Below are 288358 nucleotides of genomic sequence, written 5' to 3'. Positions count from 1 at the left end.
GACAGTGATCTTCCATGCACAAGCCTGTCCAGCTAAAGGTAGAGGGAAAAAGGTCACTATTCCTAGGTTTACAGCTCAGTCACCAGTAAGGCCAAAAATGGTACACCAACCTAATAGGCTAGTTGGTTATTATTGAGCTCAAAAGGGTAAAGGTAAGGGAAAGAGGAAAATGAATTCTCCTCAATAAGCCAAACCTAAAGAGTTAGAAATTCTTGCACCTCCACAGCAAGGAGAGGAAAACATATAGGGGCCAGAGAATGTAAAACTTGCATAAGCTCAAGCTGATCCCCAAGTGCCCCCAGTTGCACAAGGCCAAGGAGAAGTAGAAAGTAAAGAAAAAGAGGTTTCCTTACCTCAACAAATAGATCAAGCCTCACCCTCCACACCTAAAAGAAGGAAGATTAAGACTCCAATAAAGAGGAGGCAAATGGTAATCAAGAAAGTGATTCCTTTCCCCTCAGTTCTCGAACCAATTCCAAAAGAAGAAGAAGAAGAGAGTGATGAGGAGGAAGAGGAAAATCTACCTTTGAATAGGAGAACTTGGTTGGATAGAGCCATAGAGGAGGAATGGAGGAGAAGTTCCATGATCACACCGCCATCTATCCCTGATGAACCCATGCAAACCACTGCATTAGAGGATGAAATGCAATAATGGATAGATGATTAGGATGTGATGAGAATTGATGTATTTCAGATGTTAGATTTGACTTTATACCCATGGGTGCCAAGTTGGCCAAGGATAAGATTAGAGACACACCAACCAATCAATCTCAATGAGAGGATTGGAGTCAGATGGCCCCTGAATCACAAGGACCCAAGGTAGTTTTGGTATCTTAGGTACAAGTCACATTCTGTATATAGAAGGGATCAGCTACCCCTCTTCCTCCAGGAATAGAAGCCAAATAGATTCAAATACAACATGAAGAAGAGCCACAAAAAGTATCCACTGACAAAGTGTTAGAAGAAAGATGGGCAGGTGAACAACCAGAACAAACTTCCCAAGACACTAAGGTGAGGACTATTGGCTCCACAAATACAGAGACTCCAGGTGTTGATATCTCACAAAGGGAGAAGACTCCACAAAGGAGGGATAAGGGGAAGAGTATAGCTAAGAAAAATACTTTATCCTCTAAAGGTAAGTCCCCAGTGTCACATATTCCAAGGTGGCTCAAAAAAGAAGTGATAAGAAATAAGAAACAACAATTCACTACTGAGGAGGATAGAATGGAATTGATAGAAGTTCTAAGGAAACCTAATTCACCTCCAAAGGATGTGTGAGCACTAGCCTTTGTCATGAGTGATTAGAATCAAGACCTTTTTGAAGAATTGACTCCAAGGGATTATTAGATCTAGGAAGTTATGCTTGGGAAGCCAACCTTGGAGACAGCAAAGATGATGGTTACTCTAGGGATGAAGGAGGTGTTTAGGAGCTTAGAGCAAGATGGGGCAAAATTGATAACACTTCAGTGGTAGAATGAAATCCTTAAGGGATATTTGAGTGAAGTTTTTGGCCCCTTGGATCCCACTAACCTCAAAGAAACTCTTAATGTGGTAATTCAGAGAAGAGATAGGGGAGTAGTACAATTGGACCCAATCTTGAATGCTTGTCAGCAATGGCGAGAAGGTTTTGAGGAAAAGGGCATATTGATTATTCAAGGGAATCTTAAATTATTGTATTTTATGTAGGATAATTTACATAAGTTGGTAGTAATTTTTAATCAAGATTTTGGCTTAATGGATGAAGTACATACCTGGGGAAACAACTTGTAGGAATTACAAGCGATAAAAGACCAAAGGTACCGAATGTTGATGGATGTATATATAGCTAAGGAATTAGATAAAATAGATTATTGGATAAAGAAGATTACAGATAGTAATAAAGTAATGGAAACATTACATGCAGAGATTCACAGGCTCAAGGACCAAGCCCAAGAGCGAATTTTGGAAGCTAAGAGACATTATAGTGATGCATGTTTGGACATTTTTTAGGATGATGCATGTGAAAAGCTAATACCAGTAGAGGTAGTAGTTTAGAGATTTTAGAAAACTTTTGATGAAGTTTCTAATGATGAGGATATCTGGCAAGGAAGAATCTTTGTTAGAGCTTGATACTAAACTTGAGGATTTTGCAAAAACCCATATGGAAGTGGATAATTATAGGCAAAAAGTAAAGGATAAATATAATGCCTTAGATTTACCAGATGTAGCTCAAATCACTAAGATAATAAATAAATTCAAGGGAAAATACCCAGACATAGCTTTGGTATAAAGGGGAAAAAAACCCAAATGCCAGAATTTCAATTTTGACACTTAGTGAAATTTTGCATTTTCGAGCCTGAGTGAAATTTCGCATTTTTCGAGCTTGCTTTCTGAGGTGCATTACTGCGCTAGGTGTACCAAGTGTGCTAGTGCACTGGTGTGCTTTTTACAATAGTATTTTGGAATATTTTGAAGAAGTCAGAGGTGTGCCGATAGTTAACCACCAGTTGCAAAATTAAAGCTTTCCATGCATAGAAAATGCACTCTAACAGCATTTTAACTCCTACGGATGCCTAGTGAAGATAAAGCTTCTATTTTTACCACTTCCAGACACTCCTACATCAACCGAATGCTCTTTTCTTCTTATTTTCTCATTTTTTATTTTTTTTTAAGACATGTAAAGGCTCATGCATCCAATTAATGATATAAAAATGGATGGAGCCCTACTTAGCACCAGTTAGATAGATTATTTGTACATAATTAGATTTTTTTTATTAGTTTAGAAGCATATTATTGTATAAAGATATCTCTCACTCTAAGCACAAATTGAGGAGAAGATTTCTTATAGATATAGGATTGTGATATGTAATCAGGGTTGTCCTTATTTTGCAATAATATATGCTTTTGGTGCTCGCATTTGGAGTGTAGTGATTCTTGCCTAAGTGTGTTATATTTATGGATGTATGTTCATGAAATGTAATTGAGCCAAAGGTTTATTGTGTTATTTCTAGTTGTGCAATCTTTTAATTCAAGTGTTTGCTATGGCTCTACAAATTAGAGATCACCCATTTTATTCCTTCATAGCTTTTTGTCTCGCATGAGTGCACTTTTGTGGCCTTTCAATTTAATGAAACTGAAACATCATGCGGTTACTAAATTCCCCATCAATGATTGCATTAGTGGAATTAAGGAAGTGCTACTCCTACTTTCATTGGTTACCCACCAATCTTTTCAAAAGCTTAACTCATAGATGTGTTGTTTCCATAGTTTATGTCCGTTAGGATTTACTTTTCATGTTACTTGCTTAAACTTATTCTCACCCTATCTTTGTTATTTTCTTTACTAACCCCTTTGTTAAATTAGGAACTCATATTATTTGCATTGTTAGATTGCATTCATCATAAAATAGAAAAATACAAAAATATAGTTCTTTTGTGTGTTTACTATCTTGAAGTAGCAAATAGATTCTTAATCTTATCCAAAGTTATCAAAACCAGCAAAGGCCTCCTCGTGAACATTCACATTAATCTTCAACTAAGCAGATTCCAGTAGTTCACAAGATTGCCCAGAACCTTGGAATTGATCCTCATATTAGCTTTTCAAGAGAGTAGTTCAAAAGGATTCTTGTCATTAAGCATCATGCAAAATAATAGCTCAACAATAACCAATTATATGCCCATATATCTCTCAGGTGCACTCACCTTGGTTTTGCAGAACCTAAAGAGTAGAGAATCCCTATGATTCTATTTAAGTTAAATCCAGATCTGAAGTTTTCTTAGTTGAATATAGGAGGTTGCTAACCCTTAGACCAAGTTTTATCTTCAAAATCCTAGTATCGAGTATTTTTTTTCTTGGTAGTTTTGAAACTCCAACAATATGCATAAAAACATAAATCATTATCGAAACACATGTGCATCATATACAAATAAATTATCAATAAAGTCATGTCACATCACATAGATTTGCATAAACACATAACACACAACTGCATAAATCACATAGGTCATCACTACGTATCATCTTGAAGGAACACATCAGTAACATCATATATCTCATAAAATTATATAGAACAAACATCACATCCTACAATCACACACATCACTAACATCATATGGGTATCATATTGACATTGTATAAAGCATCATATGCATCTCATAAAAATAAAGTGGCACATATCCATAAATACACATGCATCCCAACCCATCAATGCTCATCATATATATAATCCATCCCATTAATAATAAAGAATAAATCCCTCTCATGAAAGAATATATATTCCATCAAATGTCCATAAATGTCCATTATAAAGTACATCAAGGTCCGTGCCCTCAAAAATATAAGCTAAATCATGTCAAGTACATGATAAATATATATTGTACATACACCCCAAAATGTAGTATATCATTGCCCATTTGTAGGTGGTGCTCCCTCTAGGGTTAGATCTATCCCTGGAGTAACCTATATGGGACTCAACAGTGGTGGTGGCATAACTTGTATTCTTATGACTCTCTCATGTGTTTTCTCCAATAATTCCTAATCGCCTAGCCTTGTGCATACTGTAGACTCCCTAATTTGAATCCTTATCCCTTGCTTGTCATCTCCCCCTGCACTCCCCTTGATGCCAAAAATTCTTTGTAGACCCCCTTTCTAACCCATTCACCCATAATTTTTTTGCAGGACCACAGTCATGTTATCCCTACACATCATCTCATCAGACCTTAGCCTACGGGAACACAAAGTTGATAATGTAATAATTATAAATAGTACAAAAAGATAAAATAGAAAATTAGCATTTAGGACCTATCACTCTATCTATTGTCCCCTGCACCCGCATGTATCATACAAAATCATCCTGCTACTCTAGACCTCCCCATGCAACCATCTCAATAGTAAAATCTAGAGTAATAAAAAACAATGTCTCTATAATAAAAATGAAAGAAAGTAACCCATGTCATCCCTTCTAGGCCCTTACACAGAACCCCCTTATGAGCCCCTTTTCTCTGTTTCTCCTCCTTGATGCCAATTTTTCACCCTTTCCTAGTTATTTTGCATTCTACTCACAAAAGTAACCCTTTAACAACTTTTTTGTAACCTCATTCTCACTAAGGTTTTTGAGATTTATCAAGATGTCATCAGATCTCATTTTCTCTCCCCACCGCCTTCTAAAGGGGATATCACATAGATCAATCTCTCTCTCCTTCTTGTCCAAGATTGGGATAACAATGTTACTTTAAAAAAATTCTTCATGTTATCTATCTTCAAAAACTTCTTTGAAATAGTATTGTCCCAACACTATGTCAAAGAGGGGCAAAAATGTAGACACCTAAGTTAGAGCACACAAATATGTAATCATATTTAGATATTTTCTAAGGTATTTTCAATTAAATATCTAATATTCTATAAATTTATGTTAGCCCCTTGTTAATTAATTTAATTTATTGACTAAAGTCCAACTAATAAAAAAAACAACCAATACTCTCACTTATTAATTAAATCCATATTCCTCTAAATTAATTTTTTTAAATTGCACAAACTATTGAATTTAATTCCAAAATCTCCTCATGTATTTAATTAACTAAATTAATTAAATCCATCAAAACATGAATTAATCCTCAACTCAACAGTTAGCCTAACCCAACTTGTGCACCAATAAGTTACCTATTTAATTAGTTGATGGGCTATTATACTGCAAATCTTTGACTGCAAAGTAAGATGTCTTTCCTAAAAAAATCATATGCATTATGAGAAAAAATAAAAGTGAATTATTGTCAAATATTTTTCGTTAAGCACATAGGTTCTTATGATACCAATGTGCCACAAATAATTCTACATGGATAAAAGAATATGACTAGAAAATAAAATGGATGGAACCAGAGGCAAATTTTGGCCTGGTTGAGGCTTGTGGATGACAAGGAGCTCTTTGCACTAAAGAGAGTTGATGCTTGTTAGAGGAATTTAGGTACAATGTTTTATCCTTGTACAAAAGCCCTTTGTATAATTCATATGAACTCCTCTTGATCTTTCATTAGTTGGATCAAGAATTACCAATATTTCTCAATCCATCTTCCACACCACCTCCACATCACCACACTTCCTAGATTTCCTCTCATACTCAAAATGAAGAGGATTTCATGCAAATTTATTTCTCATTTTTTCATTTCTTCATCATAAAATGACAGTGAACCAAGGGAAGGGTTAAATGAAAATAATCCAGTTAGTTGGTTGTCAGTTGCAATAGATTGTTACACAAGTTAAAATGAATTGTAGGTATTTTAGAATTCCCTAGTCAAGAGGAGATACAAAATATGCTTTTAATGGAGGCCATTGATTGTATAGGGAGAAATAAAGGACTCTACCAAAGTGCCTGAAATTTAGTTTTACTTTTCGTCTATCATGTGGTTTCATCTTTTGTTCATTTGCATGAGTTCAAATAGGCAGCTACCATTAAAGTGGTTTGTGCATTAATATTATTTTTTAAATATTTTAACAAATAATAATTTGGATGTATTTTTGAATTCATAACCATGGTCTTGCAATAATTCAATTACATTGAAAAGTTATCTTATATACAAGACTGGGAGGTACTCAACCTAGTATCAACAATAGTTATAGTTAGACACAACTCGACCTCCTTTAAAACAAATAAATAAAATAAATAGAAGACAGTATTTTCAATAAATTTAAGGGAGATTATTATTGTTTTGAGTTGTAGAAGTAATGAGTGTAAAACTATTGATGTCTTCTTATTCTTGTAAATGTGTTAAATATTTATGTTTAGCCTATAATTTTAGATTGATTGTAGAAAGATTGATGATAGAGAATGGGGAAATAAGTTTTAGGATGTCAATTGTGGGAAGTGTAAAGAGGGAACAAAATTGTAAATGTCTACTAAATTGTTGAAACACAAAAGCATTTTCTACTATCAATAGTTCAAATAGCATTGTGGCCCTCTTTTAATTTTCTTTCTCCTTAAGCATGTCTAGTTCTAACAGTTGATAAAATGGTTAAATCCTTTTGTGAATTATAGCTGGTCAAATTTTGACAAAATTCTGAGACTTCTTTTTTGAATAGTATGTCTCTTAATATTCATAAGATTTGTCCATAATTTTCATGTTTCTTTATGGGTACACCATGACTTTTATGATATCTGATACATGTAGAATTTATAGAATCTTTTCCTTGATTTTTATTAAATTGATACAATTACAGTAAAGGGACAACAAAATACAGCACTAGAACTGCAAATGTAGATTAGATTGTTCAATAATGCACAATTTCTAATCTACAACCATTTTGGCATTTATTGAATACAATATATTAAGAACAAAAGCTTTAGTGGAAACTCCATTTTGGCATGTTGTTGTCATTAATGTTTGATAAGATTCCAAATCCAAGAAATAAAGAAAAAGAGATGATAGACAAGAAAGAAATAATGGACCCTCCTAAATTCCACAAGGTGAGAAAAAATGATCTTTTTTTTTTGCTTTAAAACAAAAGATTTGAAAGCTATGGATGTGGATTAGCCTTGAATTTGACACTTGTCTTTATTAGTTATATGAATTTATCTCAATCTCTATTATTTTTAACTTTAAGAAAATAAGAATATTAAATTTGGAAATAATTATAAATTAATATTATATGATAAGATTAAATTTACTAAAGAATGCTTATAATTTATTTTTATTTTTTTGATCAATAAGAGGTCAAAGCTAAGATTCATTGTTATTATTATGTGTTGTGATTAATTATTATTATTATGTATTAATCTTGAGTAGATTTGAACCCAAGACCTCCCACATACGAGAGTCATAATTTACCGTTGTGTTGTAGGCTCTTGCCTAAAGAATGCTAATAATTATAATTAATTTACTAAAAACTTAAATTTAGAAAGTTTATAAATTCATATAAGAAAACATATACCATTCTAAAAATGTATAGTAAAATATTTTCAATTTAAGAAATACTCATATGTTTATTATCTTACAGTGTTGTAAATAAATTTGTATTTTATCATAAAAAGTTTTAAAAATACATATTTATATGATGATATTGATATCATATTTTAAATTCAAGAAATATTCATATGTTTTATTATTTTAAAATATTGTAATTAAATTTGTATTTTATCATTAATTTTTTTCAAAAAATATACTATGATATTGATATCTACTTACTATGGTGGAATGAATGAAGCATTTAAAAAACATAACATTTTAGTGATCCCCACAAAGATGAAGCACTAGGAAGACACTCATTTGATTTAAGTGATGCTCACACCACCATCACCTAGATACAATGACTGTTAAGTTTTCTATTTATTTTTAAGAGAGATGAGCTCCTATGAATCATTATGATATTATTGAAAAATGAAAATAATTGAATCCTACTAAATATTGGAAAGCTAAAATTTGTACTATTTTGTTAAGGACCAACTATTTTAAGCTTTGGTATAAATGGATATTGAAAAAGACTTAAAAAATATGCTCAAATATCCAAGAGGATACATTTAATCTTGAATATATTAAACATTTCTTATCACATCCTAAATAAATTTCATCTAATTAGAAGCTATGATCATTTATTTTTTTGGAATCCAAAGCAAACAAAGAAAAAAATCTTTTTTTTATTTGAAGCAAGACAGATTTTATTTTATTTACAAGAGAAATCAAACTTAATGGTGACATTGATTCATGTGATATCCTGTTTATGAGGAGGAAGAGGAGAGGATGAATTAGAAGGAGGGGAAGAATAAGAAAAAAAAACAAAAAGGAGTAAAATAATACATTTTATTTTTCCTTTTTTTCATGTTCTAGTATATTAAATAAGATATATATTACCATCAGCATTAACATTACACCTCTCTAGTTAAATAATTCAATTTATATAATTAATTTCTTCAACTTCTATTTTTCTAACAAATCCATTCACCAACCACATCGCCCACTTATCTAAGCCATGTCACCCTCCTATCTAAGCCACATCACCCCCTTATCTCAATCTAATTACCTCACCCAGATTACTTGCACAAATCAAGGCACAATTTAAGCCTTCCTGACTCAAGCACAAGTCCACTCTCTTGTCACATATCCCTTTCCCACCTAAGAATACTAAAGTCCATCTCACACTTCCTTCACTTAACTATCCCTCCAAAAATTATATCTTGTCACACTCATTTTCCTTGTGGTACTTGTCACAAGGATATGGAATTGAGAAAGCACAACCCATGTGCTCATATTCCTTGCACCCCAGCTTTCCCTACAATATTTTTGTTTTACATCTTGGTCATCCATTTCCTTCATCCTTGACCAATAAATTGTGTTATAAATAGAAATAACTTTTTTTGGGGGGTGGGGGGGCGAGGGTGGCGGTGAATCAATATTCTACAAATTAAAAAATTTAGCCCAAAACTGGATATTATTAATTGCCTTATAACTTGTACATGAAAGTAAACTAACAATGTTGACCTATAAACATAACCATGCAATAAGAGAACTCATAACACCATATTTTGTTAAATAGGGAAACCCTAGCCAATTGAAAATCCCAATATGGATGGTACCCACAAAATAATCCACTAATCAAAAGTATTTAGTTAAGGATATTGATCGTATTAGGAGTCTATTACATGCATATAGTGCTTGGTCCTTGTTAGAGGACTAGGCCCTGTTAAAATCCTCAATCTTATAAGGAGTTGTTATGTACAATTAAAATATATATGCAAGATGAGCCCACTTCCTAAAAATGCAATATACAAGATAGTTCCTTGATACAAAGAGATTCATGCAAAAACCTCTTGCTTATTGTCGATATCTTCAATATCTGATATAACACTTTCTTCTCTTCACATACCTTTGATCCTACATCAGAATTCATACCACATATAGCTCACATATTATATATACAACTTTCACATAATCTCTCATATCAAGGTTCAAAGAGTTTTATGAGTCCATATAACACTCGAATAAACCAATTTATTATTTTAACTTTCATACTTGTATTCTTGCATTTATGGCAACCTTATTTGCAAAATTTCCTCTACTAAGGGTGTTTACATTATGGAATCTAAATTTTGCTTCTCAACATTCAATTTTGATTTAGATTTGTACATATCCCACACCATCTAGGAGCTATGGAAATGCAAAAGAGAGTTGCCCTGACAAGTGATCTAGTTTTGAATTAGTTTGTTCCTATATGCTACTTTACTAGCAGGAGTCCACCTGACTCTTTCCTTCTTCATTCATTGCAAGGCCTAGTTCAGGGTTTCATTATCTTGGGGCAAGGAGCAGCAAGTGTAGTCAAATTTTGGCATGTTTTTAATTAAGTACAAGAAAATGGGATGTCAAGCCTTCTTGTGGGGTGTTTTACGTACTTGCATCTTGTACATTTATTCTAAGAACTTTTAGGTTTACTAGTAAATAGTGTGTCCTAGGTTTAGTTTCGAACACAACGCTCTGATACCATATGCAAAAAATGGTTTTTCATAACAAAAACAAAGACAGTTTACAAAGAGATTTTCCCAACATTCATTGAATAGATAACGGAATTCCTTTTCATATGACGTTAACTGTTTTAACTATCAATGATAACTAAAATGACCATGTTCATCTTTGATATCTATATCAATGATCAACTAAAATAAAATAACTGTATAAATAGATTAACGATCAACTAAAAAATAAATGTATCAATAATTAACTGAAATAACTTGATTATAACGATTAACTAAAATTAATTGTATTTAACAATAACTATAATAACGATTAACCATCTTTTTCTACGTACAAGTAAAGTAAATGCTTATTATGGAAAGATGATAAAAGAAAACATACAAGTATCATCCAGTGAGTCTTTAACTAGTTGTACAAGCCTTGGCTTTCAGTAAGAGGAGAAGCATTGACTTAGGCTTAACCTCCCAACCTTAGACCATACTTATCCCCACACAATATATTGAATTAGAATGGCCCTCCCTACCCCAGGATTGGGCTTGGGATACTCTTAGTCTAACCACCTAAGCATAATGGTGTTTAGAATGTCTACACAATTATGGATGGACATGTCTACATAACTGGCACCACTAACATCAAGTGGTCAATAGATAGCAAACATGTCTTTAAACTACCTTGGCCAAAGTTTTTTGATGGGTTCAATGACCTGATCAACACCGCTTAACTTGAAAATAGGAAACATTAATAAGGACGAGCATGAGATATTAAGTAAGATTATTTAATTTATTTAATCATTTCTAATTCCACTTCCATGTTCTTGCAGATTTCATCTCACCTCTTCAACTTTCCATGGTTGTACAGCCAATGAGTCCTACCTATTCAAATTCTCAGAGAAATTGACTCTATTCTATTAATTCATGACAATTAGTTGCTTCCATCATTTCACATTCTATGATTTGAGAGATTATACTCTTTAAGACTTATAGAAATAAAATCATTGGATTCTAATTTCCAATGGCAAAAATAATGTATAATTCCATGTCTTGGATACTTTGCCATGATTTATAGTAAAAAATTCCTAAGGTCATTCAAGTATGAATGAGTATAAACTGTAGTTTACTACTATGGAAATTGAAATGCATTAATAGTTGTTAAAGGAATTATAGCAAAATTTGGAGAATGATCAACCACATGACCTAGCATAAATTCTGGAAATGCCTAAGTCTTGCTAGATTCTTGTGTATCAACTCTTCTTCAAATTGATTACTTGGTGTAACCGCAGTATGTAAATGCAACCTCAACTTTAGTAAGGAAGAACAATAATCAATAGCCTATAACAAGAATGGCAATGCTATAATGTGTAGAGATTTTGATTCGAGTTTACAGTAGAGATTCGAATGGTAAGTGGAAGCCAAAAATATGAGCAAAGGATAATGAAGAAGTTGAACAATCTTGAGAAAGGTAGTTGGGTGTTTGAATAGATATCTACCTCTCACTCTTGACTTCTATTAAAAAGGAAAAATGTGACTCCTTGGCTTCCGTAACATAAAGAATATCTTGGCTCATTGAATGTCAATTAAAAATGCCAAGCATTAAATCAATTTTTAAAAGAAAAAGAAACAATAAAGGTTGGAAGCAGATTTGAAGATTATAATTCAAAGAAAAATATTATGGTATTAATACCAATTGTTATCTATGGTGTTTATTCATTCATCATAGTGTCATTTGTTGTCTCTACCACTAGTGTATCTATTGGTACTATCTCTATAGCCTTTTCTTCTACTATCATGGAATCTTTTAGTACATTTTTTCCCCTAAAATATGGATTACTCCCCCTAAATATTTTCTCATCTTAGCAACAATAGGTTTAGGTGTCATAAATTTTACAATATCCAATTTAGTCTCTTTATTTACCTCTTCATAGTTGTCACCCATCAGGAAAAAATTCTCTTCTTTTCTTTCTAAGCAAGGATTCAATACCCTTCATTGTCATTTCCATATCATCATCAATATTAATCTCATAAGATTTTTTGATTTGATTCTCTCTAATTTGTCTATCCTTGTATACCACTCTTATTTTTCTATTTATCAGTCTATTATATAGATCTTTTAGTATATCCTTTTTAATATCTTCAAATTTCTTATTTATCAAAATCATGTGTCTAACTACAACATTTTCTAAATATAGTCTATCTATTCTGGTACACAAATGATAATATTTATTTATTTGAACAATTTTACCTTCATCATTAATTGCATCATTTAGCCTTTCAATCTTAGGCTTCCATGTCTTCCTACCTAAGCTCGCAACTTCATGTTTCTTTTCTATTCCTCAAACTCAATCTTTCCTCTCATCATCTTTTTCAGTACTTGCATTATCTCCTTGTACCTTTTGTCAAGCTTGGCTTCCATAGCCTTCATCATTTTTTCTTAGGAGAATCTAGCATTGCTAATTGGTTACATCAGTTCTTCATAGGTTCCAATTTTGTCAAATTCATCATCCTTGTTTGACTCAAGTATAGCCTTGACATATCCTTCTACTTCTTTTCCTATGATCTCATAACCCAAATGTTCAACATATATCATTCTTGACTCTACTCGTTCAATGTAAGTGTAGTTTGTATCTACCATGAAGCATATGTCATTTTTATACTTTTCTATCATAGAAGGTGGAATTTTGACTCTTGTTCTCAATTCATTCTGAATTATTTTCACAATAAGGTCTACACTACTAGTGATATTTTCAATAAAGTGTTTATTAAGTATTTACAATATATTTTCCATGATGCATCTATCACTGCTAATCAATTTAGAAACTGATGTGAATGGAAGTATTTTAATCAAGTGAAAAAATGTGTGTGCAATGAGTGACCAAAATCTAAATTGGCCATTCTTTGCTTTCTTTATCCTCTCCAAGTTTTCTATTAATTGTGCTCTGAGGATCTCACTTAGATTCACTTTCTCTCTCTCTACACAAATCTTGTAGGCTACCTAAATGAAACCAACTAGCATATCATCTTCTAGAGCTAGAACATATCTTGGTTGCTATTATTCTACTCAAGAACTATTGGAAAATTGGCTAACGTGGTAATCTGATGTTGTCATTTATGCCAACATGATGTTAGTATGAATAGAGTAGATTGTGAAAAAGAAGTCAAGGTAGTTACACTTAAGAAATTATCTAAGTGGCACTTAATAAATTATCTAAGTGGCAAATAACAGTAGAGTAAGAATATTTATTTTATGCATGGATGACAGATTCATATTTAGTACATCTGCATTTCGTGATAGATAAAACAAAGTGTTATGATGATGTGGGCAAGAACACAGTACAGTATGGATAGTCTGACATCATATTTAATAGTTTCACGAGTAAAGGCAATGAACAGAGCACATGAGTAAACTAGTAATTAAGGGTTAAGGAATTATTTTGTCACTTAAATAATTAGGGATAAAATCCTACATGAAAACCCTAAGTTAGAAAGAGTAAATTTTTTATTATGTCAAGTGTGTGAATGCTTGAAGGTCAATTAGGCAAGTTTTGTATAATGTAATAGTATAAAGGTAAGATCATGTGATACAAAGATAGTGTGGAAGTGATATATGATATGTGATATGATGCAAAATCTTATATATGATCAAAAGATTGTGAAATACAACAGATAGCGGTAAGAGGTTTTTGTATCTATCCCTTTTTGTATAAAGGAACTATATTGTATAATTACATGTTTGCACAGTGGGATCATCTTGCATACATTATGTAATTGTAATACCAACTCCTAATAGGGTTGAGGCTTTTAATAGGGCATAGTCCTCTAACAAGGACCGAGACACTATATGTACTTCATAGACTACTAATAGGGTCAACATCCTTAACATGATACTTTTTTTAGTGGATTATTTTATGGGTACCATCCTTGCCAAGGTTTTCCCTTGGCCAGGGATTCCCTAGTTAATAAAATATGGTGTTATGAGTTCTCTTTGTGTATGGTTTACTTTCATATGCATGTTATAAAGTAATTAACAATATTTAGTTGTGAGAAAAAAATTTTAGAATACTTATTCACCCCATCCCCCCCCTCTCAAAATTGCCTATTTCTAATAATTAGTATCAGAGCACAATTACTCTAAAGAGGTTCAATAGCTTGAGTAAGATCCCTATGAATATGGAATAGTTAAAGAGGAATCTTTAAGAAGCCCTTGAGAAAATTGATCTTCTTACTGAAGAAAGAGACAACCTGAAAGAAAGGTATGAAGATGCAAATGACTACACTGGAAAATTGAAAGATAAGATTGAACATCTCAAATCTAGAAAAGAACCTAGAAAAAAAACAAAAGATAGTGATGAGGTAGCAAACTTTAAGAAATAAAATAAGATTTTGAAAGATGAATTGAAGATTTTTGAACTTAAGCTACCTCCAAAGAAAAATAATAGCAAGATTGAATAAGATCTAAAACCTAAGAATGTAGATCTTGTTAGAAACAATAGTCCACCAAGATAATTGATAAATGAGAGGGGGGGGGGGGGGGGGGGGGGGGTCTAATAATTAAAAACATTTATCAACCTTAAACAATGTTATCCATTAAACCAAAGTAAATAGCAACCATGCAAAGATGCACATACACAATTACACCATATATGTTAACTAGGGAAACCCTTGATCAAAGGGAAAACCCCAGTGAGGATGATGCCCACAAAATGATGTACTAATATAAATATTCCTTGGTAGAGGATGGACCCTATTAGGATTCTATTACAACATTTAGTACATGAGTCCCAATTAGGAGACTTTGAATCCTTGTTAGAAGATTCGAACCCTGTTAGGAATTGTGCTAACCCTGTTAGGAGTTGTAGAAGATAGAAGAACCCACTATGCAAATAGCTTTTGGGGCAAGATCATTGAATTCACTATCCAACTAATCTCTCAACTATTCCTTGCAGAATAATTGTATGTACTATACTTTAAATTCTTTCCTTTATCCTGTCAACTAGACCAACCATGTCACGAACCTTGAATCCAAGTATCCAACTTTGGATCACACAATAAATACTTGGCAACAAAGTTTCCTTCACCTTCACTCTACTCTACTTAACTTTGCATTATTCTCTTCATGTTTCTTACAATCATTCATACATCTACATACATCCATCATACATGATGAAGGAAAATGTCCTTCCTTTATATCAAATCCATAAAACAATTCTGTGAGTCAGTTGTTACACCTTCTCAATTAATTATTATAGGACCACATTAAGAACACATTACACTTTGCATTAACATTAATCTTTTGCCTTGTAACTTGAATATCTTTTCGTACACATATCATAATGACAAGCGAGCTTAGCCATGTCATCACCAACATGTCTTCTTCACATCTTTAACTTTGGCTTCTTAAAATAATAAATCTACTAAGAGATATAACAATTTTACCAGAACATACCTCTGTAAGCTCTATCTTAGAACAATCTTCACTGAAACTTGGATAACTTCTTCCAGACTTAATATCTTATGCTTCTTAGATTAGCTACATATACTAGACACTTATTAGTATCTCCCTTTAACCTTGCTACTAAAAATACTCAACGATTTGTTCGTACCAACTTGATATTTTTGTTGTTCTTTTGTCAAATACCACAGACAACTACTATGTTGACATCAATGACAAACAAAGTCATGAATGTAACATATTATCATGATAATGAACTATTCATGTTTATAGAATACTCGCCCATAGAAATATCATCAAGATTCATGCTTCCAACAATCTCCCCCTTTGGCATTGGTGGCAACATAGATTAAAAACATCTAGTTCCAAGAATACCAATTGAAAAAAAGACTATTAACCTTTCTTTTCAAATCCTCTTCATTCAATTATTTTCAAATCCTCTTCATAAATCATTCTCCCCATTGATATATCTCAATGTCCTTTACATCAAACCATTTTTCCATGCTATACATATTTTTCATGTTGTACTTCTCCCACATTGACATCAATGTCAAAGGTATCAACAACCATCAAACTCTACAACAACTATTTCTAACTAGCTCAAGTGTTTAAAGACACTATTCAAAAACAACATCCAACAAGAATCCTAGATGACTCTGTCAATCACAGATACTCCCCCATGTAGGAAGCATTAGCATTCAATCTAGACAAATAATAGAGCTCTGTTACACTAGACTGATGCACTCTTGCATCATCTACTCTTATGTAGGAAGGGGCATAACCCCTAACATACCTCACAAATACTCAAAAGTCTCTTTAGGAAGAGGTTTATTGAAAATATTTGCAATTTGCTCTTTAGTGCTTACATACTCCAATCTAATCCCCTTTTTTACAACTTTTTTCTCTCAACATGTGATACTTGATAGAAATGTTCTTAGTCTTAGAATGTAACACTAGATTCTTAGACATATTTATTATGCTTGTGTTGTCACAATGTATGACAATAGGTTCACTAAATTCTATCCTTATATCCTTCAGCATATGTTTCATCCAAATAACTTGATTATAATTATTTGTTGTTGCAACATATTATGTTTTTGTTGTACTTTGTGAGGTATGTTCCTTCTTCTTTCTTAGCCAAGAAACTAATCTTCCTCCAAGAAAAAAGGCTCCACCACTGGTGCTCTTTCTATCATCCATATTTCCTGCTTAATCAGCATCAGTATAAGCATATAAAGTGAAATCATTAGATCTATCATACCATAATCCAAACTCTGGTGTTCCTTTTAGATATCTAAATATCCTTTTGATTGTTGCATAATGTGTTTCTCTGGGGTTAGCTTGAAATCTTACAATAATTCCAACTGCATTTTCTATATCTGGCCTTGTGTGAGTCAGATATTGCAATCCTTCAATCATAGATCTATACTTCTTCTACTTAATAGTAGGTGTCTCATCCTTTGTAGATAACTTGTGTCTAGTTACCATAGGTGTTCCAATGGGTTTACATGTTTCCAAACCAAAGCCTTTTTAGTAAATATTTCAAATACTTAGTCTAAGAAATAAATATTCCTTCTTTGTCATGTATGATCTATAATCCTAGAAAATATGTCATTTCTCCTATCATGCTCATTTCAAATTCCTTCTTCATTTCTTTTGCAAACTTGTCACTTTCATTAGCATTTCCTTCAAATATGATATCGTCAACAAATGTTACCAAAATCATTAATCCATCATCAATTTCTCTCCAATAAAGATTATTATCTGTCATACCTTTGCTATATCCAAGCTTTGTCAAATGCTTGTCCAACCTTGCATACCAAGTTCTGGGTGCTTGCTTCAAGCCATACAATACTTTCCTCAATCTAGATACTATGTCCTTGTCGTCTATCAAAGGACAACCTTCAGGTTGTTCACTATATACCTCTTCTACAAGTTCTCCATTCATAAATGATGACTTGACATCCATCTGATATACTTTGAATTTCTTGTATGATGCATATGCTAAGAATAACCTTACTACTTCCATTCTTGCCACATGAGCATAGGTTTCATCATAGTCTATCCCTTCTTGTTGTGAGTAACCTTTACATACTAGTCTTGGTTTGTTCCTTACAACTTCACCTTGTTCATTCATCTTGTTCCTAAATACCCATTTTGTTCCTATCACATTCTTGTCTACTAGTCTAGGAACTAATTCCCATGTCTCATTATTTACTATCTGACCCAATTCCTCTTTCATAGCTTGTTTCCAATAGTCATCTTTACATGCTTCATTTGCATTATTTGGTTCAACTTGAGATATAAAACATGGTTCTTCATTGATTCTACTTCTTGTCATCACACCTTTATCTCTACTTTCGTGATATACTTAGGTAGATGATTCTTTGTCATACTCTTACTTGAAGTAGGAGTTGTTATCTGAACTCTTAGCTTTGTTAAAGGTTCTAAGCTTTGTTCTAGCCTTAGCTCTCCTTCATTCTGCAAATCATTGTTAGTCTCAAAGAATACTTCATCATTCCTTGGTTTAGTAACAACATCATCATCTAAATTATAATCCACTACTCTTTATTGTATCATGAATTTCTCATCAACTCCTACATTTTCACTTTCCATAATAGTCTTAGTTCTCAAATTATAACATCTATAAGCCTTTCTTTTCAATGAATAACCAAGAAATGTACCTTCATCACTTCTCACATCAAATTCACCAATATCATCATCTCTTTTGATATTACTACCAAAAATTCTAAAATACTTGATTGTAGGTGAATGACCAAACCATAGTTCATAAGGGGTATTGTTTGTGTCTTTCCTAACTTGCACTCTGTTCATAGTGTAGATTGTTGTATTCACAACTTCTCTCCAAAATATCTTGGATACATAATTCTCAACTAACATAGCTCCTATTGATTTTGTTACTACCTTGTTTCTTCTCTTTGTTGTGTCATTCCGTTCAGGGGTTCTCGGAGCTGATAACTATCTTTTGATTCCATTAGCTTCATAAAAGATGTTAAACTCATTTGAAGTAAACTCTCCTCCTCTATTTGATCTTAAAAATTTAATCTTCATGTCTGATTCATTCTCAACTTTTTTCTTGAACATCTTGAACTTATCAAATGCCTTAGATTTCTCTTTAAAAAATGTAATCTACATCATTCTAGAAAATTCCTCAACTAAAGTCATGAAATACCTTTCACCATTAGTCTTGGTCGAACTTCTAAGATCTATATGTACAATCTCCAATTTTGGTATAGTAGTAAAATTCTTGCTGGGAAAAGAAGTTATGTTATGTTTTGCCAAAACACACTCCTTGCACATTGTGTTAGTAGGCTTTATTATCTTAGGTGAATCTCTAACTGCAGACATACTACTAGTCTTCACAATGCTATCAAAGTTTATATGACAAAATCTCTTATGTCATAACCAACTATCATCTACCTTTGTAACCAAAAATTTCATTTTAGTAGGATTCAACTAAAATACATTACCTCTAGATCTAGTTCCTGTTCCAATTACCTTTCCATCTTTGTCTTTGATCATGCATGTCTTCTCTGTGAATTACAATTGATAACCTTTATCCACTAGTTGTCCAACACTAAAAATATTGTGCTTCAAACCATCAAAAAATTATACATCCTCAATGCAAATCTTACCATCAAGAGTTATAAATCAAATACCTTTAACTTGGCATGTTGCATTGTTTCCAACTTTGACAATGCCTCCATCATGACTTTTGAAGTTAACCATTTTTTTCATATTACCAGTCATGTGATGTGAACTACCACTATCAACTATCCAATTAGTTTTACTTTCAACTTGTGATACCAAAGCCATTTTCTGTGGACTTTCTTCTTTAATTGCTACAAATCCTATTTCATCATCACTAGCACTTACTGCTTGTTCATCAGAATCATTTTCTTCATTTTCATATAGACACTCACTATCTTTTCTAAGTTTGAAATTTCCTCTATACTTTTTGTCTCTTTCAAGACACTTAGATGCATAATGACCAAATTCATTGCAAGTCCAACATTTAAAGATTTTCTTACCATCCCTTTCTCTTCTTACCAAAAGGGCTACTCCTTCAATCTTTCTGTCCTCATGAGATCTGCTACTGCTAGCAAAGTCTCCTCTAGCACTTCTTCTTCTTGATAAACTAGGTCAAATATTCAAGGCACTAAAAGTTGTTTCTATTCTAGTCAATTCTCCAGACTGTCTAAGCTCATTCTCAACTACTTCAAGTCTTCCAAGTAATGTTTCCTTTGTGAAATCTTTGGTACAAGAGAACAACAATTGTATCATTTTAACTATTGGCTTAAATGGTAGTGTTAAGCTCTTCAATATCTTCCATATCACCTCATCATCTTCTTTGGTTCATCCTTGAGATCTAATACCTACAGTAATTTTTGATATCCTACCTACATATGTCCTTACATATTCATCTTAGCATCTTGAAATGCATAAATCCAACTTTGTAACCTCAATTTCTTAGAATGTTCATCACCTTGAAAACTATTTCCCAAAGCTTTCCAAATCATATAAGAAGTAACAAGTGACTTTACCTAATTGTATTCAATTTTAGGAAGTGCAGACAATAGTGCTTCTCTAGCTCTCATGTCGCACATGAAGAGTTCCCTTTCTTCCTTGGTACAAGTTTCCAAATCTTTTTCAGCAATGACTATCTTTTCTGATTTTATCAAAATCCAATATTGTATATTGATTTTTGGGAAAGATTGTGTAAGAATTTTTTCCATCAACATTTCGGATCATACTACATGACCCATCATCAGGATGCCAAAGAGTCAAAGAGAGCAAAAAATATGGAATGCAGATCCATGAGTGGGGATAAAAAGAGGTAGGAGAGATGGAATGGGCACGGAGAGTAAGGAGACACGGATGACAAAGAGAAAGAGAATAGAAAGAGTGGCCATGGGCTCGCCCCTCTCTCCACTTGTAGCCAACCTTTATATGGAACATTTCAAAGACATTGCTCTGCGTTCTTTCCCTCTTAAACCTATATGGTGGAAACGTTATGTTGATGACACCAACGTCTATTGGTCCCATGGCCTAGATAAGCTTGAAGAGTTTCATTCATATCTCAATAATGTGGCTTCCTACATTTCATTCACCAAAGAGGTTGAATCTATTAAGTGCTTACCTTTTCTTGACATCTTGATTATCAGGAAACCTGATGGTACCTTAGGTCGCAAGGTTTTTCACAAAGCCACTCATACCGATCGCTATCTTCATGTTGCTTCGCACCACCACCCTAGCCAAAAAGTGGGCATTATCAAAACCCTAGCCTTGAGAGCCTTTCGTATTTACGATGAAGACAACTTAGACCATGAGCTCTCCCACCTTCGCAAAGTCTTCAAATGGAATGGCTACTCACATAAACAAAACTCTCGGGCTTTCAACCTTGTTAGGGCTTTCTCTCGCTCCCCCTGCTCCCTTCCTCTTCTCCCCCTGACACCTCTTCATTTGTCTCTCTTCCTTTCATGGCTAGCATCTCTCACAAGATCGCCAAGATTCTTACCAAGTATGGTGTGTGAGTGGCTTTTAGACCCTTGACCACCTTGAAGAATTGCATCCCCTCGCTCAAAGACACCAAGGATGTCTTCTTGGAATCTGGTGTCTATAAGATTCAATTCTCCTATGGCACTCCTTATATAGGTGAAACAGGTCGTTCATTCCACACCAGGATCAAAGAACATACTATGGATAGTAGGCATGAACGGGTGGTCAAATCTGCCTTGGCAGAGCACTTTGCCACCACTAAGCATCATATTTTCTTAGAGAACACTCAAATTGTGTTAAGGGAAGACAATTTCTTCAAGAGGAAACTCAAGGAGGCTATTGAAATCCTTAACAACCCTTCTAACCTCAATCACGATGACAGTTGGAACTTGAGCACCTCTTGGCATCCTCTGTTATCTTCCCTCCCTCCTCCTTCGCGTCGTGGTCTTTCCTCCTAGCTCGGGTTTCTTTCCTCCCTTTCTCTTCTTTTTTCTCTCTTGGCTCCCCTTTGTCCTTTGTCCGTGTAGTGCCCCCCCCTTTTTTGTCTTGGTTTCCCCTCCTCAACCTCCCCCCCCCGCTTCCTCGCTCTCCCCTTACCCCTCGCTCTTCCAACTCCTGGTGTGGGCTTGTCCCTGACTCCTCCCCCCCTCTCTCTCTTTCTCCTTCTCCCTCTCCCTTTGTTAACCTTGTTTAAGATTTTTTCTTTTTTGTTCCATTTTTTCTTCTCCCTCCTTTGCCTCTTCGCCTTTTCGCCTTCTTTTTTTGGTCTTCTTTTCTCCGTTTGCTTTTTTTCTTTTTTGGTGTTCCACCCATTTTTCCCCCTTTTCATTTTTATTGCCTTATTTCTCTTTTTGTATATATTTATTTATTTATTTATTTTTAATTTTTTAATTTTTTCCTTGTAGATTTATTAGGTATTTTTGTTTATTTATTTTTACATTTTAATATTTTCTTATTGGTTTTTGATTTATCATTGCTCCCTTTATTTATATGCCTTTATTCTTTTATTCTTATACTATTTATTTACCACTTTATTTTTATTTTTTTTGGTATTTTCTTCCTCCCCTTTATTTATTTTATAGTTAATTTTTTATATTTTGTTTTTCTTTGTGGCTCTTTTATTTATTTTCTTTCTCTTTGCTCCCCTGTTTCCTTTTGTTTTCATTTTTTGTTTCCCGTCCTTTTCTCTTATCTCAAGCTTCTTTATTTAGGCTTTTATTTTATTTATATATTTGAATACTTTTCAATTTTTTTTTCTCTTATTAGTTTTATATTTCCTTTTTTCTTTTCATTTATATTCTTTTTCTTATTTATATGTATATAATCTAGTAGGTTATTATACATTTATTCATATTCGCTCGCTTTTTTACATTTGGTATTATTTTTCTTTCTCTTTATATATATATAATTTTATTTTTTGTTAAATTTATTTATTTATTTATGTCTTTTATTTATTTTTATTATTATTCTTGCTCCCTTTATTTTTATTTATTTTTATTTTTTCTTCCTATTTTTAACTTTATTCTTTTTATTCTTGCATATTTATTTATTTTTTGGTTTCTTTTTTCCCCCATTTTTATTATCCTATTCAATTTTTGTTTATTTAGTTCTTTGTCTTTCTAGTTCCTTTTTATTTTCTTTCTCTTTGCTTTTCTTTTTTCTTTTGTTTTTGTTTTCTTCCCCCCCCCCTCCCCCCCCTTGCTCTCGTCCTTTTTCTAGTTTTTAACCTTTTTATTCATGCTTTTATTTATTTATATTTATACATTTCTTTTTTATATTTTCCTTCCTTTTATTTTTATATTCTTTTGCTTATATATATTTATATATGTGTATGTATGTATGTATGTATGTATGTATTCCTCTCATTATTTTTATAATTCTTTTTATCTTTCTATTTTCTTTCTCTTCTTCATCCGTGTCTCCTTACTCTTCGTGCCCATTCCATCTCCCCTACCTCTTTTTATCCCCACTCATGGATCTGCATTCCATATTTTTTGCTCTCTTTGGCATCCTGATGATGGATCATGTAGTATGATCCGAAACATTGATGGAAAAAATTCTTACACAATCTTTCCCAGAAATCAATATACAATATTCATGGATTGTGGAAATCTGATAGCGTTGAAAATCCAATATCCTAGACCTATACACAACAAATGTGCCTTCATCTTTTCCTTCCAACTGTCATAATTTGTTCCATAGAACTTCGGACTATCCTCTCTGAATATGTTCACCATGGATCTGCTAAACTTGTTAAACTTTATCTTCAAGGACCTAATGCTTCGATACTAATTGTTAAAAACAATAGTCTACCAAGATAACTGAGAGGGGAGGGGGTGAATCAGTTATCCAATAATTAAAACATTTATCAACCTTAAACAATCTTATCCATTCAACCAAAGTAAACAACAACCATACAAAGATGCACATAGACAATTACACTAGATATGTTAACTAGGGAAACCCTTGATCAGAGGGAAAACCCTAGTGGGAATGATGCCCACAAGATGATGTACTAATATAAATATTCCTTGTTAGAGGATGAACCCTGTTAGGAGTCTATTACAACATTTAGTACATATGACTCCCTATTAGGAGACTTTGAATCCTTGTTAGAAGATTCCAACCCTGTTAGGAGTTATAGAAGACAAAAGGACCCATTGTCCAAATAGTTTCTAGGGCAAGATCACTGAACTCATTGTCCAACTAATCTCTCAACTATTCCTTATAGAATAATTGTATGTATTGTACTTTAACTTCTTTCTTTTGTCTTGTAAACCGGACCAATCACTGCCTAACCTTGTAGACCAGGTCACGAACATCAAATCCAAGTATCCAACTTTGAATCACACAATAAAACCTTGGAAATGAAGTTTCTTTCACCTTCACTATGCTTTTCTTAACTTTTCATTCCACTCTTTGTGCTTCTTACAATCATTCGTACATCTCCATGCATCCATCATACATGATAAAGGAAAATGTCCTTCCTTTATACTAAATCCATAAAATAATTCCCTGAGTTGGCTATTACACCTTCTCAATTAATTACTATAGAACCACATTAAGAACACATTACACTTAGCGATAACATTAATCTTTTACCTTGTAATTTGAATATATTTCTGTACACATATCATTATGACAAGCAATCTTAGCCATGTCATCACCAACATGTCTTCTTCACATCTTTAACTTCAGCTTCTCAGAATAATAAGTTTGCTAAGAGATATAACAAGTTTACTAGAACATGCCTTTGTAAACTCTATCTCATAATAGTCTTCACCGAGATTTGCATAACTTCTTCCAAACTTAATATCTTATGCTTCTAAGGTTAGCTGCATATACTAAACACTTAGTACTATCTCCCTTTAACCTCGCTACTAAAAGTACTTAGCAATTTGTCTGTACCAACTTGATCTTCCTATTGTTCTTTTGTTAGATACCACAAACATCTGCTATGTTGACATCAATGATAAATACAGTCATGAATGTAACATATCATCATGATAATGAACTAATCATGTTTCTACAATACTCCCCCATAGGAATATCATCAGCATTCATGCTTCCAACATATCTAAGATCTCATCTTACAAAAGTGACATCTAAACTTGATTCTATCAAAATAGAGCATGCAAAATCTGAGATGTAAAATACTATTATGAAGGGAGAATTAACCCAATCTAAGAAATAATTAGAGGAAGTTATATTCTCATGATGAGAAAATTGATGAGAAACTATATTATCAGAGACCTTCCTATGATAAGACTAGTCTTAGATATTTCATTAGAGAGAGATCGGCAAAGAAATTTGAAGCTAGAAAGGAACCAAATCCAATTATTGAAACCCTTGAACCTGAGAAAAATAATTAGAATGAGATTGAGCCAAGTCAATATAAAGAAGCACCCAAATAAGTTGAGAGAGTAAGTCAACCTAAGAAATGTGATGAACCTTAGCAAATAGAGCAAGTTGAATCACCTAAAGAGGTAAGGTATGAATTCAAAGGTAGATTTTTTATATGTAATGAAGTTGTTCATATGAATAGAGATTATATAGGTAAGTCTTTAAACCTATTACTAATTTATATTGTTATAATTTTCATGGTTTTGGTCATAAAGCAGTTGATTGTAGGAAACCTAAGTTTGATAGTAATAATAGCAATAGTGGAATGTTTAGGGATACTGACTTTGCAAGAAATGAAAGAAAGAGGTCCACAATAGATCTAATAAAGGAGAAAGAGCTAATGGAAAAAGGAGTAACATTGTGTGTTACAAGTGCAACAACTTTGGACATATTGGTAGGAATTGCAGGGCACAAGTTAATTAGAGTGGACCTAATCAAAGTACATATCTATGGAAGTTATGCAACAATTTTGGTCACATTGCAAGATTGTGCATAGTGGATATAAGGAACATCAACAAGAATCCTAATTTTAGAAGGAACAATAACAAAAATATCAAGAGGAATGATAGAAGAAACAACAGTCAGAAAGATGAACTCAGAGAACATGTTGAAGAATTTAAAGAGGTAATTGTCAAAGAAAAAGATCCATCAAGTTCACATGTGGAAGAATATTATTTTGATGTACTTGATGAAAGATTGAAGTCACCAATTATATGCGATTCATCCTACTTGAATTTATCTATTGAAAATAGAGTACCAAATAGATGAAACAAGAGTTACAGATTGAATTAGAAGCTGCAAAGTTGGCTGAAGCAAGAGAAGATTATAAGGAATCTCTGGTTAAGACTGCATGTCATTTGAAGATTGCATGAAGGTATACGAATGAAAATAAATTTTTTGGTTAATAGAGAACATTTTTTATGGATTGAGTACTTGTGCAATCAATGTAGAGTTTGATTTGAAAGGATTTAAGGCATGCAAAAAAGATTGCATGTACCATTCTATTGTGAGAAGAGTTAAGGAGTGTTTGAGAGGTAATTAACAGTAAATTAAAGGCCAATTAAAGTGTTTTCAAGTGTGAATTAATATAAGCCCTACTTATGCAAAATCTAGGTATTTTACAAAGTTTCAGTCATACTTTCGAAGTCTTTGAATTAGTTACAATGGAAAACCCTACTATTTGTGATGTTAATGAGAGGCCATGATACAAATTCAAGAAACACCCATTTTTATACTTAGAAGATGATCCTTTGGGATCATTTTTGCAAGTTCCTTCAAAAGTGTTGCATGCAAAATGTGTAAGGGCATATATTCACTATAAATTTGAGAGTAATGGTGATAGTGATATCCATAATGAACTGAATATAGTATGCAATAATGAATTATCTTTGAAACAAGGGGATGAACACCTTAAGGACATGAACATTATCAATTAGGTGTTTTACATTGATTTTGACAACCATGAGTGGACAAGGATAATACTAAGTAGAATCCATGAAAACATGTTCTAGATAAGAGACATTCTAGTTATGATTGATAATAATTTGATACATAAACTCACTGGCCTTATAAATTAAGGATACAATCTAGTAAATGAGAAAAATGTGAAGAAACAAGTTTAGGTAAACCTTGGAACTAAATCAAATGGAAGGAACATGAGAACATATTTGACTAAGCAATTTGATATCATATTAATTAGCAAGATAATTGGCTACAAATTTAACTACAGTTCAAGAGTGAACTATGTACCTTCTTGATTCATCCATGAAGCCTATCTTTTGGTGGAAAAGGAGAAGATAAATCTATGTGAGATTATGAAGCAACAATTGTTAGATAACATTGACATATTGAAGAAAACAAATAGTGTAGTGTTTAGATTTGAATCACTACTAACACACTTGATTTTCTTAGTGGTTAGACAATTCCCTAGGATATCTAACCAGGAATGGGATAGAGAACCTTTCACTATTAGGTTAATAAATTAGCACTTTAGAAGTCAGTTAGAGGAAAGAATTATTGAGGACATAACAAGGATGATGAAAAGCTTCCAGTCTATGATGAAACAAAGATTTAAAACTCTGCCTAAACTAGTTGAGAAGTATAAGAATGACATATGTTTCATGATTCAAAAAGATGTCACATGCATGGAGGTAGTGGAACCAATAGTAAAGTTCATAGACCCCATGGGCTATGAAATGAGTGAAGAAATTATTGAAGGGTATGTGGAGATCATACTTGAATTTGACAAGGACACAAATTGTCATATATTTGGGGCATATGATGAGAAGGTCAAAGAAGTGCACAGTGTATTATACAACAAAGACATTAAGAAGAATGTAGAGAAAAAATTTGAAGAAATATTAAAAGGAACTAGTATGACCAAAAAGGAATTCGAGGAAGCAAAGGGAATTACCTTGGAGATGAAGACAAGTGGAAAAACTAAATTATTGGTAGATATAATCCTTATAGTAGCAGGACCTACAAAAATTATTACAGTAGTAGGGCCATCAAGATAGATGCCAAGTTCTCCCTATGCCACAGTTTGACAAGTCCAAACCACTATTGTACAACCCCTCTAGAAAAAGAAAGATGAAGATGAGGTAACCATAATTGAAGAGAAGTTTGTTACAAGAAAGTCTAAAAGAATTTCTAAAGTCAAGACAAAACCTACTATGTCCCCATCCAAGAAAAGAGTGAAACAGTAGTCTAGTGGACTGGGAAAGAGGAGAAATATACTAAGCATAATTGATTCAGATGAGTCATAAGAAGTAGAAGAGACAGAGGAAAAATCCTTGTAGAAAATTGGTATAGAGGCAAGAACAATGTCTAGAAAGAAGCCATGGAAACCCAAGGTAGATAATCTCAATGTTCAAATAATTGATAATGATAAATTTTCTTAATTGAATAAGTATTATATCTTGTACAGTAACATGGATAGATTACAAATAGAAAATGTAGAAGTTAGAAACGTGATTTAAATAAAATATTTGAAGACATTTAGAAAAGCATCCCACAAGACCTATTCAATAGGTTAGTTAATAGAAGAAGAAGAGAATTTTTAGCTACTTCCTAAGTTTATCCTAAGGGGGGGGGGGGGGGGGGGGGGTGTTAGAGTAATATAGTTTTTTCCTAATAATTAAAACATGTTGATTTAATTATTAAGTCACTTATAATCTCTAGTTTAATTAAGCTAAACTTTGGGCATATAATAATTAATTCTTTTTGTAAGAATTTTCCTTAGGGAAAAAGGATGCCAAGATCAAGAAGCTTAAGAACAAGCACAATATTGACCAATAAAGTATGATCAAAATAACAATATGAAATTGAATTAATGTACAAGTACACTAGGAATGCCTATATATAAAGGCTTCTAGAATGCTTCTAGAATGACTAGGAGTTAGCAATATGATAACCCTCACAACTAAGCACATGTCCACCAAGAGTGGATTATCCTCCATTGAGCACAGAAGTTAGTGCGATGATGAGAGGATAAGCCTACATAGGTGTGTCACATAAAATTATGTTGTAGAAACCATGTGCTTAATTAAGAGTGCGAACAACTATGTTGTCTACATGACAACTTAGTTGATAAAGCAAACTCCAGTGTTGTAGACACCATGTGCTAAATTAGAGTTGCTAACTCATGTGTTGTCAACAAGACAAATCATATGAGTATGTGTTCCCCTAGGTGTCTAACCTAATAAATAATAAAATAATGCATTTATCCTAAGTAAACTTAAGTAAAGTGTAAATAATTATTATTTACACTAACACACCCCCTTAAGTGCAACTTAGGAAGGAATTCACTTAAGCTCATAAAAGCTATGATGAAATTTATAATAGATCCTGGCTACTAGGCCATGTTAGGTACCCAATTACAAATGCAATGTTGCATACACAATTCAATGCAATGAAATCTCTCTAAAAATAGAGAAAGAGGGAAAGCCTCATGGGAAAAACCCTCCACCAAAAAGAGAGATATGCCCATATGGAAAAACCCTCCCCTAATGAAAAATCCCTCACCCCCAAGAAATCTCACAAATGAAGATACTTGACCTCCGTGAAGGGCTTGGTGAAGACATCAGCTATCTGTTGTTGTGTAGGACAATACTGCAATGCAATGACCTACTCATGAATCAACTCTCTAATGTAGTGTAAATGAACCTCAATGTGTTTGGTGTGTTGATGTTGCACTAGATGTTTTGAGATTTCAATAACAGTCTGATTATCACAATGTATGACTGTGGGTCTAGGTAGATCAAAACCAAACTCCTTCAGAATCTACTGCAACCAAATAGCTTCTGTTGCTGCAGTCATAGATCCTCAATACTTAGCCTCAATCAATGAAAGAGCAATGGTGTTCTATTTTTTACTTTGCCAAAACAAGGGGCCAAAACCAAGATGAAACATGTATCCTAAAGTAGACTTTTAAGAATCAAGATCCCCTATATAGTTTGAGTCTGTATATCCCACTAACTGTATTCTAGTACTAGCTACATAGCATATCCCATATGTATCCATACCTTGGATATAGTGCAAGATGCATTTGGTTGCCTTCCAGGAAGCGAGAAACCATGCCTATGGCAAATGAGATGTCAGGCCATGTATGTGTTAAGTAGATGAGGTTTCCAACCAATTGTTTACACAAAGTAGCATCAACAAGTGAAGTGGAACACTTTGTTTCCAACTTAACACCCGAAAGAAAGGGAGTAGGTGCAGCCTTGCAGTCACTCATGCAAAACCAAGCAAGTAGATCAACAACATACTTGGTTTGTGATAATGTGATCCCTAATGAAGATTGATGTATCTCGATACCAAGGAAATAATGAAGTAGACCCAAGTCTATCATCGAAAACCTGTCCTGCAAAGTAGCCTTGAGACTATCAATAATGGATGTGGTGCTCCTTGTAATGATCAAGTCATCAACATAAAGCACAAGTAGCAAATTAGAATCATCCCTCTAAAGAATGTAGACATTTGAATTAGAATGACATCTATTATGAACCCTTTGGAGAGAATGAAAGAATCCATCTTGGCATACCAAGCTTTTGGAGCTTGTTTAAGTCCATGGATAGATTTCTTCAACTTGCAAACCAAGGTAGAATCCTATGTGAACCCCTATGGCTGCTCCATATAAATCTCGTCATGAAGATCACCATTCAAGAATGTGCTTTTCACATCCATCTGATGAACAACACATCTCTGAGCTGCTATTATAGCTAGTGTCAAATGAATGGAATTCATTTTTGCAACTAGTGCAAAGGTCTCAATGTAGTAAATGCTAGGTATCTAAGAGAAACCTTTTGCAACAAGTCTAGCCTTATGTTTATCAACACTTCCATTCGCTGCAAACTTGGTCTGATAGATCCACTTACACTAAATCAATTTTCTTCCCTTAGGAAGAGAGAATAAGTCCCATGTATTATTTCTCATAAAAGAATTATATTCTTCCTCTATTGCTCTATCCCATTCTGGCATACCTAGAACTTCTTTGAATGATTATGGATTAGAAGCAATTGCAATATAAGCATGTGGGAGTGAGTTGTGTTGTAATCTTGTCCTCCTAGTATCTAAAGGATTCCCTGTCAATGGTCCTACCAAATCCAATGTCAGCTGAGCCCATTTAGGTCTAGTGGAAGAAGATGTAGTAGGTATATCCTCAACCTCTACTGGTTGATGCCTCTTTTGGGTCGGGGACGAACATCTTCCAATCCACTATCATCACATTCACTCTCTTCAATGAAGAAGGAGGATTTGAAGAAGTGAAGGTTGGAAAAATTTCTTCAAAGTGTATACTCCTCTCATAATGTCATGTGTCTCTAGATCCATCAACTTGTAGGCTTTATGAGAGTTCACATATCCAAAAAAGATGCAAGGTTTTCTTTGAGCTTCCAATGTCTTGCATTTTTGTCGAGGTATTTGCACCCATGCTGGACAACCAAAGACTCTGAAGTGCTTAACAAAAGGTTTCCTACGAGTCCAAGCTTCAAAAGGAGTTATACCATCCAAAGCTTTATGAGAACTCCTATTCTAGATATAGTTAGCACAATTCATTGCTTCAACCTAAAAGACTTGATCAAGAGACTTGTTTAGTAACATGCAAGTGGTCATCTCCTTGAGGGTTCAGTTTTTCCTTTTAGCAACACCATTCTATTGTGGCATGTGATGAGGCTAATTATTGCCTCTATTTTATGATAATTTTAAATAGTTTGTTTTACTTCCACCAAGACATTTGTGAACTTATGTTTACTTGAATTGATGGTTAACCTATGGGTAGATAGTATGTCATATTTTGCCAATATTATATATATAATGCAGTATTTCATATAACCATCAGAATGTGTGTTCTAATATTTTAATTTAATTTGATAATGCTTATTTACAAATATCTCTACATAATAACTAACCTATTAGCAAAGGAAGCTAAAGATGGTCAGAAGTATTCAAAGGGAAATGCTGAAGATAGCCAACAACATTCAAGAAGAAAAGACGTTAAGGTTTAGCCACAATGGAAAGAGTCGTAACGATACCAAGGGACATGGCTACTAATATGGAGGGGCTATGAAGAACTGTTATATTTTCTTTGCATTCATTATTGTGTCAAAGCAATTGTCCAGACTTTATTATTTGTTTTGTGAGTTGTTATCTTTCCTTCTCTTTCTCTGGCAAATTTGTAGTTAGTTAGTTTTGCTTTTTTGTTTCAGAATAAGTGTCAATCTTCTATTTATAGGGATTAGACCAATAGTGTTGGAGGTTAGAAGAAAGTTTATGACAAGAAACTATTGACTCTTGCAGTGAGTTCTTTTTACAGTTTTATTTATCATTCTCATGTAAGGAATGTTTGGAACGTAATGAAATAGCTCTTGGTTTATATTATGTGTTAGTAGATTAGTAGAAGCCAACCAAGGGGGCCCACTTGGGAAGTGGATTATATTAGAATAGTGTAGATTTGTTTTCAAGCATCTTTAATATTGTAGGTAGAAGTTGTAAGTTCCTTCTTGTAGCATCATACTTTGTGAGTGTTCCTGTAGCATTTGTAAGAACAGTTATAGTAGATGAACTAAGTTGAAATACATAGTATTATTTAATTACATTTCCAGTATTTGTTTTAGTAAAGAGTTAAGTGTGTTAGTTTCCTATAGCACTAGTGCAGGTTATTTCCTTGCATTTTACTTTCCTGTAGTGTAAGCATGATGACTCATTAAGAAACCTAGTGCACATACTGTGACGACCATTTCAACTATACATCCTTGGGTTGAAAAAATTAAATGCACCTCATGGTGGTGAAAAATAGTCCTTAGATTGAATACACTATTCCTAAGTATGTCCTTTGGCATGATTATTATACACCTATTGTGAGGTAGACCATTTTTGGCATTGTTGCTGGGGATGGTGTCAAGCTAGGAGCATTCTTGAGTCATAGTTCTTAGTTAAGTTTTTTTTTATAAATTTGCAGTCTTAAAGCTTTCTTCACCAGTGTGAAGAATTAAATTGCATATATCAAAGAGGAAGACGAAAAGATGAATATGGTAGATTTCTTCCACGGGAGTTTTTTAATTTGAATGAAGAAATTAAAGAAGAAGAAGTTGAGTTGCCTTTTGAAGATGCAAGCCCTGTTTTTCCTACAGAATCATCCTTACGAGTAGAACCTATAGATATAAGTGGTCTTCAACCTTTTGCTGAAATTTTGGCTAGTTTCCTTGATAATACTGATCCAAATCCACTAGTTGTTAGCAATCTAGTACCCAATGTTCCTTTTCAGTAGCAACCTCATAATCTAATACCTCCAGTAATGGCACAACCTACTTTTCCATTTCCTCTTCCAAGCCTCATAAATACTGATAATCTCAAGAATATACCCACAGCTGCTCTTCCAAAGTTCTATGGCCTCGCAACTGAAGACCCTAATACTTTCTTGTTTGAATTTGACATACTCTATTGTAGTTTTGACTACAACATTGATGCCCATAAGCTCAAATTATTTCCAGCAACATTAAAAGAGTCCGCTTTACGATGGTTCATGGGCTTAGGGGCCAATGCAGTAGGAACTTGGGATGATGCAAACTTTGTTTCTAGATAAATATAAAGAGTATTGCAAAGCATCTAGTTCAAGAGAAGAAGATATCTTCAGGATATCACAAAAGGAGGAAGAAACATTGGAAGACTATGTTTCACGTTTCTTATATACCCTGTAGAAGAAACCTTAGCATGTGTTGTCTGAGGATTCACAAAAGCTAATCTTTTTGAGAGGTGTGAATGATAATTGTCTAGAACCACTAGACCTGATGGCTAGTGGTGATGTATATCAATCTTACTGGGATGACCTCAAAAAAATTTGTGAAAACCATTCAAGATCAACTATGAAGAGAGGTTGGGGACCTTGTTCCACAGTTAGTAAAGGAATCAGTCAGGGTATTTCAAAGCTTGAGATATCTAACCTACTGTCATATTTCAAGTAGGACATCATAAATGATGTCGCTACACATCTCAACACAATGACTACAAAGAAGAAGCATGTAGAAGCTGAATTACCACTAGCTGAATACTGGCCCCACTACCAGAAGCAAAAGAAGGATTGCCAATGCAAACTGGTTTCCAACACGGAGAACCAGCATCTTCCAACTGAGTACATCAAGATAGATAGAGATGATGAACAAGTATTCTTTGTTGCTCAATGCTAGCCATGGGCCCAACGTCAAGGTATGCCTTAGGACCATTTGCAATATTCAAATTTATATGGTAATCAATGGCAAAACCATAATCCCCAAGGTCCTCCACAATATAATCAACCTAATTGGAATAATGCTTGGCAAAATAATCCACAATAGCCCCAATGGGCTCAAAACTCCCAACCATCCTAGCCCAACCAACAGAATAACCAATGGCAACCATCCTAGGGGAATTGGCAGTCTACAAACAAATGGAGAGGACCTCAACAGTGGCCTAACCAAAATACAAGTACTCCACAATTACCACCCCCAGCCCAACAACCTATACTAATGCCACCACCTGTGAATCCTAGACCTCAAAAATAGACATAGTTACTTGTACAACCTTAGCCAAATCCAAATAACTAGCAGTTGCAACAACCCATGTATATTGTTGATGCTCAACAATATCTTGCTTACACTTCAAATGTTGCAAATATACATCTGAGATCTAGTACAACTTTACCAGTGCCTAAACTGCCTCTTATAACTAAAATACCAGATACTCCTATATCATCAGAACCCCCGATCTCTAAAGAGGTTGACCCAACCAATGTCACTATCTTAGCCCAAGCTTAGCCAATGGTGGAACTTCCTTTTCCAGAGAAGCTTGTACAAAGTAAACCTATACAAATAGAGGAACAATATTTTGATATTTTTGATTAGTTGAAGAACATGCATGTCCAAATACCCTTATTTCAAGCTATTAAAGATATTCCTATCTATGGAAAAGCCATTAGAGAAACCTGTCCAAAGAAACCTAGGAGGAAGAAAAAGGACCCAACTATAGTCCATGTTGTGGGAAAATTGGCTGACATTCTATTAGGAAACTTGGTCACTCCAAAATATTTTGATCCAGGTAGTCCAGCTGTGAATGTGAGTATAAATGGTCAGTCTATTAAAAATGCTTTAATAGATCTTGGTTTTGCTATGAATGTCATGACCAAGGATACAATGAAGAAGTTGAAAATAGAAGCATTAAGGGCTACTCCAACAATTATGCAACTTGCAGATAGTTCTACTATCACTCCTAATGGGATGATATAAAACATAATTGTAACCTTAGACTCTCTAAAGTATCCTACAGATTTCATAATTCCATCTCCCAAAGTTAATTTATCTTATTACCCTGTCATCCTAGGATGACCATGGTTAGCTACAGTTGATGCAAATATAAGTTGTAGATCAGGGAATAGGACCATATCAAATGGCCAAGCAACAAAGAAATTTGATTTGTATCCTCCAACACAACCATTACTAGATTTAAGCACATCTGTCTAGCCAAATTTAGGAGATGGAGAAGAAGAGTTAAACTCTATACCAAAACTTATGATGTTACATAGAAAATCCTTTCTAAAGCTATAGGAAGAGGATTCAGTACTTCAGAATATTCTTACTAACAATTGTGTGGTAGAAAAAGATGTATCTGAAAGTTTCGTGTGAGAATTAACCACATATGAGCAATATGATGAGAATTGTACTTGCTCAAAGAACCAGACATTCTTCATAAACTCTTATCGTGTGAATTAGATACAAGTCTAATTTCTAAAGCTACTATGATAGAATCTACTACTACTGTTGAGCTATCCAAAGGTTGCAATCTTCATCTTAACCACAAATTATCATCCACATAAATGGAACAGTTAACAAAGCTACTTCAAAAGCATGAAAAGGCTTTTGCATGGGACTATAGTGATATGAAAGGGTTGAGTCCTACATTATGCACTCATAGAATATACATCAATGAAGGGTGCCTACCACTCCATCAACCCCAGAGAAGGATAAATCTAAGCCATAGAGAAATAGTTAAACTGAATTGGAAAAATTGCTTGATGTTGGTTTTATTTATCCCATATCTAATAGTAGATGGGTGTCACCCCCGGTCATAGTGCCCAAAAAGGGAGGGAAATGATTGATTTTTGTAGATTATAGAGAATTGAACAAGGCCATCAAAAAGGATCACTTTCCTTTACCATTCATAGATCAAGTTCTAGACACTCTAGCTGGAAAGAAGTATTTCTCTTTTCTAGATGGGTATAGTGGTTATAATCAAATTAGTATTGCTCCTGAAGACCAAGATAAAATCACATTCACATGCCCATGGGGTACTTTTGCATACTCTATTTTTTCATTTGGTCTATATAATGCTCCTACAACATTTCAACGAGTTGTTATTAGCATCTTTGCTGATATATCACATGATTGTATGGAAATACATATGGATGACTTCACAACATTTGGAGTCACCTTTAAGGAAGCCATGATGAATCTTGAAAAAGTTCTAATAAGGTGTCAATAACATAATCTGGCACTTAATAGTGAAAAATGTTTCATGCTCATGCAGGAAGGTGCGGCACTTGGTCATTTCATATCAACTATAGGAATACAAGTGGATCTAGCTAAGATAGAGGTAATTCAAACATTGCCTATATCCACAAAATTGAAAGACGTAAGATCTATTCTAGGTCATGCTGGATATTATAGATATTTCATAAAAAGACTTCAGTAAAATAGCTAGCCCCTTGTATAGACTACTGACTAAGGAAGTTGAATTCATTTGGACACCCGAATGCAATGAAGCCTTCTTGTAGCTTAAGAAACTTCTCACTACAGCCCCAATTTTACAAGGCCCTGAATGGACTTTTCCTTTTCACATAAATAAAAATGCTTCTGACTATGCCATAGGTGCAGTTCTAGGACAACAATCTCAATATCTTGAAAATGCAATATATTATATTAGCAAGAGCCTTCATGGACCAGAATTAAACTACACAGTGACTAAAAAAAGAACTGTTAGTAGTTGTCTATGCTCTAAACAAATTTTTGCATTACATAACTGGCTATCCCATATTTGTTCATACTGATCTTGCAACAATTAAATATCTCATGAACAAACCTGCTATAATAGGCAAGTTAGCAAGATGGTTACTATTGTTGCAAGAATTTGATATCACCATCGTTGATAAGCCTGGAAGAGCCAATGTGGTAGTTGATTATTTATCAAGAATCCACCATGATGAGAATAACACTACTCTGGTAGATGATGCATTTCCAAATGAGCATTTATTTCATATTGATGTTCAAACTCCATGGTATGCAGACATTGCTAACTACATTGCAACTAATAAAATGCTATAACATTTCAAAAGAAGCTACTTGTAGAGAAAAGTTTCCATTTCTCTTGGATTGATAATATCTTATTTTACACTGGACCTTATCAAGTTATGAGAAGATGTGTGAGAGAGGATGAGATATATGACATTCTACATGCATGTCATAATGAACCATGTGGAGGGAACTTTGCAGCAAAAAGAACAACCCTGAAAATTTTAACAATAGGTTACTATTGGCCTATGCTTCACAAAGATGCAGCCAACTATACATGGAAGTTTGATAAGTGTCAAAGGATGGGCCGACCAACAAGAATAGATGAAATGCCTCTCAATCCACAATTGGTATTAACACCATTTGACAAATGGGGTATGGACTTCATTGGTCCAATTCATCCTCTATCCAATGGGAAATCATATATCCTTGTGTGCACTGACCACCTCACAAAATGGATTGAAGTCAAAGCCATGAAGCATGCTCATGATCAAAAAGTTGCAGAATTTATGTATGTAGAAATCTTTACTTGCTATGGTGTACCCAAAGAACTAGTCACTGACCAAGGTGCTCAATTTACTTCTAATCTGATCATAGAACTTATGAAACAATATAATATTAGGCACTAGAAATCAAGCCCCTATCACCCTCAAACTAATGGACAAGCAGAAGTCACAAATCAAGAGATAGAGACCATCTTAACAAAAATAGTTCATTTGCACTGTAGGGATTGGAATAGCAGATTACCAAAAGTCGTTTGGGCCTACAGAACAACATGGAAGACTACTACAGGGTTCACACCATTTGAGCTCCTATATGGGAAATTAGCGATGCTCCCCATTGAATTTGAACATAAAACTTTAAGAACCACACTAGAGTTAAACATTGAACTTCCTACAACACAAAGAGAACATCTTCTACATCTTAATTCTTTGGATGAAATGCACAAGGCTACTTTAGAATGCACTAAAATCATACAAAAGTAGAGGAAACAATGGCATGACTCCCACATTAGCAAAAAATAACTTCAAGTTGGTGACTGGGCATTGCTATATGATTCCAAATTTAAAGATATGTCAGGCAAGCTACAGACATGATGGCTGGGTCCATATGAAATTAACCATGTCTTTGCAAATGGAGCCATCCAATTCACTACCATTAGTCCAGTGCCTTTTAAGTTATTAGTCAATGGCCATAGACTCAAGTTATATAAATAGCCCCAAACAAAAGAGGACTTCCTGCAGCAGTTTCAATGGCCAAATTCAAATGCACACTAGGTAACTCTTCCTGTAGTAGAAGGTGTTGACCTCCTGCCTGCAACTCTTCAATATTAATTTCTTTGTGCATGCCCATAATAAAAAAATTTCTCCACATAAAGTACCAAATTTCTCCATTCATCTTCTAATTTCTTCTTTTCCAACTCATCTCACTTCTTTACCTACCACCTACCTACCTTCCACATCATCATTTTACAATGCTTTCAATAAACACCACAAGTTTACTGATGTATGTTGTCACTACTGATGTACTTTCCATCACTTTTTGGTACATGCAACAATCAATTAATAGATATAAGCTTTTCAAATACTTATTCATTTATAGTACATAGATTCCATTGCCTATATCTAATACTACATTATTTATATTATGGCGATGTTATGTCAATTCCATACCCCGTACTAAGTCTAACAAGTGTGGACACTTGTCCATATTTCGTAGGGGGCAGGAGAGGTTACTAAAACCCAATGACATTCTTATTTATTCATATAAAGATTATTTTTTCCAAATCTTTATACTTCTTTTAGTGATGAAACTCAATTGCTATAAGTATGCAAGTGTCTAGGTGTTGTACCCCTTATTCTTGAATTATTCCTTATTATCAAGCAATGATGTGACCCATATTTAATTTTCAAGTGATTTGAATTCCATTTTTGGACAATTTTCACATATCCATAATAAACCACATTATTACTGCTTATAACGAATTGTTATGACATTAATTAGCTTTAAAAAAAAAATGAAATGTGAAAATGGGTCTGTAAAACAACAACAAAAGAAAGCTTGAATTCATAGGAGGGAAATAGTGCAAGCAGAGTAGAGAGTGAAATTGTCAAGTAGAATGGGTGGACAATTGCAGTGACAAGAAATTGTGGAGCATACTATTTTACTCTCAGATATAGAGGTAGTGAGGAGGTTTAATGTGTGTGGTTGGTTAGGGTATTTCTTAAGTTTAACTGTGTTTGATGAAGAAGAAGCCATTGAATTTACAAGCACATTTAATGAGGGAGAAGCTATTGTATGGGGTTTAACATTTGTTGTTACAGAAGAGCGAATAGTAGAAGTAATTGTTTTACCAGCAATGGGAGAACATTATCCTACTATGCATGATGCAAGATTAGCCAGGGCTCAATTTTTCATACCAACTGATCCTCAGTTGGATATCACCAAGCAAGGTTGCAAAAGGACATCTCTTCTATCGCCATACAATGAGCTGGTTATGCACATTATTAGGTACCTCACCTATGAAGGAAGATTTTCATATTTATATGCACATCATTTTAAATTGCTCAACTATATAAGGCATAATTATCTAATACAATTTCTTATATAACATGTTATGCATTACTGCTAAAGAAACCTAGAAGAGAAAGGACAATTCTATCACCCATCATGCCCTAATTAAATTACTCATAGAGAGATCACTTAGGGATGCCTCTCCTATGTCATGGGTAGAATTTGTCCAAGCTAAAATCCTACAACCCTAGCTGTCCTTAATGAACAGCCTAGTGAAGAGAATGTAGTTCCCACTGATGAACCTACTGAGAAAAGCAGTCAAGATGCTGAAGCTAGAAATGTGCAAGAGAATGTGCAAGAAAATGTGTCCTTACCTATTTAAGAGACTCAAAAAACCTACCTCTTCCTGAGCAAAGAGAAAATAGAAATTACAAGAAGAGATTTCAACTCCGGTAGTAGAAAAGCCAAACCCTATAGTTGCAAAGCAAAAGAAAACTAAGGTGGCTCCTGCAGTAGAGACACCAAAAGGAGGAAGTAGGAAGAAGGTTGTGATACTAGAGGAGACCCCTATGAGAAGAAATCTTAGAATGAGGAGACAAATTGCTAAAGTGATAGTAGAAGCTCAATCTACTTCATCCAAACCATCCACTAAAGAATCCCCACTACAAATTTTTCCTGATAACTCTCCTTCTCACCCTGAAACTGCAAACATTCCTGAAAATCCTAATGAGGAATGTAGGGTTCAAGTAAATAAAAATCAAAATGATCCCCCAACAGGCCAAGAAATAGCTGCCATAACGAATGAGATAGTTTATTCAAACACTGGACTAGTTCCCTATAAGCTAACATAGCTTACAGATTTTGTAAAGTAGTTATGGAGGGGACAGCAGAAGAGGAAAAATAACTATGAAGAGGAAAGTGGTTCCATTACCCTACAAAAAATTCTTTTCTAGTTGTTTGGACAACATATGCTTGTTGTAGCCCTATGGGAAGAGGTGAGGAAGAAAATAAGGAAAGTCATAGTGTCCCTAGGTGAGGAAATTAAAAATTTGAAAGAGTAATTGGCAAACCAAAAATAAAGGATGGAACATGCCCTCAAATTGGTTGACCAAGCACTTGCTTGCAGACTACCACCTCAAATTTATGCTTTGTGTTTAAAGGAACAATTCCTTTTATTCCAACTTATGCTAACCCTCAAGAACATAAATGCGGAATTCAAATTAGCTCAAGAATTCTATGGTTTATACCAAACTCTACCATCCTAGTAGTAGAACTTGCTCTGTGAGTTATATGTGCACAATTTTATCATTCCAACAAAAACTCAATGGAATCATTTACACTATATGGGGGATATACATCTGAGGGCTTTGATGTCCTAGATGTATAATGAAGCTAATTATGATAGACAATTGAATAATTATAGAGATGAGGAAAGAACAAAGCCCCTTTCATTAAGAGCTGAGAGCAATAAACCAAAAGAAATTCTTAGGGACTGGTTTAGATTGACTTATGGTGATAAGAACAAGGGAGTAAGGGATATAATCTTCACTGCTAGAACCAAGGTCTATGCAGAATATGAGAACCTACCTTACTTTGCCTTTGAGAGAGCCATGGTTGGTGCTAAAAGTAGGTGGGTTAGATTACCTAAGACACTTAAAAGATCAGAGTCACACAGTCCTATCAATTTAGAGGCTTCCCTTCACTGAGTTCTAAAGTATGCAGAGTTGGGGAAATAGGCTAAGCTAGAACTATGGTGCCCACTCACTATGTAACCTCCAATGCTCATGTGGCCCCTATATGATATTAATGTTGACAGACTTGACAAGCTACAGGAGGACAATAGAAGGGAAGTTTGGGAGAGAACACAAGGATTCTACTACACCTTCAAAAGTAGCAGGAAAGGAAGGACTGAAGTTGGAGAATTCAAATCACTGACTAGAAAATGCAATGCTTGAGGACAAGCATCAGTTTACCAGGGGGTAGATGATGAGGCTAACTATTGTCTCTATTTTATGATAATTTTAAACACTTTTTTTTTACTTCCACCAAGACATTTGTGAACTTATGTTTACTTGAACTTATGGTTAACCTATGGGTAGATAGTATGTCATATTTTGGCAATATTATATATATAATTGAATATTTCATATAACCATCAGAATGTTTGTTCTAATATTTGAATTTTATTTGATAATGCTTATTTGTAAATATCTCTGCATAATAACTAACCTGTTAGCAAAGGAAGTTAAAGATGGTTGGAAGTATTCAAAGGGAAACATTGAAGATAGCCAATAACATTCAAGGAGAAAAGATGTTAAGATTTAATTGTGATGTAAAGAGTCGTAACGGTACCAAGGGACATGGTTGCTAATATGGAGGAGCTATGAAGAATTGTTATATTTTCTTTACATTCATTATTATGTCCAAAAAGTTGTCCAGACTTTATTATTTGTTCTGTGAGCTATTATCTTTCCTTCTCTTTCTTTGCCGGATTTGTAGTTAGTTTTTTTTGCTTTTTTGTTTCAAAATAAGTGTTGATCTTCTATTTATAGGGATCAGACCAATAGTGTTGGAGGTTAGAAGAAAGTTTATGACAAGAAATTGTTGACTCTTGCAGTGAGTTTTTTTATAGTTTTATGTATCGTTTTCATGTAAGGAATGTTTGGAACATAATAAAGTAGCTCTTGGTTTACATTCTATGTTAGTAGATTAGCAGAAGCCAACCAAGGGGGCCCACTTGGGAGGTGGATTAGATTAGAATAGTGTAGATTTGTTTTCAAGCATCTTTAGTAGTGCAGGTAGAAGTTGTAAGTTCCTTCCTATAACATCATACTTTGTGAGTGTTCCTACAGCATCTATAAGAATAGCTATAGTAGATGAATTGAGTTGGAATATATATTAGTGTTTAATTGCATTTTCAATATTTGTTTTAGTAATGAGTTAAGTGTGTTAGTTTCATGCACCACTAGTGTAGGTTCTTTCCTTGCATTTTACTTTCTTGCAATGTAAGCATAATGACTCATTAAGAAACCTAGTGCACATATTGTGCCGACCATTTCAAGTATACATCCTTGGGTTAACAAAATTAAATGGACCTCATGGTGGGGAAAAATAGTATTTAGATTGAATACACTATTCCTAAGTATGTCCTTTGGCATGATTATTATACACCTATTGTGAGGCAAACCAACATGTATGGTACTGAATGTTGAGGGTCAATTCCCTCTTGAGTACAAAATTCTATTAGTCTTGAGTTCACATACTCCCCCCATTATCTGTTCAAAGAAATTTGATGACTTTTTTTGACTGCTTTTCTAGTTGAGCCTTGAAGCTGAGAAATTTTCCAAACACTTCACTCTTATAAGCCATGAAGAAGACCCAAGTAAAGTGAGAGTAGTCATCTATGAAGGTGATTGCATAGCAACACTTGCCAAATGATGGCACTGGAAATGGGTCCACCACATCACTATGAACCAATTCAAGAACACATTGTGCTCTCCAAGACTTCCCCTTGTCATACATTTTTTCAAGATGTTTCCCAAGTGAGAAACCTGAAGAAACACCTTTTGAAAACTAGACTTGAGGTAGACCTTAAAACATTTTCTTGTTGATAAGCTACTAAAGATACCTATTGTTAAGATGTGCAAATCTCTCATACCACAATTTTATTTCTGTATTTGAATGTGTTAGTTATATATAGAGTCGCCAATTTCCAAAGGTTTCTCCTACAAAATTTTTCCCATTCCGATTATCGAAGTCCTTTACTTGTTGCCCATGTATTCACCTTCTCCTGAAGTGAATGATTGATGTAACTAGTACCCACAATCACGGTCTCTTCCCTTGAACCACTTCAAACCTCGATTTGAAGTAATTCAAAGTGGTTCAATCAAAGGTTTATACTAACAATTTTTTTGGCAAGCAATGTACATCTTCCCGATGGATCTTTCTTTTGAATCACTTTCAACCACTTCGAACCTCAATTTGAAATAGTTCAAAGTGGTTCAATAGCAAAGGTATTTGGCCATTTCAAATCCTGAAGTATGGCGTTGTCATCTCGCGAGACAATTAATGATATTGCTAGAAGATAATAATAAAAAGGAAACTTCTATTTCCAAGAAGGGAAGTCATCATTATTGAGAAAGTGGGAAATCTTCAGTCGGTAAAGTGATTGGATGTCGCATTAAGTTAATCATTATATATACATCTGGAAAAGAAACCATTAAATAGAAATATATGCAACAAGGCTTTTGAACGTGAGAAGGTTAACAAGAGGTGAAATGTCATAAATGCCTAATAATCATCCTATACTTTTGCACGCAAGCACTTACTTTTAAGAAAAACTCGTTCAGTTTCCTCTTTAATTATCATGCAAAATAATTGAAGGTGTGGAGAAGGAGCTATTGAGGGAGATAGAGAAAATTGTTGATTTCTCAGCGGAATATAGGTGAGAATTTAGCAATCCTTGTTTTGTCCTACAAGTCTCTGTATTTTCCAAAGCGTTATCTATTCGAAGCTTTGTTGTTTGGTTGAGAATGAGGTCAGTTTTGCATTTCTTCGGTAATGTTTCAAGCCTAGAATGTAGAAAACCAATCATTTGTGATACCAATTTGCATGGGGTGAAGTTGGAAGATTTACAGGAAAATTTTCTTGAATATGCTAAGGAAGTGAATGGATGTGTGGAAGTCTTGACTAGTGGGTTGATTGAGGCTATCACTTTCCCCTTGGCTTTTGTGAGTCCTGAACTCCTACAAATCTGTATTGATCACTATGATGTTAAAAGGAAGGGTATTATAAGTAAAAATGGTAAGGTGATACTCACAATCTCAAGAGATACAATCGCCTTTGTGTTGCATTTGTTGGAGAATGCCTTTGCTACATTCTCCCCTGTTCAAGCTTAGGCCGAATACCAAGAGACCCCATACCAATTTTGCAATACCATGGCCAGGAAATGGACCGAAACCATGTACAGTGGAGGTTCTAGGCTACCTAAGTTCATCACCAAAGATCATCTAAAACCCCATATCCATGACCTAGTAGTGTTATTGAATAAGGTAAAGGGTTCATCTGATGTACTTCTTTTTGAAGAATGGATGTATAGGTATGTAGAAATCATTTTAAAAGGTGAATAATGGATGGATTGGGTAGAGATAATTGCCAGTTCAATGAAGTCTCAACTCAGACGTGCTAAGGAATTCCATGAGGATTTTTATATGGCCTCTTATCTAACTTACTATATTGCCTATACCTGTGATCTTACCCCTCTTCCGCATGGAGTATGGAGTGCGAAAATGACAGTTTTTTAGTATTGTCCCCTACTACAAAAGGATAAGGTCTTAGAGGATTTCAGAAAGGTTCATGACTTGCTAATGGAAAAGGTTTATATGTCTCTAAAGGAACTATCCATGCCTAGACTATCCCTCTAAGCTCAAAGGTTGATTCAGTAATTTGGAAGCTACTTTATCCAATTCTCTAGGTTCACGTATTTGAGAATTGGCAGGTTTGAAGATGAACTTACAAAGTTGCCTTGTTATGCCTTAGATTGTTTTGTTTTGGCCAAAATATGCAGACAACTCCTCTGTTGTAAAGGATAATCCACCACAAGAAGATTGGGAAACAAAATTCCCTATTAAGTTGGGTTCATTGATTAGCAATAACATGGATAGCACTTCCATTATTGGAAGTAATTTACTTGGGTTCAACCTTGGCTTCTATCATGGTAGGAGGAACTTTGACAGTAAAGGGTATGCAACCCAAATCCTTGGCCTTGAAGTCAACCCATCGGCCACTCCATGCTTGGAAGACCTTTGGCTAGATTGTAGGGATGAAGGGAAAGTTTTGAGAAGGGATCATTCAAGACTAACCTTGCAAAAAATCCACTCTTTCAAATTGAATTTCAAAACAGAGGGAGTAATTGATGATGGCTCCGATATAGTTGAACCTAGTTAGGAGGAATCTAATGAACTGAGGTCCCTAGCAGTTGACTGGAGTAAAAATGAAGAGGATGATATCAATTTAAGGGTTAGGCTCTTACTAACACTCACAGATGACTGGTTACAAAGAAAGAACACAAAAACCACCAATGAACCTTCTGCAGAGGTGATTTCCTTCCTTGAATCACTTCCATCTAACATCCCACTTTCTCCTGTTGCAGGTAATATATTGGGTCAAGATAAGCAGAAGAAGTCATCCCCTCACTTGCAAAGTATGGCTACAAAAACAAGGTCTCAATCCAAGTTAGAAGCCTTAAAGCAGCATAAAGTTCAGAAAGAGAGAATGTCTACTCAGGGGCAAGATTCGGGTGATGGCCTCAATTTCTCTGACAATGCAGATGGTAATATTCAATACATTGAAGTTTCCAAGGTAGATCAACCTAGGTTTCATACTCCTACCAAGGATTCCCAGGCTATGTCCGTGAGCCCTGTTGTTCCTTCTTGGCTAGCAAACACAATTAGCAAGAAGAGAAATTTACAAGCGGTGTCTACACCAGTGAAGGACATAGTCACCAAATATGCAGCTAGAGGTTTGAACACAAAGAAGCTGAAAATAGATGCCCACCTCACTAAGGATCCATCAACTAGAAAAATCACTACTAAGATAGCTACCTACAAGTAGAAGAAGGAGTCTGAGGATATTGACGATGAAGGGTTTAAGGTAACCTTGGTTGAACTGGGAACTATCAATAGAAACAACGACACCCATTTCTTCAAATTCTCTGCTGATCATATGCTTATGCAATCTGAAAAAGATAGTAAAGAGAAGAAGTAATTGAAAGGCATGGTAACAACAATGGCAGCATACATTGATTTCTTAATGAATCTTGGAGCTTTATCAATTGTTTAGGTTCCATAGCCATTTGATCCCAATTCAGTAGGTAGTCAGCAATTGATGAAGCAAATGCAGAAGGGAAAGTTGTTAGCCGATGCCATTAGGAACTGGGTAGACATCATAATAAAGGAAGGTAGTAAGTTCATCCTTGAGTTTACCAGTGTTTACACCGAGGGAGAGACATTGCTGGGAGAAATTCAGACCTTGATCCTAGTTTGGGAAATAGAACTAAGTCATTGTCAAGCAATCATTTTTTAGGTGATGGAGGTTGAACGGTTTGGGGTCCTCAAGTTCTTAAATGAGAATTTGATGAAAAATGTGGATCCTTGTATGTTGTTTATTCTGAAGAACAATATGGGCTAGAAAGAAGCAATCTACAAGGAGACCATCAAAGAAGTGCAAGGTATTGAAAGTAAGATCGCAGAGATGCACAAGGAGCTCTTAAAGGATATGAAGATTGTGAACCCTATAGGGATCCTACTGTTTGATGAAGGGAACATGGATACCAAGATGCTAATCAAAAGCTTCAATGAAGCCATGGAATGAATCAAGGATAGTGAATCACCAAGTGCCAACGACTTCTCTACGTTGGCAAGTGTTGAATCAATGTTGCGTCTCAATAAGAATTTAATGCCACATCAAAGTTTGAAAGTAAAGGAATATAGGTGGCAAAAGGATGCATGTAGGACCTGATTGCTAAGTCTAAAGAACCCTCACTCCCAGGTGATGGAATAATTTATGAGCATGTTCTGAAGCTAGAAACTAGCACGTCAGACTATTGGTGAGGAGGAGAAAACTGGTGAAGATGCTTGAAACTAAACCGTACTTAGTTACTTTTGGCGCTTCTTTTGGATAACTTCTTTTTCATTTTGTAACTCTTTCTTGTATCACCTGAAATGGTTGGGTTTTGATGGAGGCCTTTCGGATTGAAAAAACTATAAATGCTGGGGCATTGAACTGGTTTAAGGTTAGCATAGATAGCTAGAAGATAGAGAGTAGTACAAAATCTCTGTTTAAATAAATAGTTTTAAAATAGTAATCAAGGATGATATATGGATTTTTGGCTTTCAAATGACTGTGTGCATGGAAAGGTTTAATTTACATATATAAATTACCTCAAATTTTACTTTCGAACTTGGCGTTGAGAGTGTTCAATCATCATTACTTTGTGAATGCTAATTTGATAATTTGAGATCTTGGTTGTTGTTCACTTTGTAAGTTTATTTCAATTCTGATGTTTAAATGATTTATATCAGTTTGTGGTATAATTCATCCTTTGAAGTAGGTTTTCTATGTGAGTAAGTTTGAATGGATGTTTATTTGAGAAAGTTGTATTGATATTAACCCCACTACCTAAGAGTAGTTGAAAGATCCTTATGTACTTTCAGGTAAAAGTGTAAAGATAACCTTTAATTCATTGCAAATCTAATAAGGGAGTTGTAACTTTAGAAATTCAGAGAGAAAGTTTAATAACATGAGACTTTCTCAACTGTTGTGAGCATTTCTAGTACTTTCATAAGTTTTGGCATAGAGGAAACTTGGTAAATTAATTAAAAGGACAATCTATTCACCAACAGATTTTTGGCAACTCTATTGGGGAGAGTCCCTTTGAAAAAGAACCTTGGTTTTGGAAAAGCAATGTATAAAAATGGTTCTTCCACATAATGAGGTCTTCACTATACTACAACCTAACCTTCGATTTGAAGATACTCAAGAAGACATAATCTCAGACCTGGTATCAACTGCTTGGGTGTTGCGTAGAAGTAATCAGCAATATCAGCAAGTGTTAATTGTTTTAGAAAGAGAAGAAGAAAAGGTGGAATTGTTGAGAGGGGTACCAAAAGTTCAAGAAGAAGCAGTTATAAATAAACTTGCTCAAGCTCCCGCAAGACCTTGAACTTGTAATCAAGATTAGAACTGGCTACCCGTAGATACATAAGAGGGGAAAGAGAAAAGGGTATTCTTGATGAAAACTTTGAACCATGGAAAAATTTAAAGTTCTTGCCAGATTTTACCAATCCTAAGAAGAAGAGTATTAAATCCCAAAGTAGACCCAGTTCACCACCTAAACAATCTCCTTTTTCACCTTTAGTGCAATCTCTGCTCCCTTTGAATACTCTTATCCATGCTACTATAAACATCCAACCTCTGCAAGTTATACCACCAAACATGGCTATAAACCAACCATGGGGACAAAACATAGGGCCATTGAACTTAAGTGTAAACCCTGCACCATTACCCAAAGGAGCTACTGAAATCTTACCCAAATTTAGCGAGGATGGAAAAGTTTCAACAAAGGAACACTTAAATACCTTTCATTCAGCCTGTGTTGTAATAAGTGTTCCCACACAGGAATTTGTTGTAAGATTGTTTGTGCAAACATTAACTGATGTTGCTGCAGATTGGTTTAATCATCTGCCACATCATTCTATCACCAGTTGGAATGATATGAAAAATGCTTTTGAAGATAGATTCAAGACTCCTGAAAATGAAAGCTCTCTATTTTTCCAGCTTAGTTAGATGAAGAAAGAGATGCATGAACCTATGAGGGAATTTGTAGCTAAATTCAATAGGCTTATTCAAAGAATCCCTACTACATCCAGGCCTAATGTAGAGAACTAGAAATCATTCTTCATTAATGTCATTCACCCAGACATAAGTTTTAATCTCATAAAAGATGCATGCGCTAATTTGGCTGCTGCCTAGAGACTGGCTATTCAGCTAGAGGGTGCATTTATTAATGCAGGAAAATCGAAGCGAGAGGTTCAAACTCTAGGAACACCTTCTTCTTCAAACTCCATTGATCCTATTTTTAAAAAATTAATGAATGATGTAGCAATGATGAAGAGACAACAAAAAAAAACCATGGCTTTTACCAAACTCCTTACCAAGATATCCATAGGCGACAACAATCCCAAAACTTTGGTAAGAACCCCACATTGACTCCTCCTCCAACGAGATTGCCAATTGAAGAAGCTCCCAAGGAGGCCATGTTTTCATTCCACATGATTTCTGATCATGACAAACGGGATTTTCCTGAATGGCTAAATTGTATTCAATTAGTAAAGAATGCCCTTATAGTAGAGCAAACACCTAAAATTCAAAATGTGGAAAACAAAAATTTGGGTGCTTATTTTCTTGAACATGAATCTGATTCAGAAAGAGGAGGTACTGTGTTCACAACTCTCCAAGATCCTGCTCGTACGGTGATGACTAGAGGACAGAGAAATCAAAAACCTTATCCGATAACAAGTTCAAATGTGCCCACTTCCAAAGGTAAAGAACATATGTGTACTGATTCAACAAAAACCAATGAACCAAGGATTTTGTGCAAAACATAAACAATGGCCAATACATCAGCTTTTGATATTGTTGAATTTTGCAAATCTTCTTCTATATCTATTTCCCCAGCTAAGTACCTAAGGCTTAATCCTAAAGAATTGGATAAACTGGTTCAATATGTAAAAGGAAGTTCTACTAATAATGCGCAATTTATGAGTGACACATCTAAAAGTTCTAAAGCTTGGGATGAACCTATTTTTGTTTTTGAAAGAAGCAGAGTAGATGTTCCTTATGGTGAAGTAGTTGCTAATTTTGTTGAAAAGGAGGTAGAAGAGAAGAAGCCTAATCCATTCTATATTTCACTATTGCTAAATGGTCAAAAGCTTAGTAATTGCATTATTGATTCTGGGGCATTAGACAACATCATGCCTTGGGTCGTTGCACAAGCCCTTGGCCTAGAGCTTACCAAAACTTTTGAGTGTTGCTATTCTATGGATGGAAAACAAGTACCTTAAGTTAGTCAAGTAAAGGATGTATAGGTTGTCCTCTATGCTTGCCCTGAGAAGAGAGTGAAGCTCATAATTCTTGTGGTTGATATACTAGCCATTTACGGAATGTTACTCAATAGGACCTTTTGTAAAGATATGGGTGGAGAGATCAAATTGGACTGGTCTGAAGCATACATCTTGGTGGGAAAGGAGCAGGTAAAGTTGGAACCTGAACCAAAGAACAAGTATACAGTGGTGCCCTTAGACAATCCCAAAGCACAAATATTGTTTGAAGAATGTTAATTTGGGAATTATGTAATATTACCTAAAGAGCAATGTAAAAAGGATGAAGTAATAAGCTATGAAGAAGCTCTCTAGAATCTTGAATTTGATGGAAGTTGTTTGAATTCAAGTTCAGGTGCTAGTGTTGTTCTTATTTCACCCTCAGGAGAAGTTTTCCCTTTCTCCTTCAAATTGGATTTCCATAATACAAATAATACTACTGAGTACAAAGCATTGCTTCTGGGACTGCAAGAAGTTAAGGCAAAGGAAGTAAAATAGTTGTGAGTAAGAGGTGATGCTGAGCTTATCGTAAAATAGGTAAGAAAATAATTTTTAGTTAAAAATGATAGATTGAAGCATTACAAAAATTTAGTTTGGGATGAAATTGAGTCATTTGAAGCATTTTCTTTTGGATTAATTCCTCGCTCTCAAAATACCGAGGCTAATTCTTTAGCTATTTCAACATCATTATTATTGCCTCATCTAGAATTCAAAAATGATGCTTATAGGATTGAGATGATCTACAAACCTAGGGTTCTAGAAAATGTTAATCATTGGTGGGTCTTTAATGATGATGCACAATTGAAAGAATTCATAGAATGTGCTGGAAAATGTGTTGAAACCTTCTTTGAAGGGTCTAGACATGATGGTAAATCGATTGGAGAGGATTCAACTAAATCTGGAGAGATTATCCAACTCAAATGAAATCAGATTCCTAAAGGGTTGGTTTCTTTGGAGCATTTGTTTGGTAGAAAAGATGATAGTGCCATGAAGAGAGATATTGATTCTAAAGAAAAGATAGAAGAACATGACAAAATCAATATTGGAATTGAGGAAAATCCTAAATTGATTTATATAGGAAATACCTATTCTGCAAGAGAAAAGGAAAAGTTGTCTAAAATTTTCATTCAATATCAAGACATCTTTGCCTGGGTTTATGAGGATTTGAAAAATTTTAGGAATGGAAAATTTGTACATCACATACCATTAAAACCAGAGGCAACTCCTTTCAAACAAAAACTCAGGAATTACAATCCTAAGGTTTCTAAGGCCATTTTTAGAGAGGTGGAGAAGATGTTGAAAGCTCGTATAATATATCCCATACACCATTCAACGTGGGTGGCCAACATTGTTCCTGTGAGGAAGAAGAACGAGGAAATAAGGATTTGCATTGATTTTAGGAACTTGAACCAGGCAAATCTTAAAGATAACTATGCACTCCCCACTATGGATCACATCTTACAGTCAGTAGTTGGATCTGAAGTAATGTCTATGCTCGATGGTTACTTAAGGTACAATCAAATCAGTTTCGCGCCTAAAGATCAGCACAAAACTACTTTTATCACTCCTTGGGGCACCTTTACTTATAGCCAAATGCCATTTGGGTTGATTAATGTTGGAGCGACCTTTCAGCGGGCTATAAACTCATCTTTCAAGGATCTGTGAGATAGGATAATTGTGATATACCTTGATGATTTGACCATCTATTCTAGAAGAAGAAAACATCACTTGAGGGACTTGGAAAGGGTGCTTAGTAGATGCACACAACATGAAATATCCTTGAACCCTAAAAAGTTTGTATTCTTTATGGAAAAGGGGAGATTGCTTGGGCACATTGTCTCTAAAGATGGTATAAAAATTGATCCAGAGAGGGTGAAGGCGATACAAAAGCTAACTCTACCTACCAATAGAAGTGATTTGAAGTCCTTTGGTCAAATCAATTTTCTAAGGAGCTTGTCCCTAAATTCTCTGAAAAGGTGAGATACATGATGGATATGATGAGCGAAAAATATCCTTTTAGGTGGCAAGAGGAAGGAAAAAAGGCTTTCGAAGACATTAAAATAGCCATTACAAATGCCCCAATGCTGGTAAGCCCAAATTTTGAAAAGGATTTCATTATCTATTGCTATGCTTCTGAACATTCTCTATCTGGTATTTTAACTCAGCAAGATGATGAAGATAATGAAGCTCTAATTGCCTTTATGGGTGTTCCATTAAAGAAACATGAGTTAAATTATACTCCAACAGAAAAGCATGCATTTGTTGTAGTAAAAGCATTGAAACAATTCAGATATTATATATTGCATTCCCATTTTGTTGTGTATGTGCCTGAAACAACAGTCAAAAGCATTTTAACTCAACAGGAAGTTGGAATGAATAAAAGAGCAGTGTGGGTGGCTAAAGTTCAAGAATATGACTTGACTATCAAACCTACTTCTTTGGTGAGAGGATGTGGTTTGTGCAAGATAATGGCTAAGAACAAAGATGCATCCCTAGATGAATCTAATGAAACCCTTGTTGTCTTATTAGTCAGCCTTACAAATCGTTGGTTCTTAGATATTGCATATTTTATGAAATATGGTGAGTGCCCACCAAACATGAGCCATAAGGAAAGGTGTAACCTCAGATTAAAAGCTATGAAGTATGTAATTTCAAATGGTGTTCTATATACAAGAGGAATTGATGGAACCTTTTTAAAGATGTGTAGACACAGAACAACAAGAAAATTTGTTAAAAGCATATCATTCAGAGGCTTGTGGAGGGCATTTCTCATCCACTATTACTACCTTTAAAATTCTTAGGAATTTCTTCTATTGGCCAAGCATGTTTAAAGATGCTTATAAATATGTAAAGAATTGTGAGAAATGCCAGCTTTTTACTAGACGTCCTCAATTAGTAGCGCTACCTCTTAGGCTTGTTGTTATTGATTAACCATTTCAACAATGGGGTATTGATTTTATTGGACCCTTAAGTCCACCATCTAGCGTTGGACATACATACATATTAATAGCAACAAATTATTTTACTAAATGGGTTGAGGCAGTTCCAACCAAAAAGGCCAACTCTTGGGTGGTATGTGATTTCCTAATGGAGCATATTTTTGTCAGATTTGGGGTGCCTCAAAAGATAGTTTCACACAATGCCACTTACTTTTCATCTGAGGAAATTTCTCTGCTCCGTTATGAGCATGGCAGATTGCTGGCGCATTCATCAAATTATTTTCCACAAGGGAATGGGCAGGCAGAGTCTAGCAATAAAAACTTGGTGGTCATACTTAAGAAGCTGGTATCTGATAATTCTTGGGACTGGCATAAAAGACTTTATGAAGCATTGTGGGCAGATTAAGTTACACCTAAAAGAGCTATTGGTATGGCTTCGTTTAAACTGGTATATGGAATAGGAGCTCAAGTATCATTGCCTTTGGAGTTATTTGCTGCAAAGCTGCAATTAGTTATTGAGGATCAATTTTTTAAGGTTTCATTGGAGAAGAGAATAATGTACCTTCATAAGCTAAATGATGAAAGGAACAAGCTGGTTGATCATATTATCTAGCATCAAATAAGGGTGAAACAATTTTTTGATAAGAGAGCCAGGCCACATAGTTTCCTCAAAAATGATGAAGTACTTCTCTGGGATAAGAGGTGGGAATTGAGGGGTGCACACAAAAAAATTGAGTCTCTCTAGAAAGGCCCATTCATTATTTTAGAAATTTTTGGTCCAAACGCCTTTTGTTTGAAGTACCCAGATGGAACGGTTCTGCCCTTTACTTATAATGGGCAGGACTTGAAATTGATCAAGTTTTGAGTTTAGAAGTCCCTTGTTTGTACATAGCCTTTTTGTTGTGTTGTGTTTGCTTTTCCTATCATTTCCTTTGTGTTAGTTTAGGTCTTTTGTGTTTCTTGTTTTCTGAGTTCTCTGTGTACTCCACATACACAGTCTCTAGTCAGAGCCCCCGTTAGTTATATATAAAGTAGCCATTTTCCAAAGGTTTCTCCTCCAAATTTTTGCCCATTCTGGTTATCAAAGTCCTTTACTTGTTGCCCATGTATTCACCTTCTCCCGTAGTGAATGGTTGAAGTAACTAGTGCCCGGAGTCATGATCCCTTCCCTTGAACCACTTTGAACCTCGGTTCGAAGTAGTTCAAAGCAGTTCAATCAAAGGTTTATACTAACGATTTTTTTGGTAGGTAATGTACATCTTCCCGATGGAGCTTTCTTTTGAATCACTTTGAACCACTTTGAACCTCGGTTTGAAGTAGTTCAAAGTGGTTCAATAGTAGAGGTATTCGGCCATTTCAAATCCTAAAGTATCACGTGTTGTCATCTCGCTAGACAATTAATGATCTTGTCAAAAGATAATGATAAAAAGGACATTTCTATTTCCAAGAAGGGAAGTCATCATTATTGAGAAAGTGGGAAATCTTCAGCCGATAAAGTGATTGGATGTCACATTAAGTTAATCATTATCAATACATCTAGGAAAGAAATCATTAAATAGAAATCCATGCAACAAGGCTTTCGAACATGAGAAGGTTAACAAGAGGTGACGTGTCATAAATGCCTAATAATTATCCTGTACTTCTGCACATAAGCACTTTCTTTTAAGAAAAACTTGTTCAATTTCCTTTTTAATTATCACGCAAAAGAATTGAAGGTGTGGAGAAGGAACTGTTAAGGGAGATAGAGAAAATTGTTGATTTCTCAGCGCAATATAGGTGAGAATTTAGCAATCCTTGCTTTGTCCTGCAAGTCTCTAAATTTTCCAAAGCTTTATCTATTCGTTGAGAATGAGGTCAATTTTGCATTTCTTCGATAATGTTTCAAGCCTAGAATGTAGAAAACCAATCATTTGTGATACCAATTTGCATGGGGTGAAGTTGGAAGATTTACAGGAAAATTTTCTTGAATATGCTAATGAAGTGAATCAATGTATGGAAGTCTTAACTAGTGGGTTGATTGAGGCTGCTACTTTCCCCTCAGCTTTTGTGAGTCCTGAACTCCTACAAATCTATATTGATCACTATGATGTTAAAAGGAAGGGTATTATAAGTAAAAATGGTAATGTGATACTCACAATCTCAAGAGACACAATCACCTATGTGTTGCGTTTGCCAGAGAATGCCTTTTCTGTATTCTCCCCTATTCAAGCTCAAGCCGAATACCAAGAGATCCCAAATCAATTTCACAATACCATGGACAGGAAATGGACTGAAACCATGTACGTTAAAGGTTCCAAGCTACCTAAGGTCATCACCAAAGATCATCTAAAACCCCATATCCATGACCTAGTGGTGTTATTGCATAGGGTAAAGGATTCATCTGATGTACTTATTTTTGAAGAATGGATGTATAGGTATGTAGAAATCATTTTAAAAGGTGAAAAATGGATGGATTGGGCAGAGATAATTGCCAGTTCAATGAGGTCTCAACTCATACGTGCTAAGGAATTCTGCGAGGATTTTTATATGGCCTCTTATCTAACTTATTGTATTGCATGTACCTTTGATCTTACCCCTCTTCCCCATGGAGTATGGAGTGTGGAAATGACAATTTTTTAGTATTGTCCCCTACTACAAAAGGATAAGGTCCTAGAGGATTTCAGAAAGGTTCATGACTTGCTAATGGAAAAGGTTTATATGTCTCTGAAGGAAGTGCCCATGCCTAGACTATCCCTTGAAGCTCAAAGTTTGATTCAACAATTTGGAAGCTACTTTATTCGGTTCTCTAGGTTCACATATTTAAGAATTGGTGGGTTTGAAGATGAACCTATGAAGTTGCCTCATTATGCCTTAGATTGTTTTGTTTTGGCTAAAATATGCAAACAACTCTTCTTTGTTGTAAAGGATAATCTACCACAAGAAGATTGGGAAACAACCTTCCCTATTAAGTTGGGTTCATTGATTTGCAATAACATGGATAGCACTTCCATTATTAGAAGTAATTTACTTGGGTTCAACCTTGGCTTCTATCATAGCAGGAGGAACTTTGACAGTAAAGGGTATGCAGCCCAAATCCTTGGCCTTGAAGTAAACCCATCAGCTACTCCACACTTGGAAGACCTTTGGTTGGATTGCAGGGATGAAGGAGAAGTTCTAAGAAGGGATCATTCAAGACTAACCTTGCAACAAATCGACTCTTTCAAATTGAAGTTCAAAATAGAGGGAGTAGTTGATGATGGTTCGGATATAGTTGAATTGGTTGGGAGGAATCTAGTGAACTAAGGTCCCTAGCAATCGATTGGAGTAAAGATGAAGAGGATGATATCAATTTAAGGGCTAGGCTCATACTGACACTCACAGATGACTGGTTACAAAGAAAGAACACAAAAACCACCAATGAACCTTCTGCAGAGGTGATTTCTTTCCCTGAATCACTTCCATCTGATCTCTCACTTTCTCTTGTTGCAGGTAATATATTGGGTCAAGATAAATAGAAGAATTCATCCCCTCACTTGCAAACTACAGCTCCAAAAATAAGGTCTCAATCCAAGTTAGAAGCCTTGAAGCAACATAAAGGTCAAAAAGAGAGAATGTCTACTCAAGGGCAAGATTCGGGTGATGGTCTCAATTTCTCTGACAGTGTAGATGGTAATATTCAATTCATTAAAGTTCCCAAGGTAGATCAACCTAGGTTTCTTACTCCTACAAGGGATGCCTAGGTGATTTTTGTGAGCCCTGTTGTTCCTTCTTGGCTAACAAATACAATTAGCAAGAAGAGAAATTTACAACCAGTGTCTACAGTAGTGAAGAACATAGTCACCAAATATGCAGCTAGAGGTTCAAAGGCGAAGAAGCTGAAAGCAGATGCCCACCTCACTAAGGATTTGGCAACTAGAAAAATCACTGCTGAAATAGCTACCTACAAGTAGAAGAAGGAGTCTGAGGATATTGATGATGAAGGGTTTAAGGTAACCTCGATTGAATTGGGAACTATCAATAGAAACACCAGCAACCATTTCTTCAAATTCTCTGCTGACCATATGCTTACGCAACAGTAAATAGAAGAAGGAATTGAAAAGCATGGTAACAAAAATGGCTACATACATTGATTCCTTAATAAATTTGTGAGCTTTACCAATTGTTCAGGTTCCACAACCATTTGATCCCAATTCGGTAGGTAGTCAACAATTGATGAAACAAATGCAGAAGGGAAAGTTGTTAGCCGATGCCGTGAGGAACTGGGTAGACATCATAATAAAGGAAGCTAGTAAGTTCATCTCTGAGTTTACTAGTGTTTACACTGAGGGAGAGACATTGCTGGGAGAAATTCAAACCTTGATCCTAGTTTGGAAAATTGAAATAAGTCGTTGTCAAGCAATCATTTTTTAGGTGACAGAGGTTGAACAGTTCGGGGTCCTCAAGTTTGTAAATGAGAATCCGATGAAAAATGTGGATCCTTGTATGTTGTTTATTCTGAAGAATAATATGGGTTGGAAAGAAGCAGTCTATAAGGAGACCATCAAAGAAGTGCAAGGTATTGAAAGTAAGATCACAAAGATGCACGAGGAGCTCTTAAAGGATATGAAGATTGTGAACCTCACAGGGATCCTATTGTTTGATGAAGGGAACATGGATGTCAAGATGCTAATCAAAAGCTTCAACGAAGCCATGGAATGAATTAGGGACAGTGAATCGCCAAGTATCGATGACTTCTTTGCATTGGTAAGTGTTGAATCAATGTTGCATCTCAATAAGAAATTAATGCCACACCAAATTTTGAAAGTAAAGGAATACATGTGGCAAAAGGATGCATGTAGGGCTTGGTTGCTAAGCCTAAAGAACCCTCAGTCCCAGGTGATGCAAGAATTTATGAGCGCGTTCTGGAGCTGGAAGCTGGTATGCCAAATTGTTGGTGAGGAGGAGAAAACTGGCAAAGATGCTTGAAACTAAATCGTTACTTAGTTACTTTTGGCACTTCTTTTAGATAATTGCTTTTTCATTTTGTAACTATTTCTTGTATCACCTGAAACGACTGGGTTCTGATGGAGGCCTTTTGGATTTGGAAAAACTATAAATGCTGGGGCATTGAACTGGTTTAAGGTTAGCATAGATAGCTAGAAGATAGAGAGTAGTACAAAATCTCTGTTTAAATAGATAGTTTTAAAACAGTAATCAAGGATGATATATGGATTTTTGGCTTTCAAATGACTATGTGCATGGAAAGGTTTTATTTACATATATAAATCACCTCAGATTTTACTTTGGAACTTGGTGTTCAGAGTGTTCAATCACCATTACTTTGTGAATGTTGATTTGATAATTCAAGATCTTGGTTGCTGTTCAGTTTGTAAGTTTATTTCAGTTTTGATATTTAAATGATTTATATCAGTTTGTGGTATAATTCATCCTTTGAAGTAGGTTTTCTATGTGAGTAAGTTTGAACGGATGTTTATTTGAGAAAGTTGTATTAATATTAACCTCACTACCTAAGAGTAGTCGAGAGATCCTTATACACTTTCAGGTAAAAGTGTAAAGATAACCTTTAATTTATTGCAAATCTAATAAGCGAGCTATACCTTTAGAAATTCAGAGAGAAAGTTAAATAACATGAGAATTTCTCAATTGTTGTGAGCATTTCTTGTACTTTCATAATTTTGGGCATAGAGGAAACTTGGTAAACTAATTGAAAGGACAATTTGTTCACCAACAGAATGTAATAAGAAGGCTTGTGCATTTGATTTAGGCACAAAGGAAGAGAAAGTGTAAAGCCTTGAATCATTTTTGGCTTCTCCTATTGCAATCATAGAGTCATCCTTGATGCTTTTCACTACCACTAAATCTGGAAGAAATTCAACCTTATTTCCACCTCCATAGTGAGTCATTTGGTAGACTAAAAGAAGGTTGGAGGTAAGATTAGCAACATATAAAACATCCTTGAGCACTCTATTGTCCATCTCAACTTAACCTTTACCTTCAACTTCCACTTTAGTATCATCTCCTACAAAGATGTGTGGCACCTCTGAATGTGTCATGGAAGAAAAATCTCTCTTTGATGTAGCCATATGATGTGTGGCACCTGAGTCAATAATCCATTCTCCCTGACTAACAATGTTTGTGAGTAAAGCATGCCCTTTTCCCTTAGAATATGAAGATGAAGATACTTTCTCTTTATAAGCATTAAGCAATGGAATATTGTGTTTCTTCATAATGTGCTTTAATTCATCAATTTGTTTGTGATAACACTGATATTCATCATGACCCATCTTTTTACAATAGGCTCACTTCTTCTTTTCTTGATTATTGTCCCCCTTTTTGTTGGTATTAGTAGAAGAGTTGCCTTGTTGTTGATTTGAATTAGGTGTTGATTTTTTTGTATCTCCTTGTTTGTTGTCTTTCCATTTCTTCTTTTTTCCATTTCCTCTATTTGAACTTTCACTAGCTAAATTTTTAGAACCCTCATTATTAGCCACCAATTCCTTAGACTTTGAAGACTTGAGAATCCCCATTGTTATTAACTTAGCTTGTCAACTTAGCTTGTTCATCCTCTAACAGCTAAGCATAATCATCAAAAGTGATTTTCTTATAGGAAGCTCCTAAGGTAGTCTTTGTGGTGTTGAAAGAAGAGACAAATGTGGAGTACTCAGATGGCAACTTATTATGAATGAGATAAATCAACTTGTCATCTTTAATGGGACTACCACAATCATCAAATTTTATTCTCAACTCATTCACCTTAATTATAAAATCCTGAACAGAATGAAAGTTTTTAGGATCTAGGGAGATAAGCTCATCTTCATTTTGTAAACATCCTCCTCAGTCACTTTACCATATAGGTTTTTGAGACCATCCCAAGTTTCCTTCGATGTATTATACTTCATGATCTGATAAAGGATTTTGTCTTCAACCCCTAACCTAAGAGTACTTAGGGCTTTCCTATCTACCTAATTCCAAGCATCAAGCATCAATATCACTTTTAGATACTTGATTGCCTATTGGTTTAAGAAAGGAACCATCTACATCTTGAGAAACTTCTTCATGCATCAATTCACACCATTTTTTAATAGACCATGTGGCATAGTTATGTGGTGTTAATTTTGGAATCTTAAGATTTCCTATGATACATTAAAATGAAAGATAATAGTAGGAAAAGAGGAACACAACACCAAGAGACACCCCCCCCCTATTCACTCAATCAAGAACCCCCCTAAATGAAAGATTTTGGCACTTTATACTTAGTGTGATTACAATAGCCACTTGCCAATTTCGGCCTTAGTGGTCTTCTAATTTTCTATTTACAACCTCCTTTTGGAGTTCAAATCTGGTACTAAGCACTATAGCTTAGATGTACAACAATTCTGAAGGTTGATCAAAGCATTACAATCTGAAAAAGGACCTATTTCTGAAAGTGGTATTTTTTTTCACACAAGCTTATAATCTGATTATAGATCTAGAAAGTAGATGAAAATTATTCACTCTAAAAAAAATTAAACCTGATTTGGAGTCCAGATGAGCCCGTACGGAGAGTTTGAAGTAGCAAAATGTAGGATTAGACAGATACAATCACCAAAAATTGAAATTTTTAACAAATCCATGCACCAAAACTACAAAATAATAGCACCAGTAAAATATTCAAGAAATTCTAGCCTAAATAAAAAACAATCGCACCTAATTTGGAGTCTGAATGACTAAGATATGGTTGCTCAAAGTCAGACTCTCAAATCAAAACTTAATATGGTGAGGGGTCTGATTAGCAAACTGTGAGATTAAATTTGACGTCCAAATAGGCGATGCATCAATGCAATTTGGCCTATTAGTGACGGTCAAATGGTCATCAAATTTAAGATAGTAACAAGTTGACATCAGCGAAAAATGGGGTTCACTTGATGATGTGGCAGATGATGTCATTGGTGACATTAGTAGCATACCGAATTGTACAAGCTGTCATTTATGGCAGACATGTGTAAAGTGACTAAGATAGTTGATGTGGCATGTGGAGTATTGACTATGCGCGCTAACTAGGCATCTGCGTTGGCTTGCTGATGATGTGTCTTTGTGCAATTGACATGGCACTATGGGAAGACATGGCTTGTTTGGAGGATGTCATGTGGAGGCATCTTAGTTCATTGGAGGTTCTTGTTCGACGGTGAACCCAAAGCTGAATGTCAGTGGCCGAGATAGGTTTAACGGTGCCGGAGGAGGGAACCTAGTGGGTGGAGTTCATCGACAGCTAGAATTCTCCAGTGGGACTTTAGTCCTACATTGCCAATGCCAAAGGGAATCAGGTTCAGTAAAACAAAGGACCCGCAGAGGTTCACTTGGCTGTGAGGCTACCAAATTGTTGAGCCATGTATTGGGTGATGTGTAAAGCTAAAATATTTATTGAGTTTGAAAATGCTAGAATTTGTGTGGTCGTCGGTCGACTGGGAAATGTAAATGTCATTGGTGATGTAGTTAAGACTGCAAATTAAGAATGGAATATACTAAATCTGTGATGGAATATTCCATGTAGGGGTTGGGATTTGACCACCCGGTTCTTACAAAAAAAATTCTCTACAAGCCTGATGGCCTAAAAAAAATTTGAACAAAATAGGAAAATTGTAGATTCAAAAATGCAAATCCAGAAATTCAAAAATATTGCAGAGAAAATAGAGAGAAAAATAAATTATATAGATCTAAAAATTATCATACCAAATTTCCAAATCGAACCTTCAAGTTCTAGTTTGCAAAAAAAAAATTGCCTCAAATTTGACTATTGCTCAATTTAGGCAAATTATAGTCAAAATTTATCGAATCGATGCTTCAGATGCAATGGTGAGGTCCGCTTTGGCTCTGGACACTCCCAATGACTACAGATTCACTGGAGCTGAATCGGTGTCCCTCCAAGAGGTGAAGCAAGAATGGTCTCCAATGGCTATGAAATGATGCTCCTATGACTCTGATACTATGTAATAATTTGCCTTAGGGAAAAATGATGCCAAGATCAAGAAGCTCAAGAACAAGCACAATATTGACCAATAGAGTATGATCAGAATAACAATATGAAATTGAATTAATGTACAAGTAAAATAGGAGTGCCTATATATAAAGGCCTCTAGAATGCTTCTAGAATGACTAAGAGTTAGCAATATGATAAGCCTCACAACTAAGCACATGTCCACCAAGAGTGGATTATCCTCCATTAAGCATAGAAGTTAGTGTGATGATGAAAGGATAAGCCTACATAGGTGTGTCACGTAAAATTATATTGTAAACACCATGTGCTTAATTAAGAGTACAAACAATTGTGTTGTCTACATGACAACTCAGTTGATTATGTAAGCTCCAGTGTTGTAGACACCATGTGCTAAATTAGAGTTGCTAACTCATGTGTTGTCAACAAGACAACTCATATTAGTATGCATTCTCCTAGGTGCCTAACCTAATAAATATTAAAATAATGCATTTATCCTAAGTAAACTTAAGTAAAGTGTAAATAATAATAATTTACACTAACACTTTTATTAATTATTATCGTGCAACCTAGGTTAGTTACATGTTAGGGTTTTGATCTCCTTTTATAAGGATTGATCTATTTGTAATTCAATTCATTCACTTTCAGTTATAACAATTTATCTTTTCTCTCATCAAGAATGTCTCATCAATGGGTTTGGGAGTTCCAACCTCGATAGCTTTTGCTTCTCTCTTTCTGTGATAGGTGTTTGCATGCAAGTGATTCTTGGGAATTGTGGGATTGATCTTTCATCAACTTCAACAATAACTTATCAAAAAATAAAATATCCAGTGTATGTTTTATCCTTGTGTTCCAAGGATCTTCAGGCAGGGCATTACAAACTTCCTAAGCCATAGACATTCTCTAGCTCCCATAGCATCTACAATATATTCTTCTTATGTAGATATTTTTGCTATAGAGGATTATTTTTTGCTTGTCCGATAGATCATAGCAGATTTTAGGCTGAAACAATACTTGGATGTGCTCTTTTGATTTGTCACACTACCAACCCAATTTAAATCTGTGAATCCATGTAGATCAAGATCAATATTCTTGTATTTTAGGCCATATCCAATAGTACCCTGTAGGTATCTCAAAATATGTTTAGCAGCTACAAGATGAATTTCACAAGGCTCACACATGAATTGACTTAAAGCATTCACTACATAGCATATGTTAGGTCTACTGTTAACCAAATACATAAGTGACCCAATAATCTATATATAAAGTGTAGGATCTACAAATTTGGATTTTGTTGTAACTTCTTTTATCTTGTGCAAGTTTGTCTCCATGGGAGTGGATATTGGTCTATAGTTTAACATTCCAAATCTCGTAAGTATATCAATAGTGTATTTTCCCTAGTTTAAAAAGATACCATCATGTTTTTTCCATTCTTTCAATCCTAGCAAATAGTGTAGAATACCCAAATATTTCATTTCAAATTCTAAAGTCAAATCTCTTTTGCACTCGACAATAAGATGATCTTCTCCAATGAGTAATAAATCACCAACATAAAGAATTAGAATTAGCATATCACCATTAATCATTTTAAAATAGAGATTTGGATCAGCAACATTCTTTGATAATTTTAATCTCATGAGGTATCTTTCAATTCTTTCATACTAGGCTTAGGGAGCTTGTTTTAGTCCATATTTAATTTTCATATAAGATTTTGCATTATGAACTATAAATCCTTTAGGTTGTTCCAAATAGACTTCTTCTTCTATAGTTCCATTTAGGAATGTAGGCTTACCATCCATTTGGTTAACCTTCCAATATTTGGTTACTGCAATGACTAACACAACTTGAATAGAGGTATATTGAGCTACAAGTATAAAGGTTTCCTTGTAGTCAATGCCTTCCTTCTAAGAGAGTTTGTTGGCAACAAAACATATTTTTTATTTTTCTATGCTACTATAATGTTCCTGACTATGCTAAGGAGATGTTAGGTAAGCCTGGAGGGTTTTCTTATGTTTGAACAAGCTGCTATAGGGTCTCTTGTTAGTTGTACAGTGGACTGAGAGGTGGGTGTATGGTTTGCAAGAATATGTGTTTGGGAGCTCACTAAAGTGGAGTGGAGAATCTAGTTAGTATAGCCTAAAGTGAATGACCATATGGTAAAAATAGTACAATGAACCTAGTAGTCTTTGGATGTTAGTAAGATGAACCTAGTAGTCTTTGGATGTTAGTACAATGAACCTAGTAGTCTTTGGATGACTTGGCTGTATGGTGGAGCAATAGTCATACCGTGTGTGGAGTGGCAACTACGAGATAGGGAAGATGACTTGGTTGTACAATGGAGCAAAAGTTGTATGGTAGAGGAAGTGGAATAGGCCATAAGGTATATCCATATGGTGGGTGTTACTAAGACAACCGAATGGTAGTGGGTCATACTATATGTGCAAATTGAGTTATAGATAGATGCCAAAGCAATACATTCACCGATTACACTAATTAATGCCCAAAAAAATGTTCCAATCCAATTCCAAATATTTATATATGAATATGCAACAAGATGGTGCATGGATTTTCTAGACCCAAGCAAGAAATATATTGATGGAATAGGGTGAGGGTTGAATCCCACTGAAATTGGAAAAGCCAAATAGGGAAGATCTTTCACTTCCAAAACGATGAGCAATACAGAACTCCAATAGGAATTCATAGTACAAAGAAATAATCCAAATCACATAACAACTACTACCTACATGTCATGCTTAAATACCCTTTAGAGGAACTCCCAAGGTTTTACAAAGATAGCCGACGAAAACACCTACAAAAATAATTAAAATAAAAATGGGTCCAAGATATACTAAAATAATTGGAACCACAAATACAAGTACAAATATTATCAACTTGGGCCCCATTTAATTAATTGAAGTAACTAATTAAAGGTTATTTTTTAATATTATTTAAATTCTGGGACCAATTAATTAATTAATTAAATTAAATTATTACATTAAAATTTGGGGACATGATAACTATCATCTACACCATATTTAAGTTTGAACAACCACTTGGAGGAAACAATTCATTTTCCATTTGGTCTAGGAATTTTAGCCCAAACATCATTCTTTAAAATGGAGTGATATTCTTCTATTATAGCATCTTTCCAAGCTTGTTGTTTGAGGGTTTCATTAACATTGGCTAGTTCATAGTCAATAATTTCACTTATCAATGCATTATATGTTAGTTTGTGAGGCCTTTTGCTTTCTCTAAATGTACCATTAGGTGCTACAAAGTTTTCAACTTCATTCATAATTTTCCTAGCCCCAATCAATTGTTTTCTTTTATCGATATTTTGATTTTCATCATGATACTCCCTCTGAGTCTCAAGTTCAAGTGGATTTTCATATGAGGACTCTTCAAGATGTTCTGAGCGAATCTCATGAGTAGAACATATATCCTTGTTTAAGGTTGGATTTTGATTTTCTAACTCATCACAATTCTTTGCCCTTTTGAAGGCAATATCTTCCTCAAATATTACATCTCGACTAATTTCTATTTTCTTTTATCTAGGAATGAATATTACATATGCCTTTGAAGTTTCACTATATCTCATGAAGATTCATTTTCTTCTAAGGGTTCTAGTTTTGTTCTATTTTTTATGGGTACATGATTGTACACTAGGTAGTCATAGATCCTTAAATGACTTATATCAATTTTCTTCTCAAAAAATGTTTCCTCAGGTGTTTTGATATCAAGATGCAGAGAATGTGGACATCTATTTTGAATATAAATAACTTATCTAGATGCCTCTACCCAGAAAGAGGAATCTAAATTTTGATCAAACATCATGGATTTTTCTGCCTCCACTATATTTCTATTTTTTCTTTCAGCTACCCCATTTTGTTGAGATTGTAAGGTACAATGAACTCCCTCTTAATCCCTGAACTAAAACAACATTCTTTGAACAATTTTGAAGTGTACTTTTTTCCCATTGTCAGTTCTCAAGGTCTTAATTTTCTTCCTAGAGATTTTTTTAGTTAGAGCTTTGAACTCTTTGAATCTATTTAGGATTTCCTTAGATTCTTTACATTTTAGGAAATATATCCATGTTTTCCTTGAGAAATCATTTATGGAGATTACATAGTATACGACTCCTCCCTTGGAGGTGTTAGTTTTTGGTGACTAATTAGGAGAGTACTGTACATACTTCTGACATGTAATTATAAATTATAACCCTAAAGCACTTTAATACTTGTATAAAAGGGCTTAAGGTTAGGGATTGTTTTAATAAGGTGAAGTAAAAATTGGTTCTTGTGGCGGTATTGAGCTGTAAGGGATTACAGATTGTAATCAGGTTGTAATTACTGGATTGTAATAATATTGGACTTGTTGTTTGGTGGATGTAGCCCAGGGATTGGGTGAACCACATTAAAACTTGGTGCCTTGTGTTCTTTTCTGTGTGATCTATTATTTTATGTTATTGGTTATATTTGCATGTAATTGTTATTTTTTGTCCATGGTTTAATCCTAACAAGTGGTATCAAAGCGAGGTTATTTTTCAATTATCCTCTACAGGAAAGTCTTACGGTTGAGTGGGAGCGATGGCAGGTGAGGGTAAGCTGAGGATTGATAGGTTTAATGGGCAGAACTTCTAGTTATGGAAGATGCAAATGGAAGACTATCTTTATCAGAAGGATTTATGGAAGTTGTTAGAAGGCAAAGCCAAGAATTAGGGATCTATGTCAAATGATGAATGGGATCTTTTGGACAAAAAGGCACTTGAAAGCATTCAATTATGCTTGGCACCATTGGTGGCATTTAATATTACAAAAGTGAAGACAATAGAAGAGTTGACGAAAACCCTAGTGACACTGTATGAAAAGCCCTCCGCTTCAAACAAGGTATTTCTCATGAAGCATTTATTTAATATGAAAATGGCAGAAGGTGGATCTGTTGCAAATCATTTAAGTGAGGTTAATACTATTACTAGTCAGTTATCTTTTCTGGGTATCAATTTTGATGAAGAAATTAGGGCTCTCTTGGTTTTGTGTTCTTTGCCTGAAAGCTGGAACGGCTGTGAGTAATTCTATTCCTGGATCTAGTACCCTAAAATATGATGATGTGATCAATGTTATTTTGAGTGAGGAAGCTCATACGAAATCCTTAGGTGGATCTACTTCAGGAAGTTCTTTGAATGCACAAAGTCGAGGCAAAATGACTGAGAGAGGAATTCATTCCAAAAATCTTGGGAAATCAAGAGGAAAGTCAAAGGGGAGGAGGTCTCAATTGAGAGGATTAAGTGACTGTTGGTACTATGGGAAACCAAGGCATAAAAATAAAGATTGTTGGAATCGAAAGAAAAATGAAGGAGATAAACCAAATGGAGACAAGGAGGCAAATGTGGTAAGTAACAAATCCGAAGAGGATACTTTGATTTTATCTTTAGAAAGTGTTGATAATTCATGGGTTTTAGATTCTGGTGCTTCACTTCATGCTACACCTCATAGAGGTTATTTCATTGATTATGTTCAAGGGGATTTTGGACTTGTTTATTTGGGGGATAATGAACCCTATCAAATTGTTGAAAAGGGAACAGTTAAGATTAAGTTGCAGAATGGGAATCATTGGCTATTACATGAGGTAAGACATGTTCTAAGGTCGAGTAGGAATTTAATTTCGACAGGGCAACTTGGTGATGAGGGTTTTGTAGTTACTTTTAATGATAAAAATTGGAAAGTTACAAAAGGTTCCCTTGTACTAGCAAAAAGTGTGAAAGTAGGCACCTTATATCTTTGTACAGGTCATATTGTTAGATAAAAATGAATGTTCAGGAACAGTTGCTGCCATTGAGCAGGGAGAACAAATAGTTGTTGTAAATTTTGATACAACATTGTGGCACAACAGACTTGGGCACATGAGTGAGAAAGGTATGAAAATACTTCATTCAAAGAAAGTTTTACTAGGTCTAAAATGTGCCAATATGGATTTCTGTGAAAGTTGTGTGTATTGAAAACAAAAGAGAGTGAGTTTTGTGAAGATTGGGAAGGAAAACAAAAAGGATAAATTAGAGCTTGTGCATACAGATGTATGGGGACCGGCTCAGGTATCTTCCCTTGGTGGTTCTCATTATTATGTTACATTTATTAATGACACAACTAGAAAAGTATGAGTTTATTTCCTTAGACATAAATATGATGTATTTCAAAATTTTAAGAAATGGAAATGCTTGGTTGAAAATGAGACTGGTAAGAAATTAAAATGTCTTAGATCTGATAATGGTGGTGAGTATTGCAGTCATGAATTTGAAGATTATTGCTCCACTAATGGTATTCATAGACAGAAAACTATTCCAAGGACTCCACAGGAAAATAGAGTGGTTGAACACATGAACATGACTATAATGGAGCGTACAAGAAGCATGAGATTGCATGTTGGGTTGCTCTTACACATGGGTGGAGGCTATTAATACTATTGTATATTTGATTAATAGAGGCCCCTCTACTTCTTTGGGTTGTGGTTTTCTAGATGAAGCATGGACTGGTAAGAAGGTGAGTTATTATTTTCTCAAAACCTTCAGTTGTGAAACTTTTGCTTACATAGATTCTAAAAATAAAACCAAGCTAGAAACTAAGTTAAAGAAATGTGTATTTTTTGGATATGGCATTAATGAATTTGATTATAGGCTTTGGGATTTTGAAAATCAGAAAATTGTAAGAAGCAGGGATGTCATATTCAATGAGAAAGTGTTGTACAAAGATTTGTTGCAACAACATGAGAAGAAGGAAGATGATTATGTAGTGTTAGATGATAATCCAAAAGCTAATGTTCTAGTCATTCCTCATGATTTCCAACAATTGCAATAACAAGTACCACACACACTGGTGAATGTTAGACGATCAACAAGGCAAAATAAACCTCCAAAAAGATTATCTCCCTCTTTGTATTCAATTTTACTTATCGATGTTGGTGAACCTGAATATTATGATGAAGTTGTGTAGGTGGATACTTAGATTCAATGGGAGTCTACAATGGAAGAAGAAATGGCCTCTTTGCTTAAAAATAAGACCTAGGATTTATGCAAATTGCCTGCAGGTAAAAAGACTTTACAGAATAAGTGGGTTTACAAGTTGAAAGAAGAGGAAGGAGGTAAGAAAAGATTTAAAGCTAGGTTAGTTGTGAAAGGATTTTCACAGAAAAAAGGAATCAATTTTGATGAGATATTTTCTCTTCTTGTTAAAATGACTTCTATCAGTATTGTTTTAAGTATTGTAGCTACTAAAGATTTGCATTTAGAGAAAATTGATGTTAAAATAACCTTTCTTCATGGAGATTTGGATGAAGAGATATATATGGCTTAGCCATAGGGATTTGTGGTCAAAGGTAAGGAGAACTTAGTGTGCAAATTGAAGAAAAGTTTATATGGCTTGAAGCAAGCACCTCGGCAATGGTATCTAAAATTTGACAGTTTTATGCACGAGCATGGATACAATATGTGTCATTCAGATCATTGTATTTATTTTAAGAGGTTGGATGATGATAGATACATTATTTTATGTTTATATGTTGATGATATGCTTGTAGTTTGGTCTAACATGGATCATATTAAAGGGCTAAAATGCTAGTTAGCACATGCATTTGCTATGAAGGATTTGGGGGCAGCAAAACAAATCCTTGTTATGAAGATTTATAGAGATAGGAAGAATAGAAAATTAACACTATCTCAAGCTGATTATGTTGAGAAGGTGTTGCAATGTTTCTCTATGGAGAATGCTACAGCTGTCAACACACCTTTACTTGGTCATTTGAAGTTGACTAAGGAGATGTGTCTCGAGACATAAGAAGAGGAGGATAAGATGTCCAAGGTACCCTATGCTTCAGCTGTAAGAAGCTTGATGTATGCCATGATATATACTAGGCCAGATATTGCACATGCAGTGGGAGTCATTAGCAAGTATATGAGTCATCCATGAATTAAGCATTGGAATGCAGTCAAATGGATTCTCAAATATCTGAGAGGAACATCTAATAAGTGTTTACACTTTAGGGGCTCTACTACTGAATTACAGGGCTATGTTGACTTAGATTAGGCAGGGGATATTGATACCAGTCGAAGTACTATAGGTTATGTCTTTACTATTGGTGGGGTAGCCGTGAGCTGGGTTTCTAGGTTATAGAAGGTTAATGCTTTATCCACTAAAAAGGCAAAGTATGAAGCTGTTATAGAGGTAGCCAAGGAGATGATATGGCTTCAGTTCTTCTTGAAAGAATTGGAACACCCTCAAAGGGATAATTATTTGTTTACAGATAGTCAGAGTGCCATTCATCTTGCAAACAATTTAGCTCTGCATTCAAAGACCAAACACATACAGTTGTGGTACCATTTCATTCGGTTAGTTTTGGAGGATGGACAATTAAAGCTGGACAAGATACATAAAGATGACAATCCAACAGATATGTTTACAAAGGTAGTAACAAGGGAGAAGTTGAACTCCTCTTCAGCTTCGGTTGGTCTTCTAGACTCAAAATGAATAAAAGAACAGTAGAGTCTAGGGTGGTTTGATCTAATGGGAGCCTCATGGTGTAGCGACATAGCTACAGGATCAGTCTCCAAGTGGGAGATTGTTGTTTAGTGTGGAGCTTGATCAGTCCCCAAGTGGGAGATTGTTAGTTTGTGGTGATTGATTAGGAGAGTACTGTACATACTTCATAAATTCTTTGGGGCTCGAGGCATCGACCCAAAAAATATTTTGGGGCCCTATTTTATTGGGATTTTGGGCTGACATGTAATTATAAATTATAACCCTAAAGCGGTTTAATACTTGTATAAAAGGGCTTAGAGTTAGGGATTGTTTTCATAAGGTGATGTAAAAATTGGTTCTTGCAGCGGTATTGAGCTGTAAGGGATTATAGATTGTAATCAAGTTGTAATTACTGGATCATAATAATATCGAACTTGCTGTTTGGTGGACGTAGCCCAGGGATTGGGTGAACCACATTAAATCTTGGTGCCTTGTGTTTTTATTCTTCTTTGTGATCTATTATTTTCTGTTATTGGTTATATTTGCATGTAATTGTTATTTTTAGTTCATGGTTTAATCCTAACAAGGGGGTGTTGACATTGGTCCGCATAGGTCAAAAGTGGACTAGTTACAATATGTCTTTGGTTTTGCTTGAATTGTTTTGGAATGATCTTGTGGTGTTTTTCCCTAAAGCACATCCTTTGTATGTTTTACAATGTGAGGAGTTTAGTTTGGGTAGTCCGGTCACCAATTTATCCATTAAATTTAAGGCTTGAAAGTGTATGTGCCCTAATCTTTTGTGCTAGATTTCATTTATATTAGGAGATTCATGAATGAGAGCTTGTTTAGATTTGATATACAATTTATATAGATAAACTTGCCTTATACCTATAGGTTTGGCTTTGTTAAATGTGGTGGATTTCTGCCATGCCAAGACTTTCCCATCAATGAATGTGATCTTGTATCCATTATCTTCAATAGTTGATATGGATATTAAGTTTCTTTGGATTTTAGTTTGATGTTACAAGTCCCTACACATTTTACTGGATATGCACAATCATCTCCGATGGCCACTTTTTCATCAATTTCTTCTACCATAGTTTTCATATTTTCTCAAAATCTAATAATATGTCTGGATGATCCATTATCAATTACCCAAGTGCTTGATTTTTTTGATACTTGATTTGATAGTGTTAAATAAAATACAAACTTTCCATATTCTTCTGGTGAGTTTACTTTTCCAATGTGGGCATAAGATGCTTGTTTCTTTGTTCTGTCAGGACAGTTTACAATATAGTGCCCATATTGGTCACACCTAAAGCATTGGACTTGTAAAGAATCTTTTCTCTATTTTCCTTTCCCATGAAATTTTTCTTTCTTTTGAAGTTCTTCTTCTTTCCTTTCTTCTTAGTATTTGTATTAAGAACTTGTATGTCTTCATCTAACGATTTTTGTTTGATTCCTTTTGGTAACAACCTAGTTTCTTCTTGTAGACAGTCAAATCTTAGTTAGTCTAACTTTGGGAGTTTTGATCTTGAACTAATGCCTTGTTTGAATGGTTCCCATGAACTTGCGAGGCCACTTAAGGCCGTTAGGGATAATTCCTTGATGTCTATTTCATACCCAATGTTAGACAATCGATCCCTTAATTATATAATCCTCATAAAGTAGGCATTTACAAATTGCCCTTTGTTATGCTCATGTAGTTCACTTCTGTTTTTAGTGCAAGAGTTCTTTTAATATTATATTACCTCAAACGTATTTTCTAAGGACTTGAGGATGATGTATGCATTTTTTTATTTTTCTAGAATAGACACAATGTGATTCCTTACAAAATCCACTATTAATTTCATAGCTTTCTTATTGTTTTCAATTCATTGTGATTTTTTTGGCTCATTTTTAGGCTATGTACTTTTATCTTTAACAAGTGAATCTACTTTGATATCATCTAATACCATAATGATTCGTAGTTTCCATGTTGTGAAGTTATTGGCTCCCTCAAGACAATCCTCAAGTCTCATTGCACTTGTCATTTTGAAAGATAATTTTTGATAAGTTAAAGGCATGCAATCTGAATTCTCAAGTTTAACTTTAGGTCTCTTATAAATGTGGCTCTGATACCATGTAGATGATTATACTTATATTAGACTATAGGTTCTTTAATTTTACCACAAGTTATTGATGACAATTTTACTCTTATATGTGTAGATTCACCCTTATTAATATTGTACAATATTCTTTATTTTGCAATATATGAATCACATTGTATTGGTAAATACAATATGCAAGTAATATCAATCTCCAAGTACGAGTGTCGGTCTACTAGAGTACATAGGTACGTTGATATGCAAGTGCATTACAAATTAAAATGTAAGAATGAAATATAGATCAATATGGAAGGGTATCAATCTGCTGTAAGTACTAATCATTTATTGATTTCGATATCAATGCTACAATCATTGATGCACATATATATTTTATTCAATAGATGCCTCTCAATATAGGTTGTGATCTTTCAATACCAAGTGTCACAATTTGCTTATGTGTTTAATTAGTATTAACTAACAAATATGATCTCCTACAAGACCTGATTAGTTAGTTGATACTAGCTAATTGTAACTATTATATATTAGGAGGCATATTTGATCAATTTACAAGACCACCAGGTTTAATAAATTGAATATATGTGTGTGTGTGTGTGTGTGTGTGTGTGCGTGCGTGCATGCATAGTATTTCATCTCAGTTTGTTATGAATGTGCTTGGTCAGTATTAAGAAATTATCAATTTTTATAATATGTATATGTATGTGAGTGTATGTTTTACATACACTCACATACATATACAATTTACAGTTTCAGGAGATTTGACTAACACTATTTAGTAACAAGTCTACTACCAATTTCATCCACAATTATAATCATTAGACCTCCTATAAAGAGATGTGTAATCACTTTGAATACAAGCATCATATAAGCCACACAAATAACTGCAATCATTGCTAAATACTACTTGGTGCCATCCCTATGTTGGCTAGATGAGATTTGAAATAAGTTAAAACGAAAATATTCCCATGATGCTAAGGAACGAAACGAGGATTACCTCGATCAATATAACACACCTCACACACACTAACATGAAACACTATCTTTGAAGCCTGCACTACTGGTAGATTTGATGAACACATTACATGGTAAATGTTGGGACCAAAACCCAGATGAGCAAACTCCAAATAGGATTGAACCCAAACTATCAATCCACCATAAGTTACATGCTAAAATGTACCACCACCAAAAAGAATAAGGATAAATATTAAAGGCATGTCCTTTAGTGAACACCTCTATCGATACTCTAAGGTTATCAATACACATCAACTGATATAACCAAAACATGCAAATACAAAGGACATGTTGACACTATTGATAACCATTAATGACAACAACATGAATAACATCAACTTCGCGTTCTAACATCTTCTTAGGAAACAACTACCATCCCAGTTAAGAATGCCTTAGGAGTTTGTAAAAACCATGTCATGAATCTCGAGGGGATTTATTGGACACTTACCAACAATCTTTGCCTCAGCATTGGCCAAGGGAATTCACAACCCCACTCTAATGTCAGCTATATGGAGTTGAGCTGGCCTTTTCTCAAGCAAGATGGACCTTTTTTGGAAACTGTTAGGAACCTACTTAAGACTTCCATAGGAGGTTATTAAACCACATCATAAATGTTGAGGGGATATGCTAGGCACTTACCAACATGTTGGACATGATAGCAATGTTTCTATCAATTTCTTCTTCATTTCGGTGAGCTTCTGCACTAATAATGAAATGTAAGTGCGAGCCATTCTTGTGACACTTTAAAAAGCCTATAAATAGGTTGGAAGAAGCTTCTTCGTCAAATAGATTTTGTGACCCTTGTTTCTATTTAAAAAATATATATATATTTTTATGAGTCCTAATGTTTACATATATTGTTGAATAGATTCTATAACTCACCCCAACTTTTTTTTTCTCCATTTTTGTGTGCATTTTCTTGAAGAATATAATAAAGTTGTTGATTACTTAGATAAATATGCCTTTAATGTGGATTACAACTGGAATACCATTGATTGGGGCTCTTGGCCTATGAATACAGCTAGACAATTCTTTAGCTTCCTCATAATAATCAAGCACAACTCTTTGTTGTTACACTTCTTAGGGGATACAAGTTTTGTTTGGATTATAGTTTCTTTTAATTCCTGGGGATGATAGAATACTAAAAAAAACCCTTGAATTTTTCACATTCCAACTTTATTTATAACTATTGTTGTCTACAAATTTTACTATTATAATATACTTCAAACTTTTGAAATATATCTTTCCTCATATTTCCCACCAAGCTCTAAATAAAGGTGGACAAGTGAAACATTTTACTTTGAGTTGGAAAGAATTAGGTCAATCCTAAATTTGAAATTCAAATTAATACTATGGGGCTCATCTCTATAAAACTAGACAACCAAATGAAGTCACTTGTTCAAATCAAATATTTAAACTTAACAAGAAAAATGAAAAAATGAAGATCAAGTGAATTAGATTATAGCTTAATCTTTGATTGATATGATATGAATTATACACTTATCAACCTAATGAAAAAATACAAAATACACAATTTTCATTCTTACACTCCTCATATCGACTTTAAAAACAATTCTCTCTGAGAGATAATAATCTAAAAAAAATTCACCAACCACCCTTAGATTTCTCTTATAAGCTTTAATAAAGAAATAAAATACAAGACTAAAAATAGTTCATGTGAGAGACATCCTTACAAATTAAATTTTAAATTTTAAATCTTTTCTTACACAACTTTTTAACTTAATGATGAATACTCCCAATTATTCTATTATTCTATTGTCTCCTTATTCAATTAATCAATATAATCTTTTTTTTTTTTGATGGAGGTCATCCACAAACAAGTTTTAGGTACTCGATACGGGCCCACGTGAAACCTCTTCGACTAAGAACCAAAGATTAAGAAGCATCCACGCTGCCAAATTCGTCCGAGGCATGATCCCGACCTCATCCCTTGATCCTTAGTGGGCTCTTTGCGAACCATTCAACTTCACCAATAGACCAAGGGCCCATTGAATGGATCTAAAAATTAGATATCAAGATATTTAAATTATTATTAGACCACTTATCCTCGTGTTCAAAAGTATTAAAAATACACTCCTCTTTTTCCCTAACTTTTAAGTTTTTCCAAAATTCAGTTTCAGCACCGACGTAATTTCAATACTGAATACTCCACAATCAGGCCCTAATTTTCCCTTACAAGCTTCATCAAATGCTTAGCTTAATCCATAGCTTACTCGAGCATCTTTACATTTTTCTCTTCCTTGTGAGGCGACGAAGAATGATGGCCATGTATTTCCTAACTTATTAAATACTATTATCTCCTATTTTTATGCATCACACGCGCAAAAGACGAGCAATATTTCCCCTCTGCATAAACTATTTTATTTGGCAAATCCACTGTTTCTGTAGTTTCGACGATTCAAATTTTGAACGGACTGTTTCAAAGGGATGCAGCAAAACCAGCTTAAGGTAGCATTGATAACACCCATTTGCAAGTCTCTTTCTTATTCAAATTCAAATTTGTAATGAGATTTCTAATTTATGAAGGCACAAGTTTCTACTAACTAGAGCGTAGGAGTCGAAGTGACAATTAAATTTGTGTTCTACGAGAGGTTGTACGAAGTAAGCTGTATTTTAATATTGAAACGTATACTGAATGAGTCAGTTGTGATAAGTTGCGACTGATATTAGTCCCGTCTCTTATCGGAAGTTGCTAGTAATGTTGAAATGCTTCTTGCAGCAAGACAAGGAGTGACTTCACGGGGGATGATCTATCTGAGATAATTTGACTGTAATGTTTTTGAGGAGTGAAACAAATAAAATGCAAAACTTAGTATTTCTGTGGATGCCATCATGTAAAGGTGATTGCAGTGAATTTTACTTTTTATCGTGTATCAAGCAAGTACATAAAAATAAGACCCTGTCATGGCCGCAATTTTTCAGTTCAATTGTTCATGGGTAAATTGGTTTCAACTCCTACTGGGAAGCCCTCTAGACTATTAGTAATTAGATTTCCGTGCACACCGAGGCTAATCAATCTCTTTACATAGCTCATACACCGTATTTGAGCTTATGCGTAACTGGTTAGGGCAAATAGACTTTCCAAATACACAGTGTCGAGACTATGGGCTTTCACTGTGTGCGCGTTTGGGGTTATTATTGTTGGAATTGAATATAATTTTCCCTCCATCCTTGTTGCCCACTTACTGCAGCTGATCGTCTGCTGAAGAAACATCCAAACTTTTACCCAAGATTTCTATTTAGCATGTGTCAGCAACTGAGATTCGACCTTTACCAGCTCAAATCAGATCATTCACGAGACTCACGCCCATATAAATGTCATCACAACATTTCACTATTAAACTTGAATTAGTTTAAAGAAGTTAGCAGCAATTTGTCGGATGGTCCAAGGTCCCCTTGTACTTATCATTTCTCCATTTGCCCACATGTTCTCCATATCAAACTGTGCGTCAATTCATTTTAAACGATAAACGATTTGACCAGAAATATGGTGTCTGTTCTATATATAATAGCAGCTGGAATTACTGAATCAGTTGGATATAGCTAGTATGCATTTATGCCGTAATGATGAAGTACCAGCTTATTTTTGAATTGATTGCTTCATAAGTTTTGTTAATAATTGCAATTTGCCATTTTTCTAGCTAAGCAGAGGATTGATACTGATCAATTTTGCTCATAAGTCAACTGTTTAGTGCCAATCACATCATGACATGGGCAAATGCTCAATTAGAATGTTTTGAGTATGCCTTTGCCCCACAAAATTTATATTTTTGCTACTGAATGGTCATCTGTCTCTCATTGCCAAAAGGGATGGATGTTCCCTTATGATTTTTCAAGAATTAGGATTTTCATAAACTATGTAGTATGTACTATTCAGATGAAAGCTATAACAATTGAGTCACTCTTTCTCGTGTAATTGTTAACTAGCTCACTTAGACAAGGGCTGTTGAGATCACTTTTGCTTATCAGTTGGCTCCGAAGTTCAGAATCATCATTTGTGCTTTTGGCTGCTGCTATTTTTTCTAGGCTTCTGTTTCCTAAACTATTGGCCCAATTTTTCTTTTCAAAGGATTGTTCATTCTAAATGTAATATGTTGTATCCAGACAATTCCGAAAATACTTAGACATTTTCGATTCCATACCCTTAAGCATAGTTAGTCAATCAATTTTCATGAACCTTTTTCTTTTTTGTCCCAGACTTCATTATTTCTTCTAATTGGATATATTAAGTTGCTTCCCTTTATGCTAGTTTGTTTATGTAAGAATTTGACTAATGCAAGAATGAAATGCCAAGATCTAGAAGCTCAAGGGATAGCACAAGAGAGATAAATGATGATCAATTGATCAAGTCAATAATCATCAACTTACAATGTAGAATGCCCATTCAGATGCAATGCATGTAGAAGTGTCTGAATATATAGGCAATGCAAGATAACTAGGAGTCATGCAAGTGATAAGCGTAACAAGTAAGCACATATCCGCCAAAGGTGGATTATCCTCCATTGTGCATGAAAGTATGTGCAACAATGAGAGGATAAGAACACAAAGGTGTATCACACAAAGAGATGTGTGAGACAACACGTGCTTATATAAAATGCAAACTCCTATGTGTCTACATGACAACTAATATAAAAATGCATTGTCCTAACTAAAGTAAATTTTAAATACTAATATTTAATTCCACTAGCACCCTCCCTAAAGTGCAACTTAAGGGAATGCACTTAAGCTTATAAAAGCTAGATGACAATACATGATGGGTCCTGACTACTAGGCCATGTTAGGTACCCATGTACATAATGCAAGTGTAAAAGATATGCAATGCAATCTCTCATAAAGCGGAGAAAGAGGGAAAACCTCGTGGGAAAAACCCTCCCCCAAAAAGAGAGATGAAAAAATAAAGCAAGATGCATGTATGGATGGAGTAATCAAGACCCCCCCTATTATGACATACATCATGCATATAAAATATAGAAGCCCTCCATAAGAAAGTAATGAGGAGACTTGATATCCCCCCCCATAGTGAAGAAGCTCCTGCAAGTATGGCGATTGCTTGAAGACAAAATATAACCCAATGCCTACAAACAACATTTCTCCCCTTACGAAGAAGATGCACCAAGTACAAGTGCAAGAATGCTTCTCATTGTGGATAGGAAGAAGGAAGGGGAATCTATATGAAGTTTCTGAAGTTTGTTGATGTGTTGCCATGTGCTTGGTTGAGGAAGATGTCACAAACCAATCAATGTCAAGCCCAATAGAAGGTGAAAAACAAGGAACCAATGGTAATTGATCCATATAAGAATATGGTTCAAATTGCAAAGACAAAGTTGTCTCTTCAAAAGAAGAGGCGAGAAGAGAAGCAAAGAAGCCCCCCTTCAATGTAGAATCTACACCCATGATAAATGCTTCTGGATCAGTGTAGAAGCTGCACCAAGAAAATTGAATGACATTCCTCCCTTTAGGAAGAAGTGTTACTATAGGTGTATCAAAGAATCCTACCCAATCAGCGGGAAGAACCCTCAAAAGGTATGATGTCTTAGGAAACTGAATAGGAATCTCAACACGAGTATGATCAACCATGCAATGTGACATCTCAAGTGAAGTTTGAGACTCATGAATGTCAATCTCCAAAGATTAAAATGTCTCCTCTAAAGTAAAAGAGACCTCCTGCAATTGTTGTATCAAAGGATCCACAATCATGTCAAACTCAAAAGAAGGTTCAAGTGGAGAATCATGAGGGTTATAGTGTTCCCTCGCAACAATTGAAGAAGAATCATCCTCAATAAAGAGAAGATGAATGTCATTAATGATATCTCCCATATCTTAAATGAAGGACTCCACAAACAAACCTACAAGTTTTTGTCAAGAATTCATCCAAAGGAGTTGTAACTGGAAGACAAGGAATATCCTGTTGCACTGAATCACCTGAATCCATGGCTGTGTGAATGCAAGGATCATCATGGACAACAATAGATGTGATCTCAACTGGAGAAGTAGCAGATGTAGCTTGAGGCTTTCAATCAACAAGACTCTCTTTGTCTACAAGATTTGTATGAACTCTAATGTATCATCATCATAGGGAATATTATTTGCATCATCAAGTCGAATGAGACAAAATGCAACCGGATCAGCTGGTACTGGAGAAATATTTGGATCTCAAAAATGTTCCCAAATAAGATTCCACTCTTGGAGAGGGGAATTATTATTCAGGGTCATATGGTAGGCTATATGATATCTCCAAGAAGTGAGTCTCCTACAAATTGTACCTCTAATATGTTGATTTTTAGCATGTCATGCTTCTCTCTTCCAATATGCCCTTGGCTCAAGATGAGTCCATAAAGGCAAGATATTGAGCCATCTACAATGTGTGATGATGCCTTTTTCCCATGATGCATAATTATCCCTAGTTATGAGTATGATAGAAGGATGCGGTGTTGCCATGATTACATCAATAATTCACCTCCAAAATGCAATGAATTAAAGACTCCCCCTAAAGAGATGATTTTGGCACTTTATATGTAGTGCGAGTACAATTGCCACTTGCTCAGTTTGGCCAAAGTTTACTTTTGATTCTGATAATTACAACAACAAATATGAGACAATAATAGACTCAATATAATCAGGATACAAGATCACTAAAGGAACTTCAAAGTACAAGTACCCAAATAGGCCAAAATAGACCAAATGCTGAAAGTGAATCTTTCATCCAAATAAGCTTATTCTATGATAGCAAATATGGATTGCTCTCTAAAATTACACACTTAAACAAAAAAAAATGGCACTTGAAAATGTGTCTGTATGAGCCTGAATGTAGCCTATAAAGTTGCAAAATCAAGGATTGCACAATTTCAGTCACCAAAATCTGCAAATTCTGAAAAATCTGTCCACCAAAATCAGAAAAAAACTGTACCACTGGAAACTTCAAGAAATGTAGGCAAAAAAAAAAATTGCATCGAAATTGGAGTCCATATGACCAAGTTATGGCTCCGCAAAGTTGGACTACCAAATCGAAAATGCAAACCGTGAGTGCTTTGGTTTTGCAAGCCTTGACAACGTCAATAGATCCCAAGGTTTAACTTTGATGATCAATAGGCCATCATAGCAAGACAGTAACACCAGATTGTACCACTGTTATAGAGGGTTGACTGGGCGTATTGTGGGAGATTTGACTAGTCTCAGCAATGAATGGGTGAACAATGTTGCTTGAACAATATGATGAAGGGATCACTGAGAATGTCTGCACAATGGATCAGCAAAGGGCAGATCCAACTTGGGTCGAATGTTGTTGAGAGATCTCCATGGCTGGTTCGTCTCTGATCTGCTATGGCTATCGACAGTCTCTATGGCTCAATTTGGTTGTCTAAATGTTCCAAGCTCAGATGTGGGCTGCAAATAATAACCAATGTCTTCACAATGCATATGCTCAGGCTTGAACTTGATTGTGTCGATAGATCTCGGCTTGGGCTGGAATTTGATGATCATGGAGCAAGCATCCAATTCATCCCATGTGGATGTTTGCGTGATGAGCAATGCTTGATGCGTGACCTTAATGGGACTAGCTTGATGACTGTTAGTATTGATCAGAGGGCAATGTCGAGCAATGCAATGATGGGACGAGATCCCTATTGTTTGTCACAATACTAGATGTGTCTATGGCTCTCCCAATGTCTAAGATATCTCAATGCCCAATTAGAGAAGATGGCGGCTTAGTGCAGAGAAGATCACCAAGTCGGGGGTGGATATCAGTTGCTCGGTTGTATAAAGGAGTAGCCAATGTCAACACATTGTGGGGGTTGCTTCCACAAGGGCTTATGTGTCCCTTGACTGTGCGGACAGGGCACTTTTAGAGACTACAAAACATGCCTAGTACAAAACATGCCTCAAAGTCAGAAGAATTTGTCTCTACAAGTGTGGGGCTCATCCAAATGCATTGCTTGAAGAAAGTTAGAATTGCAGTGCGCATAGATCAAGGGTGGTAGTTGAAAGGATGATCGGATAAGGTGTTACATCCCAAATTTTGACCTAATTTTAAATTTTTTTTATAGCCATTAGATTGAACGGATTTTTCTTTCATAATCATGTGAAGAAGGTAGTTATTTATATCCGTTGTATTCATTATGTTAACTGTTTAGTGAAGATTGTCATTATCCATTATTTGTCATGTGATGTTTAGCAGTTGCTTGATTTTGGAATTGTGGTTAATAATTAAATTCTTTATCTATATTAAATGTTATTATGAAATTATTATGGAACTTGTTATTGTCATGGAAATATTGCACGGGCGATTGCAGGGGAAGATGAAGGGGGGAAGCATTGCTAAACGGGATCAACGGAATGGGATACTAGCTTAGTCCAATTATCAGTTTGATAGGTATGACCTTTAATTGCCTTGGTAAGGACCTAGCGACTTGAACATCAGGATACAATCGATGGACCTGTTGGAGTTTATAAAAACTACCAAGCAACAAAATGCTCAATACCAAAATGATATCACTCACACAATCTAAGGATCAGCCAATTCCTATTAACAATTATGTGTGCAAACCATTTGGACCCAACTTCAACAAAACCAAAGGTGATTTTCTACTCTTAAGGCTCTGCAAAACTAGGGTGGGTATACCCAGGGATGATTCAAGATTGGGAAACACTGTATGAGAATTATTTTAGTTTCATTCTGATTCTCATCTCAAATCCTCAAATACATGCATAATTATTGACAATTTGATAAACACATCCCATATAACAGATCTAGCCAAAATTCTTCTATAGATCTGCACGTGTTCTCAGCAATACTGGCTAACTGAAGCTAAAACATTCCATGCAAACAAGTACAGGCCAACTTTGAAAATCTTCAGGAAATAAAAGTAAAATTGATTATAATTCTGCATTTGAAAACCATTTATGACACATTTCTCTTCCAGCTGAATCAATTTGACTAGTGCCTAATCCATTAGGGCTCAGAGTCTACTACAAATCCTTAGATCTAATTTGTTGCCTTGCAACAAATTTTATCAGCAATTCTTATCAGAATTCATCATTCAAAAATCCTTTCCACTACTACAGCAACCTTATGAAATTCATCAAAGCTTTTACTTAATCCATTGAACTAATAGCAGTGATGAACAGATATACAACCTAATTGGATTGCATTCAATTGCACAAGCCTTTTACTCATACAATATCAAGATAACCAAGTAATCAAAAGGAGACAAAATTCAGAAAGAACTGATATGGGGACAACTCATAATTTGTATTCATTTTCTTTGAAAATTGTATACATTTACAGTAAACTCAGAATGACCTTAGGAAGAAACACATAAATCATTTTATTATTCATGTATTCTCAGGAACTAATCAGAAAAAATACATCATAAACTTTCTCCAAACATTGGACCAAAAATAGACTAAGTATGTCACTTAGAAAAAATAGAATTCGGACCCTTTCTCTAGCCCTGGAATCTCACTTATATAGTTTGAGATGCAACAAGCTTCAGGCTAAGAGAAAATGACAGGTGTCCTTTACAAGAAATATTTACATACACCTATCACAAAATGACAAAAATGTGGGTAACAGAAGATGTCCAAATCAAAACATTCTTTTTGGTGGGTTAGCTTCTATCACATCTTTTAACACTGCTGAGTTGGCTGCTATTCTGATCTCTCTTTGTATGCAACAGCCAAATTAGCCAACGATGAAGCTTGTTCTGATGATGGCAAACTAATCTCCACTTGTGGGCTTTCACCGTCTTTACCCTGTATGGTGGGAGTAACTTCTACCTCTGTCTTTTCTTCGGTTGTATCAACATCCTGTGGGCTCGGGCCTGCAACTGAAGGTGACTGATTATTCTTGTCTTCTTCTTCCAGTTGGGCTTGTGTAGTGATGGTGTCAATGATTTGGATCTCTTCATCCTGCACCTCATCACTGTCAGTTTCATCTTCATCAAACTGTTCATCAGGAGCTATTTCTGCCATCCACTTGTCATAAAGTGTGTCATCTGGCCAATTGAATAGCAAAATATCCCTTTGCCTTTTTAGCACATACTCAGCTTCACTATTAATAGCAACAAATTCTTGTTTTAAAGAATCAAAGAATATTTGGGCCTTCACCATTTCTTTTGTTGTGGTAGCCCACCATGCATGCCCTGTTTCATTTATGACTTGATTCATTCTTAAACAGAATAAATCATCAAGTTCCTTTGCCCATTCATCTTTGTTTTTTAAATTATTTTTCTTATCTAGGGCACGAGGAAACAAACTGAATTTCTGGGTCTTGTACTTGTTCAAGTAGCCTATTATTATTCTTTGCAAATGAATCCTTTTATTGTCAAAATCAGCAAGATCAAAAACAATGTCAAAGGTTTTTTCAATTTGATCATAAGAACCCCTTATGACAGAGAAACACAAAAATGTCATTGCTTTCTCGCTCCTTACCCATTTATTCACAATAGGCTTTAGAGCCTCATCATTGGCTTTCAAATCCTCCCAGATACTGATCACCTTGGCCAACTGATCATGAATTAGTGGCCATTTAACTGTGTCCCCCAAATATGTGAGAGCTTTTCTTAGTTTATCTTCATATTTGGACTCCAATTCTACATGTAAGGCCCACAGTTTACCTTTTTCTTCTTCAAAATCCTCAACAGTGTAGTACTGTGGCCTTTGGGGTGTATTTTGTATTTCTATGAGGGGGGTGGATTTGAAGGGTTCAACTGGGGGGCGAGGGTATGTTATTCTTGGCCTAGTGGATTTTCCCAATAGCTTGTTCTCAAGCTCAATTCTCTTTTTTACCTTTTTATTGTAGGCATCCACCACTATTTCATACTTGCTCTCCTTTTCTTCCCTTTTTGCAGTAGCCAAGGCAAATTGAGAATAATCCACATTCATGTGGGCTGCCTGTACATGTGAGGTATCAACAACTCTCCTCACAATGATACTCCCTGTTAGTCCTGAATCATCAGGTTGTGATGGAGCAGCCTTGGATCCTCTTCTTAATGACCACATAACAAGAGCAGCTTGGTCATTACTAAATGCAGTTCCCAAGAACTCCTTTTTTATCTGGATCTTGCAATCCCAAATTATTTGACACAAAATTAAAAATCAAGGCATCAACAATGTCCCAATTGGGCAATAATAAAATACTTGCAGCCTTTACCATCTGTCTCCCCTCTTCAGGGGTTATATTCTGAGACTCTTGTATCATTTGTTCCTTTATTTGATTATGAATGGAGGCTTCATCCATTTCTGGATGCTCTGCTTTCATATTTTTACATCTTTCCTCAAAAATGTGCATGTTTTCCCTCCAAGCAAACTGATGGAAAGCCCTAGATTTTACAAAACTGTCATCAGACAAAAATTGCTAACTGACTTGTTCCAAAACAGGGTCTAATTCCCTTCCCCTGAAATCTGCTATAGTTAACTCCTGGGGGTTCCCTTCATCAATCTCTACCTGGGTAACAAAAACTCCCCCTTGTGATCCAATTTGTTCAATTTGCTCATCAGTGAGCTGCTCCTCCTCAATTCTCATAGGGGTTTGGGAAGGTGAGTAACTTTCATCATGTGATTCCTCTTCCCTTATTATCTTTTTTCTCTTAGGAGAAGGTTCAGGTGGCCTTTCTTCAAAAGCAGCACTAGTAGATTCAACTATCTGTTTTCCTTTATTCACAATGGGCCTTTGATCTTGAATGACAGTATATCTTGACCTCCTTTGTACAACTAGTGGGCCTGCCCCTATATTGGGAGTGAAGCCCAATCTTCTCATTATTTCCTTGGCTTTATCTGGAAAAGAATCAATGAAATGTTGCTTCTTCTCATTCATTGCCTCCATTATTTCGGGGAATGTACTCATAAGCTTATTTATTCTATCTGCAATAGTTACAACATTACTAAGAGGGCTGTAATCTTTGTTAAAACAATTAATAAGATCCAGAACTTTTGAATAAACTCTCCATTTTTCTTTCTTTGTTTCTTGCTCCTGCAGAGAGTACTCATTCCTTATTACATCTTCAGGGAAATAGAATTCATGCTCAACTGGACGAAGCTTGATCCTATGCCTAAGGGCCGAATTAAAGAAACCTTTTGCATCACAAAAACGAGAGCGAGATACTGCCATTTTATACTGCTCCAAAAATTTGTAGAGGAAGACCCACCCTTCCTTGGTTATTACAAACTGGTGGGCTACTATGCAAGTGGGAAAAATTGATCCTGTTCCCCTTTTGTGCAAAAAGGCTTCTTCTACTCCTCCCAACTGCCACAAGAATTCAGCTACTCCTACCTTTAAGGGCACTTGGTAAGGTAGTACATGGGGTGTTCCCTTGAATCCATAAATTCTGATAACAGTTGAAACTGAATATGGGATAATATCTCCCCAATTATGTGAAACTTTCAAATTATGGGATTTGTCCATAGGCCTAATGAGGTGCATTAGTGCCTTAGGAATTCTGGGATTGTCACTCAATATGAGGCATCTCAGTTTGGAGGTAAAGTGCCTGTCAAATCTAACAAAACTAGCATTTTCTACTTCCCTAGTCATATCTGCACTCCATAATTGAAGTGGCAGTGCTTCCCCTTCTTGTTCTCTATTCAGAACCATTTCTTTGCCAAAGTATGTAGCCCCCTTAAACAAAAACATGTGCATCAACAGGGAGTATTGGCCCCAAATCATCTCCACCTTGCCCTTAGCAATCCCCACCAATCCACTGTGAATCTCATCAGTTAGGTAAGAAGCAAAATCAAAAATTATTTCCACATCGAATGAGGAGATTTGAGTGATCATATACATGAAGCTCACAGGGATAAAATCTTCTTCACCCTCTCCAAAAACTTTGCACAGGGTCCTGTATACCTCTATTGCTCTGGCATTGAAACATGCTTTCTTGAAAGGTTCTTTAGAGGATGATGTTATTGTTGGTAGGTTTCCAATTCTGCCAATGTGGGCCTTCAGTGCACCTTTTCTAACTACATCCTTCTTTGACATATATTCTTTTTCTAAATCTATCAAATCAATGGGCACATGATACCTAGTGAGAGGTCCCAAACGAAAAACTTCCCTAATCTCTTATGGACTGATGGTGATTAGAATTTCACCATCTACTCTTCTCACTACCCTAGTGGCTTGATCATAACTTTTCGCCACGGCCTCAAGGAGGTCATAATCCATAAACACATTGGGAACAACTAGCTTTCCCAGGTCGAAATTCCATATATTGGCATGTGGGGCATACAATTTCCTTTCTGCAAACCATTTCTTGAACAAATTTAAACCGGTTTGCGAGGTTTGAGCATCCTGGACCCAATTACCCTTATCATATAATCCATCAGCTATCCTCAACCTAGGGTTTAATGGGGTCAACTTTTTAACTTGCACTGTCTCTACAGTAGACTCAGGCAGCAACTCAAGCAAGTCATCATGTACATTTCTATCCAAGTAATTTACTTGACCTGAAAATCCCTTCTTCGGAGGCATCTTTGATTATGCTTTACAGAATTGAAACACCTATAGAGATTACAGTAGGATTACTTACTTGAATTTTGTCCTCGTTTTCCTCTATATTCTTGCAAATTTTTCCGCAAACAAACTGCTCCACAAACTTGCCAAACTCCAGCACGATTTTCTTCAGTAATTGCTTTTGCTAAGGAATAGCTCGAAGTCTTTGTTCGCGCAAGGTGAAACTGATAAAATCTTCTGTACTATACTCTATTTTTCCTCACATGCGAAGCTTTCATGTCTAATTAATACACAGAGTGGCACCACCTTCTGCGTTTAAATCTACGCCGTCGATCTTAAAAAATCCTACGATCATGGGATATGGAGAAAAACAACTTGGCGTCACACTTGACAAGTTGGCTAGTTGATCCAATGAAAACTGCCCACGTACATGGCTCCTTCCTTGATGGCACTTCTGTTTGGACCCACTGGCAACTGAGGACACGTGTCAACAGGTCGCTACTTCGCTATACATAAAGAACAAGCACCTTGCCATAGCGAAGTAGCGACAACCATCAATTTGATCTTGATCTTGTGGATGATATATTACTGTACTGCTCAGACGGACAGTGGTGGGCCCTTATTCACTACCTCGCTATACGTATCGTCCGAGCAACTCTTCATGGCGAGACAGCGACGACCGTTGATCTGAGATTAAATCAAAGGTGGAGAAATTGCACCAAGTACCCTGAAGAGTGGTGGGTCCCATACTTGCTATGTCGCATGGATTAAACAACTTACAACTTTCCATAGCGAGGTAGCGAGGACTGTTGATTCTAGTTTGATCTGATGATCAAGATCCCTTATGTGATTTTTGAATGGGGCGTGGGTCCGGGGCACTGGTGACGTAGGAAAATCTACACATCTGGCACAAACCAAACCTTTCTTTTAATCTTAGTCACCCTTACACATCACTTGAGGCCCCATTGGATGTTCTTTTCACGGCGCCTCGCTACTTTGCTAATGGCGAGATGTCAAATTTTTTCGATAGCGAGGTAGCGAGCTCCGACAACTTTAATAAAACTCGGTGCCGTGAAATATAATGACCCATCGAATCACCATCGCTTTTACTAACTGCTTCTGACAATAGTAGTTATTGCTTGTCATGCCACCTGGACAGACCATGGTTACCGAGAATTTTCGAGGCCATCGTGTCTCTTTGATTTCACGGCACCTCGCTGTTTCGCTAATGGCAAGATGCTCAGTTTTTCCGATAGCGAGGTAGCGAGGCATCGGAAAGACCCTCATTCCGGCGCCGACTTCTGACTGCTTTCACTGGGTCCCTTTTCTTGTTTTGACAGTACTTGCAAGGTGTACATGACTGAAAAGTCAGCCCGAAGACAAATCTCTGACCACTGTATCTTCATTTTGCAGTCCCATTTTATAACTTTTTGGCACTCGCTACCTCGCTATACATAAAAAGTGCTCAAGTTCTTATAGCGAGGAAACGACAACGGTAGATCTATTCAGATCGGACGGTGAGGAATCTGAGAGAAAAGGTAACTCGGGGGTGCGGAAAATAAAAAGAAAACAGAATATTTGCTCAAATTGATTTTTCAAATATTTTGCGCTTGAAAATTTATGAATGGAATGAAACGTAGGGTTTTCACAAAAAATTTCAAAGGCTAACAAAAGGATGACTTAGCTAGAAACCCTACTCACCATTAATGGATCCAATCTGAATTTTCTATACCCGGACAAAGGAATTTTATCATTTGAAAATTCAGACCAATAGGACCCACATGAGCTATTAAATAAACATTAAAAACATTAAAAACATTAAAAACATTAATTATTTTAACTAAAAATAATGCATACCTCAAATGGTTTTTTGATTGATTTTTCCAACTCATCATTATAATGTATACCCATGTACGTGCACATAGATATAGGAATAAAGTGACACCATAATATTATTTTTATAAATAATATTATGCCACCTCATAAGTATATTTACGTGCAAATAGATGGATATAAATTATAATTATCCTTGAATTATAACCTTCAAATCTTTTTCCATATTTATTCTTTTTTCTTGCTAAAAACCAAATGAACATTCGGCATATTTATTTGGCGACCAAGAGCCAAGTCTCTTCTTTAGGAGTTATGGCTTCTTGGAAGCCAAAGGGACTTGTAACCTTCTTATATTATGAAGTGGAGAGAGGTGGAAGGAATGAATTTATCACCCGACTCCCTTGTTCAACATCCGACTTCCTTGTTTATCACCCGAATTCTTTCATAATACCTGCCCTCGGTTTCATAACACTCGATATCTCTGCAGTATACCACTTAGTAATCATTGCATTATGTTCCTTCCACGATTTCCCTTTTATACTGATGTTCTGCTGAAATTGTGAATGATAATAATGCTGGGAATTGCGTTAAAGATTTCTTCCGTGAAGAGTGAGGAGGATTGTTAGCGTCCAACAGACTCCATTCTTTTCTCGATTATACCAGATTATGTGGTTATCCAAAATCCAAGTATAGCAATATGTTTCATTATTAGTTGTTACTGCATTCCGATTTATATAGCAGTAAGCTATAGTTTATATCATGATGCAAATCATCTTGCTTAATATCATAGGTTAAACCTCCTCTAATTTAGAGTTGTTTATGGCAAATAAAAGCCAAGTATCCATGATATGAAATTATAATTTATTTATGCCACTGAAAGTCAAAATTAAATGATATTTTTCTGCAAGTCTTTAAGAACACATTTTTCAAATCACAGATTGTGATACGCTGGAAACATATAATATACATGCATCACTTGAGGATCAATGGGTAGAGCCGATTGCTCTGAGATTCGAGCACCTAGGACTCACTGGCTGTATAGCCATGGAAAAGGTGAAGAGGTGAGATGGAATCTGCAATGACATGGAAATAAAAGTCAGGCATGATACAACAGATCAAAATTAATTTCATTTAATAGCTCGTGCTCGTTCATACTATTGTTCCCCTATTGTCAAGTCGAGCAGTGGTGATCGAGTCATTGAACCCATCAAAAAACCTTGGCCAAGGTCATTTAAGGCATGTTTGCCATCTATGATCACTTGATGTTAGTAGAGCCAGTTATTTAGACATGTCCGTCCATAACTGTATGGACATTCTAAACACCAGAATGCTCAGGTGGCTGGACTAAAAGTATCCCAAGCCTGATCCTAGGGTAGGGAGGGCCTTTCTATTCAATAGATTGTGTGGGGATAAATATGATCCGAGGTTGAGAGGTTAAGCCTAAGTCAATGCTTCTCCTCTTACCAAAGCCGAGGCTTGCACAACCAGTTAAAGACTCACCATATACTTCTTGTATGTTCTTCTTTCTTTTTTATGATATGCATTACTTTACTTATATGCATGGAAAGATAGTAAATCACTACTCATGATCCAATGAGTGCTAAGTGTTCCATTTATTCTCATGAGAGATAGATTCATGTTGAATCACTACTCATGAAACATGGGTCAATGAGTTTGACTCAAAATCACATAGTTAAATCCTGATAACAATATCACAATTTGACTGGCTGTGGAAATTATCTCTTACTTATCAAGATAGTAAATTGTTATTTCTGTTATATCAGTTATTACAGCTATTTCAATTGAACATTATCATAGTTATTTTAGTCAATGTTTATTACAGTTGATCATTGTTATGGTTAAATCAGTTGATCATTGTTATCGTTATTTCAGTTGAGCTTAGTTATCTTAGTTAATCATTGGTAGTTAAAAGTAGTTAATGTCTCATGAAAAGGAATTCATTATTAATTGTTCAATAATTAGTTGAGGAAAACTCTTTCTAGTTTGCCTTTATTTTGTTATGAAAATCCATTTGTTACAAAAGGAGCCTGTGATCAATCTGAGGCTGCTGAAAAATGTTGGTGGAGATAGATGATGAACAAGCACGTGCTAGGTGTTGTTGTGGCAAGCCCTATTCAAACCACTATGCTTGGATGGGTCGAGATAGGTCTGATCCAATTGCGAGATTGGATTGCTTGGGATTGGATCGGATTTGCAAAAGAGAGAGTGGTTTTTTTGTTTGGCAGCGGATCTTGGATTGCATCAGGGTTTTCTATGTGATGTTGATCTCTACAGTGCTTGACTATTAATGTAAAGTCGCCTCATAGCGTAGGATGTACATCTTGGGTTGGCTAGAATTTGCAATGTAAGGTGGATCACTCTATAATGAGCTCAAGCTCAAGTATTGGGCAATGCCACTGTCATGAGTGCTTGATGTATCGCTGAAGATATGTTCTTTTGATAGCTGATGTAAGCCAACAGTCAATGTGCCTAGGCCCAGGATTGGCCGATTTGGCCATAAACATATTGCCCAAAAATGCAAATAAATTGCAGAATAAAATATTGACAAAAAATAACAAACAAAGATCTGAATATCTTTTTGAATAAAAACTTCATCTGTACTGTCAATTTATAGATCAGGCTGCCCAAGCCCGATTTGCAATTTTTTCTGCCTCAAATTTGAGTATTGCCCAATAAAGGCAATTTATAGTCAAAATTCACCGAAACGACCACTTGGATGCAATGGTGAGGTACGATCTTGCTCTAGACACCCCCCAAAAAAAGTTGATCCCGGATCTGAATTGTGGCCTTCCAAAAGATGACGCAAAAAGTATTCTAATGGTTATGCAATGGAACACTCCTTTGGCTCTAATACCATGTAAGAATTTACCTAAGGCAAGAATGAAATGCCAAGATCTAGAAGCTCAAGACATAGCACAAGAGAGATAAATGATGATCAAGTGATTAAGTCAAAAATGATCAACAATACAATGTAGAATGCCCATTTAGATACAATGCATGTAGAAGTGCTTGAATATATAGATAGTGCACGATAACTAGGAGTCATGCAAGTGATAAGCATTAACAACTAAGCACATATCCACCAAAGGTGGATTATCTTGTATTGTGCATGAAATTATGTGCAACAATGAGAAGATAAGATCATAGAGTTGTATCACACAAAGATAGGTGTGAAACAACACGTTCTCAAATAAAGTGCAAACTCCTATGTGTCTACATGACAATTAATATGAAAATGCACTGTTCTAAGTAAACTTAAGTAAAGTGTACAGTGTAATATATAATTACATCAATAGTGTAACTCAAACACTTATGGTTGGATATATTTAGTTTGGTTGTTAAATATTCATTTCCTCTTTGTTGGGTGTGGTCATCTTTGAATTAGTTCTTAGTCATTTTTTTTGCTTAAGTATGCCCTATATTGACACAGTGTGTTTCATGTTGTTTTAGTCTTGGTCTGAAACTCCCCTACTTATCATAAAAAACATAGAATTTTCTTTTATATACTATGCATAGATTGTGGACAAAATATGTTTGAATGATTACAAATATCTTGTACTATTTAATAAGGTACTTGAGGAAGGTGGGTTGAAATTTGCAAGCTCTCACAAAATCTAAATAGAGATGAAGGTTTTGGATTAAACCATTCATAGGGGCCTATAACAAATCTACTAAAATAAAGACCTAGCTCTCAAAGCTAAGTTGCTAGTGCAAGTTCGACTTCGTTGAGATATGGGTTTGTGGGTTCGATCAAAATTGATGGCAGAGCATATAGGGTGTAAGAACAACCTTGCATCACCTCAAAATATTGTCTAGTTTTTCAATAAGAGCTATTTTGGGCATGGTTACTATTTTTGACAAGTTTACTATTTTTAATACGTCTTTCATTTGAGCACAACATGTCCTAGTTGCTTTCCCAAAGGTTCATTTTGGATGTATAAGCCTCCCTACAAAGTTTCATGGTGAGATAACGTATGGTTTTGAAGATATTGAATTTTTTATTTTGATGGGGTGATACAAAAACTAAGCTTAGTTTTGAAGGCCTTAGAGACTTGAAAGACATCAAGCTTTGATAGATTGGTGCTTCACGAGTGCTAGGCTACAAAGCTCTTCGTTGCATTTCCGAAATGGGGTTGTAGTAGTCAATTGATTTAGCAGGTCACAAGTTATGGTTTTTAGAAGTTGTGCCTTCAAGACTCTAGTTTCAATACAAAAGGGAGAGAGAAAATTCACTTAAGGTCGGATATTAAACTACTAGGTGCCAAAATGGAATTTTTTCACTTTCTAGAATATTCGAAGGCAGTTAATCGTGCTGCTTATACAAGGCATGAGGGGAATTTAGGGTTCAATTCTAGAAGTACAGATTGCAGCTTTCTCTTGCAGATTATTGTTGTGAAATGCCCATGTGGCTGTAGCATGTTATTTTTTCAAGTATTGTAATGCCATTTCTTTGATGGAAAGCAAGTGTTTGTGTTCTTGCAAATTTTCTATTAATTTTCCTGTTGTATTGTGTGTGTTTGTATGAATAAGGAGAGTAACCTCCGTCAAATGGTATCAATTTAAGTGTGTAGACAAATTGTCAACGTGAGATAGTTTGACCTAGTATTGTGGTTGTGGGTTTGAGAGATAAGTACACAAAATGCCTCCACGAAGGAATAGTGGTGGATGAGTTGTAAGTGTGATAGAAGAGGGTTTTAGAGCTCTGTAAAGGCAAGTGCAAGCACTACAAGAGTTGTACAGAGGAACCAATATTAGAGCAAGAGATGAAGTGAGGACGAATTTGAAGGACAATTTGAAGAAGAGTGAGAAATGACCAGGGATCCTGACGAAGCTAGGGTTTTGAAGGCCATTTCCATGATTGGAAAGAGATCAAAGTTTGGAGTTTCTAGATTTTTCTAGAAATCTTATTCTAGAAGAGTTGATCGATTGGATCAATGATATAGATGGTACTTTGAGCTTGAGGAAATAGAAGATCCTGAGAGGGTTAGGTTCGCAAAGGCCAAGTTCAAAACGTCATGCTAAAATTTGGAGGAAAGAGGTTCAACTAGAGAGAAATAGAAGAGGGAAGGAGAATATAACAAGGTGGGATCAAATGGTGGACAAACTGAAGAGACGGTTCATTCTTGTTGACTTCGAGTTTGATTTTCTTAAGCAAATGCAAGGGTTGAAGCAAGCAGGAAGATCTGTCCACGGGTATATATAAGAGTTCCATTGAGTTCTTATTAGTATGGGTCATTTTGAGCTAACAAGGAGAAGGTTGCACATTAAATGAGTTGAGGCTGAGTATTCACAGAGAGTTGATAATGGTAAGAATGTCTACTAACGATTGATAATGGTAAGAATGTCTGCTAAGGAAGATGCATATCAATTTCCTTTGAAGGTAGACAAAAAAATGAACAAGAAGTTTGAGAGGATAAATTGGAAGAGTTTATGGTAGAAAGCCTAGTAGATGGTCTTATGAAGGCTGAAATGAAGACTAAAAGAAGATTGGCAACTCTAGTAGCAGTTAGAGTTGGAGGGGAAATAATGTGGGCATATTATGTCTAAAATCAGCCCAACCGGAACAAGCCAATCCCCAAATCCACCTATCACCGCTGAGAGAACAATGACTAGGGAGAGGAGGTTTTTGTGGGACGTGTTTCCATTGCGGAGAAGGACACAAAGCTTATGAGTGTCATCAACATCAAGGGAGAATAAGTAGAAGACTAGATAGCAATGCATGAGTTGCAAATGTAGATGAAGATGTTGAATCATTACATCCTGGAGATGTTGAAAGAGGAGAGGTCCTTGTCGTTAGAAGAGCCTTGTTAAATGATGAGATGAAACCTAAGCAAAGGAAGAATTTGTTTCACACAAGGTGTAAGTGTAATGGTGAAGCATGCAATGTCATATTGATGCTAGAAGTAGTCATAACCTTGTTTCAGAGGGAATGGTTAATAAATTAAAGTTAGAGAGAAGGAAGCATTTGAATTCTATCGGATTGCTTGGTTGTAGCGGGATCCCAAAGCTTGGGTCAATGAACACTTTATGGTAAAGTTTAAAATTGGAAACTATCATGATGAAATATTGTGTGATATTAGGTGTATGGTAGTTTGTCGTCAGTTGTTCGGAAGACTATGGCAATTTTGTTGTTGTGCTATACATTATGGGTATACAAATGCCTATTCTTTGACAAAAGATGGAGTCCGATACATGCTGAAGCCATTGAAGGAAACAAAGGAAAATGTATGTAGTAATGCAAGAATATGTTTAGTTGATGGAAGGAAGTTTGTAGAAGACATGAGGCATGAGCATATGCATTCTTCTTTAATTTCAAAAGTTGATAAAGAGGGAGTAGAAGATGTGCCTGTGGAAGTTGTAGATTTGTTGGATGAGTTTGAGGATATTGCATCTGATAATGTACCTGATGGATTGCCACTAGTAAGAAAGATTAGTCATCAAATGTACATGATTCCTAGAGCTAGTTTGCTGAATAAGGCAGCCTATAGGATGACTCCAACAAAGGGTGAAGAAATGAACACACAAGTGCAAGAGCTATTATAGTAGGGGTTGATTCGACATAGTTTGAGTCCATGTGTGGTAACAATAGTACTAGCATTAAAGAAAAAAGGAAAATGGAGGATGTGTAGAGATTCTCGAGCTTTTAATAAGATTACTATCAAGTATAGGTTTCCCTTTCCCAAGATGGATGACATTATGGATTGCTTGAGTCCTTCACAAAGATAGGTTTGAAGAGTGGATATCATTAAGTTTGGTTTAGAGAAGTAGATGAATGGAATACAACCTTTGAGATAAATGAGGGCTTGTAAGAGTGGTTGTTCATGCGTTTTGGGCTAATCAATGCATTGAGCACATTCATGCAACTCATGAACAAGGTACTGAAAGAATTTTTGAGTAAGTTTATTATTGCTTGGTTGGATGATATTTTGATCTTTAGTAAGACATTGGAGCATATAATGCATATTTGTAGGATATTTGAGAATTTAAGGCAAGAAAAGTTGATTAATTTCAAGAAGTAGAGTTTTGTGAAGGGGTTAGTGCACTTGGGATTTTTCATCTAAGCCGATGGTCTTAAAACAGACCTGGAAAAAGTGAAGTGATGCAACCACAAAAGGAGGGACCCCACGGAGATATGTCCAAATCATGCAACAAGAGTCACACAACAAAAACAAGGAACAATTGAGAGACTAACAAGATCAGCCTTCGCATTATCAAAAAATCAATTGCAGTTGAGCTACAACATGCAGTCTTACGTGCCACGCAAATAGGTTTTGATTATACAAAGAAAACTCTATAAGAGAACCTTCAAGAGGTTATCTTATTATCCTAACCAAAACCGTAGATCGCTAACCAACTCTAAGGATCAAAATCTGATTATAATTCTTTTGTAAGCTTCAAGTTGGCCTAAAAAAGATTACATTTTCAAGGTGAAGAAAATGTGATACAAATATAGGTCAAGACCCAAAGTATAAGGATCTCCCTCAAATAGATGTGAAATAAAGTGCAATCCCATAAATGTGTTGGCAATAGGTATAGCAACATTAAAAAATGAGCCACAAAGCTTTGCTGATCGAGAAATTTCTTCACAAGATTGGAAACCTCCAACAAATTGTTAAAACATGTAGAGCAAATGTGGCGTGCCAAGAATTTTGAAGATTTTGATTGCGAAGTGATGAATTGAGATGCAAACCGAGTTGTAGGATCACCATGATGCTAAGAACATTCTATGAAGTGCACAACTACTAAAGACCCAAATTGAAGGTATGCTGAAAGAAAACACAGAAACAAAACTATATAGGAAACTAGGAAACAAACATTTTTGGTTGATGCAAGATTGCCTAGAACCCGAGATGCTTTTGCATCAAGCACTTAACATTATTGAAGAGTGAGCCTCTCACTTTGTTGGGGCTAGAGGAAAACCAAGATGATCCATCTCCTCTTGAGAAATCTATGAAGAATCTTCAGACTTGTCTGACCTTCCATTTGACAAGATATTCTTTATATTCTCTACGTCTTGTGCTTTTATCAATTTTGCTATCCAAGTTTTCTTCTATCTCATCCATTTGCTTCTTAGGATACTGTTGCTCCACATCTAATCCATTATCCTCATTGAAATCTGCTTCATGATACTCATACAAGTTTGCAACATTGAATTCATGTGATATATTCTCGTCCTTTGAGAACTGTACTTAATATGCATTCTTTGAATCAAATCTCCTTATAATCTTACATGGTCCAAACTTCCTCATTTTCAACTTGTTGTATGTTCCAATAGGAAATCTACGTTTCTTCAAATAGACCATCACAAAGATCTCCTACTTGGATTTCCTTATGCCTCCTCTTTTCATTTGCTCTCTCTTTGTATTTCTAATTCATTTTCTTCACATACTCTTTCACTTGAACATGTAATGCTTTTGTGTTCTAAAAATGCTTCTCTATCTACACTCCTCCTGACTTAATGATTGATATCCCTTAATTCTGATACTCCTTTAGGATTCATTCGTGTGACTATCTCAAATAGTGTCTTCATTTTACTCCTATTCATTGAATTGTTATACACAAACTCTGCTTGAGTTAGGACTAAATCCCATTTCCCAGTTTTCTCTACAACCAAACACTTTAACAAGTTCCTTAAATCCTATTTATTGCCTCTTTTTGTCCATCTGTCCGCGGATGAAATGTAGAACTAAACTTCAAATCAGTATTCATCTTCTTCCAAAGTGTCCTCTAAAAGTAACCAACAACCTTGCTATCTTTGTTCTAAATTATGCTTATAAGTAATCCATGCAATCTCACAACCTCTCTGAAAAATTAGTTAGCTACATGTATTGCATTTGTAGTCTTTTTACAAGATATGAAATGTGACATCTTGGAAAATCTATCCACTACCACAAATATAAAATCATTATCTTTTTGTGTCTTAGTCAACCCAAGTATGACATCCATGCCAATGTCTTCCCAAGATCTATTTGGCACTATCAAAGGTGTATACAGTCTCACTTTGGCTACTTCCCTTCTAGCAACTTGACAAACTCTACAACTTTGAACACATTTTATGACATCGTTATGAATTCGAGGCCAAAAGTAACTCTCATTTACCAAAGCCACTATCTTGTTAATGCTAAAGTGCCCAGCCACTATCTCCACTTTTTCTAGGCCCGAACTATGGCATGGAGTTTTTGATCATAAACTGAATACCTCTTTGCATCATTCAACTTTTCATTGAAATAAGCAACAACTCTACCTTCTTGATTCAATTTTATTCCAATTGCATTCCCACTTCCATCATAGTCCACTTGAAATACTCGCTGACATTGGTTGTTTAGTTAACTTTTGCTTCAACAACTCAAAAATCCTTTGTGCTCTATTTTCCCACATAAAATGCTTTCTATCCCCTCTCATTGTTTTAGTCATAGGACTACAAACTGAATTGAAATTCCTAGTGAACTATTGGTAGAACTAGTGAATCCATGGAATGATCTTACTTTTCCTACACTTTCAGGTGTAGGCCACTTAACAATTGCTTTAACCTTCTCAAGGTCCATCTTCAATCCATTTGCTGAGATCACAATGTCATGACCCGAAAATGACATACAAATCAATCTATTTTAATGCATATATAACATGTTAAACGTTATAGAGATCCTATCTTGTGCTAATCAGTATACAATTTATATTATTGTTATAATAAAAACCATCAAATTATATATATATAAAATTAGAATTGAAATATAAAATAATACGTTATAAGAAAAATAGAAATAGATAGATAATAGTATAATACAAATACAAATAATAGTTCACATTAATTAATATTTTTAAATAATAATAATGGTAAATTATTGCAATAACTAATAAACAAAACCACATCAGCCTCCAACACAGAGAAGGAAGACAATGATAAGAAACTGTACCTCTACCAGACTACTAGACATTACATACATATTACAACCAGTGATTCATAGTTAGAGGGGCGTACAAGGAAGCCAATTTACCTTAGCAAGCAAATATATATAATTGAATATCAGTGCAATTAATAAATAATAAAGCCACTAAGAGATATCATATTAGAGAAGTGTATTACCAGTACTTCATTACTATGATAATAAACTACTAAATTAATCAGAGATTTAGAAGAGAACAAAGATAATATTGGAAGAAGTGAAAATTCAAAGCGATGTGATAGCTAGAGGGTAAAGTGTAATTAGAAGGTATATCATATTTCTTTTTATATTTATTATTATAGAGGACTATGAATTATGATGGATAAGAACTTTATAGTTCTTATAGAGACCAAGTTAATCTTGGTAGAGGGCATCTGATATGGATGTTGACTTTCCCTAATAGAGAACTCAGAGTCTAGAGGACATTCATTTTGAATGTCGAGTTTCTCTAAAGGAGAACTCAGAGATTAGAGGGTATTCCATATGAATGTCGAGATTCCAAATCGGAATCCCAAAGAGAGATTTATGGAGAATCTCTTAGAGACAATTGCTATTGAAGTGGTCGATCATATGCATATGTTAGAGATAAGAGACTTGGTTAGAGGTGGGATCTCTACCAAGTAGTGTTGCACAAAGCATAACCAGAGATCCCAAGAGGCCTAAGAGAGTACACTCTTCATATCACAGTTGCCTAATCGAGAAGTAATTTCTCATTAGAGGGTTAGGTGATTTGAGAAATAGTCCCTTTCGAGGGATTAGGAAGGGTTAGTAAGGGGTAGTATTTAGATCAATACTTAGTCAGTTCAACTTTTCTCAAATGCTTTTGATTTTTAATACGTATTTTTCTATGTTGTACTAATGATTTGTTGTAGGTTCCAGCATTCATTCCTTAAGCTAGAAGGGGACATTACACACAATGTCTTCCTTCATGAATGTACACTTCTTGATGTTTATCAACAACTTCTTTTCTCTTAATCTCCACAACACTTATCTCAGATGCAACAAATGATCCTCTTTTTCCTTACTGAGAATCAAAATATCATCTAGATAAACAATCACATACTTGCCTAAAAATTTGTTCACACTAGTCAGTCTAAAAGGCATCGCTAACCATTTATACAATCCTTTATTTGTCTTGAATGCAATCTTCCACTCATCTCCTTTTTTGATTCCAATTTGATGATATCCACTCTCCAAATCGATCTTTTTGAAATACTTAGCTCCACTCAAACAATCTATTATATCACCTGTTCGAGGAAATGAAAATCTGTAGTTAACGGTGATCTTTTTTATGGCTCTAGACTTAGTACACTTTCTCCATTCTCCATTCTTCTTATGTGCTAATACTCTAGGTACTGCACAAGGACTTAAACCCTCTCCGATCAAACCCTTCAACAATTCTTGCAGTTGCCTATTCAATTCTTTATTCTCTACAGGTGTCATTTAGGGTGCGGTTCCATGAGGGGGGCTTCAGGGTCCTATTTTTATGGAGTGGAAGGTCCCATGAAGTGAAAAAAAAAATGCTGCAGGACTAATTGGAATCTTTTCATAAAAAATAGAAGCCCCTACTTTTTAGGGTACAAATTTGAGTAGGTGGAAAAGGTAGGGTCTAGAAATTGCCTCACCATTTTAGGCTTTTTGTCTTCCACTTGTTAATCATATATATATATATATATATTTTAATTCTTATCAATATTAATTTTTTAACTATTTAGTCATGTAAATTGACAATGCTTAAAACAATTTATGAGACCACCAACTTATTACAATAATAGATAAGGCGTCTATTAATAGTTAATGGTTATCTATTGTAAATATCTAAACAGCTTTAGTTTGCTTTCATTTTTGCTTTCTCTAGAATAGAATGTTTCTATTTCTTACGATTGTTTCCTAAGGAAACATCGTCTCATTCTTTTGTATAAATTGACTGTCTGGTCTTTGTTAACAACAAGCATTTACCAATTATTTCTGTAATATGGTATCAGAGCTAATACTATAATTTTTTTCAAAAAAAATTATAGTTTCTTCTTGAAATTATTTGTTTAAATTTTTTCAAAATTTTTTAGTCAATTTCTTTAAAACCCGCCTAAGGTTATCTGCCTAGAGAAATTCGAAATCTTGAGCTAGGGTTTTGTTCTCTCCAAATCGCGATTTTGCAACTCACGGCTGGACAATTACCAAACAGAAAATACGTGGACCCAATAACAGAAGGAGTGGCCATAGGGCCGCAGATATCGGCATGAACAAGCTGAAGTACTTGAGAAGCTCACCATGAATTGCCACTAGTGAAAGGTGTGCGATGTTGCTTCGCAGCTTGGCATGCGTCACAAACTCCAAGCTGTTGAGTCTGAATCTTTGACAATCCAAGAACAAGCTCATCCCAAGCAAGCTGTAAGAGATAATGCACATTTAAGTGCCCATATCGCTGATGCCAAAGTGTGCTGACAGAAGATCGCCAAGCAGCCATAGCTAAGTCCTGAGAATCACCAGAATCAGTAAGTCTGAAAAGACCATAATCATCAAGACCCACTGCAACAATAGACTTAGTTGCCCGATCAATGATGGTGCATTGATGTGAACTGAAGGTGACTGCCAAGTGTGGAGAATGTCATAGCAACTGACTGACTGAGAGTAGATTTAGTTCCATCCTTGGAACGTAGTACACATCAAGGAATATGAGATTCCTCCCAACAAATTGAATCTGAATGTTGCCCTTATCGACAACCATGTACTCTTGGCCGCCACCAAAAATAACAGAGTTTGAATAAGGCTGGTAGTCAGTAAACCAGTCTCTACGGTGAGTGAAATGAAGAGAGGCACTTGAATCAATGTACCAAGTAGACGACTTCACATGATCTGTAGGTCTTTTATCCATGAAGGCGTAAAAGGTAGATTCCGCCTGCTCAGTGTGCTTTGCACTGTTCACTTTGGGTTGCGAACCTAATTGCTTAGATTGTGTGGCTAAGTGTTTCCAACATTGAACCTTCATGTGTCCAAACTTGTGGCAGTAGTTGCATTGAATTTTCTTCTTTCTGGAACCATTTGATGCTGGAGTAGAAGACTTTTGCTTAGATGGTTGTTGAAACTCGCCTTTATCCTTTTGAAAGGATTTTGCAACAAAGGCTTGCTTTGTGGATGTGGAACTGGAGCTGCTACTGAACTGTTGTTTCCACTGATCTTGCGGAAGTAGCAGTGTGCAGAGATCAGTGCACTTCAAATCAACAATAGAAGATGTGATGTTGAGAGTCTCAATAAAATGCTCATAGGATTGTGGAAAACTTCGAAGAGTGATAACTACAATATCCTCTTCCTCCATCTTGCAACCGATGGCAAGTAATTGATTACGAATTTCCTGAATCTGATTTAGGTGCGCTTGGAGCGAGGTGCGCTCATCCATGACAATAGAAAACATAATGTTTTTCAGAAAGAAGGCTTTGCTTTTGTTAGAAGTCTCATGAAGACCTTTGAGATGTGTCCAGATCTCGGCAACTGTCTTGCTGGATGGAATCTGAGAAAGGTGGTCATCAGCCACGGATAATTTGAGAAGCATCACTGCCTCTTAATTATTCAAATCCCATGCATCTTGATCAGGACTCGGAGAAGTCGGACGCTTCATAACACCTAGAACAAGTTGATTGGTGTTTCGATATTCAAAAATTGCGATTATCAAAAGTTTCCAGATGCCATAATTTCAACTACTGAATTTGGAGTTATGCTTGAGCAGAATGTTTGTCAAAGATGCCATGGCACCTTTTTCAATGAAAAATTGTGAAAAGCTGTGAAGGCACGTTCTTTGAGGCAAAAAATGGAACACCCAAAAAAATCAGAGGGACCCAAAAGAGAGCTCGAAAAACCTAAGAATATGTTGTCATTTTCTGGATTCGCTGGCTCAAAAATCGAGGCACCCAGAAAAAATGGACAACCTAGTTGAGCTCTCGAAAAATCCATCAAGAATTTGCTATTAGAAAAGAATGAGCCCAAAAAGTAGGGTTTTTGAGCAAAAACCTAGTTGGCGGCCATGGAGGCAAGAATTTGCAAAAAAATAGCAATTTCTTGGAAAGAAATGGCTGATTTTTGTTTCAGAGCTCGACTAGAGGCAGAGACCGCATTAAAGATTGGAGATTTAACTCCACAAATGGCAGAGATTGCAGGTTGTAGGTCGCGAAAGATGTTTGCACAAAAATTGCCAAAAATGACCCTTTTTTTCTTGGTAAATGCAATGGTTTCTAGTCGTGAGCAGAAAAGAAACAATCATTGACTAGTAAAACGAGCTCTTTATAGACGTGAGTGGCAGAAAAAACGCCCAAAGAAATCGCGATTTGTAGATTCGATTTTGTAGACGTGATTTGATCTTAGCGATTTGTAGATCCTCAAACCCCAGCCAAGAACCAGGTGTGTAAAAAACGAGCCTGAGGAATCGTGATTTGGTGCTCAAAAAATACCAGTAAATCACGATTTGCAGATAGATGTCATGATTTTCCAGTCACGAATTGTAGATGGTTGTTCACTATCATTACATACGACAGCTGGTTGAAGACGGGACTATAGATTTGCAGTATGTTCCTACCACAGATCAGACTGCAGACATTCTCACCAAGCCTCTTGGTCCTGATAAGTTTTTCAAATTCAAAGGACAGCTTGGTGTGTTAGATTAACCATTAAGGGAGAGTATTACAATAATAGATAAGTCGTCTATTATTAGTTAATGGTTATCTATTGTAAATATCTAATTAGCTTTAGTTTGCTTTCTCTAGGATAGAATGTTTCTATTCTTTACGATCGTTTCCTAAGGAAACATCGTCTCATTCTTTTGTATGAATTGACCATCTGGTCTCTGTTAATAACAAGCAAGTATTTACCAATTACTCTCGTAATACAACTTCCATAAATTGTGGAGGTTAAAATTTTAAGCATAAACCCCTCTTCTAAATCCACAGGACCTCCCACTTAAAAGAAATCTTGAAAATTCTCAGTAGCACCCACTGAAATTTTTTAGGAAGTCTCCCTCCATGGGACTGCACCCTTAGTGTGCTGCTTTATTTGGCAAACTAGCTCCAAGGGTTAGATCTATGCATTGACTAATACTCCACACAAGTGGCAATCCATTGGGCACTTCATCTGAGATTATGTCTTCATACTTTGTTAATTTTTTTTTTATCTATTTAGGTTGATTGTGTTATGATTCTAGATCAAACTTCTTAGGGCTCCAAGCATAACACATATTGTCACCTTTTAAACCATTCAAACTTCCTTCAACCAAACAAACTCTAATACCAATACAAATTCCACTCGTAGGAGTTTCTACTGAAGGAAACAATACTTGTTTCATCCCATCATGCAAAGCTTGTCTATCATACTGCCATGGTCTACCCAACAATATATGACAAATCCATAAGTATAATATCACAAAGAACTTCATTGTGGTAAGATCCAATGCTTAATATCACCAAACATTGTTCACTTACAAGTACCTTATGGTCATCTTTTAACTATGCTATCTAATAGGGTTTGGGATGCTTCAATCTTTGCAAATTTGACTTGTTCGAAGAAGAAAAGATCACAAAGGTAACAGATCTCTAACCAAATTACATAGTAGAAGATCCAAGTTGCGTAGAGAAAAATAGATCTAGTTGATGTGTAATGTCCCCGTTTTTGGCAAGTCCATGTAGTTGGAGTTAGCTCATCATAGCAAGCCTTGTGAGTTGACAGGGTGTTTTGGGGGTCTCAATTGTGAACTTACTATTTTAGTAACTATTTTCAATAAGTCTATTATTGGCAGTTGCTATTTTTGGCAGTGGGTCGCTTGGCAGTTGGTCGTCACCTGCGGTAAATCAGGTTAATAATTGCATGAGCTCTTATTTATTCAATAATTATTAAGTTGCATTATTATAATGATATTTATATTATTAGAATTATGACATTAAGAGATATTTCTAAAAAGTATGTTGGAAAGTTTCTAGTGTTGAGTTCTTTTGGGAAACTTCCACAATTTTTGAAGTGAAGTTTTTTTGGAAACTTTGGCCAACAAAAGATTATAAATGAGAGCTCATTTTATGGGGAAAAGCACACTTGAATATATATTTGTTTTTGTGCCTTTGTGGCTTTTTCTCGAGTTTCAGAATTGTGTGTGTTAGAGTTTTAGGTGACTCTACAACCCTAGGATCAAATGAAAGACCAAGATAACTTCCACAAGAGATTGGCAAGACAATTGCATGAAGATGCAAGAATGCTATTATTAATAATGAACTTGATTGACATCCAATGGATTGATTTGAAATGTATATAATGGGCCTCCTTATATAGGAGAGGTGATAAGAGACAATGATAAGGAGAGGATAAGCTATCACCCACACAAGGTGGAATCACATGTCCACGAAAGGTGGATCATCCTCCATTATGCAATGGAGTATGTGCAATGATGAGAATGATTATTTGATAAGTAAACTAAAGGTGGAATGAGATAACACCTGTAACCATCCAGAGTGGAATTCTCCTACACCATGTGTTTAATTGAGGTGCAAACTCCCAAGTGTCTCAATCACAAACTGCTATGCAATGCATTATCCTACGTAAGCTTAAGTAAGTGTAATTAGTGAATATTTAATTACACCAACACCCCCCCTTAAGTGCAACTTAGGGGAATGCACTTAAACTCACAATGCAAGATGGGTCTTGGCTACTAGGCCATTTTAGGTACCCATGTACAATATGCAATGCAATACATGAAATGTAATCTCTCATAAATTGAAGAAAGAGAAAAAACCTCATTGGAAAAGTCCTCCAAAAAGAGAGATGAAAACAAGATGCATGGATGGATGGAGTACTTCAGAGCCCCCAAAAATTGCATACATCATGTATATACAAAGAATGATCCCCCAATAGGAAGGAAATAAGAGTACATGATATCCCCCCTTTAATGAAGAAGCTCCAATGTATATGAAGAGTACTTGCAAGCAAAATATAATCCAATGCCTACAAGAAACATGTCTCTCCTTAGGAAGAGATAAATACATCAAAAGATGAAGAAGCCACTCCTTGTAAAAAGTGAGGAAGGAGGGAGAAGGTCTCCATGTTTGCATCTCTGAAGACTGAATAGGTGTCTCCAAGCTCAGATTCTGTCACAACATCAAGCTGACCTATGAGATGTGAAAAAACAAGAGAACATGAAGATTTGGGAAATCCAATCTCCAAAGAAGGTGAAGAAGTATCTCGAAGAGGAACCTCCTCAGATGTATTAACCAAATCTGCATTATAAGACTCATCTGAAAGAGCATCTAAGAATTCATCCCACACTGCAAGATTTGAAGCATAAAGATCATCCGGCTAAATATTAGAACTCATGTCTGAAGAAGCTGGAGGTGGAGGAGTAGGAAGTTCAACACTTGCCTCAAGAACAAAATGATTCAAGTGTCCAATGTTCTCACATGAATTATTCACCCTTGATAAAGGGTTGGGTACATCATGAATATCATCATCACTATCAACAAAATGTGCAAAAGAATACAAGCGTGATGTATGATCAACAACTTCCATAGCTATAACATCTCTAGTCTCCATGTCCCTAATATAGACATAATCAGGAGTGAACTCAACAATTTTACCTTGTGCCTCATGAGTAATTTGGCAAATGGAAAGGATATTAGTGGTCAAGGATGGTACACAAAGAACATCATTAAATGTACCCTATCCCATAGGAATATAACCTTAACCACGAACCTTCATGTACGTATTATTACCCATCAATATAGGTGGAGAATTACAAGGCTCAATAGAAGAAAACATATCTGTAGAAGATGCCATATGATGTGATGCACCTGAATCAAGAAGCCATTTACCTTGCTCAGGATGTGTGGAAGTAGTGAGTGCTTGTCCCTTGCCTCTAGATGATGATGTAGATGAAGAAGTTGCCTGATATTGAGAAGGAGAAGACACTGATGAGGGCAATTGGATATTGTTCTTTTGAAGAATGTGAGTAAGCTCATCAATCTTCCTATGGAAACATTTATGCTCATCATGTCCAGCTTTTTGCAATAAGCACATTTATCTCTCTTGCTTCTAGATGATTCCTCTCTTGAAGAGGACTTGGATTCAATATTATGTTGTGAAGGAGAGTCATCACCTTTGTCATGTTGCTTAAGATCCTTGTGTTGTTTGTTTCCCTTTCCTTTGGGAGCCTTTAGAGAGGAGTCATTTGCAACCAATGCTTGATGCTTTAAAGGCTTCAATTGACCCATGTGTGCTAACTTTTCTTGTTTCCTTGTGAGCTGAGCTACAAATTCATCAAGAGAAGGTATTTTGTATGCACTACCAAGAGCATCCATAGTAGCATAGAATGTGGAAACAAAGATTGAATATTCAGGACCTAGCTTGGAAAGAATAGATAATATCAATTGCTCATCATCTTTAGTAATACCACAATTAGAAAACTCCAATCTAATGGATTTGAACTTAGAGAAAAAGTCTTGAATATTGTCAAAATCACATGGACTTAGACGTATAAGCTCATTCTTCAAATTGAATATTCTTATTCTATGAGGTTTACCAAAGATTCCTTCCAATGTGGTCCAAGCATCATGAGGATGTGTGCAGGATGCAATATGATATAGCAAATCATGAGAGATGGTAGATTTAGAGACCCAAGTGCTTTATCCCTTCTATCAAACCATTTCCTTCTTTTTGCAACACTTGTAGCTGGTTCTAGATCCTGTCCAAGAATCATTTTAAGCAATCCAATACTCATCAACTGATTAGAAACTGCTTGTTTCCATTCACGTTAGTTATATGGAGTGAGTAATGGAACTTTTGAAAAATCCATAATGAAATCAAATGATGACTGAAATAAGTTGATAACTCCTTCAAATTATTGATTCAATTAAGAAAATTAAAATCCAAGTATTCACCAAGTGCAAATATAGCAAAAAAGGACCTGTTTTTGAAAGTGGTAGGCCCACTCCAAATCACTGAAATTTGATTACAAATCTGGAAAGTAGAGGAAAAATCATGCACTTTCAAAAAAAATTGCACTTGGAAATGTTACCGGATGTGCCCAAATAAAGCCTTGAAAGTTGCAAATAAACGGGATTTGCGATTTTCAAAAAAACTCAGAGTCAGAGATCCAAAATCACCTGCACCACTATGTAGATTGTGAAATTCTACCCCAAAACAAAAAAAATTGCTCGGAAAAAGGAGTTCGTGTAGTGAAGATATCGCTGTTTGAAAATTGCCTTTGAAATTATTTTTTCTGAATTGCCGCCGCCGCACCTTCAAAAATCAAATGGCTGTAGATTTGGCCTCAAATGTCCGATTTGGATAAAACAAAATTCGATTTAGGGGTTTTTGGACCTCCTCTATATGATGCCAACCTCTGATTTGCACCAGCAAGCTCCAATTTTCACCTGCAATAGAAGGTCACAAAATAGGACTCCTGAAATCTCCTCCAAATTGTGATGTCCAAATTGCCAAATGCTGCACCAACAATGAGTCAAGCCAAGATTGCACTTCTTGAGAAGAAGTTTTCACACCACGAGAGCTTTGATACTATGCTAGAGTTTTAGGTGACTCTACAACACCCCCAAGATCAAATGAAAGACCAAGATAACTTCCACAAGAGATTGGCAAGACAATTGCATGAAGATGCAAGAATGCTATTACTGATAATGGACTTGATTTACATTTAATGGATTGATTTGAAATGTACATAATGGGCCTCCTTCTATAGGAGAGGTGATAAGGGACAATGATAAGGAGAAGATAAGCTTTCACCCACACAAGGTGGAATCACATCATCCTCCATTATGCAATGAAGTATGTGCGATGATGAGGATGATAATGTGATAAGTACACTAAAGGTGGAATGAGATAACAACTATGACCACCCAGAGTGGAATTCTCCTACACCATGTGTTTAATTGAGGTGCAAACTCCCAAGTGTTTCAATCACAAACTACTATGCAATGCATTATCCCAAGTAAGCTTAACTAAGTGTGATTAGTGAATATTTATTTACACCAACAGTGTGCCCTTGCTGAAGTATAAGGGTTATTGAGTTTCTGAAGATTGTTTGAAGTCACTGCTGATCTATAGTGATTTTATTGGTTAATTCTCCTATCTGTGATTATTTGTGTCTGGGAGATTGGCATTATCATTTTGAGATTAATTGGAAGGTTGACTGGAATTCGTTGCTGAAGTATAATGCTTTGCACATTCTCTTACTGTTTCCACTGTAGCTTGGAGATTGGTTGACGGTGATAGACTGAAAATTTGAAGAGGTTCGAACTGCTCTTCATTCTGATATCTGCCACCTGGGAAGACAAATTTTGACATAGAGGGAGTGTCGAATAGCATCTGGGGGCAACATCTTAAGTCCTGGCAGAGTTCTGAACCGTAGACTTTGATTGGGAATTGGGTGGCAATAAAATAGGGCCTGCGGATTGCTACTGGCCGTGTGAATGATCTATTACCAGCTGCGGCAGTAATTTCTGGGTCTGCGTTTTGATACACAAGTGTTGGAAGGTGTATAGGTTGTGGCCGAGTTGGTTCTGCAACTCAATCAGCGGCAACTTCATTGGAGAATTCTGGGCACGTGAGACTGTCTATGCTGGCTGCCTGCGGCATTTCCGAGGTAATTCGTTTTGCATTCTCGTGGCATTTCGAATTGTCATTTGACCCTGGACATGAGTACTCCATTCAGCTATTGCAAGTTGTTTCTCAAACCAGGTTCATTCAACATTGTCTTTCTTTGTTTTGTGTAAACAAGTAAAAAAAATTGTTGCTTATTTCAATAGGAATTCTGAATAATACGTTGTTTCCTTCAAAGCAAACTTGTTAAACATAATTGACAATCTATGGAAAATTGAATCATTTAAAACAAAAGACGAGAAGTAAGATTACAATTCAGTAATCCCAACAGAAGACAGTTGGGGTTTTTACATGATGGGTCTCGCAATGTTTGGGTCCACTCGTTCTTTTCCTTGCTAGCAACTGGTGGGTCCCATAGGCTGTTTGACCTTGATGACATTATTAAAAACTTTCATTCATTCATTCATGTGTTGACACTATGACTACAAATTTCAAAGAGAACAGAATATAAAAATGACCCTTAAAAATAAAGTGGTTACACATTATTTGAAGCCACCCCTCCCATACACAAAAATGCCCAGCATTAAAATTTCCAATCATGAATGAATAAACGCGTCCAAAGAGGAATCAGGCTTACAAAGATGTGCACTGTTCCCAAAGAATTAGGCCAAATAGATAGAAGAGAGCGGCCCAAAACAAGAAAACAGAGTTTCTTATTCTTTCTTATCATTCCTGATGATAGAAAAAGAAAATTCAAGTGTTTCTTATTCATTTTACTTCTTAACCATTCGAAAATTCAACAAGACAAGGCAATTTAATCTGAAATGGCAGCTGCCAACAGTGGCATGTTGTGATGGTCAAGTTGTGTCTTATTGTTCTTGCCATCAAGGTTCAAATCCAATTGGGGATGAGTTCCCCCATTTGTGGCGTCATTGGTTCATTGCTCCGGGTCAATATGTTTTACCCCTCTTTTAAAAAAACTAAAATCTGAAATGAACAAGCAAGTAGCTGAGGTAGAGATGCAGCTAGCTTATGCAGACAACCAGGCAGTTTAAGAAAACACCCAAGTAGGTCAGCCAGACAACCAAGCACCTCAAGCACCTCAAGCAGACAACCAGGCAGCTCAAACCATTTCTCTATTACTTAATCTGCTAAAATATATACCACCTTGATCGTCAACCTTTGACATCGATGACAGCATATTCAACATAAACAACATAGAGAAACATGGCAAGTGATTGGGATATAACTGTTGCAGTGGATGGAAATAGAAGGGGATATAACTGCTTGAATGTATGGAAATACAAGGTTTCAGCTTTGATTGAGACAATAGAGAAATTTCATATGTGTATGACGCTTCGATTCCTCTTGTTAGGTTGGGATAATTCAAGTAGTTAAAATATATCAAAACCAGGTTATTTTAATTTATAAAGTTGTACAACTTCATTTTGTCTAGTGTGAGATCATTAGAATGGTTATAACAGCAGCATTTTGGCAATGGTCTATATGGAGAGGGATTGTGCACCACATATATTAAGAGAATAATTCTTAGGGCCATTATCTCTTGTTGTTTGCATGCAGAGGGTTGTTCATGGTAAAAATTGTGCCTTCCACAAGAAAAATGTCTGGATTCATAACATCGACAACAACATTTGATACTGATTTATGATCAGAGCGTGTTCTACCAGCATATTTAATTTTTTATGCTTTCTATTTATGCATGGTCATATTGATGTTATTGCTAAATTTGTTGAAAATTTTGTAGGTCCATGGGAATTTCTTCTGTTACATATAATAACTTGATCTATGTCTAGATTCTGTGTCTGTACATCTCTGTATCAATATACATGTTTACTGTTTCTCCTTTATTGTTGAAGATTTTAAGCTCTTTAAGAGTTTGCAATACATATCATTATTTGTTTCTGCAAGGAGATATCTTCTTATCAATTCTATGTTGATGTTTGTATTTTAGGCTTTTTGGAGCTAATGAGGTAGGTGAATATTCTTCAGAATATGCCACACGCAAGAAATTATTCCAGATCATATGTTGGGTAGTGATCAAGAAAAAAATTTCATGTCTGAGGCTGATTTGAAGCACAGAGTTTGAATATTTAATGTATGCAGAAACTTTTTTTTGAGCAAGTTGAGCAATGTATCTTATTGGGACAAATATTGTTCCAGCTGCACTAGATGCAGTGAAAAGCACAAAGCAGATCTTGTGTGGGTCTCACTCAAGTTTTTCTGACAAAGGTGGAAGTAGCATTAACCTTAGTAGAGAACATCCTGAAGTAAGGAATGCTTTAAATTCCTCTCTTATCAGGTCAGTTTACTCTCAGCGGAATGATTTGAGGTTCATTGCTGTGGGAGTATCAAAAGGCGATTACCATGGACCACCTGCTGTTAACGAACACAGTGAAAGTGCTAATGAGGACATCTTGCTTTTCTTTTTTCAGCTAGATTTATCTACCCGGATTCAGGTAGCTTATATCATTCTCATTCAGAATTGCAATGTCAATCTTGTTTTATTATTTGTTCTTGGGTGCGAGTTTCTTGTAATGTAGCTCTTGTCAATTTATTAAGCATTATATTTTGTAACATCTTTATATTAGCTAATCAAAGCCTGTTTGTAGAATTTGAAGTCTTTCTAGAGTGCAAGTGAATATTTGTTGTGTCAATATTGATTTTCAACATATTTTGTAGGGCACAATTGAATATTTGTTGTGTCAATACTAATTCTCTACAGTTATATCCATGCTTTGAATGGCATGGCCTTAACAAAGAAATTTATATTAAGTTTTAGATAATGGAGTGTAATTCATTTGTATTTTCATGCCAAGGGTCTGAAATGTTCAATTGGATATTAGCTGTATCTTCTTTATAAATCTTTGGTATAATATGATTTTGCTACTACATCTGAGGATATTGCTAAAAGTAAATACGTGAGTACAAGTTACTATGATAAAGCATCCTGAGGGTAGGAATTTCGTCATGTCAGTGTGCTTTAAACTTGGATCAATACGAGATAGCTCAGCAATTACAGAACAAGCTTGCAGAGGTATACCTTCTGTAACTAATGATAAAATTATGGGGTTTTAATTTACTTTTTAACTTTCTAACAATGCTGGCATGTGTTTTCTTCTGATAGATTTGTGTTGATTTGTTTTTGTGTTGCTTGAGGCATTTGCAGCTTGAGCAAGAACTGTCTAGACAGAGGGAGTCAATGGTGGGATCTGCATCATCCAAGGATGAAGTTCAAGACAAAGCCATAACAATTTTACGTTTGCGGTGGGGAATATTTGCAACTCTAGTTTCTATAACCAGTTCACAGCTGATATGGCTTTTGTTCTAAGTTGTAAGACATATATGCCAGGGGAAAACATATACACTTAACTCAATTGACATTACCTATAGGCAGTAAATCTGATCCAAAAGAAGCTTGTATTCTTTCTTTAGGCAGACCCCACATTAGTAATGTAGGAAAATGACAAAAGAATAGATGATGGAATGTTGAGCAGGGAAAATATTCAGAGAAACATACAGAAATGCACATGCATTGATTAGATGTTTTGAAGGAACAAAAGTTGTATTGAATTTTATACTATTGATCCATCAATAAAATTTTATACACAACATCATTACACTCTGTTGTTGTCAATAGCAAGGGCGGTGGTGATTTTAACGGAAAACATTTAAAGTACCAATTATATATATATATATATATATATATATATATATATATATATATATATATAAAGCAAAGTATAGATTAATTGCAATCATCTATGAATGAGAGCTTAAGTGATGGGAAATTCACTGATAAACTGATAGATAAATTGTGTGTGAACTCCGAAAAATCATGATTCTTGGAAGTAATGATACATAGGTAAACCATGATGGGTGGCTCTTAAGGAGTAGGATGGGCTGCCTGTAGAGTGTAATGTATGACACAATCAACAAGGCTAACAAATTTTTATATTGAGATAAAATTTGACTTTGAACCACAACTGGATTTCTTGCAGGATTAGATGTTCAACATGATACATGATTTATATGTAGTTGTTGCACGAACTCAGTATAACTGTTGATGCATTATGACAATAATCTAGAAGTGGTGATGCACTATGCTAAATAATGAATGCACCTTTGTTTGTTAAATATAGTTGGCAATGTGGTCAGTTTACCTTGTTGGAATAAACATTGTATTTAAACAAGACTTGTCGCTCATTCAACCATAAGGAAGATCTTTCACACTTTGTTTAGTATAGAAGTTTATTATGGAGGCAAGACATGTTTTGAGTGGATTACCCTGAAGAGTGGAGAATCTCAACATTAACTGTCAGACACTGACAGAATACTTCACAGTAGTCTTATAGAGTTTATGGCTTTTCAGTGGGTGAATTCAGGCATGCAATGCCTAGTTTGTAAGTCTCTGTCGAAGGCATTATGTTCCTAATCCGGAGTAGTTAAGGACAGTTGCAAGGGGAATTTGCTGTTCTAACACAGCATCGGTTGTGGTGGAGCTAACACAACTGTTGTTAGCATAAGCACACCAGAGTCCTGCTATTGTGTTATTAGACATAGTTCCATGTGATAGTGGCAGAATTCCAGTTATGCTATAAACTTATTCATCATGCTTGATAAGCTACTGACTTTTCCTTTTCACATCCATTACATTAAAAATTAAGTTGTCTGATGTAAATCAACTGGGCATTGGATTAGCTTTTACATATGGATGCAATCCTTCAAGAATTCATAATATATATTTATTTCCTTGGAAAATGCACTTAAGTTGTACATATTCTTGTATGTTAACCACCTAATGAATATTACTGTAATTCATTTAGTGGCCAAGGGTAGAGGATCTTTTCATTATTCCATAGCCTTTTATGCAGGGCAGATCTACAGGAGGCCATTGAAAATGAAGATTATGTTTATGCTGCCAAGTTGCGTGATCAAATTTCCAATCTGGAGGTGTGACAGTTTATTTGCAAACTAGATCCTTTGGTGTATAAGTAGTAAATGAAGTAATAAATTGTTGCACTAATCTAAAAACAGAGAATTCCTCTTAGCTTGTAGTATATAGCAGTAAAAATATCAGTACTTGATAGTTTTGACGTTTCTTTAATTTTGGAAACTACAGGCAGATTCTTTAGCAGCAGCAGCAAGGGCAATGGCTTACCAGAATGTGGAGTACAAGTTTCGGCTTGGGCAGAAAGTAAGGCATGCAATTTTTGGTATGAATTATGACCTTGGATGCTTGTGATTAACTTAATGTTAATCTGTTTCTTTTATTTCTACACTGAATAGAAAATTTCTTATTCTGGTCAGCAATTTGTCACTTAAATTTGAGGATTTAAACTAGCCACTAAAAAGTCTTCAATGAAAGAAGACAATATAATTCTCATTTCATTCACTGCATACATGAAATTCCAAAGATTGAGTCTCTAACTAAGAGTTTCCAGCTGACCAACAATGCCCATAGAGGGAAAACAATTAAAATTGGGACCTTCGTTGAGGTTCATTCTGAAATATCAAAATTTCAAATCATCTTATGCTTGTATGGAGAGTGTTTGAAAAGTACAACACAAATAAAAAAAAGCCTTGCAATCCTGCTGTCATTTTATTCGTGATTCTAAATTTAACCTATTTGTCTCATTTGCCTTGAGAAATAATGTCCTGGTTGTTGAGAAACCAAAGCCTCAGCTTGTCTAAGTGACCTCTTGTAATGTGCTCTATCTTGGACCTCGGTTAACCATAAAACAATCCATCTCTACTTGTTTAAATGCCTTGCATCTCTCAACTCTTTTTCATGATTCTGCATTTGACCTATTTGTCTCATTTGCCTTGAGAAATTGTTTCGTGGTTGATGAGAAACCAAAGCCTCAGCTTGTCTAAGTGACCTCTCGTAATGTGCTCTATCTTGGACCTCAGTTAACCATAAAACTATCCATCTCTACTTGTTTCAATGCCCTGTATTTCTCAACTCCTTTTCCTTGAGTGTGAGTGAGATGTGCTCCCAGTCTTGAACATGAGCTTGTATACTATTCCTTTACTTGATTCTACAACCCCTTACCTTTTGCTTCTCTTTAGGAGGTCAACACATTTCCATGCAGTAAAATTAGCATCGTTTGCAAGATCAATCCTTAACCTTGATGGCAGCCTTTCAAGATCAAGAATTGAAACTAATGCATTGTTTATTGTTTTAAAGGGCTCACAAGTTATTTCAGTTGCTTCTATTCAAGTTCAGTGTTTTGTGTTTTAGTAAACTATTCTTTTTTTATTCAAGGCTTTTTTCCACATGCATTTGAGATGCCCAAATAGCTGCCTGTATGTTTCTAAGTTCGCAGGGACAGCTGGGTATCCATTTCTGAGTTTGGAGCTCCTTATTGAGAGAACAATGATGCAAATTCCCATCTCATTTGTGGTAATGTGCTTAATCCCAGTGTTCATGGGTAATGAACGAGTAGAAGCAGCGATCAAATATTATTATGAGGAGAATGCAGATTTATACAATGAAAATCATTTCTAGAGAGCTGAACAACTACCATTTGGTTTTAGTTCTGATGTAATAAACTATATACTAGCTATCTGCCTCGTGTCATGCTATATGCCCAAGAAAACAACACGTGAAATTTCAAAAACTTCACAGCTGCAAGAAATTCGGCAAATATGTCAACATGACTGTAATGTCCCCTTTTTTGGCCTCGGCGAGTGGGAAGGACATAATTTATTTAATTAAATAAGGTTGACTGTGAATTGATATTTTTGAGAAACTTGTGTTTATTTAATTATTATCATGAATATTTCAATGACTTTAGTTGAGGACCAAAAAAATAAAATAACAGAAAGCCATTTTTGGTGGAGGGAAAAATAAATTTAAAATTGACTTTTTCTACGAGTTTCAGTGAAGATTATAAAAGAAGATGAAGAAATTCATTTGGCATTTTGAGCATTTGATAATTGATAGAAACCCCAACTGCAGAGTCGAGTAGATTTTCTTCCTTTTTAGGACAAAAACTTTCAGATGAAGATTGGCTTCAGTGGTGCAAGATGAAGAAAACACACACATATTTAGAGAGGGTGGGGGTGAATCACTATACGGCACTTGTCACTTATTTAAACTTTATCAGTCACAGATCAATAAGTAAAATATATCCACATAGGGAAAATTTGACAATGGAGAACACATGATGTACACACAATTTAATGTTGGAACCTGTTGCTAATTTTTCACCTACTGGCTCAGAACAGAGCCATTATTGCTAGACTAACTGCTAAATTAAAATGTTTATGATCATGCATTTGGTGATGTGAAAACACTTGATATTTCATGCATATAGATGACATTTTATGACGAAAAGTAAAAGCATCACAAAGAGCAAGGATAAACCATAATCTTTTCTTAAAATGTAATTTATTCATTGTGTTTATCATGTTTCACACAGGCTGTGAAACTAACCCATGAAAATAAATCAAAATAAGATCTATGCATGTAAATGTAAATGCAGAAAGTAAAGAACAAGAAAATAAAATGGGTCATGGGTGCCAGCCATTGCTTGGAATGACTGGCTGCGTTGCTGGTTGTCCGCATCTTTGATTCTGCTGCTTCGCTTTCCATGCTTCTGCTCCAAATCTGTAAGTGCGAAAAATGGATTAGATTGAAACAATCTAAGCAATGGCCAACAATCTCACGATCTTACATTCCCTCTCTTTGCATATGCATCTACATCCAAATCCCAAGACCTTGATTTATTTTCTAACATGTTTGTTCCCTGTGCAACATCCTATCTCTGGTAGGTATGCGGATATAACCATAGGCTCCCACAAGGGTTATTGAGCCCGATGTACCTATAAGAGATAGGATCATCGAAGCTGATTAAAAGTACAATAGGAGTATTAAAGGGATATATTCATTTATGAAACCTTTTGCTCTTAAAACATAGAAAGCTACAAGAAGTTCTATATCAATTACATAAAGAAAGAGTATAATATCAAAGGGACATATTGTTCTTTGATTTGAAACCTTTTATTATATCAGATATGCAGATTAAAAGCAACTAACTATTTAAGGGACAAGTTATCAGTAATTTGAAACCTTATATATAATCAAGGATGTGGTAATGTAGGGGTAATCAACAAGCAGAGACGAGAGCAATCAAAAAATTCATAACACCAAGGAGCACAAGAAAGAAGATAAATACCATGATTTCCAGAAAATTGCAGTAGTAAATAGAATCATTTCAGGTTTCATAAAATGATTTTCCATACATTTGACATATTCCAAAGCAACAAATTCCAAATGTTATTTGCTAGCAAAAGAGAAAAAATGAATACAAAGGGCCCATGAATTCAAAGCTCATAAATGACAAACATTTTTTCTTGACATCCTTTGGTAGCAATGTACAAGAAGGGAAATATTTCAAGATTTATCTTCTTTCTGAAGGTATTGCATGAAAGAAGTCCTTTCAGATTTGTGAAAAGTATGCACATTGAATCCTTCCAATAGAGGAAAACGAATGATGAATACAGTACATGGTAAATGATTTAAGTTCTTATTCATACATTCATTTGTAAGTAAGAATTTCTACAGTTAAAACAAAAAAGAAAAAAGAATTTTCCATGTTTATAGCCGAAGCTTGGTGGGAACAAATAAAACGAAAGCATCATTTTTTCCAGTCCACAGACAATTTGTAACTAGTGTGCTGATCAATACAGAATGAGAAACGGAAATACAGGAAGAAAGGAGTATTCTCATTAATGTATGAGTAGAGCTGGATATATTACAGTGAATGAAGCAAATATAGCCATGTAAATACATATCAGCAAGAGAAAGTAGTGCTATCAAATGGTGCTAATCAAAGGTGCATGATAGTTATCTATAACAAACAGGACTCAAGTATTGTTTCTTAATATCTATGACATAATGAACGCAAATCAATTGGGTTGTTTGAGCTCACTAAGGTGAAATGATTAAGGCTCAGAATCCTGCAAAAGAGAAGTTCAAACCAAAGGTGATAAGAGCTACAATAGTTTGCAATTTCTAGAAAGTTTTCATGCAAGAACAGGGAAAAGGGTGCTATGATCCTTTAGAATTTATTTCTTATCAGGTCATTTAAATCAAGAGAAGATCATTGAAAGCAGTTGGAGTTAGAAGAGGCCTGAAAGGCTGGACTTGCACCAACAAAACTTGATGAAGATGGAAAAGAAATCAACCCTCACATCCCTCAATATATGCCATCAGCTCCATGGTATCTCAATGCAGAGGGGCCGAGTCTGAAACATCAAAGGAAATGGAAGTCAGATCCAAACTATTCAAAGGACTGGTATGATAAAGGTGCCAAGGTCTACCAGGCTGATAGATACACAAAAGGTGCATGCATAATTGTGGGGCAATGACACATGATTTTAAGTCCTGCTTGGAAAGGCCTCATAAAGTTGGAGCAAAATGGACAAACAAGTGAATAGCACCTGATGAAAAAGTTGAAGCCTTTGAGTTGGATTATGATGGCAAACGAGATTGTTAGAATAGATATGATCTAACCACATATGCCTGTGTTATAGATAGGTATGATGCAAGGAAGAAATTTTAGAAAGAACAACAATTGATAAACCTGGAGCAGAAAATAATAATCCTGAAGGAGAAGTTGAGGACAGTGATGAGGATGCTCTAAAGGTTGATGAACCTAAGGTTGACGAGAGCAAGCAAATGAACTTTGCTAAGGTAGAAAAACGTGTGCGTACCACAGGAGGTGATAGCACAGGTACAGTTAGAAACTTACGAATTAGAGAAGACACTGCCAAGTATCTTTTGAATTTGGATGTAAATTCATCTCATTATGATCCAAAGACTCGGTCCATGAGAGAGGATCCTCAACCTGACAGTGATCCAAATGAGAAGTTGTACGAGGGAGATAATGAATATAGAACTATTGCCCAAGCTCAGGATTTTAAGCAACTAAATATACATGCATGGGAAGCCTTTGAGAAAGAACAGGATGTTCACTTACAAGAAGTGGCATCCCAAGCAGAATTGTTGTACCAGGAATTCAAAATCAAGAAAGAAAAATTGAAGTCCTAAACGAAGGAGGATATCGTGCTCAGTCAACATCTGAAGAAAAACCTCCGGTTGAGCTACTAATGGGTCAAACTGAGAATCAAATTGAACAGGACAGAGCAAAAAAAAGCTGTGCCAAAGAGCAAGTACGAGGAAGATATTTTCATTAACAACCACACTTGTGTTTGGGGTTCCTGGTGGAAAGATCACCAATGGGGTTGCAAATGTTGTAAATAAACAATAAGGAATAGCTATTGTACAGGGTTAGCAGGATTGAAGCTGCCGAAGCAGCATCTGATCTAATGAAAGCTAACTTGGTTCTGAAGGAATCTGTAGAAGAAAAGCCTCCACAACATGAAGTAAAGAACCTTGCAACGTGGGGTTTTGATGTTCCTGGGGATCTTGTTATTGATCAGAAATGTCTTATAGAGGCTCTAAAAAAGGACGAATTTCACAGCAAAAGATGTAAACCCAGTTCGGGTTATAGAAGGAAAAAAAAGCCATGAGCTGGGTGATTCAAGGGAAAAAACTGTGCCTGAAACCCCTGTTTTGAAAAGGGAAAATGCTGAAAGATTTCATTAATAATGTTTCCAGTAACATCAAGAATCCTAAATGATGACTGAAATCTCAAAAGAATCTCTAGAGTTGCATAAAATTCACCTTCCAGGAATGATACAGCATCAGGTTTCAGCTCCAAATATGCCCATAAATGGCAAAGCTCCAGCCACAAAATACCATGGATAATGCAGAGAAGTGTCGTGATTGATGAATATAGAAGTCAAAATGCAAAACTAAACTCATCAATAGCGGCCATACACCAAAAATATACTCAAGAAAATCATACGCAGACTGCAATATTTCATCCAAACCCTAAGTCTACCCTTCTCTTTCCAAGTTTCTAGAAAGATCGAATGAAGAAATGAAATGAAGTTAGGTGAAAATGCCAACATATATGTTCCTAAAGCAAATCTAATTTTTTTTTGGAATCCACTTGATATTTTTGACGACATTTTTTTTTCTTTCCTAGTTTTGTATCGTGACCATGAATAGGTTTAGGGGTCTCTTTTTTAAATGCTTTAGAATATAAGGTATTCACATATTCTTTGTAATGCAAAATAAAGGTATTTAATGGTGCTTGTAAGCCATTTTATATTTTTATTATCGCTAATGCAAATCTTTATTCTTAAGCGACATGTGTTGTTCTAAAGAGTCAATTAAGATAAAGTTGTCATTATACTTTGACTTGGTAATTTGAGTTGGTTTGGAGACTTGTGGAGGGAATATAGGAGTTTGCAAGTCGAATTTGACCTTATCTTGACAGTTGAGAGGTCTTTATGGCTAGTTGGAGTTTTTTGTGGGCAGTTTTGAATGAGTCATAGGTGTCATTATGACTTAGTGGAGTGTTTTGAGTGGTTTGGCTTCAGTTTGGAAGGTTCTAGGTCCATTTTTGTTGGCTATTTTCAGGGATCCGACCCAAGTGGTTGGATTTTGGTACTTAATGAGTTTTGAAATCATTATCGTATTCAGTTCAGATTATTGAGAGAAGAGGACTTAGTGATTTTTCTGATCCTTTGTCTTTTTGGTATCATTTTTCTGTTACTCAGTTTTGAAGTGAATATATTTTGAAAGGCAATCATTTTGCAGAATATGAATCTTGTCCTACTGGTTGATACAATTTAGTTACATTAAGTGATTGATAAGGTGGAATTTCGAAGTGTTGCCAGACCTTCTTGTTTAGACCTTTGTCTCGTGTATTGCTTCTTTTTCTGTAAGTGATCATTACACAGGTTGTTAGCCGTGTTATTTGTTTGAATGTTCAAGAACTATCTTGTGGAAGCCTTTTCCTTTCAATTTTCTATCATTCATAACCAGTTGATGAAATCTTTATGTGTAAGGGATTCATAGCGAGTTGTGATTCTGGGATTCTTGTTTGCAAATGGATTAAGTGTCATTTTGAAAGTGTTCATTTCCATAAAGTTGTTTTACTATAGATTAATGCATAGAATTCTCAAGGTTTTCATGTTTCTTAAGTTATCAGTCATTTAATTTCAAGTTTCTCTATCCCTTTTCCTGGAAATTTCAGTAGTTTAGAAGCTAGGAGCCAGCCTTATCCAGAGATTCACTCCATTTTCAAGTGACCCACAACTTGTGAGTGTTTCAAAGTTTCCTTGAAACGTTGGGTTTTGTCAAACTTAACAAGGGTGCAGTTCTAGGTGATAACAACCATTTCCAACATTGAATAAGGGTAATGCAAAAAAGGTGGTCAATGGATTCTTCCTCTTTTTTGCATAAAGGGCATCTACTTGGGCCTTGGTATCCTATTTTCTTAAATCTTTCTGAGGTAAGTGTTTACCATACGGGTAAACTAGATTAATGCACATAGATAATAGATAAGAACAGCAAAACTCTTTATATTATTCGCATATGTCAATACATTACATAATGCTTCTGATGATGAATACAATGATCCCAAAGGGTGTATATATACTTATCGAAGGGCCTTCCGGAAAGTTCTCGAAGGGACCCGTTGGCCACAAGTCGGCTACAAGCAATTAATTCATACTAACCTACCCGTCGGCTGATTTACAATTGTTCACCGACTACATCATCCCCCCCAAAAAGAAAAGTCGTCTCTAGACGACAATACAACAAAACTCAAAATAACAAATAACCCAAGTACATTAATACATAAATACTAAATAGCAGGATGGGTCCTTGGTGTAGTGATCCGCGTTCTCAACTCGTTCAACTTTGCCCACAGCTTGTAGACTTGTTCTTTCCTAACCTTTAGTTTTGCTTCTGTCTCCATCTGAAGCTCTAGAGTTGACTGCATCATGTCTCCAATTTTCCCTAATTCTTTTTCCTTTGCTATCAAGTGATAGAGTGTTTTTCTTCCAGTCGTGTTTAACTTTGGCTTGAATGAGCCACCCTCGGCCCATAATGGCATTGTATCCTTTCCTCTTCAATGGGATCACAATGAAGTCAAGTAGGAATGGCTGTGTTCCAATAGTCACGGGCTGTGCCATGAGGACTCCCAACGGTTTGATTCTGTGCTGGTCGGCTGTTAGCAACTCCCAACTTCTTCCAAGTATCTTCTAGTAGGACGTTTACCCTTGAACCTCCGTCCACAATTGTGTTTGTTAGAACAGTTCCCAGAATTCCCATCTCGACGATTGCTGGATGTCGTCTAGATGTGAGGGCTAATAGCATTGGGTTCGTTGCACATGCTCCGCTTTCCTTCTCCCTTCGGTCCACTGTACTTGCTCCACTTTCCTGCTCCCTTCCGTGTTCTTCTAGTAGTTTAGCAGCTAGAGCGATGTTTGTGAGTGCCGCTCGGAGTTGAGGCATTGAGAGCAGTAGGTCACTTATTTTGACTGGTACTTCAGTTTGTAATATCTTCCGTACGATGTTTTGTTTCGCCCAGTTCCTCGCTAAGGTACCAGTAGTGTCCTTCAGGTGTGTTTTCTCTGCCTACGTTGCTCTTTGGATTTCTGCTCGTGCTTCCTCCAGTTTTTTCTTTTCTTCCATCGGGTCAGGGTACAATTTTGCTTGCTTCCGAGTGATTGCCAGAACCTCCTCTTCGTCCGTCCTGATAGTGATTAAATTCACTCTTGATTTCGGGCACTCAGCATCTTCATGATCTCCCAGATCGCACCATCTGCATAATAACTTTGGTGCATTGGTTGTTGTACAGTCTCGGGCAAAGTGACCCCACAAATTGCATGGACGGCATTGAACGATCGGCCGTTCGTTCGCATCGTATTGAATTCGGCTGCAACTCTCGTTATTATTATTATTAGCATTGTTGTTGTTGGTTTGCCCTTGACGATTGTTTCTATACCCCCTGACGTGGCACCGACATTACTGGTGTTACCGGTTCCTCTTGACGCGGAAGCCTTCTGTGTCAGGAACACTTGTTGAGGTCCTTTTGTTCTCATATTGAAGGGGCATTCCTTTGTGGAATGTCCCATGATCTGTCAGATCTCGCATAACTGGTTCTTTGGACAAGATCCCTTCGTATGGCCTTCTGTCTTGTAGTTTGTGCACCATAGCTCATTTCCCTTGGTCTCCTTATGCATGTTCTTAAATTCTTTCATCATTCGGATCATATCCTTTTGGAGAGCTCGGACCTTCTTGCTGCCCTTTTTGTCATCGCTGCTCTCTTCTTCCGAAGACGCATCGTCGTCTGACTTAGATGAGCTATTCTTCTTCTTCTTCTTCTTTGTTTTCTGTTCACTTTCCAAGTTCATCGCCCGATTGTATGCTTTAGTGTATGACGATGGCGACACAATCTTCATCTTCTTCCGCAACTTCGGGTGTAGGCCTTCAATGAACCATTTTTTTTGCAGCCCATCAGCTGACTTATTTTCCATTTTATTTATTAAGTCATTTAATTTCTCGGCATAGACTTGGATCGTTTTATTCTTCCCTTGTTTTATGTTGTATATCTTGGCTACGATCTCATTGTCATCACGGAGCAGTTAAAATTCGGTGGTAAACTCCTTAAGGTTGTCCCAAGTGGTTAATTTTTGACGATCTGTATCGGCAAACCAATCAATTACTACGCCCCTTAGGGTTGTTGAAAATTGTTGGACCCATTCATTTGTATTTGTTATACCATTCGCCCTCCAAATTGTTTCGCGTGTTTTATAATGTCGGATTGGATTGGCTGTTCCATCACCATCAAACTTTGGCAACTTCTCCTTTGGTCCAACCATTACTGTTCGGGGTTGAGAGATTTGTTGTGTACCTGCGCTGTTCTGCACACCTGTGTTGTTCGGGACACTCATGTTGTTCTATACACCCGTGCTGTTTTGCACACCCGCACTGTTCCTGACAATCGTGCTATTTGGTGAAGAAGGGTTTTCGTTAACTGAAGCTATTTGTTTCGGAAGTGTATCTTGGACAAAGAGTTCACTTCACGCTCGTGCTCCCTTGGCACTCTGAGTCGTGCGAGTTAATCCCCTACCATCTGGATTCTCTTCCCTTGGTGTATGCAGGTTAAAAAACTCCTCCCTTGCTTCTTCCACCAAATCCTGCCGTTGTCGAGTCTCTTCCAACAATTCTTCAATGCTACAGTGTTCGTCTGCAATTTGCTGAAACCTTCATCTGCGTTCGGCCTGTTGTGCCAAGATTAAATTTTCTTGTGCGGTGCGTATTCCATCTTTTCCCTTTAGCTTATTTCTATCCTTGTTAAGCTGATTTGGCATTACTCTGCATTCCTCTACCTTCGTTCTAGGTCCATTAGGCAACGACACCAAATGTTTACCGTACGAGTAAATTAGATTAATGCACACAGATAATAGATAAGAACAACAAAACTCCTTATATTATTCGCATATGTCAATACATTACATAATGCTTCTGATGATGAATACAATGATCCCGAAGGGCCTTCCAGAAAGTTCCTGAAGGGACCCGTTGGCCACAAGTCAGCTACAAGCAATTAATTCGTAATAACCTACTTGTCGGCTGATTTACAATTGTTCACTGACTACAATAAGAACCTTCCTATTTAAAACTAACCATGTGAAAAATCTTGCCTTAGGAAATTAAGCTTTATTCCAACATAATGTTGTAGGGAGGGAGTCGTTTGTACTTCTCTGGAGAGACCTTAGAATTTATACCCCTCCTTTGAATTGTATTCCCCACTCTTGCTTCCATCCCACATCAATTTGTCCTTGCCATAATTGAAAGTTACTCTCATGTTTGATAACGTTCTTTTTAGATCTTCTGCTTCCTTAGGTGGGAGGTTCATGTCCTTGAAATCCTTCCATTTTTAAACCTTTTCCTCCTTCCTTAAAGGTCACATAATCTATAACTTTTTTCCCCATCTAGCTTCAAGTGTCTGTCTTAATTGGGCTAGTTTACATCCTTTTCCAAAGCAACATATCCGCCCAAAGAGTTTTGCCAGAAGAGAGCTTCTTCCCCCCTCCCCAGGTTCCATGTTAGTCTTTCTTGGATGGAGGATCTACAATCCATCATAAAGTTCCAAATTCTTGATCCTCTAGGTAGTGATTTCTCCTTGAATATGTTGATCAGATTAGTATAGCTCAGATATTTCTTTATTAGGATCTTTGCCCACTTGAGATTTGGATTCTTATACATTCTCCATATTAGTGTAGCTTCGAACACTTTACCTTGGATTTTGATGTCCTTGATCCCTACACCTCCTTTGTCTTTTGGTCTGCATACTTTGTCGGTGTCCTAAGCTAATAGGGAATTTATTTTCATTTCCCCTGTTTCCTGCCAAAAGAAAGTCCTAAGGAGTCCATTGATTTTGTCCCTATTTTTTCCAGGAAGATCAATACAAGATAATTGATAAATAGATTGTGCTGAAAGGATAGATTGTATCATTGTTTCTCTATTGGCACAAGAGAGCCATTTTCCTTTCTAGGAATCCATTTTTCTTTTGATCTTTTTTGTAATTTGATCCCATAATTTTGTCAAACGCGCCCCCTTGTGTAAAGGGAGACCCATGTATTTGCAATGTGAACTTCCTCTTTTGAAATTCAAAATTTGGCAAACTTGCTGCTCCAAATTAGGATGGGTATTAAAGGCGAAGATTTTTGACTTCTTAGGGTTAATCTCTTGACCTGATGAATTGGTGTATTGACTTAAAATTGTTTTATATGCTTTTGCCTCCTCTATGGTACTTTCTCCATAAAGCATAGTGTCATCAATAAATTGTTTGTGGGTTGTTGAATCTAGGTCACTAGTTTTGACTTTGGTACCATTTAAAATAAAAATAAGTCACTTAAAAACTAACTGATGGGTCATGGCCTCATTGTCCTTTTTAATGATCATTAAAGTGACTTCATTAAATAGCTTTATTATAAGTTATTTAGTATCATTAATAATACTCCCTTTGTAATAATTTCCTAAGTCAAAACTTAGACTGCCACTACAAATGGGGTTATGACTAGTCATTTGATGCCCTACTAAAATTAGTAACCATCCTCATTTACTTACTATAAATAGTAAGTCCTTAGAATCACTCCAAATGAAGGTAGTAGGAAATTACAATTGATGACATTTTGCACTATGCCATAGTTGTCTCCAATAGCCATTGCCAAATATAGCAACTACTAGGATAACTAGCTTACTATAAGTAAAAGTCCTTCAAACTGCTTCAAATGAAGTGCTAATATTCCAGACTTGGCCAGTATCTGCTCTCCACCTTGGAGATGTCCCAAAATAGTAGATAATAGTGAACCAATATGCCCTCTATGCAAACTGTTGGTGTTTTAAAACGTCATGTTTCAAAAACCCAATGATAGAACAAAATACATCTAGGGGCAGCTACTTTCATTTACAACATACCCATTCAGACATTGGGGCCATCTATAAGGCTATACTCCTACTTCAAGCTCTGCAAGACCTAGGCAAGTGAACCTCAGATTCTTCATATGGTACTAGTATTAAAACATACAACTGAATATTATACAATAGATAACACCCCTGAATTTTCTATGCTTATGCAAACAACATAGACATGAAATAGCTAATGACATGACCTATGAACTTGATAAGTTTAAGTGAGGGCAACTCTTTTCAGATCTTCTACAAAAAGGGAAAAAGATATTGATTATAAATTTGATTTTAGCATAACCAAGACATGAACAACAAAACATATCTGTCTTGTAGCTGATCAGTGTCTTATCTATTGGGCAATTCCACAAATCACTGACATACATCCTTGGAAATCATTGAGACATTTCATGTATTAGGACTTCTAGATCTATCCATTCACCTTGTGAATCAGACATCTGCATCATTTCTGGCTCTCATACTCAACCTATCCCTTCATGAAATCTGCAACCCCATTATGGTAAATCAAGCATTTACATGACTCCTTGAATCATAAGCAAAACATACCAAACGTACAACCTAAAACAGATTGCAAATGAGCTTTGTGCTCTTTGTTCACAAGCCTCAAAAGATTACAAACAACATGAAAAGGAGACAAGATTTAGACTGAAGATAACTTGCTGCTGCATTTTATTTATTTCCTTGAAACAAATACATAAAGGATGCATGAAAACAACTTCTGAAAATGTTGAATAAACTAGAACTATCTGTATATCATTACTTGCTGTTCATTACATGAGAGAAATGCGGAAGAATGGTGGAGTCACAGCCATGACAGAAATTTCAACCTAACTGGAACCATCCTTGTGGTATTACAGTAGTGAAAAAAGTCTAAGAAATGGAAACAATCGTAAAGAAAGAGAAGAGAAGAGAATATAAAGATAGGAAGCATTCTCGGATCAGATCAGATGCTACCGTTTGTCCACTTGAAAAGCTTCCATTTGTTCATGCAGAACTTCTCTCTACTCTCTCTCTGTAACTGAAAATCAGATCTTTTACTTGCTGTTGAAGAATGCATTGAAAATATCTCCAGAATGATGGAACATGTAATTGATTAAGATGGCAGCTCTGATATTAGAACAAGGGCAAAAAATACCCGCCAAAAGACATTTAGAGGCAAAATGAAACTCTCAAAAACATTTTTCTCAAATTCTGGAGCCAACAAACATCCATGTCCGCCTTCTAATTCAGTTTGATACTTCATCATGAAAATTACTCATTTAATTGAGAATGCCCCAGAAAGCACAAAACTGCTTATATCTCATACCGTCGAATACCTGTGCATTTTTTGACTGCAAATCTGGATAGCTCACCTTCTCCCGTTTGCAACGGTCTACTGCACTATGTATTATGGATAAAAAACGCCCCTCTAGCATGCATTTGAAGCCCCAACTCATAGGCAGAGCATTTAAAATGAAAAATTTAAAATACCCTATTGTCAAAACTAAAAATCCTTAAAATCATTAAAATTTTTCAATTTGAGATTTGCATGTGGAAATTTTGAAACAAAATCAATAAAAAATCATTTTTTCTATCACTTCATATTTTGCCTCATCTTTGATTTCGGGTCAAACCTCCTGGTTGACTGCCATGCAAGTGCCATGTGTCAGCTTCTAATTCGCTAGCCTTTGCATAATCGCCACTGCCCTATCAACAGGTTCTGCTACATGTTGCGATTTTGCACCGTCGTAGCTCTTAACCTCAACCGTAGCTTAACCCCAACGACTTGGCGATTAAAAATGTTTCACGATGTCGGAACCCTTACTCAATTGCAATTAACTCTTGCAACCATGCCAAATGAGCTTTTCACATGGTCGGGGCGGTTTTCTCGGACTAGCATCTACTGCTGCGACCTCGTGAAACGGTTACCTTTAGCTTTTTCACAATGTCAGGCAGTTAACCTTTGATCGCTGCTTCTTGCGTGAATCATGGTGCTCTCAGCAATGGAGTTCCTCCTCAAATCTCAAGATGAGGCTAGTAAGGATATGAGTATCAAAAGAATTCAATTTCTTCTCCTTGGTCCTCTTCTCACTCTTGCCCACCAACTGTTCTCCTCGTGGATCTGGTGAAGCAACTGGTAATAAAGGTGTTTGGTTCTCCTTATTGCAATCCTCTATAAAAATCTAATGTCACTGCTTCACTCAAGTTCCTGATTGGCCCCATTAGGATGTCATTCAATCCTATCAATGGCACCATTAATTAGATCTCCATAAAGATAAAGGAGAAATGCTTCTTCAACCTGCTATGATTGATTTCAAGTCTACATTGAATCAGTATAACATAATGTCTTAAGCTAACATTCCACAGTATCTTTGTCACCACTGAGCAAGACATTCTCCTCAATATAAATGGTATCATCCAGAAAGTGAATCCCAATTCGATACATAGGCACCTCAAACCACATTACACATCCATCGATCCCCACTTGGAAATAAAATGCAAAAAGGGTCCCTATTTCAAATAGTGTCTCCCACTTATTCATATCACTTTTGATTTTCAACTTCGTCTACCTATAGGTTATAGCTTGGCAAAGAAAAATCAATATGACCTTTTTTAAGATCGGAAAGAAAATTCAAAGCATAGAATTTTCCCTTTTGACATAGTTTTAGTCCATTAATGGAAAGTTTTAAACAACAATCTGATATAAATTGCCAATTGGTGATGTGGCTCTCATAAGTATGAGCACCAACCCTCCATGGTATGCTCAATCCTTTCATTTATTGTTCATTGTGTGTTTAACCTCCATTAACAAATTGATCTTGACAAATTATATGTAGGTACTCAAAGCAATAACATTATTCCATTTCCACCATATCCAAATCACATCATCATTTAAACCATAAATGATTTCAGTGATGAAACTTACATGATCAACATGCGAATGACAAATATCTTATGATGTGAGCTGGGTCACAAAGTGCCTCGGCTAAATTTTTTTCAAAACCAATCACTTGAACTGTACAATTGATCCATTGAGCTTACTTCACTGATTGAAAGCAATTTGCATCACTGATTCAACCTGTAAAACTCATTTTTTACCTTTCCTGCAAACTGCCAATTTCGTGCCAAGGGGTCCTCCGGTTGGCCTTAAAAACTGACAGAAACACTTGACTGAGCCCTAAAATCAAACATGCTGATTCTTTGTTCCACATTCTTTCACCTTGTCAAATTTGGTCTCATGACAACATCTGGGCTAAAAGATATTGACTGTCAAAGTTGCCTTAGTGAAACTGCTTGCAAGCAAACATGTCAGAAAACCATAAAATGCGTTTGGTTTTGGCTTCGAAAACAAGTCAAACTAACACTTGGGGGCTTGAAAACTGGAGCATTAGTTCACTGTTATGAGGAGAGTATAAATCTGTGATTTGGGCTCATGACGAATAACAGGATGCATTTGGCAAGCAGTCAAAGTGGGGTACTTGGATTTGCAGAATTGGGATCATTGGAAAAACAATGATTTTCACAAATGGAATGGACCTGGGAAAGTGTGCAGATGGATTGGTCAAGGCTTGAAAATTGGCATACTTGAAGAATTTTTAGAGTAGAGCACAGTGGTACAATCCATTTGGTCTCATCTATCATGAATTCAGAATTATGACATCTTGAACAGGGGTACTGATCAATCTGCATTTCTTGACGCTGGTAAAACTTCATAAATTGCATTTGGAATCACGTTTGAAAACTAGTCAAACAGATTCATCATAGGCTCAAAAATGGAACATAGCAAGTGTTTAACCTCTAGAATATGATGCAAGAGGAAATTTCTCATTAGGGTCAACTAGGTCAAAGTTATAACTAGTCAAACATGGCCTCCCAAAATTCTGAGCAATTTACATTAACATGACAACAGTAAAAAATCGAATTTGAGGGATTCAAAACCTATACAAAACATATCGAAATGACTCGAAAATTGAAACATAAGTTCTTTGATATGCATACTAAACACTCCCAAAGTGGCAAGTCATGAAACATTACTGGATGCAAGATATTCAAATGCAAACTAGGCTTCTTTTCACTACTTGACACCTAGGCAAAAATGCAGATCTGAACATTGCTCAAAATGAAACTTCACGGGATGACTTGGAATGACAATTTATCATCATAGGACGCATGGATATACTGAATGCAAGGTGTTAGAAACATTAAACACCTCTTAGGCCTCAAAATGACAGTAAACACGCATTAATGTGCTTATAGGGGCTCAAATTGAATCAAAAGCTTTAAATGGCACTCAAATCGAGGATGCAATTTTGAGTTCCAACACAAACGTCTAGCCCACAAGGGTTGCAATAATGTACTAATTGTGTCATCTTGGAGTCACTCAGAAAAGGGGACGTTACATAAGTCCAAGAGTGCATTTTACCCTCTTGGCCCTGACAACAAAACTTTGGCATCCATCAAGGCGGTCTACTTAGATGGAAACCTTAACCCTTTTTACCTCTGTCGCTCCCCGCCCCCCAACATTTTCTATTATCTTTTTTATTTTTGTACTCTAGATTAAATAAGGAGCATGTATTTGAAGCATGGAGTATGCAGGTGAATGCATGGAATATTTTACAATATTTTAATTTTGGGAATTGGTCTATTTTATGTTGTTAATGCTAGAGTTGCATCTCCTCAAAGTTGCATTTGTCTTCCACCCCTTCATTATTTGCTTGGATTCTTTTGAGATTTTTTTTTTTTCTTTTGTATGAATTTCTTTCTATTTCCTTGCAAGGTATAGCTCTTAATTTATGGGATTGACTCCTCTTCCTACATATATGATTTGATTCCCATTGTTTTTTGTATTTGAAGCATAATTTTTTCCTTTTTAATGTGTCACGCCATTTCCTAGATTCCACTCCTTTGCATTTATGCTCATGGTCCCATGTTTCTATGCAATATAAGTGTGGCTCCCTCTTCTGAAATTCTCTTCTTTATGAGAACTTTTGGAGTATGTGTTTAATGCAAAGTTTTTGGATGTATCTTTGGCTGTTTGTGTCTCGAACTTCAGTGCTATTTGGATAGCCACTTGCAAGTTTGCTGGATCCAAGATGCTCATTGTGCTCTTGACTGACTCTTTCAATCCTTCTATGAGTAGGTAATTGAGCCTTTCTTGAGAAATTTATGGCACCATGATTACTAATTTTCAAATTCGATGGCAAATTTTTCCATTGTCCCTTCTTGCTTAAGTAGGGTTAATTGTTTGAGATACCATTGTGGGGGTATCCTATCAAATCATTTATAAGATTTTGTGTGAACACATCAAAACTTGTTAATTGTTGGTGACCTTAGATGATAAGGCCATGATGTCACTATTCATGGGCTGCCTTTGTTAACTAGAGAACCACAAAGGTAGTAGCATTTTCTTCTATCATGAGGCTTAGTGAGAGATATGTGTCTAACTTTTGCACACTGAGTGCTTTGTGACTCTCCCTAATCCTTCAAAGTTGGGAAGGGTTATTTTATGAACTCTTTCTTTTAGGTCTTTTTCTTGCGATGTGTTTCTTTTCTTATAAGAGGAGTCTTTCATCTTAGTAGCACAATAATCCTTTAAAACAAGATCTTTTCTAAGCTCCAAGTCAATTTTAGAGTATACCTCTACATTTCCATCAAAATTTTATTCATGAGAGGAGCATTTGTTTATTATTCTTTGTAATGTCCCCCTAAAGTAATTAAATAATAGAATAATTTTTTTTTAATAAATAATGTGACATAATCAATTATTAATATATAATAATATATTATAATAAAGTAATATATAATTAATAATGATGATAATATATTATCAATGTAATAATATTTAAGATCTTATTAGATTAATAAAGAGGATCAATGAAATAATAAAATATAACTATAATTATAATTATAATTAGAATAAAGTATAACTAATTATAATCATAGTAATAATATGAAATTCAATTATAAAAATAAATAACTAAAAATTCAAATGTGTAAGTAGACAAAGAAATTTATTAATATAAATTAATTGTCAAATATACAATAATAATATTAATAATGGAATAATAATATTGCAATTATAAACTTATCAATATTAGAACTAAAGATGGCAATTAATAATAAATATATTAAGACATTAAGGAGACATGTCGTTTCCCAAGATGTTACCACTTGGTCTTAAAAGGTATATTATGAAAATCGAACAACAAGATTTGGATTTTTTTTTGGGAAGGAGGGTGAACATTGGAGAAATAACTTTCAGGACAACAAGAACTGTAGGCGGAGGTATGAATCAACAAGATCCAGGGGATCAGTGCACATAGCAAAACCAATGTTAAAAATGAAGACTAATCACTGTGAATCGTCAATACACTCTTGACATTAATGTTTGATACATAAAAATGGAACACCATCATCAAGACAGACAAATGCATCAATGACACATTGGATATGGTACATTGCCAGGAATCAACACTCAAGCAGATATAATTTAGAGATTGCAATTTATGGTAGTCCAATATCCCTGTTGGTGTAGGTGATGAGGAGTTACGATCTTATTCATATAAAAAAGAATTTACAAGGAAGAAAAAATGGAAGCTAGTGTTAGAACCTACAGAGAATATAGGAAGACGTAGAGAACATGAGATTCACTGTAGATAGTTAGCATTAACCAATTCGCGAGAATGAAGGATTAGTATCAGAATACATATGGACAACCATCATCAAATAGACCAACAAATTTATGTTGTGTAGCCAGTCTATCGAGCATTCTTCCTGGTCCTTGCACTAAACATATTGAATGTGTGATCTTTGGATAATGCATATAAGTTATGCAACGCACGTTAAAATATAATGAAAGATGTTTTTGTGAAGTTGAATCATACACTTGAGAAATTCTTGGTGGGTTGAGAAAATAGACTGGAACTTTCTAGATTCCTTATTTCATAGAAAATGGTCCCTAGTGTAATAAGCAATATGACAGATATGAACGAACATGATAAGTAAAGCCCATTGGCAATATGGAGTTGTGTGATCTCTAGCATCACAATGATTACATAACTTGGAGGTAATTTGGATTCAAATGTAGGAAAGAGAAGGTCAAGTCTCACATGGATACGAAAGAGGGCGCCGGAGACATGATTAGTAAAAATTTATCACAACTATCAGTAATTAATTGTATATTTAAGACCAATTACTAGCAATGTCAAGATATAAAAGATCTAATATCTAAGTGGAGTAGAGAACATAATTGTGGAAACATCTAGATTACTTTGTGGTTAAGAAGCCAAATATATTTTTCTCTAAGGAATTAGGAAGAACAAATAATCATTAGCAATATTAGATAAATCTTAGGTGAGGTATGATTATAATTCATGATAAAGACATGACCCCTCAATAATTGAAGAGACACAAGGGATATATGAATTGAGGATCAAATTGGACACTTGCTTGTTTATACTTGAATCTGCTCGGTGATGTCCTAGTGGCATTATCAACTACATATAGAAAAATTTCTCGAATCATTGAGCCATCCTAACTAGGGACACTACATTCTTCTTCTTCTTCCATTGGTTCCTCCCTATGTAGGAAAGATGGTCTTTTTGGTCTAAATTTTGGTACCCTCGGAGGGTCATTATTATTTGCAGAATGATTGGAGTTAGTATCCATTCCATTGTTACTCATGTATTGAATGGCTTGAAGGAGGTGATTTGTTCTTTTATTCCTCTCGTTTGCTCCATGAGGGCTTGGGTGATTTGGGTTGTTTGTTCCATAGAATCCTTCAATTCATTGCTCTCGGTCACTCATGGTGGTTTTTTTGTTTCTCTCTTTCCAATGCTTTGAGTCCTTTGACTAGTTTACATCAACTACCTCTTATAGTATGACATGAAAGATGCTTTGATACCACTTGTAACGTCCCCAACCAAAATTAACACTATTATTTTTCTACACTTTCCCAAACTTAGTCAAGCAGGTTTTAACAAATCAATGATATTAAGGTATGATCATTTAGTCTCAAGACAAGGTATGTTCTGAAGATGGTTCCTTATGGATGCTATCATGATATCTGATTGCTTTAGAAATTGATCTCCAATCTTAATAAGTTAGAGCTCATGATATAATTGGGTCATTGTGGTACTCTTCCATTTGCCTCCTCAGCTCATCGACTTAGTAATTTGAGCCACAGAGAACTAATCTCTTTCCTCTATCTGCATTGTAGAAATCTATGGATGTAGGGCATTGTCTAGCAATAGTCTTCCTAAGTTTCCAATATCTATAAGGAATTTGATTATATCAATCTATAGAAAATCCCATTTTGAGTATTTCGTATCTCTAATTAATCCCTCCTTTTCGTATATTTCTAATGGCAAAATATTTATTGTGTGACCGAGTTGAATCCTTGCAATACTTGGTGTTGACTCCACAGTTATCGATACTCTATTTGACTCTAGATGGAATCAAATCGATGTTAGACGCTTGACTATCCTGGATCTTGCGTTTCTAGATCCCTCTGCATAAGAAATGCCTTGCCTTGATTGGTAGCTCTTCAAGGATGGAAGTAGGGGATGATTATTAGACTGTACGCATGGATTGATTCCCCTTGATCCTTAGTAAAGAAGCATTGAAGATTAGTATCTTAGTTTACTCCCCTAAAACTTAATATGTGCCTAACCATGTTGTGCTTCAACTTGGCATTTGCCCCTCCTATTCACCTTGTTCATGTATTTAGACCACTCCCCATACTAATGCGATGAACTATAGTTGTTGAACATATCATACAAAACTACTAGTCTCATCCTCCTATATTGTAAATGCCAAATGCCCCCATAAAATGTTCGTTTTCCATCCTTTATCCCCACTTAGGGAGCTTAGGAAAAGTCACAATTTAGCTTAAGGGATTAGTCGCTATTTTTTTTCAATATCTTTCTTGTTTTATATAAATATTATAATATGCATGTTTATTATATTTCAAACTTACTTATGATAGCTATGTAGTTTAGCAATTTATTAGATATAAAATATAAATGTAATATCCATATTATGATGATTTATAACATTTATATTTAGATTATAATATAAGATCGTATTAATTGTATAGATATTATTATGATATATAATATATGCATTATGATAATGTTTATATCATAATCATTTATTTAATTTATAATGTAACTACTATTTATTTATTATATTTTAATTTTATTATTTATTATTTATTAAATCTTATTTTCGAAAGGGGATGATGTACTTAGGGTTTTAAATGGGGGATATGACAAAAACCTCCCCACACAATATAAAATTGGTTTGTTTTGTATAACGATTTGTTCTCTATTGATAGTTTTCTATGTAAATGCCACTAAAATCTTTTCTCAGTCTTTTTCATTTTCGTTTCTCTATCTTTTTTAATGTCTTTGACCTTGTTTGGTGGTAGTATGTGATATCTTGTGATAAATCAAGTTCCTTTTGTAGTTATTATTAGATTGTTAGTTTGTTTGGTTGATAAAATGTTTTACGAGTCATTATTAGAATTAAATAAAGTTCATGAATAAAATTATAATTTATATTTAATTTTTTCATCAATTTTTTAAGTATTCATTCTGTTGAATTATTAGGATCACTTCAAATATATAAACATTGCCTCTCTGGTGTATGTTTTCCAAGGGTGGCAAGCTGTTTCGTATATGAGGATGAGACATGGACAGACATGTCCCTGGGACATGTCTATTCATTATTATTTAAGTAACATAACAATTGATTATAAAACTATATATATATAATATTCTCATACACACACACACACACACACACACACACACACACACACACACATATCTTCAATTTGGTCTCATGGGTTTATCCAATTGAAGCTACCAAACATTAACACTCCCTCTTAGCTATTGTTAATATTAGGAATGACAAATTTTCTTAGTTACCGATTCGTGAAACAAATCCGATTCGGGCACGTGAATTAGATTTGTGGATTTGTGATTTTTTTTCCCCAATTATGATTCGTGGAGGATTTGTGTATATTTATATATATAAATATATATGCATTGTATATACTAAAAATGAGAGAAATATTCATAATTCTAAAACTAAATCATTTCAAATTATGAATCTATAATTCCAAATCATTTCATAGTATGAATCTATGGATCAAATCCATAATGATTATAAGAAAATAATCGGAAAAAAAAAACTCTATTTTTTTTCCAAAAAGTCAAAAAAAAATCCTAACAAATCCAACCACGAATCCGGATCCGAATCTGGATCTAGCCTCTAGTGCATGAATCTAGTAACTAAGCAAATTTTTAAGCATATCTTGATCAAAAGATCTCCACCATTTTGATATCACATTTGATATCATGAGTATTGGCCTTCAAAATATCAACATATATATATTCACCAAATACTTTGACTAATGGCCTGTAGAATATCAATACATAATATTCACCGAGTACTCAATAAGGTATTGGCCTGCAGAATATCAACACACAATATTCATCACATACCTTCAAACAATGCATATACCGTCAAGTGAATGAAATCTAACACTTAGTTGTTGATTTATAAGATGTAATTTATCATGTTGTGTTTGAACATTTATGTAAAATGTACATCACGATTTAAGTTATTGTAAGATCATCAACTTCCAGTAACTTCTACAAATACAAGTGATAATCATTTTGAAGTCGTCACTTCCTCATGATGTACATAGGGGGTAGGCCCATTAAAATCATACAGTGACACACATGGACTTTCAAACTCACTTTGAATATGAATCCTCTGAGCTCGTTATGAAAGTTGCCTTTGAAGAAGTGTCAAACTCCCTCTGAATCTGAAATCAATCTCCGTTTTCTTGCAAGTACATTCTTGGAGGAAAAGATCAAGGTAAACAACTCTTATAATACGTGTTGAAAATAAAATTATGAGAGAGACTAATATATATATTTTTTGATAGATAAATGACCTAAGGCTTGATACATCATAAAGTACATAGATATATTTGGATAATCAGCCAAGTTAAATTTTTACTCCTTCCTTATAGGTCGTTCCTCATCCTTCCCATCTTCTTCTTCCTCTTCGCATGATCTGTATATAATCTAAGAACTACATATTGCACTTATGTTAGGGATAAAGCTTTGAAAAGTCAAGTAACCATGAATACCAAAAGGGCATAGAAATGAAATGTGAAAAGATAAAAGCATTTTCTTACACAAAAATAAAATATACATCTAAATCATCCGAAAACACATCTAATAAAGAAAAGTAGTCATTCGTTAGCAGAGAAAACATATCTGAAGCATCGCAATTATTAGTTTGTTACCGAAGGGTGTTTTCCAACTTAGTTATATAAAAATACAATAGTAATAAACCTATGTTACCCTACTAGCATAAAATGGGGGTAAAGAGGTTCCCCGTCATTTTGAAAGTCCATCCATTCCAAATTGGAAGATCCCATGACCTCCAATATTCAACTCAAACTTATTTTCCTAGGCTCCAACATCATCTTCTAGAGCGAATTCTGTCTATTCAATCATATTATCTTGGGATGCGAGATGCAGGCAATGGGTAAAAGCAAAAGGACCCTTGAATCTTCCCCAAGATAATGAGATGTAAACTATGGTTAAATACCTATGAAATCTAAACCATCCCCAATTCAAATGGAGTTCCTATATTGAAATTACGACTTCTTATGTCTGACCTTCTATACCTATATTAGCTAACTCATCCGCTCTTTGATTGCCCTCCCTATATATATGATTCATTTTGATCTTGTCAAAGGTCTAACACAGTAAGAGGGGTTTGGATTAGATTGAGTCTAGTCTCCAATTAATGAGGAATCCTTTCCTTATAACATTTATAATAGTCGCAAAATTTTCTTCAGTCTCTACATTCTTGCAACCGAGAGTTGTACATAGTTCTAGTCCTTCAATTAAAGCTGTTAATTCTGCCTAATTATTAGTTTCTATTCCTATATGTCTAGCTAACTTTGCTATCTCCATGCCTTCTGAGCTATGGATGCTACAACCAATGCCTACTCTGCCCGGATTCCCTCTTAAAGCTCCGTCAAAATTGAGTTTAAACCAACCCTCTTTGGGTGGTTGCCATTGACACTTCTCACGATTTCTTTTTGAAGTTACCCCACTATTCCTATAAAGGGTGTAATTTTAGACCTATCCACTTGCCTCTCATTTTCTCATCCCAATGAAACATTATAGCCTCCTTTTGTTTATTCAAAACCCGATTGTTGGTAAGTTCAATGACAAAAGTCTCAATTTTAATTAGAAGTTGTTTTGTATTCATCTTCTTATCCTGAAAAATTCTACAGTTGCATTACTTCCATAATTCCCACAGGACCATGGAAGGTGTAGATATCCATAAAGAGCTATAAATACTGTCCTTTCAAATGAAGGGCCAAGCATCTAGCATATGCATTATAGTTATTGGAAATATTGATACCCACTCCAATTGTGAACAAATCCATTTTCAACATTGACTCAAGTACAGACAATGCAAAAAGAGGTGGGCAATGGATTCTTCCTCATTTTGGCAAAAAGGACATCTACTAGGGCCATGCAATCCCATTTTCTTAAATCTTTCTAAGGTAAGGACCTTTTTGTTTAAAACAAATGAGGTGAAAAATCCTGTCTTAGGGAAAGAAGCTTTATTCCAACATAATGTTGTAGGGATAGAGTCCTTTGTGCTCATTTGGAGAGACTTGAGGAATTCTTACCCCTCCTTCGAGTTGTATTCCCCATTCTTGCTTCCATCCCACATCAATTTGTCCCTGCCAAAATTGAAAGTTACTTTCTTGTTCAATAAGATTCTTATTAGATCTTCTACTTCCTTAGGTGGGAGGTTTATGTCCTTAAAATCCTTCCATTTCCAACCTTTCCCTCCATCCAACTATATTTAATATTATCCAATATTCATAATTATAAATTGAGAGAAAATATATATTGATAATACTAAGATTTCATTTCGGCTAAGTTGCCGATACGGGTTCTGGTTCGGGTACGGGTATGGGGTTCAGGTACGTGGGTACTGCAATTTTTTCTCCCTTGTGGGTTCGTGTTCCTCATATATGTATGCATGCATGTATGTTAAAACATCGAAGTTACAAATGTAAAAGAAAAGTGGTACTTATAAATCAATAATGGCCAACAAAGTTATAAATAGAATAATTGTATTACTTATATAGCTTCAAATTAAATGCATTAGCAATTGACATCAATCTGAACATGATCAACAAACATAACTATTAGCTGGCTTTTACAAATCTATCAATAGTCATGTCCTTAGATCTACAAATAAAATAAAGTCAAACCCTGACCTTCAAATGAATCGAAGTAGATTGCTGTTCACTACTGTCATAAACTAAGGGCATTACATAAAAACAATTTTAGATTGAATAATATTACCAAGCTGTTGCAAGAGAGTATTTAAAGAAAGAACATGCTAATGAACAAATCAGAAATACATGCATATATTGACCTACTGCCCTGGGGTACATCCTAGGTGGCCAGGTTCACTCTAGGTCCTTCATGGAAGGACCTACAAAGAACCTAGGAAGTACCCAGGAAGAACCAGGACCAAAACTGTACCAGTACCAGGACCCAGGCCTAAACAACAGAACCTGGTAACTGAGCATTTCAGACATCTGAACAATAGAAATATTGATTATAAATACTTAATTATACTCGTGTTAGTTAACTTACCCAGCTAGCTGCTGACATCACCATACCAACAGTTATTATCTCATAGTGGGTCCAACCTTACCCATGTGGAATTTGGGCCATTAAGCGATGTATGTATTTCCCACAGAATTGATTCCTTTTACTTCTTGCGCCAAATCATATTATTCTCCCCATAATATATTCCTATGAGCCGTGTTGGGTAGTGATTTGTATGTGATGATCCTTCAAACCTTATATTATTATATTATTGATATTGTAAGGCAGGGGTTCCATGGGAGGGGCTTGGGCTCTATTTTTGTGGAGTTGGTAGCTCAATGGTAATTTTTTTGAGGGGGCTAAAGGTTTAGTTGGAATCTTCTCCTACAAAATAGGAGCTTAAACTTTTTAATCCTCTCAATTTGAGCAGGTGAAAATAGGTTGGGGTTGGATTTGACCCCACCAACTTAGGGGTTTTTTTGCCACATGTCAACAATCTATTAATTGTTTTAAAAATATAGTTATGATATTAATAAAATAATGATATCATAAATTTAAATTCTTCAAGTGATATTCATGGGACCGTTCACCTTTAAATATTCCTAAAACTCTCAGCAGCCATCCGCTCTATTTTTAAGGAAGCCCCCCTCCATGGGACTGCTGCCTAATTATGCAACCCTTTACCATCACAGCCTTTAGTGTATTTGACCTCTTAAAAAATTGCTTGTGAAGTGAAGATATAGCTTTCAACTTTAACTAATCGATTAATTTTATTTTCTTTTGCTGTTGAAGTCACCATCATACTCCAATATTATTGCTGCCTTTTCAAAGACCAATGATACTATCATAAATCGACAATTTCTTCCACAAATTGGATCCAGAATATCGTCCACATATTATAAATAAATGCATAGCACCATCTGAACCATGTTATTACTGTTTTATTCACATGATTTCAAAGGTTTTATCTGTCGATGACCGTCCCTTGATTATGTGTCCATGTCTCTGCCAATCTGAGATTATCTTCTACCATATCCGAATACTTTCCTGCATGTATGCGTTCACCTCCCTATGTGATATAGCTCGTTAATTGGCTATTGCTTCCTTAGCCTGCGATTATGTCTTTTGCGACATCTCCCAAACTGTGGTGGTCATAGTAAACTGTTTCTCTGTTGCTGCCATGGCTGAGGTTCAGTCCTTTTTCCTTGGTGCCTATATTAATCCCTTTTTATTAATATTTATCACTTCTCTTGGTTTATATTGTTTGAAGTCTGTGATGATGCAGATTCTTACTTTTATATACTTATATCATAAGATGAGCGCACGTCTCTGCCGAATCAAGTCACTTTGATTTAATGAATCTATTACGATAATAGATAGTTTCTCTTATCTCTATTTACGATCTAATAGTTATCTATTGTAATCTTCTGTAAATATTAGAATGTTTCTAATATTTAGTTTTCTATTTCTAGAATAGAATGTTTCTATTTTTTAGTTAGCTGTAGATAACTGTTAGTTTTCTCTTAGGCTAGAATAGAAAGTTTCTATCCTTTACGATCGTTTTCTAAGGAAACATCATTACATTATTTTGTATATATAGACATCTTGGTCTCTATTAATAACAAGTAAATATTTTCCAATTACTTCGTAATATGGTATCAGAGCCAATACTCTAAATTTTTTTGAAAATAATTATAATTTCTTAGTTGAAATTATTTGCCTTTTATTTTCAAAATTATTTACATGCATATTTGCTTCCAACTCTCTCTATAATCCGACTAGGGTTTCCGTTTTGAGAGATCTAAATCCACCTATTTCTGGTTCGGTTCTGCAACTCATTTATGTCTAGATCCGTCTGATTTTTTTGCACGTTTCTGCCATTTTTTGTGATTTTTTTTGCAGTGGGGCTGTTTTTGTTCAAAACCCTAATTTTCAAGTTCGGAATTTTTTTTTGATTCCAAATTCTTCCTAGGTTTTTTGAGAGCTCAATTGGGTTATCATCTATTTTTCTTGGGTGCTTCAATTTGTGTGCCTCTATTTTTGAGTCAGTTGATCCAGAAATTGACAACATATTCTTTTTGGGTTTTTCAAGCTCTCTTCTGGGTTACCCTTCAATTTTTTTGGGTCTTTTTTAGGGTTGCATGTACTTGCATGTTGTTTGAATGTGCTGCTTTACCATGCAAAGTCTCGTGTTTTGCTTCCCTTAAAAATTTCGGTGGGTTTTCATAATTTTTTCCCTAACAATTTTTTTTTTATGGGTTTTCAAATTTTTATCCCTTTGTTTTTTTTTTGGGTTTTTATAAATTTTTCCTTAAAAATTTCTAATTCTGTAATTTGCAAATTTGTGTGGGATTCCTTTGTGGGCTTGTAATTTTTCCTCAAAAATTATTTGGTGGGTTTTGATGGGTTTTTCACCTAAAAATCATGTTGGGTTTTGATTGCTTTTTCACCTCAAAAATCATGTCAGGCTTTGATTAATTTTTCACCTCAAAAATCATGTCGGGTTTTGATTGCTTTTTTGTCCCAACAATCATGTTCGGTTCTTTTGATTTTCTCCTAAAAATCATGGATTTGCAGTTTGTTTTGGAGCATTATGCCCATCTGCAAAGTTTTGGAGATTTATCCAAAGTACCATTAGCAGTCTTCTCAACAAACATCCTTTGCTTCAGATTCAAAAGGCTCCTAGGAGAAAAACATTCAATGCAACTATTGCCACAAGTTTGGGCACATGAAGGTTGAATGTCGGAAGCGCTTAGCTGCCCTATCTGAGCAATTTGGTTCGCAACCCACAGCGAACAGTGTGGAGAACTTTGAGCTGACAGAATTTGCCTTTTACGCTTGACAGCTTCATGCTCTGGATAGATTAACCATTAAGCGAAGGTATTACGATAATAAATGGTTTCTATTATCTCTGTTTAGTATCTAATGGTTATCTATTGTAATCTTCTGTAAATATTAGAATGTTTCTAATATTTAGATTTCTATTTCTAGAATAGAATGTTTCGATTCTTTAGTTAGTTGTAGATAACTGTTAATTTTCTCTTAGCTAGAATAGAAAGTTTCTATGCTTTACGATCGTTTCCTAAGGAAACATCATTCCATTCTTTTGTATATATAGACGTCTTGGTCTCTGTTAATAACAAGTAAATATTTTCCAATTACTTCGTAATAGAATCCGCTCTGATGATTGAATTACTCGGATTTACCGTGGGCTCTTTTGGATTTGATTCCTATCGCTGTGGTATTGCACTGTTGTCTTCTTCTCTTTTATTGAACCTGTTTGCTTAATTATATTCTCTTTGTTCTAATATTATTACGTTGTTTCTACAATTTTCTCACGCAACATCTAAATATGTATAGGAGCCTATGGTAGTGTTCATATCTCCATTTGTATCCACGTATACTCTAGATGATGTTAATATTTTATACCAGTAACATGTCTCCTTTTATTTCCTTCTTTTCTGTCCTCTCTTACATTTGCAACCTTGGTAGGATACCATGTTGAATTATCAGGTTGGCTGCAAATGTATTAACATTGCCTCTTCGGTTATTGCGTGAATTAATTTTTTTCTATTTTTAATTAGTAAAAGGCAAAAATCCTATATATATTATAATTCAAATTGCATTTTACATTGCCTCGTTCAAAGTGCAGGTACTGGGGGAAAAAGAACTGGTTTAGGAAATCCCCAGTCTTGCTCGGGACAATTTATGTCTTGTTCACATGTTGGTACAGTTGCCTTTTTATTGCGTGAATTATTATTATTATTTTTCTTCTCTGAAATAATTTTATTCACCTATCTTATAAGTGGTTATTGTGTGAATTTTTTTTTTTCTTTCCTGATATTATAGTTTTTTATTAGATAAATAGGTTTTACAGGGATTGTGAAACCCAAGAGTTAAACATAAACAAGGCTGATAATAAGCGTTAAAAGCCCAGCCAAAAAAGAACAAATCTAAAGGCTGATAAAAAGCACTAGGCCCAGCCGAACAACAAAGGCCAAAGGAAAGGCCACACTGTTTTTGAAAAATGAAATAGGCAAAAGTTAGGACAAAAAGCTAGACAAAAAAGGAACAGCTAGAAACAAAAGGACAGAAAGAGCTGATTCTCGTTCTTTCTTTCCAGCTCCTGCATGACCTGGGCAGCCTCGTAGGCCATCTGGTTCTCCTCGGCCTCCTGCTGATGAGTCCTGTGTACATCCTGGTCCAGACAAGTGTAAGTGATACCCGTGGTAGTTTCATCATCAGCTCTGGCTCTTCCCCTGTCTTTTCCTTCCTCATCCCCCAACATTCCTCTATCTTTAAGCAAACCAATTAAAGACAGGATATTGTCATTTATTGAGTTGAGCAGTGAGATCATATTCTTGATATTATAGTTATTTCATATATAAATTACAATTTTTATGTCTTCAAATATCAATTATTTAAAAATTCTTTGTCATTGAAATAGAGTATTATTTTGGTGAGATGGGCATGCTATGGTGAGATAACAAACTCATATTATTATTCAACAACATGGGGGTTAATATTTTATTTTTTGATTGGCATGTGTCTATGTTTTAAGGCTAGCTAGACAAGGTTGAAAAGAGCTTGAATTCATTTTCAATTTTTGTGCATAACTGTATTTTTAAAACTTATTATAAAGAACTTGTATATTTTCAAATGTAAGAAAAATCTGCTGAGCTATTACTAATTTTTTCCGAGCCTTTAGTTTTTGAAAATTTTGGTTCAGCCGGGTCATTGCCAATTCCAAGATTTTCAACTATGCTTAAAGCTAATATGGAGAATAATTGTATAAGTTGGCATTTTAGTACTTGTGATGCGTAGCTTCTCATGGAGCATTTCCAATTTTCAAAAGTGAGCTTCTTATTGATATTCCAGCATTACCATTGGTGGTTTGACAAACAAAAGTCTAGCTAGTAGTATGGATATCTAATTAAATTTTTGGGAAAGAAAAATTGCAGTTTGACTTCTTTGCAATCCAATCCTTATGATTATTGATTGGCATGCTCAGAAAATGTATGATATTGTTTTATACCATTGTTGACTTGATATTGTTTTATACCATTGTTGACTTGTGCTTTTGAGTTGTCTCTAGTGTGCAAATGGTGTGATTAACTAATAGAACTGAATAGAAAATACTGTGTTTCTTGATGTGCTCTCATATAATGATGCATGCAAATACTCTCATATCGTGGTTCTTCAATTTCACTCTATCAGTCTGTTTAAACGACTTCTAAGTTTTCAAAATGTATATAAAATGGTGTTAATAAAAGAAGGATGATGGGCTATGCAATTTTCAAGTAAAATCAAATTCTGTTTACGGTATACAAACTCAAAAGTTACATGATTGCACAGTTTTGCCGAGCAGATGCAATCGATACAGTGAACCAATTGCAAATAATACTTTGATGATCTGCACATTTCTATTCTTCAATAAATGCATACTCGATCAAACATTCGATCCTTATTGCAGTTTCTCATAAATTGATTTATAATGGCGTATACCTTGCAGAATCTCGTATATTCACAAACCTAGACATAATTGATAGGCAGGATTCTAGCATAAATATTGTATTGAAGCTTGATCTTGATTTGTGTTGTATAGGGAAATTAAAACTTAAAATGATATTGTGGTTTGTGTTTAAGGTTATCGTGCTGTGATCTGTGGAATGGATCCTTTCTGCCGTGAATCAAGTTCTTGGATTGAGCATGCATGTATTGACCAGCTTTCCAGAGGACGCAATCAACCTTTCTATCAGGTAAGAGGGCATTTGTAGTTGTCAGGCTTCTTTTAGTAGAGTAGATGCTTCCCGTGTCTTGATACTGTGCCATCATTGAGAAGGTCCTTGGTAAGAGCTTTCTTTTATTGCTTTACCTTTAAACTGCTATCAATCAGGTCGTGGAAATTTTTGTTTCTGGCAAACTGAGCCAGGTCAACATGTCTGATTTGGACTTTTCCTTCTACTACTTATCTATCTTATAAATTTGAGTCTTGAACAGTTTCTAATTGCATACTCATGATTTATAGTTGCTAACTTAGCGGTAGTGTGGTCAAATGAATACCAAAATAAATAAAATCGTCAGCAATTGTTCATCAGCATTCCTGTCTAACTCACCTGAAGCTGGCAGAGAGAATATTTTGAGAATGGAAGATACTGTGAGAAATTTGACCCAAATTTATGGAATTTGGACACAAATACTTAAAAAATTAAAAGTTAGAAATATAAAATGAAATACAAATGAAAAGGTTCATCTTAGATGCTGACGTCAGTGAGACATACAAGTAATTTCACCATTTCAAAATTTTGATTGATTTCAATTCAAGTTATATAAACCTATGGACTCCCTGTGCTAGACTACATAGAGATAGTATAGGAGCTTTGTCGCCTAGTGCAATGTCCATTTGTGGGCTTCCAGAGAGAATAAATCCAGGTCCATACAAAACAAGGAGAGAAATGAGCTTGCTGGTTTGCTCTCTAGCTGGATCTTTTAATCTGCTATATTCCCAGAGGAGCCACCTTGCCCTCAGTATTATTCCTTGAGCTGCAGAATGATGGGACTGGAGATAGGATAGAAGCCCTACTCCAAATCCCTTATAGTTTGTACTTTGTAGGGTCCTATTGTTCTTTTCAAACCTGGAGACTTTATAGGCCTTTTATGCCAGTACACTTTTATGATCTATATTGTCAGGTCACATCACTTCAGTTGATAACCATATTTGTTCTCTTCCCTTTGTCGCAAAATCTTTTATAATTTAAGTGCAAATGTGCAATTAGTTATCATATTTGGTTTGCAGAATCGTGACAAGTATGGCAACCGTGCATTGTACATTTTAAGAAGAGTTGTCCTTTGATGCCCACACCAAGTCCATATTGTATTGTTTTATGAAAGTTCAGAGTTCTCTTTGAAAATATTCCTTATTGGCTCATAATTCCCATAAAAATAAGCAAGGAAATGGAAACAAACTACCTTTATGTGTGGTCTATTGTTTGAGAAACTTAGTAACTAATCTAACAAGCAATTTTACGATTAGTATATGATATTATGATACTATTGTCTTTCATTAGAAACATGCTGACTAGCATTTGATAGTCAGAATCTGGTAATAGACATTTTTAAATCCTGAGATGAAACATAAATAGATAGCATGTTACAAAGGTTCATGTTTTTCTGATTATTTTGACTGACTAATTTGTTTTTATGAACAACAAATTGTTACTTCTCTAAGCCAGTTTAGTTGGGTATAAATTGTTTACCGTATGGATTAATTAAGCAACGCACACAGGAAATAGACACGAATACGAACAGCAAATAGCAGAACTCTCTTATTATTATTCGCATATACCATCAGTACATCATGCTTTTATCATATCATGATAATGATGATAAGATCTCTACAATGCTTCCCAAAGGGGTTATAAATACTTTCCGAGGAACCTTCCCGAAGGTATCGTCGGCCAGATACATTATGTCCGCTACAAACTATTTACCGTCGGCTACATAACAAGAACTTTCCCGAAGGAGTCTGTCGGCCACATAAATGTCGTTACATAAAAACCTTTCCGAAGGGATCCGTCGGCTGATACACAATTTCCTTCCCGAAGGGACCCGTCGACTGATACACAATTTCTATCGACGACATAAATATTATATTTTGTTAAGGTTTTTAAATTTTTTGAAAAGGGCTACAATTAGCCGAGTCACTTAAATAGAAGAAACATACCAGCATGAAACAACCATTTTCACAATCACTAATATCTCAGATTGGCTAGGAAACATTTTGGGAATGTTCTGTTTGAAGAAGCATTTGGAAGTTTCTAAAGAGTTATATTGGATTTTTTTCCCCAGTGATATGCAGATGGAAAGGTTTGAAACTCAGTAAATTTGTTTTGCATGCTCTCCTTGGTCGACTATTCTTTATTGAGTTGTGTAATTTCCCAGATTAACTAAATTATGAATTATACTTTATGTGAAGCAAGGGTCACATAATTTAATTTTACTTCTCATTCCAAACTCCACATGCAACTGATTCTTTCAAATTAAATTGAAACATCCACAAATATTTGACAAGATTAATTGAAACTATGCCCTGAATTTCAGTGATCTGACCATCAAATCAACTTGATACTTCATCAAATCTATTAGTGTGAGTAAATAAAAGAAAATAACACTATATGTACAACTTAAGGTTTCTATAGATCATTAATATACTTAATTACCAAGCACATGCATCCTGCCTAGGTTTCCGGATGCTAGTTCATTATGGTGTGGGATGCACCTAAGTGTGCTTGGATGTTTAAAAGTGTTCAGCCTGTAGGTGAACAGGAAATAAACATATAACTTAACAAAGTAAAGTATTATTCATTCATCAAATGCCTTTGTACAAAATAATAATATTCAATACCAACCTGATGCCAATTACATAAGTGTATGTCATATTTATAACATCCGACACGGTGCCAATGAAGCGACACAGTCGTGCCTATAACCATAACCATCTAACTACCCAGTTCGTCGGACATCATCCCCCTAAAAAGAAAAGTCGTCTCTTGGTGACTTAAAACTGTCAAAATTAGGAGACAACATACACATAGAGAAACAAACATAGACTAGGGAGGAGGTTCTGTCCTTGAAGTGTTTAGCAATTGACGCAACTCGTCAACCTGATCGGTGTGTATATCTAAGTCCTTCTACGTCCATGTGTTGACCTCCATTGCCTCCTTCAGTGGAAGTGTTGCCTCCATAGCCTGTGCTTGAGCCTCTTGTAGCCTTTTTTCAGCCTTTTCTTTATTCTATAATAGCGCTGCTCGCTCTACTACCCATGCTGCTTGGTGGCTAGCCAATTCAGCAGCTAGCTCCTCTCGAGCCTTTGCCTTGACTGCCGTGGACCTCGTAGCTGCAACCCTCTTTGCTTCTCTATCTGCCTTTGCACACCGATGAGCTTAGTAGACGTCTTTATACGCCTCTACTATCTCATGTGCAAGCTTCTCTATAGTGGTGTCGCACGGTCCCAACTCGGGTTTTGTAGTCTAATCAGCCAGCATCTCTGATGTTTCCACAGTTGGCCATCCTTTGGCCTCAAAGAAAGAGCGAAAACGCTTCAGACAATCCCTCTAGATATAGGCTTGGATCAACTCCAACTCCCTTCTACGGGTCAAAGCATGCTATCCAATAATTCGGCTTCTCCAACACATCCTCCATGGCCTTAATGTATGTCATGGTTCACTCCTCATCCGATCCATAATTCAACTTCTCCTTAGTGTCGACATCCATCTATGTATCCCTATTTGCCCCTTCTGTGGTAGCCATGTCCACCTCCGGTGCAACCCCCTCATCTCCAAGTGCATCCTCAAACTATGGTACTCTTGACTCTTGTGGCGCTAGAATAGTAGATACTTTTGTCAATACCTCTCCATGCCTCGGGGACTGGATGGAGGGGCCAACATTTGTAGGGGTGAGTCGGAATTGTTGTCTTAAGAATACATTGGCTCGGTCCGTCACTTCAACACCCTCATCCTTTGGTTGTGCTGGCTGGGCCACACTCATGGGTTCGGCCAATAGGGATGAAGTGATAGTGACACCAACCTCTGTGCCAATCACGTCTTGTTGAACTTGAGGCTCGAACTCTGGTGCCTAGTGCATCTCCACGAACCCTGCCGTTGGAACTGCGACTACTAGATCTAGGGCAATTGAATCCATTGGGACGTCCACGATTGGAGTTCCCTCAGGAGTGGCTAGCTGGGATGGCTCCTTGACAATCTCCATTTGAGCCGATATATCTGTGCCCTTTGCTATGATGATTTATTGTAATACATGAAGCAATCTAGTTATCTACTAAATTTAAATTGTTTCAGCATTTCTACTGTGCTTTTTGGCGTTGTTTGTCTTTAAAAATTGTTATATTGCAAAGAAACAAACATAAACACACCAGGTTTAGTTAAATCATAGAGTTAGCCTAAAGAGTTGGTGAAAGGTTCTTACATTGGTATTAGAGCTAAATCCTACCATCTTGAGGGTTTAGCAATCACATGCAACCACCTAAGGTTGGCTCCCACAGATATTACACTCGGAGGCAGGCATTATGTGATGGGGAATTGGTTGTAGACAGTCAGTCGGACACCATGGGTGACTGGCAAGAAGGTAGCCCACCCAGGGGCAATAGGAATGAGGAGCAGGAAACAAGAGAATATTTTAGAGTAATTGCTATAGGACATCAGTAGATGGCTCACACCTTGTAGGCACTCACCACCTTGGTTGAACGCATGAACCCACAGGATAGATAGAATCAAAGACAAGGGGATAACAGGAGTGCAGTGTTATCACCTAGAGCTCATAGGACTCATTCTAGGATAGTAGACAAGCCTACTTGTCCTACCTTTATTAGAGATGAGCCTGAGGTAGCACTTGCCGAAGAAGCAGGAGAAGAGATGTTCGTAGATATCCTCATGGTTGTGAATGACGAATGAGAATTATAAGCTCCATAGGTGCAAGAGAGGATGCTATTTGAGAGGTTTGTTAATTAGAGGAGAGAACATTACAAGACAACAAGACAGGATAAGAGATCTCGTGGCTGGAATGCTGAATTAAAGCATGCTATAATCAAGCTTTCCTTGACTACATTTGATGGTAGTAGCAAAATGACAACGCAGGCTTGGATTCACAAGCTCGTTACCTTCTTAGCACTGAGACCTATGATAGAAGTGGAGGCAATAAAATATGCCACACTACATTTAGAGGGAGCTGCACATGATTGGTGGTACCATGGGATGGTTACCGTTAAGCATAACTAGGTGACTTCATATTAGGACTTCGTGTATAGGCTAGTAGAGAGGTTTGACAAGAAGGACCCAGAAGTTTATTTCAGAGAGTTGACCTAGCTTAGACAGACAGGAGGATTAGAATACTTCATCAGTGACTTTCAGCATTTATCTGTTATGTTGTCAAGCATCTCAGATAGGAGATTGGTAGTTTTGTTCACTGAGGGATTATCCAAACCATTGAATGGTTGGGTAAAAGCCTTTGATCCATTCAATTTGCAAGAGGCAATTAAAAAGGCTAGAAGTATGGAGCATGCAGCCCCGATAAATAAATTTCAGTCAAAGGGTGCTTCTTCCAGCAAAGATGCTAAACCATTCTTCAAGAAACCAGAGAGGAATGAATCAAAAATTGAGAATAAAGAAAAATATTTTGCACCACTTGATAGAGAGAAATAGTGAATGATTTGAGGAAGGAAAAATTATGTTCCTATTGCAAAGGGCCCTATGACATGAACCATGATTGTCCCTTGAGACCCAAGGGTAAAGCAAGGATAGTTATGTGGGCTTATTATGAGGATTCCGAGTCTGAAAACTCAGACCAGCAAATTGAAAATGAGGAATCCAGTGAAGGAAAGAGAGTTTGGATGATGAAAAACTTAAGCAAATGTCCACCGATGATAAAAGGTTGAGGGTAGGCTTAAAGAAGCTCATCTCACTAGTGTGCAACAGGAGGGATCATTAAGAATGAGAGGAGTGTTGGCTGGACAATGAGTTATTACATTGCTAGATACAGGTGCCACACATAATTTTATTGATTCTAGATTGGTTGAGAGGCGTGGGATCCAAATTGAGTAATTCGAGGGCTTGAGAGTGAGGGTAGCGGATGGCTATGTCCTCAAATGTGATAGAAAGATCACAAGTTTGCCATTGAAAATTAATAACTTTGAATTAAAGGCTGAATTCTATGTGGTTAATGTGGGTGACACAGATTTAGTTCTTGGCATGACTTGACTACATGATATTAGAGAGTTCACTCTCAATTTGAAAGGAAGGGTGATAAAATTTCGGATTGATGGTAAAACACACATTCTTACGGCCATCTAAGACAATGAGTTTAGGATGATGTCTTGCAGGCCCATGGAGAGCTTGTTGCGTCATAACGAAGTCGAGTGGGCAGCTTGTTGCACAATGATGCCAGCACAGGGGCAGCAATAATCCAAATACCATCTAGACATACAGGAACTGAGAATCAAGCACTACAAGGTTTTCAGTGACGTACCACTAGGTAGACCTCCTGATAGAGTTATCGAGCATATTATCGAGTTAGAGGAGGGTGCTAAACTCATCAGATTGAAGGATGAGATTGAGAAAACCATCAAGGAACAACTTTCTATAGGGCACATTAGTCTGAGTAAGTCTCCTTTTGCTTCTTCTATGGTTTAGATGAAGAAGGATGGTACTCTTAGGATGTGCATAGATTATAGGGTTATGAATAGGAAGACTATAAAAAAATAGGTTCTCCATCCAATGGATTGATGAGTTATTAGATGAGCTACATGGAGCATGTTTGTTCTCCAAAATTGATTTGAGATCAGGCTATCATTAGATTCGAGTCAGAGAGCAGGATATAGAGAAGACGACATTTAGGTGTCATTGTGGCCATTTTGAGTTTGTAGATATGCCATTTGGGCTAACTAATGCTCCAACTACTTTATAGTCCACAATAAATAGGGTCTATTAGCCTTAGTTGAGGAAATTTGTGTTAGTGTTCTTTGATGATATTCTAGTGTGGTAGGACATGAGATGAGCATGTATGACACTTAGACACTGTGTTGAGCATTTTGAGCAGGGCATCCTTGTATGCAAAGGAGTCCAAATGGGATTTAGGATTATCAGAGTTATTATATCTGTGTAACATTATCAGTGCACACAGAGTACACATGGATTCTGAAAAGATTCGTGTTATTGTTGAGTGGCCTACTCCAGTGAACCGGACACAGTTGAGAGGATTTTTGGGATTGTGTGGGTTCTACAGGAGATTTTTTATTGGCTATTCTAGGCATGCAACACCCTTGACTGATTTGATGAGGAAGGGGGCTTTCTTGTGGACTCTTGAGGCACATGAGTGCTTTGATAAATTCAAGGAGTTGATGACTTCTTGTCTAGTACTAGCATTACCAAATTTTAATAAGCCATTTGAGCTTCATTGTGATGCATTTGGTGAGGGCGTTGAGCAATGATAATGCGGGACAAGCACCCGATTGTGTATGAGAGTAGAAGCTCAGGGGACCTGAGAGGAGCTTCAACATTTAAGATAAGGAAATGTTGGCCATAATGCATGCTTTGGTCCAATTTCGACAGTATTTAGTGGGCAGCAAATTCAACATAAAAACCGACCTCAATAGCCTGAAACATTTCTTGGGGCAGCAAGATCTTAAAGACAGGCAACAAAAATGAGTAAGTAAATTATAGGCATATAACTTTGATATTACCTATTATAAGAGGACACATAATGTAGTAGTAGATGCCTTGTCACGAAGACCCCACTTGAGTTTGATGATAGATATATCAGAGGACTGGAGACATTTGATCCTTGTAGAGTATATGCAAAGGATACATGGGCATCAAGATTCATAGATGGATCGGTCCAAGATAGTGATTTCTCCCTTGTAAATGAGCTTATCACTTACAAAGGGCGCATTTATTTGGTGCCAGGGTTAGAGGTGAGGAAAATGGTGTTGAGAACTTATCTTGACTCACCTATGTTAGGACATCCAAGTTTTTATAAAACCTACTGGTAGATTCGTGAGCGTTTTTCTTGGAAAGGGATCAAAGTTGAGGTGTTACAATATGTAAGAGAGTGTCCTACTTGCCAGTAGAATAAACAAGAATACTCTTATCCAGTCAGTTTACTTCAGCCACTTCCGATTCTTGACAAGAAGTGGGAGTGTTTTTCGATGGACTTCATCACAAAACTATTGAGAGCCCTAGGCAGAGACTATATATGTTGTTGTTGATTAGCTTAGAAAGTTTGCCCACTTCTTCGCAATCATTGCGACATACACTGCTACACAGGTGGCAGATTTATTCTTCAAAGAGGTATTCAGGTTGCATGGCTTACCTCAAAGCATTGTTAGTGATAGGACACATGTTTGAGTTACTTCTAGCAGGAGTTGTTCAAGTTGTGCGGGACAACGCTCACTCCGAATACTAGCTACCAACTCAAACCGATGGCTAGACAGAGAGTGAACAAATGGGTGGAGGGATACCTTAGAAATTACATAGCAGGGCAGCAAAAGGCTTGGGTTAAGTGGATATATCTATGAGTATTATTATAATTGCACTTATCACATGTCTATCCAGATGTCACCATTCATGGCATTGTATGAATATGAGGCACCCAGTTTCATGGATCTGTTACTATCATATGGTAGAGTGTCTAGTGCTGGAGACTTATTATAGGAGAGCCAAGACATTGTAAAGACACTTAAGGAGAATATCACTAATGTAATGTCCCCCACTTAGCCAATTTGGAGGTATGTTGTCGTTAGCCCATTCTTGTATGGTCCCGAGGGCTAACCAAGACTTCAAAAGGGATCCTGAGGTTATTTGGCCTAGTCAAATTTAATTACAGGCCAAACAGAGTTCGTTTGTTGGGTTGTCAGGAAGACTTACTATTTTTAGTAAGCCAATAGGGGGATGCAGTGCCTTCAATTTTCAGTGACAGGATGAGATGCGTTTTGTTGGGCTCTTTCTAATAAGCTATTATATGTGGGATTTCGAGTTTATTTGGTATATTATTTTAATGTTTGAAGTTACAACGGTAAAGTGACTATTTAAATTAAATATTATAATGTTTCATAAAGTCACTTTATAAAAATCAAGAGTCCCCCTTTTGAGTACATACATGGACTTTGTAAAAAGAAAAAAAGAAGTAATATTAAAAGTCATGTATTATCCCACATTGGCAAGACGGAAGCGTGGAGCAAGTGAGGAAGGGATTAAAAGAAAGAGGATAGCTCTCATTTATGCATGCTTGGAAATATCAAGAAATTTGGTTATATTCGGGAGATTATGTCTCAATAGTTTGAAGGACGAAATCCCTTCAAGCTGAAAATCTTGACGCCATTGAAAGATATGGTCTTGAGGTTCAAACATTGAAACAACAAGGCACTGTAGCAGCGAGTTCTTGTAGCAGCGAGTTACTGTAGCAGCGGGTACTGTAGTAGCGAGTTCCTGTAGTAGTGAGTCATTGTAGCGCGGCACTGTAGCAGCGAGTCACTGTAGCGCGGCACTGTAGCAGCAAGTTATTGTAGCAGTACGGATCACTGTAGCAACGAGTTATTGTAGCAACTTCAAAAAACTATTAACACTGCTATAGCCACAATTGGTATGGGCCATTATTGAACTCTATAATTGATATAATGTGTTGAGTTTAAATAGACGAAATGCTTGTTATGGTAGTTGTAACTTTCGGAAAATCTGGAAACAAGAAATAAATGAATGGCCAATGTTATTAGCTGCATTTGGTTTTATGTTGCCTCCTATTTGCATCTCATATGAAACACACAATCTTGAGAAACCATTAATCAACATCAAGTTGAAAACTAAAAAAATTAGTTGCAAGCCAATTGTTTGACAAAATTCCAGTGGAAGAAAATAAACATAAAAATAGCAGAACAAGGCAGGTTATTACAGTGGTATCAGAGCTTGTTTATCCTGCCATCCTAGTGGGTACAAACACAATGAATAGGTGGTGATATGACAGATTGGAGTGTTCAACCTTTAACTCATCACTATAATTTAAGAAGAACTAGGGCTCATCTAAACATAGGACAAGAGGAACAGGGAAATCTAGAGGATCATATTGATACAGGTGAACAAGTTATTGGCAATATGGGAGACAGGAATGCTCGGGATCCTGGAGAGGAAAGATTCTTACAGTTATTAGAGACCTTGGCACAGGGACAACGATTAGCAGAACAGAGGGCACAGGAACAAAATCGGAGAATGGAGCTTATGATGCAGATGATGGCTCGTCAAATGGGGTTGAACGCTAGCATAGGTGGAGGAAATAATCAGAATGGTAACAATTAGAATGGGAATAATCAGGATGGGACACATAATGGAGGTGAACAAGTTGGGAACAATTTCGGTCATGCACCCCAACAAGCTAGGACAGTGAGTTCGAGGCCCATGATTCCCACATTTCCTCCTAGAGCTCCAGAGCAGCCCATACCAGAGCCCCAGATCACTGATATACAGGACCAGTTGAGGAGAGATTGGGAAGTCGGAGGTCCAGATTTTACTGCTGCAATTACCTTTAGGGAGTATATGGATGTGCGGATGAAACATATGCCACGTGGACATGACAGGAACCAGAGCTATGAGCTACGGAAGAAAGTAGGGAAACTTCAGTTACCATATTATGATGGCTCGGGGAAGTCTACAGCAAGAGCTTGGGTTCAAAAGCTTGATACATACTTTCAATTGAACCCTATGCCTGAGGAAGAAGCTATTAAGTATGCAACAATTTATCTGGATGGGTTAGCACACGAGTGGTGGCATCATGGTATGGTCACTATGGGTCATGCACACATTACCTCATATGTGGAGTTTACGGAGAGACTGATTGAACGTTTTGATAGGAAGGATCCAAAACTCCATTTCAAGGAGTTAGCTCAGCTTAAACAATGGGGATCATTGGAAACATACATTTCAGAATTTCAGAAACTTGCAGTGTTAGTAACAGATGTATTTGAATGGAGGATACTGGTTCTATTTATGGATGGGTTAGCTGATCCGTGGAGAGGTTGGATTAAAGCTCTCAACCCTCCCACTTTGCAAGAAGCCATTAAGAAAGCTCGTGACATGGACTCCTCTTCAGCTTCTAAAAATAAATTCCAGGCAAAGAGTTTCCCTTCGAGGAAAGATAAGGACAGTAAACCTTTTCGTAGAGAGGGTCAGCCACCTAAGGAGGAAAGTAAGAGGTTGGACAATGAGACACTTAATGATGTCAGGAAGAAGAAGCTTTGTTTTCATTGCAGGGAGCCTTGGGATTTGTCACATAAGTGTCCATGGAAAGCAAAAGCCAAGTAGATGGAGTACTTTTCAGCCGAAGAGTCAGTGGATGGAGATTCAGAGCAGTCATCAGAATCAGATGGAGATGATAATTCTTCACATGAGGAAGCACACAGTGATAGCACGATAGCTCAATTGTCCAGTATACAGGAGGCCATCACTTTCAGAGTTAGGGGAACTTTGGATGGACAAAGATTTGTGGCACTCATTGATACAGGGGCAACACATAACTTCATTGATGAAAAATTTGTGACACGTAGAGGGCTACATACAGAGGAGCATAGGGGATTTAAGGTGATGGTTGCCGACGGCTTCAAAATCGACTGTACCAAGAAAATCTCCAACTTGCAGCTTCGTTTGGGAGATTATGACATGGTGGGAGATTTCTTTGTTGTCAACATTGGTGATCAGGATATGGTGCTTGGGATGAATTGGATGAAATCTCTGGAAGAGTTTACATTTAACCTCCAGAAAATGGAAATGAGGTTTGAGGCAAATGGTAAGAAGATAGTACTCAGAGGTTTGTCAGATGGGAGACTACGAGTGGTGTCACTCAAGCGGATGTAGAGTTTCTTCAAACACGACCAGGTGCAGTGGACAGCAGAGTTCAGAGTAATGCCTGAGGTGACAGAGCAACATAAATAGGAGTATCCCCCTGATGTACAAAAAATAATAACCAAACATACTAAGGTGTTTGGTGAGATACCTCCAGGGAGACCCCCGGATAGGGGAATTGAGCATGTTATTGAGTTAGAGGAAGGGGCCAAGCCAGTCATCATCAAACCCTACCACCATCCAAAGAGATATAAAGATGAAATAGAAAAGGCAATCAAGGAGTTGATTGACATGGGGCACATACGACCAAGCAAGAGTCCTTTCGCTTCTTCAGTAGTATTGGTGAAGAAGAAGGATGGTACAATGAGGATTTGCATTGATTATAGGGAACTAAACAAGAAGACAATCAAGAACTGATACCCTATTCCGCGCATTGATGAGCTTATTGATGAATTGCATGGTGCCTGCTACTTCTCTAAGATTGATTTGAGATCCGGCTACCACCAAATACGGGTTAGAGAGGTGGGTGTGGAGAAGACAGCTTTTAGATGCCACTATGGACATTTTGGGTTCTTAGTCATGCCCTTTGGGTTGACTAATGCCCTCGCCACTTTCCGGTCCTGTATGAATAGAGTATTCAGAGATTAGTTGAGGAAGTTTGTGTTGATTTTTTTTGATGATATACTGATATACAGCCGTACTTGGGAGGATCATTTGAAGCATATTGATGCAATGCTCAACATTCTAGAGAGGGAGTCATTATATGCCAAGATGAGTAAATGCGAGTTCGGGATGACAGAGTTGCTCTATCTAGGGCATATTATTTGTGCAGGAAGTGTTCCGAATGGGTTCGCGGCCCAAAGGCGATCTCTGTTCGAAGGTAATCTTGGGTCGAAGGCGATTTCAACCCAAAGGCTATCTTCATCCAATGGTAATCTCGGATTGAAGGGAACCTCAGGTGCCACTAGTTATTTGGTGATGCTGAGTCGGTAGGTCGTACGATGGGTTTCTTGGATCTGCCAACACTTACGATGGTACTTTCGTTTGACACTTCAAGTATGGTGTTGATGATCAGATTTTCTTTCAAGATATTAATGTTAGTTGTGGGAATGGTAGAGTGTTGCCAAGAACACAAAGATAGATAATAAATTGGTTTTGAGAAGACTACCAACGATTATAATGCAAGAATGGAAAACAAATAGATAGGTTCCAAAATATTGACGATGCCAGAAGTAAATTCAAATTCGAATAATGACTTTAGATTACAAAGACATTATTACATAACCTTGGGAGTGATTTTATCATTCTTTCAAGAGAGGGAGTTCCATCTCTATTCTCTACTGTGACATTGTGCTATCACAATGCTCAACACATCTGTATGTCTTTGAATATATTGAAGGATTCCCCTCAAGCCTCCTTACTACTATTGCCATCTCCTGTTTTTATGTTTATTTGCGCAATGACTTGACTCTAACATCTGCCCCCACTATGTCTTCTATTTGCACATTATCCAGATCCAACACATCACTTCTTTCCTCACAATAAGATTGCACAACTCCACAATCTTGGGTCAATGCTTGCATTCCCTCAACCCTCTTTGCCAAGGTAATCTGCTCATGCCTAGCTCGACTCTGATCTATAGACTCCATCTTGCTCATCTCTAGAAAGTACGCATGTTGTGGTCATAATTTTCATTTGCCTCATCTGATTTGACATACCTACTTAACTTATCTCCTATTAGTTTCAATGTCTCCTCATTCCAATACTCATGTGGAAAAGTATATAACCTAACCCAAATCGGAACTTCATGTAATGTCTCTTGCTTTGTGTTGAAACTCTGCATCCAATCTATGCTAAAAAGGCCTATACCCGCCAATTATAAAAGACCTATACCCGCCAATTATAAAAGACCTATTGTTAAGTACCCCTTGCTTCTCCCTTGCACTGATAGAAATCATTCGACAAAGATTTGATAAAATAATGAGAACCCTAGTTCTTATCACACCATGTTTGAATCCTAATGAATGTCTGCCACCCACCTATCCATTTCATGAAGAAACCTCTTTCCATGTAAATGCTAATCTTAGATTTCCATCCCTCTGATCCTACACTTGCCGTTAATACTCTGTTGTCAACTGTCGCTGATTTCTTCCTTGGGACCTGGTTTGGAACAAACGGATCCTTTGGCTTCCTCACTTCTCCTCTAATTTCTTAAAGCCACCACTGTTGCCTCTATAAATCTCGACAAACCTTAATGCCTAGACAAAATACCTTTCTCTTTTCCTTCGGTTGCAAAGTATCTTTTCAAACCCCCTACTTTGTTCTTATGCTGTACTGCCCATGCCTCACCCCATGACCTTCATACCCTTTTGGGCTTGTGATCTCCTCTAAACCCATTTTGGTTGTAGCCTTTGTAGTCATCATACTAGCCATGAAACCCTCAATGCCCTCCACTCTCTGACATGGTTTTTATATATTACTGATATATATTAGACTGATATACATACATATATTAGGCTGGATATTAGTCTCCTTAATCTTAACATCATTCAAATACGGTACTCTCAGAACTTATTCATGTATAATATATACAACATCCTATGCTGTCCACACATTGCTCGCCAGCCCTGTATTATATTTTCATTTCTTTTCTCATCCTTTAGTGACACCCGATTGAATGGGATCAAACTTCTTTAAATATCTTATGGCAACTAGTGGATGCATCCCTTGTTCGGAATAGCCATGACTCTGTTATAATCACACCACTTCATGATTGATTGTTATGGTCTTAATTGCACCTCTCCATTACAAAATGATTGTCTTAGCTCAATCATTCTCTTCTCTTATCACTGTTAAGCTCAATTGCATTTGATTGTGCTTTGTCTGATTGCTATAATTAAATCTTCTTGTTGATAGTGTAACTCTTTATTTATTGACTAATCATTAATGATCTCTGATTATGCATTAATAATAAAAATGGATATGGTTGAACCCAGCAAATGGATATTATTATATATACGATCACCGTCTTCTTTACTTCAACTGTGTGTTGATTCTTTTCTAATGAAGTCATTAAGTATATAATTTGCTTGCCTTTGCAAACAATTAATTTACTTATTAAAATATGGTGACTATGTCAAGTGAGTTTTTAAAATTAAGCTTTCATTATAAAGCAACCCAATATAATAATCTTTTGGCAATACCAAACAAAACGACTTCTTATAAGATTAATTATTAATAGTGATTAATTCTATATATTGATAGAAATATTGTCATTGATATCAAAGATGGACAAACTGTAAGTGTTAGTAATAATGATTGTAGCTTCAATTGGATGATACCAATTGATGAAATCAAATGTTTGAATGGCCTATCGGCCTTAAACATTTGATATCTATCCTACACTATTACTGTCATGGAGCATTAGTAATATTGATAATAAGGTGTATATATATATATATACATATATATATATATATATATACATATATATATATATATATATATACATATATTAATCATGATAATACCTTGAGAAAATTATATTTAACCAATGAGCGTTAAAGAGACATGTCTCTTAATATGATATACATTTTTATTGAGAAGGTAACTTGAAACACATAAATAAAATAGTGTTATTACATGTTGTGACAGTGACGTACAATGAGATCTTTAACATGGTATTAGAGAAAACCTGGGAGGAAGATCTCAACAAAGATATTATAAAATTGATAACATATTGTTCCTTCATACCTATGATATTATAAATTGATAAGATAATATATATATATATATATATATATCACATATATTAATCATGATAATACCTTAAGAAAATTATATTTAACTAATGAGCGTTAAAGAGACATGTCTCTTAATATGATATTCATATTTATTAAGGTGGTAATTTGAAACACACAGATGTTTACCGCATAGGTTAATTAAGAATTGCACACAGACAATGAACACGAACACGAACAGCAGAACTCTTCTTCTTATTATTCGCATATGCCAAACTGTACATTATGCTTCAATGATAAGATCTGATGAATACAATGCTTCCCGAAGGGGTTATAAATACTTTCCGAAGAACTTTCCCGAAGGAGTCTGTCGGCCACATACCACATGTCGCTACATAACAAAAACCTTTCCAAAGGGACCTGTCGGCTACATAACAAGAACCTTTCCGAAGGGACCCGTCGGCTGATACACAATTTCTACCGACAACATCATCCCCCCCCCCCCAAAAAGAAAAGTCGTCTCTTGACGACTATTACAAAATCTCTGAGACAAATCAACAACCAAAATACATTGACTGACTAACTGGTCTTTAGCACTGTCACCTTAGCCGATCTGACATTTGACCCTGATAGCCACCTGTGCCACTTTCTGCCTTCCAATTCTGAGTACACTGAACCAATTGTCGATGCACTGCCTCCAATTGGATGATCAGCTCCTCCCGAGCTCTCTACGCATCCACCAAGATAGCCTCACGACCAATACCTACTCTCAGTGCCTCTGGTACATAGACACTCCATGCCTGTAGCAGCTCCATGTCTTCTCAACTGGTCAGACTCCCACGATTGATATCCGCAACGACTGGGGGTCTAGGGGGCAACGCCCCCGATGGGGTCGAGGGGTGGCGCCCCCGCGGGGTCCTTGGGTAGCGCCCCAGGTGCGCTCGCAGTACAGGGCGGGGTCGAGGGGCAGCGCCCCTCGCCGCCAAGATCAAATTAGCACTCCGAAACCCACTGAAAAATGCACGTAACACACTATTTCTGCAATTTCTCCTAATCCCACACTCTTTCTGGCAATCGTTGGTGCTTCCCCTTCCCTATGGCATCATTTGATACTCATTCTGAGCATTCTTGATTTGTCGACGTTTTTTTTTTTTTTGCTAGCTGCTCTGACTACTTCCTGTAGACTCCATTTGTTCCTCTGTTAGATCAGGTCACTTATTTCTCTATACGAACCAACTGTTCTACGAATTTCTCTACTTCCTAGGCGGTCGTACTGCCCTCCTCGCTGGTCTACACTAATCGTACTACTTGATTTGCCTTACAGGGTGAATGCTACACGCCGTAAGGTCTCAGATGATTAGCTATGTGGAGCCGTACTACCTCGCCCTGCCTTATTGTTTGTACAATTCAGATACCAGAGAAGCATTCCGCCCTACCCTTCATACTCTCGCAAGCACAACGTGATACTTAGCCGTATGGTGCTTGAAAGGAGCCGCAAGATGCTTGAATAAGAAAGCCGTATAGTGTACGGATAGTATAAAATCATGAAAGACAAGTTCGTACAGTGCCCAAAAACAACCTCCAAATGCATACAAAATCCGTACGGCAGCAACAGTAAATTTAATCTTCAGATTCGTATGGAATCCGTACACCAGCAACATGAAGGTAATCTTCCAATTGCCGTATGGTGCCATTAGAGAAGACAGGCTCTAAAAGTCGTACGGCCCCACATAGAGCAACTAATTTCCAAAATCCGTACACCACAATGAAAATCCGTACGTTGAACTTGAAATCCGTACGTTGAATTTGCTCTTTTTTTTTTTTTTTTTTGCAAAGTGAAAGTCGCACAAAACCTTGAAAGCCGTACGGTGCATGGAGCTTTTTTAAAAAAAAAAAATTAAAAAAAGGCGTACGGTGATGCTCTTAAAAATGTCGTACGGTGAAGGAGCTTGAAAACCGTACGGTGACTTTTTACACTTTTTTTTTTTTTTTTTGAACAACTATGTACAATATTTACATATATACAACACTTACAGTCTTCTTCTCTCAGTTGTTCGTCCACGGAGGTGCGTTACTTCTTTCATGGCAGACATTCAACTTTGACCTGTTCCCTACATCGAACACTTCCCTTCCGTCTAGCATCCATTGTTTTACTGCTCTGTTAACACCCACTTCCCGAATTTGATATGGTCCGACCCACTTAACTTTGAACTTTCCTGGCGTGATCTCATTCTGGCCATCATACTTTAACACCCATTTCCCCGTCTGAAGCCTGTTCCGTTTCAAGTGCTTATCGTGCCATGCTCTACACCTGTTCTGTGTCACCTTCGTAGCCCACTCCTGCAACTGTTGCTCATCAAGTTTATTTAAGGTACACGATCTCTCCATCCGATTTTTCATTTCGCCCGGTTTGTTCCCGAAGCTCCGTACCATGGACTCCATCAGTTGCCCCTTCAAGCCGTCAATAACACGTCCACTCGTACTGCTGCAACTTTTATTAAACCCTTCCGCTTTGTTTTCTTTGTAGACCGTATGATGTGTCTTCCTTGCTGCTGGCACGTTTGTATTATATTTGTGGTTCAACGTAATACTTTCTTCTTGCGCGGTCGTACAGTGGAATCTTTCCTCCTTTCGGGTTCGTACTATATGTTCTTTCCTTCAGCTTCAGTCATACCTGCATTCCCTTCTTCGGCTTCTCTGTGTTGCTTCGAACATTCATTTCCTTCTTCGGCTTCTCCATATTCCTTTGGACATTCATTTCCTCCTGCGGCTTCTTTGTGTTCCTTCGGACATTCATTTCCTTCTTCTTTCTTACCTTTGTCGATCCTTAGCATATTACAACTTGGAAAGAGCTCGTAATCCTCTATCTGCCAGTGGTAAAGACAATTTACTGAATCCAGATCGTCATCTCCTTCCAATCGTAGGACTCCCTCCTGATCGGGTTCCATTCTCTGCCAACTCTCATCCTCTTCTCCTTCGGAATCCGATGATACAGCTTCGTCTCCAACCATCTGAGTGTGTAGATTGATGACATACTTTCGGCCTTTGCTTTCAAGTGATAAAGTATTTTTCTTCCAATCGTGTTTTGCCTTGGCTTGTATCAACCACCCCCGGCCCAGAATGGCATCATATCCTCTCCGCTTCAATGGGATCATGACGAAATCCAACAAGAATGGCTGTGTTACAATCGTCACTGGTTGTGCTGTTAGGACTCCCAATGGCTTGATTCCATGTTGATCGGCCGTTAGCAGCTGGAATGTAGGCGGCCATAATGTCGGCTATCCCAACCTTTTCCAGGTGTCTTCAGGCAACACATTGACACCGGACCCTCCATCCACAATCGTTTCTGTCAACACAGTCCTGAGAATTCCCATTTCGACGACTGCCGGGTGGCGTCTGGATGAGAGGGCTAACAACATCGGATCTTCTGCACTTGCGCCACTTTCCTTCTCCTTTTTGTCCGTTGTACTTGCTCCACTTTCTTGCTCCCTTCCCCGTTCTCTTGATAATTTAGCAGCGGGAACGATGTTTGTGAGTGCCGATCGGAGCTGAGGCATAGTGAGCAACAGATCATTTATCTTGACGGGTATCTCAGCTTGCAATATTTGTCGTACAATGTTCTGTTCTGCGCAGTTTTGTACAGAAGTACCAGGCGTGTCCTTTAGGTGTGCCGTTTCTACCTGCATTGCTCTCTGGATCTCTGCCTGTGCTTCCTCTAGTCTCTTCTTTTCCTCTGTCGGATCGGGGTATAGCTTTGCTTGCTTTCGAGTGATTGCCAGAACTTCTTCCTCGTCCGTCTCGACGGTAATCAAGTTTACTCCAGACTTCGGGCATTTAGCATCGTCATGATCGCCAGGTCCACACCATCAGAATAGCAACTTTGGTGTGTTCGCCGTTGTGCACTCTCGAGCGAAGTGACCCCACAAATTGCATGCCGCTATCGGCCGACCATTCGCATCATACTGAATTTGACTCCTTCCGTCATTATTGTTGTTGCTGCTATTGTTGTTTTGACCGTGTCGGTTGTTTCTATATCCACCCGATGTGGCACCTTCCGTATTGGTGTTCCCGTTCCCTCCTGACGGGGATGCCTCCTGTGTTAGGAACACTTGCTGCGGTGTTCTTGTTTTCAAATTGAAAGGGCATTCCTTTATTGAGTGTCCCATAATTTGGCAAATCTCACAAAATTGGTCTTTTGGGCAGGATCCCTTCGTATGGCCTTCTTTCTTGCACTCTGTACACCATAGGTCATTGCCTTTAGTCTCCTTGTTCATGTTTTTGAACTCTTTCATCATTCGAAGCATGTCCTTCTGAAGAGAACGGACTTTCTTGCTGCTACCTTCATTGTTGCTGCTATCTTCTCCTGAAGGCTCATCGTCATTTGAATCGGATGAGCTGGTCTTCTTCTTCTTCTTTGTCTTCTGTTCACTTTCGAGGTTCAATGCCCGATTGTATGCTTCAGTATATGTCGATGGTGGCACGATCTTCATCTTTTTTCGCAGCTTCGGGTGAAGGCCTTCAATGAACCATCTTTTCTGGAGCCCATCTGCCAGCTTATTCTCCATTTTACCGATTAAGTCCTTTAACCTCCTGGCGAAGACCTGTACTGTTTCATTCTTCTTTTGCTTGGTATTGAATATCTCCTCTACAATTTCATTATCGTCACACAGAAGTTGAAATTCTGCGATGAACTCCTTAATGTTATCCCAACTGTTTAACTTTTGTGGATCAGTATCAGTAAACCAATCAATCGCAACACCCCATAGGGTAGCGGAAAATTGTCGGATCCATTCGTTTGTATCTATTATGCCATTTGCCCTCTAGATCGTTTCACATGTTTTACAATGTCGAATGGGATCAGTTGCTTCATCACCATCAAATTTAGGCAACTTTTCTTTTGGACCTGCCATTATTATTGTATGTTGGGGGTTTTGTTGTGTACCTGCGTTGTTTTGCACTCCCGTGCTGTTTTGAGCACCTGTGCTGTTCTGAGCTCCCGCACTGTTTTGAACACCCCGTTGTTTTGCACACTCGCGCTGTTTCCAACACCTGCGCTATTCTGGACACCCGCGCTGTTCTGCACAGTCGCGCTATTTTCGGCTTCCGCGCTGTTTTCAACACCCGCGTTGTTTTCAACTTCCGCCCTGTTTGGTGAAGAAGAGGGTTCGTCAACCGAAGCTGTTCATTCCGAAAGTATATCTCGGACGAAGAGGTCACTCCACGCTCGTGCTCCTTCGGCACTTCGAGCCGTGCGAGTCGATCTCCTTCCGTCAGGATTCTCTGCCCGTGGCGTATGCAGGTTCAGAAACTCCTCCCTTGCTTCTTCCACCAAATCGAGCCGCTGTCGAGTCTCTTCCAACAATTTTTCAGTGCTTTTGTGTCCGTCGGTAACTTTCTGAAATCTCCGTCTGCATTCAGCCTGTTGTGCCAAAATTAAATTTTCCTGTGCTACGCGTAATTCATCCTTTTCCTTAAACTTATTCTTATTCTTGTTCAATTGATTCGGCATTTAATCTTCATTTGCCTGTCATCGTACCAGGTCCATCGGGCAATGGCGCCAAATGTTTACCGCATAGGTTAATTAAGAATTGCACACAGACAATGAACACGAACACGAACAACATAACTCTTCTTATTATTCGCATATTCCAAACTGTACATTATGCTTCAATGATAAGATCTGATGAATACAATGCTTCCCGAAGGGGTTATAAATACTTTCCGAAGAACTTTCCCGAAGGAGTCCGTCGGCCACATACCACATGTTGCTACATAACAAAAACCTTTCCGAAGGGACCCGTCGGCTGATACACAATTTCCTTTCCGAAGGGACCCGTCCGCTGATACACAATTTCTACCGACGACAACAGAAATAGAATAGTGCTACAAGTTATGACAGTGACGTACAATGCGATCTTTAACATGGTATTAAAGAAAACTTGGGAGAAAGATCTCAACAAAGATATTATAAAATTGATAACATATTGTTCCTTCATACCTACGATATTATAAATTGATAAGATAAAATATATGTGTGTGTGTGTTATTATCACATATATTAATCATGAGAATACCTTAAGAAAATTATATTTAACTAATGAGCGTTGAAGAGACACATCTCTTAATATGATATACATATTTATTAAGAAGGTAACTTGAAACACATAAATAAATAGTGCTATTACAAGTTATGACAGTGACATACAATGAGATCTTTAACATGGTATTAGAGAAAACCTGGGAGGAAGATCTCAACAAAGATATTATAAAATTGATAACATATCGTTCCTTCATAACTACGATGATTTGTTATCACTATTAGGAATGTATTTACTTTTGTCCAAAATCCTGAATGGATGAGTTTCGAAGACCCTGAATGACACTTACAAATCTGGTTTCTTCGTGTCATTCTACAGTTCGATAGACACTTTTGTAATATATTTGTACTTCAACCTTTCAACTTTGATCCATCTACTTAGTAGTAGTATGGTTGACAATGTGCGATCCTGGTCTAGATCAATGCACTCAGAGATATAGAGGGAAATATCTAAACTTCGTAGTGCAAGGATCGAAATTGAGTACAAGAGTTTTTGGCGAGTAGAGTTATGGTAGTCAGATGTTGTTTTGGTGGACATGAGCGATGACAAGGAGGAAATTGTGGGTGGTCCAAAGCATGCCTTAGCGTTTGCATATGCTACATTACTGTTGTGGAAGTTGGTAGATCCTGAATCATTCAACACATTGGCCACATTGTGGACTTTACTTGTAGGGTTTTATGTTGTCTAAAGAATACAAAATTGAGATGGATACCATTACACCTGAAACTGAAAATGGCAGGTTCAAAGATGTCGATGCAGAGCGTTGGATAGATCCCAAGGGAGAAGACAAAGAGCAAGGGAATCCATGCCCAAACCAGCTAGAAAACGAGCCACCTTCAAAACTTGGTCTTATGTTGCGTTTGATTTTATGGATCCTCCCGCTCTAGAAATATTGATGCATGCATTAGAGTTTTTAAAACTATTTGGGTGGTTTGGATGAAGATGGACATATAACAAAATTAGTAGAGTTGATGAGTGAGTTCCACTAGATCCACAGATGTCCAAAACGCCAGTCATCAGCCCTGAGTTTAACTGCTTCAATGAGAGTCTTTCTATTACTGCTATGCTTTCAGTTTAGCCATGATGCAAATAGCTGCATTTCTCTATTCACCGCTCATGGTGAATGTGGCGTGATCTCGAATCTATGTTTGCTGACTCTCCATGGGCCTCATCTGTGATGACAAATTTTTCTTTCTATAGTCCCAAATTGCTTTCTCTAGCCACGGGAGGCCCAGCAAGCTACAGATGAAGCAAATGCATATTTTGCACACATTTATAGTGATCACTTGACGCTACTGAATGTCTACCATGCATACAAGTGAAACATCAGTTTTATTCCTATATGGTGTATACTCCTAGAGGCACAAGGGCGTGTACAAATTGGGTTTGCGGAAGTGTAATAACCAGGCAATTCAAGCATCAATTTCTTTCACATTTCAAAGGTTTGACATTTCGGCAAACACCTGGCAAGCAAGCTTGGATACTTTTGTAATAACCCTTGATGTTGTCTCAGCTGGAAATGTTGATGAGCAAAGATAATATTGTTTGTGTCTTTTGTGTTGTCAAGTTATTTACAATTGAGTATCATATATACATATTAAAAGCTAATATCAGAACTGAATATTTAAGTAAATAACTAACACCCAATTCTGGAATGATCTCTATTGCAATTTTATTTATTATTTCTCAAATGGACATGGAAAGAATTACAAGATCTTGAACCTGTAACTTCAGCTTCAATCGGTCTGCAACAATTGTTCACCAATGCTGCTCTATTTGTAAATTCCTTGCAAGCCTGGAATAGCTGAACTTGTCCACAGAGATTGCCCTCCAACAGTCATCTGTCAAACTGTAACAGTAGACATTGCAGGATGCACATACACAGGTCAATTGTACAAGAAATGGGCCTGATCCATACTGTAATAGTTCCCCAACAGCAAGCACTTCAATTATTGGTGTTACATAGGAGGATAAATGCCCAAGTTTGCAGCATTAATAGACCCGTCAGGATGGGTTCGATAACACCAGGCGTCTATGAAATTTAGACCAGTTTGGACGCCAGATTTTCTGAATGCACAGGTCTGGGCATTTGTATAGCAGAAATAAATTACTGTCTTTCCTCCTTATATAAGCACCGGTATGCCCAATCAGTTAAACACCCAGCAACAAGAGACTTTGATGTGCAATGACTGCAACGAATTGCTATGTAATCAAATGCCAAGACGCCCACCAATAATATTCAGACTTATGAGAATCTTCAGCACTAATTCTCTGACTAATACCCCCGATTTGCAGAGTTCAATAGCGCCCTGTAAGCAGGTGATTGTTGCCAATAATCTGGAACCCTCACACTCAGAATTTCTAGTGCACAAGATACATAATCATAATCTCCCAGCCCAAAATAATAAATTACCAGACATAAGCTTCCAACCCCTCTAGCATTAATTAGCTTCTCAGCAACAAATTTCTTCCAAAGGAACAGTTGTACAGAAATGGAAGACTCAAATTCAAACTTAGAACAAATCTCAGAAATTAATCTACAATACCTCAGCTGAAGATCAGATGTTTCCTCAGGACCAAACCCTTATACTTCAGCAAGGGCCACAGAATATTAGAACTCAAAAAAGCCACAAAGGAAACAAAAGCATATAAAATATTCAAGCATGCTTTTCTCAACAAATGAGTTTGTATTTATAACCTCCAAATCCCTTTTTCTCTTAGTTGCCGGATTCGTCCCCTGCTGCCTGGATTCGGGTTCGGGTCCATACGGGTCCGGATTCGTCCCTAGGTTCGGTTCGGGTCCGGGCAGGGTCCTTAGTTTTTACTGTGGATTCGTCCGGGTCCTTGCTGAAGCGAACCCAGATGAACCCACAGCGAACCCAATGCTAAAACAACATTAAAGAGTGTTTTTTTAATTGTTTTCTTATGCAACTCTCAAAGGAATTTAATAAAAAACATTTCACTCATCTAATCCCTTATGTCAAGGAGGAGGACGATGATATAGCAGCATATGGGACTAGTGGAACTAGTTTGGGTTCCAATGATGAAGATCTAGATATAGTTGCAGTTGGGGATGAAGCCATTGATCCCTCATTTTGTGATGATCCATTTGACCCTTGAAGGGCATTTGATACTATGATTATTGATAAACTACTTTATTACTTGATGAACTAGTCTTTCTTTTGCAATTTAGTAATTCAATGTATTATTTGATGAACTAGTGTATGTTTTGCAATTTAGTAATTCAATGTATAATTTTCTTTACAATCATGAAGATAGATTAATGAGCGAGTATTTAATGCTTTTAGATTCAGGTAAAAACAGGTTTTGAAGGGACCCGAAAACCTTTGGCATTTGGCATTGATCAATGATAAAGCAACAATTGTTCATATTGTGAAATGACTTTGTTTTGCAACTATGCATGTTTCTCTTGTGTTTGTGTGTTTATATATATATATATATATACACTCACGAACCCACCCATGAACCCAAATGGGGAAATAAAAAATTGCCCGAATCCACGAACCGAACCCCGAACCCGAACCCGTCCCCGAACCCAAATCGGCAACTTAGCTTTTTGTTGCCAAAAAGTAACTTCACTCAAGAAGCTTCACCACACAACTTTAATTAGAAGCTTCCTTTAGATTCTCTCACTTGACTTGAACTTAACTTATTAATAAATGACACCTTCCAATGATAACTCAACTCTCAAGTGAAATTATAAAGTTAAATTATAACTTTATAATAAGCCATTTAATAATTATTAATAATTTGGCCACTAAAAATATAATAACTACCAAAATACTTATCATTTTAATATGCCGTTTGAAATAGGACTCATACCTATTATTTCTCCATGTGACCAAATGCACTTTCCAAAAATAGAAAGTGTCCATCTCGATCAACACCAACTTACCGCAAATAGTAAGTACACAAAACTAAGCCCAAACAAAGTCTGATCTGAGCCAAACAAAGACCAACCTGTAGCTTACTGAAATGTGGAGAAGGTAAGACCCTCCCAAGCCAAGCCATTGCCATAGAAGACACTCTATCCACAATAATAAGCCTACAAGGATCACAATAATAGGCTAATCCTTGAAACTCTGCTGCTGACAAAATTGTGGACATTACAGGAAGTGATCTGTGTTATTTTGTTCTGACCTTGGAAATCTTCATTCTAGTTCATTTCATACATAAAATTCCCATGGGCATCTATATTCTCATTAGTCGACGTTGGAGGTTTCTATTTTGGATGAGTGTTGTGCCAAATTATCTACGTTGGCTGTGAGTTTCTATATTGGTTCAGAAAGCCTGTGCTTGAAGGCTCTCCTCCTAAGAAGAGCGTGGTTTAGGCTCTATGCTTTAGTTGTGCAGGCCAGTGATTGGCAAGTAATTTCATCGAAGTAGAATTTGCTAAAAACATCATTCTGTGGATGGTCCAAACATGGACAGTATATCTTTGTATATTGTTGCTTTTGGTTCACGTTCAAACAACATCACAAGCAACCACTTGTTTCAATCTCTTTCAATGAAGGCAAGGGAATTTCAGTGATCTCTGAACAAGCATCCAAATGCGTTTGGTATAAAGACTTAAGCTGACTTAATGAGCTAGGAATGCCGGCTAATCTTTTAACAAATGCCTTGGCATGAGAATCATGGAGGATCCTTGTGTTGATAAATAAGAATGGAGCATTATGGGGTTGATATAAACGGATATATTCTTTATTAAAAAAGACATGTTTATAGTCTCTACTGGGCATTCGTGTTAGTAGGAGCAATCATGAGGAGTGAAAGCTGCTAGGAAGAATAGTAAAACATACCACACATTTTAAAATGAAATGAACGACGAGGAAGGACATGGACAGTTTGTAGCTGGAAGCAGTTAAGAAGTTGTGCGGCAGTTTGAGTTGATTATAAATCCGCTTGAAACTCCCAACTGTATGCTCTTAGGGGACATATATGAATACATATATAAAAGTTGTTCACATGAATAAGGAAGACAAGCTTTTAGAATATATGAGAAAAGGAGTGTTGTATTCAACAGGTGTTTGGTGCAGATTTATTAATGTGAAAAGTGATGCATTAGAATAATTGCAGTGAAAAATATGCAGGCTGTTGAAGACTATGATGAAGTGTTCTTAAGTGAAGTAATGAGAACTATTTGTAACCATGGTAGATACTTTTTTTCCTGAATGATATCAGATTTGGAAATAATTGCCATGGCAATGATTGCTTAGTTCTAGTAGAAAGTGTTCCCTAAAGTAGCTCCACTTTCTCAAAGATAAAAAGATGTGATTTGATTTAGCAGTGGAGAGTGGAAATATTCAGATTATTATTCCTTCTGCAAAGGAAATAGATGATAAATTTCATTGGTATAGAAGCCCTTCAGGAGGGCACTGCTAGTATTGTTGAATATGCTTTTGAGTCAGACCCGGAAGCATGAGGGATTTCATTCAAGGAAGGAAGAGATTGATAATTGTTACTACTGAGATTGAGTTGGTAGCTGAAGACACTTCTTAAAAAGGGAGTCTGACAATCCACTAGAGTAAATCTTGGATGAAGAGGTTTGGATATTGATGCAAGAACTCGAGATTCAGAGGGAGCAACAACAGGATCTGCTTAGTTAACTTTTGAGGATCTTGGTCATATTGATTCAAAGGGAGTAGACCATGTCAAGATGGTTTCTTTGGTGATCTAGAAGCTGTAGCAGTCAAAGGGATATGATTGATGGGATGAAGTTCCATATGTGTAAAGTGAAAGGCCTTTATGCGAATGTCTAAACTGTAGATGAGTACGTGGAATACTATTCATTCAGAGTACATTATCAATCACAATCTGACCACTGATATTTTCTCCCAAGCCTTTAGCCAAGTGAAGTTTGCACACTGTTGAAGACAAGCTCAGAGTTATAGATCAGACCCCTTGCTGAGAGGGAAACTCAACATTGGTAATTTCCTGGGACGTATCTTAAATGCATCTTTCTCTTTGAGAGAAAAGTTTGAGATGAAAATCCTTGTTCCACCCTCTAGGAATATTTATGGTGGATGTCATGTGAATTATTACGTGATCTTGTGAAAAACTTGTTGAGAGGTGATGGTCTTTCAATAAGTTTACTTATGGTTACTATTGTAAGGTGACAATCTTAACAATAGTTTAACCTGCTGTCATGATGGATACCATTTGGTTGATGTTGTTGGAGATCATAATAGTGCAAATCTCATGTAATTGAGTTAGTAGTTATTGAGATATAGCATGGTGTATACTACGAGACTTAGTATATTGAGACACCATGAGTATATATTATCCTCGGTAGGCATCATGAGACTTGATGCTAGTGCACATACCAAGGAAGATATGAGTATGGTGAATATCATATGGTTTATATTCTTGGGCATACCATACTACTGAGTCTACCGTGAGGTAACAATTATATGCTGTGTTCTTTTGTTTGGATAGAAATCATCCTCCCTAGCTAAGAGGGAGTTTTAACGATTGTAGCTTCGATTGGATGATTCCGATCGATGAAATCAAATGTTTGAATGGCTTATCGGCCTTAAACATTTAATAGCTATCCTACACTATTATTATTATGGTGCATTAGTATTATTGATAACAAAGTCTCTCTCTCTCTCTCTCTATATATATATATATATATATATATATATATAAATTATTATCACATATTTTAATCATAATAATACCTTAAGAAAATTGTATTTAACTAATTAGAGTTAAGGAGACATGTCTCTTAATATTATATACATGTTCATTGAGAAGGTAACTTGAAACACAGAAATACAATAGTGCTATTACAAGTTACAGCACTGACATACAATGAGATCTTTAACAATTAGCATCATCAAAAGGAAATGTATGATAGAACTTGAACCAGTTACAATCAAATGCTATGTAAGCTACAGATCATAACAATCACTACAGCCACATATGTTAGGAGGGAGTTTATAGAAATAGTAGTATGGGTCATTAAAGATGACAAGAAGTCATCTCAAACATAATGTAGCAATTTCAGTTACAGAAAGGATTTATATATGCATCAAAGACTTTGAGGAACAAATGAATTGAGGTATGCAATGATATATCAAAAGAATTGATTTATTTGAAGTATAGAGCGATAAGCTTACATTCAAAATGAACGGCAACAAAAAGTGATAGACACTTCAGTTTGAAGACATATGAGGCCACAACACCTTTAAAACTGGAGCAATCAGTGTGATAAGCGATGAGAATAAATGGGTCATCTTGAAAATTAACGATCAACACATACAGGGATGAATATTCAGTGACAAAGGTATGAAGGGCTGAAGTTTGATTTGGTAAAAATAAGTAATATGTAAGCAGCGATAGACAAATACACACAAGTCATCAATTAAACTGATATATGCAGAGCAGATATCTTGTTGTGTGTCAAAGGAATAATTAATAAACTAGACTACCCAAATGCCTTTTAGTGATAAGGATTCGAGCACTATTGGGAACCAATGACAGAATAAATTGATCAAATTGCAAACACTTAAAATCAAGAAATGAACGCTGGGGCTAAAGCCTATTTTCAATGCAGAGGAATATTCAACAATATTTCAAAGGCCTAAGAAAAGATTTATGGCAACCACGTGTTGATAAACAATAGTGTCCATATCAAACACGGCAACCATTCCTTAATTTTGCAATCAGTTTCAGCGACATCAAAGATAATAGAGGTTATCAGCAATTAATATGAAGAAATTCTGAAATAGTGATAATGGTCAAATATTGCAAAGACTACATATTGGGCAAAGTAATAATTGAAGGAGATGTAGCATAATCAGTGAAGGAGAGTATGTATGCACCAAGCAATAGCATAGTTAATGTTTATATAAACATACGACAGTGAAAATACTTTCGGGAAGCTCGATAAAATATAATAAGTATTAGCAGAACATAATATTGCTTTCATACCATCAACTATGGTCACAATAAAAGCTGTGATCTAAGGAAGTAATCAGAATGAATGGAAATCAATTCATGAAATGAATCACATGGTGCGATGGAGATTTACAACAAATACAATATTATTAAACTAGAGCTATAGTTATCGGTTTTGAGGCATACCAGGTCAAAAGGCCACAATTGTTATTATTGATTGCAAAATAAAATAGGACAAGTCACCATGAAGAGACCTGTCCATTTCAAAAGGGTGTTACTCTTACAAGATAATAACATATATATATATATATATATATATATATATATATATATATATATATATATATATATATATATATATATGAGAAAAAACATGAAGATGCAGATAAGAAGGAAGTATATGTGCATGGAGTGAAAAGTAAAATATATATATATATATACACAGATTTATTAATCTGTTATATACATTAAAAACATGAGATAGAAGAGAATATAAAAAGATTCATGCAGATATAAAAAAGAGATATTTATGCCAATATAGATATAGAAGAGTATACTCAAATGCAAAGAGGACTTGTGTAAGGAAAAATATAGAGAAGAGAATAAAGAATTTATTTAATTGTCCATCATTAGTTGAGTAAGCAACATTGCTAAGTTGGAAAATAAGTTTGTGTGCAGTGGGCTGGTGCTCACGAAGACAGTAGTGGGGGTTGGTGCTTCCAATAGGTCGGCGCCTACGAAGTGTGGGAATTGAAGCTTCTAGTGAGTTGGTACTAATAAACATAGAGGTTTTAGCCTCTAGTAGGTTGGTGCCTAAAAATCATTGTAAAAGAACAAGTTAATATAAAAGCCATTATTTTCCGTGGTTTTCTCCCGCATTGGGTTTCCACCTAAATCTTTGTGTTATTGTGTTCATGTGTATAATTGTTTATTTCAGTTATTGAAGCTAATTGTTTGGATTAAAGTTTTAATTGGAAAAGTTGTTATTATACTGATTCACCCCCCCCTCATTATAATCATGTGCTCTCCATTAATTTCTTTCTTTTTTTTGTACACACACACACATCCAAAACCCCCCCAAAAAATTTCACTTATCCACGTACCAGGTTCTCGTACGCGCATCCGGATTTGAATCAGTAACTTAGTTAACATGCAAAACTATTGAACTTAATTGACTCAATAAGCCCAAAATGTACATAAACACAATGAATCCTCTCCAAATCTTGCACCAGATTACTTTGATTCACGACTAAAGAAAAATACAGCAATAGCATGTTATCATGGCATACATAAACTTCAGGAATACATAATATTCAACACACGTTGTAAACTGCTCTATGAACATCTGCAAAGCAAAATACAAGAAAATACCAAAACTGGAAACAAACTGCAGCTCTCCAGCATGATGGTAACCTCTGACCGAGATCACTCTCTGCAACTCTTTGTCTCCCAACCTTAGATTACTTGGAAACCATGAACATGCCTCTCAACAAGTCTGTCTCCGCTGGTCTATCAGCCACTCAAGAACTACAAGCCAAAGCTCAAATTCTTAATGCCTTGCAAAATGCCAAATCTCTCAATATACGGAATTCGAATTCAAAATCAAATCGGGCATCAAAAATACAATGCCAACATTGGAAGGAATCTCACATGTTAAGGAAATAATTATTTTTGAAAACTGTCATGAAGAACTGCCATAAGCAACTAATGAGTTTTAAGTTTTGCAACAACTAAAGATGCCCACAAGATACCAAAGGAAACTTCCAAATTCCATGCCCATCAAAAGAGGGTTATTAATTTAAAAATTAATATTAATTTTTCCAACGTATGTAATTTGTATTCAAATAATTATTATTGAATAAATAGTAATTTCCAATGTATCCTGCAATCTTTGACTTACTATTTTTGGAAAATGATAACTTTCTATTTTTAGTAAGTGCTGTTTTATAGAGAAAACGGACATGACATGTTGTCTCTCCCTTTAAGACGTCTCCTTATTGCCATTCTTATGGGTCTTAGACATTCAGAACATATTGTTCATTTGAAATTTAAAACAGCATTCACAGAGTTCTCAAATGTCACGAAAAGGTTCTTAGGCCATCTTAGATTTATAGGGTGTTGGTATATCAATAACCTAATATTTCAAAGAAGAGGAATTATATAAAATACTGCAACAATTTTTTACACATACATCTAGCCTAAAATGGCTTATTGCCCATTTCAAGCTCTGATCAATTTTATTCTCACGTCACATATTTGTAGCAAATCCTATGGTTTTGGTCATTGATGGAAAACTGTGATGTTGGCTTGGTCACATGCATAACATAGTGAGCCTATTCTTATTTTCATATTATATCTCATTGATTCTGTGTCCCAAAGATGGTGCAAGACTGCAAGTCCTTTAACATCAATTAGTCCTCACATTCAACATCAATTCAAGGCTTTAGATTTTGACATGCCATCAGAATGGGGTATCTTTTGTTTTGAAAGTTATGGGTAATCCAAATCTGCTTCACAAAAGTTGCCATAATCCCAGCATAGTACACTCTTTCATAAAAAAACTGTAATGACAAGAGGTCTAAATTGAATTACCAAAAAATAATAGATATCCAAGCCAATATGGATGTAACATCTTTCTTTGAAAATATGAAATGATACAGAAGCAATTCCATCAAATTAACTAGTCAAAAGTAAAAATCACCAGCTATACTATTAAGACTGAAGTTATAGCTTACTGTTGTGCTGCTATTATGCATTATGATTCATATGAAAAATGATCTGGTTGTGTTCATTTGAGGTTATCATGCCTTACTATAACAATTTCTGAATTAGCTGAACTAAAGGATAGGAGGTTCACTTTATGATTGATTTCCCAAATGCATTTTTCATGTAGGCCACAATATCATTTTAATTTTTCCTTCAAGATAATTGCCATAATTGGCTTTTTGACCTATTCTGGGGCTTCACAAGGGTGTGATAATTTGAGCAATACAAGTGACATTTTGTTGATGGAATTGCCATTTTTGGAGTTGTAACAACTTTTTAGTTGATTGAAGTTGTATTATGCATTGGTTTTAACCACATACTTGCTTTAATACATTTTATCTTCCTATAATGCGTTATATTATTTGTCATGTTCAAATGGAAATAACTTAAATCAAAGATCTACTTCCTATTTGTTCTTTGCCACTGATCTTTGAAAACTTAAATATCAGGTTTTGGTGGACTTGCATGCAGATCCAACTCTACTGGTTGCTTATGGTAACAATGGTTCTTAATATTTTTTTTGTAACTCTCTTTAGTGTAAGAGTGGTAGCTTCCTAGGACCACTTTAAACAAAATAGAAAAATCAATTGTTAGAAAAATATTGTATTGTATTCCTGTATATGCAGTTTTCTAAAACTTTGGATATGTTTGTTAATCCTTTGTGTTGAGTATTGACATCATTTGTAACTCAATATTATATTAGCTTGACAGGGAACCACTTATAGACTTAATAGTTCACCACAAAATTATTGTCAAAGGTACCGTGATAAGTTTCTATTTGAGCCACGGATTGATTGTTTGTGGGACGATCTTCACAAATTACCAAGAAATTGGTATATTGCTTTTTGACTAACTTGACACTAATATTTAAATCAAAGTTGCAGAAATTATAAATAAATTGCTTGCAACTAGTTGCCATTTCAGTTGGAGCTCATTTTTCTTTATAATAGGTGTTTTGTCAAAATTTTTCAAACCAAGCTTTTGACCAAAGAGTTGTCATTTTAATCAAAACAGCGCATTTCTAGATTTTTATTTTCTGATTTTTCCCTGAAATCCCCAAAGGGATTGTTTCCCTGATTCTAACTTAACTCTATAGCATTGTTTTTGTAACCATTTGATCTGATCGATGGAAAAAATCTCTATCGTTTGGCTAAGTTGCTAATTAGGATTTGGGTTTGAGGGTTTTGGTACACACATACCACAATTGTTTTTGAAGCTAGATACATTTTGGGTACATCCATACAAAAAACTCTATAAAAGTAATAAAAATGTACAATTTTGACCAAAAAATAGGATGATCAGATAGCATACATTTAATAAACAAAAAAATTTAATATTTTTAATAAGATGGTATATGCTTAAAATTAAAAGCTTAACCACCTTTGTATGGACCCACTGAGGATTAAAAAAAAGACACGATATTAATGCATCGGATACTTGTAATGCCCTGTGCTAGCAATGCAGTGATTAGCAAATTGTTTAACAAGAATGTCTGTGAATTTGTTCTTGAATGGGGTCCGTATGGTGAGCGTGGTTGTCTAAAGTATGCTGTACGGAGGAGTAGGAAGGGGTGTGGTGTATGGATGAGTTCGTATGGTGCAGATTGAGGATGGTGAAGTGAGGAAGAGAATGGAGGTACGGTGGAGGAGTTTGGAGGGCCGTACGAAGTGCAAGACAAAGCCGTACTGGGTAAAAGAGAGCCGTACAGTGGCCAAAGCAGGGTTGTATGGTGGCTAAAGAAGGGTCGTACGGTTGCTACAGATGGCATACGGTGGTTGTTGGGAGGTGGAGTGTATGCGGAGAGTGCCAAGGTGGCCGTACGGTGTGTTGTACGGCTGATAGGTGAAGGATGGAAGGGAAGTACAGTGGATTGAAAAGATGGTAGACCGTATGGGTGATGAAGAGGCCGTACGGGAATGTTCGGATGCCACACAAATGCTGTTCGAGCCATAATAAGGGATGCAAATTCGCTCATACAAACACGAGGATCAGATACAATATTAGAACTTGAATATGAATGATTCTTCAATATATGCCACGAGATGGTGCTTCGATTTGCCAGATCCAAGCGAAGTGTTACAGGCGACAAAATAGGGTGAGGTTTTAATCCCACCGAAATTGAGATGACCAAATAGGGAAGATCTTTCACTTCCGAAATGGGGAACAATAGACAATCCCAATAGGAATTCGCAGTACAGAGAAAATAATCCAAATCGCATGCCTAAAACAACCTACACGAAGGCCTTAGAAAGGGCTTTGGGGAAACTTCCCGAAGGATTACAAAATAGCAATAAGCCAACAAGTACTTAAACAAAAGTAACCAGTGGGCCCGAGAGATTAAAAACATTAATTCTCGACCATATAACAAAATATTATTATTTAATAATATTGGGGACATTACAGTCTTCCATGCCCAAAAATTGCTTGCCCTCAAACAATTGCAAACTTGGATGCTCTAGAATTTGCTTGCCTTCCTAGGTGGCATCCTCGATAGGAAGATCCTTCCATCACACAAGAAACTCCTTAATGGTACAGGACCTGAGCTTCTTCTCCCAGACATCTATGATCTCTACTGGTTCTAAAATTAATTTCCTTTCATCAATGAGAGGCAATTCCTTCGACACTATGACACGTTGTCCAATAGCCTTCTTCAATGATGACATGCGAAAAACATTGTGGATTCGACTCCCTTCAGGAAGCTCCAATTTGTAGGCAACTTCTCCTACCTTTCGAACCACTTTGTAGGGTTTGTATAAGCGTGGTTTTAGTTTCTCCTTACCAGACGACTTCAGGGAGGATTGATTATACGGTTGAAGTCGAAGGTATACCAGAGCACCCACCTCAAAACTTCTCTCAATTCGATGTCGGTGTGCAAATATCTTTTGTTGATTTTGAGCCCTTTGTAGATTTTCTTTGAGAGATCTCGTGATATCTAAATTCTCCTGTAGCCAATCTTTAGCCCTCGGCGCATGATTGTCTCCCAATGCCAAATCCATGAATGATGAAGGTTCATAACCATACAACGCTTTGAAGGGTGGCATGCCTATTGACATGTGATAGGTAGTGTTGTAACAATGTTCACCCAGATGCAACCAACGCATCCATGCCTTTTGTTTTGCCGAAACATAATTCCTCAGATAGCCCTCCAACCATTTGTTCACAATCTCTGTGTGTCCATCTGACTGTGGATGGTAGCTCGTACTTGGTGACAACTTCGTTCCTGCTAGCCTAAATAACTCCATCAAAAAATTGCTAAGGAAATGACTATCTCTGTCACTTACTATATTTCATGGAAGAGCATGTAAACAGAAAACCTCACGAAAGAATTGCTCGGCCACTTGTGATTCTTGGTACCCGGTGGAAATAGAAAAGAAATGGGCATACTTGGTCAAACGATCAACCACGACAAAAATGCAGTCCTTCCCCTGAACTTTGGGTAGCCTAGTGATGAAATCCATTGAAATGCTTTCCCACTTTTGATTAGGGATTGGCAATGGTTGGAGAAGTCCTGTAGGTAGGGTGTGCTCAGATTTGTTTTGCTGACAGGTGGAGCATTCTCGTACATACTGTAAGATGTCATTCTTGAGGCCCTTCCATGTAAAACGTTCTCAGATTTACCTGTAAGTTTTCAGGTATCTTGGGTGTCTAGCCAACGATGAATCATGCATCTCCTTCAGAATTCTTTCCTTTATTTTGGACTCGGGTACTAGATAAATCTTGCCCTTGTGGTAGATAATATCATCAACCACCTTATACCTATCATCTTGTACTTGACCATCCATCAACTGGCAAGCAAATATGTTCTTGGAGCACTCAACCAATAGGTGTTCCTTCCAATTTGCTGAAATTTCAAACAATGAACATATTGTAGGCGTCCTTGATAGAGCATCAACCACTACATTATTTTTTCCCTTCACATACTCAATATCAAAGTCTAAGGCTTGGATTTTGCTCACCCACTTCTGTTGTCATTCATTTGAATCTTTTTGCTCTAAAAAAACATCGCAGGCTGTTGTGATCTGTCCGCACCACAAGTTTTGCCCCAACAAGATATTGTCGAAACTTTGTTAGTGCATGCATGATTGCGAGCATCTCTTTATCATAGATGGAGTACAATCATTCTTCTTTAGAGAGTTTTCGAATCTCGAACGCAACGGGGTGACGATTTTGCATCAACACCACCCCAATACCTTCTCCTAAAGCATCACACTCCAAGATGAAGGGCAGATTGAAATCGAGTAGTGCCAGCACTGGGCATGAACTCATAACTTCCCAACTTGTCAAAAGTGTGTTGTGCCTTCATATCCCAATGAAAAGATCCTTTTTTTGTTAGGTCTATCAGTGGTACACTAAGTTGTGAGAACCCCTTGACGAACCTTCTGTAGTAACTGCACAATCCAAGGAATACATGTAGATCAGAGAGAGTCTTGGGAGGCGGCCAATCCAAGATGGCTTGAATCTTTTCTTGGTGTACCTGAACCCCTTGAGCATTGATTATATGTCCTAGATATAATATTTGTGTCATTCCAAACTTGCATTTAGACCTCTTGGCAAATAGTTATTGTGACTCCATAATTCCGAGTACTTCATCCAAATGCCTCAAATGTTCCTCCCATGTCTTACTGTAGATAAGTATTTCATCAAAAAACACTAGCTGGAGCATTGGTTAGACCAAATGGCATAACTAGGAACTTATAATGTCCGTAGTGGCAACAAAAGGCGGTCTTCTCCACGTCTCCGTCCCTCATGCGGATCTGATGATATCCCGAGTGAAGATCTATTTGGAAAAATAGAGTGCACCATGTAACTCATCCAATAGTTCATCCATCCTGGGAATGGGGTACTTATTTTTAATGGTTTTCTTGTTCAGTGCACGATAGTCCACACACATTCGGAGGGTTCCATCCTCCTCCTTAACCAAAACTACTGACGATGCAAAGGGACTGGAACTAGGCCTCATCCATCCTCTCTCTACTAGTTCTTGGATTGTTTTTTCTATTTCATCCTTAAACCTTTTAGGATGGCGGTAGGGTGTAGTGATGATGGGTTTGGCTTCTTCCTCCAACTCAATGGTGTGCTCAAATCCTCTGTGTGGAGGGATGCTCAGAGGGATGTTGACAAAGATTGTACTATGCTTATCCAACACTGTGTGAAGCTCATCATCCTGGTAGTTGGTTTGTTGTCCTTTCATCAGTTTTGTTGATATCAAACATTGTGCTGCCCAAACAATGTCATCATGTCGAAGAATGGCTTCCATCCGTTGTGCTGAGATTTCCTTTGGTCCTCCATTTGACATTCCCTTGAGGACCACCTTCTTTCCATCCACTTCAAATGAAAACTCCATTTGCTTGAAGCTTTGTGTGTACTCGTCCAAAGTTTCCATCCATTGGATGCCGAGAATGACTTCCATGTCATTCAGATCTACTACAAAGAAATCTTCGGTCACCGTATTGTTTCTCATGGTAATTCTAAGTTGTGGGACCACATGGGTACATGATAGGAGGTTTCCTCCTGCTACCTTGACTTGGAATCTCGCATGTGTCTCTGTAGTTAAACCGCTACATTTCACGAGTGATGAATTAATGAAATTAAGTGTGGCTCCACTGTCTGACATGACTATGACCCGTTGTCATTGGAGAGTTCCTTGTACTCGAAAAATAGTACACCTCGGAGTGCCCACCAAAGCAATGGTTCCTCCCCGACGTACTAGTGTAGCAATCCTCTCTGCATGATTTATGTTACCCTCTTTCCCAATTTGTTGATCATCTTCTTTGACTTGTTGTTCCTCATCCTCTTCACTGTCTGACATCACCTCAATGTAATGGATCTTCCCCTTCCCTAAGTATCAGTGTCCTAGTTCCCATGATTCCTTACCATTAAAACATAGCTTCCTCCTCAAATCTTGTCTTGTAGCTTCATCTATTGACTACTTCTTTGGAGGGGGCTTGTTGTCTTTCTCCTTTGGAACGATGGGTGGCTTGGCATGTGAATAACTTTTAGATGAAGAAGTGGATGTTGCCATGTCCCGTGCCTTCTTGATTGTTGCCACAAGTGTGTTAGGGTTACAACCCTTCACCCAACCCTTTACAAGTCTTCTCTCTGAAATGTCTGTCACTAGTACTGATAGCCTCTGAAATTCTGTAATGTAGCTCTCTACTACTCTAGTTTGCTTTAGTTGTGCCAACTCCTTGAAGTTAAGGTCCAGGTCCTTTCCATCAAAGCGGTCAATAAATCTTTCTATGAATTCGGCATATGAAGTGATTCAATCATGACCAAGGGTTACCATCCCATGGTGCCACCATTCATGGGCGATTCCCTCCAAGTGAAGTGCTGCAAACTTGATTGCCTCTTCTTCAGGCATGGGGTTGAGCTGGAAGTATGTATTAGCCTTTTGAACCCATGCTCATGCTGATGTATACCTAGATCCATTAGAGCATGATAAGTTTATCTTTCCAATCTTTCATCTAGTGTCATCAATGTAATTGCCCTGCCTTCTAGAGTATTTCATCCGCAAATCCACATAATCCTTGAAGGACAATTCTGGACCAAATCCGGCATCAAACCAGTCTTGACGGAATTGATCTTACATTTCAAGGAAAGTAGGCTCTTGTTCCCTAGGTTGTTCCAACCATTGGGGAAATGTCGACATCATGGTCGTGTGTGGGATCGCTCTGTGTGAAGCCTTTCATTGACAGAATTGTCACCGTGCTCATTGTGTCCTCCATTTGACCTTCCTTGTGCCAAAAGCCGGAGGGTCTCGCCAATTTGATTTTGAACCTTCGCCAAGGTCTTACTGAGCTGTCGTTGTCCATTTAACAAGGTTTCACTGAGTTCTTGTTGTCCACTTGTCAACTCCCTTAGAAGTTGCATCATTTCAATACTTGATTCACCCATCCTTCCTACTGATCGGGATCTTGGTAGCATCCAATGTCATCGATAGGTTGGCAAGATCACCAACTTTGATACCACTGTAATGTTCTATGCTAGCGATGCAGTGATTAGCAAATTGTTTAACAATAATGTCTGTGAATTTGTTCTAGAATGGGGTCCGTATGGTGAGGGTGGTTGTTTGAAGTATGCTGTATGGAGTAGGAAGGGGTGTGGCGTACGGATGAGTCCGTACAGTGCAGATTGAGGACGGTGAAGTGAGGAAGAGAATGGAGGAACGGTGAAGTAGTCTGGAATGCCGTACGAAGTGCAAGAGGAAGTTGTACGGGGTAAAAGAGAGCTGTATGGCGGCCAAAGGAGGGTCGTACGATGGCTATAGATGGCGTATGGAGGTTGTTGGGAGGTGGAGTGTATGCAAAGAGTGCCAAGGTGGCCGTACGGTGTGTTGTATGGCTGATAGGTGAAGGATGCAAGGGAAGTAGGTAGTTTGAAAAGATCGTAGGTTGTACGGATGATGAAGAGGCCATATGGGAATGTCCGGATGCCACACAAATGGTGTTCGAGCCACAATAAGGAATGCAGATTCGCTCATACAAACACAAGAAGATCAGATACAATATTAGAACTTGAATACAAATTATTCTTCAATTTATGCCAAAAGATGGTGCTCTGATTTGCTAGATTCGAATGAAGTGTTACAGGTGATGGAAGAGGGTGAGGGTTTAATCCCACTGAAATCGAGATGACCAAATAGGGAAGATCTTTCACTTTTGAAATGGCGAACAATAGAGAATCCCAATAGGAATTCGCAGTACAAAGAAAATAATCCAAACCGCATGCCTAAAACAACCTACAAGAAGGCTTTATAAAGGGCTTCGGGGAAACTTCCCAAAGGATTACAAAATAGCAATAAGCCGACAAGTACTTAAACAAAAGTAAGCAGTGGGCCCGAGAGATTAAAAACATTGATTCTCGGCCACATAAGAAAATATTATTATTTAATAATATTGGGGACATTACAATACTCAAATAAACTATGGAAAGAAAAGGTTGCATTATTTGTTATTATTTGAAGCTAGTAATTATTGCTTTCTAAGAAAAATGAAGTAGTTAATGCTCCGAAATGATTACCAGTCTTTTGCATCTAACAACCCATGAGTTAATTTGTCAATTTTTTTTTTGTAGTTCTCAACAAAATTAAAGCACTCCAACACTTAAATGGATGGAATATCTGATAAGATTTAGAGATAGGTGTTGTCACAGAATAATATTGAAGGGCTTCATCTGACATATTTGTGAAAAAAGTTGCATAACTAGACTTGCTTCATCTGACATAATATCAAGTAGGGATCATAGCGTATGAAGCATTTTTTGATTCTCAGCTAAGCTCTACTGATTTGCATTTTAATTATCTTGGTAAATACTGGTCTTTCCTTCCTATGAAAAAGTTAGGCTTTATTCAACAGTTGAAACTTCTCAATGCGAAAGGAAAAAAAAACGAAACAAAAAACAGAGCAGATTACAACAATAGAGGGTTGTATATGGTAGAGTCCACTTGGGTGTGATAGGGTGTTGGGTGGATATTTTGTAACCGATAGTTTTGGGTAAAAATCCAGTCGCAAAATAGGATTACCAGCCACTGCGTGTGAGACAGAGTCTCTCCTACCTTAAAGGGAAGGCTCCCCCTTCTCACCGTTCCTTGGATCAACTTAAGGTAAGCAAGAAGTCGAGAGATTTTATAAAATGGGTGTTACCAATATCATTTCTTCTTATCTTTCAATAAAGAATCCACTTACTCGTAGAGCGAGTAATGGGTAGGGTGAATCTCTAACTACACTTCTATCAAGAACTGGAAATAGTGATACAGATAAACCTTCACTCACTCAAAGGGTAGCTAAAAATATACCGGTTTGGCTCTAAGTCCAGTCGTACTTCTATATGTAAAAACTTTACAATTAGGGCACGAAACTCCTAAAAGTAAAAATAACTTAACTATTTTGCAAATTAAGAAAGAAGTATAAGCTAGAGACAAAGCTTCTAGCTATATATTTCCACAACCGTTCCTAGTCAAAGCTTCGGCTTCAATTGCTCCTTAAATCACTATGCACTATTATTGAACACACAATAATAACATGAATCAAAGACATTAGACACAAATTACAGTCAAAGCTTCTAATTTGCTCTATCACAACTGCTTCCAGAAAAGCTTCGAATTCAATTGCTTCTTTTATCCACTTTTCTCCCAAATTCATATTACACAATCAAAGTTATTCTTTCACAAATATGGCAGAGCTTTCTTGCATACAAAAAAAGATGATTTTTACAATGAGGGTATACACTTATATATAGGCATAGGAGTTGAGAAAAAGGTGGAAGGAAAAAGTGAGAGCAACTCAATCAACTTTGACCTAGTCTAACTGAAAGAAAAAATATAGGGTCACATGCAACTGCACTTGAAACTCGCATTACATCTTTTTATGTACATGCAACTTGCATTACATCTAATTACATCTTTTCATGTACATGCAACTTGCATTACATCTAATTACATCTTTTCATATAATGCATCCTCTTAAACCTACAAACGTGAAAGAAGAAGAAAAAGAAAGACGAAAAAAATTGAAACAATCCTAGGGATTGGCCTGAAAGGCCTTGTACTTGGTGAGGTTATCCCGGATGATAATAGGATTGAGAGTTCTATTATTTCGTGCCATTGCATTCACCTTGATAATCACGGTATTGTGGTTTTTTGATAACCTCCAACTCTCTTTGATGAATTGTCCATTGTCATTTGAAATCTTGATGTGATCAAGTTTTTCTCATTTGAGTTATCGTGAATTCTCCTTTGTCGATTGACACATTCTGGATTCTCTGACTCTTTGAAAACCTTCTTGACAATGTCCGGATGTGAAATTATAATAACTCTCCATCAACACCTTTAACTTTTTTTTTTGAAGTAATGTGCTTGGTGCATGGGAATGCGTGCAAATGAGAACTTTTGACTTTTAAAAAGTGACTTGGGCTTTCAAGATGTCATTGCATGAAAAATGATTACATGTAAGTACAACATGCAACGGGGAGTGGAAAGTTAGATGTAATGCCAATGTGGATGGAGGATGCACTTTACATGTAAGTACGGGAGATGGGATGAGGTGCAAAGCATGGAAAGATGCGAAAACATGTATCTACTCATGAAGGTGTGAATGCATATGGAGAGGCGAAAATGGAATGAAGTTTGAGGGAAAATGAACTTTATAGTTGTCTTAGGTGAAAAAGTGAAGTCAAAGTGCATGGAAGATGAAAATGACATAGTGACTTTTAGTCAAAATCGGGGTTTTGAGATGCTACTACACATAAGGCTTTTAGTGTAATCGTGTCGTGTGAGTGGATGCGGAAAGTGAGATGAGCGAAAATGGAAGCGGAATGGGATCACATGCATGTGCAGATGGTGAATGAGATGGAAAACATGCAATCGCATTTATCAAATGAGATGCAAAGTGTTGTGACATGGAAGATGGAAGTGGAATGTGATGATGCTCTCGCATGAAATGGAAAGTGGAGTGAAGTGAAACGTGCTCAAGTTCTTGGGAAAGCACTTACAATTTCTTCCAAAAGAAGGAAAAATGAAAAAGAAAGCAAGCAAACAACGAAAAACAAGCACAAAACAAACACATGCCTTTGCTCTTAAACTCAAACATGTTAGCAAGTAAGTTGCTTTCAAGTGCAAATTCGAATTTGGAATTTGGGAAAACTCCAAAAGTGTGAAAATGAGAATTTTCATCAATTTAAAAGGCAAAATGCACTTTTCATGGCATATATATGGACAAGTGTGTAATAACAAGCCATAATATGCATGGAAATAACAAGATCAGCATGAATTGATGAGCAAGCTTGAAAAAGTCCAACTACTTGGAGGTTAAAGAGTCAAAATAACAAGAATTGTAGACTTTGAAGGCCAATTTTCCTCAAAATCCGGATTCTCGAACAATAATTTGACTTTTTCCATACTTGCATTTAACAAATACTAATGAGCAATGAAGGTCGAACTTGGCATGAAAGTATCAAATACATGGTCTCCAAAGACAATATCATGCATTTAAAACTCAAAAACATTCCCTCTTGATCAAAGGTATGGCTTGGAAATGCCATTTTTTGAGTTTTTTGAACAAAAACATGACCTTTTGATGCAAAAATCTGGGCCGTTTTTGCAAAAACTTGACTAAAAAATGCATGTTTTTGAATCATTTTTGACTTGTGAATGCAAAAACAACTTCCCCAAATGCATGTACATGGAATCGAATGTAAAAAAGTGTAATGTCCCCTTTTTAGCATTCATAGCATGATGTTGTCGTTAGCCTATTTCCCCACGGTCCCATAGGCTAACCAGGACATTAAAGGGGCTTAGAGGCCATTTGACCTAGATAGTTTCAGTTGCAGGTCTTTTTGAGGGGTTTTGAGGCAATTTTGGGCATACTTACTATTTATAGTAAGTCATCTTGGGCATGGGTGGACATCCAGTGGCAGCGGTATGTCGATGGTAATTGTTTAAAATCGGCAAGAAGACTTGTTTATCATTGATAAGATTTATTTTGTATTGATAAAGCTATTTTATAAAGTTAAATTTAAATATTTTACTTTATTAATGCATAGACTATAGTTTGTGGGAAATATTTAAATTAAAAGAGTCCCCTTTATTTTATAACACATTGGAGACATAAATTACATAAAGGGAGTTATGTTTTATCCCACATTGAGAAAACGAAGGAATGAGCTCTTGTGAGAACACTATAAAAGAAAGGGAAGAGCTTCTTTTTAGTATGCTTGGAAATATCAAAGAAATTGGGGAATTTCTTGGAGATTATATCTCTATAGTTTGAAGGACGAAATCCATTCAAGCTGAAAATCTTGACGCCATTGAAAGATATGGTCTTGAGATTCAACATAGTAGCAATTCGAAAAAGTAGATACGAAAAAGCAGTCCGAAAAAGCGGAACCGAAAAAGCAGGCTGAAAAAACGGGTACGAAAAAGCAGTCCGAAAAAGCGGAACCGAAAAAGTAGGCTAAAAAAGCGGGTACGAAAAAGTAGTCCAAAAAAGCAGGCCGAAAAAGCAGTTCGAAAAAAGCAAAGCAGAAGGGGCAGCATTGAAAGAAATTATTACAGCCATCTACAACCAGGTTCTTTGTTAGTATTGCTTTTTAGGGTGTTATAAGCTTTCAGCTGTAAGTGTGCATTATACCAGCATTATCATTTTGTAATCCATGTAAATGCCAAAGTGTTGGCCATATTTCATGAGCATTGTATTTTTCATTGCAATTAAGAAAATAATAGTTGCTGGTGTCATTTAAGCAATTTAATATCATTATTTATCAGCTAGTTTGTTTGCATACCAACTGTTTGTAAAAATGCCAGTTGGCTGTAGGTATTCATTTCTCATGCTTAGATCATATATATGCACTGAATATTGTCAAAATTAGTAGCACACTCATGTTAGGTCATTGTGTAGTCCATTGTAGTCTTCTAGCACAAGATTCTCATTGATGCAAATTGAAGAAAAAGTCATTTGAAGCCAGTTGAAATACTATATCAGTCATACGTCCCTTGCATGTGAATTGTTTGATGAAATTCTTTGAGCTTTCATCAGCTTTTTTGAGAACAGATTTGAGGAGGTCATTACAATGGTATCAGAGCTTGCTTGCAAAGTGTTTGACGAAATGTCAAACAACTAAAGTATAAAGATTTTTGGTGTTTGAAGAAGTTATAACCTATTGGGGTTATTACAAAAAGTGGCTTCAAAATGCAAAAAAAGTGGATCAAAACCCCAATTTTCTGGGCATTTTTAGCAAAACTGTGATTCATAGAAGGCATAATATTCATTTTTCACTTCCAAATGCAAAAACATGACCCTTGATGTATTGCCAATGATTGAATATGCCAAAACGCTTCTTTTCCTTGCAAAAACATGATTTAAACCACTCTAAAATGGATTTATTTGAAGATTTTTCCAAAAACTTGCCCTTGGAAGGAGTTTGAAAAAATGGTTTTTAGCAAGATAAATCCATTTTCAATGTTGGAAAATCCATGGCTAAGCAAAAACGATGCTAGTAGAGAAGATCTCGTGCAAAACCATCAAGTAAATCTCTCACAATCTCCAAAATCGGGTTCTTGGAGGCCCATTACATGTGTTCTTCCAAAATCGGACTTTTTGGAGGCAAATGCATGAAAAATGGTTAAAATTGGACCTTTTAGTGCCCATAACATGTTTTAAAATATGCACAAGTCATAAATCGGACCTTTTATGATGGATTACATATTTTAAAAACTTCCCAACAAAGAAAATCAAACCTTTTGGAATGCATAACACATTTTAAAACATGTATAAGGTCAAAATAGGACCTTTTGGAGTGCAATGCATATTTTAAGTTATATCTCACTTTTTTAATGCAATGACACAAAAACTTACCTTTTGATATAATGACATCAAAATGATCCACTTTTGATAGCCATTTGATGTAATGACATCAAAAAGGTCCACTTGTGATAGCCTTTTGATGTAATGACATCAAAAAGGTCCACCTATGTTTTCAAGTTAAACTTTATATGCAATGACATGTAAAATGTCCACTTTTGATGAATTTTACATGTAATAGCATATAAAAGGTCCACTTTTGATAACTTAAAGTCAATTAATCAACTTAATTTCATAAACATGTTACTTACTGGGACATAAACAATATTTAGATATCATATTAAAAAATATAACACATTAATATTATTTAAAAAGTAACATTTAAATGAGCATTTGATTTAAAAATAAAAAAATTAAACTGAAACTCTATAGTTTATATAGTGACTTTAAGTGAAAAATCAAAAAGTAGCTCAACTTAAAATTATAACATAAAGTACACTATAGTTACTTTAAGTGAAAATTTAAATGATAAAGTAACTTAAAAAGATAACATAAAGTGAATTTAAGTTATATTTCAAAAAGTGAATGTCAAATTGAAAATATAACACGATATTTTAAATTCGTGGTGTTGCACCAAAAAGGTTCACTTTTGAGGCACTAAAACAACCATATCTCTTGACTGAAAACTTCGATTACACTCTAAGTTAGAACAAAACGAAGGGGAAACCGAAAGCCACAACATGAGCAAAACCAAAGGACTAAGAACCAACAAATGCAAGCTCAAAAGCAAAGGAAAGGACGATGAAGGCCTCAAAAATCAAGCAAAGGCTTGACAGAAAAAAAAACAAAAAAGACTTGACGAAAGTCTTCAATAAAACAATTTGATATACGAATTGAAATTGAATGATCGATCAACATTAAGTAATTGAATATCAAATTCAACTTACAGAGACGCAAAACTAGCTTGAAAAAGTTTCGTGTTGTTACCTACATTTTGTGATGACAAAACGCAGGACAACATAGGGTACATTGCATAACATATCTAGATGAAACCATGTAGTCTTTGTAGGGCCTCGTCTGCATTGAGAGTAGATCAGATTGCATACTTAGACCAGGTAATCTGGACCTAGGGGTAAATTTGAGTGAATTGGTAATGTTGTCTTTCAGTTTTCTGATTTATTTGCAAGGAAGACTTTTTCTACTATGATAGAAGTGTATTTAAAGACCAAAGTCCCAATATAACTATATGTTTGGAGACAAGCAATTTGATAGTGGTTCTAGAGTTATATTGGACTTTGGTCATTGAATATACCTTACATGATTGAAGTAAAAGTCTTTGTTGCAAACAAACCAGTAAACCAAAATACAACACTGCCAGTTCATTGAGGTTCATCCCTGGGTCTAGGTCACCCAGTCTAGTCATACAGTCCAATTTGTTGCAGATGCAGACAAAGTTCTATAGAGCACGCTTAGGTATCTTTGGGTATGCTATGCAAACATGACTAGGCTCTCTACTTTTGGCCAAACATTGCTATTACAAAATGCTAATTCCTATGCTCCACGGAGTTTGTAGGACGGGGGCCTGTTTTTGGTGTGGGTACAAGTCAAAGCCAAAATTTAGGGGACGGGATCTTAGGGGACGGTGATTAAAAACATAGGGGATTTTTTTATATATAGAGATAGAATTTAAATATGCATATCATAACATTGATAAACCATTCACCATAGACATTTTAGAAGATCAATACATGGAATACTATTAAATGGAAAATACTGAGTACTTCCATTATAATAATTTCACACAAACATATATCAAAAATTAAAATCCCTAAAGACTCCAAGTATCATGCATGAAATTAGAATGAAATAAAGAGAAGCCCAACTAAAATAGTTAGTAAATACTAAATGCAATCTTTCTTCACTGCTGCTGCTCTGTTTTTTTTCTTCCTCTTACCAAGTGTCAAATCTAAAAATGAGTAAAAGAGATATTGTTTTAGTGTTTTTATGGATCAAATATGGTTTGCATAATTTTATTATGTCTTGAAGACGACTAGAGGCCCGCGCGGACTGCAAAAATAAAATAAAAATTGATTTTTTGGAGGTGTTTTGCCTTTACCAGATTGGCTGGAAAAAAGGGGACAGCCGACGTTTTGGGGATGGATAGGGGATGGCAAAACCGTCTCTAGTATTGCTAGCCGTCCCCAAGCTTCCTGCCCAAAAAATTGGTCGTTTCGGGGATGTTTCCAAATTTGCCAAAAAAGGACGACTCAAGGGATGACAAAAATCCATCTCTGCGTCCCCGTTTCGTCCTCGGGATAGGTACGACCCCAAAACTATAGGGGACATGTCGCCGTGGAACATTGGCTGATTCTTATTTGGTAAAATAGACGAGGAATATATATCATCCATTATCATCACAATTTTTTATTTACACTTAATGAAAATTAGTAAGGTAAAATACAGCAAGTTGATTATCATAGACACGATTTGTGAAGTGAATATATAATAGGTTGGTAGCTGACTGAATTGATACTGATTAATACACAAAGGTTGCTGTAATGAAATGGTATATTAGTACTTTATATCCATCCCTACATAAGGATAGAAAATTAATGCAGGTGGGATTTAGGTTTTTTATCAAACTGCCCAATCAAGAAATTATAACTGAATTCTAGTTCAATTATTTTTGTAACATCAAATTATACACAAATATAGTAGGAAAAAAAGATTTATTTTTATTTTATTTCATATGTGCAATAGAAAGCAATTTGAATTTATAATCTCTTTTGCACTCCTTTGTAAACTACCACACCTTGTTTCAAATTTTCTTCTGCGCTGTTTTTGGTTACTTTCTTGCTATTTCCCTACAAACGTTGCGACACCTTGTGCAGGAACACCTAGGGAGAAGAGTGAGCACTTGAAGGATCAATGCATGAAAGAAGATAAAAAGGTATTCCAAGGAGTCAATTGGAACATTTTGAAGCCAATGATGGCATTTTATATTGATAAGTTCAATGTAATGATTAAAAGTCCTAAAGGTCCTCATAAGGGCCTTAAGACCTAAATGATTGTAATAAGGGCCAATAGTGGTCAAGGGGATTCAAATATGATAATAAGGTCTTAGGCAAGTTAAATAAACCTTAGGAGAATTAAAGTTCAAAGTTTGATAAGTTAGATTACTCAAAAAGTTAATTAAATTAGAGCTTTAATATCAAAAAGTCAAATTGTAATGGCTAGTGCCATTTAGGAGGGAATGTTAGAAAGTAAAGTCCACCAAGATAATTGAGAAGGAGCGGGGGGCGGGTGGGGGTGTGAATCAGTTATCCAACTATTAAAACATTTATCAACCTTCTTAATCCATAACCATGTGAGCAATATGATTATCAACCATAAAAAGATACTCGTACACAATAACACCACATATGTTAACTAGGGAAACCCTTGATTATAGGGAAAACTCTGGTAGGGATGGTACCCACAAAATGATGTACTAATATAAAAGTTCCTTGTAAGAGGATGGACTCTGTTAGGAGTCAATGAAATACATTTAGTACATATCAGTTACTGTTAGGAGATTTGAATCCCTGTTAGGAGATTCCAACCCCGTTAGGAGTTGTGCCAACCCTATTAGGAGTAATAGAAGGCAAAAGGACCCACTATCCAAACAACTCCAGGGGCAAGACCACCGAACTCTTTGTCCAACTAGTCTTTGTATTATTTCTTGTAGAATAATAGAAATGAAATAACCTCAACATCTTCTTTGTCCTCTTGACCGGACCAAACCTCTTCTGATCTGAATACTAGATCACCAACTTCGCATCCAACAATCCCTTGGATTGCTTACTCGCATTTACCAAATCTTTCGCATACACTTGTACAATTCACACTTCACAAATCAATCACACTTCATTACAAGGAAAATAACCTCCTTTATACCATATCTTCCGAAATAATTCTTTGAGTCGGCCTTGAGGCTTTCCCAATTAATTATAATAGGACCTCATTAAGATATTACAATCATTTTATAATTATACAACACTATCGGCTCATAGTCTTTACAACTTCTCACACGTGCGACCTCTGACCTTGCATACTCACTGACATCATCATTAGGCTGTCTATTGTCACTGTCTAATTGCACTCATCACGATTCTTTCCCTGTTAAGAGATACAATCCAAGCATCAGAAACCACTTATTAGGTACTCTGCTTACTGTCCTCTGTAATGCATACATAACTTTTGCATGTCTTCGACTCTCTATATGCGCACTTGTCCACTTCATCAAGACATAGTGTAGAATATGTTCTCAACTGCGCTTGACCTGATCATCAATACAAAGTCCATACGACGTCGTTCTTTGTCTGCTACTTTGTTAGTCTTCACAAAAACAATACTATGTTGACATCAATGACGAACAGTCATGAATGCAACATGTCAATCATGCTATCCCTCTGTCCAATGCTTAGGATACTCCCCCAAAGGAATACCATTAGCATTCATGCTAACAAGGAATACATGTTTAGGAGTCTAAATAAGTTTGTAATCATTTGAAACTGATTGGAACAAGTGAAATGCATTGTATAAGGCCTAGTCAAGGCATGCTCAGGCATAGAGGCATCGTCATGTCCCCTTCTCAGCACTAATATTTTGGGCGCCAGTTTAATCTATCTCCACATCCTGATAGATTAAAGAAGTTATCTAAGAGGATGCCTACCAGTCACAATGGAAGTTTAATTTTATTTACTTCAGAACTTTATTAAGGTGTGTGGAATTAAGTCATTTTTATGTTATAAAGCTATTTACTTTGTAAAGTGGTTTTAAGTGACTACAGGACGAAAATGAAGTTTTAATCCCACATTCCTTGCTCCTTGTGTTTTCCCTCACTTCGAGGCTATAAATGAGAGCTTGTATTGAGATTTGAAAACACACGAGAATTTATAAAAGATATATTGTGAGTTTTGGTTGCTTAAATGTGACTAGTCTGAAACTTTGAGGATGAAAACCCTTAAGTTTTGGGAGTTATAAGGAGGTTGGACGTCACCCCAACCTTCCTCCATTCAGTGGTATATAATATTGGGCAGAAAATCGGCAAAGGAAAGTAGTTCAGAGAAATTGAAGATGATGAAGGTATGAGCATGTGAATATAACTTGGTGATCTCAGTATTTTGGTTTCTTTTGTAGCTAGTTTTCCAGTGGTAGCCAGTGGGTTCAGATTTAGTTCCAAAATATAAGGTTGTGCAGGAGGATGTAATTAGAAGGCACTGTCCAGATTGAGTGTTACCCATTCGAAGGTTACTGCACACTGCAATAACATTTGTGGACACTTCACGGGCCAAATTTTCAGCATAACACTTCTCAGGTGTATGTAGGATAACCAGTGCGGACACAGGGAGTAGAGGTGTGTCGCAACGTTTGATAAACTCGGGTCTAACCCACCCACGTTAGAGAGTGGACATCGATTGGGTTGCTGTGGTTATATGTGATGCCGACAGAGAGCAGTCAACGTTCAGGATACCACATGGCAATCACCTTGAACGCAGGTTGGGTTTTGGAGTTGTGAGGAGAAGGCAGTTGACGGAGGGAGAGTTAATATACAACAGAATGACCTCTCACAATACCATTCGCAAGTAGCAACTTGTGAATGCAAAGACCTACAAACACAGACTGGTCGGGGATTGGATATCTATTCTTGCCATTCGTGAGTGTCAACCAATCTCTACTTAGTCCCGAACTCTATTCCCAACTCGGCGACAAGGAATACAGGTCTATTCATACTTGCTACCGTTAATCTCCTGATTCCTCTGTGTCAAATCTGAATCTTCACAAACATTAATTTAATTGAAGTTGAGATATCTGACTTTATCCGATTCCTTATTTGGTAGAAATCTGGAAGGCAATTAATGGTGCTTGGTACTACATTAGTGAGTTTTTAAAGTCTGCACAGTTTGCTGATGGAAAAGAAATTAAATTGGATGTTATGTGTTGGAAGAAAGTCTTGACTAATGCATAATGATATTAGATATATTTTGTGGAGTTGTTTCTTGTATTATCAAAACGCCATTGGGTTGCTTCAGAACTGTTTGACGAAATTTTCCTTCAGCACTACAGTCAGCATCTTGCTCTAATCGTTGAGCATCAGTATATTACAGGCATGAAAGTAACATCAATTTGTACAGACTAAGGACACATATACGATAGAATCATTGCTTTTCTGCAATTTCTTTGTGCATCTGCATAGTTGGCTATCGAATTGCTTGTATCTGACTTTTTGATGATTAGAAGGCACTAATAAACCATCACACTAACCCTGTATATGATCTAAGGTATCACAAATCTCATATCCTCTCAGTTACTGCTGACAGATTTGAGGTTTGTGCATTGTTTTTGACAGTTTGAATACATTTATGAATTCAATGGTCATTCCATGAATGTTTATATTTTGATTCTCATGGGATGGTCATGTAATAACCTGTAATATATGAAACTATCTAATACTTGCAGAGAATTGAATGGAACTTTGGTGATCACCATGAATGATTGGTTAAAGGAACAATAATTTGGAGGTTTTGTTATAGCACTAAGCAATCTGCCTTAATGAGGGCATTTTTTTTGTTCGCAAGATCCAAGTCAGGTTTGGGGGGCGGGGGAAAGGTGGTGGTGGTGGTGGGTGGAATCAGTACCTCAAACAATTCACCCCTCAACCCTACAAATCTCAAACTTAAACTTTTATATTCACCTATAGCAATATTTATTTTAACTTTTATTGATAACGGATAACTTGCAAATTAATATACATGCAACACACAAACATTCAAACACTTGACACAATATTTCGTCTCGTGGAAAACCTTTTGTTAGAGGGGAAAACTGCGGTGGGGATTGTACCCACAACTCATCACTGTAGTAATAAGGTGCCCAGTTAAGAGGTTACATTAATGCCATCTTCTGAATGACTTCACCCTGTCAAGAGTATTGAAAGTCTTGTCAAAGAATACTTTGTTAAGAGATTTTATTCCACTTGCTCAGTGTTCAACCTGTTAAAGGATATACAATGAGTTCTAAAATAGAACTTCTAAGGCCGGTTAGAGATTGCCTCGTCAAGGGATTTCACGGTTTTGTTGCTTAACTCTTAGGAATAAATGAACAAGAAATTTGACCTGTAAATTCTTTCTCCTAAAGCTTGTCAGATCTTGTGCTGCTTTTCTAATTTTTGCTTTGCTAGACTTTGTTGATATCCATTGGCTCATACATTCATTACCACTCTCTCTCTCTCTCTCTCTTTCTCTGATCTCCTTTGATTTCCTCATATAGTGCTCACCTGACCTAATTAAGATCTCTTGAATCTTTCATAGGTCGTTTATCCCTTGATGTAATACCTGATTCTAATCTTTTATTTTCCTTTCGTGAATAAAACTTTACGATAACTTTCCCAATAATCATATCCTTTATACTGATATCCTTCTCTTTGTTTCCATACCTCCTTTCTCTTTTCTAATAGTGGCTCCAATATATCTTGATTTGCTAGCAATGACAACCCTAGTCAAAATCATCTTTAATAACCTGTAAAGGATTTTGTCGAGTAACAATCTCCCCCTTTCATTTTGATGGAAAAACCTTTCTACCATCGTTCTTACTGCTCTCCCTTTGATTCAACTCAGCTTGTCTAAGATATATTTTTTCTAGTTTGTGTTTAATCCTTCGTTTAGTTTCTCCCCCTTTCCGTATTCTCTCCCTTGCTGTACTTTCTCTCAACAACGTCTCCGTCTTTGACAACAATGTCAAAGGCGATCAAAAACTGTGTCCACTGGGGCATTAGCTAGTTTCTACTCTCTCAGAATATTTCTATGCCTATCTTTACATTTCCCAAGACTCTGTTCGATTGCGGCTTCAATTGATTGGTTGTAGTGATATGACTTTTAACATTTATTACTTTATCGATAATGTCTTCATTATCATCCTTTCCTAATGTACTCAACAGATCAGTCATTGCTTCTATTTGTTTTTGCATCATATCGATGTATTATTTCCTACAAGTATCTTCTTTGAGATTTTAGTTGCTTCAGGGAGTCTCTCCTTTATATCTTTCAATTTCTCCGATAGTGTTTCTGTAACATCTGCTAATTTATTTATGCTTTTCTACCAATGAATGAACTTTGTTGTATTTTTCCTTAGTTCTTCTTTGAGATCTTGGTCATTGCTTATTGTATCCACAAATTCTCTTATTTGTTCTATACTTGATTCAGTTTCATCAGCGGCAATTGTTGGTAGGAAATTTGAAAGTGTTGTAATAGTCTTCTTCAGAATGTTATTCTTTATTTCTCCCTTAACTGTTTCTCTATAGCTATCTTTTCTCAGTATTTCTCTGCATATAATGGTTGTTCCTTGTAATGTAACTTATTTGGATCTTTCTTCAAAATTGCAAATTTAGGTCTTTCATCTAAAGTTTCCACTTCTTCATCAGATTCAGAATCTCTTTTTCTCTTTTCTTGTGCTGTTGCAAACACTACCATATTCTGTAGTCCTTGCAACTTGCATTTCCTCAGTTTCTTCAATTTGTTTCTTGTCCTTTTCTATACTTGTTACTTGTTCCTTAATTATCACTACTTCTAATGTTTCACCGATGCTCTATGCTGTATCGGTGGCGCACATTTCCTATTATGCAACTGTGACTTCCGGTATTTGTTGTTTCTCAAATTGTTTACCTTCCTCTTTACTTGTCTCGTCATCAAATTTATTCTGAATTTCAATGGCTCAACTTTCTTGCCCTTCATCAAAGCTTATTGGGTTGGCTTCTCTTGTTTAAATCTATGTGTTCTTCTTGTTCCATTTTCTCATTCAGTTCATACTTGTCATCGATTTGTACTGATTCATCTGAGTCTTCTTCTGACTTTTCTACATCAAAGATTATTTTCCCATTTGCAATTCTTCTTCTTGTAGTCCTGCTAGCATCTTGGTGATTCTGTACTTTGTAGGAAATTTGTTTTCATTTTTCCTCATTAGTAGATCAATTTCTTCAACACTTATTTCTAACTTCTTTTGTATTAGGGTTCTTTCTTTGCTCCGTTTTTCTTGTTCTGCAGTTTCATCCCATCTTGTAGTGATTTTGTGAAGTAATTCCTTAGCAGTATTCTGTCTTAATTCCCTTAGAAATCTTTTGAACCTGTGAAGATGAAATACTATTGCATCTTCTATTATTTTCTTATCTTCTTCTGACCATGACCTATACTTAATTTCACATATGTGCTTGATAGTTCCATATTCTCTTATTCCTTCTGCTAAATCAATAGCTGGCCTTGGAATTCTTAATCTTGATTTATTTTGTCTCATGTTCATTTTCTTTCTTCATGTCCTTGTGCTTGCTTTTTCTATAGATTGACTTGTATATTTTTCCTTCTTGTGGTTTCTGCTGTTCTGGATCATGTATTTTTTGCGGGCTTCTGTTCTACCTCAGCTTCCTTATTGGTAGATTGTCTCTATTTAGCAAACTTAGTTTTAATCTTGACATAAGTTTTTGGTACTGCGGTTGATTTCTGTTTTCTTATTTTACTACTACTTTCTTCCTTTGCTTTCTTCTCTTCTGATATTATCCTTTTGTGCAAGTTCTTTATAGGTTCCAAACCAATTAGCTTCCATAAGCTTAGGTTGATCCAAGAGTTTATCAATACTTGTTATTAATTCATTCTCTTTTGTCTCACATCCAAAAGGTTATAGCCATGATGTTCGTGGTTCCACTGCTTTAATTATACATGAGTGTGTGCTAACTAGAAAACATATATCATTCTTATATTTCTCGACAATATGAGGTTGTATCCAATATCTTCCATACATTCTGATGGAACCTTGAAATTTTGGCAAATTAAAATTTCCATTTACAATACTTTACCTGATCGTTCACTAAATAAAATGGATTGGAATGAGTGAGCAAAATTATGGAGGATTTGAAATCATGTTCACCCTTCAGAAAATTGATCAGGGAACAAGTTACACCATATTTGGCAGAAAGAGTTATATCATTTGCTAGTCTGAAAATGATCAGATTAACAATATATGTGTCTGCAGGTTCAATCAAACTGAAGATATCCAGAGTAACAAGAATTCATTCTAAGTTTGTAAATTTTTTGAAGAGTAATGAGCATAAAACTATACAGAACAGGAACATACAAGGAAGTTGCTCATTAATTGGGTTTCAGAGGATTAGCAGAGGCTTAGATACATTGTTCTGCAATCTGGAAGAGCAAGCACTTGTTTAACACACGATCATGAAGGAGGAATATTCACTCCACATATTTAGGATTATTACATTGAGAATTATTGTACCCACGTAGTAAAGCTGTTAATGCCTTGCAAGCAAATTTCTCCAGACCTGTGTGCACAGTTTTGTATAAATGATCATTGTGAAGGGGCAGAATTGCTAGAGAGATGAAATACAAATTTGTTAAACCTGTCGGTGATGTTCAAACATATGCAATATACTGTTGCAAACGAAGAAGTATTGAAAAGCTCTGATCTTTGATGTCATTTCTGTGAGAACAAACAACAGCAGTCAAGCCTCCATTTTTACAGAGTGACGGCATCAGAGGTTTATGCTTGGAATAGCGATGTCAAGGAAGGACTTAACCCATGCATCCGGAAACTTATCAGGGGTTACTGTGAAACATTTGTAGGATTAAGGGCTATTGTGAACGAAAATAATTTTGAGAAATGTATTTATATATAAATCGTTTTTGACTGTGTTGTGGCAAGAAGAGCCGTTAGGAGTCAACATACACGGGATATCTGCAACGCCAAAATATATGAAGGAAGTCGAGCAAGGAAACCTCACGTTTGCAGCAGATATTTGTATCGAGTGTGCATCCGGATGTGGGAGTCACCATGCAGAGGAGTATCAAACAAAGGAAGAGAGTTATTAACGGAAAGATAGGTTACTGCCCTAAGTGTTCACGTTGGATAAACAAGCGAATATATAGCCCTTGTATATGAAGGAGAGGAGGCACTTAGCTTGCGGCAAGTAATTATATGCTTCAGATCAAGGTATCTCTGCGGTCACAGATTTTGAGGACGTTTGAAGACCACGGGAGAAAGGCTTCAAGGCCTGAAGATTTCAAAAGCTTCCGGATGTTTGAAGTCTTGTTAGGTGTTTTCATTTTTGTAAAGGTTTGTGCAAAGAAATAACGACCAATATGAAGTGGAGGCCTCGGCATATATGCGTGAGAGAAAGAAATCACAAGTATGCCACCGGTTATATCATAATACAACCAAACTGTGTTTAAGCCATATTAAATATTTAATATTGCTTAGTTTTATTTATGAAAGGTTGCAATGTTTGATAAAGCAACCGACATCCTCTGGCTCTTTATAAATATGTGATATGAAAGATCAAACAGACTACCATTCAAAAATACTTTCAAAAGGGCTGTTAACATTCCTAAAGCGTATATTTTTTAAAATTTCTCTTTTGAAAAGGAGTGAAGTTGAACTAAGCGCTTGGACATTGGGATTATTGGACAAACATTTTAAATACCGTAAGAGATTGTGTTGAGTGGAGCATTAACATCTAGGTGTCTTCAGCATGACTTTTTTGCAGTATAATCAATAAAGCTTTTTCATTGCTTTTAGAGTTAAATATTATATAGTTCATCCTTTAAGATCTTTTGTTTTTCTATTAATAATTTATTATTGGGATAAGTGGATTAAATTATTTTTTGTTATTTAGACCTGATAAATACAAATATTGTGGAATATTAAAATTATTTTTGTATTTGTATCTATTTTATCCTTTTAAAGGTTAAAACATTATAGACTGGTTTTAATATGCATAAGACAAAATGATTTGATGCATCCCAAGAATTAAATTGTTTATAGATTTAATATTATAATATCATAAAGTTGTATGTAAAACTTATAAATTTGACTCTATCGCCCATTTAAAACTCGGTACTGATCATTAAACCGTTCATATTTCTCAATCTATGTGCTGACAATTTTCTAATCTTTTTCTTTGAAGGATTTGATTCTTATTTGTTTCAGTAATTCATTTTAAATTTTCCTTTCAGCAATTGACAACTCTACTAAAGTAATTAAAATTCGAAGATTATTCATCATTTGTGATCTAGAAGTTTTTCCTTAGAATCTTGCCATTTGAGGAGATTGCCTTTGCGTTATATCTATTCGCTATAAAACATCTTGGATCCAAGTTTTGTTATCTAGGATTAGGTGTACAGGCCTTGGTTTTGCAAAGCCAAAAACGCAGGGGATTTGGATCGCATCCATCAATCCCATCAGGTTGGCCTTAACCGGTTGGATATCCCAACATCGAGCAGGCAAGGCTCGTAGGATTCCGATCCACGGTTTTGATAACCAACAGATTGACGACTCTACTAGGGATAAAGTCGCAAGTAAGCTTTGCATACATACTCCATCAAACTAGTGTAGAGATTCATTTAAGCATGATTTTGTGGTAAGTTTTCAGATTTTATCTTTTATAAACATTTACCAAAATCGTGAATGTATTATTAAGTTCACTTTCAATATTTTCATTTGCTGTTTTGTAATTTTCAGATTCTGTAAATTAGTTGTTTTATCAGCATTTAAGCATAAATACATAAGATTTTCTTGAAAGCTGAAAGTTCTAATTGTGTCCAAGTTCTGAATCTGAAATTTTTATTATTAGTCCACATCGAGCTTTGAAAGCAACTAAACCTTCAGTTTTATTGTTATTTTTAGAAAATCATTTTCAAGTTATTATTGGCATTAACTCTGCTGGATAAACACCTAGACATTTATTTCTTTATTTAAAAAAGAAAGAAAGTGGCGACTCTATTGTGTTTCATTAATATATTTTATTGAAGAGCATTTGTTTGCTTTTGAGGTGTATGTGGGGAAGAAGATCAGTGAATCCCCAACCTAAAGGCTTGAGCAATCAAGTTTTGAGTCAAAAACCAAGAAATAAGAAAAGTAAAAATCAAAAGTAAAAAATGCTTTGCACAGAACACATAAATTTTCAGGAAAGGACCAACAAACAAACTGAGATGTGCGAATCAAGTCATAATAGTCCTGAAAATGATGAAGAAAATTGTAATCCATTTTTTCACATTCCTAGGGTAGATGAAGACCCAGATTGCGAGATAACTCGTTTTGAGGATGACGAAGAGCAAGAATAGATAATGCAATGGGATATGATTATAAAGTAAATGGCTGAAACAACAAATGGTAATAGTTCAATATTAGCCAAAACATAAAAAATGTAGCCAGATGATATCTTGGAAAAAATAGGGATATCAAAGGATCTTATTGCTTCCCCACTTAGAAAAGCTTGTATTGAAGTAAGTCAGATAGGTGGAGGGAAGAAAGGTCTAGTAAAATACAAAATGAAGTAAATACATCATCAAAGTACAATCCACCTCATAGAAAGAATCTGGAATCACAATTCGCCACTAGCCATGTTAATCTGTTATATGAGAACAAAAAGAATAAGAATCAAAATGACAGCTTTAATAAGCATTTCAACAATAACCAATGGGCTTGGAATGCCGGACAACATACCAGGGGAGTTCTGCAAAACAATGGAAACATCAGACAACCTTATGGTATTAATCAAAATAATAACAATCAGAACGCCCAAGGTTATATGGTTCAAAATCAGGGCATTAGGAATCAAGCAATAAGGCAGCCTATGACAATTGAAAGATATAGACAACTTGATTTCGGAGGGATTAGAGGATATCCAAATCCAATATCAAATGATTTAAGGAATGCTATTCCAAATTTTTCAGGAAATGGAACAAAGTCTACTGAGCGACATGTGATTAATTTGAAAAATGTAATTGAAGATTTTGAGGAAGATCACGAGGATGTATTTATGAAATTTTTCGCACAATCATTAACCGAAGATGCTGTAGAATGGTATAGAAGTTTGCCAAATGGATCCATTTTTGGATGTGCAATTTTACCGATCAGTTTATTGAACAATTTGGTGATCACAATGACACATCTTTTGCATCACATGAATTAACAAGTATTAAGAAGTATACAAATGAATCAATATTAGAATTTAATAAAAGATTCAACAAAGTTCTCAACAGGATCCCTAGAGAGTCTAGACCAGTGGATTCATTCTTGATTGATTTCTACTTAAGTGCATTTGATAGTTGTTGATGCGAGTTTTGTGTCACTGCATAACATATTAGTACTTGGATGCTTGATACAGAATATCAAATACACAATTCCTCTCTTGAAAAGTTATTTCTCATGGGACATGAGTATAACTCCAATGTTCCTTACACCGTTGGATACTCGCTCAGTTTTATCAATGTGATTTGCTGGTAATCACGTAGGCGGCCTTACGTTTTCCTGTTTGAGAAAAAATTGGATCTTGGTGAGAAAATGGAGATGGTGGTTCGGTGTGAATGCTAGATGATGTTGATGGCGCGATGATGGCAATGTAGGGTGAATAGCGATGGAAGGTGAGAATGCCGATGTTTTGGTTTACTTCTCTAACTAACCTCTTCTAAGCATAAAATTTGGCTGCTCAACTACTCCTACTCCTAAGAATGGAAGGTTAGCAGATGGACGGGGATCGAATCTAATGAAGGCTAACCAGCGGCCCTACCTCCATAGATGCAACGCTTCAAAGGAAAGTAAACTAGATCACCACACAAAGCCTCCCAACCAGCCGCTAGGATGCTAGTGGCCTAGTGTTGACCCCTATCAAACATCTACCAAAGCTACCATGCAACTATCCATTTTATTTTACTCTTACTCTAACAACTTGAAATGAAATTGCTTCAACTTGAAAAGAAAAATTTAACTACGTGGAAGTAGAAAACATGCAATAACACCCAATGTTCTTAGTCAACATGCAATGAAAAAGAGAGCACTTTGGTATTATTTTCGCAACAATTTCTCCAACCCCTTTCCTTTACAAATGAGAGCCAATGGCCTTATATAGAGGTCCAGAATACAATGGACGGTAGAGATCAAAACAAGATCGACGATCCAGATTGGATCCAAAAACCCTAATTAGGGTTGCCACCCCATCGGCCAATGAGAAGATGCCACCTCATCAATGGACCAATGAAAAAAGTACAAAAATGGCAACCAATGAGAAGGCACCAAAATGGTGGCCAATCAGAAACAAACACTTGTCCTATTCTAGAAGAAAGAGAAAGTTGCCACTTGGGCTTACATAAGATGATCTTCTAATATAATTCTTCCTTTTTCTTTTGTTCTTTTAGCTAAGGCGATGAACTTAGCTAGCCTTTCGTTAACTTCTTCCATAGGAGGACAAGGTGTGTGCTTCGCTCGGAGTTCTGCTGACTTTGCCACGCTGTTTGCTGCTTGTAGTATCCTTTCGTGATCCTTCTCATATTCCTTTGCAAACCCAATAAAAGCATTGAGTGAGGAAAGGGTGTTCAGATGTTTCCTTTTGACGGCAGCCTTTCCTAACTCATCCAATCTCGATCCAAATCCTGTCTCACTGACATCCTCCTCTCTAATACCCTCAAAATCAAGCGCCACCCCAACGTCGCTCATCATGGTCGAAATGGAAGTGTCGACGCTTGGGCCGTGTTGTGCAATCTCATCATGAATTTCTTCAAGTGTTCTGAATCTGGTAGTCAATGCGACATACCAAGATTCAACTATGCTCAATCCTCTCTCATCAACCAACCGGGCTCTTTCCAAATATGCCTCCGGTAGCCTAATGAACGCCTGCAGCCTAGGAATAACCAAATCCTTGATGGGAAGAAAATTCTTCCATTCCTCTTCAAATAATCTGAATTTGTTTCTAACAGTCACCAATGACTGGAATGTTGAGATGAAGGAGGGCAAGAAATTTCGCCCATCTTGGATTGTATCATAGATCCAACCCCTTACTTCATGTAACTGAGCTGATACCTCTTCTGAATTGCTCCCGCTGTCTTGAGGAAGGGCTGCCTGATGCAGCTGTTGGATTGGCTGGCAATCTCTCCAATATTTGTTTTCGGCCTCCAACTTTACTATCTTTTCGTTTGCCTTCCTCAATCTTTCTCTGATTGATGCTATGCCTTCCTGAACCTCCTCACATTCCATATCATCTGTATTTCTTCCCAAATTATGTTCTACTATTTCGTACTCCTGGGCTGCAATCTCATCCGCTGCCTTATTGACTGTTGGTATAGCAATCTGAACCCTTCGGTGACCATCACTGTCGCTTCTGATTACCCTTGCCACCGTATTTGCCATCTGTTTTTGGTTCTCGCTATCATCCTTTTCTATTAGTCCTTGGATATCATCAACTGCGTGAGCCATTACCACCTCGCCTCTCGGCATAAGCATTTTCCTTAACCATAGTGGTGCAGTGCATCTCCCCAAATCCGGATTCGGTTCGACCAACAAAGCATCACCAACGGCCTTAGACCCCTGACTTATCTCTTCAATATCAATCGGCCCATCTTCTTCTCTACTAGTTTCTGCCATATTTCCTTGCTGGTTCTCCGAGAGAGGGGAGTACTCCGTACTTTCTCTGTAGCCACTTGATTCCGAATCAGAGCTCACCTCCACTGCGGCCCCTTTATCACTCGAATTGACCTCTTGGCTTCTAGCCTTAGTTATACTCTCCCTTGACGGCGCTGCCCGCTGTCTCTTGGCTGGAGGTTCCGAACGTTCTTGGCTTTTCTCTACCTCCAAAGCCCTCTTCTTGCTATTTCTAACTGTCTCCGATTGCCGGCCACTTCCTTCACCCTTCTGTCCGATTGATTCTACTAGACCTTCCTTCGGTTTCATCATCTCATAAGGAAGGAGAACCTTTTGTCTTTGTAGCTTCTCAACTTGGCATTATACCACGACTCGGTATGCAAATCTACTGTCCTTGTGACTGCCTCCAAGGAAGGATCCTGATGATCGTCCCAATCCACTGGATTCAACTCTGTTCCAACTACTGTCTCATAGTCTTCTCTCAACACACTACGATCATCCTCCAATTGATCGGGAATATCAAGGCCTCTCCATCTGATATCTCTCATCATATTCACCGACAATCTCGAGAAAGCTAGCTTTCTCACGTGAAAATCATCCTTTGCATTGGCCCAAAAGTCCTCTATAGTGGGAAAATGCTTAAATTCACTTCCATGAGATGCCTTGATAAGACCAACAGGGTCCAATCCTTGCCTTGATCTGTACCATCCTAGATGATACCACTCCAATTCCTTTTCCGCAGCCTCAAAGGTGGCCTGATTTGGGCAACTATCATTGCCAATTATAATTGAGAAGGAAACGCCTGTTTTCCCCTCATTTCTCATTACTCTATCATAGTGCTCAAGCTGCTTAGCCAATTCCATCAAAACTACCTTGTCGGGCGGGTATCTTGGAAGCCTCTTGGGACAAACTGTACTTCCTGCCACTCTAATGTATGTGAATTGCGGGAATTGGATGAACCAACTCCCAAACTTCTTAATCCTTGCTTCTGCTTCCGATGAAAGTCTCTTAGCAGGCGCCCCTTGTAATACCCTTACTGTCTTCATGGCGAATGCATCGCAAAACATCTTGTAATCCTTGTTATTGTGCAAATGAAGCTGCGGATAGCATTCATGCACCAAATATTGCCCCGGCCCATTACCAATCTCTCCTAAGGCCCTAAGTCCCGGACTCTCATACAATCTAGCAATTAAGTAAAACAGATAGGATCCCATGTAGAATTGCCTTTGGTTTTGAACTGTTCTAAGTTGCAACTCTAAATTTTCACTTATGATCCTAGCCCAATCAAATTTTTCTTTTCCCTTTTCAATTTCATCAATGAAGAAGTACATCCAGTTTTCGAATTGCATAGCTTGAGCTAGGCCCATGATCCGGCTGAGAAGAACAATGAGATCGCCATATTTCGGCTTGAAATCTGCCACTGTAAGCCTTGTTGATTTGTTAACTCCTTTCCTCCCTTCGTGTATCCAATTCCGCTTTAGATGTGAGAAGTAGGCCTCTTGGTTACCTTGAAATGATTTGGCCGCCTGATCCACCATTACAACTGTCATGCCCTTGCTCTGGGGAATATTAAATGTCTCTTCAATTGCTTGTTCGCCAATGTTGGCCAACACTCTCTTCCCTTCGCCAAAAATGATGGATTTACTGTCTAGATCAAATCTGGATGCACACTCCATAATCAATTCCGGACAAGGCAAAGTAGGAGGAAAAGCTGCTACATGTACAATTCCGCTCTTGTATATCCTCTTTGCCAAGGGGGATTGTCCTTCCTTTAGTCTGTCCCTCATCCGTATCATGTCCACTGTAGCGATATTAGTATCGGTTATTTTCTTCATTTTCGAGAAGAAGGAAGTTTTGGGTGTCATATCCTCTTTGTCTTTCTTAGCGTTTGCCCGCTTGGGATTCATACTTGCACTATCATCCTCCATGCTCGTCGCCCTATTACGGGATGGTAGAGTGGTGGACCAAAAGGCAAGAAGAACCAAGTAGTGCAATTCTTAGAAAAGAGCGAAAGAATGGATGTCAGCTTAAGCACTCCTTGCAACTCTAGATGATGACTTTCACCTTAACTAATAATCTTACAGCAACTTTTCGGAACCCGGGATATGACATCAAAGAATTACAAATCCTTTTGCAAATTAGAAAACAAAGCCTCTAAGCTTATCCAACACTCGCCTTCTATGCAAAAATCAAACTTTCATATGTATCTCTTCTCCCAACAAAATTGCCCAAATCTGATATAAAAATTGCAGCCCCTCTAGAAAATCAGAATTTTGTCTTCCACAAATTTCGGCCCCCACAAAATTCGGCTAAGCAAAAAAAAAAAATCTGTCCTTCCACAAAATTCGCCCAAGCAAAGAAGGAGCAAAATCTGTAAAATCTGCCACCTAGGGCACAAATCACAGCCCACAAAGTGGAGCAAAAATCCCCAAAAACGCAAAAAATCTGGCCCTTAGACAAATCGCCCAACAATGGCAATGGAGAAATTGCCCAAAAATCGCCAAAAAACTGCCTTCCACCAATTTCGCCCAAGTCTGGAAATCTGCCCTTGCTTCAAATTCGCCCAAGCATGAGGAGCAAATGAATTGATGAAAATGAAATGGGAGGGGACTCCCTTTATAGCAGCTTTCACCTTCCTCCCAGGCTGGCCGACTTGGTCCTATAGAGGAAAAGAAAACCAAAATTAAAGCTAAGTTAGTGGCCCACTTTAAATACTTTGCCAAAATTTTAATTTTCTAAAATGAAAACTGCACTTTTAATTTACTAATTAACCACAAATTGCAAAACGAAATTAAATGGTGCCTTGGGGATGCTAAAAATTTCTATTTAATGAGGGTTTGCTAATTAATACATCCTTGAAGTTGAATTTTGGCTAACCAAAAGCCATTTCTTAATATTAATTTACCAATTTCATTAAATACCAAAAGCTTTCAAGGCAAATTTAATCTATTAAAGCCAATTTTTGCAATTTTCCTCTAAATCGATTTTGCTAAATAATTAAAATTTTATGACAAAAAATAAAATTGCCTCTAGAGTAAAAATCAATTTTGCAATTTAACTTCATCTTACAAAATTAAATTCTATTTCACCAAAAAAAAAAAAGGATTTTCCAAGAACCTAAGTCTAACGAAAAATTTCCTTATTTGAAAATCATTCAAATTTTCAATTAAATCCAAATTTTCAAAAGAAATCGTCTAAGTACAAAATTCACAATCTTATCCTGCCAAGTTGAAATCAATTTTGAACTTATTCGGCCTAAGGATAGAACTGATAGCTCTGGAAAATCAAGTTGAAACCGGGTGAAAAATACATCTAACCTTCTCCACTGGCCCTAAAGGCGATTAAAAAGGGGGTCCCCAAGATTTTGGGGCGATGTGTGAAAACCTCACAACAATAGTAAAACTCATTATGAGATAAGATCTCAAAGACCTTCTTTGCTGCCACAAGTTTTCAAAGTTGCTATAACGATTGAAAATGATAAGAAAGCAGTAGGCAGAATCGACAAAAGGGATGACCCAAAATTATATAATCCTAAAAACGCTAGGAAGGATGAATTAAAAGAAATCATTGACATGCTTAAAGATATGAAGGTTAAACAAAATAGAAATGAAAGGTCACCATTCCATAGAAATGAGAGGGTGAGATTTCAGGACATACCTTACAATACAAGTTGGAAGGATGAGAAACCAGAAAGACCAAATTATGTTAACGACACCCTTGATCCTTTAAAGAAAATCAATATTGTTAATGACGGACCATGGTGTGATGTATGTAGGCTGCCCCATAATCCTAAGTATTGCATTGTTGCACACTCTGTTTTCGAAGAGGAAAATCAGGAAGATGAAGAAAAATCTGTGGTTAACGCTATATCATCAGAATCATTATTGGGTAGAGATGAAGATGATTCTACAGACGAGGACCAAATTTCTGATTATCACTGCAGGGGTTTTAATCAGCAACGTTGTATCCAATAGGTGTTTTTAGATGAGGAAGATATACCTATTTTACGCAGATTGACAACATAAGAAAGGAAGGCTTCTACTATTGCAGCTGTAGAACTTGCTAAACACACATATCAAAGAAGAAATAAAGACAACACTATTGATCAAGGTAATCCTGCTGGTATATTTGCAAAAAATCAGCAAAAGGTTGAAACATCCAAAAAATTTGGTAATCAAGCTTAGGGTAAGCAGAAAGAAAATAATCAGTCTTCTAGGCTAACCAAACAGCCGGTCACGCACAATAATGGTAGGCAAATATCTAATTGTCATAATTTTATGAATCATGCATTGTCTCAGTTGAAAATTACTGTACCTCTAATGGAAATGATGAAATTTTCTGATTATAGGGATGAAACTTTGAAGATATATCTAAGCATAGAGGATATTAATAATAAAAATGATGCAAGAAATAATGAAGAACCGCCTATTGTGTATCTAGGAACAACATTGAATAAAAATTCAAATCAAGTAGACCCATTTTATTTAACATTGTTGATAAATAATAAATTGATAAAGAATTGTATGATTGATTCTGGTGCAGCAGTTAATATCATGTCTATTGATGTAATGAAAGAAATAGGTCTCAAAGTAGATACTCCTTTTGGCAAATGCTATTCTATGGATAATAGATTTGTGCCAGTAGTTGGAATTATTAAAAATGTTGAATTTCGTTTTCCATCATTTCCACATATATCATACAGGACTGACATCACTGTAGTTGAGATTTTAGCGAGTTAGGGCATGTTGTTATCTAGACAGTAGTCAAATTTGGTTGGTGGTCATGTATAGTTGGATTTGTCTTATGCTACTATACTAGTAGGGGGCAAAGAAATCAGAATTGAGAGGGAAACCCAGTCATATTAGCTGGTTGAGGATTATATTCCGGATCCTGAAGTCAACTTTTGCCGTTCTGACATGGATAACTTCTAGGTAAGTATAACTAAACTTGCTTCTAAAATTATTAATCCAATTTCAATACATGCAAAGCAAGATTGTAATAACATTTGGCAAATTTTTTTTGATGGTGCTTGTAGTAAGGAAGGAAATGGGGCCGACGTTATATTTATTTCGCCTTCAGGTAAAATTTTTAAATTTTCTTTCCTATTAAATTTTGAGTGCACTAACAATATTGCTGAATATGAGGCTTTGATTATTGGTCTTGATGTTGCTAAGGCTTATGGGATAAAATTAGTTACTGTTTTAGGGGACTTAGATTTGATTGTTTCCCAAATTAGGCATAAGTTTTCAACTAGGAAGCCAAGGTTAAAACAATATCGTAATTATGTATGGGATTTGTTAGAATTTTCTGATGCTTTTTCTATAAATTGGATTGATAGGTCAGCTAACGACTTGGCTGATATAATGGCCAACCTTGCTATTAGACAAATCGATCTTTCATTTGATGAGGTCATTCAAGTAGAAATGAAAAATAGACCGTCAATACTAGATAACGTACAAAATTGGTAGGTCTTTGAAGATCAAAGATATCATTAGGTTTTAACTTGTCAGGAGGATTACGAAAATCAGTGCATTGATTAAAACGGATGTGTGAAAGAAAAGGATGGCAAGGAAATGCTATTTGGAAAAGAAATAGTTCAATTAAAAACGAACAAAATACCTAAGGGTCTAGTAGCTTTAGAAAGGATCTTTGATCAAAGAGAAAGTGCAAAACCTAGCAAATCCACTAAAATCCAAAACGATATTGAGGAAATAAACTTAGGAAGTGAAAATTCTCCAAAAAAAGTTTATATAGGGAAGAAGTTATCATCCAAGATTAGGGCTGACTTGATTTCTTTGTTAAGGAAGTACAAACATGTCTTTGCTTGGAGTTATGATGAACTTAAAGCTTATAGGGAAGACTTGTTTCAACATGACATACCTTTAAAACTTGATGCTAAACCTTTTAGGCAGAGACAACGCCCAATAAATCCAACTCTAGCCCCAAAAATGAAAGATGAACTAATTAAGTTAGACATGCCGGAATCATTAAACCTATTAGGCATTCTTCATGGGTTTCAAATTTAGTGCCAGTGAGAAAGAAGAATGACGATATACAATTATGTATAGATTTAAAAAATTTGAACATATCTTCTCTAAAGGATAATTACGCATTACCTAATATGGAGATCTTATTGCAAAAGGTAATTGGTAATGAATTGTTATCCATGATGGACGAATTTTCAGGCTATAATCAAGTTAAAGTTAAAGAGTCCGAACAGTATAAGACTGCTTTCACAACTCCTTGGGGTACTTACATTTATGCTAGGATGCCTTTCGGACTAACAAATGCGGGAGCCACTTTTCAAAGGGCAATGGATGTTGCTCTTGATGGATTAATTGATTTAATTATGTTAGTTTATCAGGATGACCTCACTACCTATTCGAAAAGAGTGGAAGATCATTGTAAGCATTTGGAGAAAATTTTCATAAGAGCTCTTGAATTTAGAATTTCTTTAAATCCTAGTATATGTCATTTTGGAGTCATTGAAGGGAAACTATTAAGTCATATTGTCTCTAAGGAAGGGGTAAGAATAGATCCAGAAAGGGTAGCAACCATTGACAGTATTCAGATGCCTAAAACAACCAAGGGAATCCAATCATTCTTTGGGCAAATAAACTTTGTGAGAAGATTTGTTTCTAATCTTGCTGAGATTATTAAAACTATCGCTAAAATTCTTAAAAAAGGAGCTAAAATAGCCTGGGACAATGAAGCTATCGGAGCATTTTCTAAAATAAAGAATGCTATAAAGGAAGCCCCATTTCTTAAATCCCCCAACTTTAAGAAGCCTTTTCAAATATTCTCATTTGCTTCTTATCATACTATAGCCGCTATTATGTTGCAAAAGAACGATGAGGGACATGAACAACCGATTGCGTTCTTTAGTAAGAGTTTACAGGCCGCTGAACTTAACTACAATATAAATGAAAAACAAGCTTATGCTTTTGTTAAAGCAGTTAAATCCTTTCGACCCTATTTGGTCGACCCTATTTGGTCAGAGCTGAAGTCATTGCTTATGTGCCACTACCATTAAAGATATATTTAGGCAATTTGAAAATACCAGAAGAAGATGCCGTTGGATAAATCAAATCCAGGGATTTAATATAGATATTTAGATCACAAAATTAGTTAGAGGGCAGGGATTGGCTAGACTTATGGCAGAATCAAATTTGGAGGCTGTGCAGGTAAATCAGATTAATGATGATCATATTAAGGTTAGTATTGAAAGATGCCCTTGGTATACTAATTTAGTTTACTATTTACAGCATACAAAGTGTAGAAGTGATTTGAATGACAATCAAAAAAGAACTATCAAATTACAAGCTACCAAGTATCTTCTAATTCAGGGAGATCTATATTGGAAAAATCAACATGGAATTTTACTTTTCTATTTAGATGTTGCCTAGTTTGCACTTATTCTCAAAGAGATGCACGAAGGAGTTTGTGGTGGTCATTTTTCAGCTAGGACCATAGCACATAAAATTTTACAAGCAGGTTACTACTGGCCTTAGTTCTTTAAAGATTGTCATTCTTATGTACAAAAATGTGAGGCTTGTCAGAAATTCTCAGGTAAGTTAAAATATGATGGTGCCCTTCCTTTAAGGATACTACAAGCGGAGGAATCTTTCCAGATGTGGGGAATTGATTTTATCGGGGAAATTAGTGATAAGCCGAGTAGTGGGTATAGTTGGATTCTAATAGCTACCGATTACTTCACCAAGTGGGTAGAGGCTATATCCACTCAACAATCTACAAGTAAAGTAGTAATTAAGTTTCTTACTAAGAACATCTTAACTAGATTCAGAGTTCCTCAAAAGATTATAGCAGATAACGGGATGTGTTTTAGATCTAATGAGTTTGCTGATTTTTGTAGGAAATATGGAATAAATGTATCGTACTCATCTCCATATCATCCCCAAGGCAATGAACAAGCTGAGTCTCTAGTAATAAAAATATCCTGAAGATTATCAAAAGGATGCTGGATAATAACCAACACGTCTGGGATTCAAAGTTGAATTTAGCATTATGGGCAGATAGAATCATGGTGAAAAAGTCAATTGGTTTTTCTCCTTTCAACCTAGTTTATGGCAAAGAAGCAAAGCTTCCTTTAAACAATTTATTGCCTGTTTACAAATTTGTTACTAAGGAACAATTAGAAGATGTTAATTTCATGGAGAATAGATTAAACGCACCAATTGAGCTTGATGAGGTAAGGAGGCTAGTGCAGGAACAAAATATTAATATGCAGCAACAAGTTAAATTTCTTCATGACAAGAAAACTTTAAGCCGATCCTTTAAGGTAGGTGATTGGGTCCTGAAATGGAACGCAAAAGATCAAGACAAAGGAAAACATGGTAAGTTTGAGGCTTTGTGGTTAAGACCATTTATCATCTTTGAAAAGGTTGGGGAACAATCTTATTTTTTGCAGGATACAAATGGTCGCAAGCAGGATTTCCCAGTCCATGGACAATACCTTAAGTCATTCTTTCAATAAGCATAAAAAAGGGAGTTTTATTTCCTTTGTTTTATTGTATTTTTAAGGTTTTTATTGTTTCATGAGCTGATTACTGCTTATGTCTTGGTAGGTTTGCTCTTCCAGAGATAGTTGAGATGCTCACTATGCCCATAAGGGGCATATGTCCCCAATGAGAACCACTAATGGAACCTTGAAATTTTTGCAAATTAAAATTTCCATTCACAATACTTTACCTGATCATTCACTAAATAAAATGGATTGGAATGAGTGAGCAAAAGTATGGAGGATTTTGAAATCGTGTTCACCCTTCAAACAATTAATGGTGGATAAATTCATTAGAATGCGACAGTATATTCTTATGTAGAGTCACAATCAAGAATAGTCAGGGAACAAGTTACACCATATTTGGTAGAAACAGTTACATCATTTGCTAGTCTGAAAATGATCAGATTGGCAATATATTTGTCTGTAGGTTCAATCAAATTGAAGATATCTAGAGTAATAGGAATTCATTCTAAGTTTGTAAAGTTTTTAAAGAGTAATGAGCATAAAACTATACATAATAGGAATATACAAGGAAGTTGCTCATTAATTGGGTTTCAGAGGATTAGCAGAGGCTTATGTTGGTTCCCAAAACCGCAGATTGGAATCCTACGAGCCTTGCCTGCTCGATGTTGGGATATCCAACTGGTTAAGGCCAACTTGACGGGATTAATCGATGCGATCTAAATCCCTTGTGCTTCCAGCTCTGCAAAACCGAGGTGGGTGTACCTAATCTTGGACAACAGCCTTACGTCCAAGATGCTTAAAGCAGATCGGTTAGGATGCGGATACAACAAAAGCTTTCAAAATGGCAAGAACTATTGAAAACTTCAAACTTGCGATTTATAAATAATTGTATAAATATAGTAACGTTTTAAAGAATAATTATAAATTAATGCAACAGATGAATATATTATTTCTTCAATGGAAAGAAATGAAACATTTGCCAGCATATGGATTATGGATTAGGAGTAAAAGACCAGTGCCTAATCAAACAGGCAATCAGAGTCAACATTATTAGTTGAAACGTACAACTTAATAAAGTTCAATATATTAAACTATAAACAATTTTAATAATTCAAATGCGACTGACTAGTTATATGAACACAATTTAAATTAGTCTAAAATGCACTTTAACTCCTGTGGAGACAAATTAGACATAAATATGGAAACAATAAAATATTTCACAATATTTACGTTTATCAAATTTAAAATGCAATAACAATCCAGTCCACTCATCCAAATATTAAAATATTTATAGAAAATAATAAAAAACACTTATAAAGGACACAACTTAATAATAATTAAAACCCTAATGCAAAATAAATTAAATAAATACTTCTTACAGATTGTGCCGGAAATAAAAATTTATATGTAGAGACACTCCTCATGGATGATCAATCTACTGCAAATTTTCAAACTTGAACTCGCATATAAATTTGCTCAATAATCCAAAACCATGGTTACCAGGAGACCCGTCTCCTCCCTAAAAGTGGCGTCTCGGAGACCGAGATGCGTCTCGGAGACTTTTCGCGTCTCCGGAGACCTCAAAAAAGGTTGGAGACTTCATGACAAAGTCTCCTGAAGTCTCCCCGTCTCCTAATCCAAAAAGTGAAGTCTCCTCGAAGTCTCCTGATAAAATATAAATGTAAAATATAATATTAAATAATTTTATATATTTTAGACCTCATTTAAATGTTTTTAATGCAAAAATCTAAGGTACTATATGAATTCCGTAACAACTGCTTGGTGATGTACGTGACCTACAGGAACAGGATACAAGTCTAAGACAACATATTGGAAGCTGTACAGGATTGCAGTAAAGATCCCAAATCACATAAATTTATGCGGTTGAGGAATTAGGGTGCAAAAACTGTTGTTAGTGCATTAGAAGATAGTATTACGTATGTTACAGAAATCTGATATGCAAATGCTTGATAATAGTATTATTCCTCATGAAAACCAAGCATCTATTTGCTGATAAAGACTCAGCGATAACAGTGATAGACTAGAGGTTTTATGTATGTTAACATGAATGTATTTGGTCCCATATTTCTGTTTTTTCAAGAGGATATCATGTTTCAGTTTGATGTATAAGTCGTATTTGTTATTCGTACCTGTTTATCTGCTGTTGGCAATATCCTAGTACCAATATAGGAATCTTTGTTAGTTGAATCTGTGTAACTGGAAAAAAAACACTATTACAAAATGATTTACTCCTTTTTAAACTAAGCAATCCTAACTCTTAGTTAGAAAATAGAAATCCTAAGTGTGTCTCTATGCATGCATTGATGTTGAATAATTCAATAATTTTCACAAATTTTTTGTAGCAATGCCAATTTGTCAGGTTTTAAAATCTATTTCAGTAATGTACTTCTGTATCTGACCGCTTATTATTATAATCTTTGACAGTTTGACTCTATGAATCTATTTTAATTTTTAATGTGACAACACTAGTATTATTAATTTATTATTTACTTTAGTCTTTTAGTCTTACGGTATTACTATTTTGAAATTTTGAAATTTTGTATTTACTTTTAGTATTAAACTCTTTAAGTTTAAACTATTAAAAATTTATTTAAAAAAAAAAAAAAAAAAAAAAAAAACATTGCCGTCTCCAAGTACCCCCGTCTCCTATTTGAAAAATTGCCGTACCGGTACCAGTACCAGTACCAGAGACCTCAAAGTCTCCCCGTCTCCCGGTGACCTTGTCCAAAACCCAGGAGCTTTGTTCAATTGCTCATTTCTCCGCCAAATAAATAATATAACATCATGGGCATAGGATAAGTCAAAATTTTAAAAAATAAGAATGAATATTGTATATGTCCCCCCTTGTGGGATTTTACATCTATATTTATAAACATTCTAAGGGCAGCGGTTACTCAACCCAAACATCACACCCTTTCATGCAAAACTAATCAACATTTAAAATTTTAAATAACATATATTGTAATAGATGGCTGCATCATCCCTGTGGCCTAGTCTTCAAATGCAATTTCTCTCCTAAATAATTTCATTTCACTGAAAACTGATCCGCGAGCCTTCTTTTTCCTCCATACTCGACATAGCCATGCTGCCGGCATTTTAGATAAATGTCCCTCTGAATTGTGACTACCATCTTCAATATGCGAGCTTTCGTTTAGGAGACTTCACATATGCCTTTCGCGCCTATATTTTCTTCTTTTCTGCCTTTGATCGCTGTCCAGTATCATTCGTCTGGGCACTTTGCTCTGTATACCCGTGCAAAACGACTTCCATACTGTATCGAGCTTTGAGAAACGGAAATCCACAAATCTCTCCATCAAATGGTTGTTGATTCCAGTTTTTTGATGGCTCTCCTGCACACTATGCATCAAACACATGATTCTATCTGATTTGTCATAGGTGTTTTGTCTTGAATCGTGCTTTCCTCCGCGTGATGGCTCCACATCATGCAACCTGCCAAAGAATGTACAAAGAATTTGTGAGTAAATATACAAGAAAATATTTCACGGGAACCATTTACCAGAAGACTTTATAGTTGCTGTTGACGATAATGGTTATTTGAAAATATCGAGCCACTCTCTGCCAAGCAATACACAAGTATATCCTCTAGTGATCAGCGCACAAGGCAATAGAAAAAATATTCAATAGTTTATTCCTCCACCCAAGCTCATACGCACATGCGTTCCTTTGGCTCTTGGCACGAATATGTTCTTCATACTGCTGTGTATTCTCTGTAAATATTATGATATCCAGCAACACTGTATATTGAAAAGGGATAAAATGATGCCGTATTCTGAAACTTTGCTCTTTCATTGTCTCAGCAATAAACACAACTACATGCTAGCATGCACAATTTGCAATCTGGGAAAATTCTTCGCACATATAAGGCATATTGTGCTTGGAATTGTGTTCTGTATATTCTAATGCATAATCAAAACTGGTTTATCCATTCTCCTTTCTGAGATGTTGTGGCCTATAGAAAATGTGCCCAAACGATTGGAAAAATATGCAAGTTCAATGAATGATCTTCCATGAATATCTGAACACAGAGGTATGCGAACAACATGGCTGGGAATACATCACATTCACATAAAAGCTTTCCTCATTCTGAAAACTAAAAAAAATGCTACCAATTTACCATACTTGTGGTATAAGGCTCCTGGAGATTACACTTCTATTTCAAATTTTCACTTGACTGGGTGACAAAGGATACATTCCCTTTCTATCTTGCATATGAGGTGTACTCCTGGCAATATCTCTGAAAGCTGCATTATAAAAGAAGGCATCTGGATCAATCTGTTATATTGACTTCACAAGCTCTTTCATTTAAATAATTAAGTCATTCTTATTCTACACCTCCTCCTATTTACGGAATTATATAATAAACCATAAAACTGAATTACACAGTCTTGTAATCAGTAAGGCAAAGTTATGGTGAAAGCCTCTGGGTCTTTGTTATAAAGCTTGTTAAATTGACTATCCTGTAAATAATCATTTCCTTTGGTAGATATGCTCATTGCTGTTCACAATCCCTATTTAAGCTTAACGCTCTCCATAGCCTCTGCTGCATAATAGTTATCAAATAATGAAAGGTACTGCTTAATGAATGCCCAGGGCAAGTATTGATGCTTTTCTTTCCTTTTTTACTCCTAGATAAGACAAACTCAACAGTCATGACCAAGAAGTTAGCAAGTCTTCATATTGTCATTGGTAGCCCACCCTTTCATGTGTCAAATAGCAAAATCGCAAACTAGATGAAATATATGTACAGGTTCATAATGAAAATGTGTACAATTGGAAGCACAAAAATTGTGTTCCATCAGCTTACATACATTGTTCTGCAATCTGGAAGAGCAAGCACTTGTTTAACACACGATCATGGAGGAGGAATATCCACTTCACATATTCAGGATTGTTACATTGAGAATTATTGTACCCACGTAGTAAAGCTGTTAATGCCTTGCGAGCAAATTTCTCCAGACTTGTGTGCATAGTTTTGTATAAATGATCATCATGAAGGGGCAGAATTGCTAGAGAGATGAATTACAACTTCGTTAAACCTGTCGGTGATGTTCAAATATATGTGATATACTGTTGCAAATGAAGAAGTATTGAAAAGCTCTGATCTTTGATGTCATTTCTGTGAGTACAAACAACAGCAGTCATGCTTCCATTTTTACAGAGTGATGGTTTCAGAGGTTTATGCTTGGAATAGCGATGTTAAGGAAGGACTTAACCCATGCATCCAGAAACTTATCAGGGGTTACTGTGAAACATTTGCAGGATTAAGGGGTACTGTGAACGAAAATAATTTTGAGAAATGTATTTATATATAAATCATTTTTGACTGTGTTGTTGTGGTAGGAAGAGCTGTTGGGAGTCAACACACACGGGATATCTGCAATGCCAAAATATATGAAGGAAGTCGAGCAAGGAAACCTCACGTTTGTAGTAGGTATTTGTATCGAGTGTGCATTCGGATGTGGGAGTCACTGTGCGGAGGAGTATCAAACAAAGGAAGAGAGTCATTAACGGACAAATAGTTTACTGCCTTGAGTGTTCACGTTGGATAAACAAGTGAATATATAGCCCTTGTATACAAAGGAGAGGAGGCACTTGGCTTGAGGTGAGTAATTGGATGCTTCCGATGAAGGTATCTCTGCGGTCGCAGATTTTGAGGACGTTTGAAGATCACGGGACAAAGACTTAAACACCTGAAGATTTCAAAAGCTTTCGGATGTTTGAAGTCTCTTTAGGTGTTTTCATTTTTGTAGAGGTTTGTGCAAAGAAATAACGATCAATATGAAGTAGAGGCCTCAGCATATATGCGTGAGAGAAAGAAATCAAAAGTATGTCATTGGTTATATCATAATACAACCAAACAATGTTTAAGTCATATTAAATATTTAGTATTGCTTAGTTTTATTTATGAAAGGTTGCAATGTTTGATAAAGCAACTGACATCCTCTAGCTCTTTTGAGGACATTTGAAGACCACGAGACAAAGACTTAAACACCTGAAGATTTCAAAAGCTTCCGGATGTTTGAAGTCTCTTTAGGTGTTTTCATTTTTGTAGAGGTTCGTGCGAAGAAATAATGATCAATATGAAGCAGAGGCCTCAGGATATATGCGCGAGAGAAAGAAATCACAAGTATGTCGTTGGTTATATCATAATACAACCAAATTATGTTTAAATCATATTAAATATTTAGTATTGCTTAGTTTTGTTTATGAAAGGTTGTAATGTTTTATAAAGCAATCGACATCCTCTGGCTCTTTATAAATATGTGATATTAAAGATCAAACAAACTACCATTCAAAAATACTTTCAAAAGGGCTGTTAACATTCCTGAAGTGTATATTTTTAAAAATTTCTCTTCTGAAAAGGACCGAAGTTGAACTAAGGGCCTGGACATTGGGATTATTGGACAAACATTTTAAATACTGTAAGAGATTGTGTTGAGTGGAGCATTAATAGCTCGGTATCTTCAGCATGACTTTTTTTAAGTATAATTAGTAAGGTATTTTCATTGGTTTTAGAGTTAAATATTATATAGTTCGTCCTTTACTATCTTTTGTTTTTTTATTAATAATTTATTATTGAGATAAGTGGATTAAATTATTTGTTGCTATTTAGCCCTGATAAATACAAATATTGTTGAATATTAAAATTTAAAATTGTTTCCGTATTTGTATCTATTTTATCCTTTTAAAGGTTAAAACATTATAGACTGGTTTTAATATGCATAAGATGAAATAATTTGACGCATCCCAATAACTAAATTGTTTATAGATGTAATATTATAATATCATAAAGTTGTATGTAAAACTTATAAATTTGACTCTATCGCCCATTTAAAACTCGGCACTGATCATTAAACTGTTCATATTTCTCAATCTATGTGCTGGCAATTTTCTAATCGTTTTCTTTGAAGAATTTGATACTTATTTTTTTTAGTAATTCATTTTAAATTTTCCTTTCAGCAACTCACAACTCTACTAAAGTAATTAAAATTCAAAGATTATTCATCATTTGTAATCCATAAGTTTTTCCTTAGAATCTTGCCATTTAAGGAGATTGCCTTTGCATTATATCTATTTGCTATAAAACATCTTGGATCCAAGTTTTGTTATCCAGGATTAGGTGTACAGGCCTTGGTTTTGCGAAGCCAAAAATGCAGGGGATTTGGATCGCATCGATCAATCCCATCAAGTTGGCCTTAACTGGTTGGATATCCCAGCATTGAGTAGGCAAGGCTTGTAGGATTCCGATCCGTGGTTTTGATAACCAACACATTCTTGCTTGAAATTCTTTGAAATAACACCACATTACTATACTATAACTCTAATGTCCCTTGTCTGAGTGGATCAAAAAATGGTGATATTTAACTTCTCACTTAATCAAATAGTTGAATTGATAAAACTAACCAAAGTTAGTTAACCAATTTTCAATTACTATCTCTACTTTGGAACTTCTTTTGATATCGGTGATAAATGCAAGTGTAAATTTGCAAGCACATTAATGTCATAATATATCTACTTCATTATTTTGAATATAAGTAATCATGGTTATATGATTTTAGTTCCTCCTGTTTGCTGCTTATATTTCCTTTTCAATTCGCAGGTTGTTCTTCAGGTCTTCATTCTCTTGCTTCAGCTTCTCATTTTCTGCTCATAGTTGTAAATTTCTGTCACTTGTTCTCTCTATTAGTTCATTTTGTGCATGGATTTCTTTCTATGGTTTTTCCAAGAGTAAATCTTTTTTTGTGATTGCTTCTTCAGCATCTATTTTTTCTATTTCTAGAGCTTCCTTGGCATTTTTAGCAGTCCTCATTTTTCAGTAAAAAGTAATCCTCAAGGCTTGGCTTTCATATTCTTTGTTGATTTGACTGAGTTCTTCAAGTAGTTGATTGTTCTTTTTCAATAGATCAGCAGTAGTAGGATCAACTTCTTCAGAATTGATACTACCTTCTGATAGTCTATCAAGGTCGTCAAGGCTCATTTGTAGTTTTTCGGTCAGTTCCTTTCTTTTTGCAAATGATGTCTTTAGCTTTTTCTTCAGAGCATGGATTTGTTCATTGGCATCTTCTAGGGATTCCTCTATTTGTTTCTGATACCTATAGCTTTCCATTATTCAAGATCTACTCTAAGCTATTAAACTTTCCTTGTAGAGAACCAACTCTCTGATACCAATTGTTGGAAAGACTTAGGTCAGATATTGGGGGGTGAACCAGTCCCTCAAATAATTTACCACTCAACCCTACACATCTCAAACTTAAACATTTGTGTTCACCTATATCGATATTTGTTTTAACTTTTATCGATAACTGTTGTAATATTAACCGATAAAAGATAGCTTGCAAATTAATATGCATTCAACACTTAACAAAATATTTGGTCTCGTAGAAAACCCTTCGTTAGAAGGAGAAGTTGCGTTGGGAATGGTGTCCACAACTCAGCACTGCAATAATAAGGTGCCCGGTAAGGAGCTTTCATTAATGTCATCTGCTGAATGAGTTCACCCTATTAGGAGTATTGAAAGTCTTGTAAAAGACTACTTTGTTAAGAGATTTTATCCCACTTGCAAAGTGTACACCCAATTAAAGGATTTATAATGAGTTCCTAAATAGAACTTCTAAGTCCAGTTAGAGACTACCAGGTCAAGGGATTTCACAGCCTTGTTGCTAAAGTGTTAGGAATAAATCAACAAGAAATTTGACCTATAAATGCTTTCTCCTAAACCTTGTTAGATCCATGCTGCTCTGTTCCTTTCCTGTTTTTTGCTAGACTTTGCTGATATCCAATATCTCACACATTAATTACTAGTCTCTCTCTCTCTCTGTTTGATCTCCTTTGATTTCCTCTTTTAGTGCTTGCCTGACCTAATTCAGGTTTCTCGAATCTTTCATAGTCCGTTTATCTCTTGATGTCGTCCTTGGTTCTAATATTTTCTTTTCCTATTGCCGACGAAAATTTCTAATAACATTCCCGATAATCATATCATTTATGTAGATAACCTTCTCTTTGTTCCGATAACTCCTTTCTCTTTTTTGATAGTGGTTGCAATAAACCTTGATTTGCCAACAATGACAACCTTATTCAAAATCATTAGATATAACCTGTAGAAGATTTTGTCAAGTAACAATTTTATGATTGATTCTATTTGTTTATGTCATGGAGAAGGTGTAGGCATTTTATTAAGTCTTAGAGTTGCTTGGAAGCTTGACATTAACCAAGCCCTAGTTTTATAAGGGTTTTTAGGAGCAAATTGGGGCTTTCGTATTTGGAGAGTCCATAGGACCAAATTGTTTGCATATTCCTTTGATTGAAGACAAATCATTACTTTGTTGAGATAGTCAAGGTCAAGAGTTGACTATGTGATAGTTGCTTTGAAAATTTGGGGTAATTTAGGCCTAAAAACACTGATAGTTGGCCAAACTGATAAATTAGTCCAAAATAACTTGTATTGATTTTTTTTGATATGTTAAAGTACTCTCAAATGGGTATTAGAATCCACAACTTGTTTGGAAGGTCTTTTGGAAAGTTTCCAAGAAAAGGGCCCAAAATAGTCTTTGGAGACCTAATAGGGAATCAGGCCTAGTGGGACAGCAAATTGAGTTCGCCTATAAGATGAGCACTTGAAACTTTGGAAGTTGGTTATTATGATTGGATTGAGTGAGGAGGGACTATTAGAACATTGGAGAGTCGTTGGGAAAGTTGTACTCATTGTCTTGGTCATTTGAGCCATTAGGTGCCTAAGGAGACATTGTGGAATAACACAAGCTTTTGAAACATTTAGACAAACACTTGGACTAGAAGCCTTAAAGCCTAGATTGCTCCTCATCATAGTGGTATCAGAGCTTGGGAGTATAACCTTTGAGGAAGGGAAGTCATAAGCTTGAAGAAGATGGCACCTAAAAACCACCTAGCCTGGGAGATTGAGGAACTTAGGCAAGAGTTGGAAAGAGAGAAGAGGGAAAAGAGGGAGTTAGAAGCAACTAAAGAAAGAGAGGACAAAAATGGGAGGAGAGAAAGATTGCAATTGTGGGCAAGGATAGAGGCTTTGGAAAATGAGAGGGAACAACTAAGGATGGGACATCAAGATGCTAATGATGAAGAGGAACATGAAGAAATAATGCAAGAACAAGAGCAATGTGGACAAGAAGAGGATGACATTGAAGAAAGAAGATTTGTTAGGTTAGTAAAGGCAGTATTAGGGACAAGAGGAAGAGGAAACTTGCATCTACTTATCTATCAAGGTAGGATGGATAGTGAAGGAATGATTGGTTAGATAGAAGTGCTTGAGAATTACTTTGAATTAGAAGATGTTGATGAAGTCAAGATTAGGAGGCACAATACTTACTTGGTTGACAATTGTGCAAATAGAAAGATTGGCAAGAGGACTTGACAAGATTACAAATTGGAAAAGAATGAAAGCAATGATGAAGGGGCAGTTTCTACCACATGATTTCACAATCCAAACAAAGAGAATGAGGTAAAACCTTAAATAGAGTGACATGCATGTTATGACATATGCAAAACAATTTTACAAGTGAAGCATCAAAGGTACATCAATGGGCTTTGATTCAATCTTCAAGATGAGATAGGATTGAATTTACCACACACATTGGGTGAATGCTTTCAGCTGGCTATAAGGGCCGAGGAAAAGTTGAAGAAGAGGCAAGAAAGGAGCAATGTCAGAGGTGGAAGTTCAGTTAGAGGAAGAGGTGAAATGTCATGAGCCCAAAATGATAGATAAAGAGATAATGTTTATACTGTCATAGACACCCATTAATGTATATACAAGTGAAATAATTAAGCGTAATAATAATAAATATATCTATTCTAATATTAGATTAAAATAACACATGTTATCAATACAAAATATTGATCTTATAATCAGCATTATCAATCAATATATAAATATATATAGTTGACAAACAAAACAATCTTACTAATATTACAATATATTTCTAATTGACTAAATCATGGTTCAAAATAGCGTCTATAAGTGGCCGATAAATCAACTTCTTGCGAGAAGTTTGGAGTGGCGAGAAAATACAAGTTTTTTGCGCCAAAATCTCAGTTGAGAAGTTGGCGATATATCGCCAAGAAGTGGTATACTTCTCCCAAGAAGTTGAAAAAATCTCATGAGCAGCCCAATGAGATACCATTTAGTGGCCCATTTAAAAATTTGCAGCCTTTGGAGGATAGGAGAAGGGTTTGGTGGAGAGAAATAGTCATTAGAAGCCTTGTAGATTTATTGCAAGTGGATTTGAAGTGCATTCAAAGAGATTTTTGAAGAAAATACCGATTCAAAATTGGGTGGTTTTGCACCAAGATTGGATGACATTCAGGAGGAGGGCAGTGAGAGTGAGGACACTTAGGCATTGAGAGTGAGGATATAGAAGATGAGGAGTTATTGCTAGCGCCAACACTAGCTTTATTTAGGATGGATATTGAGACACAACTACAACCACAACCACAGTGGACTACTAGGGCAAGACCCCTTGTCACTCTCATAGTTTAACTAGAGCTACTGCGAAGGGGAAGAAATATATGTAGACTAATTTTTTTATTTTATTTTTGATCGGCAAACGGCCAAGGCCTTGATAATTTTTATTAATTTAAAAATAATTACAACAGCTTTCTCCGTTCAAGCGGGCACTGGTAGGAAAGAACGGAGAAGAAAACCTCCAGTCTTGCTTCGGACATACGTTCTATATTATTACAATTTGAAAGGGGCATACCCCAGTTGGATCACAATATATTTAATTACATCTTATTTAATAACAACATAAAAGGGGCATACCCCAGCCGAATTACATTATCTGTTTAAAACCATCTTATCAATCCACTAGTCTGGGACTGAAATGCCACTAAACATAGAGTCAAGCATTTCCTTTGTGTTGACATTCTTCCCAATTTGAACAACGCACTCATCCTACCTTCTAAGCTTGTCAATCAGCATGGTTAGTGGAAATACATCTGAACTAATAAAAGACAATCAAGCTGAAACACGAGCAGAATCTAAATATACAATATTAGAACATTTCCTACCTATTTACTTGAATATAAAACTACAGTTAACAAAATACCAAATAATAGTAAAACACCGCTAAAACAGGGCATACAATATTAAGGACAAGAAACGAAACAAAGAACAACAATACATGTTCTTGGACTAAGCAATAAGCCATAATGTGATAAGTAATTACATGACATCAGGATATCTCTATAATGTTGCTGGCCATCAATCTGTTACCTTTGAGATTGGACTAACATAAATATATGCCTACCCCATCCTTCTAGGAAGCCACATAACATAGATCTTGCTAAACAGCAGCAATTACTTAACCCAAGAAAAAATATGCAATCATGTATTAAGAAAAATAACTACCCTCTAAGCACTAAATGAACTACCCTGAGCTTACCTCATTGATTCATTATAACAGCATAATTAAACAAAGATACATGAAGTGAAAAAACAGAGTAACCGACAAATAAATCAGTTCACAACTCCAATAATCTGACAATCGTTAAACCAGTATTATATGCTCGTAGTTAATATATCATGGAATACTTCAGAACATTTTACTATGAGATGAACCAAAATACCAATTCAAATTGATACTATCTTGACCATATACAAACAGAACTACACTCTGAATCAAACCGGATGATCATAACCAGTCTTATAAACTGGAAAAGAACCTACTAAAGAATGTCCATATCAGCAGAGCTTAATTACGAATACAAATTTAAACCACTGCCAAATTAATACAACTAATATTCATCAGAGTACGAGTCTATGAATAAAAAAGCAGCAATTTAAGGAAGCTGCCACAAATACAAAGCCATGCACCACATAAGTAACCAATCGTAATAGGTGTATTAACGTTTAAACCAATATACATTAGGAAATTTACAATATTGTCTTTAACCATAATATAATAAAACCGACCCATCTTAATAAACCTGCCTACGCATATACAATCAACAAAAACCTAAACCAAAAAATGAATAGGATGCCAGACACATTAGCTACTGACATGGAAACAAAACAAACCCTTAAAAGAAACAGCCCTAACAACAACTACCTGAAGTAGGGACCATTGCTTAGACAAAATGAGCAAAATACAACTAACCCCAAAACATGGAAGATAAGCAGATGAAGCTGTCTGAACCGGTTGCAAACCGAAACAACCTCCCGTCCTCTATGCATCTATCCTTACTTTTTCCAGTAAATCATTATGACCTCGACCGCATCATTTGGATTTTTTGCTTTAAAGAAAGGAGGAAACTTGAAAGTCGACTTCTCTTTGCTAGTTTTTTCAATGTTCGGAGTGCAAAAATCCACACTATCCAGGTTATCAAATACCACACTAGGATGAATGTAAGCCTTATGCAAATTGAGGTAGTTTACAATCCATCCATTACCAACCACTGGAGCAATCTTTCTCTAGCCCATTAGAAAATGGAAACATGATTCCATTTTAGGCCAAGCCATATTGAAGGAAACCCTGTCCCTGATAAATCAGGGCTGGCTGTCTAGGAATGTTGGCTATGTTAAGGCTCCCCGGGGGATGCTCCATATACATCTCCGGGAGAGGAAGACAAAGATTTTCATCTAGGCCCATAATTGCTTCCTCTATGCCTTCGCACCAAGTAGATTGGAAGATGTTTAGATAAAATCGAATCATGGCCCATTTTCTGAAGCCAACTTTCACCATGCAACCTATGAAGAGGCCTATAACATCACTATTTGTTCTCCAAGAATGATCATATTGAAACACCCCTTCCCCAATCGTCCTACTGACAGCAAGTCTTGTCATGCCGTTCACTGCCCTTAGAATATTGTTCCACCTTTCAGGTTTAACGTTACCAAGGAATGCCATTGTTCTCACTTCTGAAGTATGGAAGACATAGATATTAGTGTCCATATCCAAATACTGCGAACCTTTTCTGATAGAGACAAGAGAAGATATAAAAGACAACACTCCAAAATTGAATTCACGCGAAGATCCTAGAAGCCTATTCTGACAGATGAACTGTTCATCATCACATCAGAATTAGTGAACAGACTATCAATTCGTGACTAATTTAATAGACACTACACCCATACTAATGATCTGACTCTACTTCACGAGACATTGTTCACCACGAAAATAAATGAAGATCCAGACCTAACGATCAATAATTAATTATAGCGTGCCTTGAAAGAAACCTTAAGAGGCCAACAAACTTGTTTCTAATTTAAAACACAAGGAAAGTTATAAAAGATAATAAACCTAAGTCTACTGATTGGATCACTAAACCGATATCATACCTAAAATATGCCTATACTAAAGTACTCTTAATAACTTAAAGAGATTAAAGAATTATAAAATTAAGGTGTTAATATTAATATAGTTAACACCCTTGATCTAATTTCAAAAAATTAACTCCACCCGCCTTGGAATTTGCTAATGAGCTTGCCTTGAAATTACTTTCTCTGTAAATATGGTAAATCCTTGTTTCTTCAAATTTATCAATCAATTGGACAACTTCTTCTAATTTCGAATTGAGAATCCAATTGGGGGTTGATCTATTCTTGATAGCGTTTAAAACAATTTGAGAATCACCCTTGATCATAAGTTTAGATATCCCTAGTTGAAGGCAGATTTTAAGCCCTTCTTCCAAAGTTGCGACCTTAGCCAAATTGTTTGTAGTAGGATTGATGGATTTCACCATTTTGGCTAACCACTTTCCTGAGTCATTGTCGATGATACAACCGATACCAACAAACCCTGGGTTGCCTCTTGCTGCTCCATCGAAGTTAAGCTTAGTCCAACCCTTCAAGGGAGGGTACCATTTACAATTACTCCTAGCCTCCTTGTTTTTCTTAGTGTAGACAAGTGGAGGATGGATCAATTTGGGCCAAATCTTTTTGATTAGGCCATCCCATATCGAAAAGGAGCCTTCTTCCATCCTGGATTTCCTAAGAAAGGAATTCATACTTTCGACAATACTAGCTTCGATTTTCAGAGTAAGCTCTTCAACTGTTAGCTCTTTGTCACAAAATATTCTCCTATTTCTTTCTTTCCAAATCTCCCACATGAGAATAGAAGGGCTTAAATTCCAAAGTTTGCTATAAATGCCCTTACAAGGCTGAGAAGGCCATCCAATAAGAAAATCCTTAAGGCACTTGGGGAATGGAGAATGCCAACCAAAATTATGTATAAGCCATTCCCAACACACTCGTGAGTAAGGGCAATTATAGAGAAGATGATTGACATTTTCTCCATCGTTTTTACAAAGAGCACATATCGAAGGTCCAGTCAAACCAATTTTATTAAGCTTGTCTGCCATCAGAATCCTATTTTGAAAAGCTAACCATGAAAAGAAGCTTGCTCTTGACAAACAAGCAGGGTCCCAACACAAATTAAGAGGGATTTCCACTTCCCATCTTTAGAATTTATCAAAGCATTATAGCCATTTTTAACACTATATTTACCATCGTTTGACGCAGCCCAAATCAATTTGTCTTCCCTCTTCGATTGTTTGGCTTTCCTGGTGGATATGATCTCTTTATAGGCCATTATGCCCTCATGATTCAAATCAATCCCTTAAATGGATTTCCAATTCCAAGATGAATGATCCTCCGGTTAGGACTTAATTTTATAATCACTAACTTTCCTCCCCCAACAATTAGACAATTTATCCTTGAGACTGACATGGACAAGTTTGTTATCTATCAGAGGTTGTTCGTCCCAAGAGTCTTCCCAAAATAGCGCATCTTTACTGATGCCAACATCCCAAGTAAGAAAATTACTTACTAGATGGTGACACTTGACCATGAAATTCCAGCTTTCAGATCCCTTCAGCAAGATCTTCATTCTAAAGATTTAACTAGGATCTTCTGCGATAAGATACTTATTGTACAATAACTTGGCCCATTTTTGCTCTTTTTCCGAGTATAGGCACCATATCAATTTAGCCCCTAATGCTTCATTTCGCCATAGTAGATTCTTGATGCCTAACCCACCAAACTCCTTGGGTTTACAAATGTTATCCCATTTAATAAGAGCCAATTTTTTGGATTCCTCACTATCATTCCATAGGAAGTCTTTGAGCTTGACTTCGAACTTGTGATGAAGATGCTTAGGAAGAGGAAGACAAGAAAGTGGATAAGTTGGAATAGCAGATAAAACCGATCTGATCTAGATGCACTTACCTGCTTTCGTAAGCCATTTATCTTTCCAACTTCCAATCCTTGCTTCCAATTTTCCCAGAGTATCGAGCCATACCTTACCTGATTTAGTACTCTTTTCTAATTCTATACCGAGATACTTACATGGAAAAACACCATTGTTATATCCCATAATCTGACAGATTTGATTTTCCACTTTGTCGTCCGTGTTGATAAAATAAATTTCCGATTTAGTTGCATTTACTTTTTGTCTGGATGCTTTCATGTATCTATCAATGATTATCTTTAAATTGACTACCTCCTTCTGAGAGCTTTCTCTTGGTAATATTGTGTCATTTGCATATTGTTGATGAGTGATGTTGGGAATATTCCTGGTAACAGTTAGTCCTTTAATTTCTTTATTATTATATGCTTTCGTTATAGCTCTCCCAAAAGCTTCTGCCATAATGATATTTAAGAACAGGGATAATGGGTTCCCTTGCCTTATTACTCTTGATATCTCGAAAAAACCTTCAGGCGATCCATTGATAAGAACAAAAATCTTAGTTATTGAAATACACTTAAAAATAAAATTTGATGCATTGGCGAGAAAAACCAAATGCTTCTAAGGTTTTGCATAGAAAACACCAATCAACCATATCATAAGCTTTCTGAATATCCAATTTCATAAACATACAAGCATCTTTGTTCTTAAGGACCGAATGGATAACCTCTTGTATGATTATGATGCCATCCAAAATGGATCTGCCTGGCACGAAGCCAATTTGTTCCTCAGAAATGATTTTGGGCAGGGTTAAGTCTGTTTGCTAAGATTTTAGAATTTTTTTTATAAATGGTATTGCATAAAGCAATAGGCCTGAAATCAACTAGATTTTCAGGCTCTGGCTTCTTAGGAATTAGTAAGAATGATTAAATTTTGTTAGTAATGAACCACCCTTTCTTGAGGCTTCGATCACCTCCCATAGTTCTTTTCGTATAATTTTCCAACATTTTTGAAAAAAGAAAGCCCATAATCCATCTGGGCCCGGAGATTTCTTTGGATTCATTTTAAAAACTACCTTCCTTACTTCTTCTAGCGATATTGGTTTATTTAAAGCTTTGTTGTCTTCTTGAGAAACCAATTTAGGTATTAATTAAGTAATTTGTCTTGCTCTGATCTATTTGACCCTTCCAAATTATTTAATATATTCTAGAAATGGTTTACGAAAATCTCTGCAATTTTAGTAGGTTTATTTGTTTCTATTCCATCCTTGTTATCTGTTTTCTGATCCTTGTTATCTTACTTTTAGCTCTATTATAGAGAGTCGAGTTATGAAAATATTTAGTGTTCCGGTCTCCTTCCTCCAGCCACCTTTCTCGAGATTTTTGTCTTCAAAAAATTTCTTCCTTGGTCAGAATATCTTCTTGTTTAGCCAACAATTCTTTTTCTAACTTATAGCTGTGATTGTTCATTCCATGTTTTATAACTTCTAGATTCAATTCTTTTAATCTATCTTCAATTTCTAGTTTTTCTTTGAATATATTTTAAAAAATTTCATTGTTTCATCTAAGGATGTTTTCTTTGAGCAACTTCATTTTAGAAACAAAGATAAACATTTTTGATCCTTCAAAATCCCCTTGAAACCACCATTCTTTAATGTTTTCTAAAAAACTCGAATCCAAAAACCACATCTTTTCGCATTTAAATGAATTTCTAATGGCTTTGTGGGGTTCGATCAGCTCCAAGCTGATAGGGAAATGATCAGAGCTAGCGATTGGAAGAGTTGAAGACCGGATATTTAGATTAAAAACTTCTAAATCACCTTTGATAAGAAACCTATCAAATCTCTTAGCTATATACGCAAAATCCTTCTATTTATTATTCCATGTGTGAATCCCATTACTACAAGGAATATCAATTAAATTATGACCTTCACACCATTCTTTGAAATCCTTCATGGATTGAGAGATCTGTTGTATACCCCCAGTTTTCTCATTTAGATCTAATATAGTCTTGAAGTCTCCTCCTAGGATTATTGGAATGTTCTCAAAATTCTCCATATACTGGCTGATATCATTCCAAACTATTTTTTTCTCTAGATTACTGACAGGCCCGTATATATTAAAAAGAATAAACTTGATATTAGACTTCACACTATGAACTAGACTACTAAGCCAGTTATTTTTAGATGTTAATATATCTAATGAGATTTTCTTATTATTCCATATGAACCCTAAACCTCCAGATGCACCTACAGATTCATGCATGCTACAACACTAGTTACCTAGTTTTTTACTTAAGTTAATTCCTTCTGATTTATCTAACTTGGTTTTTTGTAATAATATTATATCTGATTCAAACTTATTAAGATTTTGTTTTAAGATTCTTTTCTTGTTAGGGGCATTAAGACCCCTAACATTCCATGTAGTTATCTTCATGGTTCCGTGGGAAGGCTCTTCCCCTTCCCTTTATTAAAAAGTTGACTGATTTTTTGTTGTTCCCGAGCTTTGCCATCTACTTCTCTGAGTTCTTTAAGTGATTTTCTACCTCTTTTTGCTGTCATCTTGCCATAATTAGGAAATTTAACTCCTAGATTCTTTTTTATACCCAGCTGATCCAAATTTTCCTGTGTGCTTTTAACAATTTCAGTTTTATTACTCTCCTCATTTTCCTTTTCATCTGTTTCCAGCTCTTGAAGTACTTGCTCTGTTAGGCAGTGATGTACCTCATTTGTTTTTCCTTCATCTTCGTAGCTACTCTTGAATATTGGTGAATTCTCGGTTAACTTATCTTCTTCTTCAAATGCTAAAAAATCTCTTCTAAGATCTGTGAAAGTGTAATTGTCTCCTCCCAGCTGTAAGACTTTCTATAAAAGTTCTTCCTTCTTGGCCATATTATCGCTATTTTCATTATTAAAATCAAATACCCGACTTAATTCTTCTGAAAGCTCCTCTATGTAGTCTATGTGCTCCTTTTAAAACAAATCTGTTTCTACCACTTCTTTCATATCCACTTTTTGGTTCAAGAAATCCTGAAAGGCTTGAATAGGAATATCTGTTGATTTGCACGTTTTTGATCCGTTTATTCTGCCCTTGGTATCCGAATAGTCTCTCCTTGGAGAGCGAGTCTCCCAAAATTTAGTTAGCCGCTTTGGTGTCTCTTTATCTGTAGTTAACTTTCCCTGAGATGCTTCTGCACCTTGATGTTTTGAATTGCTGTCAGTATTATCACTCCCATTCTTTGCTGTGACTTCAAATAAAAGTGCTTGTTCCATATCATCTATGCTCCTTGGAGTATAGTTAGGTGTCTTATTCCCTTCCAATTTTGGTGCTATTGTCTTTTTTGGTTCTCTTTCTGCCCTTTTGGTTTCTTTCTTTCTCGTCTTTCCTTTCTTTCCTTCTCTGATTCCTGTTATCAACAATAATACTCCATAATCTTGGCCTATTATTTGCTTTAGGAGACCCTTCTATAGAGCAAAGATTATTATTCTAACTGAGTTCTCTCCACCTAGACAAATTAGCCTTACTCCTTCCTGGTGACTGATTATTCCAGTTTTTATTTTTTGGAGATATATTATGCATGTCCTACTGTCTTCCATTCTTTTGGCCTGATTGATAATTGCCCTTTCCTGCTGCTTCCTTAATAGTATCTGCTGAAACTTTTAAAATATTTTCCTCCAATTCAAATTCTTCCTGCAGCATGCTAAAATGCCTTTTTCTGATTGTAGGAAGCAATTTGTTGAGATCTGAAGATCTAGGTAACATATTGAAAGAAGGCTTCCTTTCATCAAGCTTGATTATTTCTGAGATCTTTCCCTCGTATTTCTGAAAATTTAAGTTATATGTTGATCTATTTGTGATTAGTTTGTAAAGGTTTAAAACTTGTAATGTTAGCTTTGCATTTGATAAGTAGTTTAATGTTGTTACATCTTTCGAATGACACATCCAAACCAATCAACTCACCTAATGATCTGCCAATTCTCTTTAAAATACCTATTTGATTTAGTTCTGAAGGGATTGAATTGATGATAAACCAAGATGGAATAGTAATGTCTAGATTATCCTCTCTACAATTAGGAATCCAATCAAAGAATTTTAACGCATATCCCTTGAACATACATTCGAAAACCCTAAGAAACTCATTTTTCACAAATTCATCATAACAATGAATAAATATTAATTTTTCAGAATAGTGCGTAATACTTACCTGGAAGCCACAGAATTCCTCCACCCAGTCAATCAGATTGTGCATCTCTGCTTTGGGGCCATTCCAAAAGGCGAATAATCCGACCGCTTGACATTCTTGTCAGCATTCTTCACTATCTTGATTGCTGATGATAAGAACCGTGTCTTCATTTGTTGGAACTGAATGATAAATATCCTTGAAGTGCACCGAATGTGATTGATCAGATAAAGGCTCCTTGCTATGCGGAGGGATGTATCTAGAAGGAGAGTGCAATGGAGGGGGGATCTTCTGCTGGGGAATAGAATCTGTGTACGGATGGAAAGCAAAATCCTTTTGCCTCAGATAGGAAGAATTCAGATTCCGGCTGGCATATTTCATGGAGTTAAAAATAAAAATTTGCTTGTCTAGGCTGCATGTAGATTGAATCATATTCGATGTATTGTTCCGGATTTCGCCAGAATAAAGGTGAGGATCCCGCAAAGGGCATGGGGTCGGGACATAGTTCTCCTTTTCAAATTGTAAATTTGCCAAAGGAGCAAAAAAATTGGAAGTATTGACCTTTGATTTGCCCGTGTGACTGGATTTCTCCACCCATCTCTGCTCCTTAGGGCTTCGCAAACCCAGAAAATTTGGTTTGAATGGATGTGGATGCCTGTATTTACTTTTTGGAGATTTGTAAGGATGAAATTTGCCAAAGTTCGCACTTTTCGCATTTTTCAAATTTTTATGTCTGCTCGCCATTTTTAATATCAATAAAATCATTTTAAGATGTAAACTAATTTTATATTGTAGTTGACATTTGTATTTGTTTATCTTTTTACAATGACAATTTGCTATTTTTGGTTTGCTTCAAACTTCAGAATCTTTAACTATGGCTGGCAGCCATTGACATTCCACGAGGATGAGATTTTGTTATGTATTGCATTTATATAATATCTAGATCAGCTTGTTTGGTTTGTTTACTCATTTATTGAGTCATTAGATGCATCTCCTTATTGAATTTTGCAAAAAAAAGATTTTAAATTAAGTTTAAGTCATGTTTTAAATTCGTGATATTTTCCCGAGAAGTTACCGATTTATCTCTGATATTTTCCGAGAAAAGTGTTTTTTGCCTCGCCGATAAGTGGCAGAGAACGATATTTTGAACTATGGACTATTAATCCCTAATCAATGCTAAATAATTTCTAACCAGCTAAATATACTCCATTCAACATTAATATAATCAAATTCATCTAATGGCTGTGACTTTTTCAGAGGTCAAGATGGCCTATTTATACATGGTCTCCAAATGTCTCATAAGCATCGAACATGATTACCAAGGAATGAAAAAGCCAACAACTAATATTTGATTTGGAGAATCAACATCCAAAGAATTTAAAGAAAAAGAGCAATGGTAGAAGCTTGGTTCATCACATGGAATTACAAATCAAGTATGGGAAGAGAAAGATAAAGGATCTACTTTAGAGACTAAAGGAGGCTACACATATAGAGGAGGCGACAGGTTTGGTCAAGGTAGAGGAACATATATAGGCAGATGATATCATTGCAATGAAGTGGGACATCCATCTTTAAAGTGTCCTAGATGGGAGCACCAAGACAAGGACAAACAAATAGAAAGGAAAGTGAATTTGGTTCAAGAAGAAGATCACAAGGAGGTGGAGTTGTCAAGCGAATCAGGTGAAACACTCTTGGTTTCAAGAGGGCCATCATATCAGGTACACAGTCCCAAAGTTTCCATTTTCAGAATTGGTTGTAAAATTCAAAGCAAGCTATGCAAGCTTATCATTGATTCTGGTGCACACAATAACTTAGTTTCACACAAAGTTGTTAACAAGTTGCATTTGAAGACATTTCCTCATCCTAAACCTTATTATGCAACATGTGAGTAAAGACCAGAATATTTTGGTTCATGAAGAAGTAGTTGATTTTTCCATTGGTGCATATCAGGATAGTGTCTTATGCGATGTCATGGATATGTCTAGTGGGCATTTAATCTTGGGTAGGCCTTGGCAGTATATAAGGAGAACCATCAATAAAGGCTTTACAAACTCATACTTAGTTCATAAGGGAAATATGAGGTATAAGGTGAAGCCTCTGATTGATGATAAAGAGCAGTTGCAGGTGAAAGAGCACATTGGTGAGGTGAAAGATACTGGTCAAACAAAGCATCAGATACTTAAATTTCAGAAAAGTCAACAGCCAATAGTATTACAGTGGGTGACATTCAATGCCCTATTGGGAGGTAGGAGTCTATGCATCGGGAAATGGTGATACAACAGCAAGGAAGATTATCTAACATCGGGGATAGTGTAGAGAATTAGTTGCAGGAACAGGATATGGTAATCAGTCCTAGAAGAAGACACACACACACACATGATTTTTCTCTGACTTTGTGATGAATGCAGGTGCATGGCAAGGAAGAAGACAAGGGTATCAATCCTTTAGAAGCCAGCATGGAGGCTGGAGCAGACCCACTGACTCTTGGGACACGAGATTCATCATTGGTGGGGAGTATGGTGCAGGAGCACCTAGGCAGACGAATGAGCACTTAAAGGATCAAGGCATCTTAGAAGATAGCAAGGCATTCCAAGGAGTCAATTGGAACATTTTGAAGCCAATAATGACATTTTATAATGATAAGTTCAATATAATGATTTAAAGTCCTAAAGGTCCTCATAAGGACCTTAGGAACTAAATGATTGTAATAAGGGCCCTTAGTGCTCATGGGGATTCAAATAGGATAATAAGGTCTGAGGCAAGTTAAATAAACCTTAGGAGAAACAAAGTTCAAAATTTGATATGGACTACTCAAAAAGTTAACTAAATTAGTTTTAAATTCAAAAAATCCAAATTGTAATGGCTAGTGCCATTTAGGGAAAATATGTTTAGGAGTCTAAATGAGTTTGTAATCATTTGAAACCAATTGGAATCGTTAGGAACAGTTGAAATGCATCCTACAGGGCCTGGTCAAGGCATGGGAAGGTATAGAGGCATGAAAGTAACTTCAATTTGTACAGACTGAGGATACATATGCAATAGAATCATTGCTTTTCTACAATTTCTTGGTGCATTTGCATAGTTGGGCTATTAAATTGCTTGTGTCTGACTTTTGGATGATTATAAGAGAAGAATAAATCATCACACTAACCCTGTGTCTGATCTAATGTATCACAAATATCATATCCTCGTAGTTGTTGCTGATAGTTTAAAGGTTTGTGCATTATTTTTGACACTTTTAATACATTTATGAATTCAATGGCCATTCCATGAATGTTTGTATTCTGTTTCCCGTGGGATGGTCATGACATAACCTGTAATATATGAAACCAATATTTGCAGAGAATTGAATGGAACTTTGGTGATCACCGTGAATGATTAGTTAAAGGAACACTAATTTGGAGGTTTGGTTATAGCAGTAACCAATCTTCATTAATGAGGGCATAATTTTATGATTGATTCTATTTGTTTATGTTATGGAGAAGGTGTAGGTACTTGATTGAGTCTCAGAGTTGCTTGGAAGGCTGACATTGACCAAACCCTAGTTTTATAAGGGTTTTTAGGAGCAATTTGGGACTTTCATAGTGGGAGAGTACATAGGACCAAATTGGATGCATATTCCTCTGATTGGAGACAAATAATAACTCTGTTGAGAGGTTCAAGGTCAGGTGTTGAATAGTGATGTAGTTGCTTTGGAAATTTGGGGTAATTTAGGCCTAAAAACAGTGAGTTAGCCAAACTGATAATTGGTCCAAAATATCTTGTATTGAGTTTTTAATATGTTAAAGTACTCTCAAATGGGTATCAGAATCCACAATTATTTTTAAAGGTCTTTTAAAAAGTTTCTGAGAAAAGGGCCATAAACAGTCTCTGGAGACCTAATAGGGACTTAGGCCTAGTGGGACAGCAGATTGAGCTCGCCTATAAGATGAGCACTTGAAACTTTGGAAGTTGGTTACTATGTTTGGATTGAGTGAGGAGAGGCTATTAGAAGTTAGAACCTGAGAGAGTCATTGGGAAACTTGAATTCACATTTTTGGTAATTTGGGCCATTAAGCGCATAAGGAGACATTGTGGAATAACACAAACTTTTGAAGCATATAGACAAACACTTGGCCTAGAAGCCTTAAAGCCTTTGTTGCTCCTCATCATCTTTGCTCTTCCAGAATTTTTTTTTCGCTTCTCCATATGTTGCATCTGCTTTGATGCCATCCCTTGGCTGCATGTCTTTTTCATCTTTTCTAGTTGCACCTCCTCTTCTCTTCTCTTCTCTTCTCCATGCTCTCAAAATCTGCCACTAGAGATCTCTTTCAATGATACCGTCATTCCTTTATGATTTTTTTGCTGCAAATGTTGAAAACTCTCTATTGAACCTGGATAGTCTGCTACAAAATCTCTCCTCTGAAGCTTATTCCTCCCATTTATAGCCTCTTAGAAAATGAAAAGTGATAGCCATGAAATGAAAGAATAAACACCTAATAATAAAATCAGGATTTAAAATTTTTTCTTCAGTGCCATATCAACATTGAATTAGCTGGAACCCATTGTAGTTTATAAATAAATAAAATAAGTTGTTTTTTAAATTTAGAAATTAGTTCCTGACAGTTAGTTGTCAAGCAGTAACCAACATTTGGCTTTCTCAACTGCCGTTGGCTTTATATATATGTATATGTTTATATCTTATTGTACTTGCAATTGGGGACTGTGTGAATGAACTTCTGTAGCTTTTGCATGTCTGATGAATCAATGAATAGAATGATGTATATGTTTATATCTTATTGTACTCGCAATTGGGGACTGCTTGAATGTATTAAGATAATATCTTATACTTTCTATAGTAGTCAACTACTTGCTTGTAGTCCGTCTTTCAGTCTAGATAGGAATGTTTCCTATCCCGTTTCTTTTTTCTTCAGTCTAGATAGGAATTTTTCCTATCCTGTCTCTAGTTTTGTTTCTAATTTCGTCTTCAGTCTACGTTGTTTCTAAAAAGAAACAACGTCCTTGTAATTCTTTATAATGAACACATTTGTTCCTCTGTTAATCAATCAATCATCCGGAAATCCGTTAATCTGCCAACTCTTCTTGAATCTTGTAACATGGTATCAGAGTATAGTTCTTAATTTTTTCGAAAATTATAATTTCTTTTCTGAAATTATCAGAGCCAATTTTCAAAATTATTCTGTGATTCTTGCTTTCTAAAAACCTCAGATTTTCGACTATTTTTTTTTGAGTTTTTCAAAAATCGCAACTGTAATAGTTTTCGGCCAGGTTTGAAAAAAAAAAAAAAAATTCTGCATCCCACGCGATTTGCATCTGTCTGGATCTTCACATAGTATTTTTCGCTAGGGAAAAGTGCAGTTTTTCTGGAAAATCGTCAGTGATTTTACACCAAAAACGGCTCTGCGTTTTTCTTTAGACGACTCGGATTTTGGAAATCAGTCATCTGCGTTTTTCATGGTCGTTTTTTCCTATGCTTGACCTCAAGGCGTTGGTTTTTTGACCTCCATACTGCCGTGACCAGCTTTAGTCGATTGAAAACCACCATTTTTATCAAGAAATTTGAAGTTTTTTCAAGCTTTTTTCAGCCAGGGCCGTTTTTTTTCGAAACCCTAATTTTTGGGGTCGAAAAAATATTTTGTTTGCAGATTCTTGGTGGGTTTTTCGAGAGCTCAACTGGGTTGTCGTCTGTTTTTTCTAGGTGCCTCGATTTTTGTGCCTTGATTTTCGAGCCAGCAGATCTAGAAAATGACAGCAGATTCCTTCTGGGTTTTTTGAGCTCTCTTCAAGGTCATTCTCTGATTCTTCTGGGTCTTTCGTATTTTTGCCTCGAAGAACGTGCCTCCACAGATTTTCACAATTTTTCATTGAAAAACGTGCCATGGCATCTCTGACAAATACTTTGCTCAAACATAATTCCAAATTCAATGGTCGCAATTATGGAACCTGGAAGCAGCGCATCATCGCAATCTTCGAATATCGCAACACCGCTCAACTTGTTCTGGGTGTTACGCAGCGTCCGACTTCTCCGGGTCCTGATCAAGATACATGGGATCTGAACAATCGAGAGGCAGTAATGCTTCTCAAACTATCCGTAGCTGATGACCAGCTTTCTCAGATTTGATCCGGCAAGACAGCTGCCGAAATTTGAACACATCTAAAAGGTCTTCACGAGACTTCCGACAAGAGCTGAGCCTTCTTTCTGGAAAACACTCTGTTTTCTATTGTCATGGATGAGCGCACCTCGCTCCAGGCACACCTGAATCGGATTCAGGAAATCCGTGATCAGTTACTTGCCATCGGTCGCAAGATGGAGGAAGAGGATATTGTGGTAATCACTCTTCGGAGTTTACCAAAATCCTATGAGCATTTTATCAAGACTCTCAACATCACATCTACTGGTGTTGATCTAAAGTTCATTTATCTCTGCACCCTGCTGCTTCAGCAAGATCGGTGGAAACAACAGTTTGGTAGTAGCTCCAGTTCCACCTCCATTGAGCAAGCATTTGCTGCAAAATCTTTCCAACAGAGCATCGGCAACCATCAGTCTTCTCAGCCTTCCCAGCATCAACCTTCTGCTCAATTCTTGGATGGCTCTACGAAGCAAAATGTACAGTGTAATTACTGTCACAAGTTCGGCCATATGAAATTCAAGTGCTGGAAACGTTTGGTTGCCCAAGCAAGGCAAAATGCTTCCCAGCCAACAGCACAAGTTGTCGAGCTTCCTGATCAAGCTGAAGCTGCATTTTACGCCTTCTAAATCTGTTTCTATTTTTTTGGGTTTGTTGATTTTCTCCTCAAAAATCATTTCAAGTTGTCTGTAATACGCAAGGTTGTGTGAGATTCTGGGTTTTACCGTTTTCTCCACAAAAACGAAGTTTTGTAATTGCAACTTATTTTGAGTCATAGCACTCTTCTGGCAAAGCTTCTTGGTTTCAACATTCTGTAGATCCAGGGAGGGTCTCAGTTATCACAGAATGTTCCGACATCCGTACGTTGACCATTAAGGGAGGGTATTAAGATAATATCTTATACTTTCTATAATAGTCAACTGCTTGTCTGTAGTCCGTCTTTCAGTCTAGATAGGAATGTTTCCTATCCCGTTTCTTTTTTCTTCAGTCCAGATAGGAATGTTTCCTATCCTGTCTCTAGTTTTGTTTCTAATTTCGTCTTCAGTCTACGTTGTTTCTAAAAAGAAACAACGTCCTTGTAATTCTTTATAAGGAACACATTTGTTCCTCTGTTAATCAATCAATCATCTGGAAATCCGTTAATCTGCCAACTCTTCTTGAATCTTGTAATAGAATGAACTTCCATAGCTTTTGCATATCTGATGAATGAATGAATAGAATGACATACCTTTGTGAAACATTATTGCAAGTGATTATTATATTCTGTTATATTGTTATTTTGTTTACTCTTTGTTAATCATTTGATTAATAGTAATGAGTAAACATTTGGAGCCCTTGTCGCTTCAAACCTTGACAAACTATAACTAGCAAATTGAAATCATGGAATGTAGTGGGACAGTTTATAGACAAATTTGTACAGGCCAACGAGGAATGTAGATCCAAGACCTATTAAATGTATGGAACCTCAAGTTAGAAAAAACATTTGGAGGGAAATTCTCAGGAGAAAGGTCCCTCGAGTGACCATTTGGGATAATGTAACCGTCAAAAAAGAGGTTGATTGTTTGTTGCATAGATCGCTATGGTTTATTGCATGCCATTTTGTCATCCTGCAAGACCTTCGAGTTGAGAGGGGTTGGGATAAATGAAGGCAGAAAATCTTTAAACGGTAGAAGGAGAGGAATTGACAAGTGGAGGGACATGACACTAGTTGATGTACTCCACACCGTTGAGAATTAATGCTTATGTAGCCAAACAAAAATAAGATACATATTCCCAAGAGTCACAACGAAACAAAAAGGTTGGTGATAAAATCTCTTTGCCTAAGATAAAAGGACAAACAATTAAGGAGATGGAGAATAATTGTCCAAGGAATCAAAGATTTTTTTAATAGAAAGTGTCCAAGCTTGCCAAGAAGTAAAAGCTGAAGCATCAAATATAAGTTGTAGTTGGGAGGAAGGGAAGACTTTCATCAGAGAAATTACAAGTGAAAAGTGGAAGGAGATAGCCAAACACCTGCTTCCTCCTTGATGAAGCATACTAAGACCTTGGAGATCAAGCATGACATCCATCCATAGAGTCAATGTTGGATGAAGAGGAAGAATAAATTGGAAATGACGATGCAATTTCGCAAAATTCTCGCTAAGGCATGGAAATAGGTGAGACTAAGGTAGGTACATTTGGTAGGACAAGCCGAAGGTGTTCTCTTAGTGTAATGTCCCCTTTTTAGCATTCATAGCATGATGTTGTTGTTAGCCTATTTCCCCACGGTCTCGTAGGCTAACCAGGACATTAAAGGGACTTAGAGGCCATTTGGCCTAGATAGTTTCAATTGCAGGTCTTTTTGAGGGGTTTTGAGGCAACTTTGGGCATACTTACTATTTATAGTAAGTCATCTTGGGCATGGGCGGACATCCAGTGGCAACGGTATGTCGATGGTAATTGTTTAAAATCGACAAGAAGACTTGTTTATCACTGATAAGATTTGTTATACATTGATAAAGCTATTTTATAAAGTTAAATTTAAATATTTAACTTTATTAATGCATAGACTATAGTTTGTGGGAAATATTTAAATTAAAAGAGTCCCCTTTATTTTATAACACATTGGAGACATAAGTTACATAAAGGGAGTTATGTTTTATCCCACATTGAGAAAACGAAGGATGGAGCCCTTGTGAGAACACTATAAAAGAAATGGAAGAGCTTCTTTTAAGTATGCTTGGAAAATATCAAAGAAATTGGGAAATTTTCTGGAGATTGTCTCAATAGTTTGAAGGATGAAATCCCTTCAAGCTGAAAATTTTGACGCCATTGAAAGATATGGTCTTGAGATTCAACATGGTAGCAGTCCGAAAAAGTAGAACCGAAAAAGTAGGCTGAAAAGGCAGTTCGAAAAAAGCAGTTCAAAAAAGCGGATCCAAAAAAGCAGTTCGAAAAAACAAATCGGAAAAGCAAAGCAGAAGGGGCAGCATTGAAGAAAATTATTACAGCCATCTACAACCAGGTTCCTTTGTTAGTATTGTTTTTTTTAGGTGTTATAAGTTTCAGCTGTAAGTGTGCAGTATACCAGCATTATCATTTTGTAAGCCATGTAAATGCCAAAAGTCTTAGCCATATTTCATGAACATTGTATTAGAAAATTCATTGCAATTAAGAAGATAATAGTTGCTGGTGTCATTTAAGCAATTCAATATCATTATTTATCAGCTAGTTAGTTTGCATACCAACTGTTTGTAAAAATGCCAGTTGGCTGTCGGTGTTCATTTCTAATGCTTAGATCATATATATGCACTGAATATTGTCAAAATTAGTAGCACACTCATGTTAGGTCATTGTGTAGTCCATTTGGAGTCTTTTAGCACAAGATTCTCGTTGATGCAAATTGAAGAAAGAGTCATTTAAAGCCAGTTGAAATACTATATCAGTCATACGTCCTTTGCATCTGAATTGTTTGATGAAATTCCTTGAGCTTTCATCAGCAATTTTGAGAGTAGATTTGAGGAGGGTCATTACAGTTGTATCAGAGCGGTTTCCTGCCAGCCTGATTGGGTTATTTCAGATTGAATTCAATTATCAGTATGGCTTTAACAGGAGACAAGGATTTGGAAGAAAGAATGCACAATGTAAAGAAGAAATTAGATTGTCCATTTCAGCGAACAGAGGACCTTTTAAGAACTTTGGAGGAGTTGGAAACTTATTTAGGCAAGTTTGATTAGTCAAGACCCGATGCTATGCAAATAGCTTTATCTCCAGCATTTGGTTCGTTGGTTAAGCCCCGATTATTGAGACATCATGATGAGGTAATAAGACTTACAACTCTCTCTTGCATTAGTGAAATCATGAGGATAATAGCTGGCCTTGATTCTTATGACGATTAGATTATGAAAGAGGTACTTCATGCCATGGTAAAAAGCTTTGAAAAGTTGGACAACATTTGGGACCCTTATTTCACAAAGAGGGCAAGATTACTTGAAGTATTTGCAAGGTGTAGATTTGAAAATATTATGCTGGCAATTGGTTGTATTAGTGACATTCGTAGGATGTTTAATACATTTTGGAATATTATGGACGAGTTTCATCCCAGCAGAGTATTGGCATCAATGCACTGCATCATGTTCACAATCTTGTTTGAGGGGGAGGATGAAATTTCTAAACTTTTGGCAGAAGACTTATGGTATGTTTGGACAAAAGAGAGGAATTTGTCACCTATGGCATGTACGTGGTTAAAGAGCCTGATTGATAGGCCTAAGGATCGTACCTTCCCTATGACAGGCAAAAACTTGTATGAGGAGTTTAATAGACATGCGGATTTGATACAGGGAGACATTAGCACATCTTCAAGTAATGGTTTATCTGCATCATCTTCACAGGCAGAAGGGGTTAAAGATGTTGTGCAGGTTGAGCCAGTTGCATCAGAAGGTGATATCACAGACACACCAGATTGCGTGATTGACATAGATAGTGATTCCAGTACAGTTGGGCTGGATGAAGTTACTGCAGTTGAGGATACTGTCATGTTTGAGGGTAGTACAGTTGATCAGAAATTGAGCATTCATGACTTTGCTGAGAAAGAGTACCAGGCACAGTTAGATGCTTCGTCACATGAGGTTGAGGCTGGTAGAACTCCGCATGATTTGTCCAGCCAATTGAAGGTGAGCAAAGACAATATTGTGACTTCATTATCTCATCATGACAGGATGCGGGATATGATAGAGGATCACATTCAGATGATTTAGTTACAGGGTAGACATAAGGGAGTTCAGGCAAAGTCTTCTTGTGTTGACTTACAGGCGATTAGGGAAGGAATGGGAATGATGAAGTTGAGTTATTTACATCTTCTATCAGATTGTGACCATCTTCTTAGCCTTGTTGGAGACTATTCAGATGCCTTGAGGAGAAAGGAGGAGGAAGTTGACAAGCTTTCTCGCGAGCTTGAGGACACTCGAGCTTCTTTGGTGAATATTCCCTTGGCATTACAGGACTGGGAGAGACATGGGGATAAGCATGGCATGGAATTGAATTTAGTTTCATCTTGCACTCCTGATACTCAGCTTTCTGCGGCAGGCAGATCATATGTGGTCGTTGATAATGTTGCGAGTTCATCTTGCATTCACATCTAGGATACAGGGACAATGTCAGACAGGTATGTGGAGTTAGTTGGTATTGGTCATATTACTCAGGTGAGGAGTTTGCTTGAGTTACCAGCTGATTCTAGTTTACGGATATGGACTCAAGATTGTTACATTGGCGTTTGAGATTCAGTTGACTGGAGATCTTTAACACTTTTTGGTAGCAGTGATTGTTTGGGTGCTATCATGGATTTAATTAGCAGATTGCACGGTGTTGTCTTTTCTTGTGCCAGTAGCTTGTCCTATGTTGGTATTAGTTTTTATACACCGGTGTTGGGCTTTGTTCATATATCCAGTCGACCATTCTTGCTGGAATGTGTTGATGATCTTTCATATTTGGTAGTGTGTACAGATGAGTCCTAGGATCATATTGGCATTGATGACATCCAGGAAGATGCAATGGGCAGTTTTGAAGACTTAGTTTCCTTGACAGTTTCTTTTGGTACAAAGGAGTTGGATAGCAGTGCTACAGACTTTGATACTCCGTATGTTGATATGAGCTTTGGAGTTGATTCGTAGGATATAGATGGTAATACTCTAGAGACCAGTAACTTTGAGGATACTCCTTTAGACAGTGCGTCAGAGGAGGTTTGTAGGAGACAGTCTAGCCAGTGCCATCATGTGTCTAGTCAGTTGAGAGTTAGTGAGCGAGACATTTCTATCGCTTGCCAGCATTTTGATGCTGCTCGTCAGTTGTTAGCAGTTTATGGATGGGGTTTTCCTACTAGGGATGAGCAGGGATGCGGTTATCTTTCCTTGACAGAGATCCACTCTTTATGCGAGGCTATTCGGATTCTGAGACAGAATTATATGCAGTTGGTAGCCGACAGAGATTATCTTATGGAGTGGGGGAGTACAACATATGAAGCATTATTGGCCAAGGAAGATGAGGTGAGTGAGCTTACTCAGCAGCTCGAGGTGACTTCTGAGATTCTTGAGAGTACACAGTTGGCTTTCGAGGAGTCATAGTTTCATTTGGCTAAGGTGACCATGGAGTTAGAGCGACAACAGTCTTTACCAGATTCTGTACAGTCACAAGTTGTGGTGTCTGGTGATCTGCGGATGTCCATGGTCGAGGTTGATAGAGGTAGTGGAGATGAGGATATATCTGTCCATGACACTAGTATTGGCATATTTGGTCCGTTTCCACTGGAGGCAGGTTCAACTGAGTTGGGCGCTGCAGCTGAGCATTGTGATATGTTTGACTTGGAGGGCACAGAGACTAGTGATGTTGTTGTTGATTCTGCACTCTTCGCTATACCATCCTCTGACTTAGCTGATGATCAGTCACAGTTGGTTGTATCACGTCTGCAGGATGAGTCTTTGACTAGGATTGGTTCTTTTTACCGACATTATACTGTAGGATATGTTCATCGGCTTGCTTTTGATCCATGTGTTGAGGAGTTGATGGCAGACAGGTTTGGTCTGGGCTCTTGTTTTTGCTATCTATCGTGTAATGACTATTCACCATCAGCAGTGCATGGGTGTTATGGTTATGAGACAGTGACCGGTGATCTGCAGAGTTGTGTTAATTGCAGTGGGTGTGCAGTGTGTGGATTCTCTATATTTGGTGCAGTTTCATGCGGGAGGATTCATCGGTGTTGCAGAATTGTATTGTACATTCCACATAGGCTAGTGGGATGTGTTGATGGTATTTACTATGTTGGCAGTTTGGGTTATCTACTCTACTTGGGTTCTGATATTTGGAGAGCTTGTTTCTCATGGGTTCCTGACTTTGGAGTTTGGGTGAGTTGTATTCGCCAATTTGATTATGGATTCCTCTTGGTTAATTTTTAGAGGTTGTTGCAGGAGCCTATGTTGACTTACAGCAGTATAGTTCATGACTACATTTGGGATCCAGGTGGATTGATTGGGTTGTTGTTCGACCATTGCTTGGGGACAAGCAATTTTGGGAAGGGCGGACTGTAATGTCCCCTTTTTAGCATTCATAGCATGATGTTGTTGTTAGCCTATTTCCCCACGGTCCCGTAGGGTAACCAGGACATTAAAGGGACGTAGAGGCCATTTGGCTTAGATAGTTTCAATTGCAGGTCTTTCTGAGGGGTTTTGAGGCAACTTTGGGCATACTTACTATTTATAGTAAGTCATCTTGGGCATGGGTGGACATCCAGTGGCAACGGTATGTCGATGGTAATTGTTTAAAATCGACAAGAAGACTTGTTTATCACTGATAAGATTTGTTATGCATTGATAAAGCTATTTTGTAAAGTTAAATTTAAATATTTAACTTTATTAATGCATAGACTATAGTTTGTGGGAAATATTTAAATTAAAAGAGTCCCTTTTATTTTATAACACATTGGAGACATAAGTTACATAAAGGGAGTTATGTTTTATCCCACATTGAGAAAATGAAGGATGGAGCCCTTGTGAGAACACTATAAAAGAAATGGAAGAGCTTCTTTTAAGTATGCTTGGAAAATATCAAAAAAATTGGGAAATTTTCTGGAGATTATGTCTTAATAGTTTGAAAGACGAAATCCCTTCAAGCTGAAAATTTTGACGTGATTGAAAGATATGGTCTTGAGATTCAACATGGTAGCAGTCCGAAAAAGTAGATACGAAAAAGCAGTCCGAAAAAGTAGAACCGAAAAAGCAGGCTGAAAAAGTAGTCCGAAAAAAACAGTTCAAAAAAGCGGATCCGAAAAAGCAATTCGAAAAAGCAAATCGGAAAAGCAAAGCAGAAGGGGCAGCATTGAAGAAAATTATTACAGCCATCTACAACCAGGTTCCTTTGTTAGTATTGTTTTTTTTAGGTGTTATAAGTTTCAGCTGTAAGTGTGCATTATACCAGCATTATCATTTTGTAAGCCATGTAAATGCCAAAAGTCTTGGCCATATTTCATGAGCATTGTATTAGAAAATTCATTGCAATTAAGAAGATAATAGTTGCTGGTGTCATTTAAGCAATTCAATATCATTATTTATCAGTCAGTTAGTTTGCATACCAACTGTTTGTAAAAATGCCAGTTGGCTGTAGGTGTTCATTTCTCATGCTTAGATCATATATATGCACTGAATATTGTCAAAATTAGTAGCACACTCATGTTAGGTCATTGTGTAGTCCATTTGGAATCTTCTAGCACAAGATTCTCATTGATGCAAATTGAAGAAAGAGTCATTTAAAGCCAGCTGAAATACTATATCAGTCATACGTCCCTTGCATGTGAATTGTTTGATGAAATTCTTTGAGCTTTCATCAGCAATTTTGAGAGCAGATTTGAGGAGGGTCATTACACTTAGAGAGTGCATATAGAGAGTGCATATGGGCAATTAAGCTGCAAATTCAATTTTTCAATCCCAAACTTTCCATTTAAAGTTTGAAATTCATCTCTTAACCTTGGATTTTCACTGCTTGATTCATCAAGGATTTAACATTCAAACTTCCTTTCCTACACATAATCTAGACTTTGAATTTCATCCTTTTCCTAGGTCAGGGTTGGAAATTCAAAACAAGGTGAGCACAAACCCTTAGTTCAGGTGGAAAAAAGCGTGGAGTTGGACGCAAATCCAAATTTTAGGTGGAAATGTTTGAGTTCATTAAGCGCAAATCTTAAATTTAGGTGGAAAGTCTTCATAGTTTGGGTGCAAATGAGAGGTTTAGTGGAAATGCTTAATATTTCACTTTTCACCTTAAACTCTCTTGAATTTCATATATTTTTTAACTAAAGGCCATTCAAGTTTAGAATTTTCTTATCTTTTCTCACCTAGAAAGTCTTTGAATTTTTATTTCCTCTAAACATTTCCATTTAGTATTTTCATTTTTCCAAGCATTGAACCAACATTTTCCCATTTCACCATTTCTCAAACCTCAAACATGGGACCTTGATCCCCAACTTTGACAAGACTTAAGAATCTCTTTGCAACTTTGATGACATCTCACAACATTTTGTCAATTTTTATGTCAAGAGAAACTTAAGAATTGTTTCCTTGTTGCCAACTTTGGCAGTGACCTTGCTTCATTTCTTATCCTTGGATATTTGCAATTTGGACAAGGACTTCCCATATTTCAATTTCAGACTTAACACTCAAATTTGGATTCCAATAACAATTGTCTTCTCAACATACACAATGATTGAAGGAGGAACTTGGCCTAGAGTTGGATTTCCTAAAGAAAATCCTTTTCAAACCCACATTTTACAATTAATTTTCTATCCTTGCAGAATTTCTTCATTTCAAGCCACAACCTAGTAATTCCTGACTTTACTTGTCATTCCTTAAGCACAAAGAAACTAAGAAACTCAAAAATGTTGGCAACTTAATGATTCTACATTAAGCACCAAGCTATGGAGTGAAAAAAAAGAGGGGTCCCCATTTGAAATGGGGTAATGTGTGAAAATGTCACAAAAATTTCTAGTGTAAATCACATGTTGGCTTTTTTAGTGTGCGCTTTTCAAAGAATCATGTAGGAATTTTCATGCAAAATAACTTTCAAGTGCATGTCAATTAACTACATGTACTTGCATGTCATTGCATGTGAAAGATTCATGGTGTTTGAAGTTGAGTATTTCTCCTATTGTGATTTCTTAATCTATTTAGCTTTTGGATTGCAGTGGATGTTTTGTGTAATGCTTTTATGCAAAAGTTCTACATTTTTTAGCTCCATTGTTATCTGATTTTCCTTGCATATCTTTTGTGCAAGGCTAGAGATCTCTATCTCACAAACTATTTTTGCTCCAACTAATGAATTAGTTTACATTTTCTCTACAATTGTGTAGATCCCACTGAACACCTCCTCATTAGCCTTGAAAGCTAGGCAAAATTGTAATGCTAGATTAAGGTAAGAGACAATTGTATGTAAATGCTTGTGAAGATGAAGGAGCCATCATCAATCAGTGATCTCCCATATGGAACAATACTCAATCTCAACCATTGAATAGACAAATATAATGGCCTCCTTCACCCTATCCATGCCCTTGTATATGTATCCCTCTGTAGGCCTCTCTCCACTAACAAATTGTAGAATAACAACAGTGTTAGAATATATAGTCCACTGATGTAAACTGAGAGTGGGGGTGGGGGTGAATCAATTATCCAACTATTATCACAATTATCAACCTTAAATAATCTTAACAATATGAGAAATATAAACTAAGACCATAGCAAGTTAAACAATAACACTATATATGTTAACTAAGGAAACCCTTTGAACAGAGGGAAAACCTCGGTGGGGATGGTACCCACAAGATGATGTAGTAATATAAATATACCTTCTTAGAGGATGGACCCTATTAGGAGTCTATGAATACATTCAGTACATGAGTCCTTGTTAGAAGACTTTGAATCCCTATTAGGAGTTGTGCCAACCTTGTTAGGAGTTGTAGAAGACAGTTGGGCCCATTGCCCAAATAGCTTCAAGGGCAAGACCAATGAACCCATTGTCCAAGTGATCTATGTATTATTCCTTGTAGAATAATAGAATTGTACTGTATTGTTCCTTTTTCTTTCTCTGTCCTATCAACTGGACCTCTGCTCTTTCTGATCTTGTAACCAGATCACAAATCTTGCATCCAATAATCCCTTGGATTGCTTACTCACATTCCTCAAGCACTCTGCTCCTTTTCACACTTCACACTTCACACTTCATACAACGATCGCCATACTCATACGACTCATTACAAACAAGGAAAACATCTTTCCTTTATACCATATCTTCATAATAATTCCTTGAGTTGGTTTTGAGGCTTTCCCAATTAACTAAAATAAGATAATTAATTAGTTACAATTACAGTAGAATTGTCGGCTCACAGTCTATACAAAAATTCACACGTGCGATACTAGGGCTTGTGCACTCGTTGACGTCATCAATTGATTGTCCTCTATCACTGCCTGACTGTACATCTCTTCATTACATCTCAAATGTAAGATAGCCAACAAACATTAGGAATTGCTTTCCCAATACTTTGTCTCTGAATTGCTCTCTGTAAATCAGGTACATCTTCCGTACTTCAACTTAGACTTAGTGCACTCAACCACGTCATCAAGACACAATGCCAAACATGTCCATAACTTCGCATCACCAGACAATCAAACCATTGACCATACTATCAAGATCTTTGTTTGCTACTCAGCCAGTCTTTATAGAAACAATGCTATGTTAACATCAATGACAAACACAGTCATGAATGCAACATTTCAGTACTCTCCAATGCTTAGGATACTCCCCCAATGTAGTATCATCAGCATTCATGCTAACAAACAAAAGGCTCTTTGTACCACAATCATTGTGAAACATCAACAATGAACATAAACAAATATGAACAAAAATAAGCAAATGAAGTGGAAATAAGAACACTTGCCTGATTTTGCCTCATTAGGCCTCATTTTGCCTGACTTGTCCCAACACTTGCAAAGTCTAGGCGAGTCTTGTAACTTTGATTAGAATAATATCAAATTATTAGAAAATAAGCCTGACAATTGTAATGAAGTCACTATACTGGCTAAGATTGTTTCCAGATTTTCTTTTAAAATTCGAGGGAGACATAATATTTGTTCATTTTGGTGGTTTCTTCTCCAATCTCTTACAAGGAGAACCTCTTTGTAAATGTATCCTATTAATTAAGAAGCTTAAGGAAGCGATAGTAATCTACTACTCCCTGCTAACCTAAGTCGAGATGAAGCTTGAACCCTTAACCAGTCTTGGAAACCACTTCATATGTCACTGGACACCCACCATCCTTGAACCCGTCCTCTACCCATCCTTGTTTCCACCCCCCTTTTCTCTCTCTCCTCTTTCCCGATCTTTTCGCCTTTCCAGTTGGTGGGGTCTTGTTCTTGTTCTAGTTTTAACCCTTCTTGTCCCTCTTTTGCTCCTTGTAGTTAGTCACTTTACGATGTTTTTGGGCTCCCCCTTGCTTCTTACAATTGTTTTCTTTTTGCTTCCCTATTTATATACTTATAATGATAAATAGTATAAGATTGTACTTCTTTTGATTCTTTGTGATTTTCCCTTTCCGTAATGGGTTTTGCTGAGTTATTTAGTTTGTGTTGTTTTGCCTTGTTAGGTTTGATTGTGGTTTAGTTTGTTTTTTGAATTTGATTTTACATTTTTTTGTTTTTATTATTATAATTGCTGTTATTGTTTTTGTTATTATTGTCTTTATTATTATCATTATTAATTCTAAATAATATTAATAATAATTAATAATAAAATTAATACTTTGTGTTTCCTTAATTTCTTAGTTAATCAATTTTTGTCCATTCTAAGGATTCTATAGATTCTTTCTTAGCAGCGGTTTTCTTGGAGTCATTTAGTTGGTGTTTAAAGTCCTTTTAGTTGTTTTTGCTTTTTTGTTTAGTTTGTATTTTAGGTTTGATTTTTCTTTTGTTATTTTTATTATTTTGTGCTTTTATTGTTATTACTATTTCTTCATTTTTTCGTATTATTGTTATTATTATTGTGATTGTCACAACAGCTAGAATAATAATAACAGTAGCAATATAATAATAAAATCTTTATCCTTATTATTGCTATTATTATTATTGTGGTTGGTGTTAGTACTACAATCATTATTATTTTTATTATTTTCAAACCTTTCCTTCTTTTGATTCCTTTCTTGAGGCTTTGATTTGACCTTTTATGTCCCTACTCATTTTTTGTGCACCCTCCTCTCCTCATCCTGTCTTATATCTTTTGGGAGGCCAAGTTTGCATCTTACATTTTACATCTCCTGCATACTCTTTCATCCCGATGATGGATCACAGTGTGTGATCCAAAACATTGATGTTAAGAACTCACACACAATAAAAAAACCAGAAGCATTTCTTTGCACAAATCATATGGATTGTGGAAGTTTTATTACTATAAAAATATTGTGTTATATTGTTTTCAATTAGATTCATCCATCAGCAGTTATTCATACTTTTGCATAAGTTGACAGATAAGTTTGAGTTTAATGTTGCGCTTGGTCATGAGGTGAAAACTGAACATGGAAATTGCAAAACAATCTTTCCTACGAGCTTCTTCACCAAGGAAGTTCCTATACTTTAAATTTGTGTCTTGCTCAATGGTGACATAAAATACTGTCTTCCCTTTTTCTAGAAGCAAAATGCACAAAGTATGCCTATTTTGCTAAAGAAGTGTAATTGTATGCAACGTGATATGGCAAGGACGAAATAAAATCAGAAGCGTTTAGTTTGTAAAGAATGAGTTAATAAACCTTAGTATATTTTAAAATTAAATTTACTCATATCTTTGTTTTTTAATATTTGTTTCTTCTCTTTGATTTTCTAAAACATTTATTGTTGTCAGTTCACTTCTCATTTTGCTTTTCTTATTTTATTAGTGTTGTTTGGATTTTGGCCAACTCTAAAGGTTTGGATTCAGATTAAACCTCTGCAAGTTTCAGCTTAGACATGTGACTGTGCAGAATAGTTCTAGATTTGTTTGGAAGCATAGATGAAAGCAATCTAGATGTGATGTTACTTTACAATGCACCGTGTGTCTGTTAAATAGTGTGTTTAAATGCATTATGATAGAAACTTTGAATCTATATTGATTTTTATCTTTTTTCGTTGGGTATCTGAGATGCACGATATTGTTTGTCTAACAGTTGCTGAAGAGAAGCTGACAGAACTGGACAAACCAGATTTGGTGGGTTATGTCAAATCTATCACACATTTCTATGTATATTCTTTCTTGCTAAAGACAGAAGTTTAATCATAAACACAAACTCATGCAAAAAGATACTTTAATATTTGATTAAATGATGTTAGACATATTACTATATAGGAAAGATTTGTAAGTTTTGAGGGATGCATGCACATTTTAGGTAGAAATTAACTCTTCCATGTATTTAGATTCTTTTGTGTACTGATCGATTTTTAGAATGCAGGACCGCTTTGATCATCCTTATGTTTCTTTCTTATTTTATGGAATGGATTCTGCTGGGGATTTTATCCCATTAAAGCAGTTACGTGAGAAGTATAACAGACCAAGACATGAAGTGCACACAGAAGATGACAGTGATGATGATATCGATGGTGGCAAGGATCCTTAGTTATCAGATTATTTTGAATGCGAAACAAATAAGTGCATAATTCAAGGTCGTTACTGTATGATCCTTTGTGGTGTGTACATGTTCTACTCATGCAATATTTTCTGCAGAATTCAAGTTATAATGTAATGTGTGCGTTGGTACCAAATTCGTCTCATCAGGGTTGACTGGCATCATGTCAATAATTGCATATAATCAATGGTAATGATATTATTAGAATTCATGATCATAATTACTTCAAGCAACCATCTTGGTGTAGATGTATTTGTTGTTAGGCCCGGAAATCTGATGTAATAGAAAATAATGTAAAAATAATGGAAACTTTACTGTATTCTGTTCAGTGAGATTCATTACATAAATAAAGTAGTCATATAGCAGTTCAGCTGCTATTTAATAACTACCAAAACTGAAATTTATAACTTAATTCTATAACCCTAATGATTAATACATTAACATTTGTTGTTGGCCATATATTCAGTGGAGAATTCAATCGTGCAACAATGATGCACTTTGAGTTTACCATTAGCTAGTGTTTCTTTTCGTGCCAACATACTTTTCACATATACGAAGTAGAAAAGCAACTCACTAATAAACTAATATTCTATGTCAATGAAAGGGAAATCAAAAGACTAGCATAACCTTGAAATGGACAGAGGCTGAGGATACACTATACACAATTATGTCGTTTGGCATAACATATTCTTTTGTTATCATTCAAAGCACATATTACATTTCATAGGTTTTTGGATGTTTCAAATTTTCATTTCACAGATCCAGCTTGATATTCGTCCTTGGAGCTATTGTAGAGGCAGAAAGAAAGTTGTTTGGCAGTTATATCTCGTCACTTAATACTGTCATATACTGCAAGGATTGGTGTTCTTTGGCTAGAACATCTGGTTTTTTTGACTGGGTTTTAATGTTTTGCAACTCTAATTAGGACCATCAGTCCGAGCTGTTGCTTTCTTTACTAGATGTTTTTTCGTGTTTCTCAATTAAGAGTTTTGCTAGTGTTTTATGGAGATTGAAGTGATGATGGAACACAAGCATCACGTTTGCATATCCATTGAACTCGTAACCATCTGAATTTATGTGTCCTTGTAAGTTGTTGTGTATGTTTCAAACCAAGAATCCAAAACTCTTAACTGTGCATTTGTTTGTCCTCGCGAGTTGTTGCCTATGTTTCAAACCAAGAACCCAAAACTATTCTTTGTGGAAGAGAGGTTGATGTATTTTCTCTTCTTGATCCCGATATTTTCTGTAGAAATGAAAACAGGTTGTGGATGCCATAAAAGAGATTTTGTTAAAGGGTTCCCAATGTTTTTCTCAAACATCTGCTGGATGGCTTTCTCTGGTGTAATATCAGGTTGAAAATTGTCCGAAGAGTTCAACATTGCTTCTGAATAAGTTATGTGAGTACGTGTTAGAGAGATAGTATTCAAATAAGGGTTGGGGCTAAATGACTAGAGATACGTAGCTTTCCCCTGGTTTATGCTTCAATCTGGATTGTTCATGAAACTTTGGACACCCCTTACAGCTTTTCCCGTTAATATAGGCAAGTTCACTATTACCATTAAGTTTATGGGTTGAATAAATTTTTGATTAGATACAAAGTTGTCATGGTTGACCACAACCTGCATCAATTTAAAATAGGCGAGGATCAACATTGACATGCAGTGTAAGGCGAGTATCATTCCCAAGTTGATAAGTTTTGCTTGGGAGCAACAGTACAGTGGTTTATTGCAGTTCGTTCTCCCAACTATAGGTGCTTAGTTTAAGCTTTCAACATATCAGTGTAAAGATACTACTCACAACTTCAAACAGGTGACGAGCCAATCATGGGTAAGGGTACTAGTGCCTTTATATATATAGATATCAATACCTGGCCCATATATCAAGGATGGAAACCAGATAGCAATATGTTGATTGGCAATAAGTTGATGGGTATTGGTAGAGATACCTTTAATACAGTTAAATTCTATAATTATTTATCAATTACTTTATTTTATGAAAGAAATTTTTTATAAAAATTAATTCATTTTTAAAACACTGTTTGATTGTATTTCAATTTTTAGCACTATGCACTGTGTTGTGATTGTAGTATATCTGGAGATATTGTAGTATCACTGAAGATATAATTAGTAAGTGCTTGATTGGCTATAAATTTCTTCAAAGATTGATCTTTCATGGAGTGAAGATCAAGTCGCCATTGTTGGGGTACAATTCTTCTTAGAATCAAATAAAGAGAAACATTTTCATTTAACCATGTTTAAAAAAAATTAACCATGAGATATGACGAATGTTTAAAAAAAAATAAACTGTAAGATACGATGATAGTTCTTGTGTAGTTAATCACCCAATAACTTTCCTTTAGTTATGGTAGTTTAGTGACCATTATATCTATGATACATTTAGTGCAAATATTTTCCCTTGAAATCATCAACTATAGAATGAGCTTGATAAACATCAATCTAATAAGAAAGAATAATAAATCATTTGCCTTATTAATTCAAACCTATGGGAGAAGGAGATAACTTCCTTATTAGAACTATTCTTCTCATGGCTTCAACACACTTTACAAGGCTATAACATCTTTTGTATGTAAGAAATGTATTTAAACTGTTATATCAAATAAAAATCCATAATTGTAGAATTTGTTAATTGTAACATGTATTGGAGTAAATATAGATTTTATACTATTTATTCATGCTAAAATTTACTCAAGCATTATAAGATTTTAATTATTAGTGCATTTAATTTTGGTAGTGAGTTGTCATTTATTTACCAATTCTTCATCCTTGCCTTTGTAAGTAAGGGCTTTGAAACATTTTTGCATTTCAATGGTTATCATCTCAATTGGTGAAATAGCCCCATGTTTCTTGAGTGTGAAGGTGCTTGTTGAATATGGTATTAGAGCTGCAATTTTTCTCGAACTTCTCTTTTAACAGGTCTCCCTATTGGTCAATGCACAATCATTTGGGAAAATACAATAGTTTTATGGCAAATATTTCAGTTAAGGGTTTCATTTATTATGTAAGGAAGATATCAGTAGGTCCAGTGTGCTAGTGCTTGAGCTCATCTTGAAATATATTTATCCAAGATTGGTTATGAAGCTTGAGTTGGGGGTGTTCATAGGATGTATGTTGTTACTAAGGATGGAATAAAACTCTAGCGCCTTGCAATGATAATAGAGATCAATGGTGGCAAAGACTACTTGGTGACTTAATTGAGTGGTTTATATTTTCTTGTCTAGAGGATTATCTTTACCTATGATCATTTGGAGAGATCAATGCCTATCATTTAAGCTTGCTATTGTCTCGAAAGCATGGTTTAAGTATTGACTATAGGACTAATTTTGTCCTATTGTTTACCTATTATCATATGGAGAGCTGAACTCGTATCTTTAAGCTTATTGTTGCCTCTAAAGTGCCTATTTATAGGCCCTTTTTTCTTTTTCTTTTATGGCATAACTTTAACAAGAAAGGTCATTTTTTTTTCAAATTAGATATCAACAAAAAGGCTTTTCTTGTCAACTTCTTCACAACGTTGTTAAGGTATTCTTTATATATATTTGCTTGATGTCATTTATTATCTATTGAATTCACATCTTAGTTTTGCACAATGTCTTTGTGTTGCTCCCTTTTCATGATTTAATAAGCGTACTATATAAATTGGGCAACACATCGTTCTATTATCACTTTGACTAAGTATAATTATGAGTCTTGTGCAAAAGGAATCATCACATGTTTTCGGTGACTTAATCTCTTGCCTCGTCTATATGGACTCCTTTCTCAGTCACCATGGAAGCAATCAAATTGGGGTAATTGAATTATATCAGAAAGTTGATTAGTTGTATCATTAGCAAGTTTTCTTCGTGAGATTTGCCCCAATTGTTTAAGTATTCAATGCCCATTAGAATTGGAACCATTATTTGGGAGATGTTTGGAAATTCACATGTTCCTCTATTCCTAGAAGATCTTTCTTTGTATTGCCTTCTTCCACTTGATGATGTTGACAATGTTCTCTTTGGCGATGGTACCTTAGAGGTGTTTGAATATAATGTTGCCTTTGAGAATTATGATGATCTAGTGACTCCTTTTGTAGCTCATAATTCTCCAATTGAGATCATTCATCTTTTGTTAGTGATTGTGATGATTCATTACAACAAGAAATATTTATTGGGCTTCCTAGTTAGGATTCTTGTTTTTTAGACATTGGTTCATTATTTGTGGAGTCTCACATTCAAATTTGGAGGACACATTTGAGCGTATTTGTCTTATTCAATGATAGTTGCAATGCAACTATTATCACACCATCTTTTGTCTTTAGAGCTTTTTCAAAATTAATATTTCTTGGTTTTGTGTTTGTTGTTAAGAAAATGGTATATCCACCTTGCAATAGTGAAAAGGTATTGCTAATTTTATTTTTATTGTTGATACATAAACTTCAAAGGTGCAAAAGGGGTTACCCCTTTGCAACCTTCGGTCCCTTGATCGACTTGGGGTTGGAGGCAACATGCCACAACAAAGGTTTTGACAACTTTTCATATTTAATTTATCATTATGAACCCTAATGATTTATCATTAGCTCATAGACTTAATGGTGGATATTTATGTGTTTTGTTTGCCCTAAAAGAACAATCTACTTTAGGGCCGTGTATTATGACTAGGCATTGTGATTTATTTTGAGAGTCTAATGGCTATTGAGTTACTTTTGGATCTTTGTTGGTGATACTCCTTTGACAAGATTTCTTTGCAAGTGTATTGCAATTCATTATTGGTTTGTGAGTAATATAGTAGACAACTTTTGGAGTATGGGCTTTTCTCCTAAAAGCCATATAAATTTTTGGTATGCATGTTATTTATGCTTATTTACATTAAGTTTCTATAATAGTTGCAAGATTCAAGACATGTTCTCCATAAAAACTCCCTCAAGGTTAATATAGGAAGTTGTTCAACTACTTAGCTTCCTTACACGTGGTACCAGAGCTTGAACATGTTTGGTTTTAATTATGTACTAATCTTTTTAACTAATTTAGTTTGAATAGGAGCTTGTATAAAATATACTTTTTGATCTTGTTACATGAATTTTTAGATGACAAGTTTATCATGAAAATATAGGTGGGTTTATTCTTTGGGAATAATTTTGAGATATGGAAGTGAAAGATGGATCTATGAATAGATTAAGATCTATGGGATGTTGTTTGTTGGTGAATGGTTTTTTCCCCTAGTTTTTATGTTAACAAAAAAAACCTACTTTCACCAAAAATGAGTCTTGACGAACAACAAAGACTCTCTATGTTTCAAAGGCACAACTCCCTTCTACAATAATTTGCAATACAACTCTTATTAAAAATGAATTATAATTGTCATTCTTTTGACCCAAAAGAACTTAAGAAAAGATGTAAACATCCCTTCATAACCATAAAAGAATGTTGTAGATTTGAGTAATCATACCATTAGATATATGCCCATGACATACACTCTTCAAAAATTCAAAACTATGATCAAGCTCACCAAACCAATCAAGAGGGAAAAATAAAAATAAAAATACAACATTATTAATGAAAAAACATCCATATGGAAATGAATTTCGTAGGAATTTCACCACCAGCAAGATAACCACATGATTGTCAAATGGATACTCCAGAAATAACCAAATGATCACTTCTATTATCATTAACTTCACTGTCCAATAGTAACTAAAAGAGACAACTAAAACTTACTAGCAAAAGAAAAATAGTGCCAAGTCCAGAGAGCCAAACCTTAAGATCGCTTAAAATATTACATATATAGTGGCACAGGGCTTTCCAAATTCATTAAAAAAGTAACTTCCTTCTGGAATTTCAAACGTTTCTAACAATAGAGTTTTTAAAACAAAGATAACCAAAAAAAGAAAGAAATGCAGGTGACTGTTCACTTCTCCTTTAACTCCAGCTGTACTATCGATATTGGCATGAGATTCTTGGGTGTTAGAACAACCGCCACCGCATTCCTTCCATACCTTATGCGCTGCAAGAAAACCAACCAACTCCTTTTGTTGTGAGACACCTAGCTGTTCCAATTAGAGCTTCCACATTTACATGATTTGACATATATGATCCATTTTTTTGTCTTGTACCTCCAAATGATCAGTACAAATAATCATCATAGAGTCTACCCTAGCGACAATGGTTAGATTGTGAATGAATACTTCGCTTGTTTCTTTTAGCAACTTAATTTTGGAGAAAAAGGAAGTCTCCGCCTCCTTAGGTGGCTTTTCAATTCGATCATCATTTCCCATGACCTTAACATTAATACACTTTATGTTAGCAATTAGGATATCCTTCAGGAATCCTACCTCCTTAAGCAATTTGGAGCACTCTTCAAGCCTCTATTCCATCACTATGTTCCTCCACTCCAAATTAGCTTAGGCGATGAACAGAAAATTGACATCGATCTTAGCTCCAAGGAATTCATTCATAAATTTGTCTATGCCATACACTTGAACTTCTGAAATTTCGATGATATATTCATCCCATTTGATTTTCTTAAAATTCTACGCATTCATTTCTGACTCCAAAGCTACCGTTGACTTATCAGTTCTTGCACTGGTACTGGTAAAATGGGAAAAATGAGAAAAATATTTAGTTGCCTTAGCATGCATAGTGTTCAACCACTCACCATAAGCTTGAGAAATGGAGCAATCTCTTTTAACCTATGTGATGAAGCTCTTGTTTAGGGGAGACTCAACATCAATAAATGATGCAGGAGCATTTTATGTTTACTCAGTGATTGCTTTGGAGTTCATGGGAGGAGGCTCAGTAGTTGCTTTGGAGGGTGCTTAAAGTAGTACTTGTTCGAAGAAGGATTAGTGCTCGACATGATCTGGGAGCTCGGCATGGTCTATGGAGCTCGACATGGTCTTGGAGTTCGACATGGTCTGTGGTGCTCGGTTTTGCACTACGAGCTTGGTGATGCTTGGGAATTTACTGATGTTCGGCTTGGTTTTGTTGACACTCGATTTGGTTTTGGTCCCTGTGGGTGCCGAGTTGTCTGTGAACCGACTTTTGGCATTTAATTTTTGTATGGGTATTTAATTTGTGTTGTGGCCAACTTGTGGCTCAACCTATATTTAATGTAATGTATATAATTTAATTTTGTAATTCATAGGTCAACTTGTGGCTTAGTTGGGTATAAGTAGGGGGTTCTTGTGGAGTCTATTATTCATTCATTTGGAGGAGTGAGTGTGGAGAGTAGCTGAAGAACAAGTTTTTCCTGAGTCTATGGATAGTCGAAGTGAGGTAATTTACAGCAAGATTGTGATTATTATTCATCCATCTTGGAGAAGAGAAGGTGGTAGATGAGCGAAATTTTGAGAAGGCTAGTAGCTAAGTCTTGGAAAACAAGGAGATTGCTTAGTGGGCTTGTGAGCACAAGTTTAGATCTTCCTTGGAGGTTTCTACCAGAGTGTGGATCTAGACTAACTAGAGTTTAGGTTGGATCTTGAGGGATCTTGCAGAACTGTTATTGTAATTGCTTTATATTTGGTCGTAACCAGGAAGGCCTTACAACCCAACACATTGCATGTAACAATCATTTTATGAATAAAGAGTTGTGAGTTGGTATCAGATCTAGCATTGTTTTTATCTTGTTTTTTGTTTCCACTATGTGGTTATTTGATGAGGGCTAGGACATCTCCTTTAGGGATTCTCCTGCCTTGCATTGCATCAGGTGGTATTAGAGAAAAGGTTTTTCCTGAGTGTGTAGATAGATCATCGAAGTTGAGGCAGTTTGCACCAGGACTTGGGTTGGAGAAGTGAAGATCTTGATCTGGTTGTGGATTTTCTTTCTAGAGTCCTAGATCTCTTGGTTGCGAGGTGGTAGATCATGGTTTTGACTTATAATTGTAGAGGGCTTGTAGATGGATCGATGGATGTGAAGATGGAAGACTGATCTTGTTAAGGCATGATCGTAGAGAGTTTGTGTATTGCATATCTGTGTTCTTGGACTCGTGATTTGGTTCATGATTGTTCATGTGAGGTGGTAGGTTGCAATCTGACTTGCAAGCAATTTGGGTTTATCACAAGTAGCGTGGGAAGGATTTGTTGTTGAGGGTTTACGAAGATCTTGGGAGATGGCTCTAAGAGGATTGGACACTGAAATGATTGCAAATCTTCGTGATGCAGTGGAGAGGAGGTTTTCAGAGTTGTCTACTCAGTTTGAAGCTAGCTTGGCTGATCGAGTTAAGGATGGGGTGAGGAAGAAATTTTGCACAGATGTTTGTGGAGTTGGAGTCTACTGATCTGGAAGAGAGTTGTCTGGTTGGTTAAGAGACTTGTTCGTGAGAGAAGATGGCATGGAAAGGTTGAGGTGGAAGAGGTTGATTTTTTTGATCAGTTTGTGGAGTCTGAGATAGAACTTGTAGAGCAACTTGAGGCTATTGTTGAGGATATTCTTAATTTTGTTGATGTTGGGATGGAGATTGGATTTCATGATAAGTTGGTTGAGTCTGACATGAAGATTGTAGAGCACTTGGTTGTGGATGATCTGGTTGCTGTTGGTGAAGAGTTACATGTTACATAGCATCTTTTTGTGAGCAATGAGATCGCTGGTGTTGTGAGTTTGGCATGTGTTGATGGATATCTGCATATTACTGCTGATGTAGAGTTTGCTGCTATTGGTGTGGATTCACTAGTTGCTGATGTGGATGATGTGCTAATTAGTTTTCTTGTCCCTAATGGAGTGGAAGCCTTTTGTGAAGATGAAGATGCTTTTTGATCTTTGTTTGGGCATCAAAGTGTGGGACTGACTTTTCTATTTACTTGGGGAGTCTGATGCAGGAGCATCTTGGGTTTTCTCATGACTACTTTGGAGTCCATGGGAGGAGGCTCAACAGTTGCTTTGGAGGTTGCTCGGACTAGTACTTGGTTGAAGAAGGATTGGTGCTCGACATGCTCTAGGAGCTCGACATGGTCTATCGAGCTCGACATAGTCTTGGAGCTCGACATGGTCTGTGGTGCTCGGTTTTGCACTATGAGCTCGATGATGCTTAGGAATTTCTCGGTGTTTGGCTTGGTTTTGTTGACACTTGGTTTGATCTTGGTCCCTGTGGGTGCCGAGTTGTCTATGAGCTGACTTTTGGCATTTAATTTTTGTATGGATATTTAATTTGTGTTGTAGTCAACTTGTGGCTTGACCTATATTTAATGTAAGGGATTTGATTTGATTTTGTAATTGTTAGGCCAACTTGTGGCTTAGTTGGGTATAAGTAGGGGGTCTTGTGGTGTCTATTATTCATTCATTCGGAGGAGGAGTGAGTGTGGAGAGTAGATGAAGAGCAAGTTTTTCTTGAGTCTATGGACAAAGCATCGAATGTGAGGCAGTTTACAACAAGATTGTGATTATTATTCATCCATCTTGGAGAAGAGGAGGTGGTAGAGGAGCAAAATTTTGAGAAGGTTAGTAGCTGAGGCTTGGAAAATGAGGAGATTGCTTGGTGGGCTTGCAAGCACAAGTGTAGATCTTCCTTGGAGGTTTCTACCAGATTGTGGATTTAGACTAGCTAGGGTTTGGGTTGGATCTTGAGGGATCTTGTAGAACTGTTATTGTAATTGCTTTTATTTGGCTGTAACTGGGAAGGCCTTATAGCTCGACACATTGCATGTAATAGTTATTTTATGAATAAAGTGTTGTGATTTGATAACAGATCTAGCATTGTTTTTATCTTGTGTTGTCTTTCCACTGTTGGTTATTTTCTATGGGCTAGGACTTCTCCTGCCCTGCACTGCATCAATAAACAAGATGGCATTTGGTAAGGCTTCTGCATGTGGACTTTGAAGCTCATGAATATACTCAGGCATTTTTTGCATTGATTGTTTTAATTCTTGTTTATCTCTCTGATCCCTCCATATCCACTGAGAAATTCTAGTGTTCCCTACATTCCATGTCTTCATATAAGTGGCTCTAGGAACAAGACCAAGGATAGTCTTCTTTGCCACAGGTCTTGGGGTTGTATTTCGTCTATACTTTTCTTGGTTGTTGGCTTCATTACCTTTGCAACCCACTATCTTGTATCTCCATCAATGTTCAACAGAGTTTCAATCTTTGGCCTTTTTGTCTCGGGAGTCTTTCCAAGACACTTACTTAACAAGTCGCCCCATGGGAGCATTCCTAGAACTATGCTTCTCTTTTTGCTTACTGATAGCTCAAACCAGTTGGGGACATGAGGAATATTTTTGGGAGTAGTCTGTAACATAGGTGATGAACTGAGAGACATCACACTCAAAGTATTAGCACCCTCTATTGCTTGTTGGCTCCCCTCATCCATGTCGTCTATTAGGGATTTTCCTATTTCCTTTGTCTCCTCTCTAAGATCAAGTTCTATTTTTACTGGTTGGTCATGAATCTTGTTCAAGCCCTTTGATTGTACTTTCTTCTTCCTACTACAAGAGCGAGTCCACTTAACAGATGGAGGGAGTTGAACTGAACCCTGAACATGATGTTCAGGTTCAACACTTGATTTCGGTTTTCCTGTAGTAGGAGAAGCAACAACTTCATTAGAATTGAGAATAACCAAGGGTGAACTTGAACTATCATGAAACCTTTGAACACTACATGCCCTTGATCTTGATTGCTTCTTGCTCATGAGCTAGTTCTCTATTTTGGATAAGACAGGTAGGGTTCTTGCTTGCAAGTCATCTTCCTCTGGCATTGTCTGGTCAATCTCCGATAATGGTAAGCTTCTATTTTTCAATGTAAGTAGGGTCAATAGTTTCTTTGCACTCCTCTTTAGTTACACCTAAGAGATCTAATGGGAGACTGAACTCTTTGATTTACATTAACGTCAGTCTAGACCATAGCCTTTTTCTAACTTTGAAATCATTTTGACAATTGGCCTAAAAGTCTTCTAAATGGGGAACATGTAGAGTAGAGGAACATAGTTTAGAGTACTTTAGGGAAAATTCTTGGCTATCAAAATTGGGTCTAATAGAGTAAGTCTGTAAGCTCATGGATTTGATCTTGACTTTGAGCTTAAGGGCATCTTGAATGGTTTTGCATTTATAGTGTCCAAGTTCGACAGGGAATGTGTAACTTGAACCTTTCCTTATCTTACAACTCTTTTCAACCTTTGGCAACTATCTACATATTTCCATCAACACAAAATGGTCAAGGCAATGGTGAGGTAGCTATAGTGGCTTGCCTTTGTATCCCCCAATCCCAAGATAAGTGAATTTGGGAAATTGGGTAAAGAAATTGCCATAAATATCAATTAACTAGGTGGCTTCCTTTATCAATCTCATACTCTCTTTTCCTTGCAATTCAAATATTATTTTGGCCAAGAAGGTGTCTTGAACTATTTTAAAACCCTTAGGATTTTTACTCTTTTGCAAGAGAGGGTAATACTCATAGATGTGCATACTTAGGTTCCAATCTAAGTGTGGTAATCCCTTCCATTCCTTGCTACAAGTTAGAATGTGAAACAAATAGGAAGTCATATAGAAACCAGACATTCCAAAGGCTTGGGAGAGCTCTTCCTATAGCCTATTAGCTATTATATCTGCCTAATAAGTGAACTTATCTTCCCCTAGAATAGTTTGAATGGAAAAGTACATCTAGTTCTCGTAATGAAAGACGTGTGGGTTACCCTTTACCCTTTTCAGTAGTGTGATGACATCCTTAATCTCAAGGATCTTGTGTTCTCTAGTTAATGGTTTTGCAAGATGGGAACCTCCTCTGTTGGACTTGAAAAGCTAGATTTTAGCAATGTTGTTGTTCAACTCTGTGACATCTATGGAAAATTGGGCATAGGAGCAATTGATAGTCCAGTCTTGATAAATTCCACATGAGGGAATTATTAGAGCACCCATGACAGAAACTCGACACACATATACCAAGACTTTGCCATTGAAAGAATAGATACATTTCTTAGCTGTATCATATCTATCTCTGCATGCTAAGAATAATTCAGGGTAGGGGAAGGCTTCTGGGAAGGAAAACGCTTGCAACAAACCACTATTTGAGACTTTCTAGGATATGGAACTAGGTTTTGGATTTGTGAATCTAGCTAGCAATTTGCTCATTTCTTCCTTAGGAAGGAAGGTCTCTTCTGTGTTGGTTAGAATACTACTAATAACAGACTCTCTAACCTTGTTAGGTAGCTTTGGGCAGAAAGGAGTGCTCATGATGAAAACTTAACCAGAGCAAGGTGATATAGAAGAACTCTAAAGAAATGTAGAAGAAAATGACACTTGAAAAATTAGAGGCTAGAGACTCACCAAGCTGAGCGCATGCAAACTTGCTAAACATAAATCTTAAAATATCGTCGTGTACATTTGAACCAGAAAAAATAATCTTTACCAAAATCAAAAATAGTAGGGGAATGAAAACAAGGCAGTTTCCGTTTAAGACATAAAACCTAAAGTTAAAGCATGCAAATGGATGACAAGACTGATGACAAGACATGAGTTACAATCATTAAAGACTCACTCAAGTTCCGCACATGTTGTGAAGTGCCTTGCCATTATTATCCTTAATTCTTCATTAATACAAATCTTTTCCATAGATTTAGTAACATTGCACTTTCGTTGAGTTGTCAGCCTACACGCGTGGCACTGAAAGCATTTGTCTTTATGACTGGGTAAACATGAACAGTTGAACTACAAAATAATTCAAGTTCAATATTCATGATATATTAGAAACTATGCTCATAGCAATAGACTAGACACGGAGGTGAAACCATGAACTTGAACCTTGAACAAAGTGTTCAATGTTCAAGTTCAATATCGACAATGAGCAATAATATTCGTGGAGTGGTTAACTATTTTTTGATTCAACCAAAAGGACTGATGAACTGATGAACCTTGAACAATGAATGAAGTGTTCAATGTTCAAGTTCACAAATTTTTTCAACCGGGAGACAAAAACATCAAAAGATTAAAATTCACAATGGGACTTCAAAAAGGGAGCCGATTTCTTTACAAAAGCTTAAGTGTTTCCACGTTTATGTTCAAGAAATATATGTGGATCATTTATGGGTAAAATTGTTGATGAGAATAAATTAAGACTTACATTTATGCCCCAGGATTCCAAACATGTTATGGAAAATTAATTAATACAAGGGTTTAATTAGAGTGTGCCTTGCAACCTCTATCTTGACCAATGCCTATGAAGAGTCCTCTAAACAAAGCTATGGAAGATGCTTGGTGAGATGTATTGAACCAAATTTTTAGTGAATAATATTTTCTTGAGAAAGAAATTGTATTGGTTGAGAATGAAGGGTGGAAGAATTAAAGACCACCTATAAGCTTTCAATATGCTTGTGAATCAATTGGTATCAAGATGGGTAAAGAGGAGAAATGTCAAATATTTCTTTGTTCTTTGTTTGATTAATTGGATTATGTTTCTATGCCATTGGTAGTACTTTTTTTATTTTAAAGTTTGAAGATATGGTGGGTTTTGTGATTTTTTCAAAAAGATGAGGAAGGTGTCCATTAATGTGAAGAAGGCCCTAATTGTTCATGGAGGACCAAAGGAAAAAGGTAACAAAAATGAGAAGTGCAATAAATCCAAGTCAAAGGGGACATCGTTATCTCCTAGAAAGTTCAAAATCATTTGCTGGAATTGCAGATGGACTAGACACATATGTAAGGATTGCAAATAAAAAAATAAAAAGAAGACATTTGATTATGATCATGATTTTGAGGAGGAAGATGGAGATGCTTTTATGACAACTTCAACCACTTATGTAGGTAATTGCGCATGGTTAATTGACTTAGGTGCATATTTTTATATGACCTCTAACAAGACTTGTTTATTGAATATGAAGAATTTGGTGGAGGAAAGGTGTATGTAGGTGATGATTCTCATTTTTGACATTTTTGATTGTTTTAAAGATAGAACTTAGTTTCGTAAGAGTAGAATAAAAACATATTAATGGTGTGTTGAATCTCTCTGGACTAAAACAAATTTTGTTCTTTAAGAGTAAATTAATAGATGCAGGTATGCAGGTGTTTTTTTGTCTAATGTAGTATCCAAAATTCAAAGAGGTACTATGGTGATTGCTAGAAGCATTTGATTTGACACATTGTATAAGATACATTCAATTTAACAATACTTTTGTGTAAATAATATCTGAAATAAATTTTCTGGATGAGCCGAAAGGTTTCACCTCTAGCACATTGTCAAGGATTTTGGGTAAATAAGGGTGTCATTTATTATGAATCAAATTTACTTGTAGATATGACTATGTTACGATATTAGAGACTTGGCTACATTGGAGAAAATAGCCTAAGGAGCTTGAAAACTAAAAACCTTATTGAAGGTTTTAATGATTGAATTTTAATTTTGATTTTTAATATGATCAGTGTTATGAAAAGTTAAACCACATTTAGTTTTAGCTGAGTTTTCTTCTTAACATTTTGGTGTTGTAGATCTTATTCATTCTAATGCATTTGGTCTTGTAGATGTTTCTTCAATTAGAAAATCTATATATTATGTTCATTTTATTGATGTTTATAGTAGAACATGGGTATAATTTTAAAGAGTAAATATGAAGTTTTTAGTTGATTTAAATAATTTAAAGTAATGGTTGATTTGTAGCTGAAATTGCCTATTTTTCTAATAGTTTTGTAAAGATTGTGGCACTCATTGACGTAGAAAAAAATTGTATTATTCTTAGTAGAGTAGAGTTTCATTAAAAAAGAATAAGATATTAGAAGACTAGGATTATGTTGAGTGATGCTAGCCTAGAGCAAAATTTATGGGTTGAAGATATTGTTACTTCATACTATGTGATTTTTTGTGTGTGTATTTTGTAATCGATAGTTTTTTTCAAATTCAGTCGCAAAATAGGTAGATCAACTACAATGTATGAGATAAAGTCTCTCCTACCTTAAAGGGATGGCTCCCCATTCTCACTATTCCTTGGATCAACTCAAGGCAAGCAAGAATTTGAGAGATTTGTAGGGGGAGTTACCAATATTACTTCCTCTTAAATCTCAAGAAAGAATCCACTTATACACAAAGCGAGTAATGAACAAGATTAAATCTCTAACTACACTTTTATCTAATAGTTGGAAACAGTGACATCGATAAATCAACACCAACTTAGGGACTGATTGAAAGCATATTGGTTTGGGTCTAAGTCCTATTTTTAATCTATTCTATAAGAATAATCTCTACCATTGTGGTACAAAGACTTCCAAAAGTAGGGAATTCTAAATATTTTTGTAAATTGAGATGACAATACAAGCTATAGTCAAAGCTTCTAGTCTATGTATCACCACAATTGCTCCCAATCAAAGATTTGGATTTGATTGCTTCTTAATTGGTTATATTCTATTATTAAAAACATAATAACAACATGATGAAAATAATTGGTCTTCTGGATTTGATTGTGTGCGCTTTTTTTACCATCAATGTTTCAGATCATACTACATGATCCATCATCAGGATAAGAAAGTGCAAGAGTAGAGATATTGCAGACTGTGCCTTCCTCTAGAGATATAAAAATAGCAAGGGAGAGCACGTAAATTCGTGCAAAGAACAAAGGAGTACAACATAATGAAATTAATGAGACAAGAAGAGCATAAAGAAATTAAAACTAAAGAAAGACAATAAAAATAAAAAACAAAAGAAAGTCCAAACCAAAGAAGAGCTAAACCACAAGCACTAAGAGCAAGAAAAAATAATTAAACAAAAGTGAGCAAGTATATATATATATATATATTTATATGCATACAAGAACAGATATATATATATATATATATATATATATATATATATATATATATATATATATATATATATATATATATATATATATATATATATATATATATATATATATATATATATATATATATATATATATATATATATATATATATATATATATATATATATATATATATATATATATATATATATATATATATATATATACTTACAAATATGTATTAATATATATTTATATATACTTATATAGAGTATATAAATATATAAAGATATATATTAATATATGTTTATTAATATATATAAAAACACAAAAACAACCAAGGAAGCCTATGTTAAAAATCGTGTCTAGGGAGGACAATTATTTCAAGAGAAAATTAAAGGAGGCCATTGCCATCTCCCACCATCCCATTAACCTTAACCGTGATGACGGGTGGTCCATCAACCATACATGGCGCCCCCTACTTGATGCTCTCGACAACCCCCAACATGGCATGCTTGACAAACCTCATGATCCTTGATAGTCTCTTGGTTCTCCTTGGTTCTCTTTCTTTTGTTCTTTTTGGTATAGTGGTGTCCACCCCACCTTTTCTCTTTTGTTCTTACCCTCTCTCTCTCCATCCTATTTGTTCGTTTGTTTAGCTTGTTTTCTTGGCTTCCTCCCTCTTTCTTGATTTTTGTTGATCTCTCTCTCTCTCTCTCTCTCTCTCTCTCTCTCTCTCGTTGTTCCTCCTCCCTCCCTCTCCCCCTCCCCACCCCCCCTCTCCCACACACAGGCACACACAAATCTTGAGTGGAATAGTTTGTCCTTGCATGTTCTAGATTATTTTTTTCTCTATAGTGCTTGAGTTGTGTGGGTCCGGTCTTTGTTATGATGGTCATCTCGGTTCTTTTTCTTTCCTCTTTTGACTTGGTGGTTTGTTTTTGTTGTTGTTTCCTTTTGTAATTTGTGGCTTGTATATATATATATGCCTATATAGGTGCATTTATGTATTTATATATACTCTTATGTTTTATTTTTATTTGTTTTTATTTGTTTTTTTCATTCTTGTTTTTTATTTTTATTTTTAAATTTTTTATTTTTGTATTTTAATTTTTATATAAAAAATTTTAAATTTTCTTTCTCGTGTTATTTAATTTTTTATTTGTTTATATTTTACATAGGCTTCCTTGGTTGTTTTTGTGTTTTTATATATATTAATAAACATATATTAATATATATCTTATATATTTATATACTTTGTATAAGTATATATAAATATATATTAATACATATTTGTAAGTATATATATATATATATATATATATATATATATATATATATATATATATATATATATATATATATATATATATATATATATATATATTTGCTCACTTTTGTTTAATTATTTTTTCTTGCTCTTAGTGCTTGTGGTTTAGCTCTTCTTTGGTTTGGACTTTCTTTTATTTTTTATTTTTATTGCGTTTCTTTAGTTTTAAATTCTATAGTTTTAATTTCTTTATGCTCTTCTTGTTTCATTAATTTCATTATGTTGTACTCCTTTGTTCTTTGCACAAATTTACATGCTCTCCGTTGTTGTTTTTATATCTCTAGAGGAAGGCACAGTCTGCAATATCTCTACTCCTACACTTTCTCATCCTGATGATGGATCATGTAGTATGATCCGAAATGTTGATGGTAAAAAAAGTGCACACAATCAAATCCAGAAGACCAATTATTTACAAATGGATTGTGGAAATCTGATAATGTTAACATGATGAAAGATAATAGATACAAATTATAGTCAAAGCTTCTACTTTGCACTACCACAGTTTCTCTTAATAAATTTTTTAGCTCCAATTGCTTCTTTGTATTCACTTTTCTTCAAAATCAGTACTACACAATTAAAGTTATGCTTGTATAACTTTATCAGAGCTTTCTTGCATACAATAAAAGATTATTTTTACAATTAGGGACACTCTTTATACAAGGAAAAGAAGTGAGAGAAAGAAGGAGAAATAGGTTGGAGGAAATCAATGACCTTGACCTATTCAAATTATGTGAGAAGAATTATTGGATTACATGTGATGAGGACATGCAATTGATATTCTACAACTACAAAACTAAAAAACACTTCAAGAAAATATTGAAGTTGTTGATTCTAGATGAATCAATCCTGTAGATTATCAACAAAGGCCTTGTACTTGATGGTGTAATCATGGATTATTGTCGATTCAAGAGTTCCTGTAGTCTACATCATTGCTTTCTCTTTGATGAATTTTCAGTTGGTGCTTGAAAACTTGATAGAATCAAAATTTTCCTCATTCCACAATTGTTTTGAATTCTTCTTATCAAATTCACACATTGTAGAGTTTATGATTCATTGAAAACCTTCTCAATGATGTTTCAATGTGAACCTGTAATAACTTTCCCATCATCAAATTTTTTTGGATCAAATTGTTTGGCACATTCTCACACAAACTCAAGTTCCAAGGTTTTCATTGGGAAAGTGAAGACCACATGAATGATTTTTTCTTGAGAATCAAAGCATGTCTTTTCAACAAGATGTCTTTTTTCTTCGAAGAAGTTCTAACATATATTGAAGAATGCACTGCAACATGGAGATGAACAAATCTTCTAATGAGATTGGATCAATGAAAATTTTGGGATTTGAGTTACAATGATGGAATAATGAGGGATGAGTGTTCGAAGTATGGATTAGATACTTATCGAGCACTTTGGAAGACAATAAATGCTTAGGATGACTTGTATTTTGGGAAAAAATGGTTAAAATTGGGTTTAAGATGGTGGACAACATGTGGAAAAAATGAGGCTTTTGCTTTGGGTGACCAAAAATACAAGTTGTAAGCATACAGATATGTGCAAAAAGAGAGTTTTGGCATTTTAAAATGTGTGTTTTCACCCAATTTGGGTTCTCTAGACGTCATTGCATGTGGTGAAAACATAAAAATTCTTATTGTGCATTGTGTAAAATAGCAGTCAAGTGTGGAGAGTGTGATTATATGTATGGGAAAGTTGAAAATAAGTGAGTTTGGAAAATGGATGAAGTATGGGAGATGGAAACATGGAAATGCACTTGCATTCTTTGGTGAAAAACTTCAACTTTCTTCAAAAGCAAACTAAAAACAAGCAACAAACAAGAAAGAAAAACTAAACGAAACAAAAACTTACCTCTTTCTCTTGACTCAAACATGACAAACTTTAAAATATCCATTTACATGTTTTTTTTTTTCAACTTTGTAATTTTTTTTGCATTTGCAATAAGATTATTTTAAACTTAGTTAAAGACAAAATGAAAAAGACATGAGCTGCATTTGAACAAATGGACACACACGAGTGAAAGATGCAATATTGTAGCAAAAAAATTAAGAAATACAAACAAACCTAAATCCTTCTTCTTACTTGGAGCTCAATGAACCAAAAATGGAGGAAAGAGAAGTTTGGATGAACAAGTCATCCCCAAAATCTGGTTCTCCAAGTGCAAACTCATCCAACAACCAAGACCCTTTGAAAAATCCAAAGTTTCATTGCAAATCGTGGCCTCTAAGGTCAAATGAATGGGAATTTTTGATTGTGGATGCTAAAAGGTGGTCTTCAAGGGCATTTACATGTAAAATGTTTTTGAAAAATGCATGTTTTTGGGCATTTTTTGGGGAAAGTTGAGCCCTAGAAATGCATTTTCATGAGGTGTTTTCACATATACTGGTGAAAACAATGGACTTTAGATCCATGTACATGCATTCACAACCCAAAACATGGTCTCAATATGAAAACATTTGAGGAGGAAATAGTTGGATTTGTGAGTTTTGATACAAAATTCCAACTCTTTAACATGTGGCATTTTTGCATCCAAACATGTTCACAACAATAAATTGGATTCTTGAGAAGCAAAAAACATGCTTTATTTTTCCTTAGAACTCCAATGTTTTTGACTTATGAGAAAAATTGGACCCTAGAAAGCCAAATGCATATGCAAATTGAGTTTATAGTGCAAATTATTCTCTTTGAGGGCCTTTACATGTGATCGTTGGTAGTGGGCCAACATTCCTCACAAGATTCACAACATGGATTAACCACCTCCTCTAGTTCTATAAGACTATCAGTTGTTTCAAGCATTGATAGGTCTATCTTTTGGTGCAATGACAACCTTTTCCTTTCTAATAATTAGTATCACAACTTGGTCACAGATTTGAATCTTGTTAGCTAGGACAAGTGACATTAGGAGGGGGATTCCTGGCAGTGAACAAACATCTTGTTAGCCCCTTTCTCAAATGGTGGTAATTTCCGCATTATATGTTGAAAATTTTATTTTTTATTTTTGATAGGGTTGTGATTATAGTTTCAATATCTTACTAAACCCGAGCGAAATTGCCTTTTTGTTTCTTTCCTAACCCTAGACCACATAAATGAATGGTTTCTCATTCATTAAAATCATTATCCTATACGATGCTACGATGGTGGGTTAGCAGAGTATCACAGGCAAGTATGATGGCCTAATACAATCTCACGATAGGTGTTGTATTGTGTTATCGTAGACCTTTTTCTTTCCCTTCCCGACCTCGCGTTGGCCTTTGTGTCGCAAGATCATGTCTTATTTTGTTTCGTTCATGAAGGGGCCTTTTTCGATGTTGCAATAAAGGTTTGTTCATGGCGTCGAGAGTAGTGAGCAAGGATATTTATGACCCTACGATAGAGGCTTCATCGTCAAATCATAAGGCAAAAGATGGGGCCCAAAGATATTATGGTGCTTATTGCGTGATCAGAGGGTGCTATCTGGAGAGTTGAGATGTTATGACATAAGCTTTATCATATGATCATATCAAGGATCAGGGCATGTTAAGATAGTGTGACACCCTGTTGTTGTAGGATCGTAAAGGTCATAAAGCAAAATCATGTCACCAGTGGTTAGGGCAGATGTTAGTTTCTTGACAAGCAGGGTTAGCGTACGTATACCAGATGGATTCCTAGTCAGTTTTGGTGGGACCAAAAGACTATAGGATGAACAATAGATTTTGGTCTCTGATCTCACAATAACTCTTTTATCGCGAGATCTCAGGGCCTTGAGATGGGGTTTTTCGATGTTGTGACTAGGGTTTGTCATAGGATCGCACCAAAAGAAAAATAAACTGGCGATGTAACGATGTAATGTTCTCAGGCTAACTGTAACATCATAGAAGGAAATATGCAGGCTTGCGATGTTACAAAGCGAGAAGCCCAACTGCGATCGTATGATCGTGGAACATATAAAGATAACATACGATGCTCTAAAATTGCCTGTTGTAAGATCGTAAAGTAAGATGGAATAAGATGCCAATGCTACGACAATAAAGGGTTATGCCACTTGTTCTGATTGACTGATATAATTTTCAAAGGAGTATCGTGGGGTCGAGGAACCATTGATACACTGTTACGATGCTACAAAGGGTCTTTTCAGTCACCCTCTCGTAATATCGTAGAATCTAATCAGTGCAGCAAACATAGTGATGAGAAAAGAAGTATGAGCTTTCTAGCCAATCAATTTTGTATATTGTACAAAAGTGCATAGTTGGAAATTAATGGTGACATTCCTTGAAGTTGACAGAATGGATTGAGATCTTTCTCACGCATGTAAAATCAATGCAACTGAGCGTTCCTATTAGCATATCAACTTATAAGAGTTTCCATTTCCATTTCCATTATCACTGTTTGTCATTCACAAAATTAGATTTTAATTAGCTCATCCTGTGTTGTTTGTGTCTGCTGTATTATTGTTCTCAAGACTTGTAAGAGACATAATTTTCACAAGTGTAGATAATTCAGTTGCAAATTCACAAAATGTCAGACCAGGAAGTAGAAGAAATCCTAGCATCTGAAGTGGCAGTATTAGAGACATCAACCTCTAAGGGAGGTAAAACCAGACAGAAGAGGCCTAGCCATTTTCTAGAATAGTGGATAAAGTTGTTTCCAAGATCCACCAATGCGAACTCTGCGGATGATCATGTCTTTTTTGACCCTTATTCTAATTGTAGAGATGCTAGGTGCCCTGGTACCACTAGTTCTGAGCTCTTTTACTTTTTCTACTACAACCGGGACAAGAAGGTTCCTATTTGTAATCCTTGGAAGAAAAAATTGGCCAAGTTAATTTTCCCAGAGGTATTCGTTGATGTGGACCCGATGAAAGCCCTATTTCAATGCTACAATCCTGCCACCAAGTCTTTTCACATGAATGATGGAGCTATTTTGTGTACCTTGGATAGAGAATCTTTTATTGAGGCTTTTGGATTAATTGGAGCAATGGGTCAACCTTTAGATTTAAAGGACTTGCAAAGGAGGTTTGAGGCAAATCCCATTGCTTTCACTGGAGCTTCATTGCTGCAACATATTCCTGGTGAATTGAAGAAGGTGGGTGACTACCCAAAGAAGATACAAAAGAAGATGCCCATGGACAAATTCAAAAGTTATTTTGTCAAAACCATATATGGTGTGCATAATAAGAAACTATGTGTTGCCCAATTCCAAGGAATTATCGCATGAAGACATCATCCCCAATATAGTGGTAGAAGGGGAGGCATTAGATAAAATTTCAAAATTGGATGATGTAATGAGGGTAGAGAAGGAATTAAAAAGGATTGATCCCTAGTTCTCAGGTTTCTACATGGATATCCCCTATGCACAGAGAATCAGGGAGATGGTCATGGACCATGGTGAGATAATGACTAAAATGCCAAAAGGCCCAATGGGAGAGGAGGAAAGTGTGTGCCGTGATAGCCTTGAACCTGATATAGCCCTTGAGGTGGAAGAGGAAGAGGCACCTCAAGCATCCTGGATGGTAAAGGGACATAAAAGATAGAAAATTGTGCAGATTCCTCCTCAGGTTAGGCAGAGAACTTTGCAAATTTTACCAGGAAGCAGTCAGTATTTTGCTGACATGAGGCAAAACTATCTCTAGACTAGGGCTGATTGAGCAAAAAATAGTTTGACAGATCTTGAGCTAGTAGCGACAAGATTGGATGATAGGATTATTCAAGCTTAGCAATTCTTGGAAGATGATGAATTCATTAAATCCAATGAATTTAAAAGTTTTTTTTATATAAAATCAAACAAAGTGAGCTTGTCCTCAGAATGAAACCTGATGACTCTGATGAATAGAGGATGGAGCTAATTGAGAAGCTACAGGCCTATGATCTTGAGAGTGAAGTGATGACTCTAGAGGAGGCTAGGGATCTTGTACAAATAAGTGGCATGCTGTTAGTATCGAGTTAGGACTTGGTGCAAGCTTTAATGCTTGATCAAATTAGAAGACAGGAGAATGCCATCTCTTATGAACCAATTGGTGCTGATGGTTTAAAAAGGGGCACTAGCTTCAACATTTAAACCAAGTCCTTAACAGTTTGGAGTATGGCCCCTATTTCTAATAAACTAAAGTTGATGGATGTGCAGAGTACAGAGTATGGCAACATGATAATTTTGACACTACAAGGCACCTCTAGCTTAAAGATATCCAAGTCATTGAAGCATTTTTCATTCATGAATGAGGCTAAGGTGGAAGAAATAGAGACAAGGTTGTCCTAGGCTATACACGATTATATTGATGTCAAAAAGCTCTATGAAAATGAGCTCGAAAGTAGTCATGTATATAGGGAAAGAATTATTGAGTTAGAAGCTAAAGTCTAGGCACTTGAGGATGAAGTTATATCCCTCAAAGAGCAATTAGCATAGGCAGAGCAGAGAGTGGCTTCAGCTCAGGAGGAGGGACAAGGGACTTCAGTGCTAGTTAAGGGTACTGCTGAGGCTTTGGTGCAAACTGAGGATGCAGAGGAAGATGAGTCCTCACAACCAAGAAGGATGAGTGTTGACACTCAGTCAGTCCAGCAGGGTGGTGATGTAAGGATTGGGATCCTTAGAGCTATGACTAGCCATAGGGTTGATATTTTGAAGAACCTCTCACTACAGGCTCATAGTTGTTTTGTTTCTTTGCAAGGTGCTGAGCAATTCTGCAATAAGGAACTCTCATGGTTGACACCTACTTTTGGACTTTGGGGCCCTTACATTCAATTTTTGGATAGATTAATTATGCTAATAGCTAAAATGCCAAATTTACCAGACAAGATTTTCACAGTAAAGGAAAGCCTAGAAATGTTGAAAGAACTGAGTGGCTTCTTCTCTGGTAAGTTGTAGGTTATACAAGGCAAGTTGAAGTCTGTTAGATGGAATGGAACCTTGTATACCCTCAATTTTGGATAATACTAGTACAGTGAGAAACTGGTAGGAGTGGTCAACCCCTTTTGAAGACATTATAACCCATGACACTACATCAACCATTTTTGAGGATACTTCTAATTCCCCTTTTCATTCTTTGATTGATTCTCTTTTCAGGGTGGAGATAAATTTGAATAAATTTATTGTTGAGTCTAAGGCAATTATGGATGCTAGGTGGACCAAGGCCACTCAAGATTTACGAGATGTAATAAATACTGACTGGCCCACCAAGAGAGAAATTTATGTTTGGGAAGTAGTAGGTGAAATAAAGGCTTTGTCGGCTGGAAGTAGCTATGATATTTCGTGCATTCGGGCAACAAAGTACAAGGGGAAGAAGAAAGATCATGGATTTAACATTAATGTTTTTCTGTTTCCTCAGCTACTTACCTTTTTGATCGACATTTTGAAGTCTAATCCTTGTATTTATTGTATTCATCTCCCAAATCTTGTTTTTTCCATTAGAATTTTGACATGTGTCCTCCTCTCATCTGTAGCTTGTTGCAATCCTATTTATGGATTTCCAGGATGAGCAGTAGAGGTGGGTTGTCTGCAGAGTTTTTACATATGTCATGTATTATTTTGTAGCCCGTCCACTTTTTTTTGGAATGATCTAAATGAGTTTACATGTATACTTACTTGAATATAAGAAGGAATATTGGGGACCAATGGTTTTATCTCTATGTCATACAATGAGTTCTATTGGTAGTATTAAGATTTAAATTGAAGGATTTTATCCTTAACAATCATTATCTTTGTAGTTTTGTCTCTTTTCCATATATTTGTAGCTTTGAGATTGGATAGATATTTTTTTTAGTTCAATGCAATCCAAAGGGTTGTATGTCTTTTATTGATTGCTACTAATTCAAGAGTTACGCAAATTTCTTTCAATAATTGATAAGGTTTAGGGTTTACGGAATGGATGAGAATCAGAATGAAACTAAAAGTTTAATGTTGACATTTTCAATCACAAGTTGATTAAAAAGGTCCAAACTACTAATCTTTGACTCTATATCCTATTGGATAAGACACTGGTCCATTCTAAAGTTCAAAAGTACATGGATGGTTCATCTTTATATAACAATCACAACAACAAATCAACTTATTTTCATGTATTGAAGAGACAGAAATGTCGGTCATGGCTTGTTTGCTGTGCTTTCTTTAAGTTGTAATTAGCTATTGCAATTGGGAGTTTGTCAACAAATTACAGAAGGAATATTGACCATTTTTTCTATAGGGGATAGTCTTGCATAGAGAAATATCAAATTAATCAGACAGATCCCTTAGGTTTGCTTGCCTTGGCTTAGCAGAGCCTAAAATGAAGTGAGTCCTGTTGCCTCTGTTAATTGGTCTAGAACTAAGATTTAGCCTTGCTGAACATAGGATTTAGCTCATCCTTAGGCATGTCCTTGGTCTTTGTTTCTTGGTATCAGGTTTAAATCCACTTGATATGTTCTTTACTAGAAATAACTCCAACACATCCCTCATAGGATTTGTGACCACCTCCTATGGTTCTATAAGACTATTGGTTGTATTGGGTATTGACAGGTTGATCTTTTGGTGCAGCAAGAACCCTATTATTTCTAATAGTGACATTTTGGCTCGAAAAGACTTTTCTCATGCAAATTAGACTCTTGAGGTGTCATTACATATTTTTAAAATGTATTTTTTATTTTCTTAAGTCCAATGCTTTGATTCCTAGAGAAAAATCACACTCTCTAGGTGTAAAGACTTTTTATTTTTTCCTTCAACTGCAAAATCACACTCTTGGTGTCATTGCCTATTTTAAATATACTTTGAATTTCATGCATTTGGGTTGGACAAGACAATATCACACTCTAGAGATGTAGTTTTCTTATTTTGGTTATTTGCATTTGCATGCAAGAGGGAAATCACATTCTCTAGATGCATTTACATGTAAATGTTGTTTGCATTTGCATGCAAAAGGTAAATCTCACTCTATAGATGCATTTGCATGTAACATGTTGAAGAAAAGACATCTTGCTTAGATACATCACTTAAGTGATCTATTTAGCACATGTCAAATTGATTAGTGAGCAAATATCACTAAAAGGAGTCAAATATTTTACATATAAAGTGGAAATATGTTCAAAAAGAAATATTTCACTTAAATATTTTGAAATAACACATCAACGTAAATCTCAACATCAAAATAGACTATAAAGTAATAAAGTGACTTAAGTGAAATATAATAAAAATCAACTCAACATCAAAATATAACATAAAGTGCACTATAATGACTCAAATGATAAATTCAAGTCATAAACTAATTTAAAAATATAACATAAAGTGAATTTAAGTTATAGTTTTCAAAAAGTGCAACTCAATATTAAAATATAACATCCATTTTTTTAAATATGCACTTGAGATTGGAGAGTCCACTTTTTGGGCACTTTAATGATCATATATTTTGATTAACAAGTCTAATTAAGCCCTAAGATATACCAAATCAAAGGGAAAATTGAAAGCTAAAGATTGGAGGAAACAAAAAGACTAAAACCAACTAAGCAAGCACTTAGAAATTTAAAAAAAAACATCAAAGGCCTAAAAAATTAAGCACATGCTAACAAAAATGAAAAATATTGAAAATGACTTGATGAAAGCTGTCAATAGAAGAATTCAATAAATGAATTGGGAACTATTGGTTGATCAATCTTAACCAATCAAATAGTTAATTATCTAAGAGAAATGTGAAACCCTATTGAAATTTTTTTGTATTGGTATCTACATTTTGTAGTGACAAAATGCACAACAACAACTAGCTCTATTTAGGGAATGTCATTCATTTGTTCTTTAAAACAAAGAGTGACATAGAATCTAGTTCTCTAAGTGCCTTCATCCACTCCATTGGGTTATAACATCAGTCAACCAATAAAAATAAAACTAAGAAGAAAAGTCACACAAGAAAAAAAATACTAATGTGACTAACACGAAGCAAATCTAGTTAAAATAAAACAAACTTGCGCAAGTGCAATTATTTAAAACAAAGAAAAACCTCCCTAATTAGCACTAGCCAATAATGCAAATTTAAAATGAAACCACTTATAGGCTCAATAAAATAGGTACTTTTTACAATAGCTTGTGGTACCTTGCATGTTCATAGGCAACTTCATATAGATGTAACACAAACAATTGGAGAAATGATGTCAATGCTTGATGTAACAACTCCCAGAAGAAATGGAAAAATTCTCCTTTTGGAGATAATCATGTGTATTTCTTCTCCAATATAGGTCCATTAATTGAAACTGCTTCTCTAGAACTGAACATGCTTCTTTTTCTTCTTCTTCAACAATATTTTAATATTTAGGTACATGTGGCATGTCTAGCTTTCCATTAGCCTCCAACCAAGTAAGATACCAAATTGGACATCCCCTTGATTGAATAAATTTTGTGTTCTTCTTGCTAACCGCAACTTTCTTTACTATTTCATCAATCACCAACACCTCAGGATGATCAAGAAGATATTTTTCATGTGATTTTAGTAGTGATGTGGTTGCACTGCATAGCTCAAAATACTTCTCACAAAATTATTACTTGGGAAAGTCTTTATAATTTATGAGAAATTCCTTTTCAAACTTCAGGATAGAACATTTATGCAAAATGTTCTTGAGTTCATGACCTTGAGACACAAATACATCATTTTTGGCTTTATTAGAACTTTCTTACATGTCCCCTATTATAACATGATTAATGGAAGAATTTTTTTCCTTCCTCATATTTTCATCTTTGGCCTTCTAAGACTATGTAAACCAGATATGAGAGTCGCCAAGATATATTCTTCCCTTTCCTGGAAGAGAATAGAAACATCACTAGCATTGGATACAAGATGTTATACTATTGGATTTTCTAATGGCTCCTCATTCACAAGCTTCTATGATGATGTAAATAATTTTTTTTCATTCCTATCAGTCAAGCTATGAGAAACAGTTGGAAGAAGCCTCATTTGTACATCTTCATGACAAATGAGGAACATGTCTTGAAATATTTTCATTTTTAGGGCAAGTGACTCAATTGCTAACCTTTACACTATAGGATTTGTCCTTGTGCTCTAAGAAGATGAATTAGAAGAAGAATGAATTTATTCAAACCCACTTTCTTTGATTCTTATCTTCCTAGCAAGAATGAGATCATCTTCAATCTTAATCACCAATGTTTTTCCATTCGTAAGAGTAGGAATTTAAGCATTAACAAAGAAACACTTCAAATTGCTGTTGTAGGTTGAGAACAACTCGAATTCTTCATGTCAATTTGTTGAAATGAGCAACAAATTTGTGCATAAACATGTGATGTGACTTCTTCAACTGAGGAATCCTCAAGAGGCTTGAACCCTTCCTCAAACTTGGCTATGAGAGTACCTTAGTTTGTTATAGTATGTGGTGGTAAATACTAAAACCAATTAGTAGTCATGCCTTGGAGAGTTTCCACAAATAATCTTACAAACATGTCCTCATATCTAATAGCATGAAAACTACATGCAATGTAGAAAGAAGCAATATGCTTATCCAGATATTGTTGTTCATCATTGAAAAACTTGGGAAAGTTCTTTCACAAGCCATCAGGAAGATCATGTAGAGGAAGAGCTAGATTCAATAGTTCAAAATCATTTCCCCAAGGACCTTAGGCCATTTACATTTTCTTTGTAAATGGTTGAAACATTTACAAGAAATAAAATTACAATGAATATTTAAAATGAAAAAAGAAATGGGTATGCTTCAAATTAAAGCACAAGGCTATCAAATGTGTGTCATGTCCCTAATAGAGCTGCCAAAACTTTTGGGTGGATATTTTGCAACTGATAGTTTGTTCAAATTCAGTTGCAAAATAGATAGACTAACCACAATGCATGAGATAAAAAAATTCCTACCTTAAAGGGAAGGCTCCCCCTTCTCACCATTCCTTGAATCAACTCAAGGTAAGAAAGAAGTTGAAAGATTTGTGAGGGGTGTTACCAATATTATTTCCTCTTAACTTTCAAGAAAGAATCCACTTACCCACAGAGTGAGTAATGGGAAAGATTAAAGCTCTAACTACTCTTCAATATAACAATTGGAAATGGTCTTACTGATAAACCAACACCAACTCAAAGGCTAATTAAAAGCATACCAGTTTAGCTCTAAGTCTTGTTTTAATATATTCTATAAAAATAACCTCTACCATTAGGGCACAAAGACTTTTACAAGTAGGAAATTTATTACTATTTTTGTGAATGTAGACAATAATACAAGCTATAGTAGAATCTTCTACTCTATGTATCACCACATTAGACCTTATTGAAAAATAAAATAAAAATAAAAAAATTGGATGATGCAAGATTGACCTCACACCCAAGATGATCCTACATCACATTAGCTAATATGGCCATTCTGATCACCTTGATACATGATGACCACGCAAGACATAGATTCATGTCATACAATGTATCACACATGACCAGATCTACACATGCACTAGTCATGTGGACAAGAAAAATCATGCCAAAGGACCATGTAACATAGCTAGATCATATCACCATAGACTTTCCACATGATAACCACAAAATATGTTACATGGGTTTTGCAATACTCCATGCTAGCCTCCATGTAGGACAGACATAGATGAATGAGCAACCACTATGTTGTCTTGCATTTTGTCACCAAAAATTTTTGGTAACAACATGAAACTTTTTCAAGCTAGTTTTAGTTTCTCTAAGCTTGAATTTTATATTCAATTGGTTAATGTTGATTGATTGATTCATTTCAATTCGTATATCAAATTGTTTTACAGAGGACCTTCATCAAATATTTTTCATTTTTCTTTCTATTGAGCCTTTGCTTGATTGAAGTCTTCAGTATCCTTTCTTTTCTTTTTGTAAGAATTTGCCTAAGGGAAAAATTCACCTAGGAACTAAGAACTCAAACACAAGCACAGAATAGACCAAAGTAGATAGTGTATGATCAGAATAACAATGTATTCAATAACTTCTTTATTAAAGTACACCAGGAGTGCTTGTATATAAAGGCCTCAGGAGAGCTTCTAGAATGCATAGAAGTTAGCATCATGATGTGTCATACAACCAAACACATGTCCACCAGATATGGGTTATCCTCCATTAAGCATAGAAGTAAGTGCGGTGATGAGAGGATAAGCCTACAAGGGTGTGACATGCAAAACAATGTTGTAGACACCATGTGCTTAAATAAAGTTGCGTGCTCCTATGTTGTCTACATGAAAACTCAAAAGGTGTGAAAACTCCTAAGTGTCTCACAAATAAAAATAATAAAATAATGCAAAATAATAAACTAATGCATTAACCTAAGTAAACTTAAGTAAGTGTAAATAGTAAAGTACGTATTTACACCAACACCCCCCCTTAAGTGTAATTTAGGGAAATGTCCTTAGGCTTACAAACTAGGATGAAGATGCATAATGGGTCTTGGCTACTAGGCCAAGTTAGGTACCCATGTACATAATGAAAATGCAAATCTCCCATAAAGTGAGGAAAGAGGGAAAACCTCATGGGAAAAACAACCCTCTCCCAAAAAAAGAGATAAATAAGGATGCATCAATGGATGGAGTAATCAGGACCCCCCCATTATGACATACATCCAGTATATACATAAGAGAATGAAAGAAGGAAGAGAGACAGAATAGGCTCCCCCCCCAAAATAAGAATGCCAACCAGTGAAAGCTGCTCTGATGAAGAAGTTGGTCCAAGAATGCAGAATAGTGTTCCTCCCCTTAGGAAGAAACAATGCCAAAGGTACAATCCTGAAGATGTATGGTGGCCTAGAAACCTGCTCAAGTATCCCTGTATTGATGCTGAGGTTCACCCCTTCCAACTGTGCTGAAAAGAATGAATGCAGATTTGGCAAGGATGTCTGTTGAACCTATTCCACTGAACCATCTGTCTCCTCTACTGACAAAGAGCCCTCCACTAATT

General features: G+C 36.0%; 1 protein-coding gene and 1 pseudogene across 7 annotated transcripts; both read left to right on the top strand.

The window, feature by feature from the left end:
• Nucleotides 1-75864: 75864 nt before the first annotated feature.
• LOC149564997 (uvrB/uvrC motif-containing protein) lies at nt 75865-257809 on the top strand. Of its 7 annotated transcripts, none has more exons than XM_089818521.1 (13): nt 76018-76261; nt 111603-112107; nt 112626-112685; nt 112818-112915; nt 114523-114601; nt 114771-114864; nt 146318-146430; nt 179041-179086; nt 194778-194836; nt 213160-213269; nt 213374-213417; nt 257026-257066; nt 257308-257701. In XM_089818521.1, exons 2-13 carry the CDS (start codon nt 111781-111783, stop codon nt 257470-257472), a joined length of 1236 nt encoding a protein of 411 aa, XP_089674647.1. In that variant the 5' UTR covers nt 76018-76261; nt 111603-111780; the 3' UTR covers nt 257473-257701. The 7 variants fall into 7 exon arrangements, with proteins under 7 accessions (XP_089674649.1, XP_089674654.1, XP_089674647.1 ...); XM_089818522.1 differs by having other exon boundaries at nt 257301-257530; XM_089818525.1 differs by lacking the exons at nt 213160-213269; nt 213374-213417 and having other exon boundaries at nt 257308-257809.
• LOC149564998 (pre-mRNA-splicing factor SLU7 pseudogene) lies at nt 118554-120190 on the top strand (annotated as a pseudogene).
• Nucleotides 257810-288358: the final 30549 nt, after the last annotated feature.

This window comes from Cupressus sempervirens, chromosome 3 (assembly GCF_028749045.1).
Source record: "Cupressus sempervirens isolate cs-2001-9-10 chromosome 3, ASM2874904v1, whole genome shotgun sequence".
Lineage (NCBI taxonomy): Eukaryota > Viridiplantae > Streptophyta > Pinopsida > Cupressales > Cupressaceae > Cupressus > Cupressus sempervirens.
The sequence above is the reverse complement of the archived record's forward strand: the minus strand, read 5'-3'. Positions and strand labels throughout refer to the sequence as shown.

Coding starts and splice junctions, on each gene's coding strand:
- LOC149564997 (XM_089818521.1), top strand. CDS start 111,781: ATGTATCTTATTGGGACAAATATTGTTCCAGCTGCACTAGATGCAGTG. Junction 114,602..114,770: donor ATCAAATTTCCAATCTGGAG/GTGTGACAGTTT, acceptor TGGAAACTACAG/GCAGATTCTTTAGCAGCAGC. Junction 179,087..194,777: donor AACTCTACTGGTTGCTTATG/GTAACAATGGTT, acceptor CACCTTGTGCAG/GAACACCTAGGGAGAAGAGT.